The 288358-nt window shown below is 46.5% G+C and overlaps 1 protein-coding gene across 1 annotated transcript; it reads right to left on the bottom strand.

Annotated features, from left to right (window-relative positions):
• Nucleotides 1-51033: 51033 nt before the first annotated feature.
• Nucleotides 51034-232045, bottom strand: ATIC (5-aminoimidazole-4-carboxamide ribonucleotide formyltransferase/IMP cyclohydrolase). Its single transcript, XM_069225634.1, has 16 exons — nucleotides 231910-232045; nucleotides 227863-227989; nucleotides 226727-226803; nucleotides 225399-225465; nucleotides 212948-213036; nucleotides 206078-206229; nucleotides 183156-183312; nucleotides 177047-177172; nucleotides 172624-172731; nucleotides 172004-172089; nucleotides 169091-169180; nucleotides 165683-165811; nucleotides 165202-165294; nucleotides 125699-125881; nucleotides 85574-85729; nucleotides 51034-51329 (listed from the first exon to the last, which is right to left on the bottom strand). Exons 1-16 carry the CDS (start codon nucleotides 231926-231928, stop codon nucleotides 51210-51212), a joined length of 1779 nt encoding a protein of 592 aa, XP_069081735.1. The 5' UTR covers nucleotides 231929-232045; the 3' UTR covers nucleotides 51034-51209.
• Between the last annotated feature and the right edge of the window lie 56313 nt (nucleotides 232046-288358).

The following is a 288358-nucleotide window of genomic DNA, read 5'->3' as shown; positions in this document are numbered from 1 at the left end:
GCAGTGATTACTACACCCTGCTCCAATAAGAACAGTCCAGACCAACCTTCCAGGCCCTCCCAGAACCCAAACACAACTCAAGACATGTTTTGTTCTGATCAGAGCTCATCAGTCAAATGTAGCTTGGGTTCCAGTGGCACTGTGAGTACAAGACTAATGTCTGAGCATTCCCTTGCCACTTATAGCAATATCTCAAACACACAAAAGATGACAGGAGAAATGCATGAAATGTGTCTAACCAATGGAAGACGCGTGAGGTAGTGTTTCAACTCATCATTCTTTTGCCTACCATGCCATCTCACTTTGAAGTCTGCCATATGCAATTCAGTCCTGGCCCTGCTCTAAGTGGAACAGTCAGCCAGAACTCTTGGGCCAGGCTTTCCTTGAACAGGAACACAAGCAACCTAAGACAGGTTTCACCATTATTAGAGCACACCAGTCAGATACAGCTTGGTTTCAGTGACACATCTGGGCATACCACTGCTGCTTAGGGCAGTACATCAAACACAAAAGATGATGGCAGAATGCTTGCAATTTGTCTAATTACTACCAATCCCTCAGGTAGCATTCCAACCCATTGTTCTTTTGACCACCATGCTACCTCAGATTAGACCCAATCAGATTTTCAAGCATTCCTTCCAGCACCTTTTGTGTGTTTGAAGACTTGATCAACACCATTTGTATTCTAATGGTTCAAAGCTTATTAACTAGTATTTTTTTTACTTTTAATCTCATACTATATCTTATCGACATGCTCTGAATCTTGCTCATTTTTGGACAGCATTGTGCAAATTCAGAGGTAACTCTTCGGTTTGGATGGAGGAGCATCGCAAGAGTCACCAAATTCAAACATCAAATATGAAATGACAATAAAACAAATGTTATTATTTTATTTTTCCTCCTGCAGGCTGCCAGCCAACTGAGCTGAGTCTTAGGGTGGGGCCATCCTGACGGACATTAGCAGGGTAGAGTGGTGGGCACTGCAAGTGTGTATGTCGGTTTGGCCAGATGTCTTAGGTCAGCCAGCCCGACTTGCACACTTAGATCTCTCCAACCCAAGCTCTGTTGCACAGCGAGGTGGAGAACAGGTACAGACTCCTAGTCCTCGAGTGAGCACCAAACCAGCCCACGCAGACCAATCCTGGCGCTTCTCTCATGCTGGGTAATAGTATTACCAGCATGAGAGCAACATCTGGATTTGCATGGGGAGTCTGGGACTGTGTGCACTGGCCCATGGACTGCTGGGACAGGAGCAGAGGAGCACTGAGACAGAGGCCAGCAGGTAAGTACTCTTCATTTTTTTCTTCTTATTCTCCTCAGCTCTACCCCACTACTTTCTATTGCTAGCAGCAGCCACTGTACAAATTCATCCTGTTGCGTAAACTACAACTCTGGCTTAGCTCTACAAGGTATGACTTTCCCATCCACAGGTACCTGAATGTAGTTCAGCATACCAAAGCTTGAGCGTGAAAGCACAAGTAGCCCCACACAACCCTGTTGTGAGGTAATAGGTGTACTATATGTGCGGTTGTACGACCTCACCGGGTAATAGACTTATCAACCCCTTTATGGATTTGTTTGGCTAAACCTTCAGATCAAACAGGGGTAGCTGTGGCTCTGAGCAGCAAAGCTTAAACAAATGAACAAGTGCAAAGTATTTAAACGGCACCAAAACAACTTAAGAAAAAATTGACAAGACATCAAAGAAATCCAACAGAAATGTATAAAAATACTGTATTTTTAGACAATACAACAAAAAAAGATCAACTGGAGGGTTCCAGCAATATGGAATTTACGAAGTGTAGTAAATTAAACATTTCACTCAACTGCAAACAAGCATTGTCATATTCAACAATTTTTTTTTTTAAATGTTTGAGCTACTTGTAATGTAGCAACTTGGAGTCACTTTAGGTGGCCAACTCCAGCCAGGAGGCAGTCAGAGTGACAAGCAAGGTCCTCAGAAACCATTACCTCAGCAGATGAAGCAGTAATCAGTCAGTTCCAGGCACTTTCATCCTTTGTAGAGCTTTTCTACGGAAATGGTCCTGATGCAGGGGATGAAGAACACTGAAGATGCTCCATGGATGCTGTGGATGCTCAAAGATGCTATGGATGTGATGACGTCGATAAGGGTCTCGCAGCAATTACTTCTCGGTCCACGAATGGGGTGAGGTGGTCCTGGTCACACGATCAACGTCCCTCAAAGTACTCTTGATGCTGGCAGACGTCCAGATGCTGTTGGATTACCAGTTGCCCAGTGTCCCAGTCACAGGCCATTCCTTCCTGGTGGATAATTCGTCCTCTGGAGGTCCCAGCTGCACTTGGATGATACTCTCAGGCTAAGCTACTTTTGGTGCAACTTTGTGAATCACATGCTGTATGGCAGCAGGTTGAAAACTTTGGGCTATTAACTTGCCCCAGCAGACTTCTCAGCTGTTGTATCCCTGTGCTGCGAACAGGAGGCCAGCTCGCTGACCCTTGCAGTCTCTTGGCTTTCACTGGGCTCTGGAGACAACTTCTCCACAAGCAGGACACAGCAGGTACAGTCCCTCTCCTTTGTTAGTCACCTGGTTCAGCAGGTGCAATGCAGGGTGATGCAGCCTTTCTTTGCAAATTCCATGGTCAGCTCTTCGGTCCTCAGTCCAGTCAAGATCTGAGTTCAGGCTGCCATGGGTGCCCTATGCTCAGAAAATGCCCCCAGGGCAGGATGAGGTTTGTAGCCAATGGGCTACCAGGTTCCCCTCCCACCTGATCACCATCTCCTGCAAGTGTGGATAGGGGCATCCCAGGATGCATCATTCGGCCCACTTCCAATATGGCGGGACCCATCTCCCGGCATGTGGAGCTCCCTATCCCAACACTGAGGTGTGGCTACCAAGGCGGATACACGCCCCTAGAAAACCAGTTGGGACTGGAGAGAGGAAACCAGTTGCCAAAGTGCCAGCCTGTCTAACTGAACAATGGAGCTGCTGTAGGAAAGCACCATCTTGCCTGGCATGTTACCCCCATTTTTACATGTATGTAAGTTTGTTTTTGCCTCTCTCACTGGGATCCTGCTAGCCAGGACCCCAGTGCTCATAGTTTGTGGCCTGAATGTGTGTACCTATGTAGGAACTAACTGTGTCACCGAGGCTCTGCTAACCAGAAGCTCAGTGCTTATGCTCTCTCTGCCTTTAAAATTGTCACTATAGGCTAGTGACCATTTTCACCAATTCTAATTGGCACACTGGAACACCCTTATAATTCCCTAGTATATGGTACCTAGGTACCCAGGGTATTACGGTTCCAGGAGATCCCTATGGGCTGCAGCATTTCTTTTGCCACCCATAGGGAGCTCAGACAAATCTTACACAGGACTGTCACTGCAGTCTGAGTGAAATAACGCACACATTATTTCACAGCCATTTTCACTGCACTTAAGTAACTTATAAGTCACCTATATGTCTAGCCTTCACTTGCTGAAGGTTAGGTGCAAAGTTACTAAGTGTGAAGGCACCTCATGGTTCAGGGCCATTTCCCCAGACTTTGTGGGGGCGGGGACACCATTACACGAGTGCACTTCCTATAGGTCAATATCTATATGTAGCTTCACAATGGTAACTTAGAATATGGCCATGTAACATGTCTAAGATCATGGAATTGTCCCCCCCCCATGCCAAATCTGGTAATGGGGTGCAAATCCAATGCATCCCCAGGGCTCCAATATGGACCCTGGGTACTGCTAACCCAAAGACAGGGTTCTGCCCTCCTGGGGTCTGGGCAGCCCAGACCCAGGAAGGCAGAACAAAGAATTTCCTATGAGAGAGGGTGTTACACACTCTCCCTTTGGAAATAGGTGTAAGGGCTGGGGAGGAGTAGCCTCCCCCAGCCTCTGGAAATGCTTTGAAGGGCACGGATGGTGCCCTCCTTGCATAAGCCAGTCTACACTGGTTCAGGGAACCCCCAGTCCCTGCTCTGGCACAAAACTGGACAAAGGAAAGGGGAGTGACTACTCCCCTGTCCATCACCACCACAGGGTGGTGCCCAGAGCTCCTCCAGTGTGTTCCAGACCTCTGCCATCTTGTATCCAGAGGTGTGAGGGCACTCTGGAGGCCTCTGAGTGGCCAGTGCCAGCAGGTGACGTCAGAGACCCCCCCTGATAGGTGCTTACCTGACTAGGTGGTCAAACCTCCTCTGAGGGCTATTTAGGGTCTCTCCAGTGGGCTTTTCCTCAGATAACGACTTGCAAGAATTCACCAGAGTTCCTCTGCACCTCTCTCTTCGACTTCTGCCAAGGATCGACAGCTGACTGCTCCAGGATGCCTGCAAAACTGCAACAAAGTAGCAAGAAGACTACCAGCGACATTATAGCGCCTAATCTTGCAAGCTTTCTCGACTGTTTCCTGGTGGTGCATGCTTTGGGGGCTGCCTGCCTTTATCCTGCACTGGAAGCCAAGAAGAAATCTCCTGTGGGTCGACGGAATCTTCCCCCTGCTCCAGCAGGCACCAAACTTCAACGTCACCGGAATTCTTGGACCCCTCTCATCCTGATGAGCGTGGCCCCTGGAACACAGGTAGTCAACCAAAGTGACCCAGACTGTCCAGTGGTCCAACTGTCCAAATTTGGAGGAGGTAAGTTCTTGCCTCCCCTTCCAGACAGTAATTCTGTGCACTGCGTGAACTTCAGCTGCTAGGGCTTCTGTCCACCTTTCCAAGGAATCCTTCATGCACAGCCAAGCCGAGGTCCCCAGCACTCCGTCCTGCATTGCTCAACTTCCTGAGTTGGCCTCCTGCTTCGTGGGACCCTCTTTTGTAGTGTTGAGATGACAGTCGTGCTCAGACTTCTTGAACCCGTGTTCGAGGACTTCTGCGGCTGCTACCTTCTTCTGCGTGGGCTCTCTACGTTGCTGAGGGCCCCCTCTGTCACCTCTCCCAAGTGGCAACATCCTGGTCCTTCCTGGGCCCGGGCAGCAAGCACCCTTTTTCTTCAACCATGACTCTTGCAGCTAGCAAGGCTTGTTTGTGGTCTTTTGCCAAAGAAACAACTCAGCATCCTCCAGCACTCCGTGGGACATCTTCTGCACAAAGAAGTTCCTAGCACCTTTCGTTGTTGCAGAATCTTCAGCTTCTTCCATCCGGAGGCAGCCATTTTGCACCTTCATTCGGTGTTTAGTGGGCTCCTGCCCCCCCCCCCCCCAGACACTATTGTGACTCTTGGACTTGGCCCCTTCCTTTGCAGGTCCTCAGGTCCAGGAATCCGTCTTCAGTGCTTTGCAGTCTGTTGTGGTCTTTGCAAAATCCTCTAGCACAAGTTTATTGTGTTTCTAGGAAAATAGTAGTACTTTACTCCTACTTTCCAGGGTCTTGGGTGGGGTATCTTGGACACCCTTAGTGTTTTCTTACACTCCCAGCGACCCTCTACACACTACACTAGCCTAGGGGTCCATTCATGGTTCGCATTCCACTTTCATTGTATATGGTTTGTGTTGCCCCTAGGCCTATTGGAACTTATTGTAGTCTACAGTGTTTGTACTACTTTCTGACTGTTTTACTTACCTGATTTTGGTTTGTGTGTATATTTTGTGTATTTTACTTACCACCTAAGGGAGTATATCCTCTGAGATATTTTTGGCACATTGTCACTAAAATAAAGTCCCTTTTTTAGTAACCCTGAGTATTGTCTTTCTTATGATATAGTACCTATATGATATAAGTGGTATAGTATGAGCTTTGCATGTCTCCTAGTTCAGCCTAAGCTGCTCTGCTATAGCTACCTCTATCAGCCTAAGCTGCTAGAACACTACTAATCTACTAATAAGGGATAACTGGACCTGGCACAAGGTACCCACTATAAGCCAGGCCAGCCACCTACAGCTGCCCCTCTCCTTTTACCTATTTACCCATCAAAGGTTACTTCTCCTTTGGAGTTCACATTTTGGTCCAACACACATGCAGGTATCACCTCATTCCAGAACAGGCCCTCATTTTATCCTTTGCTGGGAGTCTTTAGCATGTCCCCCGAGAAGATCAGAAAATTGTCTTGGCGACAGGACACCCGTAAACAAACAGTAGGGGAACAGGGTACTAAAGGCAACAAAGTGGCAACTTAACTCAAGTTTCACACTGCAACTTATTACATTAATTGTGCCTGGTAAATCACGTCAGGCTTTATGTAAAAAGTTGTTTGATACCTTGGATGACCCCCTCTGGCTGCACTGTTCAAGAGATAGGACATCTGAGGAAGTCAACATGTAACTCCATGCTCGCCAATCGGGCAACCAAGCTTTTCCACTGTAAAAATTACAGTGTCAAGTTTTCAATGTCAGAATATGTAAAATCACATGTCCTGCACTAGGATATATTGCTTCGTGCCTTAGGGCTCGATAGGCCTGCCATAGGGGTGACTTACAGACATACTTGGAAAAGTCTGGGTTTGCCCTTATTGCAAATGGCAGGCTGTGACGCTCATTTAACTTGTGCCACACCTAGGGGGACGCAACCAGTGCTGCTATCCCTGCAGGAAGGTCCTTCTAACTTACATGCCTTGGGTAACATTTGCTAGGGACATACAGATAAAGTTAGCTTAACTAACTAGCTAAGAGCCAATACGGCATACCAGTTTAAGGTAAGGGCACAGGCACTGAGGTCTAGTTAGCAGGCATCAATGCACTCTGAGCCAAAAAAAACAGCAGCATCAGTCCAAAAACCTTGGGGTGACCATAGCATAAGAGGCATTTCCATACACCCACACAATATATGCATCTGGCAAATCAACACCCTAAAACCTACTTCTGTGTGCTATGCTGTTACAGCATGGAGTAGCTTAGCTTGCATCTAGAGTTTCTTAGGATTCAGCTTACCAAAAGCCTGTTTACAGCAAGCAGCTGCAGTTATCAATAGCCAGGAAAGGATGTTCATTTGAAAGGAAAACAAATATCAGGTGGGGCCAGCTACCCTTGAACTTGGCTCGTTATCAGCTCGCCACGTAGGACTGGATGCTGCAACAATACAACAATCCGGCAGTCTGTCAGGATCTCTTGTAGTATCCTGTGTGACAGTCTGGAGGAAAAGGACATCTCTAACCTAATGACCACATCAAGAGGTATTTTGTAGTATCAGCCACTGATCTCATAAGACACATTAGCATAATGGAGATGGTAAAAATATGCCAATTCAAACTCATTGCCTATGCTATTGTTGTTAGCGCACTTTGAAATATAGATAACAAGGCACTTATCCCAGACTGATGTCACAATAGGGGTCTTATCCAGTGAATGGATGGCTTGACACCTTTACAGTTTCTTAGAACGATAGGTACATGCACTTCAAAGGTAGACATGCCGATTATCAGGCAGAAAATAGTCTTGGCATGCTCTAAAAGGAGTGTGACCTTATTGGCTTTATATTTTCCCAAGCCTAACAGACCAACAGAAGGACAAGTTATTTACCTTCGGTAACACCTTATCTGGTAGACACTATATCTAACTGCAGAATCTTTACCTGTGAATTCTCCCCAGGTGTCAGACTGGATCCAGAAGATTTTTCTTGAGCAGTAACCCTGCGCACCAGTAGGTGGCATAGAGCGGCTCTGAGTCCATCATCAGCGTGTGCATGCCAGAATGGGCATTGCGGTTCCTATAGAGGCGTCACCTGGGTGCGCCATCAGTTTCATTTCACGATTTTCCATGCCAGTAGCGCATAGCTGTAAAGAACACTGATCACTGGTGTGTCAAAATTAGGGCCCTGAAAGAAGTCCCCGTCCCTAGAAATGTGTTCACAGAGCTGGAAGGATAGGTGGGTTGGTATGGAATCTGCAGCTACATATAGTCTCTACCAGATTAGGCATTACTGAAGGTAAGTGACTTGTCCATTAGATACAGGTTCCTAGCTGCAGATTCCTTACCTGTGAATAGATACCCAAGCAATACCATCCCCGGATGAGGGTCTGCAAATTAATTTCAAATGAGAAAGTCCTGCAGGACTTAACGGGTAAAGTTCCCATCCCTAAAGACCTGACTGCCCAGATAGTAATGCTTGCTAAACGTGTGCAGAGACACCCATGTTCGTGCCTGGCAGATGTCCAGGACTGCAACTCTGTGTGCTAATGCAGTGGTCGCAGCTTTAGCTCTGGTGAAATGGGCACGCAAACCTTCAGGAGGTTGCTTCTTGGCCAGTGCATAGCAGAGCTTGAAGCAGAGCACCACCCAATGAGGGATGGTTCGCTTCTGCACTGCCCGACTTTTCTTAGCACCAACATACCGACAAAGAGTTGGACATCCACCTGGAACTCATGGATACAATCAAGGTAGAACACCAATGCTCTTTTTGGGTCCAGGCAGTGGAGTCTCTCCTCTTCCTTAGAAGACTGAGGGTATGCATAAAAAGTAGGAAGGGTGATAGATTGGCCTAAATGAAAAGGTGGTAGAAAAGAGGCCCTTGTGTGGAGCATCACTTTGACAGGATATATAGAACGGTAGGGAGGCTTAGATGATAAGGCCTACAGCTCACTGACTCTGCGGGCAGATGTAATTGCCACAAAGAAGGCTGTTTTCAATGTGAGAAGCCTTGGGGGACAATTGGGGAGGGGCTCGAAAGGCGCGCACATGAAGAAAGTCAGAACCAAATTAAGATCCCAATGGAGCATGACGAATGGAGGTGGGGGGACATAATCCCAGAGGAACCTATGCAGAAATAGAATATAAATACCCCTTAAAAGTGCCCAAGGTGGAGACCTGCTAGGCAAGGGAAAGAATGAAGAGTAAAATCTCAGAGAGAGGGGCAGAAAGGGATCCAAAGATTTCTCAGCAAACCATGCAAAGTATACCATATTGGTGGAGAGGCCCCTGGCTGCCAAGATGATATTACACACTTCGTGAGGAAGGTCAAAAACTGTCAACTGCTGACACTCAATCTCCATGCAAGAAGGCGCAGGGTGGACAGGTTCAAATGAAGAACTTTCTCCCTGCTGCGGCGACACAAGGTCCTCCCAAAGGGACAGTCTGATCAGAAGATCGATGGACATGCTCAATAGCTCAGGATACAAGACTCTCCGTTCCCAGTCCGGGGCCACAAGGACGACGTGGGCCTGGTCATCCATGACCTTGTTGAGAACTCTGGGCAGAAAGGCGCAAAGGAGGCCCAAGCTCCACTCAACTAAAAGCATCTCAGAGCGAGAGTCGCCTTAGAAACTCCAGGACATAAAGCTGCTGACAGTGTGTGTTTTCGGCAGAGGCAAAGAGATCTAAACAAGGCTCTCCCCACTGCTTTGGATGGAGAAGCCATTTGTGATCCACTAGGCAGGTGGGGGTGAGTTAGTCTGCCCTGGCTTTCATAGAGCCTGACAGGTGTTGAACTACCAGAGATATGCTAATTCCAGCCATGTCTAGCAGCCTAAGGCCTCTTGACAAAGGGTCCACAACCCCACCCTGCCCTTTTTGTTGCAGTGCCACATAGAGGTGGTGTTGTCTGTAAACACCTGCACCAGTCTTCCCTTGATGTAAAGTAGAAAGGCTTTCAAAGCCAATCGGATCACCCGAAGCTCCAGCAGATTGACACATCTGTGACTACTGTCAGATCTGGTTGGGAGAGTGACTTGCCTCTTATCCAATCGTGGTTCGTTGACTACCACTGCAGATCTTTTGCAATTCCATGCCTGAGAGATTCCCCTGGTGCTGCGCCCACTGGAACTTTAGGTCCCTTTGCAGAAACTGCATATGCCACCTGGCATGTGTCACCAGCAGGATGCAGGAGGCCTTGAGCCCCAATAGCCTCACAGTCAGTCTCACCAAAATCCAGGATAGAGGCTGAAACATCAGTATCATAGCCTGAATATCCTGGACTCGCTGCTCGGAGGATAAGGATGAAACTGCACCATGTCCAGAACAGCTCCGATGAAAGGGAGCATCTGACAGGGAGTCAGGTGTGACTTCGGCATGTTTATAGTGAACCTCTGCAAATGTACGAGGTTTGCCTTAGTCTGGAGGTGGAAGACGACAGCCTGGAGCGAGCTCGCCTTCAACAGCTAGTCACTGAGATATGAGTAAACTGATACCCTTGACCTCCACATATGAGCTGCAACCACCAGCATCATGTTGGTGAACACTTGAGGTACACGTGGTAAGGTTAAAGGGAAGCATGGTGATCTGAAAGTGCTTGCGGCCTACCGTGAACCACAGGTAACGTCTGTGGGCAGGCAGAATGGTCATATGGAAATAAGTGTTCTTCAAGTCCAATACTACCAACCAGTCTCCAGGGCAGACAAGACCTGAGCTAGTGTGAATATTTTGATCTTCTTGAGGAAGAGATTGGGGGTCTGGAGGACTGAAATAGGGTGAAGACCCTTGTCCTTTTTGGGAACCAGAGAGCATTGGGAATAACAACCAAAGCCTACTTCTGGCACCCACACCCTCTCTATGGCTCCCTCGGCAAAGACAGCAGTGACTTACTCACAGTGAAGGGACAGGTGATCCTCCGTCATCTGGCTGTGAGATGGTGGCATGGATGTGGAGTGGCCTCCAAGGAAAGGTAGTATCCCTTTCAGACGATTTGCAAAACCCACCTGTCCGAAGTTATGGGCTGCCAGTGGGTCAGGTGACGGCAAATCCTGACGCCAACTGGGTGTCCATGGTGGTACAGAGGCAGACTAGGAGGGTTTAGAGGATGCTGCAGGGGGAGACTTATCACATAAATATTCACATGAAACTCATTCAAACTCAATTTTTTATATTGTAGCAGAAATATCTTGCTACTGAATAAATCATGCCACAATTCCTGAACAAAGAAAATCATCTGTTTTAAAGCATGTAAAAGTGGTCCAGTAAAGCAAGTACCCAAACATGTGTAACAACACTCGTTTATTGGTTTGAGAGAGGCATTGACATATTGTAAAATATCCTTAATGTAATCAAACTGTAAAGAGAAATAGGAAAAAAGTGCTCCTCAAGTGAACGAGAGACAACACCACAAAAATACAAATAAATCCTCCAGGGTGTGTTGTCGTTCCTGGTAGTGTTGGACCATTGGTGTTGTTTCAACATAGCATCTGATGTGGCTTCTGTGATGGCTAATTCTTGTTAGTACTTGTTGATTCATCAGTCAGATGTAAATCAGGTTGCAAGTGCACCAAATACAATAAATGACGTTGGTCGAGGCACAGTTAGTGTGCTGTCTTAAAGTATATCGAATGTCACCATGAAAAAACAGTCTTGCATTGGATGTATATTGACAAGCAACACAATTGCCACATTTGTAATGCCCTTTAAACGGTTCTAAACCAAAAAAAAGTAGGCAATGTCAAAGAATCTTTTAGAATTCTCATGTCAGCATGAACTAAAAGGTCCCTAAGGTTTTAACCTTTTTTATATGAGAAAAGGAGGGGTATCTCGAAATGAGGCCGTAGTCCTAAGGATGGACCAGTGTTTTTAAGTAATTTTTACAATCTTCTTGGGTTGTGCACAGAATGTGGTATCCATAGGGGGCCTTTCTCGACTCTGTGGAACTACTTTCCTTGGATTGTGCCATGCCCTTTTGAAGGAATTGTTAATTAGTCGGCTAGGGTAGCCCCTCTAGTAATTTTTGGCTGGCTAAGTATAGAAATTGTCATTCTTCATAGTACAGTTCCTTCGAAGTCGAAGGAATTGGCCAAATGGTAGTCCATCTTTCAAAGCCCTGGGATGGAAACTCTTGCACTGTAATAAAGTATGGTTTGCGAAAAAGTGTAACATTAAGTTGATTACTGGCATTTTTAATGAGAAGGTCCAAAAACAATATGCTATGTTGATTAGCATTACAAGTGAACTTGAGATAAGGCTGGCAGGTATTTAAATAATGGACAAATTGTTTTAGTGTTTCATCATTCCCTTCCCAGAACATAAAGATATCATTATTATATATTTTCCAACATATTCCTGAAGAAAGGATTGCCGGTTGGAGTAATGAACTTGCGTTCCAAATCGCCAACATACTGATTAGCCAGATTTGGGGCAAAAATAGCTCCCATAGATGTACGGGAGCATTGCTCGTAATAATCAGTACCAAATAAGAAGTAATTTCTTGATAAGACAATTTCAAGTAGTTCAATTATGAAGTCTGTTGGAACCCTACATGGGGCAGGGTTGGTATCTAAAATCTACCTGATCACTTCAATGTGGTCTTTCTGGGGGATGTTAGTGTACAATGACTCAATGTCAAGTGTCACCAAAAGTTCACTAGAAGGATCGCATCTCATCCCTTCAATTAAATTAATCATATATGCACTGTCCCTTACATAAGTATCCAAAGTAGGGACAAAGGGGGTGATTCTAACCCTGGCGGTCGGTGTTAAAGCGGCGGCCAACCCGCCAACAGGCTGGCGGTAAAAAATATGGGATTCTGACCCTGGCGGGAACCGCCAACACAGACAGCCACTTTAACACTCTGACCGCCACGGCGGTACAAACAAACAGCGCGGCGGTCACCGCCAACAGCCAGGCGGCAGCCAATGTACCGCCCACACTATTCCAACTCACCAATCCGCCACCTTTTCCGGGGCGGGAGCACCGCCGATAAAAACACGGCGGAAACAGACTACGGACGGGAAAACGCTCACCACTAGACACTCCAGGAGGAAGGAGGACAGCATGGAACCCGAATTAAACATCCTACCTGCTCTCGTCTACCTTCTCATCTACCACGAGTACGAAGTCCGGCGCAGACGACAACGGTGAGTACTGCACCTATGACACACGGGAGGGGGAGGACGAAAGGTTACGGGCACACACATATGCAACCCCCCCCCCCCAACTATGTACACACCAATGCAGAGCAACAAGTCACAGTGACACCACCCAAACACCCCTGAAAAATGCTAGGACATAATCAAATTTGGAATAAATATTTATGTACCAAAAAGCTCCAGAAAATTATCGTACAACCATGAAAGATATTCACAACAAAACTAATGACATACACATCAGTGTATAACTGAAGTAACAAGTCCTGCACATCCTACGAATTCATCATGTCCGTGGGCCAAAGTTTTGAGAAATAAGGGCAAAGCCCACACAGGAGACCTGAGTCCTTTGGAGAGAACACTGCAGGGGCATCAGATGTAAAAACTACAGGCACCTCAGGGGGAAGGGAAGGGGGGGGGCACCACAGCCACATGAGTCCACGACGCCAGATCCACGAGGAGCCACCATGCCCACTGTACCATCCTGGGGAGTGCAAAGCCACAGTCTCTCAATGTCTCTACAGTGGGTGGGCTGCCCACTGGACCATCCTGGGGAGTGCAAAGCCACAGTCTCTCAATGTCTCTACAGTGGGTGGGCTGCCCACTGGACCATCCTGGGGAGTGCAAAGCCACAGTCTCTCAATGTCTCTACAGTGGGTGGGCTGCCCACTGTACCATCCTGGGGAGTGCAAAGCCACAGTCTCTCAATGTCTCTACAGTGGGTGGGCTGCCCACTGTACCATCCTGGGGAGTGCAAAGCCACAGTCTCTCAATGTCTCTACAGTGGGTGGGCTGCCCACTGGACCATCCTGGGGAGTGCAAAGCCACAGTCCATCAGGAGGATGACAGTCTCCACTGGTCAAGGAGGAGGCATGGTGGGCACAGTGAACCATAAACAGTGATTTCGACAGCGGTGCCCAGCGGAGCGGTGCTTGAGAAGAAGGGCCCAGCGGAGCGGTGCTTGAGACGGCGGTGCCCAGCGGAGCGGTGCTTGAGACGGCGGTGCCCAGCGGAGCGGTGCTTGAGATGAAGGGCCCAGCGGAGCGGTGCTTGAGACGGCGGTGCCCAGCGGAGCGGTGCTTGAGAAGAAGGGCCCAGCAGAGAGGTGGAGAGACAGCGGTGCCCAGCGGAGCGGTGCTTGAGATGAAGGGCCCAGCGGTGCGGTGCTTGAGACGGCGGTGCCCAGCGGAGCGGTGCTTGAGAAGAAGGGCCCAGCGGAGAGGTGGAGAGACAGCGGTGCCCAGCGGAGCGGTGCTTGAGAAGAAGGGCCCAGCGGAGCGGTGCTTGAGACGGCGGTGCCCAGCGGAGCGGTGCATGACAGGAAGGGCCCAGCGGAGCGGTGCTTGAGATGAAGGGCCCAGCGGAGCGGTGCTTGAGAAGAAGGGCCCAGCGGAGCGGTGCTTGAGACGGCGGTGCCCAGCGGAGCGGTGCATGACAGGAAGGGCCCAGCGGAGCGGTGCTTGAGATGAAGGGCCCAGCGGAGTGGTGCTTGAGAAGAAGGGCCCAGCGGAGCGGTGCTTGAGACGGCGGTGCCCAGCGGAGCGGTGCATGACAGGAAGGGCCTAGCGGAGCGGTGCTTGAGATGAAGGGCCCAGCGGAGCGGTGCTTGAGAAGAAGGGCCCAGCGGAGCGGTGCATGACAGGAAGGGCCCAGCGGAGCGGTGCTTGAGATGAAGGGCCCAGCGGAGCGGTGCTTGAGAAGAAGGGCCCAGTGGAGCGGTGCTTGAGACGGCGGTGCCCAGCGGAGCGGTGCATGACAGGAAGGGCCCAGCGGAGCGGTGCTTGAGATGAAGGGCCCAGCGGAGCGGTGCTTGAGATGAAGGGCCCAGCGGAGCGGTGCTTGAGATGAAGGGCCCAGCGGAGCGGTGCTTGAGATGAAGGGCCCAGCGGAGCGGTGCTTGAGACGGCGGGGCCCTGTTCAGCGGTGCCTATCTCCACGGCGGGGCCCTGTTCAGCGGTGCTCTTCTGCCCCGCGGGCCCTGTTCAGCGGTGCTCTTCTGCACCGCGGGCCCTGTTCAGCGGTGCTCTTCTGCACCGCGGGCCCTGTTCAGCGGTGCCTATCTCCACGGCGGGGCCCTGTTCAGCGGTGCTCTTCTGCCCCGCGGGCCCTGTTCAGCGGTGCTCTTCTGCACCGCGGGCCCTGTTCAGCGGTGCCTATCTCCACGGCGGGGCCCTGTTCAGCGGTGCTCTTCTGCCCCGCGGGCCCTGTTCAGCAGTGCTCTTCTGCACTGCGGGCCCTGTTCAGCAGTGCCTATCTCCACGGCGGGGCCCTGTTCAGCGGTGCTCTTCTGCACCGCGGGCCCTGTTCAGCGGTGCCTATCTCCACGGCGGGGCCCTGTTCAGCGGTGCTCTTCTGCCCCGCAGGCCCGGTTCAGCGGTGCTCATCCAGCAGGTCAAGGGAGCCAGACCTGGCCTGGACTCCCGGCTCAGTCGCCCTCGGACCGTGACGTTTCTGGACCCTTCGGGGACGGACTCCTGGCCTCCTTAGTGTCCTCCTTCCCAGCTGGGATGTGGCATGTGGGGTCCACCTTCTCCGCGCTCCTGCTGCCCTTCCGCTCCTTTGATGGGGCTCTCGGGCCCTTGCCTCCCCTAGATGGTGTGGGTGGTGAAGTGGCCGCACATTGCTCCTTGGGGGCAGCCCTGTCGGTCCTCGCACGGCAGCCCTTGTTTTTGCAGGTCCTCTTGCCGGGGGGGGGGCTGGACGTGTCCTTGCTGCTGATGGATGTGTCACTGCTGGCAAAGGGTGGGCTCCAGAACCCATGCACAACAGTGACACCCGAAGCTGGGCTGGTGGTGGCTGCGGTGCTCTTGGGACTCTTTGAAGATGGATGGGGGAGCTCATCGGGGGGAAAGAGGTCAAGGTTAGCCAGGAAAAGTTTTTTAGGGCCCAGGTAAAAGGTAGGAGAAGTGGAGATGGAAGTGGAGGTAGAGGAGGTGGTTGTAGGAGAGTCAGGTGTGCTGTCATTGGGTGAAGGTGCTGGTGCTGTAGGCTGTCGTGAGGTGGATGGCTGTTGGGTGGGTGGCTGCCTGCGTTTGTGTGTCTTGGAAGAGGGGGTGACAGACACAGTGGGAGAGGACACAGGGGACGTGTAAATGGCAGTGGGGGTGGTGACTGCACGAGTGTGGACTGTACTGGAGGGTGAGGTGGTGATGGAAGCACTGGCTGATGTTGGGGTGCATGCAGGTGTGAGTGTAGACGTCACAGGGAGGGAGGAGGGAGACGAGGAGGAGGGGGACACAGGGGTGGCAGTGGCTGTTGGCATGTCTGCATCTGGGTGTTGCTTGGGTGAGTGTTTGTGGGATCTGTGGTGCTTGTGTTTGGATGAGCTGCTCTTGGGTGTTGAGGTGTGTGCAGGCTGGTCTGATGGTGTGGATGGGATAGGCTGAGGGACAGGAGACAGAGAAAGGCTGGAGGCAGTAAGAAGAGGGAGGCTGGAAACAGGGACAATGGCTGCCGTCAGTGCTGAGGCCAGAGCAGTGAACGCTCGTTGATGGGCAGCCTGACCCGAATGAATGCCCTCCAGGTACGCATTGCTCTGTTGCACCTCCCTTTGCACACCCTGGATGGCATTCAAAAGGGTCGTCTGCCCAACAATGAGCGTCCTTACCAGGTCAATGAGCTCCGCACTGAGGGCAGCTGGGGCAACAGGGGCAGGGGCTGAGGTGCCTGGGGCGAAGGAGACGTGCGCCTTCCTGGGCGAACCGGCACGGAGCGAAGACTGAGGGGCTGCTGGGAGGGCGGGGCTGGTGCGCTGGGTGGCGGCTGTACCTGTAGAGGCGGGGGGCACGGATGTTGCCGCCACCGCTAGGGAGCTCCCATCCGAGGACGTGTCGCTTTCCCTGCTCTCACCAGCGGTCCCCGTCGTGGTGCTCCCCTTGCCCTCCGGATCACTGGTGCCCTCGGTGTCTGTTCCTGGGCCCACCGGGGCCTTGTGTCCTGCAGCTCCCTCGTGCTCCGATGCCAAATCTCCTCCGCCTGATGATGCTACTGCACACATGCACAAGAAGATGAAGAGAAAGGGTGGGGGGAGAAAAAAGAAGACCAGGTTGAGTGCATGCAATGTCAACACCGTTGGCGGAGAGGACAGACACAGGAGCCTAATGCACTAAGCCGCACATTCGGGGTACACTACTCAGTACTACTGACTAGGACAACAGGCCAAGAGACGTCAAACGCGCACATGGGAGATGCTGGACCTTCAATGGCTGTACTTGTCACCCTACCGAGGTGGGGGCCGGGGGCACAGGGCCATGCCTAAGGGAGAGGACTACACTACAGAAAGCGCCCTGGCCTAATGTCACCCACAGCCCACCTCCCCCACCCAGACGCCTCCACTGCGCAGAAAGATAGGAGAATGTGCTGATACTCACCCCCTTGTGTCTGCTGTGATGTCTTAAAGCGCCCATCCAATTCTGGGTAAGCCACCGCCAGGATCCGGGACTTCAGGGGGGTCATGGTGCAACTGGCACCCCTCCTAGGTTGGGAGGCCATCCCCAGCAGTGTTTCTGCAGTCTTCCTTGTTCCGCGGCGGATGTCCTCCCACCTCTTGCGGCAGTGGGTGCCCCGTCTGTTGTGGACACCCAAGTTCCGGACTTCCTTGGCGATGGCACGCCAAATCTCGATCTTCTGATGGGCGCTGACCTATTTGACATGTACAGGGTGGAAAGGAGGAATTCATCAATGACCTGCATGTTAGATGTGATTGGCCCCCCCCACCAACTTTGCCATATGGCACATGCTCTCATGTGTCGGGCGTTGCACTCCTCATTCTCCCCCCACCCCACCAACTTACATCCACCCCAATCCACACAGGCATAGCCCATTCCATGTGCACCCGGTGTACTCACTTGTTGGTCTGGAGGACCGTAGAGTACCGCATACTGGGGGAGGACCCCATCCACGAGCTTCTCCAACTCTTCAGACGTGAAGGCAGGGGCCCTTTCCCCAGTCGCAGCAGCCATTGTATCTTCCAGACCGAGGTCACAGCAGCACTTGCAGTATAGGTCCTCTCCTGTGGATGATCAGGTCTCGAGTGATTAAGCAGATAGAAAATGGCGGTCCCGCCCGCGGCGGTGCGTACCGCGGCGGTGCGTACCGCGACCGCCGGCGCACTTCGTCATTGGCTCCTGAAACCCATAGGCTTCAATGTTAACCAATGCGGCTTTGCGCCGCGGTCTTCGACCGCCTACTGCCACGGTGTGCCCCGCCAGCGCATTGACCTCACATCCCATTGTCCCACTTCACAGGTCAGGCAGCCGCCATTTCAAGGGCCTACATGGCTTAATTTTGAATGCGACACACAGGCCTAGGCCTTGCATTGCCACACATACACGCCTTTCAACCCATTGCCATTCTTTAACTGTGCAAGCTGTCTGTACGTACCTGTGGTTTGGCTGACTATGTGCTCCATGTTGTCCTTCCTAGGCACCGTCCGCTGGGACTTGCGATGAGAAGGAGGAATCCTCGCGTGTACCGACCGTTGGTGGACCTGTCGACATGGGAAGAACGCCACATCATACTACGATACCGACTTGACCGAGCCACTATCCATGAACTGTGTGCCCAGCTGGAGCCAGCCCTGATGTCCCCCATCCGCCAACCCACAGGGATTCCCCCTCTGGTGCAGGTTTTGTCAGTCCTCCATTTTTTGGCAAGTGGGTCATTCCAGACCACAGTGGCCATGTCATCTGGAATGTCTCAGCCTATGTTTTCAAAGATTTTGAGTAGAGTGTTGTCTGCCCTGATGAAACTCATGCGGAGCTACATCATTTTCCCAGAGGAGGGTGACTTGCCTACAGTGAAGGGTGATTTCTATGCCCTTGGACATATCCCCAACATCATTGGTGCCATTGATGGGACCCATGTGGCTTTGGTACCCCCAAAAGACGATGAGCAGGTGTACCGAAACAGAAAAAGTTATCATTCGATGAATGTCCAGGTGGTCTGTTTGGCTGACCAGTACATCTCCCATGTAAATGCCAAGTTCCCAGGGTCAGTGCATGACGCGTATGTGATGCGAAATAGCAGCATCCCCTATGTGATGGAGCAGCTACAGAGACAACGTGTGTGGCTAATAGGTGACTCTGGTTACCCCAACCTGCCTTGGCTACTGACCCCAGTAAGGAATCCCCGGACCAGGGCAGAGGAACGGTACAATGAGGCCCATGGGCGAACTAGGAGGATCATCGAAAGGACCTTTGGCCTCCTGAAGGCCAGGTTTAGGTGCCTGCATATGACTGGGGGATCCCTGATGTACTCACCAAAGAAGGTGTGCCACATCATCGTGGCCTGCTGTATGCTTCACAATCTGGCATTGCGACGTCAGGTCCCTTTCCTGCAGGAGGATGGTGCAGATGGTGGTGTTGAAGTAGCTGTGGAGCCTGCGGAGAGTGAAGAGGAGGAAGACTCAGAGGACGACACAGACAACAGGGACAGAGTAATAGCACAGTATTTCCAGTAGCACACAGGTAATGATCACCCATGCCATTTTACATTTCCTGAAAGCCTCCTGCATCTCAACTTTGTCGGTTTCCCCCCAGACCTATGGACATGATGTTTGAATTTCCCTTCCCTTTTCTGTGCTGTATGAGCCACTGCGTGACCTCGGCTTGGTTGGCCCATGGACTAATGCTAAGTTACCTCGGTATGTGTAATTCACAATACGTAATTGATATGTAATGTGTCATACATTTGTAAATAAGACAGCCTGAGTCCTGATTGATTTCAGTGCAATGTGTGATTTATTATTAGTGAATAGATATTGGTACATGATGGTGAAACAGTGATGGGTGGGGGTGGAGTAATGTCCATGGCGGAGTCCAGTTCTCAGTCTCACAGGTGCATTGTCCATACGCCTGTGGCAGGATGGAGCAGGGGCAGTTCAAGGTTTGACAGGGTGGCCATGTGGGACAGTGGGAGGACTTCAGGGGGTATGTGATGCTGGCGGGGGACTTGACATCCTACTCTGTCGGTTTTTTTGATCTCAGGCTCCTTTTGCGGGGCGGTTGTTGTTCAGCAGGAGGTGGGGTTCTGGGGGGCTGTCGTTGTGGTGGGGCCTCCTGTCCACTAGCGCCGGCGGAGGTGGTAGGCTGTTCCTGTTCCTGGGTAGTGACAGGGGCCCTGTGTGATGCCACATGGTCCCGAAACGTGTCCTCTATGCGGTTCAGGGCCTGGACTATGCTCCCCATAGCGGTTGAGATGTTGGTTAGTTGGTCGCTGAACCCCATGTAGCGTTGCTCCTGCTGTGCCTGGATCTCCTGGAACCTGGCCAGTACCGTCGCCATCGTCTCTTGTGAGTGGTGGTAGGCAGCCATGATGGTGGTGAGGGCCTCTTGGAGAGTGGGTTCCCTGGGCCTCTCCCCCCCTCCCTGTCGCACAGCAGCCCTCCGAGTTGCCCTGTTTCCCTGGGCCTCTGTCCCCTGGACGGTGTGCCCACTCCCACTGCCCCCAGGTCCCTGTTGTTGTTGGGTTGGTGGGTTACCCTGGGGGCCCTGTAGTGGTAGACACACCGCTGCTTGACCTGTCCTAGAGACAGAGGCATGGGCCCGCTGGGTGGGAGCTGTGCGGTTGTTCCCAGAGGGGGTTGGGTCTGCAGTGGCCTGTGTCTGGGTGAGGGGAACCGACTGCCCAGAGGTCCCCGATGGTCCGGGCTGGTCGTCAGGTTCCAGGTCGACAGAGCTGCTGTCATCACTAGTGGCCTGTTCCGGGGGTGGGATGGACATTTCTGGTCCCTCCTGACCGGTGTGTTGTCGTTCGGGTCCTGCATGGGGTAAGAGGGTATGGTTATTGTTTCTGTGTGTGCATTAGCTTGCGTTTTATAGGTGCCCTTGTCCCCCAGTGCTGGCATTCCCTTGGAGGAGGTGTTGTGAGGGTGTTTTGTGGGGGGGGGGTGATGGGTATGTGCAGTGGTCATGCTTAGGTGATGGGTGTCCATAGTTTGGGGGTGGCATGCAGGGGTTGGTGTTGGGTGGGTTGTGCTGGGGAGACATTCTCAGGGAGGATGTGTGCTGGGGGGTTGGGGGTGAGGGTGGAGGTTAGCATGCTGGGGGTGGGGTGAAGTGGTTGGCCTTGTACTTACCAGAGTCCATTCCTCCGTGTACTCCAGCGAGGCCATCAGGATGCAGGATGTTGAGTACCTCCTGCTCCCATGTTGTGAATTCGGGTGGAGTGGATGGGGGTCCCCCGCCAGTCTTCTGCACTGCGATGTTGTGTCGCGAGACCATCGAGCGCACCTTCCCCCGTAGGTCGTTCCATCGTTTGCGGATGTCCTCTCTATTTCTGGGATGCTGTCCCACCGCGTTGACCCTGTCCACGATCCGCTGCCAGAGCTCCGCCTTCCTCGCTATGGTGGTGTGCTGGACCTGTGAGCCGAAGAGCTGGGGTTCCACTCTTATGATCTCCTCCACCATGACCCGGAGTTCTTGGTCCGAAAAGCGTGGGTGCCTTTGTGGTGCCATGGGGTGGAGTGTATGAGGTGTGGGGTGGTGTATGTGATGATGTGTGTGTTGGTGTGTGGTGCTTTGTGCTTCTATGTGGTGTGTGTGATGTTGCGGTGTGCCTCTGTGTGTCTGGCTATCTATTCTCTGATGTGTGTCTCTCTCTCCTTCGTCTCTGGTTTTTGTTGGTAGGGGTTTGTGGGTGATGTGGGTGTGTGTTTTATATGGTATTGGATGTGTGGGAGTGGTGTGTGTATGGGTTTCAGGTGTGTGCCTTTCAAATTGTCCAATGTGGTAGGGGTTTGTAAAGGTGTGTGTATTTTGACCGCGGCGGGGTCTACCGCCAATGGAATACCGCGGTTGAATGACCGCCGCGTGGATTTGCGGGTCATAATGGGATGGGCGTATTTCTGTTGGCGTGGCGGTGGAGGTTTGGTCTACTCCAGTTTACCGCTGGCCGCTGATGTGGCGGACTGCAGTGGAGGGCGGATTTTCGGAGGTTTTGCAGTTGTGGGTCAGAATGTCCGTGGCGGCTGACCGCGGCCGCGGCGGTATTGTGGTGGCCTTCTGACCGGCGGTAAGCGGCTTTTACCGCCGAGGTCAGAATGACCCCCAAAGTCTTTGATGAATGTATTGATATATTCACCCAATGGTTCCAGTACTGAGTCGCAGCCGGAAAGAAAAGTACGCCTTGGTTGGCTCCTTATATCATTATGGATTTTGGGCAATGTGTAAAGAACAGGGGTCCCGGGAATTATTTTGTTAAGGAAGGCAAATTCCTGTTGTAAGAGAATTCCTTGTGGTAGGCCCCGGGACGTGATGTCAAAAATGAGACATTTAATTTCTGATTTCTGGTAGAGTCAATATCCTATAGTGTCTCGTATTACTAAGCTGGCACATAATTTCCTTCTCATATGAAGGTCTACCGTGGATAACTACCACCCCCTCCTTTATTGGCTGGTTTGATTATAATGGAGGTGTCAGGCTTCAGAGTCTGAAGTGACTGTCTCTTAGGGCGGGAAATATTATATGGTACATAGGACCTCTCTTTTCTAAGATTATCTATGTGTTCAAGAACCACTTTCTCAAATGTTAATATTTCTGGTGGCATAAGTGCATTTGGGGGTGTAAAAGAAGAAGGTGGTCTCAATTGTGACAGTTGTGGTGCATCTCGGGTCTCTTTATCCTGAAAAAATAGCACAACCAGAGCTTCCTAAAGAGCCAGTACAGCTCCGAGGTTAATTTGAAAAAATTAGGTTGTACAGTTACTACAAAAGACAATCCTCTGCTCAGTGAGGAGAGTTCATTTTGATTCAGTTCATGCTGTGACAAGCTAAAAATTGGAATGGGTTGTCAGACCTCTAGATTAAAATGGTCAAGGGTAATAAGATCATTATTATAGGGATCAGGGACATATTACATAGTGGCCCTCTGGACCCCACTTGTAATTGTACTTGCGGGTCTGTCTGTCTCTTGGAAACTGATTCCATGTTCTCCCTCAGTTGCTCCCATTTCCTCTGCCCCTTGGAGTGTTCCCTAAAAAAGGGATCGGAGTTGGAATACTGCTACTTGTACCTTCCCCTGGATCCTCAGAGCTATCCAAGCCTGTTGAAGATTCAGAAAAGGTAACCAACTTCTGATATTTGTATCTCCCCCAAGTCAACTTTTTTAGATGACACCTGTGCTTGGGTATAGTAGTCATCTGCTAGATAAGGATATGATTTTCTTTGCTGAAGTTTTTTTATATCTTTCTGCCCTTGTCAGACGTTTTTTGTTCAAAAACATTAAACTATGGATGTATTAAGCTTATCTAAGGCTTGTTTTGCTTCTTCAACACTGTCACAGCCTAATAATTCAGTCAATGCGGCAGGGGGAGGGCAATGTAGACTGATCCTTGATGATGGTGGATATAGCGCCCTCGTCCATGCAGAGGCTGGGCAGCAGGCACGTCACAGTGGCTAAGGGGGAAATTGGCATTGCTTGAGGCCCCTTCCCTAGCCACAAAAAGAGTGAAAGACAGATTGCGGAGGATGGGGTCGGGCACTGTGAGGCCCAAGGGCCTGGCTGTATATCGATAGTCCTTGAAGCGCTCAAGCGCCAAATCTGCCTTGTCTCCGAACAGACGGGTGCTATTAAAGGGAATGTCCATAAGGGAAAGTTAGACATCCCCTGAGAAGCCAGACGTTTTCATCCCGGCGTGGTGGCAGTTGAGGGCCACTGTTGTGGAAACTACTCTGCCTAATGAGTTGGTTGTGTCAAGTCTGCAACGAATTGTGAACTTTGCTGCATTTCTCCCATCAGCAACAGCCTGACAGAGTTCAGCCTGGGGCTTCTCCGGGACCTGTAGCAGCACCTGCACAACTCTGTCCCACAGGGTGTGGGGAAAAATGGCCCAAAAAGCATTCGGTCTTTATGGACCACAATGCCAGGTCGGTGTAAGTAGACATCTTCCCCAATCAGTCCAGCCTCTTTGATTTCCTATCCGATGAGCGGTACAGAAAGTGCCTTGGGAAGTGGAGGCTTGGACCACCAAGCTCTCAGGGATAGAGTGCTGCATGAGGAACCTTTGGTCCCTGTGAGCAGGGAGAAGGCAGCAAACAATCATCCCATTCACAGGAGCCCCTGTCTTGGTTTTGGACTAGGTACCCAAAAGGACATCCATAAGTGCATCATTGAAAGGGAGTAGGGGTTCGGAAGTGACAAATCCCCATTGAAGCACTTCAGTCAAGATTTTAGTCTTGCCTGCCACCGATGGTGGTTGAAGGTCTAGGACCTCAGCTGTCCTCCGCACCAACATAGTGTAGGAAGCTTCCCCCCCTCCAAGGTAGGGGGAGAAAAAATACCAGTATCTGGAGAAGTGTCCAGATCCTCAGGCCTGTCCATCTCTTCCTTGTCAGGTTTTTATTCTAAAGGGTTCAGCGACCCCTCCCAGTCCTTCCCGCGGTGTAGCCCAAGGGAGTAGGGCTCAGGATCCAACGTAGGAGGCAAAGCTCCTGTGTCCATCACCATTTGACAATGGTGATGATGCCGCCAGCAGCATCAACTTTGGGACTAGTGCAGGGAAGGTCAAGGTGGTACGACCAGCACCGTTCCAGATCCATGACTGGACCCTTGGAGCCCATCGGCACTAAGTCCGAAGCAGACAGCGCAGAAACTAATGGGGCCCCCTCCAATCCTGCAGGGCCCAAAGGCGCGCTGCCAGGGTCAGACTGCTCAAAAAATGAGGCGCATGGCCTCATAAAAATCTTTTAATTCGGAAGAGGTAGCTCTAGCTCCAGGAAAGTCAGGAGGCACTGAGTCGGCCCAGGCGCAGGTTTTGAAGGCCGAGGCCTAGAATAATGACATACTGTTGTCACGTCGTTCGCCGAACGAGGAAAGTCATAGACCGCTTCAACTTCTTACTTTTTTTCTTGTGCCTTGCCCCGAGGACTTGGGGTGGGATAACGACTACTTTGGACTCCGTGATTAGTCACAGGACCTTTTTTTAATCGAATCATTAATCAATTATTTCTAGAGTGCGCTACTCACCCAGATCGTCTTAAGGCGCTGTGGGGTATGTCCTTAGGGTTCAGTCGAAGAGCCAGGTCTTGAGGTCCTTTCTGAATTGAGATAGCAATGGCGACTGTCTGAGGTGGAGAGGTAAGGTCTTCCAACCTTAAGCTGCTGGGTAGTTGAAAGATCTTCCTCCAGCTGAGGACTTCTTTATGCAGGGTACGTTGGCGAGTGACTGCTGGGAGGGGAGTACCACGTGAGGTGGTGGTTGAGGTATTTGGGTCCGATGTTGTGGAGGGCTCTGTAGGTGTGTACGAGAAGTTTGAAGTTGATCCTCTTCTCAACAGTGAGTCAGTAGATACCTCCCAGCTATCTTGTGACCAGGACCTCAACCTGTCAGTCACCTGCCGGGCCGCCATCAGCTTTAGGGACCACTCCCTCAAATTCTTTGGATACATGGCCCGGCACACACAACACGACTTCGGGTCGTGGTCTTGCTCCAAACATCAGAAACAGATGAGGTGCAGATACATCACTTACATCAAACGATAACAGGTTCCCCAGGGTTTACAACCTGTCTTGTGTGATGACATCCTCGACACACCAGGATGCAAAGCTCAAAACTTTTCGACAAAAGTAAAAAAAGGCCAGCCAAAAAATGACTGAGGGTTAGCTCTTCTCCACATCAGTGAGAGTTCTGGCGTGGAAAGAAAAGAACTGACGTCACCGCATCTGCATGGCACCTGTACCGGAACTGTGATGTCATTTCCGGCGAGCACAATGCAGACGACAGACGCAGAGCTGATTGACGCTACCTACCAGCACACAGTAGTACTGCTCACGAAAAATCTTCTGGATCGAGTCTGACGTCTGGCAAGAATTATAGAAGTCTCTATTAGATCAAACTAACGAAAATCTAAAGCAATCTCTATGATATTACTGAAATGCAATTTTTAAAAATTGCCCATCTTGTTCATCAATGGCAGAACTTCCTAATAACAATGCTACTCATGGTGACACCACAGTTTAATTGTGAGCAAGGTTTGAATTGAAATGCTGTTTTTTGTTCTGCTTGCTTCAATACTTTGATCCCAGTGGCCAGTGAGTTTTGGATCAACTTCAGAAAAATGGACAACTTGTTTTTGAAAGTGTTCAACGTACATAAGTGAAAAGGAATGAATATGATGAAGTCAGGATCAAATTCTTCTTTTGCTCCCAGAAAGTCTGGCTGTCCTCACATTTTCCTGTGTATTTACTGCCAGTTAGGTTTTCAGCAATGATTTTTGGCACATTTGTGATAGCAGCAATCCTGAGGCTTTTTTTACTAAAACATCCTCCTACTTGGAAAAGTAATAATTTCATTCCACTCAGCTAAAGGCATATAATCCTATTCCTCGTCATTTGCTTCCATCTGAACATCTGCCAGTTTTGGTTCAATGATAACTAGAGTATGAAAAATGTGATTCTCTAAAGTTTTGAGGTCATCTTCAATTTCTGATCCATTGAAAAGGTTTTCCTCCCACAGTAAGGATTTCTGGGGGGTTGTTTCTACTGTCCATGCTCCCTTCCTAGCTTGTTATTTCTTTCAACATCTCAACAAACCCAGAACTTTAAGGGAGGGTTATAATTTTACACCTGTACCAAGAAGGCTTACAAGTTACAGCCATGAAAGTGGCACAGGTGTTGCATTACTTAGGTGGTGTGTGCCTCAACACTTGCTTTGTGCAGACCACATTAGCATTTCCATGCTTGCGGTAACCAAGAGAGGTGTTCTGTAAGTTTTACAGAAAATGCATTGGAAATGGGCGCCGCAGAACAAAGGACGTCAAAAGTTGGACTTCTCCTTCGTATGCCTAATCAATGCCATGAGGGACAGCAAGAATGTGTGGACAAGTCTAATCCAGGGGCGGCTGGTGTTCAAGGGCTAAGGGGCTGCACCCCTAGCCTTTTCTGGCCTCTCTAGTGAAGCATATATTTAATTACATGATGAAAGTAAAACATTTTCTGCACAACATTTTCCGAGTGAAAGTTGTGCACTTTCAAAAGCCCCACTGCGCCTGCGTGAGTATGTGGCTGAAAGCTACACAGTAGGGCTGACAGGGCTTGCCCACGCAAAGCCCTTACGTTTTCTCAGAACGCAGTGACGTCCCTGGCTTATCTCCTCCTCCACCAGAAGCCCTGATAGTAAACAGCCTGGAGCGTTTTTTGTTCAGCCCGGGTTTCTCAAAACTTCAAGCCACTCTGATATTATTATCCACCCTTTCCTATATACTCAAATGGTGGGGTGTGATCAGAAGGTTCTATGTGCCAGAGGTCACAGTTTATTAAAAGAATGTGGCATTGCACAAAGCAAATCCCCTTTTCCTGCATTACAAGCAGTCTGTGGCAGAGAAATGGAATAAATAGAATAAATATCTCCATCCAGGGCTCTCTGGGAGACAGGAGTGTGACCTGAAGACCTCAAGTCATAAATATGCCAATGACAACCCTGCACATAAGTAAGTTGGAGCTCTATCTTTTTTTACAGACAATAAGAAAAAAATCTGTTCTCTCAGCTCTCCTCTCCCTTCCCTCCACTGCCTCTGTAGGTGATTTCGTCTCTCAAAGGTAGTAATGGTTCCAGTAATTTATCATGGCTAGTTATGCTCGTTTCATTTCTTCTGCAGACTAATGACATGATATGTCATATTAAACATGTAATCTGCAGCTCAAATAAACGTGTAGCTTTTATCACTGAAACTGCTGGATACTGGATGGGTGAGCAATGTGTGTTTGTTTGAATAAGTGTTTGCAGGGCTTGACTGAGTGGCTGAGAAAATGTAGGTGTCTGTGTATAAGAGTTGTGTGAATGGCAGTGGATGACAATGTGGATGAGTAAATGGGTAGGTGACCAAAAGGCAGTGGGTGAGTAGGTGAATGGAAATACATGGGTAACGAGGCTCACAAGGTGAAATTCCGTCTTGTATTTGTGCCCCACCACTGCTTTCAGTCACCAGCCACCACTGGTCTAATCTGCCTTTTCCAAGATGCTAATGTATCATGGGAAACTAATCAGAATCCCAATCTGAGATGTCAGTTCCTGTTTATATCATAAATATGAAGGAATCTATACATCATGGAAATGTTGCAACACGTCAGTTGTCCTATTTTTTGTCGTGTTCACCAGACATTTGCTACTATTTTTCTCCATGATATTTGATCATTTACAGCTAGAGACTGCTATCTGCTGCTCATCTTTTCCTCCACCCTAATGTCAGGAGGGGTTTGGTGCTGTGGTAGTTATGTCTACATTAATTTTAATATTCAGTAAAGAGCTACAAGATTACCAAGGATGTTTCTGTTACAGCTTTGTTTTCCCCCCCTTTTTGGGACCCTTTCAAAAAGGCACTTGACAGCTTTTATGTGCAGTATTAAGTACAGGGTGACACTATGGCTACTGTGAGGAATTTGTTTTCCTCAGACTATCAGGTAGGCAATTCAACAGACCTTTAGCATCCAGCCTTTGACAATCACCTGGTTCTACTAGACTGGCAACATAGAATGGACCATAAGATGCTTCTTACATTCTTAAAACGGGGATGGGAGCGTACTTACAAATCCTACACTTCTTCCCATTCTATCTTGAGAAGTTAATTTGTAGAACTACACCAATTCAGAGCATCTGCCTTGCCTTTAAAATACGAAGTACTACAAGGCTCAGTCACACGCCCTCCTCTCTGTTCAATCTTTACATAGAACTACTTAGTCAAATGGTTCAAGACAAAGAAATAAATACCGATAGATATGCCAAAGATAACTTACTATTCCAAAAATATATATTAAACTCTTCAGACATAATTACATTGAATATCTTTTTATAAAATAGTTTCAATCTGTAGTTATAACCCAACAGAAACATAATTCTTACATTCGAACAACCCCCATGCTAAATTGGTTCGAACTCACATCTTGGCAGACCCCCTTTAATACTTTCTGTTAAATTGTTTGTCCTTATCGCTGATGGGAAGTGAACTATATCACCTCACACATCCAAGCTGTAAAAGAGGCTTCCTTTACACTCTCTTGAAATAGTTGAAATATGTTCCTTTCTCGTTACATTTGAACTGCTTTGCTTCTCATGTGGCTAGTCTTGCACTGTTAAAATACCATTATTAATAAATACAATAAGGCAGCTCCTATCATTACGCCCACCCACCACTTTAATACGTTTATACATGGTCATATAGGGCGATATAAGAATATACAACGTTTGTGATATAGCCCTGTAATCACCCATCACAGAGATACGCTTGCTGTCTCTTAGGAATTCACATTCAGAGGTTTAGAAAATGCTTTGGGATTTTTATTTTTAATCTAATGCCTTATCAGTCTTTCATTAGTGGCCTTGAAAACTGAAACCACCTTTCGGTTATCAAAGAATCTTCTTTGCTGCAATGCACTAGGTCTAGTGAGAAGCACCTTCCAAAGCCATCCTCTTAAAAGGGGTTGAAAGTTACCTTTATGGTGATTCTGTTATACTTAGTCTGTAGCCCTTTCCTATTGCAGCAGTATTGGAATTTGGTTAAAAAATAGTGAATTCACAGTTTTACCAGCCAGTGCAATAACCATGCTTTACACAAGGCATGCCCCTTTGTAGAAGAATCTGCCAGTCCACATCAGTCCCTTTCTTTATGTCGGTCAGTTTTTGGCCATGGTGAGGGTGTTGACAATTTTGCACAGAATGTCCTGACAAAAGGTCATTTTGCACTAGGAGAAAGCTTAAAGAGCACAGTGTTGAGAAAATGCATGTGGGGTCGCCCACCTAGTTTATATCACCTAGTGGCAGTCATCACTAGGTAGTTATAGTTAGGACCTAGTTTCTATAGACAAAGCATTTTTTAAGTTGGCCATATCTTTGGCGCCGCTTGATGAATCTTCATGACATTTTCCCAAAAAATTTGACGTTCACAATCTGCTGCTGCCTGGAAAGTTTCAGTCAACCGGGAGCTGAGGAAAAAGGAGGGTGGAGGGGTCAAAAAGGTGTGTTTCCATTGTCAATTCCCATTAGGGGTTTTGAACAGGTCTACAGCCCGAACCACTGGAGTGAATTACACCGAATTTGGTAGAAAGGTAGCTCTTGGTCGAGAAAGCACCCTTTTTGTTATTTGGTGTGAATCCATTCAGTAGTTTTAGAAAAATATTTAAGAAAAGACTAATTTGTATAAATAGGGACGTGAAGGCTCTGCAAACTCTCCCGATCTTGTGCAGAGATCAGATTGGATGCCAACACTTCAGCAAGAAGCGGAGTCCCTGAAAAAAAGATGGGATAAAAAAACAAAAAGGGGCCAGGGTAGGGACACCCTCACCGCTTAGCTCTGCCCCACCCCAAGCAAAAAAAACATTAAAAAATACATTTAAAAATATTTAAATTTTGGACAAGAGCCACAGCAGATCCACCAAAAAATTTAAAAAAACTAAAACAAGCAAGGGCTCCCAGGTGGGCCAGGTCCCGGGAGCATTCACACTTCGGCCAGGGAGAGGGGGGTTAACACAGCTCCCCCTCCAAATAATTAAGGCCCGTATTTATACTTTTTTTAGCGCCGCATTTGCGCCGCTTTTTGACGCAAAACGGTGCAAACCTACAAAATACAATGGTATTTTGCAAGTTTGCGCCGTTTTTGCGTCAAACAACGACGCAAATGCGGCACAAAAAAAGTATAAATACGGGCCTAAATATTTAGTCCAGGCCCCAGGGAATGGAGACCCTTGGGCTGACATTGGCCTGGGCAGTGGGGGGGGTTGCATGCCCCCCCCTTTCTCCCTATACCCCCAAAAAAGTATGTATTTGGGCTGGGCCCCAGGGGATCCGGAGATAAGATTGGACTGTGGGGAGCACCGCGCACACCCCCTCCACAGGCAGACTGGGAACCTGTGCAGGCTCTTTCCCACCCAGCAACCGTGTTGCTGGGCTGGAGAGAGCACACTGCACATGTGTGTTTGGCTAGCCCGAGACGGCTGACCAAACTTACACCTCCCCTCACTGCTCGTAACATCTGTGGACCTGCCCCTTTAATAAAAAAAAATTAAAAAACAGTAACAAAGTTTATTATCGCTTTCTTTTAAAGGTTTTGCAGCTGCTGCGGTGGGGCAACGCTCCTCTGCCTTAATGGAGGAGCCGCCCACGGAGTATATAAAAGAAATGGAGCCCTTAGGGGCCCCAGGGCCTCTCGTAAAGCATGCAATTGGTGTACGTTCTCTAGTGGCCGCTTTGCGAATCTCAGGTTGTGGAGCCCAATGTTTCAGTTGTAGATAGTGGAAGTGTTCCAAGTCTGGGAGGTGACAGTGTCGTTGACAGTGTTCAAAGGTCAATATATCGCAGTCATGGAAAAGATCAGATAGAGTAAGGCATCGTCTCTCGTTCCCTCCAAGCGTCAAAGGGACCTGGCTGAGCAAACGGGGGGGGGGTGACACAGAGTTAAATGAATCTGGGCAAAGGGGGACAGAAAAGTTGCCCAATTAGTTAACCTATTCAACTCGTCCCAGATCCCAAGAGGGTTGTGGTGGGGGTGCTTGAGTAGGCATTCAGGGGTCTTGCCGATTTCGGTTTCCATAGTACATCCCAAATGGCTCTTCCCACCAGTGCCATATCACTATACATGTAGAGCCAGTGTGTGTCTGACTCACGCAGCGACCACTCGAGATGACCCATACGTGGGCCACTATGCTATATAGGTGAAAGTCTGGGATAGCTAGACCACGCTAGTCTTTTGTCTGCCTAACTAATTTAAAGGGTAATCAAGCTTGTTTGTTTTGCCATATAAAACGTGTGAATGCCATGGTAGCATTGGTAAGAACTCTTGATTGAGAGAAATGGGGAGGATTTGAAAAAAGATATCAGCAGAACAGTCATCTAATTGCATGTATTGTACCTAGCTATGATATGCATAAAGAAGCCCATTGCTTGAGATAATTTTGTAATTGTTGTAGAAGCAGAGGGTAGCTGGCCTGGAACAAACTCAAACGTTTTGGGGTGATTTGGATGCCTAGGTTTGCAAGTTCTTTTTTTGCCTATTGGAAGGGAGTCAAATCCACTGAAACCATCATGTCAGTATCAGATAATGTTAAGTTGAGCATGAAGGATTTAGTCGGATTGATAAGTAGACCTGCCAAACCCTCAAAAACCTAAAACTCCTCTTGCAATGCAGTCAGGGATCAGTAAGGTTAACAGTCAATAAGATATCATCCACAATCAGTGAAATTTTATGTTCCACCAAACTGAACCTTATGCCACCGATAGCAATCCTTGTATCTTTGCTGCTAGGGGTGCATACAGTAGCAGGGAAAGGGGAGACCCCTGTCTCGTCCCAGATGAAACAAATCTGAGCTGACGTCATTAACCACGATTCTAGATAATGGGCTTTAATCATGGCAATGAAGGCCTCACAGAAGTCAAATTGTTTCAATGTGTGGAATAAGAAGGGCTAATCCAACCGATTAAACGCCCTCTTGACATTTAGGCCCAGTAAAATAGCCAGGATGTGTTTCTTGGTAACTTTCTCAATCAGGTGGACCACGCTCCTCACGTTGTCATGGGTTTGTCTGCCCTTAAAAAAGCCTGACTGATCCAGGTGTATCAAGTCTGGCATCCGATCTTCCAATCTCAAGGCCAGAATGTTTAAGTGCAGTTTAGCATCTAAGTTAAGGAGGTTCCTTGACCTATATGAGCCACAAGAGCAGAGATCTTTCTCCGGTTTAGGCAACACCATGATAATGGCCTCACTCATGGTGGATGTGACCTATATAATTGAAAAGGGATGCTAAGTGGGGGACTAGGTCAGAGGTAAATGTCTTATAGAAATGGGCATTGTCCAGGACATTTATGACGTTTCAGGGCTCCAATGGCCCTTTGCACATCCTCTTCACTGACTGGTTCTTTCAATTGCTCCTTTTGGCCTGGTGACACCTGCAGGAGATCCACTGTTTTAAATAACCAAGCTGAGAATGTGTGTCAGTGCGGTCAGCCTTACAGAGTGCCTCGTAAAATGTGCCAAACACCAGTGCTTTCTCTACCTACAAGGTTGCTAGTTCCCTTGAATCACTAAGTATTCCACCAATGTATTCCTTATCATATTTTACCCGTAATTACCTCGTAATGTGTCCATACTTGTTGCCACATATGTAGGATGTTTATTTTAGGCCCAGAATCGTCAATGCAGCCCTGTTGTGGAATCGCATTTTACAGTTCTTGGGTATGCTATGCCTAGTGGCCCCTGTGATACACAATGACAATCTCTGACTGGGCCTATCATTAAGTAAAGAGGCCTACAAATGTAATTCGCTACTGCTAGGAACGCATTATGTTGCAAGGCTTGCTCTCTGAACAGCCATCATGAAATATCATCGTCATTGCATGCTAGCTGAAGCAATCTCCCTTCTAGAAAGTACCAGTTTGAGTACGTGATGTTCTCAAGTTCTGTCACAAGATGGACCTGTGATATTTGGCACGTAGGCCACCTTGTGTAAAATCCTTTTCTATGCTTTTTGTTACTATATATGGTATGATAGGAAAAACTACCTTCAGACCTAATGGAGAAGTAGTCAAACGTCAATCATACGTCAAAGCCAAAGAACCAATAAGACGTTGAATTAGGTTTGTGGTTTAATACTATAAAAGATCGTGTATTACTTCCTTGTATTAGGCTGTTCGTGTACACTAGTACAGAGCATCCTCCATGTACATGTCTTTCTATTCTATCGCTAATAAATTCATTATGTTTATCTAGAAGAACTGGCTAACGGTCGTTTGTATCTGGATGGGTGTTGAATAATTAGGCTTCTACATTTGGTGGAAGAATTGCGGTCTCGTTCAGCGGATAGCTCCCTTCAGCCCGGCTCCTGTTTCGGTTGGGGCGACAGCTGACCCATTGGACAGGGCCCCTCCTGCGACGGAGGCTGGAGCTGTCGTGAGTATCTATTGCTGGTTCGTGGTCCTGCTCTCGCTGTTTGCTCTACTGTATTTTCAGTGTAAATATTGCAAAACAGGGAGGTAACTGGGGTGTTTCGTTAATATGTTTCCTGCATAGAGTGGTTATGCATTTATGGTTAATATTTCTATTTGCCGTACCCCTTAGCCTGCTCTTTATAATGAAATTTTTTTCTCTGTCTCCGTTGGCATGCCAAGGGCATTTCTTCCTCTGTTGTCCTCTGTTGCGGGCTCCGATAATGCACCTCGTGAAAACATTCAGATAGTTAACTATAGCCGTCCACCGGCTGCTAGCATTCTGTGTTAATTTGGTCCTTCCATTGTATTACACCATTTCGTTCCTCCCTGCGCTGCAGCTGTATACTTAGATTAGCTTCCTGTATTTCATGTAGCTTGATACTGTTAAAAACGAAGTCCGAGGAATAGAGGCAACTAGCGGTGTTGCTTCAGAACACAGCGCGAGTCACTGTTTGCAGTCCCCAGCCGGAGGGGCTGGGGCAGATAACTCTGGCCAGAGAGGGTGTTGTAGGTGCCAAGCCAACCCCAGGTTAAAAGGGCGTTGCCCGGATGTGGAATGGTAGTGGTCCATTCCAGGGTCTATGTGTCCATTTAAAAGGAACTGGCAGGTGTTGTCAGCGTCCTTGTGTGTATAGGAGTGATAGTGGTTCATTCCAGTATCTGGATGATAGTGGTTCATTCCAGTGGAGCAGGCAGGCTCTGTTTGTCGTGTTAAACAATTGTTATGTTATCTGTTTCCGGTGATATTGCAGCTCTTTGAACAATGCTTATGGGATATTGAAGTATCGGCTACTCATGTGAAATGGTGTAAACTATAGATTCTGGTTTGATTACGTGAGTAGGATCTCCCCACAGGGATAGTTGTACTGTGACCCTTGTCCATGGTTCTGCCGTCACATGTGGTTGCCTGACTTGTTCACCGCTATTGCATTATCTGTGTGTCACTGGCCAAGGATCTGGTCCAGTTTCCAATATCATACAGCCGCACCCTGCCCCAGGGCAGGAAAGCAAGGGTGTGATATTTTGCATCTTTCCGTCCTGACTATTCTGTCATCTCTTGATTCGCCCCAAAGGACGCCAGTGTGGACGCCGTCATTAGCACCTTAGGTACTGTCTGATTTCAAACTTTGTGTGAGCTAAGGTGGACACGGCTGGCTGAAATTGTGGTATGAATGCAGACCGGCTTGCTTCCTGCTTTTACTAATAAATAATTGTGGCTGGCAGAGAGAGGCTGCGTGCGTGAATGTACCCATTGTTATCCCTTCTGTGTCATGGGGTATGAGCGGTGTAAAAAAAAATACACCGACATCCTACTGTTTTCTGGAGCGATTGTAATTGTCTTCGTGTTATGTAACAAAAGGCTAGGGTAAGACAGTCACGAGGAACCCTCTTAGTAAAGGCAAACTAAAGACACATCAACATAGCCCCAAGGACGGTCCAGCATACTAAATAGCGGCGAAAGAAGGCCTATATGCACTACTGTACTTAGACTTTGACTTTGCAAGGAAACTGACAGTAGTGTTTCTGTGGCTTTGCGGACATGTGTGGTGCTTTACAATGGCGCCTACATACTAGTAGCATATGGGATGTCCCTTGAATGTGGGGCTGTCCTGTATGTGGAGGATAAAAAAAAAAATGAACTGAACTGAAGAATGGTTTCCTCCACATAGTGGGGGGGCTGACAAGGGCAGGGAAGATTGGAGGACGGAAAAAAAAAAATAGAGATAATAGGGGCTTGTCAAGCTCTCCTCCTGTGGCGAGTGCACAGTCACAGGAACAAAACATCGATTTTGTTTGAGGACATTTGGGAAATACACTACAGCCTGAGGGCACCACAACAGGGACCAAACACTCTGAGCTGCCTCTACAACAGCAGGCAGAGACAGAACGTGACAGCCGCACCCTGGCATGGCGTTTGATGGATGAGGAAGTGAAAACAAAAAGCAAAACGTAAGAGACCTTGTGAAAGAATTAGACAGTTATTCCATAGCCAGGGTAAAGAGGAAGTGGCTAACGCAATTAGAAAACATGAACAGAAGTACGAACAGATATCAAATGAAATGGAAAGGTGTATTGGCAAGGGGCGAGAGGGATCACACAATTTACTATGGGATATGTCCACGTATGCACATCACACAATCCATAACATCAAGATGTGGAAGGAGGTGCTCAGCAATACAAACACACAGCTGGAGATCACAAGACGCAGTCTCTCGACGTACATAAAAATGTACAGAGTTAAACAGAATAATAGCCATGGGAAGGGCTGCTTTGGAAGGATCTGAATACATTGTTTAGCATTATTGTACCATGAGATTTGTGGGAGGATTGTAAGAAGGCGATACACTGGCCTGAAATATGTGACCACTACTCCAATTACAACACTATCATTTGGCACTAGACTGAGTATGGGAAAGGTTTGCAAGTAGACAAGGGATGGCTGTAACATGCTTACACACTGTAGAAAATGTAAGTTTAATTGTTAAGTTATCACACGTAATAAGACACAAAATTCAGACATTATTACTTGTTAATGGCTTTAAAAGCACTGCAAAGAGCATTGTACAGCGAAAATAAAAGCATCAAGATAACTCCAGTGATTAATGTACCTGCTGGGGAGGAATGAGAGTTTTGGACAGTGGCATTTTTTAACAGTATTTTATGTGGATGGCACAGTGGGTTACTGCTTTTGTCACAGAGATTCTTTAGTTACTGTACAGTTCATAATAGTAATCTAGCAAAGTGAGCTATGAACTGCAATTAAGGAGCTGCATGGCAACTGTATAGCACAAATTAGAAAGCTGTTTTTTCCCAGTCTTTCATTTTCCTTATGCTGCTCAAAAGAAAAAGAAAAAAAAGGGTTTGCCTGTGTAGAAATACATTCTTATTATTAAAGACAACGCTAACGACTGTGTAGTGTTCTGAATGCTGAGTTTGTGCTTCTCCAGACCAAGCACTCTTAGAAAAATGCCTACCAGTGTGGATGCCATGTGAATCCTACACCTTGTACTCCCCTGTAAAGTGCTCCAACACCTACACTGGTATGAGAGATGCTATAATAAAAATTAATTAAATGTGACAAAAAGGATAGGGAGAGAAGAGAGGCACTTATGGTTTACTTCCTTTCCCCACCACATATTTATGTATAAAAGCTTTCTTAGATATTATGTACCTAAAAATAATAACAGAAATAGCCCCGGAGATAATTTTAAAAAATTGCCCGAAGGATTCACCTTTCCTAAATAAAACTAAAAATTGAAAAGTTAGTCGCCGAGATGCAGCACCAACATTTCCAATAAAATGTTTAGATTTATTACATATTTTTTCAATATAAAAGAATTATTTCATGTTTGAAATTTAAATTGTGCAAATTGCTTGGGGGTACCTGGCTTCCAGTAATGTTTCACTGGTGGTCCCCAGGAGTAAAAAGGTTAGGAACCACAGGTGTACAACAAATAAGAACTTTCTTATGTAGGGATTACATTAAAAAATATTTGACCCATGCAAAGGTTGCCAAAATTCTTACAGTGAACAAACTTAGGGGGTTATTCTAACTTTGGAGGAGGTGTTAATCCGTCCCAAAAGTGACGGAAAAGTGACGGATTTACCACCAGCCGTATTACGAGTCCATTATATCCTATGGAACTCGTAATACGGCTGGTGGTATATCCGTCACTTTACCGTCACTTTTGGGACGGATTAACACTCCTCCAAAGTTAGAATAACCCCCTTAGTCTGGAGGGAACAGAGGATTCATTTGCAGCAGTTAACAATATGTTGTCAGGAGTGTGGAATTTTATAAAATGTCTAATTGTCCATCGGACAGTTTGTGTCATCAGTCTCCTTGTCCTGTAAAAACACATGCATATTTTCCTCCTGCTAAAATGGTGTTTACAAATATTGTCTAGGAGTTCGATTTCCTGGTCTGCCTCATTAAATGTTAGCTCATGCATAAAAGCTATAAATATGCACTAATGCAGGAACAGATACCATGGGTGCACTTTGTGATTTTCTTTAAGAATTCTGCCATAAACTGGCTATCACAGACCTTTTGTTATTTTAATTCTGTCTCTCTGTTTATTGACTGGCTTCAGTGGTAGTGACACCATTCCACCCCACCATTCTGCTCTTCCATACGAAGCATATTGGCACAAAGTAGTTTTGGCACAAAGTAGTTTTGTTCATGCCAGGAACTACTGTGGGAATGTGTAACTTTGATGAAAAGGTTAGATTGATTTTTCCGTTATGAATATAAATTTTGGAAATACCACCATGCATCTGCACATTTTACTAAATGATGCTTCAAAGAAATGACACCTAAAATATCATGGTAGTTTAGCAGAATGTTTCTTTCCTAGTTACATTGTTTGTGAAGATATTTTGAAAGCAAGGGATAGCAAATTTTGCTTTCAAGCTTCTGCAGATATTTGCATCTGATGAGAGAGCATTCTGGAAGAATTGTGCTGGGCATTTGTTTACGGTAATTCCATAACCCTGGTTGTGTATTTCTTCATAGCTCTATAGAGTACATACTGATAATTTAGTCATGTTCAATGACAGAAGAGATATAGAAATTAACAGAAGAGTTAATATGTGATGAATTGTAAATAATATAAGGAAATAATAGATATATAAACTTGTGGGTTCTTGTTGGGGAGTAGAGTGAGTTAGTTATGTGATAACAAACTTCTACTAAGGTGTATTGATATTTAAAATAAACATATTAGTGCAGTAATAATAATTACACATGACGTGTTAGTGACTGATCGATTTCACTTAATAAGAGGCTAAAAGAAAATAACACAAGTGGATGTTTAAACATCTGCAGTACATGTAGTATATTGAAGTCATGTGAGTGCAACCAGGGTGTCAAAAGGGCAATGAATGGGTAAAAATGCAGCACATTTGTCACAAATGTGTTTTATTTTTATTGTATTTTATTTTATGCATTTATCTGCGAGGTCCCTGTATTAAATTGTGGCAGTTAAGATTACCTTCCCCATTTCTGAAAACCACAGACTCTGGGCATGGCTCCAAGGGCAAAGCCACGGATTGTTGCGATATGTTACCATGACGAACCAAGTAGAATTGTAAAATAAATGTACAGCTGAATGTTACAGTTAATTTTAAAGAATATAGGATTTGTTTTTTATATACACCCTGGACGCAGGATGTATGTATCTACGTATATATATGTGCATATAATTGGCGGCAGGAGGAGTATTTTTCTATCCATGTTTTTTCCTAGGTTTCAGAACATGGACGAGAAGATGTGGTTTCTGTATCCGTCTGTCTATGTTAAGTTTTATGTTTTCATAATTAATGGGAGTCTTCCGTGGTACATCTTAATGTGCGCAGTGACATGGATTGCCTTCTTGTGTTGGTAGATTGCAACTAAATATTCTCCAAACTGGTTTTGGGTACTGAAAATACCTATACTAGGATAGAGTAATACTACCTTAGGAGGTAATATCTTAAAGGAACTTCAGCATTTCAGAACATCACACTTGTACGAGAAAGGGGAAGTGACTTCTGATGGCGGTGATGCCTGCAAAGTCCCAACCCTTCCAGCATTGATGCAGATATTCTGGGTGTTGAAATAGAATACTAGGATACAATGCTATGTTAAAAAAAATATATATATACTGGCTGTATACCAGTGTAACATGTGTTTTCTCCTGACCTTTGGATCACCATTTGTTTGGTGAAATAGTTTGTGTGAATATTCCACTGTTACTGAGTGTAATTGTTATTTATTTTTTGAGTGTTGATTTCAGTTTAAGAGTGTGCTAGTTACCCCATAAACCAGTCAGATATGTCCCTTTATAAGATTTTGTGCATCTGCTGAGCGGTATCTATCAGAGTCTTAGAGCTGTTCAGTGGTGGACGTGTTGGGAATGACTCTGACAAGGGGACATGGTGTCACCTATGCCCTCTGTCGGGCTTCCGCCTCATGCCTCTGCTTGAGTGAAATATCTCGACACTTGCTCTGCAGCTTTTTCAGAGGCATAAAGGTGACTGTGACCTGTGTACGATATGCTCAGTCTCCTATAATGGTTCCGGAGCCCTTCCCAGCAAAGGAAGGTAGTTTTGTAGCTAGCAGCTCATGCGGGCTATTGAACGGTGGAATCAACAAGGGGTCCCACAGCCAGGTTTCAGCAGAGTAGCCCATTGACGCTCACCTAGATGCCTGCTGTGTAAGTGAATGTCTAGGACACAGATCCTGTACTTCTCCCTCAACCTCACTGGGAAGCGATAGTCGGCAGTGTTGGTCACCTACCACTGTTGTCTCAAACCAGGCTCCCCACTTATCTTATAAAGGGCTCAGCATTAGATATGAAGGTCTCTCCAGTGTTGTGAAATGTGGGCAGCCCGAGATGCCCTCACAGCAGTGAGTGGTGTTGCTATGAAGTAGGCTCACAAGAAAGATGGCGCGCGCACACAGGGCGATCATGCTATGTCCATAGGCAACCTGTTCATCATGGCCGGCATCTTAGGGTCAGGCGCTGACTGGTGCATTTTTTTATTTAACTTTGTGTGCTTCCAAATATACAATCAGACTCCGGGGGCTTCCAATTTATGCTGCTTTGTGTGTGGCCCCCCTCTCCCTGCACATATGGGAACATCACCCCATTTCTTCACTGCTGTGGTGCGGGCCACCAGTTTGGAGTCAGGCAGGCCGCTGCTCTGGTCGTCTCAATCACTCCTCCCCAGTTCAGGGCTACACAAGAGCCAGGGCGCTGGAGTCTAGCTCTGAGCCGCCACCTCCCAACTTCACCCCCACCCTTTCTGATTGGTTTGCCACAGAGGTGTGCCTCCCGTTGGCCAACCAGGCCCACACACCTCAATCACCGGCCCATCCTCCGATGCAGTCTGCCCTTTCTGGGCTTCTGCAGTTAAGTCTGCTCCCACCCAGCAGGCAGAGTGTCAGAAGAGGAGGCACTGCACCACTGGAGTCCCTAGCCTTCTCACCACTTGTAAGGCCAGTATCAGAGGCCTACAACGCCATCTTGCCCCCCCACACCATCCGCTTGCCCATCAGCCTCAGGCTTAATGTCCACTTGTTGGATGCCCACTACCTCTTTTCATGTTTGTCTTGCAACTCCTGTCTTGTTTGTAAACCCTAGGATTGATTTTCCTTAACTTTCCATTAAGTGGCAGAGGAACTTCTGTGGATTACTTCCACTCTGCCTTCTTGATTATTCCCCATTCACTATAGGCAACATCCAGGGTAAGCCACACTAGTAGTACAAGTCTCAAGAATCCACTGACTATTTTAAAGTCAGTATTCCAGTGCCAGAGCCCTAACTAGCAGCAGACTCCCCTGGTGCTGACTGGCCAAAAACTAAGTTTCTTACCAGTAGGTGTAGCTTTGCAGCTTGAAGATTTTCTGAATTCACATGCTGTGCCTTAGTCAGCCATCTAGTGGTTGGGTTCGGATTTTCTACTAATTTCCTAAACGTATCAGTCCTTCTTTCTCTACTTTTGTTTGTTGGTCGGCGTCAACAGGACCTCCATTTGGTGTCTCCTTGTGCCGTCATCCCAGTTTCTCTGGATGACTCCATCCCAATTCGCCATCTTTAGATTCCACCCCCCAATCTTCTTTGTGGAGGTGTGTGGGTCATTTGTGAAGCCAGAAAGTCTTCAACCTGCAAAACTACACCTACAGGTAAAACGTTGTTTTGCAACGTGAATCTTTTTTCGGATTCACATGCTGTGCATTCATTTTAAAGCAGTTTCTTCTATTGTGGTGGTTGAGTTGAAGATGGATATTGATTTGAAAAAGTTTTAACTCCCCTCCTTCCAGCTGAGCTTCTTTGTTCATTTGTGCATCAATACAATCATTTTTTGTAAAGGTGTGCACTGAAGCCCAAAGTTGCTGCCATACACCTTTCTTGTAAAGGAGTGCTCGACAAAAGCACCCGTAGCTTTTTTTCTTCCATGTTGAGTACGCTCTCATGCTTCTCTTGTGCTGGAGTTCCACAACTGAATAAGTTGTGCAATCCATTTTGCAATGGTGTTTTGGTATTGCGTCCTCCCTCCCCCAAATGTTTTTTGAAAACACTACAAACAATTGCTGGGATTTCCTAAAAGGTTTAGTTCTTTCAATGGAATACATAATGCGACATCTTGCATCCAATGCATGCAAACTCTTTTCCACGAGTCTTTGGATTTTGAAAGAAACTGGGTATCTGAAAAGATTAATATGAAAATGAGAAACCACTTTTGGTAAGAAATGTGAATCTGTCCTTATGACAAGAACTCTCCTTTCAAATTCAGGCAGGATTAATATTTAGTGCTTGTAACTCACTAACTCTGTAAGGAAGTAATAACCTCTAAGAACAGTCTTCTACATTAATATTTCTAAACAGCTTTGTTTAACAGCTCAAACAGTTTCCTCGCGAGTCGTGCAAGAACTAGATTTACGTTCCATGCAGGAGCTGGAACCCTCCTAGGAGGTGCTATCCTCTTTCCCCTTCTTGGAATCTTTTCACCACTGAAGATGAGAAAAAAAAAAACTTCTTCCCTGTTGTAGCAACTATAGCAGTCAGGTGAACTCTCAAAGAAGCATAAGTAAGCCCTTCTTGTAGTAGATGAATTAAATATTTTAAAACTATTTTCTTTTGTAATCCTTTTGAATAGTTTCTTTTTCACACACCTAAGTGTAAATCTTTTCCATTTTGCCATAGAACATTTCCTTGTTATAGGTTTTCTGGTTTCTCTTATAACAGCCATTGTTGATTTCTGGCAATTGAATTTTAAATCTTCAGAAGTCACGCTGTTAGTTTGAAATATTCTGGTTCTAGGTGCAGTACCTTCCCTTCTTCCATGGACAACAAATCCTGTCTTTTTGGTAGGACTTTGAAAACTGCCTTGAGCTAACGGTCTTAATTCCAAGTACCATGTTTGTCTCACCCATTGTGACGCTATTAGAATTAGCATCATGTGGCTCCTCTTGCATATGTTGATCAGCTTGTGTAATAGGGGTACTGGTGGAAAGGCATACGCAAATGTTCCTGACCAGTCTATCGGAAGGGCATTCCCCCAAGATTGAGGGTATGGTTGTCTTGAGGCAAAGTTTTGGCATTTTACATTCCAAACAGGCCTATTGTTGGTGTTCCCCATGAAAATGTTTCACACCACCTTCTGATTTAGCTCCCATTTGTGTGAACATGAGGCCAGTCTGCTTAATTTGTCTGCCTCACAATTCTACTTCCCCGGCAGATGAACTGCTTGAATCTCTAGGTCTTTCAGAACTGCCCATCTCCAGAGATGTTGAGACAACTTTGAGGGGTGGCGAGGCAGCAGAGTCCCTCGTTTGTTGATGTAGAACATGGTTGTTGTATTGTCTGTCTGAATTAATACTTTGAGAATGTGTTTCCAGTACGGTTTAATGGCAAGCCAAACAGACTTTATTGCCAGCCAAATTATGTGCTGAACTACATCTTGATTGCTCCCTATCCCTCTTATCTTCAGTGAGCCCATATGAGCTTCCCACCCAACTATGTGAGGAGTCTGTGGTTATGGTTACTGATGGAGTTGGTTGCAGAAATAGTCTTGCCTGAGTAATGTTCTCCCTGTTGAAACATGCCATTTCTTCCAGAACCTTCTGAGTGACAACCACTAGCTCTTCTCAACTCCGTCATTTGAGATGATTGCTTCTTAAGCCATTCCTGGATTAGTCTCATGTGTAGTCTCACATATGGAATTAAAGGAATGCATGATACTATCTTTCCTAACAATTTCCCAAGAGTCCACACTGTCAGAGTTTGCTCCCCCTGGTAACAGAGTATCCTCAAACAGAGATGGAGTCCTCGTGTCACTGGGACAACGTTTTTGCATGAATGAAATTCAGTTTTGCTCCCAAGTACACCACCTCTTGATCTGGTAATGACTTTTCTATGTTTAACAAGAAACCCAGGGTGTGTGTAGTCTCCATCACTTTTGAAATATCCAGTTTGCATTTTTGATGAGTGTTCTCTCACTAGCCAGTCATCCAGGCACAGATACATATGTATCCCTCTCCTCGGAGGTGTGCTGGAACCAACGCTAAACACTCTGAACACTCTTGGTGCTGATTCTATCCCAAAAACCAAGACTTGGAATTGTTAATGACTTTTGCCAACGGCAAACCTTAGATATTTTTGGGGCTTTACGGTCATAACTTCCTGTAAGATTGTAATTTTGAATTTGAGTTTTTATGAATTTGTTGTTGTACCGGAGGTACAGAATTGGACGAAAGGAACCGCCCACCTTTGGGATTAGGAAATAGGTTAAGTCACTTCCCTTGTTGATATCTTCTTTCGGTACTCTTTCTACAGTTTGCTTGTCTAGCAACTCTAAGACTTCCTTTATAAAGAGATCTGTTTCTTCCTTTGAATGAATTATTCTCTTTGGTCCCCTTGCTGGTGGAAATTTTATTAATTGCTTTATTATGTTCAGTACCCATTTGTATGAAGTTATTTTTCTACACTCCCAGAGAGAGAAACAAAGTGTTATTTTTCCATCTACTGGTGAATTGGGATGTCATTGTGCATTGTTGATGTTTAGGTTCGTTGCAGTCTTGTGTGGTGCTGCAGCACAGCCACTTATTTGTTGGTATTGAACTCCCTCTTGATGTTTCACCCCTGGCTCTTGTTCTACCCCTAACTGCATTCCTCCCTTGTTGGTATTGCCAGTTTTGTTGTAAAGATGCTGATTGGGTGCCTTACTGGAAGATTTGGTGGGTACCCCCACTCTGCAAGGTACCCCTGGTCTTCTTGATTGAAAGGTACCTCTTCGAAATCCCCGTCAAAACTGCAGTGCTGCCATGGACTCTGTTCCTTGCCTCTTTAATTGGTTTAAGCAACCATCCACTTGGTTCCCTAATAATTGCTGACCACTGAAAGTTGAGTATTATGTTGGCCTGGACCTCTGGTTTGAACCCAGGAGTGCCATCTTCATGTGACCCCCCCCTATGATTAACTGGTGGCTTGCGGCGTCTGTTGCATCTAAGGCAGATTTTAACAAGAATTTGCAATGTTCTTTCCACTATCCACCAGATGGGCAGCTTTCATTGTTCTGGAAGACGTTTCATTAACTCCTCTTTTTCTCCTCAATGTTGGTGAGTAAAAGCCTCAAAGCCACCATTTGCACCCATCACCAACTCATATGCACCGCCTAAAGAGATCACTACAAGACACGCCTTGACAACAACTCTCAAAACAGCAAAGAACTCTTCACCATCATTAATGAACTGGCCAAACCCAAAGCCAGCAGCATAGACCCCTCACACACACAGCCCCTATGTGACGCCCTCTCCAACCACTTCCACCACAAAATCCTGGACATCCACAACAGCTTCATAACGCGCACACACCCCTCACTCACTCACTCACCCAACTCAACTCAACCCCCGCACCACACTCACCACCTGGGCCCCCACCACACACGAAGAAACCAAAAAAAACATGAACTCCATCCACTCCGGATCCCCCTCTGACCCCTGTCCACATCACATCTACAACAAAGCCAGCCCAACCATCGCCCTCATATTCCGCGACATAATCAACTCCTTTTTCGACTCCACCACCTACCCAGACCCCTGGAAGCACGCGGAAATCACTGCTCTCCTAAAAAAAAAAAAAGCCGACCCGGAGACCCTCTCCAACTTCCGCCCCATCTCCCTCCTCCCTTTCCCGGCCAAGGTTGCTGAGAAACTAGTCAATGCCCGCCTATCCCACTTCCTCAAAGAAAACAACACTCTTGATCCCTCACAATCCGGGTTCTGCGAGAACCACAGCATGGAAACCGCCCTCATCGCACGCACTGACGACATCAGGACCAAAGTCGACAAAGGCGAGACAGTCGCACTCATCCCCCTAGAACTCTCCGCAGCCTATGACACTGTCTGCCAGCACATACTCTGCACACACCTCCACAACATAGGAATTCGCCACAAAGCCTTAGACTGGCTCATCTCCTTCCTCACCGACCTGATCCAGAGAGTCCGCCTTCCACCTTTCCACTCCACTGCTACCAAGATCATCTGCGGAGTGCCCCAAGGGTCCTCCCTCAGCCCCACACTCTTCAACATTTACATGATCCCCCCCTAGCCAACATCCTCCGATCACACGGAATCATTATCCTCTCCTACGCAGATGATACCAAACTCATCCTCTCCCTCACCCGCAACCCCACCACCGCCAAAACCAACCTACACGCTGCTCTCCTCAACACCGCTAACTGGATGACAACCAACCACCTCAAGCTTAACTCCAACAAAACCAAGATCATCTTCGGCCCCAACAAAACCATATGGGACGACTCCTGGTGGCCCACCACCCTATGCCCTGCACCCACCCCCGCACGCAACCTCAGCATCATCCTGGACCCCTCCCTCTCCATGACACAGCAAATCAATGCTCGAACCTCCTCCTGCTTCCACACACTCCGCACTCAAAAAAAAAAAAAAAAAAAAAAAATCCTTCAAATGGATTCCCCCAGAGACCAGGAAGACAGTCACCCATGCACTCATCAGCAGCAGACTAGACTATGGTAACACACTAGACTATGGTAACACCCTCTACGCCGGCACCACACTCAAACTCAAACGCAAACTCCAGAGAATCCAGAACACAGCCGCACGCCTCGTCCTTGGCCTCCCCCGCCACGAACGAATCTCACCACAACTCAAATCCCTTCACTGGCTCCCCATAGACAAGAGAATAACATTCAAGATCTTCATCCACGCACACAAATCCCTCCAAAACAACGGCCCAACCTACCTCAACGACAGAGTGAACTTCCACACTCCCACCCGCAACCTCCGATCAGGCGATCTCGCCCTAGTCACAGTCCCCTGCATCCAACGCACCACCACAGGAGGCAGGTCCTTCTCCTACCTCACCCCCAAAACTTGGAACTACCTTCCCACCAACCCCTGCAAAACCAAAGAACTCCTCCTCTTCAGAAAGAACCTCAAGACATGGTTGTTCAAACAGTGACCCTCCTTGACACCCACCATCCCCCAAGCACCTTGAGACCCTCATGGGCAAGTAGCGTGCTCTAAAAAAAAAAAAAAAATGTGATTGATTAGGTCTGTTTAAAACAGCATTTGAATTAGCAATGCACCATTGGTCTGCTGCACTGCGTTCAATCCTGCACCCAATTAAATCAAACTTCTTGCTCTCTTATCTGGGAGGGGAGGGGGGAAACGGATGTTGAGAAAACCTTTGCTCTCTTCTAGCTGTTGTCATAATTATGGAGTCTGCTGGGACTGTTCCTTTTATGTAAGGAAGAACTTTTGAGAAGAACTTGTTGTTCTTCTCTGGGAGTTACTGCCCTACAGCTTGCTGGCTCCTAATGCTTCCCTGCCCTGGTCCAATACACTAGGAAGCATGGGCAGATATTGATTTTTGTTAGTGTTGGTAACAGTGCCTCTAAGAGGAAACAAGTTTGTGGCTTGTGCTCTTCTAATTGCACGTTGATTCGATCTGCTGCATTTTTATTACAAGACTGCACATTCCTATGTCATCTGGTGGTGATCGTTTCAATGGAAAGGACTCTACATCCTCTTCAGAAAAGTCCTCTTCAAAATCTTCTCAATGACCTTCACTGCGCTCTCCTTCTGAATGTTGAAAATAACCTTGGTCTTCCTCTTCTTAATAACACACCTCTCCTCTTCTTGAGGCTCAGGCGTCATAGAGGGGTCCAGTTTCCTCTTGGTCAGGGATTTCTTTCAACATCGAGGATTTTTGTGGTATTTCTGAAGGCCTTTAAACTTTTGCCGAACTCCTTCCTCTTTTGGATGAGTGCAGCCATTTCGGCCTCGAGTTTTTTCCTTTTATTTTCCATTTAGACAGCCAGGTCTTCGGGGCTAGTTGTAGTTTGTTTTCTTTTACATTAAAGCCTTTTGGAGTCTGCTCTGACAGAGGTTCGATGGCTTGTGGGTTCATCGAGGGCTTTGAATGGGAATGTGATGCCTTTCCTTCTCTCGACGAATAGTGTTTTTTCTCCACCTGAAACTCCTATGAGGGCTCCATGGGATTATTTTTCGTGGGTTCTGCCTGTGGACGGCGAGCGTTTGGAAACCAAGGCCCACTTTTGATGTTACGAATCTGATGTTTTCGACTCTAGAGATTTAAGAGGTCCGAGGCTCTCTTACCTCCTTGCTTCTCTTTTTTGGCACCTGTCTGATATCCATGATGTCTCAATCACCCTCGGAAGTTTCTCCTTCAGCGCCCTTGGCAATATTTTCTCCATCGTCACTGGAAAGAGATCTCTCAACGATTTTGACGATTTCAGCCCCTGAAGGGTAGGGTGCGCCATTCTCTAGTTTTGTCTCACCCTCAGTGTCTTTGGCGTGAAAACGGAGCAGGTGAGAGTCCTCACGCCGATGGTCGATGGGAAGACTAAGATTGCACACGATGGATGTTGCTCTTTCTGGGCAGATTTATGGTGGCAATCTTTGCTTAAATGAAAAGGAATTTTCCATTTCACCATTCGAGGACCCCTATCCCTTCGGACATTCTTGATGATCCATCTGTGAAAAGAAATACAAACCTCTGCGATTGTGTTTTTTGCCGGAATTCTTCACGTCTGAATAATTACGAGAAAACTGGAGAAAGTCAACAAAGTGCCTCATTAAATTAAAGACGTCTACACGAAAACATCCAGACTCGACCGCAGGAAAAAAAAAAAAAAAAAATCTGAAGATGCCATACTGAGGTGGAGACATCAGAAAGAAGAGGGGCGTCACAAGGAAACACCAAATGTAGGTTTCGTCTAAGCCAACTAACAAGCAAAAGCAGATGAGGAACTAAAAAAAAATTGGGAAAATTGTAGAAAATCCAGACCCAACCACTAGATGGCAAAATAACAGCACGTGAATCCAGAAGATTCACGCTACCAAATCAGTCTTACACGCACCCGCATGCCCAGGCCACAGGGACTTTGAACAGGAGCAGGTGCGTTTGATGTACGTGGCCCCGCCGGGCTGCACTCAGTGGATCTGCAGTGACCACAGTTCTTTTTAAACTTGTCCTTGAAGGACAAGTGTCTGATCTGTTCCATGCACAGGTTGGGGCAGGGGAGGAGTGTGATGCGACACTCCTGAAACAGGTCGCCTGAATTGGTGATGGTGCGATGGCTGCCTCACTTCTCTGGTTGGAGGTATTGGATCAGGTCAAAGGTCTTGTTGCTCCTGGTGAGCCCCTCTGGCATAGGGGCATAGGGGCATGGGGAAGGGGGGGGGGGGGGGGGGGGGGGGGGAAGAGGTGTTCACTGTTAATTACCTGTACACGGGCTCTGGACAGATGATCACTGCAAAGTCTATAGAAGCGGCCCCTCCTGGTTTACAGTGGTAGAGGATCAAGGGTTATGGCCCTTTCAGCATAGCAATCTTCACATGACAGCCCCCTCCGGCATACAGGGTTGCGGCCCCTCACTACGCATGGGCTCCAGCCCAATCGGTGCAGTGATGCAGCGCTTGGTTTGCGATGACCCTCATCCTATATGCAAAGGTTGCCAGCTTAGTTTTGCACACTGGCAATGACGCGACTGGCGCAGTAGCCATTCCCTCACACCTCAGACTCCTCTCCACAGGGCTCCCCACTGCCCTGTCCTTCCTCCAACATGCTCCTTTTGCTCACAGTTCACACTGGTGTTGGGCAATCAGGCAGGGGCTGCTCATTCAGGGCAGGTAGTTTTGGATTCCTAGACTAGCAAGCCTAAACCCTCAGTCTTGGTTATCGGCAAACATGAATCAGCAGCATTTTTTTGCTCTTCCAAAAGGTGGCAATATACGCACAAAGGTGCGCACAGCAAAGAGCCGGGCTAAAAATAACTTGGGGATTATCAACATTGTAAACCTCTGTCATGCACGACTGTTTTTGCATGTCGCCGTTACAGGGGAAATAATCTAGAAGCCCATCTCTTTGTCAGTCAGATATTTCAAGGACTTCTATTATATTCCTCATACATTTCTACGGGGCTAAAAGTATTTGTGTTCTATTCCTTTACAAGTGTATCGACATTAAGACAGTTACTGTCCACTAATGCGCACTGTACGTCAGTGATCATTGTGAACAAACCAGAAAGAGGCCAGATTTACGGGTAGGGGGAAAAAAAAAAAAAAAAAAAAAATCCAAAAGCTGCAACAAAATGGCTCAAATTGACAAAAAAAAGATTAAATCACATTCCATCACCAAAAAACCCTTAAATTGAGGGTGATAGAAAAGCTTCTGAAATTAGCCAGTGTTGTGGGAGAACACCCCACTAAATACATACTATCGGGGCTGGCTTTAGGGCTGTGAAGCCGCACCGGGTGCTGACTCGGGGTCAGACGGAGTCACGCAGAGCCGTGTCATTATGACGTCCTCGTAGACGTAGACAGCTAGGAAGAAGACTTTCCGTCGGATGCTGGCGCAAGGATCGAATTCATAAGGTGAGGAATCCACAGGTAGTTGTATCCATCAGAAACTGTGTTTAGCAATAACTTTCAAAACTAGTGATTTAAAAGCACTTGCTGAAAAATTCCTTATGTGTCCAGCCTTCTAGAAACAACTAAAATGTCAAGATAACTATTGTGATTAATGTTCCTGCTAGCGAGAGATGGGAGTTTTGTCTAGGCAGCTCTGAAACGCTATAAAGTAGCTTAGAGGGTTAATATGCCCACTGCAAAGAACAGAACTATATTTTATGTGGATAGCTGAGTGGATTACTAAATCCATCCTTTACAAGCGCTTTAAAAAAAACAGATGTATGTGAAAAGGGGTCTATGGGGAGAGGAGGGACAAATTTGCCAGGTGCTAATGAGTAAATCTGAGGAGGTAGTCATGGGGAGGGGGCGCCAAAAAAAAGACTGTCGCACAGGGCACCATCAGCGCTAGAGCCAGCCCTGCATACTACTACAGACTGCATGGTGGGCGATTGGCTACAGTAACGATTATAATTGCGTGGTTTATTTCTGTTCAGCAATAAACAAGCGGGGAAAGGTTTATTGGTGGATAGGAAGTGCGGTCAGGACTATGGATAGGAAGAGACATGATTCATGGTGTTATAATTTGAAGAACGCTCAGCTGCTTGGGGGGTGGGGGTTAATACTGTACGGAACCCAATGGGAAGCAAGAGTCAAAGGATAGTAGATTCCATTAAAATGTGACCTGCTATTTTCACAAATGTAAAAAAATCTAATGTAAAAGGACATTCATATTTAAGACACTGAATAGTTGGAGGGTTTTTTTTTTGGGGGGGGGGGGGGTTGCAAGAGGTGGCCCAGTTACGCTGGTTTTAGGGCGTGAACAAATTGGTCGGTTTTATAAATCCAGGTAAGCCAAGCGGGAGTCGAATGCCACGCGGTTCACCAAATGTATATGAATTGAAGAGTATCGCGCTACACAAGGGTACTCGAATAGTACTGTTTCGCACCATTAGTTCATGATACAAAAGGCACACAGTCATGCGAAAATATTTTTTTATTGCTACTCAGCAGCACTTCACAAAACGGTTTCCAGTTGGCAGAATAGAGACCGGACATATTCGAAATGCTTGGCAGTATGTACAGTATAAGGCCTACAGACATCAAAAAGTGCAGTCATTAAGCGCCAGCAGTGAGGTTGCCCTAAGAAGATGGTCAGTGGTGGAACAGGCGGAGATTCGTATGAACGAGTGTAATTCCCAGCTCGTCACAAGCATCGATCACAACCTTATCAGCGGCGGAACCAGATGGAGCTGCGATGAACTGAACTCCGCTCTAAAGGAAAAAGAAACAGGCATGATAAAGCTCTAGAAAAAATAGCATTCGTCACCTCTATGACATTTTGCATCGCCTAACCATGGTTTTGCATTTGTTATCCCACAGAAAATCAAGCGAGTTAAGAAAAGCTACACTGGCGGCTTACCTTCCTTATTTCAACTCACCCCCATTTTATAAGTGTAGCTACAGCACCACCTTTGGGACGGTTAAGGTCACTGCAAGAGGCATGTTTCATTTATTCCGGGTTTCAAGAGATAAATCTAGGAGTGTTGTTCAATGTACCTTCTTTAAGCACAAGAAAAAGCAGTTGTGCGCGAGCCAACAAAACAAGGAGTCGGGCCAGAAACAAGCGATGGTCTGGGTGGGCTCTAAAAGTCAATGCATGAGCCTAGCATATGTTTGGCACATAAGCTTTGCAACAAATACCATATAAAATATAGAAACGAGCATTCAATCAAATACACAAATAATTAAATACATTTAATTCACAAACATAAAAAGAAAATCAAAACTTTAATGGAAAGGACTGAATGGAGCTTTTCCAAACTAAACTGAGGCCATTCATCCATTCTTTATTCAATTTGGTGCACTCCCCCACACGTATCTTGTGTTAATTTGGTCTCCACAGCCTTACTGGCCCAGACCTGTTTTGCTATGGCTGGGGAGACACGCTCAGGGAATCCTGAACACGGTAGGGGACTGCGAAGCTTCTCATCGCAGGGTGGAGAGGGAGCTTGTTCCATGTAGGAGTCTGGCATTCGAGTTAACAATTGGTTAAAAATAAAAAACAATGGAGGACAAGAGTGGATCTAAAAAGAAGAGGAACGTTTCTTCCGACTCCTCATCTGAGGAAGAGCTGGTTCCATCCTGGTCAGGTGCAAGACACGGGTCTGTGGCGGTTTCCCCAAATATTGCTGCATTTTTCACAGCAAGGGAAATCTAAGATAGGCTTTAGACTACTCTAAGGCTTTGCGGCAAAGGGGGAAATTAAGACCCCAAAAGCCCAGAGCTTTGAAGACTACTAACATTACAGCTTTTCACGATGGCTCTTCCCATTCAAAACTACTCACTACCACGGCTTCAGGAAGTATGTTTGCAGGGAGGAGGTCCCTGAGATTTGGGAGCATATTAAGGGAAAAGCTGGGATTCCTCCCACCCAGAGCACGTGGAGGAGTTTTCCCAATATAATTAATCCATATCGTTCGTTGTGCCTATGCATAAGAAACAAAAAGATAACTAAGTTTTGCACGTCCATTATCACATTCAATGTCCTTCCATTCGCCAAACATTGTAAGGTTTTTGCAGCAATTGCATTCGTAGAACACGGTTTAAAAAACAAACAAAAAAAAACTAAATATTAGCCACTTTAATTAGGTGTACTGCAATCAATCCAGAAGACTCATTTCCTACAGACTTTACATTAAGAAACTGCCTAGTGCTCTAAGGAAGGCGTTTGCTGCAGTGAATCTGGGCATACAATCATGAACCTCTGTCTACGCAACTCTGCTTTGCAATTTTGGACGTTTTTTTGGTGGTAATTCAGGAGGTCAACTACTGCTCGGATTTCCCGACACAAATAGGGCAGGAAGCCAAAATGAAGCCATTGGAAATGTTGGAGACTTCAGTGTAAATGGCTGTAACTGTTCTTGTAGGAATTCATTTATGGATGAGAGTGTAAGGCGGAGGCCGTCGAGAAACCCCTCCTGAAAAGCTCCCTTGGATGGCAGGAATCTTTACAGTGTTTTTATCCCTTCACTGCCAGGCCTTTCCCCCCTCCTGTGCGAGCCTTTATTTATTTATTTTTTTGCTATTTGGGGCAGTTCGCGCTTAGCCCCTCAACTTTTTGTTCACAAAAGCTACCCAACGCCAAATTGCTGCTGTTTTTTTTTTTTTACAACATCCTAGGGATTCTCGAGGTACCCAGACTTTGTGGATTCCCCTGAAGGAAAAGAAGAAATTAGACAAAATACAGCGAAAATTTCATTAAAAAAAAAAAAAAAGGGGGAAATAAGGGCTGCAGAAGAAGGCTCGTGTTTTTTTCCCCTGAAAATGGCATCAACAAAGGGTCTGCGGTGGTAAAATCACCATCTTCCAGGAACAGGCAGACTTGAATTAGAAACCCCCCCATTTTTCAACACAATTTTGAAATTTACTGGGACACTCTTCTTACTATTTTTTGTGCTTTCAGCCTTCTTCCAGTTAGTGACCGAAATGGGTGAGAAACCAATGCTGGATCCCAGAAAGCTAAACATTTCTGAAAAGTAGTCAAAAATCTGAATTCAGCAAGGGATCACCGCACTGGGACAAATTTCATACCACCCAATGTTCCCCTCAGTCTACCAGTAAAAATGATACCTCATTTGTGTAGGTGGGCCAAGTGCTTGTGAAAGGGAAGAGCCAAAAACATGTTGATGTTGAGGGGGAACCAAAAGGGGTCAGGAAGAGCAGTTTGCAAAAAAATATTTTTAGGCTGACAAGTGCAGCTGAACTTATTGGTATTGATGAGACAATGCTGGGTGGTAGGAATTTTGTCGATTCCTGCAGATTCCGGAAGGTTCCATCACAAAAATGTGGGGAAAAATGTGTGATTTCCAGCAAAGTTGGAAATTTGCAGGGCACTGTGGGTATGAAAATGGTGCTGGGTGCATGTGAAACACACCACCCTGGAATCACCCAGATGTTTTGTTTTTGGATGTGTCTAGGTCTTGTGGATTTTTCTACATGGCAGCATCCCAAAGTCCATAAAGTGCAGCCCTCACCATTCCAAGTGGGACAAAATAAATTCCCCCCTTCCTCCCCCACTGGGGAGCGACCCTTGCCTAAGGGGTCATTCCCCTTGCGTGAAACTGGAGCCCCCCCCCCCAAAAAAAATAGATAGATATATATATATGTATCTATCACCGGTGCCTAGTGGTTTCTGTCCCCCTTGGGGGCAGATTGGCCTAAAATAAACTTGCCCCCCCCCCCCCCCCCCCCCCCCGGGGGAGCGACCCTTGCCCAAGGGGTCGCTCTCCTTGTACCAGTTTCATTTTTATAATACATCCCTGGTGTCTACTGGGCATTTCAAAAGCCGGATCGCTTTACAATCTGGCTTTTGAAATGCTCTGAGAGACTTCAAAGGGAAGGAAACTCCTTTCCTTCCCTTTGAAGCCTCTCAGGGCCCCCATCACTAGGTCGGAAGAGAAATGCTTTGCATTTCTGTTCCGATGGGGAAGTGACCTCTGATGAGGTCAGAGCGCAAATGCGCGCGGATGTCAGACGTCACTGGGGGGCAGGGGAAGGGCTTCCCCTTCCTTGGGGGGTGGGAGGGAAGCCTACAGAGGGAGCGCTAGCGCTCCCTCTGAGCTCAGTGCTGAGGACGTAATGGTTACACCCTCAGCACATGAGCACTGTGCCGGTGGACGCAACCATTGCGTCCCCGGCACAGGAGGGATTAAGTGGGCGTATGATAAACAAGGCCGTTTAAGTCAGAAAGCAAGCCTTACTCTCCAAGGGGAAAACAGTTTTTTTTTTTTTTTCTTCAAAACACGACAGACCTTCGATTCATATAAAAAGGATTCTAATGTTTTCTCTGCTAGAAGTCTGACCTCAAAAGTAAAGTAGATAGGAGGACTCCAATAACCAGTCAGGAGGGTCTTCAGAGGCAATTAGTGGTTGGCTATTTCTTTTGGGGGGTGGGTGCAGCTGAGTAAAAGAGGAGTCGCAGGTTTTTCCAAGTTTGGAAAAGGGGATGTAACGGAGAGTGGGTGCTGTGCAGCCATACAAGTTTATTGCATAGCCTCTCAGACCATCCTCCAGATTCAGGTCACCCTCCTATGCCAGCCCCCACGAATCCAACCAAATGGCAGGCTCTATGGGAAGGTATACAGACATTGCTATAAAAGAAAAATCACCCCAGTTCCCCAGGAACAGACAGATCAGGGAGGATACTCTATTCGGTCCCTAGTACAAAAGTGTTTGGAACCATACCTGCCAATGTTGGATATGAAATGATTGAAGATGGTGACACTGCTAAGTTGCTATGCATTAATTAAAACAGATAGTAATTTCTCCAGTTCAAACGCCAAATGCCTCCCCACACCCAGGGTCTTTGTCACAGCTCCTCAATGAGCTATTCAGTTACTTAGTTCGGTTGAAAGCTCATGCAAACGGGCTTCTAGAGGCTTTATTAGGGAAAAAGAGGTCTTTTAAAAAGTACCTTTTGTAAAATATTTAGGAAAAACCAGACCACTGCCGCCTCTTAAATAATGTTGGCACCTACATTCACAAACTGGAATGGGTGCCTAGGGGAATCCCTTCCCCTTTGTGAATGGGTTACCCACCTCCTACACGGAGTTGGTAAAAGATTAATGTTTTGCGCCCACATTCCGGTCGCAAAACATTCATACATCGACTTGCTATTAGGAAGAGACGCCTTTAACACACCCCTGCCTACTATCGACTTGCAAACCCTATATTGCGATTCTGTAGTTGGTTACCAAATCGCAAAATAGGGTTGGTACATGTCAAAAGGCCATTTAACCGTCATCAACAGCCCAATTTGCAGTTTGCAACCGCTAAAAACATTTGAACATGTGGGCGTGGTGGGTCAGTGACCAAGTACTGACTATCAATATGGTTTCTGTTGTGATCTAATGTCCCAAGGATCCTTTGTTATTTGGAATGGCATAATGTGGTGTTCTATCACCTTGGTGATAGGTGAAACATATGTTCCCGGTCAGTGACAGTTGCAGGTGGCTGGTGAAGGGAGCATCACGAGGAGCTGAGCGATTCCTCATTTAAGCCTTGTAAAGCTCATCGAGTTCAGAGTTGTTACTACATATTTTGGTGACGAGGAGCACCAGCACAGTCATTCGTACATCGACTCTACGTGAACTTACCCAGCATCATCCTTGCAAGCCTGTCATATCGTCATGAGCTCAGTGCAAGCTGTTGAAAGTAACGTTAGACGCCTAACGAGAAGTTAATTTATGCACGAGAGCTCAGCGCAAGCAAGCGAAAGCAATGTCATACACGTCACGTTCTCACTCTCGTCTTCCAGGGATACTGACGAAGGACTAATATGTATGTACACTATCTCCACAGCAACTCTGTGTGTGATCACACGTCTCGCACTAATCTTCAATACACTAACTGGAAAAAAACTGAAAAAAGATTAATGTTTAATGATACGATCTAGATAGATATAGCTAATCTGAATAAATTGGTTGCCCCATTTGAATAAATCAGATAAACAAAGTACTATATTTAGATGCACTCCGGGAAATAACGTATATATACACACACCCCCCCCCCCCATATATTCAAAAATGTTTATTATATAAATATACACTTGAAATTTAACCCCTTCGCTGACAGGCCTTTTCCCCTCCTGTGCAGAGCCTTTTTTTGGCTATTTGGGGCAGTTCCCGCTTAGACCCTCATAACTTTTTCTCCACATAAGCTACCCATGCCAAATGTGTTATTTTTTTGCAACATCCTAGGGATTCTAGAGGTACCCAGACTTTGTGGGTTCCCCTGGAGGAGACTTGTAGTGGCAAACAAGGCTGTTTTTTTGCAAAGTGCCTAGCTGTGGATTTTGGCCTCTAGCTCAGCAGGCACCTAGGGAAACCTAGCAAACCTTTGCTTTTTTGAAAACTAGACACCTAGGGGAATCCAAGATGGGGTGACTTGTGGGGCTCTGACCAGGTTCTGTTATCCAGAATCCTTTGCAAACCTCAAAATTTGGCCCAAAAACCTCTTTTTCCCTCTCATTTTGGTGACAAAGTTCTGGAATCTGAGAGGAGACACAAATTTCCTTTCACCCAGCGTTCCCCCAAGATGGCCGATAAAAATGGTACCTCACTTTTGTGGGTAAGCCTACTGCCCGCAAAAGGAAATGCCCCAAAACACTATCTGGACACATCAAAATGATCAAATACAAAACTATCTGCGTTTTTGGTCCTGGGCTAAGCAGCCTTCTAGGGAAACCTACCAAACCCAGACATTTCTGAAAAATAGACACCCGAGGTAGTCCAGGGAGGTGTGACTTGCATGGATCCCCAATGTTGTTTTACCCAGAATCCTCAGCAAATCTCAAATTTAGTTTAAAAAAATATATATATATTTTGCCCCTAGAGGTTTCTAATAACAGTAGACCGATCTGACACCAGGTTGTGGTTGGGGGGGGGGGGGGGGGGTGAGAAGGTTTCTGCAGCAGAAAAGGCCTTGAAAAATTGCCCCCCTGGGGAGCGACCCTTACCCAATTTTTCAAAACAAATCCCTGGTGTCTAGGGGGCATTTCAGAAGCCGGATCCTGAAAAAAGCTCTGAGAGACTTCAAAGGGAAGGAAATCCCCTTCCTTACCTTTGAAGCCTCTCAGGCCCCCCCATCACATGATCGGAAGAGAAATGCTTTTGATCAAGCTGGAAGCGGAGCTTCCAGGGCAATGGGGAAATGGCCTCTGATTAGGTCAGCACGCGAATGCGCACAGCCGTCATCAGACGTCACTGGGGGGGGTGGAAGGGGAAGGGCTTCCCATTCCATCCCTGCCTTGGGGGGGTGGGAGGGAAGCCCACAGAGCACTGTGCCAGTGGACGTAACCATTACATCCCCGGCACAGAAGGGGTTAATAAACCCTTTAGAGCCAGTTGCTTATTTTTCTTATTGCTAAATTTCTTCAATTTTGCCACCCCCTCAATTTTTATCTCATCCAGGGGTACTGTCGATAGAATGGTAAGAGTGGGTAGATATTTTTGATAATTATTTGGTAGCTTTGAATGGTCAAAAATGTAGCCCTCTGAGAAAAAAAAGCAATATTATTAAACTGCGTAGAAAAGGAGGACCAACATATTTTCAAATATTTACCATTAGCTGTGAGTGATGCAGGACAAGTAATTGAAGACGCGTTTATGGAAGCAAAAAGTATATTTGAAGTGAGGTTCTCTAAAAGCACAACTATAGTTATGAGACGCTGGAAGTTTTATACTCAGCCCCAAAGAGAAGGAGAATTCTTTGATGATTTCGTGACACGCTTAAGAGTTGTCCACAGAATGCAGATTTGGGGCAATAATGGCCGAAATTAGAGACCAGTTGGTTGCACAATGCAGAAATAATGAAATTCAAGAGAGACTATGGGCAATGAGACCGGTCTTTAAAGGATGCCATTGTAGCTAAAGTGATTGAAGAATCGGATTACTGTATGAGTGAGATTAACAAAAAAAGAGATGGAAGAGAAGAAAGTCAAGTTTCACCAGTAACCTCAGAAGTTGCTGCTATGGTGCAAAAAAATGGTACTTCTAAAAAAAAATAGAAATATAGTACTCCTGCGAAGTCCTTTTGCAAAGTTGGTAGCAAATGTGGGAATCCATACCACAACTCAGTCTAGTAATTTTTACGCCATAGGCAAAGAGTGCAGCATCTGTGGTCGCAACGGCCATTTTGCCAGGATGTGTAAAGATAGGGGCATCAAGAAATGAAAAGTGGCAACATTATCAGAAGAAATCAACATCTGATTTGGTAGTGGACAGAGTTTTGTGTGTCAGTGAGCAAATGTAAGTGTGCGGAAGGAAAAATAGACCAAAAGCTCAATTCACCATTAGAGGGAAGGTGGTTGAATTGATGATCAATTCAGGGTCATTGTATACTATAATTCCAAAGGATCTGTTTACTTCGGTGTGGCAACATGTATGTTTATTACCCAAAGATATTAATCCGGGTGGGTCTCAAGGTGAAAAGATAAACATAACTGGTTACATTCTGACAGATATTAAGTTTCAGGATAGGCAAATAAAAGGAAAAGTATGTTGCAAAAGTGGGTCCTCCAATATTAGGCTTGCTGTCCCCGAGCACATCAACAAATATTGGTGGTGGAGAATAAGTCATGCAATGATATTTTGCAAGAGTAACTAAGTCTTCAGGGAAGAAATGGGAGGGATAAAGGGATACATACACAAAATTAAATTAATGAAAGGGGCTATTCCTGCACAGCATAAATTAAGGAGAGTTCCTATAGTAGTGAGAGAAGAAGTGAAACGATTGCTAAAAGAAATGCTGCATAATGGAGCAGTTGAACAAGTGGAAACTTCGTAATGGATCTCCCCAGTAGTGATCACAAAAAAAAACAAAAAAAAAAAAACACCACAAACCCCAATGAACGTTTGGGGTTCTGTGTGGACTTGAGAAATCGGAATCAAAATATTATAAACAGACAATTTTCCATTACCAAACATTAACTAGTTTTGCTATTGAAAGGAGCTAGATTTTTCTCTAAAATTGACCTGAAGCACTTCTATCACCAAATAGGTCTGCACAAAGAATCAAAAAATTTGATGGCATTTAGCACAATGGAGGGCACCTATCTATTTTTAGGACTGCCTTTTGACGTGTCATCAGCTGAGAGTGTCTGTGAAAGAATGATGAAAGGAACCGTTTCAGTATACAGATGATATATTTCCAAGATGACATACCCGTCTTTGGAGACAGCGTGGAAATACACAACTGTGCATTGGAACTTGCACTAAGGAAAACACCTGATGCTGGTATGCCTCTTCGTAAGGAAAAATGTGAATTCTTATTCATGAAATAGATTACTTAGAGCATACCCAACAGCTAAAGGAGTGAAGCCCAAAAGAGATTTGTTGAATGCCATAAGTGCTGCACCTAAACCCACAGTTAAAGGCCAACTTCGCTCTCTTAGGTTTAGCTTAATTTTACTCAATTTGTGAAAGACTGCCAGTTAAACCGAGAGCTTAAAAATATTGCTGCAGAAAGGTCAAAAATTTGTTTGGAATGACGAACAGGAAGAGTGTTAAATTAAAAATGTGTGCGCAAGGCGCACATACTATCCCCGTTTGATACTAAAAAAACGGGAACATTATTATGAGCGTGGATGCCAGTGCAGATGGGTTAGGTTTGATAAGGTCTCTACTACATGGAACACAAGAAAAAAAAAAAAAAACTGTCTTTTGCATCTCGTACGTGGACTACCACTAAACGCCATTACGCAGTAATAGAGAAAGCAGGCGTATGGGGTTTAGAATATTTTAGAATGTGTATTTGGGGCACGAATGTCATCTTACATTCAGGTCACAAACCACTTTTGAAGATTCTATCCCCTGGTGGAGCTGGAAAAGATTCAGCAAGATTGGCTAGGCTGCCTTCTCGCTGACAGGAGTATAACTATCATGCTGAATACATTCCAGGCAGGAAAAAAATACACAAACTGATTGTTTATCTTGTATGCCAGTTGATTAGCGGAGTGTGCATGAAAACAATGTCATCAAGAGAGACCATGAAGATGCTGTAGCCAGTGTTGAGGAGGTGATGTCCGGGACATATGGTACTATAAGCAAAGCAGAACGGTCTACAGCTATGCTGAAGGATGAAGTTCTCAAACAAGTTTTAGAAATAAGGCAGGGTGTAAGGAGGGAGTGTGCCACCCCAAATGCTGTAAGACACTTTTGGAAAATAATTGATGAGTTGTCCGAGGTAAATGGGAGAATTATGATGCGTGGGGACAAAATAACTCCTCCAATTGGTGCTTGTAAGGGTTTAATATGGCTCATGAAGGTCACTTAGAACAGACTAACAAAACAAAAAAGATTGAGAACGGATTATTGGAGGCCTGCAATGGCTAGTGATATTATAGAATGGGTGGAGCAGTGTGTTGAGTGCCGGAAGTGTGAAAAAAGAAAGAATGAAAGTGTGATTTCAACAGGAAGAAAGTAATATTACAGATCCTGGGATTCCTTGGCACAATGTATGTATGGATTTCATAGCACCAATGTCTTGGTTACATCATATAAAGTGGTTTGCTATGGTGTTGGTAGATTTGAATATAAGGTGGTTGGTAATAAAATGTCTGAGATATCTACAATAGGAACATTACATCAAATTTTTCAGGAGAAAGGTTTCCCCAAGAGTAGTGATAACAGACAATGATACGCAGTTAACCTCAAATGATACATTAATTTTTATTATCTTGTGGCATTAAATATTAACGCAAAGCTTTGTATAATCCACAAGCAAATGGAATATTAGAAAGGGCTAATCGCATGATTAAAGGTGCTTTGCAGCTTGCAGTCACTAGTAGGATGAATGAGGAGAGCTTGATCTATGACTTAGTGTGGGCGTATCGTACCACAGAAAATTCCAGCACTAAAGTATCTTTTGTAACAAGCATTTACAATGCATCGGGTCTCTCGTTTGCTCGTGTTAGAGCCGACCGCGTTGTAAACTCCTAACCCGACTTTTCACCTATCGGGCAAAAGTGCATTTATGCACGTAACCCGAAAAAGTGAAATCAAGTAGGTAAAGCGCTCTACTTCTGCCAAGCGAGATCGGGCTCGTAAATTAGTTTAAAAAAAAGTCCACGAGCCCGATGGAAAACAGCGACCCTCGCATGTTTTCTGTACTTGGTCGCTGCGCTTGAGGAGGGCTAGCCACCGGAAAAGGAATGACGTATGCGTGCCTTCGACTAATGAAAGCAAGCCGATTTAATTAGGGAAGCCCACGAACCAATAAAAAGCACTGACGTGAAGTTGACAGGGCTCGGAGCCCTTTTCTAAATACTAAAGAGTCTCCCTGCTATACGCATGCGCGAGCGCATGCAAAGCAGGCTCGACCCTAAAAATGAGGGGTAGGACACCCACTACAAAACCGAATCCTTTGTGGACACAAAGCTTGTTAGAAGGAAGGAGTAAAAAGGTTAGCACTAATGGAATTTTAGAGAGTTGTAACACAGGAAGAATTGAACCAGGTGATCTAGTTAAGGATGGGTGTATCAAGAGAATGTGGGAAGATTTAGAGGCCCATTTGAAGTAAAAGAGGTTCATAGGTGGCATGTTGTGTTAAAAAATGGTGAATGTTGGAACATGAGGAGAGTTGCCAAATATGGAAAGGAAAGTAGGGACCGGAGCTTATTTGACGAGAATGTTTGTAATGGATATATGATGATGGGGAATGAAGAACTGTGGGGGAGCAAAGAAACGGTGGAAGATAATCTAAGCAATAAGCATGTGAGTGACCTGAATTCATAAAGTAGTAACCACAAAAGGGACACATGCTGCAAATTATGGTCTGATAGTTTACAGTATTCCTAGAAGAAATACTAGATTGAGAAAAGGTCCAAAATATTTATCAGATTATGTGGACTAAGTTTTGTGTTACACATAAATTACGTTGTTTACATTTTTGTTATTTTATTGTTTTTAAACATTTTTTTGTTATTTAAAACAACTGTTTTCGTTGCATGTTTGCTTGATCTGTTTTTGCAAACAGAAAGGATGCGTCGGGAACAAATATCCCAAGGCTCCTTTGTTATTTGGAATCTCATAACGTGGGGTTCTATTACCATGGTGATAGTTGAAACGTATGTTCCCGGTCAGTGACAGCTGCGGGTGGCTGGTGAAGGGAGCATTACGTTGAGCTGAGCGATAACTCAAAGCCTTATAAAGCTCACTGAGGTCGGCGTCGTTACTACAGTTTCCCACCCAGCAAGAGGATGGTGGACAAAAATGGATCAGGTTTCTGGTTTAATCTAATGCACCATCTGTTATCAGTCCGCCAGGGATGGACCCATGATGAATAGATTTACCCTTGTATAAACAAAGTGCACAGTATCTTGAGGAGCATTCCTTGTTTTTATATGCCCTTTTTAGGTTGAGCACAGCAACGTCCAAGCACTGCTTTTCCGACGGGATGGTATCTATTTGGGCTTTTAATCACTCCCACCTCACGCCCATCAATTTCACTAGTTCGTGGGCTTGCCTTTCAAAAATCCTTTGATGACATTGGTAAATGCTTTACGTTTGTCCCTCCTTGGGGCGGTTTTGTTACCGTCTTGGGGGACAGACCCTGTTAAATAGATAATTGCCTTTTTTGCCGATATGTCAGACTGCGAGAGAGCGTTTTTCCTTTTGTGTCTTTCGCGCTCATGATCAAGGTGGCTGTAGCGCTTTGAATTGGCTCGTGTTTACATGTCTTTCATGCACACTGTACAGCCAGGCGACCTAGCACAATTGCTCACAGCAGAGTGCACCCCTCTTACATAGTTTGTCACACCAGTGGTGAACAGCAAGGGAAAACAAAACAGTAGGACTCTCCCTCTTTTTCAGTTTATGTAACTGTATGTATTTTGTTTTACTGCATTGTCGAATTTCACATAATTGTATGCCCGAAGACTGCCCTCGTATTGGCACAGGAGCTACCAGAGACAGAAAACAGGCAGCAGCAGTGGGTAAAAACTCGTGTTGCTTGTAGTGCTGCTGATGTGGGAAAGCGCGGGCTGGCAAAATCTGTATGGATGCCCCCTTTCATGTGCCTGTGGGTGCCGTGCATCAGCTGAGCACCATTGTTGCTGGATAGCAACATGCCAGTCATGCTTTGATGGTGTCTGCCGAGTGAGGAGTTGTATTGTGCTGGTCTGTGTTGAGTCACACACAGACAGGATCAGTGGCGTAGGAGGCGCTTCATTTTTTTTTTGGGGGGGGGGGGGGGGGGAACTGGTGGGACACGTACAGCATATATTAAGTAAATCAGTTAACAAATATCACGAAAAAGCAGGATAAACTTTAAATTATAAATATAAAAATACACCCTTGTTTCTCAGGGTCTCGAATTTATACGAATCTATCACTGAATTGAAATATCCCCATCCCCGACCACGTTGCCATTGTTCCCCATTTATGCAGCCTTCACGGCCATTAAATGTGAAGCAAATTATTTATATTAGTCACATATAAGTTAGTTTTTTTGTAGAACACAGGCCCTGTACTGACATGTTTTCTTAAACATGTATACATACAGAGTGAAGAAAAAGGATAAGTCACGGATCACATACTTTGGCCAAGTGCAGAAACCAAAATTTGAGAGTAGGATTACAAATTATGCATTTCAGATACTGCAGGGTTACAGCCTTCTCTCTTCTGAGAAAAAGATCAATGCCTCAATAGATATTATTCAGTTAGTGTTATTATATGGAGTTCGCACTTCGATTCCTGTGCGTAGTCATTAGATTTAAAGGTGTGCTTTTCTTGGTAGAATGCTCCCATACTGACTATAGGCCAGAACCAGTGACAGAAGTGAAATCATGCTGCACTTCTCAAGTGTCTCTTCGAAGAGCGGTAACCTGAGAAGCAACCGCTGGTGACTGAGGTTTTGAGCTTCTAAAATCCAGTTTTTAGTTCGAGCCCGCAGGTGCTTTCGGCGGTTTGGTCTTAGACACACCCTGTTACAGGGATAATTGCACAATTTCTGATATACTTCAACATGGGTAAATTACTTTATTTTGTCTGTGCTCCGTGGCTGCCATGGCGCTCACAGTGCTCAGAGCGCAAAGTCAATCAACAGTATCCTTTTTATATTATATGCATGCTGATCTGCTAGTACACGCTATTTGCAACGGGCATATTACCCTCGGTGATACTTTATGACTCCAAGCTTCAAGTACATTTTCTCTCCAGGAAGAACATAAATCACCAGTTATTTTGACATTTTTACTTTACATGCACTTTGTAATTTGCAGAGTGTACATTACTTGCAGCCGGCACATTACCCGCTACGCTACCTTACGGGGAGTTCAAGCTTCCACTAGACAAAAAATACGTTCTCTCTCCAAAAAGCACATTAACACACTGCGCTACAATAGGAGCCCAAGCTTCCATTACACAAAAGTTCTCTCAAGAAACATTAATCGTCAGTTATTTTGAGATTTTTACATTACATGTACTCTGATCTGCTTAGTACATGTTCTTTGCAGCACACATTCATACTTGTAGTTTTATTTTTATAATGTGATGCAAGCGGGAAACCAGCCCGTGGAGTAGTATTTGTAGAGTTGTCCAGCTCCCTAGTCCGATGCGTTATTCGCTCATTTAGTTTGTTTCTACTTTGCATTTTGGGACTTCTAGTTTTATTTTTATTACCGGATACAATCTACGAATACAAAGCAGAAACCAGATTAGATGAACTACATACGTTTGAGTCTGTGAAACTTGAGCGGTTTGTGCGTGTATTTTAAAAAATAACCCCAGGAAGAGCTTACAGTTGATTATGCCTTACAATGGTCTATATTTTATAATTAATATTTTAGTTCAAGACTGACTGAAGATCATTAATATCATGTGAGGTAGCTCTGCTCAAGTGTGTGAAAAATCATGGGCGTTTTGTTAGACTCCCCAACCTGCAATAAAGGGAGAGTGATCCAATAAGCATGCATTCTTGGAGTACAATTAGTTATTCATTGCCCTGTGGGCAATGTTGCCTGAACCAAATGGCAAGTAAATATGTTTTGCACCTGGGTGTAGTTTGTGTTTTAAGGGACTTGTTTTATCCAGTAGGCCTGCTAGTCCTTTAATTATATGCATGGCCAAAGAAATTATGTGGCAGAAAGGACCAAAATATGCAGCAGGGCTGACCAATTAATGTGGTAAAAAGTCCAGTTATGCATTTGCAATGCCAATAGCTCCAACTCAAGTAAATGCAAGACCTATTGCATTGCAAATGCTTGTTTATTCTCGTATGCGTAGAAGGGATTTAAAGCCAAAATCGAGTGATTAGAATTTAAGACAAGTCATTCCTGCTCTGTTGTTCACGGATGTTGCAGAATGCCATAACATATCATGTGGCTAGATTTGTAAGTAGCAAAGTCAGAATAAGGAACTCTATTTTAGACTGATTTACTCAGTCACACTGCTATCCATGTGCCTTGCTGTGCATGCTGCCCGGGATAATTTCTTTATGGCCTATTGTGATTTATTCTTAAATAAATTATGTTTTACCAATTATACATTGTTTTTTTTCATTTATGGTTACATGTTTTAAGTCTAATATAGATTTTTCTAGGTTGCTGATCCAATTAAACACTAGACCCTCCCAGAGGCCCTCAGCTTGAGACCACTGTGCTGGCTGAAACTCTCGAAGTGGACGCATGCGTAAGCGGGCAATGAGGGGGTGGGGGTGTAATTAGGAGAAGATGGATGATATAAAGGAGGCACAATAGTGTTCTAACTGTTAGCTGGCGATCTGATGGAAAAAGAGGTAGCAGAAGCTGGAAAGCTTGGACTCGCGCATGACTGATAAGCCTTTCCAGTGATTGAATTTAGAATGGCATTGAGTAAGGGCTGTATCTGAAGGGGTAGGAGGAGGGACTTGCCCACGTTTACAGTAAACCAGAGATTGTGTAGAAGATCAAGGGTGTGAGAGTCAAGTACTGCTGTCTGCTTGCACTCTTGATCAGCCAGTTGTCAAGGTACGGGAAAAACATGGATGCCACTCCCAAGATAAGCAGCCACCACTGCAAGACATTTGGTAAAGACTCTGGGATCTGTAGTTACCCGAGGGATAGAGCCTTGAACTGAAAAAGCGCTGAGCACTTACCATGAACTTGAGGTATCTGCAGTGCGGCAGGTGGATTGGGATGTGAAAATGGGAGTTCCTCATGCCGAGGGCAGTCATGAAGTCACCTTGTTGCAGCAAAGGAATGAAGCCGTAGAGCGGGACCATGTGGCAGTGCTCCGACAGGATGTACTCATTTAAGGGCCTGAAGGATCAATCTTTCTTGGGGATTAGAAAGTGCAGGGAAAACACCCATTTGCCACAGTGTGGAACAAGCTCCATAACCCATTTGAGTAACAGCATGTACATTTAATCCAGGAAGAGTCGCTAGTATGCTGTGGAGTGTTTCCGGGAAAGGAGGTAGTGGCTTTGGAGGGAGGGGGAGGCAGTGAGTTCCAGGCAGTAGCCCTAATCTACAATGGACAGAACCCACTGGGCTGAGGTGATGTTTTGCCATTTTACGAGGAACTGCAGCAAGCTCACCACAGGTGTCATGTCGTCGGGGCAGGACAGGATGTAACTGCGCGGAAGGAACGGCTCACTTTGCCGCACCACCTCTGCCCCTGCCCTTCTAATTAGTTCCCTCAATAGGCATCTCTGGAACAGTCCTGGGAGGTTTGCTGCTGATGCTGCTGTCGCCTCTGGTAAGAGATAGAAGCTTCCATAGCAGCGCAAAGGCAACGTCCACAGAACTGAACGACGAAAAGAGCCACAAGGGGATGGGGATTGAAAAGCCCCCAGTGCTGTGGCAATGTCGTTATTGATTTTCTCCAGCATCTGGTCAACCGGAGGCCCAAAAAATGTTCCCCATTAAAGAACAAGCTGAACAGATGCTGCTAGACTTCTGGCTCAAAGTCAGAAACACAGAACCAGGCATATCAGTAGATGAGAACGCCAGAGTTAATACCCCTTGTGGCAGTGTCCGCTACGTCCAGCGCACACCTAACGGTCATGGTGGAGCCGATATGGCCCTCTGCTATGAGCCCTTTGCCTGTATCGACCCAGGAGGTGCTGATCAAGTCTCCCATTTAGTCCCACTGTACACCATCATATCTAGAGAGCAAGCTGCCCGAGCTGGCCATGCACCAATAGCTGGCAGAAAGTCACCACCCGTTTGTCCACTGCATCTCTCTCTATTTTCTTTGTCAGGAGGTGGGCGTCCCCAGTCCAGGACCCTATGTATTTGCACACGGCACACAACCAGAGAATCTGGTGGGAGGTGTCCTCTGATGTAAGGCAGGCCCGAAAGGGGAGGCCTTATATTTCATTAACCCTGGGCAGAACTACTCGGCCCTTAACAGGTGTTTAAAGCCATTGTAGGAAGTTGGCTCTGTATGTGCTATTTCAAAGTAAGGAATAGCATGCACAGAGTCCAAGGGTTCCCCTTAGAGGTAAAATAGTGGTAAAAATAGATAATACTAATGCTCTATTTTGTGGTAGTGTGGTCGAGCAATAGGCTTATCCAAGGAGTAGTGTTAAGCATTTGTTGTACATACACATAGACAATAAATGAGGTACACACACTCAGAGACAAATCCAGCCAATAGGTTTTTGTATAGAAAAATATCTTTTCTTAGTTTATTTTAAGAACCACAGGTTCAAATTCTACATGTAATATCTCATTCGAAAGGTATTGCAGGTAAGTACTTTAGAGACTTTAAATCATAAAAATTGCATGTATACTTTTCAAGTTATTGACAAATAGCTGTTTTAAAAGTGGACACTTAGTGCAATTTTCACAGTTCCTAGGGGAGGTAAGTATTTGTTAGGTTAACCAGGTAAGTAGGACACTTACAGGGCTTAGTTCTTGGTCCAAAGTAGCCCACCGTTGGGGGTTCAGAGCAACCCCAAAGTCACCACACCAGCAGCTCAGGGCCGGTCAGGTGCCGAGTTCAAAGTGGTGCCCAAAACACATAGGCTTCAATGGAGAAGGGGGTGCCCCGGTTCCAGTCTGCCAGCAGGTAAGTACCCGCGTCTTCGGAGGGCAGACCAGGGGGGTTTTGTAGGGCACCGGGGGGGGACACAAGCCCACACAGAAATTTCACCCTCAGCAGCGCGGGGGCGGCCGGGTGCAGTGTAGAAACAAGCGTCGGGTTTGTAATGTTAGTCTATGAGAGATCTCGGGATCTCTTCAGCGCTGCAGGCAGGCAAGGGGGGGGTTCCTCGGGGAAACCTCCACTTGGGCAAGGGAGAGGGACTCCTGGGGGTCACTTCTCCAGCGAAAGTCCGGTCCTTCAGGTCCTGGGGGCTGCGGGTGCAGGGTCTCTCCCCGGCGTCGGGACTTAGGATTCAAGGAGTCGCGGTCAGGGGAAGCCTCGGGATTCCCTCTGCAGGCGGCGCTGTGGGGGCTCAGGGGGGACAGGTTTTGGTACTCACAGTCGGAGAGTAGTCCGGGGGTCCTCCCTGAGGTGTTGGTTCTCCACCAGCCGAGTCGGGGTCGCCGGGTGCAGTGTTGCAAGTCTCACGCTTCTTGCGGGGAGCTTGCAGGGTTCTTTCAAGGCTGCTGGAAACAAAGTTGCAGCCTTTCTTGGAGCAGGTCCGCTGTCCTCGGGAGTTTCTTGTCTTTTCGAAGCAGGGGCAGTCCTCAGAGGATGTCGAGGTCGCTGGTCCCTTTGGAAGGCGTCGCTGGAGCAGGATCTTTGGAAGGCAGGAGACAGGCCGGTGAGTTTCTGGAGCCAAGGCAGTAGTCGTCTTCTGGTCTTCCTCTGCAGGGGTTTTCAGCTAGGCAGTCCTTCTTGTAGTTGCAGGAATCTAATTTTCTAGGGTTCAGGGTAGCCCTTAAATACTAAATTTAAGGGCGTGTTTAGGTCTGGGGGGTTAGTAGCCAATGGCTACTAGCCCTGAGGGTGGGTACACCCTCTTTGTGCCTCCTCCCAAGGGGAGGGGGTCACAATCCTAACCCTATTGGGGGAATCCTCCATCTGCAAGATGGAGGATCTCTAAAAGTTAGTCACTTCAGCTCAGGACACCTTAGGGGCTGTCCTGACTGGCCAGTGACTCCTCCTTGTTGCTTTCTTTGTTCCCTCCAGCCTTGCCGCCAAAAGTGGGGGCCGTGGCCGGAGGGGGCGGGCAACTCCACTAAGCTGGAGTGCCCTGCTGGGCTGTGACAAAGGGGTGAGCCTTTGAGGCTCACCGCCAGGTGTTACAGCTCCTGCCTGGGGGAGGTGTTAGCATCTCCACCCAGTGCAGGCTTTGTTACTGGCCTCAGAGTGACAAAGGCACTCTCCCCATGGGGCCAGCAACATGTCTCTAGTGTGGCAGGCTGCTGGAACTAGTCAGCCTACACAGACAGTAGGTTAAGTTTCAGGGGGCACCTCTAAGGTGCCCTCTGGGGTGTATTTTGCAATAAAATGTACACTGGCATCAGTGTGCATTTATTGTGCTGAGAAGTTTGATACCAAACTTCCCAGTTTTCAGTGTAGCCATTATGGTGCTGTGGAGTTCGTGTTTGACAAACTCCCAGACCATATACTCTTATGGCTACCCTGCACTTACAATGTCTAAGGTTTTGTTTAGACACTGTAGGGGTACCATGCTCATGCACTGGTACCCTCACCTATGGTATAGTGCACCCTGCCTTAGGGCTGTAAGGCCTGCTAGAGGGGTGACTGACCTATACTTGCATAGGCAGTGAGAGGCTGGCATGGCACCCTGAGGGGAGTGCCATGTCGTCTTACTCGTTTTGTTCTCACTAGCACACACAAGCTGGCAAGCAGTGTGTCTGTGCTGAGTGAGAGGTCTCCAGGGTGGCATAAGACATGCTGCAGCCCTTAGAGACCTTCCTTGGCATCAGGGCCCTTGGTACTAGAAGTACCAGTTACAAGGGACTTATCTGGATGCCAGGGTCTGCCAATTGTGGATACAAAAGTACAGGTTAGGGAAAGAACACTGGTGCTGGGGCCTGGTTAGCAGGCCTCAGCACACTTTCAATTGTAAACATAGCATCAGCAAAGGCAAAAAAGTCAGGGGGCAACCATGCCAAGGAGGCATTTCCTTACACAACCCCCCGCCCCCCAAACGAAAGAGGATGAGACTAACCTTTCCCAAGAGAGTCTTCATTTTCTAAGTGGAAGAACCTGGAAAGGCCATCTGCATTGGCATGGGCAGTCCCAGGTCTGTGTTCCACTATAAAGTCCATTCCCTGTAGGGAGATGGACCACCTCAACAGTTTAGGATTTTCACCTTTCATTTGCATCAGCCATTTGAGAGGTCTGTGGTCAGTTTGAACTAGGAAGTGAGTCCCAAAGAGGTATGGTCTCAGCTTCTTCAGGGACCAAACCACAGCAAAGGCCTCCCTCTCAATGGCACTCCAACGCTGCTCCCTGGGGAGTAACCTCCTGCTAATGAAAGCAACAGGCTGGTCAAGGCCATCATCATTTGTTTGGGACAAAACTGCCCCTATCCCATGTTCAGAGGCATCAGTCTGCACAATGAACTGCTTAGAATAATCTGGAGCTTTTAGAACTGGTGCTGAGCACATTGCTTGCTTCAGGGTGTCAAAGGCCTGTTGGCATTCCACAGTCCAGTTCACTTTCTTGGGCATTTTCTTGGAGGTGAGTTCAGTGAGGGCTGTCACAATGGATCCATATCCCTTCACAAACCTCCTGTAATACCCAGTCAAGCCAAGGAATGCCCTGACTTGAGTCTGGGTTTTTGGAGCTACCCAGTCCAGAATAGTCTGGATCTTGGGTTGGAGTGGCTGAACTTGGCCTCCACCTACAAGGTGGCCCAAGTAAACCACAGTTCCCTGCCCTATCTGGCATTTGGATGCCTTGATAGAGAGGCCTGCAGATTGCAGAGCCTTCAAAACCTTCTTCAGGTGGACCAGGTGATCCTGCCAGGTGGAACTAAAGACAGCAATATCATCAAGATAAGCTGTGCTAAAGGACTCCAAGCCAGCAAGGACTTGATTCACCAACCTTTGGAAGGTGGCAGGGGCATTCTTTAAACCAAAGGGCATAACAGTAAACTGATAATGCCCATCAGGTGTGGAGAATGCTGTTTTCTCTTTTGCTCCAGGTGCCATTTTTATTTGCCAGTACCCTGCTGTCAAGTCAAAGGTACTTAAGAATTTGGCAGCACCTAATTTATCTATGAGCTCATCAGCTCTAGGAATTGGATGAGCATCTGTCTTGGTGACAGAATTGAGCCCTCTGTAGTCCACACAAAAGCTCATCTCTTTCTTTCCATCTTTGGTGTGAGGTTTGGGGACTAAAACCACTGGGCTAGCCCAGGGGCTGTCAGAGCGCTCAATTACTCCCAATTCCAGCATCTTGTGGACTTCCACCTTGATGCTTTCCTTAACATGGTCAGACTGTCTAAAGATTTTGTTTTTGACAGGCATGCTGTCTCCTGTGTCCACATCATGGGTACACAGGTGTGTCTGACCAGGGGTTAAGGAGAAGAGTTCAGGAAACTGTTGTAGGACTCTCCTACAATCAGCTTGCTGTTGGCCAGAGAGGGTGTCTGAGTAGATCACTCCATCTACTGTGCCATCTTTTGGGTCTGATGACAGAAGATCAGGGAGAGGTTCACTCTCTGCCTCCTGATCCTCATCTGTTACCATCAACAGATTCACATCGGCCCTGTCATGGAAGAGCTTAAGGCGGTTCACATGGATCACCCTCTTGGGGCTCCTGCTTGTGCCCAGGTCCACCAGGTAGGTGACCTGACTCTTCCTTTCTAGCACTGGGTAAGGGCCACTCCATTTGTCCTGGAGTGCCCTGGGAGCCACAGGCTCCAGAACCCAGACTTTCTGCCCTGGTTGGAACTCAACCAGTGCAGCCTTTTGGTCATACCAAAACTTCTGGAGCTGTTGGCTGGCCTCAAGGTTTTTGGTTGCCTTTTCCATGTACTCTGCCATTCTAGAGCGAAGGCCAAGTACATAGTCCACTATGTCCTGTTTAGGCTCATGGAGAGGTCTCTCCCAGCCTTCTTTAACAAGGGCAAGTGGTCCCCTTACAGGATGACCAAACAGAAGTTCAAAGGGTGAGAACCCTACTCCCTTCTGTGGTACCTCCCTGTAAGCGAAAAGCAGACATGGCAGGAGGACATCCCATCTCCTTTTGAGTTTTTCTGGGAGCCCCATGATCATGCCCTTTAATGTCTTGTTGAATCTCTCAACTAAGCCATTAGTTTGTGGATGGTAAGGTGTAGTGAATTTATAAGTCACTCCACACTCATTCCACATATGTTTCAGGTATGCTGACATGAAGTTGGTACCTCTGTCAGACACCACCTCCTTAGGGAAACCCACTCTGGTAAAGATACCAATGAGGGCTTTGGCTACTGCAGGGGCAGTAGTCGACCTAAGGGGAATAGCTTCAGGATACCTGGTAGCATGATCCACTACTACCAGGATATACATATTTCCTGAGGCTGTGGGAGGTTCTAGTGGACCAACTATGTCCACACCCACTCTTTCAAAGGGAACCCCCACCACTGGAAGTGGAATGAGGGGGGCCTTTGGATGCCCACCTGTCTTACCACTGGCTTGACAGGTGGGGCAGGAGAGGCAAAACTCCTTAACCATGTTGGACATATTGGGCCAGTAGAAGTGGTTGACTAGCCTCTCCCACGTCTTGGTTTGTCCCAAATATACAGCAAGGGGAATGTCATGGGCCAATGTTAGGATGAACTCTCTGAACAGCTGAGGCACTACCACTCTCCTAGTGGCACCAGGTTTGGGGTCTCTGGCCTCAGTGTACAGGAGTCCATCTTCCCAATAGACCCTATGTGTTCCATTTTTCTTGCCCTTGGACTCTTCAGCAGCTTGCTGCCTAAGGCCTTCAAGAGAGGGACAGGTTTCTTGTCCCTTACACAGCTCCTCCCTTGAGGGTCCCCCTGGGCCTAAGAGCTCAACCTGATAAGGTTCAAGCTCCAAAGGCTCAGTTCCCTCAGAGGGCAGAACTTCTTCCTGAGAAGAGAGGTTCCCTTTCTTTTGCTGTGTTGCAGTTGGTTTCCCAACTGACTTTCCTTTCCTCTTGGTAGGCTGGGCCAGTCTTCCAGACTCCAGCTCTACTTGTTCACCCTGTGCCTTGCATTGTGCTCTTGTTTTCACACACACCAGTTCAGGGATACCCAGCATTGCTGCATGGGTTTTTAGTTCTACCTCAGCCCATGCTGAGGACTCCAGGTCATTTCCAAGCAGACAGTCCACTGGGATATTTGAGGAGACCACCACCTGTTTCAGGCCATTGACCCCTCCCCATTCTAAAGTAACCATTGCCATGGGATGTGCTTTAGTCTGATTGTCAGCGTTGGTGACTGTATACGTTTTTCCAGTCAGGTATTGGCCAGGGGAAACCAGTTTCTCTGTCACCATGGTGACACTGGCACCTGTATCCCTCAGGCCCTCTATTCTAGTCCCATTAATTAAGAGTTGCTGTCTGTATTTTTGCATGTTAGGCGGCCAGACAGCTAGTGTGGCTAAATCCACCCCACCCTCAGAAACTAGAGTAGCTTCAGTGTGGACCCTGATTTGCTCTGGGCACACTGTTGATCCCACTTGGAGACTAGCCATACCAGTGTTACCTGGATGGGAGTTTGGAGTGGAACCTTTCTTGGGACAGGCCTTGTCTCCAGTTTGGTGTCCATGCTGTTTACAGCTATGACACCAGGCCTTTTTGGGATCAAAGTTTTTACCCTTGTACCCATTGTTTTGTGAAGAGGCTCTGGGCTCACCCTCCTGTGCAGGTTTTTGGGGGCCTGTAGAAGACTCTTTACTATTTTTAGTTTTGGTTGTCTCATCACCCTTCCCCTGGGGAGTCTTTGTGACCCCTTTCTTTTGGTCACCCCCTGTTGAAGTCTTGGACACCCTTGTCTTGACCCAATGGTCCGCCTTCTTTCCACAATTCTTGGGGAGAAATTGGTCCTAGGTCTACCAGATGCTGATGCAGTTTATCATAGAAACAATTACTCAATAGGTGTTCTTTCACAAATAAATTGTACAGCCCATCATAATTATTTACACCACTGCCTTGAATCCAACCATCTAGTGTTTTCACTGAGTAGTCTACAAAGTCAACCCAGGTCTGGCTCGAGGATTTTTGAGCCCCCCTGAATCTAATCCTATACTCCTCAGTGGAGAATCCAAAGCCCTCAATCAGGGTACCCTTCATGAGGTCATAAGATTCTGCATCTTGTCCAGAGAGTGTGAGGAGTCTATCCCTACACTTTCCTGTGAACATTTCCCAAAGGAGAGCACCCCAGTGAGATCTGTTCACTTTTCTGGTTACACAAGCCCTCTCAAAAGCTGTGAACCATTTGGTGATGTCATCACCATCTTCATATTTAGTTACAATCCCTTTAGGGATTTTCAACATGTCAGGAGAATCTCTGACCCTATTTATGTTGCTGCCACCATTGATGGGTCCTAGGCCCATCTCTTGTCTTTCCCTCTCTATGGCTAGGATCTGTCTTTCCAAAGCCAATCTTTTGGCCATCCTGGCTAACTGGATGTCCTCTTCACTGGAGTTATCCTCAGTGATTTCAGAGGTGTTGGTCTCTCCTATGAGGGAACCAGCATCTCTGACTATTATTTGTGGAGTCAGGGTTTGAGAGACCCTGTTCTCCCTAGATAGGGCTGGTAGGGGGGAATTTTCCTCCAAGTCACTATCCTCCTCCTCTGAGTTGCCACCCTCAGAGGGGTTGGCCTTTTCAAACTCTGCCAAAAGCTCCTGGAGCTGTATTTTGGTAGGTTTGGGGCCCATTGTTATTTTCTTTATTTTACAGAGTGACCTTAGCTCCCTCATCTTAAGATGGAGGTAAGGTGTGGTGTCGAGTTCCACCACAGTCACATCTGTGCTAGACATTTTGCTTCTAAAAGTTGGAATACTTTTTAAGAATCTACAACTGGTTCTAGAATCTAATTCAAACTTTTACAAATTTTTAAACTCTAAAAGAAATGCTAAACAGGATCTAACACAAGGCCCTAGCAGGTCTTTTAAGAATTTAGAAAACTTTTCAAATTGCAAAAATCAATTTCTAATGACAATTTTGGAATTTGTCGTGTGATCAGGTATTGGCTGAGTAGTCCAGCAAATGCAAAGTCTTGTACCCCACCGCTGATCCACCAATGTAGGAAGTTGGCTCTGTATGTGCTATTTCAAAGTAAGGAATAGCATGCACAGAGTCCAAGGGTTCCCCTTAGAGGTAAAATAGTGGTAAAAATAGATAATACTAATGCTCTATTTTGTGGTAGTGTGGTCGAGCAATAGGCTTATCCAAGGAGTAGTGTTAAGCATTTGTTGTACATACACATAGACAATAAATGAGGTACACACACTCAGAGACAAATCCAGCCAATAGGTTTTTGTATAGAAAAATATATTTTCTTAGTTTATTTTAAGAACCACAGGTTCAAATTCTACATGTAATATCTCATTCGAAAGGTATTGCAGGTAAGTACTTTAGAGACTTTAAATCATAAAAATTGCATGTATACTTTTCAAGTTATTGACAAATAGCTGTTTTAAAAGTGGACACAGTGCAATTTTCACAGTTCCTAGGGGAGGTAAGTATTTGTTAGGTTAACCAGGTAAGTAGAACACTTACAGGGCTTAGTTCTTGGTCCAAAGTAGCCCACCGTTGGGGGTTCAGAGCAACCCCAAAGTCACCACACCAGCAGCTCAGGGCCGGTCAGGTGCCGAGTTCAAAGTGGTGCCCAAAACACATAGGCTTCAATGGAGAAGGGGGTGCCCCGGTTCCAGTCTGCCAGCAGGTAAGTACCCGCGTCTTCGGAGGGCAGACCAGGGGGGTTTTGTAGGGCACCGGGGGGGACACAAGCCCACACAGAAATTTCACCCTCAGCAGCGCGGGGGCGGCCGGGTGCAGTGTAGAAACAAGCGTCGGGTTTGTAATGTTAGTCTATGAGAGATCTCGGGATCTCTTCAGCGCTGCAGGCAGGCAAGGGGGGGGTTCCTCGGGGAAACCTCCACTTGGGCAAGGGAGAGGGACTCCTGGGGGTCACTTCTCCAGCGAAAGTCCGGTCCTTCAGGTCCTGGGGGCTGCGGGTGCAGGGTCTCTCCCCGGCGTCGGGACTTAGGAATCAAGGAGTCGCGGTCAGGGGAAGCCTCGGGATTCCCTCTGCAGGCGGCGCTGTGGGGGCTCAGGGGGGACAGGTTTTGGTACTCACAGTCGGAGAGTAGTCCGGGGGTCCTCCCTGAGGTGTTGGTTCTCCACCAGCCGAGTCGGGGTCGCCGGGTGCAGTGTTGCAAGTCTCACGCTTCTTGCGGGGAGCTTGCAGGGTTCTTTCAAGGCTGCTGGAAACAAAGTTGCAGCCTTTCTTGGAGCAGGTCTGCTGTCCTCGGGAGTTTCTTGTCTTTTCGAAGCAGGGGCAGTCCTCAGAGGATGTCGAGGTCGCTGGTCCCTTTGGAAGGCGTCGCTGGAGCAGGATCTTTGGAAGGCAGGAGACAGGCCGGTGAGTTTCTGGAGCCAAGGCAGTAGTCGTCTTCTGGTCTTCCTCTGCAGGGGTTTTCAGCTAGGCAGTCCTTCTTGTAGTTGCAGGAATCTAATTTTCTAGGGTTCAGGGTAGCCCTTAAATACTAAATTTAAGGGCGTGTTTAGGTCTGGGGGGTTAGTAGCCAATGGCTACTAGCCCTGAGGGTGGGTACACCCTCTTTGTGCCTCCTCCCAAGGGGAGGGGGTCACAATCCTAACCCTATTGGGGGAATCCTCCATCTGCAAGATGGAGGATCTCTAAAAGTTAGAGTCACTTCAGCTCAGGACACCTTAGGGGCTGTCCTGACTGGCCAGTGACTCCTCCTTGTTGCTTTCTTTGTTCCCTCCAGCCTTGCCGCCAAAAGTGGGGGCCGTGGCCGGAGGGGGCGGGCAACTCCACTAAGCTGGAGTGCCCTGCTTGGCTGTGACAAAGGGGTGAGCCTTTGAGGCTCACCGCCAGGTGTTACAGCTCCTGCCTGGGGGAGGTGTTAGCATCTCCACCCAGTGCAGGCTTTGTTACTGGCCTCAGAGTGACAAAGGCACTCTCCCCATGGGGCCAGCAACATGTCTCTAGTGTGGCAGGCTGCTGGAACTAGTCAGCCTACACAGACAGTCGGTTAAGTTTCAGGGGGCACCTCTAAGGTGCCCTCTGGGGTGTATTTTGCAATAAAATGTACACTGGCATCAGTGTGCATTTATTGTGCTGAGAAGTTTGATACCAAACTTCCCAGTTTTCAGTGTAGCCATTATGGTGCTGTGGAGTTCGTGTTTGACAAACTCCCAGACCATATACTCTTATGGCTACCCTGCACTTACAATGTCTAAGGTTTTGTTTAGACACTGTAGGGGTACCATGCTCATGCACTGGTACCCTCACCTATGGTATAGTGCACCCTGCCTTAGGGCTGTAAGGCCTGCTAGAGGGGTGACTGACCTATACTTGCATAGGCAGTGAGAGGCTGGCATGGCACCCTGAGGGGAGTGCCATGTCGACTTACTCGTTTTGTTCTCACTAGCACACACAAGCTGGCAAGCAGTGTGTCCGTGCTGAGTGAGAGGTCTCCAGGGTGGCATAAGACATGCTGCAGCCCTTAGAGACCTTCCTTGGCATCAGGGCCCTTGGTACTAGAAGTACCAGTTACAAGGGACTTATCTGGATGCCAGGGTCTGCCAATTGTGGATACAAAAGTACAGGTTAGGGAAAGAACACTGGTGCTGGGGCCTGGTTAGCAGGCCTCAGCACACTTTCAATTGTAAACATAGCATCAGCAAAGGCAAAAAAGTCAGGGGGCAACCATGCCAAGGAGGCATTTCCTTACAGCCATCCTGCATGGATTTTAACAAGCCCTTAAGCTTGGATAGGTATTGTGAGTGCAGAGTGAGTGCACGCATTTCAATCCTCGTCCTTGAGGGTGTGTAAGTCCATCTTGTGATAGGTGGCAGCCCTGTGAATGACCACATGATAGAAGGTGGTATCATCTGGAGGTGGTATCTCATGGAGAATGCTTGGCTGGGTAGAGATCAGGGTCCTTGTTGCCTGGGGTGACGCCACCATAATCATCCAGTTTATCATCCTGGGGGTCATACGGGCATAAAATGGATCTAGGGGACTACACTCACCATAGGAGGAATGTGGGCACCCCTCAAGCAAGGCTGGCAGAACTGGCTTATTTGGGGGAAGGGGCAAGGGCTTTAGATGCAGGAGTGTAGCTTGGTTGGAGGATAGGAAGGAGGAGGAGGAATGGAGCATATAGAGCTTTGTCCCTGTCTCGAAGCTTCTTTAGCTGGAGAGGTAGGCGTGGCTCCAGTGCAAGCTATTCCTTGAAGGCAAACTTCCTTTTGAGAGGAATAGTGTCCTGCACCTTCGGTGGCAGTTTGACAAAAATCTTGCCCATTTGTGGGTGAATGAATAGTCTCTTCTGCCTACTGTATCTCCTCCTGAAGGCGCCGTTTCAGCATCCAAGTCACTCTGGGTGTCAAATGTTGCTTTTGTTCCAAAAAGCCCATTTGTGCCAATGCACAGGAAACAGAAGGCATCAAGGACACAGCAGACACCAAGGACCAGGTCTTATGCAGCTTTTTCAGTGCCATGACCGGATTAGGCATCAGCTCCAAAGCCTTGTGTCCGTGTTAGCCATGGTTGGGATATAGTACTGCCAATCAACATTTTTTAATATTGGTCCAGCGGGGCCGGTTGATCTTCAGCATCAGAGCCCAATGATTAACTCCGCTGAAGGTTACTGGTTGGTAGGCGGGGGCACCGGTTTGCCCTTCGGTGTGCTGCTTGAAGCCAGGAGTCAATCACAATGGTACCATAGGACCTTCTTGGACCAGAACTAGAGGCAGGCTGGCTAGGAGGTCTATTCGTGTTCCGGCTACAGACCAAACAATGATCTTGTCATGAGTATTTAGAGTGGTATCCCAGACACTACTAGAAAGGGGTCCTTTCCATTACAGCCTGCACATTCCCAAGAGGGTGACTGAGGAGAATGGACGAGGCCCGGACTGAAGTGTCTCAGCTATCCAGTGTGAGGAAACAAACAGGATCAGGAGTGAGCAGAAAAGGCTGTTGCAAACGGGATTGTTTTTAGCCAACAGGAGTGAAAGTACTAGAAGGCCCCAAAGAGTAGCAGCACGCAGTGTCGACAGCTTCCGAAAATGTTCGAAACCAACCGTAGAGAAAAATAGTCCGACAATGGAGAGGTACACATGCCATGAACACAGTTCTCCCCTGAAACGTTGGATCGTAGCCAATATCAATAAAAACGTTTGAATATTTAGGGCAAATGTGGGCACACTGCCTAAATAATACTATGCAATACGGTTATAAATCTAAAATCCAGGAGCTTCTAATGGGAGGGAGTGACCATCAAAACACCTTGTAAGAAAAGGAAATTAAGATCCCAAAAATGCAACAACTGTCCCTCGAGCACTTCAAGTCTCAAGCACCTGGATATACAATGATCTGGTCACTTTTGATCTTCAAATTGTTGTTTACTTCACTTCCAATCCAGCCAATATGTGTTACATTTTTGAATGACTATCAGGGCTATAAAAAAATCCAAATAATTTCCATCCAACTGGAGTCCTGAGACAAGTGTTATAAAATGTGTTTCCAGTGTTTACATTTTTTGCGGTTTGCACATCAGGCTCCAGTACCTCAAATCCAGGCTGCGTTTTCCAATACTGAGGCACTTTGAAGTACAGTGGTGGTGCCGGAGTACAGATAATGCAGACCTGATTGGCGGAATAGCCTGAGACATATAGTAGACAGTTAAACACAGTGAACAAGTTATATAACACTTGTCTTATGATTCAATTTCTGGATGATATATGTATCATGAATAAGGATATAATTGACTAATTTAATCATTTGGATATTTTATAGCCCTGATGAAGTCATGCCAAGACTAAATATATATTGCCTAGAGTGGAAGCAAATTTTAATATCAAGTTACTGGCGTGTATACTGGAGACTGGCAGTGCTCGAGGGACAATTGTTGATCATCGCCTATACACCCCTGTATATGCAGGGGAGGCAGGAACATCCAGAAGGAGACAATCTCAGGTCTGCCCCAATGAAGAGACAATGGGAAGGCTGGAGGTGTAACTTAGAGAAGTTAATCGAAAACCCAGTTTGAAGAGCAGGGAGACTGACCTGCAGGTGGTCCAACATAAGTTGTGGCAATCTCTCATTAACCAGTTGTAGACGTATGTATCTCTGTAAATCCTTGCCCTGCGGAGTCTTCTTTGAGAAGATTGTGTGGTGGGTGATTGGGTGGATTTGGGTGCGAGGACTGAAGGGCAGATGTTAGCCCAAAAGGAAAGATGACAAATTAATAGTTTGTAGATCCCACCAACAGATCCCTCATGTGCAACAGCAAGACTGGTACATGAAATTACACGTCCTGCAAGTGGGAAGACACCATCCAGTATTCTAGGTCCACAACCAATAGCAAATGTATTTAACTTCTTATAGAGAAAGTTACTTGAAACGCAAAGGCACAAAATAAAACTGAGGCCATAGTTTTCCATGGTAACAAGAAAATAACAGAAGTAGCCTCCCTCGATCTTGTTCTGGGACTGATTGAATAGCACCTTTGCACCACAAAGCGAGAACTTACTGCTGCTTAATGTGGGTGGGGTCGTCTGAAGGCATCAGAAAAAGGGAGGAAACAAAACCTGGAAGAGTAGATCTCCACCAAGCGTGAACCAGTGGGGGACACCAGTACTTATACCTGTCTCACCCAACAGTCCCCACCATCAAGATACAACAGCACAGCTACAGCTAGGGCTCGCTCTCAGTTGGAAAGCAATGGTGATGTTAAAAAGATTATACCTGAATAAGCAAATGCCAAATAATGATGCAATCAGAGACTAGTGAGCAGACAGAACCGAGGAGTTCTTGATCCAATGGGCCCCCACTGCAGCACACCCCTTTTCTATATTACACACCAAACAGCTGTTAATTATACCAGGAGAAGATGTTTAGGCATGGAGGGCGCAGGGAAAGAGGCCAACACACCCTCTCATTCACTTTCATAGTAAACAATGACCTACCAATCTGCATGCTTAGCATCTTAGTTTCTTCCCACCAACAGGGCATGGCAGCAAAAGCCTGCACAGTGCCAAGACAAACACGGCCACCTGCCACCCTTCAGGACCTGCTGAGCGCCAGTGCTATACCCCTCTTGGTGGCAGTTTTGCAAGTGTATAGGTAAAGGCCATCTAGACATTCTGGGGGGAAAAAAGCAGGATTGGCACCACTAGAGATGCCCCCCCCAATCCCTATTCCCCTCGCTCTAGAATCTTATCACCTTTGATGTAAATCTGGAGTAAGGCAAATGGGGACTGTAGAAAAGTCACTCTTTGGCATTGTTACTTCCACTTTTTGCCTGTTTCAATGTATTTAGACTTTTCACTGGGATCCTGCTAACCAGACCCCTAGTGATTGTGCCCTCCCCTCTAAATTTCATTGCTTTGGTACCCTATTCTACCCACACTTGGAACACTGGTGTACCCCTGTAAGTCCCTAGTATATGGTACTTCGGTACCCAGGGCATTGGTACAAATGGGCTGCAGCATGTATTATGCCACCCAGAGGAGCCCATGCAAACTGTCTGCAGGCCTGTCATTGCAGCCTGCGTGAAAAGGTGCATACACACTTTTACAGTGACCTGGCAAGTGACCAGCAGTGAGTCACCCCAATGGTAGGCCCTCCTAGCCCAGAGGGTGGGGTGCTGGTTGCCATGTGAGAGGGCACCCCTGTATGAAAAGAGGTGCCCCTACGAACTCCAGTTCCAATGCACTGGACTTCATAAGTGCAGTGAAGGAATTTTACCCCTGTACTACAGGTCGCCTGTGGACCACTTACATAATGTTAACTCTGAACCTAGGTATGTTTGGTATCAAACATGTTAAAATCATACCCCAAAACTAACGCCAGTTTTGGTGGCATGATTCCATGCACGCTGGGGGCTCCTTAGAGGAATCCCCCACACCCCTGTATTGCTCCTACCAGTCTTCCAGGGTATGCAGGCAGCCCATGCTGCTGCAGCCCCCTCAGACAGGTTTCTGCCCTCCTGCTACTTGACCAGCTCTAGCAGGGGAACGCAGAACAAAGGCTTTCCTGTGGGAGAGGGAGGCACCAACCTCTCCCTTGGAAATAGGTGTTACAAGGCTGGGAAGCGTAGCCTCCCTGCACCACTGGCTTGCTTTGGTGCCCTCCTTGCATAATCTGGTTTGCACCTGTCCAGGAGTCCCAAGTCCCTGCTCTGGCATGAAACCACACAAAGGCAAGGGGAATGACCACTACCCGGGGTGGTGCACAGAGCTTCTCCAGGTGGCCACTTGATTCTGTATAAACCAAAGAGTACACACACGGTTCCAAAAGGCGGGAAATAGTATCTACCGGTTCTGCAAATCAGGGAAACCAAAAGGTTGTAAGCACGAGCCCTCACTCACCTTTCGGTGACATGCTTCATCATAGGGCAGTGCTTCTCGTCAGGCCGGCGCTGCAATGCCTGACGGGCCCCACACGGGGGCTCTTTGCCGGAGATCTTTTTAAGCGAAATGCGTACCGGTCAAAAGTAGGAAAACGAGGATTGGAATAGAAAAGGTTAAAAATGTCTAGAGGTAAAAACTGTTCATATCTTTAATTAAATGTTAGTACCTCTGGCAAGATTAAAAACAAGGAATAGGGATATAGTAAAATAATGTCTACACTCCCCATAAAACGCAACAATGCTATCTATAGCCACCACCTCTCATACTAGAGAGTGGTGTAAATGAAGTGAGGTAAACACAGGATCCCCTGTGTTACTCTACATCACAGGTCAACATGTTTCTCGCTATGCGATTCGTCAGGACCTCAAAGACGTACCTAATCCTTCAAACACTTGGGCTGCCCATATTAGGGAAAGCAGAACCCTCCAAATACTAAATGCAGGGCCTCATCGGGGGACAAACATTGAGTTGAGAAAAATCCTCTGTGGTTTTTCTCTGGTTGTGATGCAAACTGTAAGCCTACGCTCGTTGTGGTTCCCCGGATTCTGCCATCTTGGAAACAAGATGCATCTGGTTGGTCAGGTGAGGCGACTGACATCTGTGATCTCCTCCCCCCCCCCCCCTTGATAGGAGTTCACCCTGTAGACAGACCAAGCCCAGTTAGGGCTATTTAGAGACTTCCTTGTGGATGGGTCCCCAGATTTGGCGTGGAAGACTCCACCAGGACTCCTTTGCAATGACCTCTTCTGCCCCTGGCCACCTGAACCGATGCTAGACTTCACAGGAACCAAACAAGCCTGCAACTCATGAGACTACCTTGTCTTGCAGCATTGTTTTTGACTTCATCCAGTAATTGCAACATTTCCACTGCTGTGCATTCTCTGGAGTCCGCAAGACTTCAGCTGCACCAAAGAAGCAATCTTCTTTGGAGTAAAGGAGTCACTCCCATGCTTCCGCAGGCACCTAAGGCAAGGACGTCCGGCTGCTGGGATCTGCTCTCCACAGGAACTGCGTGAACCCTCAAACACAAGTGGTGGTCCCCAGTAGTTCTCTTGGACCCCACTGCCCTCTGTTGATCTTGGGAGACAGTGAGCCCTTGCATCATCTTGCAGGACAGTACCACAATGCACAGCAACTCTTGCAGCAACCAAGGCTTGTTGACTCCTGCTTTAAAGGATCTTCAGGCTCCAAGCAGGCCTCCAGCATTCACCCTTGCAAGGACAGTCTCTCCTCTGCTGCTCCAGGTGTGCCGACTGGGCCTCCCTGCAACTTACTCTGCTTGCTGCCAGTGGGTTGCCTGTGGGGGTAGCAACTGCTTCTGCTGGCTCTTCCAGCTGCTGAGGGTCAGCTGGGACTGCCCTCCCAGGGTCCAGTCCAGGGGACTTGCTGGTCCTCCTCTTCCGTGCAAATCCTCTTCTGCCCAGATTTGCTAAAGGCTTGGTGGTCCGCCTGACCACTGACCATCTGCAACCCTGTGACTGGCGTGGGACATCAGCACAACTCCAAGGACCGCCCTGTAGCTCCTGGGGTCCACAGCTGATCATCTTGCCTAGTCAACCAGGATCAACATCCACAGAAGGGTGGGTAGTGGCTCCTGCCCCACCTCGACACTCCAGCGTGGACTGGACTCTGTCCCTTTCTCTTGCAGGTCCTCTTAAGGAATCCTCCATTGGGTTCCACTCAACTGGTCCTGCAATCTTCCTTTTCCAGGTCCCCTTGCTAGTCTTTGTAAAGACCAGATAATTTACCTCTGCTCTCCTGGTTGCTGGGGGTCACCTAGGTACTCACCTCTTGGGGTCCTGAGTTCTCCAAGTTCCCTTCAAACTATTGCACATCATTGAGTGGGGGAATCCAACTTCACATTTCACTATTTTAGCATGTGGTTTGGCCCCCCCCTATAGGGCCCTAGCTATTTTGTAATAGCTCTTGCCAAAGCTTGTTTTTCCATGCTAATTCTGGATACGTATCGTGTTTATATATAGTGTGTACTTAGCTCCAGTTGGGGGATAATAAGTAATCTACTTCAGTGCTACAGTAATAAAGTACCTTTATATTTGTAACTGTGTGGTTCCTTTCATGTTTGGTGAGTTACTGTGTGACTGCTGTGGTCTTACAAGTGCTTTATACTTTTAGATATGTATTGGCTGTTCACCACAGCTACCACTAGAGAGCCCTGGCTTCCTAGACACACTCACTAACTAACAAGGGTTGCCTGGACCTGGTACAAGGCGCAAACACCATAGGTGTCCACCACACACCAGATCAGCTTCCTACAGGGACAAACCGGTTTCACCACTTAGTCACATGTGCCACACAACCTTCTATGGGAAGCAAAACGATTGACTTTAATCCATTGTCCTAAACCCCCCATAAAATACTACTCAGCCATTTAAAAAAAAAAATAATAATAATAATTGAAAGGGCTGTGACTTCAGTCCGAACACACAAAGCCAGTATGTAAATTGGCATGGAACCCATACCTTTTTAGCTCGGTCTACATTATCTCTGAAAGGGAAGAAAGCGTCTGAGCTAAGAGCCACAGCCTGTAAAGTGCCAATCCATTCCTTCTTCTCTGTCTCAGTCAGGAGCTCTGGCACCTGCTCAAAAACTGCTTGCCATTGGACTAAATCAGCATCCTGCAAGAGAAGATTTAAATCAAAAGACGGAACAGATTCAGGACAGCCACATGACGTGCAATAAAGCCCAGAACAAAACAATAAAAACTTTCCTCAATAAAGGCTCACATGTATGAAAACATTACAATAGTGCACACATTAATGAAGTAAAGTATCATTCCTCTACAGGTTTCCACTGAGCCACTCCTGTGATCATACTCTGTCCAAATTAATCCACATTGCACAAGTTGACTCACCCTTATACCAGGCCTCAAAAAAAAATCTACTCGCCCACCTGCTATGGCAAGGCATATTTTATCAGGTTGAGCTAGTTTTAGAACCTACTCGCCCCTTCTGGCGAGTTGACAAAGTACAAGTGTTCTGTTCAGTCAAATTTTACGAGCAACGAGGACGCCTTTACATCCTGTTCTGTCTTATTTCCTCTGCGTTCATAGACGGAGGCCAAAAGTCAGTTTGTCTTACAATGAGTTTTTCCTTCTACCTGCAGAGTTCCAGGATTTTGTCCTTCCCAACACACAAAATAGCTAAGTCAACTGTACAAACATTTCAAAATATATAAAGCCCATTGTTTGTACTTCTGTGTGATGAAAAAGATATATTACAATAGGATGAAAACAAATCAGGACACTTTACTGGGTGATGTGCAAAGAATAAATGTTTTCTGAAACCAGATTTTCAGATTGTAATTACATTATATGGTTTTGTCAGTAAAGCTGCAAGTTGGTGGGAAGGTTTTTGGATATTTCTTGGACATTTTAGGTCTGTAAATGACAGTGTGCAACCACATCATGCTTTAGTAATATATTTGTTTAAACAGAATACCTAGAAACACTCCTGTCCTGGTAGCAATGTTATTAGTAAAGAGGCAAGTCATGGGTATGTGCCCTCCTATATGTGGGCTAGATTTGTTGCTTTTTTTTTTTGTTAATACACAGAACAAAGACTTAGCCTATGTAATCAAACAAAGAAGTTTTTTTTGTACAGCATAACTGTTGAGCTCACATACTTGAAGGTACAGTCATGTGTGATTAAAATGACTAAACTAAAATACTTGCCTAGTATCACAGTTTGAGACCCATTTACAGGTCAAGTACATTACAGTTCTGGTTGAGTAGATTCACGTTACAACCTGCAGGTATATTAAAATTTTTATGATTTTTCAAGGCCTGTACAAGTATGCTATGTTTCACTGCCACCACTATCCTTTTACCAACACTCTTCATGTATACATTAGAAAAATTAGCAAAGCCAACTGGCCTTGCTTTGCCAATGCTAGTTTTTATTACTAAAAGGGGACAACGAAAAATGCACTCCTACAAGACAGGATGAAGTCCTTGAATTCTGAAAAGGCTGAGCTTAGGACAAAAACAAAGCCAAAAGTTGCATCCATACTGTATGTGTCCAAATAACTTACGGGACTGTACACTGTTTACAGATATTGTGAGGTACAGAACCTTTGCAGAAGGCGGCGGCAGCACTTTACTTAGAACAGGAACAAGCTAGATTCAGAGAACCACTTGTGCTGTGACCTGTGGAAGAAGCTAGCTTGTCCTAGATGGACAAGCTGCCAGGCTACTGCAATTTCAAAACTAGGCTCGGCTGCTCAGAATGTATGCAGGATGGCTAAAGACATAACATCTGAAGCCACATCAAACACTGTAGCCCATTTGGACTGGATATTACAACGCACTGATTGGGAAGTGCTGTAATACTTTACAGGATCAAGCTGAGCAGGCAAGGGTGGGAGAAAGACAAGCGGGTGGTGGGAGTGCAACACAGTAGGATGGGGGCAGGGGTGAAGGGAAGTCAGCATAAAGGGGAAAAGTAATGAACAAGAAAACATTGTATGATGGCACTTGTATAGCATTTACTAGCCTTGTGGGAGGTTGAGGGGCTGAAGCGCTCACCCGTATGGATACCAAGCTTCACCATATGGTGTTTGCATGGATGAAAGGGTGGTGTTTTTTAGAAAAGGTGGGGAATTGTTTTCATGTTATACATGTTGACCACAGAAGTACGATCGTGTTGGTGTGTCAGGGTTAATGAAGTGTTATTTACAGGGTCATGCTGTGTTTAAGATTCCATACCTCATTAGTTTCGATGAGGAAACTGGGACATCAAAATAATGAATCTTACTTCTGGTAGCAAAACTTTTTCCAGGAAGTGTTATTTCCAGATGGGCCATCGGCACTGAGGCCTGAAAATGTGAGACACGCTTGAAAAGCTGGCTAGTTCTGTACTGCTCGTTCAAGCATGCATGGGTTTTTCCTGTGGATTTAATGGAGTTCCATATAAATAACTTGTAGGAAAAAGAAGAGAGAAAGTACTCTAGCATTCTGCAGCACACTACTGGTCAAAGCAGGAAAAGAGTGCTGGTATTTGTCAAAAGTAGACAACACTACTCCACAGGTTTGGGACCTACATGTGCTATTTGACACTGCCTGGATTAGCAACAATGGAAAGTCCAGAAGGCTCCAAAAGTAATTCAGCTGACCCTTGGGTACTCCAGTGATGCACCTCTAGTGTTATGAGAATTAGAGGATTATAGTGTGAATTTTGGTCTCTTTCACAGTTAAGAGTGTTGCTTACAAAAATATAATCTGTTGAGGAATAGCTTATTCGATAGAAGAAAAAAGTATAGTGTATTTGGTGTGAGTGTTGCTTTTGCCATGCATTGTGTAGACCCAAAATGCATATAGTAGTTTTAAGTTTTGGGGATTAGCCTACATGATTGAGTCTGAGGCCTGTCACTGCAGAGCCTGTGTGTGCAGCTTTAAACTGCCATGTCGACCTAGCAAAGTCAACCTTTTGCCAGGCCCAAACCTTCCATCACAGGCAGCCTGAACTTTTGACTGATGTCCCCAATTGGTGCTACTGTTGCTAAGCGCTATTTTACAGTTTAATAAAAAAAAGAAAAAAAAAAAAAAAAAAAAAAAAAACTCATAACAAGTTCTACTAATAGGATTATTGTTGTTTTAGTCTTGTTTTATTGATTAAAATAAGCCCTATTTTTCTAACCAGGCGCGGTATCTTTTTGTGTGGCGTTTCCACTGTTTAACTGTTTGAAGTGTTGCACAATACTTTACACGTTGCCTCGTAAATTAAGCCAAGCCACTGCAGGGTGAGCACAGGTTAATTTAGGGTGTGTGTTTGTATCTTACCCTGACTAGGATTGTAGTTCCTGCTCGATCAGGGTGAATACCTCTAAACTAGAATGAATATGGTACCTATACTGTAAGCATCGGTTTGTGGCATGCAGTGCTGTAGATTGGCATGCTCTGCATACTCCTGCCATCTAGTGCTGAGTCCGGAGTTGTGCATTTTTTTTTTTTTTTTTTTTTGAAAAAGAAGTCATTCGAGTCACGAGGTTGAGGGACTCCTCTGTGATATTGCGCACGGGCATCAATGCCATTGTTGGAATGTTTTCCTGAAGGCGGGTGAGAAAAATAAATGTAAAGCATACAATGCAACTTCAACAGCCACAGGTGTGCAGAGAGGAAGGGTGCATGTGAAATCTACAGCACTACATGCCAGTAGCAGATGCTTACAGGATAACATTGGCGGGTGGCTGTAGATACACATGATCTGCATAGACTGTAAAGCAGTCCCGCCTTGAAAGCGGTGGCTAGCCTGTGGGAAATCCAGTGGTTTGCAAAAAGGTACATAGTACTGCCTGTCCTACACTGGCTTGGTGGCGAGCTGGGACATCCACACAGTAGTGCTTGGTAAAGGTGTGTGGTGTGGACCATGAAGCTGCCTTACAAAGCTCAACTGTGGGAATGTTTAGAGGAAAAGTTATGGTTGCCCCCTTTTTGCAAGTGGAGTATACTCTGGGAGAAACAAGCCTTTTGGCCTTAAGATAGCAAGTTAGAATACATTTGACTATCCATCTGGCTATGCCGGTTTTGGATATAGGGTTGCCTGTTTGAAGTGTAGAAAAAGCAACAGAGTTGTTTAGATTTTGTGAAGGTTTTAATTCTATGTAAAACATGAGTGCACTTTTGACATCAAAGGTAGAAAGGGCACTTTCCACAACTGAGTCTGGTCGAGGGGAAAAAAACAGTATCTCAATGGATTGCTCGAGGCGGAATTTTGAGACTACCTTAGGGAGGAATTTATGACTGGTGCGAATAACTACTTTGTCTTTATGTGGTTGGAAGAAGGGTTCTGCTAAGGTTAAAGCCTGGAGCTCACCAACATGCCTGAGATGCTGGTGGGCTCTAGTGCAGGATCTTGACTTGGCAACACTTCAGCAGCCAGTGGAGGTTTCTTAGATGGGGAGGAGGTGTGGGTCCGTCTAGGGAGGTCCAGGAGGAGTGGCTGCTGAGTTCTGGATGACTTGGAGTTGTTTGGTGAGGAGTAACGAGATTCCGGCATAAACTGCATTGCCATAGTCCAGTTGGCTGATGATGAGGGCCTATGTGACTGTTCTTATAGTGATGAACTGACGCCACTTGAAGATTTTCCAAAGGATTCAAAGGGCAAGGAAGCAAGTGGAGGAGACTGCATTGATCTGTTTCTCCATATTGAGTTTGTGGTTGATAAGGATTCCCAGGTTCCTGGCGTGGTTCTGGGGGATGAGATGTTCTTAGGTAAGTGGGCCACCAGGAGGAATACCAGGGTCAGGCAGAGTTTCTGAATAGCAGGACTTCTGTTTGGTCAGTGTAGAGTTTAAGGCAGTTCTTCATCCAGTCAGCAATGGTGCTCATGCAGAGGTGGAAATTTGTCTTTGCCATGGACAGATCGTTGGACAGCAAGAGGATGAGTTGTGTTGACTGCGTAGGTTTTGAGTTCATGGTTCCTGAAGATGCTGGCCAAGGGGGTCATGTAGGCACTGAAGAGAATGGGGCTGAGGAAAGAGCCCTGGAGTATGCTGCATATGATGCCCTTAGGTTTTGAGTTTTGTTTGTGGGGGGGGGGGGGGGGGGGAAGAGCGGGGTTGGATGAGAAGGGTTTGGGGCAGTGGAGGGGGTGGACTCTCTGCCAGACAGAAAGGAGGAGATCCACCTCAGGGCATTACCTCTGATGCCTATCTGGTGGAGTCTCTTGATCAGAGAGAGAATGGAGACAGTGTTGAAAGCTGCCAAAAGGTCTAGAAGTATGAGGCCAGCTCAGCTGCTTCTCCCTGCTCTAGAAGGGTTCTGATGCCGTCCGGTCATATCAATCAGTGTGGATTTTGTGCTGTGGTTTGAACAGAATCCTGATTGGGAGATGTCCAGAAGTTCGTGGACTTCTAGGTAAGCAATGAGCTGTTGGATTATGGCTTTCTTGGTGACTTTGGCGGGGAAGGGAAGCAGGAAGATTGGACAATAGTTTGAGTTCACTGGGGGTCAGCAGAGGGTTTTTTGAGGAGGGGTTGGACTCTGGCGTGTTTCCATTCTTCGGGGTATGTGGCTGTTGCGATAGAGGATGTTCGTGAGTTTGAGGTCAACAGTGCTTTTGCCTAGGTTGAACATGTGATGCGGATAAGGGTCTATGGGGGATCCTGAGTGGATGGATCTCATGACGTTGATGATGGGCTGGGTGGTGAGTTGGCTCCAATTGTGGAGAGTGACGTCGCTCGGGGAATTGGTAGAGTTGAGTAGGTTAATGCTGTCAGCGACTGTTGGCAGGGGTGAAAAGTTTTTGTATATAGTGGAACTTTTGCCACAGAATAATCTACGAGGGAGTTGCTGAGGTCCTGTGATTGGTAAGTGCGGTTTTCCATTATCAACAGGTTTAAGAATTCTTTGACAATCTTTAAGAGTTCCTTACTTCGATTAGAGCTGGTTGGGATTCTGGTAAGTCTAGCTTCTTTTAGGTGGTTGTGGTATTGGTTGAGTGCATATTTGAAGGCAGTTCTGTCGCTGAGAGATCTGGTGGAGCGTCAGAGTCTATCAAGTTGCTTGTACTCATGCTTCTTGGATGTAAGTTCTGGAGCGTATCCATTTTGCTTGTTTTGTTAGGTTTGACAGCTTTTCAAGGCGCTACTGTTAATGCTGGTGTCTGCCCACTGGCTCACTGAGCTCTTCCAACAGCTCTGCTGGGAGGTGCGAAGGGGTCTATCAGGGCATCTGGGGTTGGTGGAGTAGGTGAAATGGACGATGGAGTGGTCCAACCAGTCGATTTCAGTGGTGTGAATGAATGAATGATACTGTTGCAGGAAAAAAAGATGGGGTTGAGCAAGCGACCTACAGTGTGCATGGCATCTGTGACTATTTGATTGAGACCAATGACATTCATGCCGTTTGTGTTGTAGGCTTCTAGGAGGAAACTGAGGTCTCCTAGGAACATGTAGTGTTTGGTGTCAATGGCCTGGGGCCCTGTAAGCGAGGGTGCCTTTGAGGGTGGTCTGGTCATCTAAGGCGATCTGCAAATTGAGATGTTTCATGTTCTGTGTGTCGTGGATTGTTGTGGTGGAGCATTGGAGAGTATCTTTGTATATGCTGGCGATGTCGCCTCCCGGTTTGCTGGGGCGATCGAAGTCACTGATCTTGTAACTGTTCAGTGTTGCTGTGCAGATATTGGGTACAGAGGAGGCAGTAAGCCACGTCTCAGTGAGGAAGGTGACATCAGGCTGGAGGGTAGGACTCCTGTCCCATACATCGGTTGAGTGCCTGCACAGGGATCAGACATTGAGTAGGATACACTGAAGTATCCTGTGCTCTTGTATGGATTGGGCAGGGCGGGGCGGGGTTGGGAGTAGTTGTGCTGCAGGACAAAGGTGGGTCGGTGCGGAAGGCAAAGTGGCAGCAGCTGCACGCGAAAGCACCTGTGGTGAATCTAAGTGAGGTGTGGTAGCAGTCAAAGGTGGGCAGATGGGTTTTGAGGGAGATTAGTTCCGAACTCGAGTAGCGGTGGATGGTGGTAGATCCAGGGTTCCTGGCGCTGGGCATGGTTCAGGCACAGTCAGACACAGATGGGCTTGCCTTTGGCACGTCAGAACAGTGGCCTGGATAAGTAGTCCTAGGAAGAAGGAAGGGCCCAAGGTGGCAAGCCGCGGGGTGTCAGCAGAAACGGCAGGAGCAGGGAGGAGTAGGCATGCAGAGATCACTGTAATCAAACAGTTAAAAGTAGTAAAGACACTAAATGACTAGAACCAAAAGACTACACTGAATAAATAATACTCAAGATGCGATTAGCAGAGTAAGTGTAGCAAAATAGCCCAAATCCAAAATAAGGCACTGGTGTAGGAGTCAGCAAGGGGGTCTCAAACCAGAGGCTGGCGCTATAATTGTGGTGTGCCTTGACATGGGAGTTGGCAGCGGGGAGAGCGGCACACAGACCAACAGGTCAAGGCTGCTCACTGAGGCCGCATCCTAGCCTGCATAAGTAGTCCGCGGAGGTGGGAGGGGTTGTCAGGGATGCAGGAGGGCCAAAGCCCAGGAAGCCACTGGGTGTTGGCAGAAACAGTGGGAACAGGCGGGAGTGGGCGGGCAGAGGTCGCCTGTAAGCAAACACTGAACAAAAGCACTAAATGACAAACTAAAAGACTATACTGAACAAATAATACACAAGATCAAATTAGCAGAGTAAGTGTCACCAAAAGTGTAACAAATAGCCGAAATCCAAAATAAGGTACTGGTAGCAGCCTGCAGTGGTCTCCAACAACAGACTTGCACTGTAAGTGTGCAGTGCTTTGACAGGTGAGCTGGCAGTGGGGAGAGGAGCACACAGACCAAGAGATCTGGGCTACTCGTCATGTGTAGGGGCTCAAAGGGGGTCCTGTGAAAATAAATGTTAAGGTTCCAAGAGGGTGCTGAAGGAATCCTTGGTGGAATTACCCCTTTGAGTTCTTCCATGAAAGCTTTGATGACTGGAATTTTAAAGAGTGAAAGATGCTATCTATTTTGGAGGTAGTCAGCCATTGCAGCAAGGTGTAATCAAATGGAAGAGTCTTTAAATTTGACTTTTATAAGTGAAACAGGTAGCATACAATATCTTGTACCATGGCTTTCAGAGGATACATTTGTTTGGATTGACAGTAGCAAAGAGTTTCCATTTTGCTGCATAACAGGCTCTAGTGGTGAGTGTCTTGCCTCCTTGAGGATATGCATACATTCTGAAGGCAAGTCAATGTAGCCAAACTATGACCAAGAACCAAATTGCTAGGTTGAGAGTTTGTCTGGGTGCCGGATTGGTCTTTGATTTTGATTGAGAAGGTCTGGCCTGTTGGGGAGCTTCTCATGTGGAACTACAGAGAGGTCTAAGAGTGTTGACACACCCATATGGGAGCTACCAGGATCATTATAAGAAAAGTTTGCCTGAGCTTCCAAACCAGGAAGGGAAGCAGGAGAGGCAAGCGTAGGTAAATATCCCTGACCAATTCACCCATAGTTCATTGCCCTTGGATAGTGAGAACCTAGAAGTGAAGTTTGAGTGGTCAATCTTTGAGAACCCCCACTTTTGGAAATATGTTAAGAGGACTTGTGGGTGGAGTTCCTATTCATTGGACTTATTGCTGCATCCTGCTGAGCAGGTCTGCAAAGTTGTCTGTTCCCAGAAGGTATTCTGCTAACAGGTGAATGTTGTGATGCAGAAACCACTTAAACAGGTGTGATAGTTGTGAAGACTGAGGATCCCCGTTTTTGTAGGTAACACATGGCTGTCCTATTGTCCATCCAGACTAGGACAACCTTGTGAGACAGGTGAGGTGGGAGAGCTTTAAGTGCTAGATAGACTGCTAGAAGCTCTAGGTAGCTGAGATAGAGAGAATGATGGCTGGCACCCCAAAGACTTTGAACTGTGAGGTCTTGTAGGCGAGCACCACATCCAGTCTGTGGCCGCCCTTGCAACAGATTGTTGGTGTTATATCACTGCAGAAAATGGCGAGTGTGGCGGTTATCAACAATAGATGCTCCAGTTGACCCAGAGACTGAGACCACTGGCAAGCTAGACATTTCTGCAGAGGACGCATGTATAACCTTGCATGGGCATCTATAGCAATGAAGTCATCATTCCTAGCAGACACATAACCGTCCTCACTGTGAGAGTCTGGTTTGTTCTGAACTGGGGTAAGATGGCCTGAAAGTTCAGAATTTGCACTGGATTGCAGTAGGCTCGCCCTATCTGTGCGTTTAGGATTGCTCCCAAGTAAGTCTGAACCTGCAGAGGTTGAAGGTGAGACTTGGAAATACTGAAAGTAAATCCCAGGCTGTGAGGGAGATCTATTGTCATCGGTGTGCTGACACTGTCGACGTGTACCAACTTTGCTAAACCAGTTGTCTAGGTAGGGAAATACATTGTAATTGTATTTATATAGCGCTTACTACCCCTGACGAGGCGTCGAAGCGCTTTTCGATGAGTAGCACGCTACTCCGGTACCCAAACAAGAATTAGTGATGGATTAGTATAATTTAATAAGGAGTACAGTTTTAGTATTATTATGAGTTAATTTGAGTTGCGGATATGAGAGTTTGTTAGTTAGATTGACTGGAGTAATGGAGGGGTGGAGGAGGAAAGAAATCCAGAAGTGTTAATTGGGAGTTTATCCTTCATTTACTCAATCCAAAGGCTTGAGATGAATAAAAGGGGGGCGGAGGGGAAAGAGGATGTGGAAGGGTTAGGGAGAGCATAGTAGCAGGGTGAGATGAATGCAGGAGAATTTAGTAGGGTTGTGTGGGAGGTCACAGAGGTAGAGTGAGGTTTGGTGAGTTAGATGTGGGGGTGGAGGGATGAGCTTAGGCAGAGATATTTAGGAGATGAAAGTGGTCGAAGGGATTTGGGATGAGTCAGAGTGAGAATGGAGGATAGTTTGATAGAGACATGACATAAGAGTGATGAGTAGATAAGTGTGATAAAAAGAGCAGAAATTCATAGAAACATGCCAGACACAGAAACAACATATACACATACATACACATATATATATATATATATATATATTTATACACACACACACACGACTATACACACACATCTGCACATACAATACATAATTAGAATCATGGGTAAAAAATACTTAGTCGTCCATCCATCATCCTGGTAAAAGGCGGGAACTACCCCACCTACCTCGAGGGTGGACGGGGCGTGGCCCAGCGGGCGGAGCCCACAGGTGCTCCACAAAGGGAGAAACCCTCCACTCTGTGTCTCCAGCAGAGGAAGACAGAACCCGCGCGTCCCAGTCAGACACAGACCACGCTCCAGCACATCATCAGCTCACCTCCAGGAAGGATTCCAGATCTCCTCCGCCATGGGATCTCTGAGCGCACAGCCCCGCCCCGCCCCATCCCTGCTAAGCCCAAGAGCCAGGGTGGGCCGTCCTTTCCAGAAGGTGAGCTTCAATCGCGGCATCTGCCGCGTCCACATTGTACACTAGGGTACGTGATGGGCCACGGGGGCAAAACGTCTTCAGCAACCTTGTGTGCCCCCGGCAATGTCATTGCCACTAGTGCGTCCCCGCGGAGATGTCCTCGCGCCCCTGCGCATCAACAACGCACCACGCGAGTCGGCGGCAAACGCAGTGGGGTCGCCTTGGAAAGCTGTCCACATGAACATTTTGTCTTCGCAGATCTGCTGTGAACACTGCCAGGCATTTTGTGAACACTCGAGGTGCGGCAGTCATCCTAAATGGAAGAACTTTTGAACTGATAGTGTTTGCCTGCTATCACAAATGTTACGTATTTGCAGTGAGCAGGGTGTATGGGTCTATAAAAGTAAATGTCTTTTAGGCCAAATGTTGCCATAAAGTCTCCTTGTTTAAGAAGCGGAATGACATCCTGTAAGGTGACCATATGAAAATGGCTAATACCCATTTATCTGTGTTGATGGTATCCTAGACTGGGTGGAAAAGCTATAGTTTGCCCCCAACAGGTGTTGTGTGGTCAGGTGGTGGGGATTGGAAATAGGGTAAGTCACAGTTTTGGGTGGGTGTTACGCAAGTGGAGGCACCCTAGCCTCTACCTTTGTTATTTCCCCTGAAGGAGTCTAACAGACCTTGGTGTAGGACGTCTGGGGCTGTTTCAGCTGTAAGGTGAAAGCCTCTGTAGAATGGACTTGTATGTACCCCTATAGCTTGGGAAACAAAAAGGAGCCTGTGGAAGTTTCTAATACTCCCATTGCTTTGGCTGTGTCAGTGTCTTTCTTAATTTTGACGGTAGGGTCTACCTTCAAGCCAAAGAGGCGTTCTTTATAAAAAGGCATGTTCTTCCTGTTTAAAACCTGAGCACCTTAACCAAGCATGTTGCCTAAAAAGGACACTAGTGTTGATCCCTCTAGCTGCAGTGTCCGCAGCATCGAGTGTGAGAAAGTAGCCTCTTTCTAGCCTTGTTACCCCCACTTTTGGCCTGTTTGTGAGTGTATGTCAGGGTGTTTTCACTGTCTCACTGGGATCCTGCTAGCCAGGGCCCAGTGCTCATAAATGAAAACCCTATGTTTTCAGTATGTTTGTTATGTGTCACTGGGACCCTGCGAGTCAGGACCCCAGTGCTCATAAGTTTGTGGCCTATATGTATGTGTTCCCTGTGTGGTGCCTAACTGTCTCACTGAGGCTCTGCTAACCAGAACCTCAGTGGTTATGCTCTCTCATTTCTTTCAAATTGTCACTAACAGGCTAGTGACCAATTTACATTGGCTTACTGGAACACCCTTATAATTCCCTAGTATATGGTACTAAGGTACCCAGGGTATTGGGGTTCCAGGAGATCCCTATGGGCTGCAGCATTTCTTTTGCCACCCATAGGGAGCTCTGACAATTCTTACACAGGCCTTCCACTGCAGCCTGAGTGAAATAACGTCCACGTTATTTCACAGTCATTTTACACTGCACTTAAGTAACTTATAAGTCACCTATATGTCTAACCTTTACCTGGTAAAGGTTAGGTGCAAAGTTACTTAGTGTGAGGGCACCCTGGCACTAGCCAAGGTGCCCCCACATTGTTCAGGGCCAATTCCCCGTACTTTGTGAGTGTGGGGACACCATTACACGCGTGCACTACATATAGGTCACTACCTATATGTAGCTTCACAATGGTAACTCCGAATATGGCCATGTAACATGTCTATGATCATGGAATTGCCCCCTCTATGCCATCCTGGCATAGTTGGCACAATCCCATGATCCCAGTGGTCTGTAGCACAGACCCTGGTATTGCCAAACTGCCCTTCCTGGGGTTTCACTGCAGCTGCTGCCAACCCCTCAGACAGGTTTCTGCCCCCCTGGGGTCAAGCCAGGCTTGTCCCAGGATGGCAGAACAAAGGACTTCCTCTGAGAGAGGGTGTTACACCCTCTCCCTTTGGAAAATGGTGTGAAGGCAGGGGAGGAGTAGCCTCCCCCAGCCTCTGGAAATGCTTTCTTGGGCACAGAGGTGCCCAATTCTGCATAAGCCAGTCTACACTGCTTCAGGGACCCCTTAGCACTGCTCTGGCGCGAAACTGGACAAAGGAAAGGGGAGTGACCACTCCCCTGACCTGCACCTCCCCTGGGAGGTGTCCAGAGCTCCTCCAGTGTGCTCCAGACCTCTGCCATCTTGGAAACAGAGGTGCTGCTGGCACACTGGACTGCTCTGAGTGGCCAGTGCCACCAGGTGACGTCAGAGACTCCTTCCGATAGGCTCCTTCAGGTGTTAGTAGCCTATCCTCTCTCCTAGGTAGCCAAACCCTCTTTTCTGGCTATTTAGGGTCTCTGATGAGCTCTTGCATTCGTTATCTAAAGTTTCCCCAGAGACAGAGTTCCTCTGCATCTCTCTCTTCACCTTCTGCCAAGGAATCGACTGCTGACCGCGCTGGAAGCCTGCAAAACTGCAACATAGTAGCAAAGACGACTACTGCAACTCTGTAACTCTGATCCTGCCGCCTTCTCGACTGTTTTCCTGGTGGTGCATGCTGTGGGGGTAGTCTGCCTCCTCTCTGCACTAGAAGCTCCGAAGAAATCTCCTGTGGGTCGACGGAATCTTCCCCCTGCAACCGCAGGCACCAAAAAGCTGCATTACCGGTCCCTTGGGTCTCCTCTCAGCACGACGAGCTAGGTCCCTTGAATCCAGCAACTCTGTCCAAGTGACTCCCACAGTCCAGTGACTCTTCAGTCCAAGTTTGGTGGAGGTAAGTCCTTGCCTCCCCACGCCAGACTGCATTGTTGGTAACCGCGACTTTTGCAACTACTCCGGCCCCTGTGCACTTCCGGCGGAAATCCTTTGTGCACAGCCAAGCCTGGGTCCACGGCACTCTAACCTGCATTGCACGACTTTCTAAGTTGGTCTCCGGCGACGTGGGACTCCTTTGTGTAACTTCGGGTGAGCACCGTTTCACGCATCCTCTTAGTGCCTGTTTCTGGCACTTCTCCTGGTGCTACCTGCTGCTAAGAGGGCTCCTTGTCTTGCTCGACGTCCCCTCGACCTCCTGGTCCAATTTGCGACCTCCTGGGCCACAGCAGCATCCAAAAACGCTAACCGCACGATTTGCAGCTAGCAAGGCTTGTTGGCGTTCTTTCGGCGGGAAAACACTTCTGCACGACTCTCCACGGCAAGAGGGATCCGTCCACCAAAGGGGAAGTCTCTAGCCCTTTTTGTTCCTGCAGAAACCTCAGCTTCTTCTGTCCAGTAGAAGCTTCTTTGCACCCACAGCTGGCATTTCCTGGGCATCTGCCCATCTCCGACTTGCTTGTGACTTTTGGACTTGGTCCCCTTGTTCCACAGGTACCCTCGACTGGAAATCCATTGTTGTTGCATTGCTGGTTTGTGTCTTTCCTGCATTATTCCTCTATCACAACTTCTTTGTCCTTGGGGGAACTTTAGTGCACTTTGCACTCACTTTTCAGGGTCTTGGGGTGGGCCATTTTTCTAACCCTCACTATTTTCTAATAGTCCCAGCGACCCTCTACAAGGTCACATAGGTTTGGGGTCCATTCGTGGTTCGCATTCCACTTTTGGAGTATATGGTTTGTGTTGCCCCTATCCCTATGTGTCCCCATTGCATCCTATTGTAACTATACATTGTTTGCACTGTTTTCTAAGACTATACTGCATATTTTTGGTATTGTGTACATATATCTTGTGTATATTTCCTATCCTCTCACTGAGGGTACACTCCGATACTTTGGCATATTGTCATAAAAATAAAGTACCTTTATTTTTAGTACTTCTGTGTATTGTGTTTCCTTATGATATTGTGCAAGTGACACTTGTGGTACTGTAGGAGCTTCACTCGTCTCCTAGTTCAGCCTAAGCTGCTCTGCTAAGCTACCATTATCTATCAGCCTATGCTGCTAGACACCCTATACACTAATAAGGGATAACTGGGCCTGGTGCAAGGTGCAAGTACCCCTTGGTACTCACTACAAGCCAGTCCAGCATCGAGGGGGCAGCCAATGGAATTACTAATGGTCTGTCCCCCCCGTAACAATTTGTTGGCCCCTCAGCCTGTGTTCTTCCGGGAGGTACTGTAAAAGTTCCTCCATCTTGTCCCAATGGGCTCCATCATAATGGGCCAAACGGGCCTGTGAATTGGCAATACGCCAATGGTTGGTAGCTTGTGCAGCAACCCATTTTACAGCAACATCTAGTTGCTTACTTTCCTTCTCTGGAGAAGGGGTATATCTGGTACCCGGACTATTAGCCCTTTCGCATGCAACGGATGTTAAAAAGGAATTTGGTGGCACTGGACTATGAATGAATAAAGGGTCTGATGGAGCAACTTTATATTATGTTTTTGTCCACCCTCGGAGGATGACTGGCTCTAACCGGGTATTTGAAGATATTATCTGCATGTCTCATCATGCCAGGTAACACTGACAAATTTTGTATGTCAAAAATAAAATCCTGTTAAAAGGATTCTTTAGCGACACTGTGGAAAGCTGCTGCTCTCACTAACTTCTTGGTAGGATGTTGCGTCTTCAAGACGGGAGGGGCGAGCTGGGTCATTAGGTGTAGAGGGATCTGTATTATATGTCATGGGTCAGGATCTGCTAATACCCCCTGCCCCCCTCCCCCTCAGCAGGGATACCACCTATCAGGAGGGGCTGTTACATCACTTGCCTGTACTCGCCACTCATGCTCCCACAGGCCTCTGCCCATCTTGGATTCAAGGTGGCAGAACCAAGTTGCCACCTGGAGGAGCTCTGGACACCAACACTGGGGTGGTGGACATGGGAATGGTTACTGTCCAGTTTCATGACAGAGCAGGGACCAGGTCCTTGTACTGGTGCAAACCGGTTTGTGCAAGGAGGGTACCAAATGTGTCCTTCAAATCATACCAGTGGCCTAGGGAGGCTACCCCTCCCAAGCAATCCAACACCTATTTCAAGAGGGAGAGGGTGTTGCCTCCCTCTCCCAAAATAAATCCTTTGTTCTGCCTTCATGGGCTTGAGCTGGGCAAGCAGCAGGAGGGCGGAAACCTGTCTGTAGGCTAGCAGCAGCACAGGCTGCCCGGAAAAACCCTTGAATCTGGTAGGAGCAAAGCTGGGGGTCCTCAACAGAGCCCCCAGAGTGCATGGAATAATACAACCAATACTGACAACAGTTTTGGGGTATCGTTGCAACATGTTTGATACCAAACATGCCCACATTATGTAGCTGGGCACAAGTAGTTACCGGTGTCCAATACACAAGTGAGTTTGCTTCCCCGCACTTTGAAAGTTGAGGAGAATGGAGCTCATGTAGGGGTTCCCTCACACAGGTACCTGCACCCTGCCCTTTGGTTAGGTGGGCCTACTATAGGGGTGCAGTGACCTGAAGTGAAAGGGTGCATGTACCTTTTCATGCAGGCTACAACGGCAGGCCTGCAGACATTTTAAGTGGGCTCCCATGGGTGGCATAATACATGCTGCAGCCGATGGGTAACCCCTGGTGAACCAATGTCCTGGGTAAAATATATTAGGCACCAGTATGTAAAATGTGGGCTGTGAGAAGTTCCAAGCAACCACATTTAGAAGGATAGCGCACAGTCATGGGGTCCTAGTTAGCAGGATCCCAGTGAACACAGTCAAAACACACTAACAGCAGACAAAAAGTGGGGGTAACCATGACAAAGAGGGTATTTTCCTACACTGGGTCCCGAAAAGTGGCACAAGCTGTGCAGCAGCTTTGAGTGGCCCTTTCAGTGCCCAGGCCCTAGGTACCAGGGGTACTATTTACTAGGAATTTATAGGTGGCTGAAGGGCTGGGTCACTTGGGGGGAACTAGAACAAGACACCTGGTCACTTGAGACGGAACACCAGCACTGGGGACCCGATAAGCAGGAACCCAGTGCACTTAAGTTGAAGTTGCATCTAAAACCCAGGCAAGTAATGAGGGTTAGGGGACTTCAACCAGGACCCAGCTCTCCTTACACCACCCAATTTCCAACAATAGTTCGAAAGGACAGGTGTAGGAAGTTGGCTCTGTATGTGCTATTTCAAAGTAAGGAATAGCATGCACAGAGTCCAAGGGTTCCCCTTAGAGGTAAAATAGTGGTAAAAATAGATAATACTAATGCTCTATTTTGTGGTAGTGTGGTCGAGCAGTAGGCTTATCCAAGGAGTAGTGTTAAGCATTTGTTGTACATACACATAGACAATAAATGAGGTACACACACTCAGACAAATCCAGCCAATAGGTTTTATTATAGAAAAATATCTTTTCTTAGTTTATTTTAAGAACCACAGGTTCAAATTTAACATGTAATATCTTGTTGGAAAGGTATTGCAGGTAAGTACATTAGGAACTTTGAATTATTTCAATTTCATGTATACTTTTCAAGTTATTCACAAATAGCTATTTTAAAAGTGGACACTTAGTGCAATTTTCACAGTTCCTGGGGGAGGTAAGTTTTTGTTAGTTTTACCAGGTAAGTAAGACACTTACAGGGTTCAGTTCTTGGTCCAAGGTAGCCCACCGTTGGGGGTTCAGAGCAACCCCAAAGTTACCACACCAGCAGCTCAGGGCCGGTCAGGTGCAGAGTTCAAAGTGGTGCCCAAAACGCATAGGCTGCAATGGAGAGAAGGGGGTGCCCCGGTTCCAGTCTGCCAGCAGGTAAGTACCCGCGTCTTCGGAGGGCAGACCAGGGGGGTTTTGTAGGGCACCGGGGGGGGGACACAAGCCCACACAGAAATTTCACCCTCAGCGGCGCGGGGGCGGCCGGGTGCAGTGTTAGAACAAGCGTCGGGTTCGCAATGGAAGTCAATGAGAGATCAAGGGATCTCTTCAGCGCTGCAGGCAGGCAAGGGGCGGCTTCCTCGGGGAAACCTCCACTTGGGCAAGGGAGAGGGACTCCTGAGGGTCACTTCTGCAGTGAAAGTCCGGTCCTTCAGGTCCTGGGGGCTGCGGGTGCAGGGTCTTTTCCAGGCGTCGGGACTTAGGTTTCAGAGAGTCGCGGTCAGGGGAAGCCTCGGGATTCCCTCTGCAGGCGGCACTGTGGGGGCTCAGGGGGGACAGGTTTTGGTACTCACAGTCGTAGAGTAGTCCGGGGGTCCTCCCTGAGGTGTTGGTTCTCCACCAGCCGAGTCGGGGTCGCCGGGTGCAGTGTTGCAAGTCTCACGCTTCTTGCGGGGAGATTGCAGGGGTCTTTAAAGCTGCTCCTTTGGATAAAGTGGCAGTCTTTTTGGAGCAGGTCCGCTGTCCTCGGGAGTTTCTTGTCGTCGTCGAAGCAGGGCAGTCCTCAGAGGATTCAGAGGTCGCTGGTCCCTTTGGAAGGCGTCGCTGGAGCAGAGTTCTTTGGAAGGCAGGAGACAGGCCGGTGAGTTTCTGGAGCCAAGGCAGTTGTCTTCTGGTCTTCCTCTGCAGGGGTTTTCAGCTAGGCAGTCCTTCTTGTTGTTGCAGGAATCTAGTTTCTAGGTTCAGGGTAGCCCTTAAATACTAAATTTAAGGGCGTGTTTAGGTCTGGGGGGTTAGTAGCCAATGGCTACTAGCCCCGAGGGTGGGTACACCCTCTTTGTGCCTCCTCCCAAGGGGAGGGGGTCACAATCCTAACCCTATTGGGGGAATCCTCCATCTGCAAGATGGAGGATTTCTAAAAGTTAGAGTCACCTCAGCTCAGGACACCTTGGGGGCTGTCCTGACTGGCCATCGACTCCTCCTTGTTATTCTCATTATTTTCTCCGGCCTTGCCGCCAAAAGTGGGGGCCGGGGCCGGAGGGGGCGGGCAACTCCACTAGCTGGAGTGTCCTGCGGTGCTGTGACAAAGGGGTGAGCCTTTGAGGCTCACCGCCAGGTGTTACAGCTCCTGCCTGGGGGAGGTGTTAGCATCTCCACCCAGTGCAGGCTTTGTTACTGGCCTCAGAGTGACAAAGGCACTCTCCCCATGGGGCCAGCAACATGTCTCTAGTGTGGCAGGCTGCTGGAACTAGTCAGCCTACACAGACAGTCGGTTAAGTTTCAGGGGGCACCTCTAAGGTGCCCTCTGGGGTGTATTTTGCAATAAAATGTACACTGGCATCAGTGTGCATTTATTGTGCTGAGAAGTTTGATACCAAACTTCCCAGTGTAGCCATTATGGTGCTGTGGAGTTCGTGTTTGACAAACTCCCAGACCATATACTCTTATGGCTACCCTGCATTTACAGTGTCTAAGGTTTTGTTTAGACACTGTAGGGGTACCATGCTCATGCACTGGTACCCTCACCTATGGTATAGTGCACCCTGCCTTAGGGCTGTAAGGCCTGCTAGAGGGGTGACTGACCTATTGTAAGGAAATGCCTCCTTGGCATGGTTGCCCCCTGACTTTTTGCCTTTGCTGATGCTATGTTTACAATTGAAAGTGTGCTGAGGCCTGCTAACCAGGCCCCAGCACCAGTGTTCTTTCCCTAACCTGTACTTTTGTATCCACAATTGGCAGACCCTGGCATCCAGATAAGTCCCTTGTAACTGGTACTTCTAGTACCAAGGGCCCTGATGCCAAGGAAGGTCTCTAAGGGCTGCAGCATGTCTTATGCCACCCTGGAGACCTCTCACTCAGCACAGACACACTGCTTGCCAGCTTGTGTGTGCTAGTGAGAACAAAACGAGTAAGTCGACATGGCACTCCCCTCAGGGTGCCATGCCAGCCTCTCACTGCCTATGCAAGTATAGGTCAGTCACCCCTCTAGCAGGCCTTACAGCCCTAAGGCAGGGTGCACTATACCATAGGTGAGGGTACCAGTGCATGAGCATGGTACCCCTACAGTGTCTAAACAAAACCTTAGACATTGTAAGTGCAGGGTAGCCATAAGAGTATATGGTCTGGGAGTTTGTCAAACACGAACTCCACAGCACCATAATGGCTACACTGAAAACTGGGAAGTTTGGTATCAAACTTCTCAGCACCATAAATGCACACTGATGCCAGTGTACATTTTATTGCAAAATACACCCCAGAGGGCACCTTAGAGGTGCCCCCTGAAACTTAACCGACTGTCTGTGTAGGCTGACTAGTTCCAGCAGCCTGCCACACTAGAGACATGTTGCTGGCCCCATGGGGAGAGTGCCTTTGTCACTCTGAGGCCAGTAACAAAGCCTGCACTGGGTGGAGATGCTAACACCTCCCCCAGGCAGGAGCTGTAACACCTGGCGGTGAGCCTCAAAGGCTCACCCCTTTGTCACAGCCCAGCAGGGCACTCCAGCTTAGTGGAGTTGCCCGCCCCCTCCGGCCACGGCCCCCACTTTTGGCGGCAAGGCTGGAGGGAACAAAGAAAGCAACAAGGAGGAGTCACTGGCCAGTCATGACAGCCCCTAAGGTGTCCTGAGCTGAGGTGACTAACTTTTAGAAATCCTCCATCTTGCAGATGGAGGATTCCCCCAATAGGGTTAGGATTGTGACCCCCTCCCCTTGGGAGGAGGCACAAAGAGGGTGTACCCACCCTCAGGGCTAGTAGCCATTGGCTACTAACCCCCCAGACCTAAACACGCCCTTAAATTTAGTATTTAAGGGCTACCCTGAACCCTAGAAAATTAGATTCCTGCAACTACAAGAAGAAGGACTGCCTAGCTGAAAACCCCTGCAGAGGAAGACCAGAAGACAACAACTGCCTTGGCTCCAGAAACTCACCGGCCTGTCTCCTGCCTTCCAAAGAACTCAGCTCCAGCGACGCCTTCCAAAGGGACCAGCGACCTCTGAATCCTCTGAGGACTGCCCTGCTTCAACGACAAGAAACTCCAGAGGACAGCGGACCTGCTCCAAAAAGACTGCACCTTTAGCCAAAGGAGCAGCTTTAAAGACCCCTGCAATCTCCCCGCAAGAAGCGTGAGACTTGCAACACTGCACCCGGCGACCCCGACTCGGCTGGTGGAGAATCAACACCTCAGGGAGGACCCCCGGACTACTCTACGACTGTGAGTACCAAAACCTGTCTCCCCTGAGCCCCCACAGCGCCGCCTGCAGAGGGAATCCCGAGGCTTCCCCTGACCGCGACTCCCTGAAACCTAAGTCCCGACGCCTGGAAAAGACCCTGCACCCGCAGCCCCCAGGACCTGAAGGACCGGACTTTCACTGCAGAAGTGACCCCCAGGAGTCCCTCTCCCTTGCCCAAGTGGAGGTTTCCCCGAGGAAGCCCCCCCTTGCCTGCCTGCAGCGCTGAAGAGATCCCTTGATCTCTCATTGACTTACATTGCGAACCCGACGCTTGTTCTAACACTGCACCCGGCCGCCCCCGCGCCGCTGAGGGTGAAATTTCTATGTGGGCTGGTGTCCCCCCCCGGTGCCCTACAAAACCCCCCTGGTCTGCACTTTGAAGACGCGGGTACTTACCTGCACGCAGACCGGAACCGGGGCACCCCCTTCTCTCCATTGAAGCCTATGCGTTTTGGGCACCACTTTGAACTCTGCACCTGACCGGCCCTGAGCTGCTGGTGTGGTAACTTTGGGGTTGCTCTGAACCCCCAACGGTGGGCTACCTTGGACCAAGAACTGAACCCTGTAAGTGTCTTACTTACCTGGTAAATCTAACAAATACTTACCTCCCGCAGGAACTGTGAAAATTGCACTGTGTCCACTTTTGAAATAGCTATTTGTGAATAACTTGAAAAGTATACATGCAAGTGAAATAATTCAAAGTTCCTAATGTACTTACCTGCAATACCTTTCAAACAAGATATTACATGTTAAATTTGAACCTGTGGTTCTTAAAATAAACTAAGAAAAGATATTTTTCTATAACAAAACCTATTGGCTGGATTTGTCTCGGAGTGTGTGTACCTCATTTATTGTCTATGTGTATGTACAACAAATGCTTAACACTACTCCTTGGATAAGCCTACTGCTCGACCACACTACCACAAAATAGAGCATTAGTATTATCTATTTTTACCACTATTTTACCTCTAAGGGGAACCCTTGGACTCTGTGCATGCTATTCCTTACTTTGAAATAGCACATACAGAGCCAACCTCCTACACCTATACTTGCATAGGCAGTGAGAGGCTGGCATGGCACCCCGAGGGGAGTGCCATGTCGACTTACTCGTTTTGTTCTCACTAGCACACACAAGCTGGTAAGCAGTGTGTCTGTGCTGAGTGAGGTCTCCAGGGTGGCATAAGACATGCTGCAGCCCTTAGAGACCTTCCTTGGCATCAGGGCCCTTGGTACTAGAAGTACCAGTTACAAGGGACTTATCTGGATGCCAGGGTCTGCCAATTGTGGCTACAAAAGTACAGGTTAGGGAAAGAACACTGGTGCTGGGGCCTGGTTAGCAGGCCTCAGCACACTTTCAATTGTAAACATAGCATCAGCAAAGGCAAAAAGTCAGGGGGCAACCATGCCAAGGAGGCATTTTCTTACACAACCCCCCCCCCCCCCCCAAACGAAAGAGGATGAGACTAACCTTTCCCAAGAGAGTCTTCATTTTCTAAGTGGAAGAACCTGGAAAGGCCATCTGCATTGGCATGGGCAGTCCCAGGTCTGTGTTCCACTATAAAGTCCATTCCCTGTAGGGAGATGGACCACCTCAACAGTTTTGGATTTTCACCTTTCATTTGCATCAGCCATTTGAGAGGTCTGTGGTCAGTTTGAACTAGGAAGTGAGTCCCAAAGAGGTATGGTCTCAGCTTCTTCAGGGACCAAACCACAGCAAAGGCCTCCCTCTCAATGGCACTCCAACGCTGCTCCCTGGGGAGTAACCTCCTGCTAATGAAAGCAACAGGCTGGTCAAGGCCATCATCATTTGTTTGGGACAAAACTGCCCCTATCCCATGTTCAGAGGCATCTGTCTGCACAATGAACTGCTTAGAATAATCTGGAGCTTTTAGAACTGGTGCTGAGCACATTGCTTGTTTCAGGGTGTCAAAGGCCTGTTGGCATTCTACAGTCCAGTTCACTTTCTTGGGCATTTTCTTGGAGGTGAGTTCAGTGAGGGCTGTCACAATGGATCCATATCCCTTCACAAACCTCCTGTAGTACCCAGTCAAGCCAAGGAATGCCCTGACTTGAGTCTGGGTTTTTGGAGCTACCCAGTCCAGAATAGTCTGGATCTTGGGTTGGAGTGGCTGAACTTGGCCTCCACCTACAAGGTGGCCCAAGTAAACCACAGTTCCCTGCCCTATCTGGCATTTGGATGCCTTGATAGAGAGGCCTGCAGATTGCAGAGTCTTCAAAACCTTCTTCAGGTGGACCAGGTGATCCTGCCAGGTGGAGCTAAAGACAGCAATATCATCAAGATAAGCTGTGCTAAAGGACTCCAAGCCAGCAAGGACTTGATTCACCAACCTTTGGAAGGTGGCAGGGGCATTCTTTAAACCAAAGGGCATAACAGTAAACTGATAATGCCCATCAGGTGTGGAGAATGCTGTTTTCTCTTTTGCTCCAGGTGCCATTTTTATTTGCCAGTACCCTGCTGTCAAGTCAAAGGTACTTAAGAATTTGGCAGCACCTAATTTGTCTATGAGCTCATCAGCTCTAGGAATTGGATGGGCGTCTGTCTTGGTGACAGAGTTGAGCCCTCTGTAGTGCACACAAAACCTCATCTCTTTCTTTCCATCTTTGGTGTGAGGTTTGGGGACTAAGACCACTGGGCTAGCCCAGGGGCTGTCAGAGCGCTCAATTACTCCCAATTCCAGCATCTTGTGGACTTCCACCTTGATGCTTTCCTTAACATGGTCAGACTGTCTAAAGATTTTGTTTTTGACAGGCATGCTGTCTCCTGTGTCCACATCATGGGTACACAGGTGTGTCTGACCAGGGGTTAGGGAGAAGAGTTCAGGAAACTGTTGTAGGACTCTCCTACAATCAGCTTGCTGTTGGCCAGAGAGGGTGTCTGAGTAGATCACTCCATCTACTGAGCCATCTTTTGGGTCTGATGACAGAAGATCAGGGAGAGGTTCACTCTCTGCCTCCTGATCCTCATCTGTTACCATCAACAGATTTACATCAGCCCTGTCATGGAAGAGCTTAAGGCGGTTCACATGGATCACCCTCTTGGGGCTCCTGCTTGTGCCCAGGTCCACCAGGTAGGTGACCTGACTCTTCCTTTCTAGCACTGGGTAAAGGCCACTCCATTTGTCCTGAAGTGCCCTGGGAGCCACAGGCTCCAGAACCCAGACTTTCTGCCCTGGTTGGAACTCAACCATTGCAGCCTTTTGGTCATACCAAAACTTCTGGAGCTGTTGGCTGGCCTCAAGGTTTTTGCTTGCCTTTTCCATGTACTCTGCCATTCTAGAGCGAAGGCCAAGTACATAGTCCACTATGTCCTGTTTAGGCTCATGAAGAGGTCTCTCCCAGCCTTCTTTAACAAGAGCAAGTGGTCCCCTTACAGGGTGACCAAACAGAAGTTCAAAGGGTGAGAATCCTACTCCCTTCTGTGGCACCTCTCTGTAAGCGAAAAGCAGACATGGCAAGAGGACATCCCATCTCCTTTTGAGCTTTTCTGGGAGCCCCATGATCATGCCTTTTAATGTCTTGTTGAATCTCTCAACTAAGCCATTAGTTTGTGGATGGTATGGTGTAGTGAATTTGTAAGTCACCCCACACTCATTCCACATGTGTTTTAGGTATGCTGACATGAAGTTGGTACCTCTGTCAGACACCACCTCCTTAGGGAAACCCACTCTGGTAAAGATACCAATGAGGGCCTTGGCTACTGCAGGGGCAGTAGTTGACCCAAGGGGAATAGCTTCAGGATACCTAGTAGCATGATCCACTACTACTAGGATATACATATTTCCTGAGGCTGTGGGAGGTTCTAGTGGACCAACTAAATCCACACTCACTCTTTCAAAGGGGACCCCCACCACTGGAAGTGGAATGAGGGGGGCCTTTGGATGCCCACCTGTCTTACCACTGGCTTGACAGGTGGGGCAGGAGAGGCAAAACTCCTTAACCTTCTGGGACATATTGGGCCAGTAGAAGTGGTTGACTAACCTCTCCCACGTCTTGGTTTGTCCCAAATGCCCAGCAAGGGGAATATCATGGGCTAAGGTCAGAATAAACTCTCTGAACGACTGAGGCACTACCACTCTCCTAGTGGCACCAGGTTTGGGGTCTCTGGCCTCAGTGTACAGGAGTCCATCTTCCCAATAGACCCTATGTGTTCCATTTTTCTTGCCCTTGGACTCTTCAGCAGCTTGCTGCCTAAGGCCTTCAAGAGAGGGACAGGTTTCTTGTCCCTTACACAGCTCCTCCCTTGAGGGTCCCCCTGGGCCTAAGAGCTCAACCTGATAAGGTTCAAGCTCCAAAGGCTCAGTTCCCTCAGAGGGCAGAACTTCTTCCTGAGAAGAGAGGTTCTCTTTTTCTGACTGTGTTGCAGTTGGTTTCCCAACTGACTTTCCTTTTCTCTTGGTAGGCTGGGCCTTTCTTCCAGACTCCAGCTCTACTTTTTCACCCTGTGCCTTGCATTGTGCTCTTGTTTTTAAACACACCAGTTCAGGGATACCCAGCATGGCTGCATGGGTTTTTAGTTCTACCTCAGCCCATGCTGAGGACTCCAGGTCATTTCCAAGCAGACAGTCTACTGGGATGTTTGAGGAGACCACCACCTGTTTCAGGCCATTGACCCCTCCCCATTCTAAAGTTACCATTGCCATGGGATGTGCTTTAGTCTGATTGTCAGCGTTGGTGACTGTATAGGTTTTTCCAGTCAGGTATTGGCCAGGGGAAACCAGTTTCTCTGTCACCATGGTGACACTGGCACCTGTATCCCTCAGGCCCTCTACACTTGTCCCATTAATAAAGAGCTGCTGCCTGTATTTTTGCATGTTAGGCGGCCAGGCAGCTAGTGTGGCCAAATCCACCCCACCCTCAGAGACTAGAGTAGCTTCAGTGTGGACCCTGATTTGCTCTGGGCACACTGTTGATCCCACTTGGAGACTAGCCATTCCAGTGTTACCTGGATTGGAGTTTGGAGTGGAACCTTTCTTGGGACAGGCCTGGTCTCCAGTTTGGTGTCCAGGCTGATTACAGCTACGACACCAGGCCTTTTTGGGATCAAAGTTTTTACCCTTGTACCCAGGATTGTTTTGTGAAGAGGCCCTGGGCCCACCCTCCTGTGCAGGTTTTTGGGGGCCTGTAGAAGACTCTTTACTATTTTTAATTTTTGGCTGTTTCACCACCTTTCCCCTGGGGAGGTTTTGTGACCCCTTTCTTTTGGTCAACCCCTGTGGAAGTTTTGGACACCCTAGTCTTGACCCAATGGTCCGCCTTCTTTCCCAATTCTTGGGGAGAAATTGGTCCTAGGTCCACCAGATGCTGATGCAGTTTATCATTGAAACAATTACTTAACAGGTGTTTTCACAAATAAATTGTACAGCCCATCATAATTACTTACACCACTGCCTTGAATCCAACCATATAGTGTTTTTACTGAGTAGTCTACAAAGTCAACCCAGGTCTGGCTCGAGGATTTTTGAGCCCCCCTGAATCTAATCCTATACTCCTCAGTGGAGAATCCAAAGCCCTCAATCAGGGTACCCTTCATGAGGTCATAAGATTCTGCATCTTTTCCAGAGAGTGTGAGGAGTCTATCCCTACACTTTCCTGTGAACATTTCCCAAAGGAGAGCACCCCAGTGAGATCTGTTCACTTTTCTGGTTACACAAGCCCTCTCAAAAGCTGTGAACCATTTGGTGATGTCATCACCATCTTCATATTTAGTTACAATCCCTTTAGGGATTTTCAACATGTCAGGAGAATCTCTGACCCTATTTATGTTGCTGCCACCATTGATGGGTCCTAGGCCCATCTCTTGCCTTTCCCTTTCTATGGCTAGGATCTGTCTTTCCAAAGCCAATCTTTTGGCCATCCTGGCTAGCTGGATGTCCTCTTCACTGGAGTTATCCTCAGTGATTTCAGAGTTGTTGGTCCCTCCTGTGAGGGAGCCAGCATCTCTGACTATTATTTGTGGAGTCAGGGCTTGAGAAGCCCTGTTCTCCCCAAGTAGGACTGGTAGGGGGGAATTTTCCTCCAAGTCACTATCTTCATCCTCTGTGTTGCCATCCTCAGAGGGGTTGGCCTTTTCAAACTCTGCCAACAGCTCCTGGAGCTGTAGTTTGGAAGGTCTGGGGCCCATTACTATTTTCTTTATTTTACAGTGACCTTAGCTCCCTCATCTTAAGATGGAGGTAAGGTGTGGTGTCGAGTTCCACCACATTCATCTCTGCACTAGACATTATGCTTCTAAAAGTTGGAATACTTTTTAAGAATCTAAAACTAGTTCTAGGTTCTAATTCAAACTTTTACCAAACTTTTAAACTCTAAAAGAAATGCTAACAGGGACTAACAAGGCCCTAGCAGGACTTTAAAGAATTTAGAAAACTTTTCAAATTGCAAAAATCAATTTCTAATGACAATTTTGGAATTTGTCGTGTGATCAGGTATTGGCTGAGTAGTCCAGCAAATGCAAAGTCTTGTACCCCACCGCTGATCCACCAATGTAGGAAGTTGGCTCTGTATGTGCTATTTCAAAGTAAGGAATAGCATGCACAGAGTCCAAGGGTTCCCCTTAGAGGTAAAATAGTGGTAAAAAGAGATAATACTAATGCTCTATTTTGTGGTAGTGTGGTCGAGCAGTAGGCTTATCCAAGGAGTAGTGTTAAGCATTTGTTGTACATACACATAGACAATAAATGAGGTACACACACTCAGAGACAAATCCAGCCAATAGGTTTTGTTATAGAAAAATATCTTTTCTTAGTTTATTTTAAGAACCACAGGTTCAAATTTAACATGTAATATCTTGTTTGAAAGGTATTGCAGGTAAGTACATTGGGAACTTTGAATTATTTCAATTGCATGTATACTTTTCAAGTTATTCACAAATAGCTATTTTAAAAGTGGACACTTAGTGCAATTTTCACAGTTCCTGGGGGAGGTAAGTTTTTGTTAGTTTTACCAGGTAAGTAAGACACTTACAGGGTTCAGTTCTTGGTCCAAGGTAGCCCACCGTTGGGGGTTCAGAGCAACCCCAAAGTTACCACACCAGCAGCTCAGGGCCGGTCAGGTGCAGAGGTCAAAGTGGTGCCCAAAACGCATAGGCTGCAATGGAGAGAAGGGGGTGCCCCGGTTCCAGTCTGCCAGCAGGTAAGTACCCGCGTCTTCGGAGGGCAGACCAGGGGGGTTTTGTAGGGCACCGGGGGGGACACAAGCCCACACAGAAATTTCACCCTCAGCGGCGCGGGGGCGGCCGGGTGCAGTGTTAGAACAAGCGTCGGGTTCGCAATGGAAGTCAATGAGAGATCAAGGGATCTCTTCAGCGCTGCAGGCAGGCAAGGGGGGGCTTCCTCGGGGAAACCTCCACTTGGGCAAGGGAGAGGGACTCCTGAGGGTCACTTCTGCAGTGAAAGTCCGGTCCTTCAGGTCCTGGGGGCTGCGGGTGCAGGGTCTTTTCCAGGCGTCGGGACTTAGGTTTCAGAGAGTCGCGGTCAGGGGAAGCCTCGGGATTCCCTCTGCAGGCGGCGCTGTGGGGGCTCAGGGGGGACAGGTTTTGGTACACAGTCGTAGAGTAGTCCGGGGGTCCTCCCTGAGGTGTTGGTTCTCCACCAGCCGAGTCGGGGTCGCCGGGTGCAGTGTTGCAAGTCTCACGCTTCTTGCGGGGAGATTGCAGGGGTCTTTAAAGCTGCTCCTTTGGATAAAGTTGCAGTCTTTTTGGAGCAGGTCCGCTGTCCTCGGGAGTTTCTTGTCGTCGTCGAAGCAGGGCAGTCCTCAGAGGATTCAGAGGTCGCTGGTCCCTTTGGAAGGCGTCGCTGGAGCAGAGTTCTTTGGAAGGCAGGAGACAGGCCGGTGAGTTTCTGGAGCCAAGGCAGTTGTTGTCTTCTGGTCTTCCTCCGCAGGGGTTTTCAGCTAGGCAGTCCTTCTTGTTGTTGCAGGAATCTAATTTTCTAGGGTTCAGGGTAGCCCTTAAATACTAAATTTAAGGGCGTGTTTAGGTCTGGGGGGTTAGTAGCCAATGGCTACTAGCCCTGAGGGTGGGTACACCCTCTTTGTGCCTCCTCCCAAGGGGAGGGGGGTCACAATCCTAACCCTATTGGGGGAATCCTCCATCTGCAAGATGGAGGATTTCTAAAAGTTAGTCACCTCAGCTCAGGACACCTTAGGGGCTGTCCTGACTGGCCAGTGACTCCTCCTTGTTATTCTCATTATTTTCTCCGGCCTTGCCGCCAAAAGTGGGGGCCGGGGCCGGAGGGGGCGGGCAACTCCACTAGCTGGAGTGTCCTGCGGTGCTGTGACAAAGGGGTGAGCCTTTGAGGCTCACCGCCAGGTGTTACAGCTCCTGCCTGGGGGAGGTGATAGCATCTCCACCCAGTGCAGGCTTTGTTACTGGCCACAGAGTGACAAAGGCACTCTCCCCATGGGGCCAGCAACATGTCTCTAGTGTGGCAGGCTGCTAAAACCAGTCAGCCTACACAGGTAGTTGGTTAAGGTTTCAGGGGGCCCCTCTAAGGTGTAGTTTACAATAAAATGTACACTGGCATCAGTGTGCATTTATTGTGCTGAGAAGTTTGATACCAAACTTCCCAGTTTTCAGTGTAGCCATTATGGTGCTGTGGAGTTCGTTTGAGACTCCCAGACCATATACTCTTATGGCTACCCTGCACTTACAATGTCTAAGGTTTGGCTTAAGACACTGTAGGGGCACAGTGCTCATGCACTGGTGCCCTCACCTATGGTGTAGTGCACCCTGCCTTAGGGCTGTAAGGCCTGCTAGAGGGATGACTTATCTATACTGCATAGGCAGTGTGAGGTTGGCATGGCACCCTGAGGGGAGTGCCATGTCGACTTACTCGTTTTGTCCTCACCAGCACACACAAGCTGGCAAGCAGTGTGTCTGTGCTGAGTGAGGGGCCCCTAGGGTGGCATAAGATATGCTGCAGCCCTTAGAGACCTTCCCTGGCATCAGGGCCCTTGGTACCAGGGGTACCAGTTACAAGGGACTTACCTGGATGCCAGGGTGTGCCAATTGTAAAAACAAAAGTACAGGTTAGGGAAAGAACACTGGTGCTGGGGCCTGGTTAGCAGGCCTCAGCACACTTTCAATTCAAAACATAGCATCAGCATGGTTACCCCCTGACTTTTTGCCTTTGCTAAGGAGGCATTTCCTTACACTCACGGTTTGCTGAGTCTTCGGCTGCTCACTCTCTGACTTGTCAGAGTCTGAATCTCGAATGGAGAATGTTTCCTCTTCCTCGACGGTGTGTACGGCCGGTGTCGACGCCATCTGGAGACTTCGAGCTCTACGATCCCGCAGTGTCTTCTTGGATCGAAATGCCCGACAGGCCTCACAAGTATCCTCTTTGTGTTCGGGGGACAAACACAGATTACAGACAAAGTGTTGGTCTGTATATGGATACTTTGCGTGGCAGTTGGGGCAGAAGCGGAAGGGGGTCCGGTCCATGAGCGTCGAAGATGGACGAGGTCAGGCCGACCAGGCCCCGTCGAGGCGTGGAAACCCTGAAGGGTTGGCAGAACTTTTCTTTCTTCAGTGTCGATGTGCTAGCACTAACCCTATACCGAGCGCAAACAATACCGTCAAATTTTCCGATGTCTAACTATCTTTTCAGAACCGAAACACGAGCGTAGAGGAACACGTCCGAACCCGATGGCGGAAAGAAAACAGTCTAAGATGGAGTCGACGCCCATGCGCAATGGAGCCGAAAGGGAGGTGTCCCTCGGTCTTGCGACTCGAAAAGACATTGAAGAAAAACAACTTGTAACACTCCGAGCCCAACACTAGATGGCAGGATAATGCACAGCATGTGTATCTGCAGCTACACATAGAAAATGTCACTTACCCAGTGTACATCTGTTCGTGGCATTAGTCGCTGCAGATTCACATGCTGTGCACATCCCGCCATCTGGTGTTGGGCTCGGAGTGTTACAAGTTGTTTTTCTTCGAAGAAGTCTTTGAGTCACGAGACCGAGGGACTCCTCCCATTTCGACTCCATTGCGCATGGGCGTCGACTCCATCTTAGATTGTTTTCCCAGCAGAGGGTGAGGTAGGAGTTGTGTATGCTAGTAATAGTGCCCATGCAATGGAGTGAATACGTATGTATACAATGAAGTTTAAAGTAATATATTTACAAATGTACAAATGTTCAAGATCTACTTCTAAACGGCTACAGGCTCCCGGGGAGGCGGGTGGGCGCATGTGAATCTGCAGCGACTAATGCCACGAACAGATGTACACTGGGTAAGTGACATTTTCTGTTCGATGGCATGTGTAGCTGCAGATACACATGCTGTGCATAGACTAGTAAGTAGTTATCTCCCCAAAAGCGGTAGTTCAGCCTGTAGGAGTTGAAGTAGTTTGAAATAATGTTCTTAGTACAGCTTGACCTACTGTTGCCTGTTGTGCAGTTAACACATCTACACAGTAGTGCTTGGTAAATGTATGAGGCGTAGACCATGTTGCTGCCTTACATATTTCGTTCATTGGAATATTTCCTAGAAAGGCCATGGTAGCACCTTTCTTTCTGGTTGAGTGTGCCTTTGGTGTAATAGGCAGCTCTCTTTTAGCTTTGAGATAGCAAGTTTGAATGCACTTAACTATCCATCTAGCAATGCCTTGTTTTGAAATTGGATTTCCTGTATGAGGTTTTTGAAAGGCAATAAATAGTTGTTTTGTCTTTCGAATTAGTTTGGTTCAGTCAATGTAGTACATTAGTGCTCTTTTGATGTCTAATGTATGTAGCTCTTTCAGCTACAGAATCTGGCTGTGGGAAGAACACTGGTAATTCTACCATTTGATTCAAGTGGTGTTCCCCAAATTTGGAAGTAAGTGTTTTTTATTTGGGGGTGAATTTTCCATTTGTGGATCTGTCGGTGATCCCGAGAGAGATTGTCTGCTAACTGATTCTGAATCCCTGGAATAAATTGTGCTATTAGGCGAATGTGGTTGTGAATCGCCCAATGCCATATTTTGTGTGTCAGGAGACACAACTGTGTCGAGTGTGTTCCTCCCTGTTTGTTTAGGTAATACATTGTTGTCAGGTTGTCTGTTTTGACAAGAATGTATTTGTGGGTTATTATGGGTTGAAATGCTTTCAGCGCCAGGAATACCGCTAACAGTTCTAAGTGATTTATATGAAACTGTCTTTGCTGTAAGTCCCATGGTCCTTGGATGCTGTGCTGATTGAGGTGTGCTCCCCACCCTGTCATGGATGCATCTGTCGTTATCACGTATTGTGGCACTGGGTCTTGAAAAGGCCGCACTTGGTTTAAATTTATACTGTTCCACCATTGAAGCGAGATGTATGTTTGGCGGTCTATCAACACCAGATCTAGAAGTTGACCCTGTGCTTGTGACCATTGTGATGCTAGGCACTGTTGTAAGGGCCGCAGGTGCAGCCTTGCATTTGGGACAATGGCTATGCATGAAGACATCATGCCTAGCAGTTTCATTACCATTTTGACCTGTATCTTGTTTTGGATACATGGCTCGTATTACATTGTGAAATGTTTGAACTCTTTGTGGACTTGGAGTGGCAATCCCTTTTACTGTGTTGATTGTTGCCCCTAGGTATTGCTGTGTTTGACACGGCAGAAGGTGTGACTTTGGGTAGTTGATTGAGAAACCTAGTTTGTGTAGGGTTTCTATGACATATTTTGTGTGTTGTGAACACTGTATTTGCGTGTTGTTTTTGATTAACCAATCGTCTAGGTACGGGAACACATGTATTTGCTGCCTTCTGATATGTGCAGCTACTACTGCCAGACATTTTGTAAAAACTATTGGCGCAGTTGTTATTCCAAATGGCAACACTTTGAATTGGTAATGTATCCCTTGGAATACAAACCTTAGGTACTTTCTGTGTGAAGGATGTATTGGTATATGGAAATATGCATCCTTTAGATCCAGTGTTGTCATGTAGTCTTGTTGTTTGAGCAGTGGGATTACTTCTTGTAATGTAACCATGTGAAAGTGGTCTGATTTGATGTATGTATTTAATATTCTGAGATCTAGTATAGGTCTTAGAGTCTTGTCTTTTTTGGGTATTAGAAAATACAGTGAGTAAACTCCTGTGTTTAATTCTTGTTTTGGTACTAATTCTATTGCTTCTTTTTGGAGCAATGCTTGAACTTCTAATCCTAGAAGATCTATATGTTGTTTTGACATACTGTGTGTTTTCGGTGGGACTGTTGGAGGGAATTTGAGAAATTCTATGCAATAACCATGCTGGATAATTGCTAGTACCCAAGTATCTGTTGTTATCTCTTCCCAATGTTTGTAAAATTGGCTTAGTCTCCCCCCCCCACAGGTGTTATGTGGTGGGGATGTGTGACTAGTAAGTCACTGTTTATTTTGAGGAGTTTTGGGGCTTTGGAACTTTCCTCTATTTTTCTGGAATTGGCCCCCTCTATATTGCCCCCGAAAACCTCCCCGCTGATATTGGCTTTGGTAAGTGGGCCTGGTTTGTGATGTTGTGGTTTCTGTAGGTTGCCCTCGAAACCCTCCCCTAAAAGGTATTTTGCGAAATGTGCCTCTGCTCTGCGGGAGTAGAGTGCGCCCATGGCTTTTGCTGTAACAGTGTCTTTCTTGAGTTTATCAATAGCAGTGTCGACTTCCGGCCCAAACAACTGCTGTTCATTAAATGGCATATTTAGCACGGCTTGTTGGATTTCCGGCTTGAACCCTGACGTGCGCAGCCATGCGTGCCTTCTTATTGTTATTGCAGTATTTACTGTCCTTGCAGCCGTATCTGCTGCATCCATCGAAGACCGTATCTGATTATTAGAGATACTTTGTCCTTCTTCCACCACTTGCTGTGCTCTTTTTTGGAACTCTTTGGGTAAGTGTTCTATGAAATGTTGCATCTCCTCCCAGTGAGCTCTATCGTATCTTGCCAAAAGTGCTTGTGAATTGGCAATGCGCCATTGGTTTGCTGCTTGTGCTGCAACCGTTTTGCCCGCAGCATCAAATTTGCGACTCTCCTTGTCTGGAGGTGGTGCGTCCCCAGAGGTATGAGAGTTCGCTCTCTTACGAGCTGCCCCGACAACTACTGAGTCTGGTGTTAACTGTGTTGTAATATAAACTGGATCTGTTGGCGGTGGCTTCTACTTTTTCTCCACCCTTGGAGTTATGGCTCTGCCTTTAACAGAATCCTGAAAGATTTGTTTTGAATGTTTTAGCATTCCTGGGAGCATAGGTAGGCTTTGGTATTGGCTATGAGCGGAGGATAGCGTGTTAAACAAAAAGTCATCCTCAACTGGTTCGGAATGCAAGGTGACGTTATGGAAAGCAGCTGCCCTTGCGACCACCTGTGTGTAAGATGTACTGTCCTCAGGTGGGGACGGCCTGGTAGGGTACGAGTCTGGGCTGTTGTCCGATACTAGAGCGTCGTACAGGTCCCATGCATCGGGATCATCTTGACTCATTGTAGTATAAGTCGGGGAGTGCATCAGTGGAGGAGTTGCTACCGGTGATGTGTGCACTGACGGTGGTGGAGTTGTTTTCCTTGCTACCTTTGCCTGTGGTTGCTTGTCCTTTTCTTGAAAGGCAAGTTTTCTTTTTATCTTAATAGGGGGGGGGGGAAGAGTGGTTATCTTCCCTGTGTCTTCTTGAATGTGGAGCCTTCTTTGAGTATAGTCTGGCTCTACTGCTTCAAGCTCCTCTCCGAATCTATGCTTTTGCATTTGGGAGGACAGTCCTTGTTCCTCTGTATAGGAACCTGTTTTCGGCTCAGAGGCTGGATGTTTCGGAACCAAAACATTTTCGAACGTCTTTTTAGGCTCCGAAGAAACCTTTTTAATTTTCGGCTTGGTGGTGTCTCGGTGCTGAAATTGTTCGGTGCCGCTGTCCCGAAGCCGAAATTTTTCTGAGCCGATGTCTCGGCTCCGAGATTGCTGTGTGGCGGTATCTCGACCGGAGTCGGATGACTTCGACACAAGCGTGCCCTTTTTCGGTGCCTTGGGTCGGTCACCTAATTTTTGGGTTAAGCCATGGCCTGTTGGCGGTGGCGTCCCCTGGGCTTTTGTTGGCTTCTCGTGAGTCTTATGTTTCGACGTCTTACTCGCGGTTTTCGGCATTTCTTCGGTTTCGAGCTCTTCCGAGTCCGACTCGTGGATAGAGAAAGCCTCCTCTTCCTCCTCGAAACGCTCTTGTCCTGTCGGCGTCAACGCCATCTGCAGTCTTCTGGCTCTTCGGTCTCTTAATGTCTTCCTCGACCGAAACGCTCGACAGGCTTCACAAGTATCCTCCTTGTGCTCTGGAGACAAGCACAAGTTACAGACCAGATGCTGATCCGTATACGGATACTTGTTATGGCATTTTGGACAGAAGCGGAATGGGGTCCGTTCCATCAGCCTTGAAGTCACACGTGGCCGGGCCGACGAGGCCCCGACGGGGGGGAAAATCGGAAAAAAAAACCGAAGGGCCACCGGAGCTCTTCAAAATTCGGTGTCGATCTGTTGTAACTAACCCGATACCGAACGCAAACAATACCGACGTTTTTTCTGAGATTCTAACTAACTTTCCGACCCGAAACACGGAGCGAAAAGGAACACGTCCGAACCCGATGGCGGAAAAAAAACAATCTAAGATGGAGTCGACGCCCATGCGCAATGGAGTCGAAATGGGAGGAGTCCCTCGGTCTCGTGACTCGAAAAGACTTCTTCGAAGAAAAACAACTTGTAACACTCCAAGCCCAACACCAGATGGCGGGATGTGCACAGCATGTGTATCTGCAGCTACACATGCCATCGAACATACATATATATTATATATATATATATATATATAGAAAAAATAACCAGTGTACATCTGTTCGTGGCATGTAGTGCTGCAGATTCACATGCTATGCATAGCTCTTCCGACATCTAGTGTTGGGCTCGGACTGTTACAAGTTATTTTTCTTCGAAGAAGTGTTTTCGGAGTCACAGGATCGAGTGACTCCTCCTCTCTGTTCCAGTGCGCATGGGCACTCCATTGTTAGATTCCTTCCTTCACGCTCTGCGGGAAAACAGTGACAGAGTAAAGAAATACATAAATGTACATGTATATACATACGTAAAAACGTACTACAGGCTTCCGGAGAGGAGGGAGGGTGCATGTGAATCTGCAGCACTACATGCCACGAACAAATGTACACTGGGTAAGTGACATTTTCCGTTCGATGGCATGTGTAGCTGCAGATACACATGCTATGCATAGACTAAAAAGCTCCTCCCAAAAAGTGGTGTCTAGCCTGTAGGAGTTGAAGTTGTTTGAAACAATGTCCTTAAGACAACCTGGCCGACAGTGGCTTGTTGCTGTGAGAAAACACAGTAGTGTGTTGTAAGTGTATGGGGAGTTGACCATGTGGCTGCCTTACATATATAAACCATTGGTACGTTTCCTAAGAATGCCATTGACGCACCTTTCTTTCTTGTGGAATGTTCTCTACGAATGATCAAAAGTGGTCTTTTTGCTTTGATATAGCATGTTTGTACGCATCTAATAATCCATCTATCTAAACCTTGTTTATGTGGTTGTTGGAAAGTAACAAAAAGTTGCTTTGTTTTCCTAACATCTTTAGTTCTGTCTACATAGTACATAAGAGCTCTTTTGAGATCTAGGGTATGAAGAGCTCTTTCTGCCACAGAGTCTGGCTATGGAAAGAAGACTGGCAATTCCACTGTTTGGTTCATGTGAAATGGAGAGGATACTTTTCACAGACATTTTGGATTTGTTTACGTACAACTTTATATTTGTGCACTTGGAAAAAAGTTTCTTCAAGAGTGAATGCTTGTATTTCACTAACTCTTCTTAAAGAAGTAATAGGTACAAGGAAGGCAACCTCCCATGTTAAAAATTGAACTTGACAAGAGTGCATGGGTTCAAAAAGGTAGTCCCATGAGTCTGGTAAGTACAATATTTAAATTCCACAATTAAACAGGCGGTGTTCTAGGTGGAATAATGTGTTTTAATCCTTCCATTAAGGCTTTAATAACAGGAACTCTGACTAGAGAAGTATGTTGAATAGTCTAAGTATGCAGATATTGCAGTAAGGTGTGTCTTGATGGATGAGAAAGCCAAATGTGATTTTTGCAAATGAAGTAAATAGCATACAATACCTTGATAGAAGTGGATCAGTCTTTTTAGACTGACAGTAGTAGACAAATCTTTTCCACTTGTCTGTCTAGTAGTAGGTTTATGGGCTTGTTTAATTAGTTCCATACATTCTGGTGGAAGTTTTAGGTAACCAAATTCTAGGACTTCAGGAGCCAAATCACTAGAGAGCGTTGGTGTTTGGATGCCCGATTTGACCTTTGTTTTGTGTTAACAAATCTGGTCTGTTTGGAAGTTTGGAATGAGGTACTACAGACAGATCTAGGAGAGTTGTGTACCAATGCTGGCGTGCCCATGCTGGTGCTATGAGTATCATGGTGAGTGACGTTTGACCTAGTTTGCTCACTATAAAGGGAAGGAGTGGGGAGAGGGGAAGCATAAGCAAATATCCCTGACCAACTGATCCATAGAGCATTGCCCTTGGATAGGGGATGTGGGTGTCTGGATGCAAAGTTTTGGCATTTTGCGTTTGCTTGTTGCGAATAGATCTATGTCTGGTAATCCCCACCTTTGAAAGTACTTTAGAAGTACTTCGGAGTGAATCTCCCATTCGTGTGTTTGTTGGCGATTTCTGTTTAGGAGATCTGCCAGCTGATTGTCTATCGCTGGAATATATTGTGCTAGTAAATGAATTTGATTGTGAATTGCCCATTTCCAAATTGTTTGGGCTAGAAGGGACAGCTGAGATGAATGTGTCCTGACCTGTCTTTTGAGGTGATACATGGTTGTCATGCTGTTTGTTTTTATTAGAACATTCTTTTGTTTGAGAAGAGGTTGAAACACTTTTAGGGCAAAAAAACACAGCTAATCATTCTAAGTGGTTTATGTGTAGCTGTTTGACATCCTAGTGCCCTTGATTGGTCTGATTGTTTAGGTGAGCTCCCCAACCGATCATTGACGCATCTGTTGTGATTATGGTCTGAGGCACAGAGTCTTGAAATGACCACCCTTTCATTAGATTGCTGCGATTCCACCACTGAAGGGACATGTGTTTGGTGGCCCATGAACACTAGATCTTGAAGTTGTGCGCTTGTGACCATTGCTGTGAAAGGCAGTGTTGGAATGGCCTCATGCTTAGTCTTGCATGTGGGAGTATCGCTATGCAAGAGGCCATCATTCCTAGACTCTTCATGATAAATCTCAGTGTATTGTTGATTTGGCTGTATGAGTGGTAGGAGATTTTGGAAAACCTTGTATCCTTTGTATATTTGGATAAGCTAGGGCTAGTTGAGTATTTAGGATAGCACCTAGGTAAGGTTATACCTGTGCTGGTTGAAGGTGTGACTTTTGGTAATTTAGAGTGAACCCTAGGGTGTGCAAGGTATCTATCACTTAACTAGTGTGTTGTCGGCATTGTATAAGATTGCTTGATTTTATTAGCTTCACACCTCCCCCTGCAGGAACTCTAACACCCGCAGTGAGCCTCAAAGGCTCATGCCTTTTGTTACAGCACCCCAGGGCATCCCAGCTAGTGGAGATGCCCGCCCCTCAGGCCACTGACCCCACTTTTGGCGGTAAGGATTTAGGAGATAATGAGGAAAACAAGGAGGAGCTACTCACCAGTCAGGACAGCCCCTAATGTGTCCTGAGCTGAGGTGACTCCTGCCTTTAGAAATCCTCCATCTTGAGATTGAAGGATTCCCCCCAATAGGAATAGGGATGTGCCCCCCCTTCCCCTTACCACAGGGAGGAGGCACAAAGAGGGTGTAGCCACCATCCGGGACAGAAGCCATTGGCTACAGCCCCCCAGACCTAAACACACCCCTACATTTAGTATTTAGGGGCGACCCTGAACCCAGGAAATGAGACTCCTGCAACCTACAAAAAGGACTGCTGACCTGAAAGCCCTGCATAGACGACCAACAATTGACGTGGCCCCAGCCCTACAGGCCTGTCTCCAGACTTAAAGAACCTGCACAGCAACGCAGGTGACAGGGACCAGCGACCTCCGAGGACTCAGATGACTGCCCTGAACCCAAGGGACCAAGAAACTCTTGAGAACAGTGGCACTGTTCACAAACCAACATTTTTGCAACATTAAAGGAACTTTGAAAGAACTCTCCCTTCCCACTGGAAGGGAGACTTCTCACTCTGCACCAGACGCCCCCGGCTCGAACGCCAGAGAAACACTGCATAGAGGACTCCCAGGCAACTGCGATGACCTGAGTAACCCGAGTTCACCCCCCCACTGTACCCCCCTCAGCGACGCCTGCAGAGAGGATCCAGAGGCTTCCCCCTGACCGCGACTGCCTGGTAACAAGGAACCCAATGCCTGGAACAAGCACTGCACCCGCTGCCCCCAGGACCGAAAGGAACCAACCTCCAGTACAGGAGTGACCAGCAGATAGACCTCTTCCTAGCCCAGTCTGTGGCTGGCCTGAGAAAACCCCCCTCTGCCCTCCCGGGTCCCTCCATTGCTTCCTATAGCAAACCCAATGCCTACTTTGCACACTGCACCCAGCCGCCCCTGTGCAGCGGAGGGTGTGTTGTGTGCCTGTTTGTGTTGAAACCTCCCCCCCCCCACCCCCCAAGTGCTCTACAAAACCCCCCTGGTCTGCTCCCCGAGGACGCAGGTACTTACCTGCCAGCAGACCAGAACCAGAGCACCCCTGTTCTCCATAGGCACCTATGTGTTGTGGGCCCTCCTTTGACCTCTGCACCTGACCGGCCCTGTGTTGCTGTGCGGTGACTTTGGGGTTGCCTTGAACCCCCAACAGTGGGCTGCCTATGCCCAGGAGACGGACTGTGTAAGTGCTTTACGTACCTGAGAAAACCAAGTCAACTTACCTCCCACAGGAACTGTTGATTTTTGCAGTGTGTCCACTTTTAAAATAGCTTATGCCATTTTAACCTATACTGTGTGTACTACTGCTTTAATTAAAAGTTCCATACTTACCTGTGTGAAGTACCTTACATTTTATGTACTTACCTCAAATATTGAATCTTGTGGTTCAAAAATAAATTAAGAAAATTTTTTTTTCCATATAAAAACTATTGGCCTGGAGTTAAGTCCTTGAGTGAGTGTTCCTTATTTATTGCCCGTGTGTGTACAACAAATGCTTAACACTACCCTCTGATAAGCCTACTGCTCAGCCACACTACCAGAAAATAGAGCATAATAATTATATAATGTTGCCACCATCAACCTCTAAGGGGAACCCTTGAACTCTGTGCACACTCTCACTTTGAGATAGTATATACCGAGCCAACTTCCTACACAAGCTATAAAACCTCTTGACAGAGTGACAGCAGTGTCACTTTTGCCATTTAATGAATCCCCATAACAAAACCAGAAGCATGACTGAATAGTAAATTACTTTAAGGTATACCGCAAGATACAAAAATCAAGATAGGCTTTGCTGAGGCTACTCTGTGCATTACATTACAATGCGATCTCCTTAGCATTCAAACCACCCACCTACCCCCATACTAGCAGAGAACAAATAGCTGGTTAGAAAGCAGGTTACATTCCTTCAAGGTCATGTGCCATAGCCACGCTCAGTACAGGCGGATTTTGAATTACATGCAAGTGTCCATTCTATGTAGCAAAAAATTGGCTTATAATATTAACACTGTACTTCGCCCTATCAATTACATTACAAGACAAAGAAACCACAGAAGAATGAATTGTTGCTGCATACCTCACCAATGGTCCCTGTGACGTACTGGTCAATGGCATTCGACATCTCTGCCCTCTTCACTCCTGCTTTGAACTTCATTGAAAGGACCCGTGGGTGATGTCTCAACCACCAGTTATTGGCCTTATCACCAGCTAACCTCGTGCAGTGGATCCGAGACTGCTGCCCTGCTCCAATGCCAACCACCTGAGAAAGGAATGATCAACAAAAGAATTCTCAAATAGATGTAGCTTGCACCTCATCTCCTACACCAGAACTGGCACAAAGTCAATAGTTTGATTTCCACAGTGAAAGTAGTTTTGAATGCTACTAATCCAACATCAAAAGCTTCCTCACACTCTGGACAAATACAGCACGGGAGAAAAACTGAAGAGCCAGGGAGGCCTACCTGAACGGGTCAAAAATAAGAAGACAGAGCTTAAGGTGCATAGGTTGCCGGCCTGGCAGACTCAGCTTGCATAGAAAAATTGTTTTCTAGCAAAATGTTTGCTATTGTCGAGTTCAAGGTCCGTGCTAAAGAGTATAAAGCTGCTGTTACTATATCAATAAATATTGTTGTGCATGGGTAATCACCGAGCCACTCGCATTTTTGCTCAGTCACATTTTTCCTTTAAGTAGTAGGTTCAAGAAGACATTTTGTACCTTATACCGGCACAGAAATGCTAGAGATCATTTCAGAACTCCGCATTGTAAAGAGATTACTCAGCCCACCATATATTTGTTCAGCATGCCAACACCTTCCTGGTCAAGTTAAGCTTCATAAAAATCAAATTAATAAGATGTTACTTACCCAAGAAAGCATCAGTTTGTGGCATATAGCTGTAGATTCGCATGCTTTGCATACTTCTGCCATCTAGTGTTCGGTCCAGAAGCATGCAAGTTCTTTTTCTTCTAAGAAGTCTTTCGAGTCACGAGGTAGAGTGACTCCTCTTGGTGATAATGCACATGGGCATCTTACTCCATTGCTAGATTGTTTTTCTGCAGGCAGGTGTGAATGGAGTTTAAAGGAAGTAGAGAGATTCCATGCAAATGAGAATGTAAAGGAACTGAAAAGGCCACAGGTGTCCGGGGAGGAGGGTGGGTGCATGTGAATCTACAGCACTACATGCCACAAACAGATGCTTTCTGGGTAAGTAAGATTTTCCATTTGATGGCATGCGTGGCTGTAGTTACACATGCTTTGCATAGACTTTAAAGCAGTGCGCCCCCAAAAGCGGTGGCTAACCTGTGGGTTTTGCAGTAGTTTTGAAAGTTGGGAACGTACCACTGCCCGACAGGGGCATAATTTAACACCTACACAATGTTTAGTAAAGGTGTGTGGTGTATATCATGTAGCTGCTTTACACAGAGCTATGGGAAGGAATATTATCCAGGAAAGCCACTGAAGCCCCAAATTTGCAAGTACTGTGTGTTCAGAGTTACAGGTAGAGCCGTTTTGGCTTTAAGGTAACAAGTTTGAACTATCCACCTAGAAATGCCAGGTTTATAAAAGGGGCATTCTTTTATCAGGGGGAGACAAAGAAATAAAATGTTGGTTTGTTTTGAGAAAGTCTTTAGTTCTGTCAAAGTAGTACATAACAGCTCTTTGAACATCTAATGTATGAAGAGCCGTTTCCGCAACTATGGGTGAAGAAAGAATACAGGTAATTTCACTGACCCAATAAGGTGGAAACGTGAGACTACCTCTGGAAGGAATTTTGGGTTAGTTCGCAGGACTACCCTGTCTTTGTGTAGCTGGAAGAAAGGTTCTTCCAAGGTTAATAGCTGGAGTGCACTGACACGCTTGAGTGAAGTAGTGGCTACTAGAAAGGCAACCTTCCAAGACAGAAATTCAAGAGGGCAGTTATGTAATGGTTGAAATGGAGGACCCATAAGTCTGGAACGTACAATGTTGAGATTCCAAGCAGGTGCACGGGGAATCCTTGGAGGACTTACTCTTCAGATCTTCCATGAATGCGTTAATAACTGGTACTTTGATAAGTGATAAAGGCAGTCTGTTTTCTAAGTAGGCGGCAACTGCAGCCAGATGCAGGTACAGTAAAGTGTACACTAGACCAGAGGTGTGCAAATAAAAGTAAGTAGCAGATGATATTCCGAACAGTTGCAGGAAACGGGTCAATATGTTTACTATGGCAGTATGAAACAAATCTTTTCCACACTGCAGAGTAAACTACTCTGGTTGTGGGTTTACGGGCTTCTTTGAGAAAGGTCATACATTCTGATGCAAGACCGTGGTAACCAAAGTGTATGACCTCAAGAGCCAAATCAAGGTTGAGTATCTGTATTTGGGTGCCTGCCTTCTCCACTGTTCAGCGTGAGAAGATCCAGGTTGAGGGGAAACTTCTTGTGAGGCACTACAGAAAGTTCAAGTAATGTAGTGAACCATGGTTGTCGAGCCCAAGTGGGAGCTACTAGAATGAGGGTGAGAGAATTTTGTCAGAGTTCGGAAACCAGTTCACCTATAGAGCACTGTTCTTGAATAGGGGGAGTGGGAGCCTTTAGGCAAAGTGTGGGCATTTTGCATTGTCTGTAGTTGTGAACTGGTTTATCTGTGGAAACCCCCACTTGTGGAAGTATGGGAGGAGGACTCTAGGGTGGAGTCCCCACTAGTGGACATGTTGCTGCATCCTGTTGAGGTCAGCAAAGTCGCTGTCGGTCCCTGGGAAGTGTTCCTTAAGTAAGTGAATGCTGCGACGAAGGGCTAAATGTCAAATCATCCGACATAGGTGTGATAACTGTAGGGAGTGTCCCTCCCGCTTTTTTAAATAGGACATGGCTGTTTTGTATTGTCTGTCTGGACCAAGACAACTTTTCCTTTGAGGTGGACTAGAATTTTTTTGGGCGCCAGGTGAACTGCCTGATGCTCCAGGTAGTTCATGTGATGGTCTCATGTTTGGTGTCCCAGAGGCTCTAAACTGAGATTCTTTAAGTGTGCTCCCCATCCTGCGAGTGATGCATCCACTGTGAGAACGATCTGGAAAGCAAGGTCTAGAAATGGCCGCCCTTTTGAAAGCTTGTGTGCCAACACTGCAGAGAGTGATGTGTGCAGCTGTCAACTAACACTAGATTTTGTAACTGACCCGTGAATGACCAAAGACACAGACATTCTTGCAGGTGTTGCATACATGGTCTGGCATGAGGCACTATTACAATACAAGATGCCAGTATGCCTAAAAGTCTCTTAATTACTCGAACTATTATATATTGGTTGGGATGGAATTGTTGATTCAGCGTTGTGATGTTGTGGATACTGACTGAATTGGGGTAGGCTAATCCCTGCTGTGCATAGAAAATGGCTGAAACTGAAGATTGAAGGTGAGACTTTTGTACGTTGATTGTAAAGCCCAATTGATAAAAAAAGTTGGAGTGGATTGAGTATGATGCAGACACAACTAACTCTTAATGGTTTTGATGAGCCAATTGTCCAGAAATGGGACCACATGAATACTCGGTCTGAGTAGTTGTGATGTAACTACTGCTAGACATTTGGTGAATACACAGGGTATTGACTCCAAATGGGAACACTTAACTAGTAATGTGCTCCAGTTATAACAAACGTAAGGTACTTATGATGCGCTGGATGTATTGGGATGTGAAAGTAAGCGTCCTTTAACTCTATTGCAGACAAAGTCGCCTTGTTGTATTAGGGGAATCACATCCTGTAGAGTTACCACATGAAAATGCAACGAAAGAGGATTTTGTTGTAGGAAATGTAAAAAAATAAGTGCACTACCGCGAATATGAAATGTGAAGACAACACGCAACATCAAGCACAAATAGAAACTACACCGCTGTCGACAATCAAAAAAAAGTTTAGGCCCCCCTCACACCAATCTGACAAGCAAGATGAAAGGTTTATTCAAGGATGTTGTGGAATAAGGAACATGAAATTGTCACCTGTTACAGGTCAACTCATGTCTAACCAACCTGATAGTATGTAGGATATCAGCACATGAGACCGAATAGACAATGAGTACATAATTGAATTAGCCCAAAGCACAAAGGTGCACAACTTACAATGGGTGCAGGGAAGAAACCAAATTATGAACAGTCAAAAGTCCCGGACATACAATGTTGTGAGCACACACTTCAAATACATTACATTTACAGAATAGCATGTTGACATTCATAGGTCAAAGAATGCTCCGTCATAAACCTTTGTCGAACGTATAATATAGAGCGAGTAATGACAGCCTAGGAATTTAGGGTTATGGGGTCATATGTTTGAGAGTTTTTCCATTTTAATCTGTAAACTTGCAAGTTATCTATTATTGATAATGTGTAATAAACTTATTGTACTGATGTGCATAAAAAGGCATGTCTGAACAGGTATTTACGAAAAATTGGAGAGGCAGGTCGTGCAGGGCTGAGGTGCAGTCAGCAGTGATTTTCTCCCTGTTGCGAGTGTTAGTAAAAGCAGTCTTTGGATTGCCAAGGAGAGCCTGCATGATCACGTTTGCATCTTGACAGCGTTTTCGTTCACCCAGTAACAGTTGGCGAGCCACTCCAGGAGGTTCTTTTGTGCCCCCACCTGATGGCTGGCATGGAAGACCACCTACCCCCACGGCAGAGAGACCAGTGAGCACATTTGTTGAGGTGAACAGAAGCCAGGTGAGCTGAAGTTCTGCCTGTGCACAGAAGGTTGGTAAGGCTGCGAGGACAAAGCAAATCGCAATCCTTGTTCTACCCAAGTGCGCTTCTCTTGGCAATACTAAACGCAGATTTTAGTGTAATATAACTCACATGCGATATATATATTTTTTTAATTGTTGAAGGATTGTGCATGTGCGTTGGACAATCAACTGAAATATAAGCACTTGTAAATTTGTCAGAAAAGGCTGGAAGGGCACCGCATGAGATTTGCTTTTATTTTTATTTTCTATGGACGGATTGTGTGCATGCGTTGCCCAATCAAAGAGGCGCTTACATAATAGGGAGAATTTTGGTTTGTCGAGTGACTAACGCCACCAGGTGCAGCTGAATGAAGTGTGGCCACAGTGATGGTGTGAGATAGTGTATAAATATGCAAAATGTTGTTTCAAATGTAAATTGCATGTAACAAAGAGTTTTTACTGTAATGTGTCCAGTAAAATTGGTAGACAGAACTAAAGCAGAGAGCCTATTGTAAATTAGAAAAAGTAGATGAAAGTATTTCCCACTAGAAAAGACGAGAGGGTCTTCTTTAGAATGATTTAAATCTGGAAGAAGAAGAGAAAAAAAATATAAAAAATAAAATAAAAAAAGTACAAAAAAAAGTAAAGAATTAAGAACATCTAAACATGGAGACTCCCTTAGAACATATGCAGGGCACAGAGCCAGTCAGCAGCTCTCTAAAGCGGATGCCGTTAGGAGCTGGTTGCCACAGCATGTCGCACAGCCTCTGGATCCCGCTGCACCTCGTTCTCATGGCGGGCGTAACAGTCAGTAGCCATGGGGCTCCTCCTCTTGCTCAGACTTGTCATGGGGCAGGTGGACCTGAGCTTCCCCGAAGCTAGTCTGTGGTAAAAGCAGGGGGAGCGGGAGCCCAGCCTGGCACTTGAGCCGGAGGCATCCTTCTGAAGGGGTCTTTCCGGAGGGGGATGGGGGAGCAGTGACAACAAAAACAGTAACCGGGATTCCAGGAGACTTGCACGATCAAGAACTGCCTCAGGAATGTACTGGAGTGGAATCTCTGTTCTGCATGCTGAAACTGATACAGTCAAAGGAAGGTGCATGCTTTTAAGCTAAGTGCCGCGCTCCAGCAAGAAAGGAGTGCCGTTTACCTGAGATTGCAGAGAGAAACAGAGGATTACCCAACCGTAAATAAAGTTGTGGCGTCGGCATTTGCTGTTCAGCGCCTGCCCTGCAGTACAAGCCCAACTCTGTAGGGCTACGTTATATCATAAGGAAGAAAACTTAGCGGTGGAGAGGAGGATCCTCATGTTAACTCCAAGCAGCAACGGAGGCAATTAAGTCACTCATCTCATGTCTACATAACATTTTACATTATTCTGTATTAATTGAATTACCAGCAGTTAGCAAATCATTGTAGCTTTTCCACAGGGAAAAGGTGTCAACAATTCCAGGTTATTACAGTGCTCATGCCCGCCTCCTTTTTGTGTCTTATCACTGTGTTCTCTAATTCCTATAAATCCTTCATGATTGGTCAACGACCATAACGGCAAGTGTCCGCATCTTGGTGGAAGCAACAGGTGTTTACAGGTGTTCTAGAAAACATGGTAATTACGCAGAAGCAGTCATGAGTTGGAATTGTTGATCAGAGGTTGGTATTTTTGGAGGATAAGATTACGGTGTGGAGGCGAAGGTAGTGGCATAGGATCTAGGAGTTAGAGGAACAGCTTTTAAAATTATATAGTCTACCTATTTTCAGGAGCACAGAGAATATAGTATGCCTGCAAATAAAATGCGGACACGTGGAACGAGTGGCCCGAATAAAGGTTTGAAATATTCCCGGAGGGTAAGGGGGACTTTTAAAAGAGGATTGTGGCTTAGGAGATTAATACTAGCTTGGAAGGATGAGGCATACCTTTGATACAACTGCAGGAGGAAGCCCCAAAAGCCAGCAGGGAAGGCTTCGTTACAACGCCATTCAGTCTGTCATTTAAAGAATTGGTGGGGAAATATTGAAAAAAGATAGTCAATGGATTGCAGGTCATAGAAAAAGGAACAATCTCAGAAATGTGATCAAAAGAAGACAAACGGTTTTTAGCAAGTGATGCTATTACTTCAGACCCCTAAGGAATGAGGATTTATTTTTTTGGAGGGGAGATGGCTATGGACTTAGTGGGTACACTTTCCAGGTCCTAGGCTATCCTCTTCACCTTGTGACTATAACAAGTAGAAAAAGCAGAGGGGAAGAAAGTTTAAAATGACAGGGGAAGGTTAGCCCCTTGCTTGCAAGGGGTCTGAGATCTAGGAGGGAATCAACGGAGGTGAGAGTAAGTGGGTGTACTTGGAACCCTGGGGAAGGGTGTTTGGGAGGAAGCTGCAGAGAAAGCTTAAGCTCTTGAATCGGTCAAAACTTTTAGAAGTGATGAGCAAATGCAATAGTTATGCGAGATTGGATAAGAGGACAAAAGACAAATGAGATTCACCTCAAATCTTGAAGGCTGTGAGGTGACAAAGGCCCTCTTCTACTCTGGAACTATGGTAGTTCTGTAATTGCTTTGCGGCCCCCAAAACCAGTTAACGAAGGGTGGATGTTCTCTAAGGGGGTGGGGCGTAGGGGAACACTGGGCCTCTACCCACTAGCGCAGTGAACACTGGACCTCCAAGGTGTTAGGAGATCCGCTATAGTCTGGTGTTGGGTGATGACTGCCCTAATACAAGTCAGCCTTTAGCAGCCAATTTGAGAGGTAGGGGAACACTGGGCCCCCTGACCTCCAAAGATGTACACTTACCACAACTATTCCTTTTGTGAACACCCACAGGGCGCTGGTGAAACTGAAGGGAAGCACAGTAAACAAAAAATGCTCCTGTGCCAGCCTGACCAGTTGGTAGTGCTGATGGGCCTGCATGCGGAGTATCTGGACTAGTCATCCTGCGCTACCATCCAGACTCCAAAGTCAAGGGCAGACGACCTGGGCTTAGGTGAGCATTTTGAATTGGTCCTTCAGGGGATAGGCGTGAGATGGTACATGTCTAATAGGACGAAGGCCTTGTACTTCTTAGATACGAGAAACTACCAGGAATAGCAACAAAGACCCACTTCTGGCGTACACACCCTCTTGATAACCCTTTTGGCCAAAAGGCTTGCACTTCCTGCTGCAGGATGGACGGATGATCCTCCGTAAGTCGTTCCAGGGACGATGGAAGCTGCGGTGGAAAGGCTATGAAGCTCAGCACACATCTTGTGGACAATTTGCAAGACCCAACTGTCCGAATAGGTATGATTTGCCAACCCAGTATTAATCATTAGACCCTGCCTCCAACTGGGTGGATGTTCTCCACTAAAAGCAAGCTAAAGGGATTTGGCAGGCGGGACTGTGGTGGATACAGACTGCCTGAGGTGCTCTTTCTGGCCGTGGGGTCAGTGGTTGTCATCGCCTCATTCACAAACTTGCTGGGTAACTTGCTAAGGTTGAAGTAGCTGACATTATGGGCTACCTCTGCAGAAGCCGCAAAAGGTACAGTAGGGCTGATGCTGCTGGTGAGGTTGGGCCGCTAAGCCCAGGGAGAACACTATGGTTCTTCTCTTTTAAAAAGGACTCCAGAACAGAATCTGCATTGTCCCCAAAAAGGTGAGTTCTGTAAAAGGGGAGGTCCATAAAAGACGAAGGGACATGGATTTTAAAAAAACATCAACCGCAACCAGGGGTGGCAACTAATGATAACACCAGTGCCAAAGGCTCACCAGCTTTAGTCTGTGGTGTCCAAGTCATGAAGAATTGTAAACTTAGCGGCTTTGCGACCGTCCTGTATATCTTGGATTAGGGCAAGGCAAGGGTTTTCCGGAACAACTGGGAGCAACAGAAACCCAGAGAGCTTCGGAACAGCAGACCAGAAGGTGATTGGCATTGACAGACCTAGGGCCAAATGAATGGAAGAAATACATTCTGCCCATAGGGAGCCTACGAAAGGGGATACCTTTCTGGGGTAGTAGTTAAAGTATTACGTTTCGTCTGACTAGTGGAAGCCTGCAGCACCAACCTCCCGGGTGAGGCAGTGTCGGTTTGTCCGCTCCCCTAGAAGGCAGGCAAAAGAAAGTGGGAAACAGACATCGTTGCTTCGTGGATGGTGCTAAATGGCTTCAGTGATGTCCTCAGACAAAGTCTGGTATCAACACAAAGCCAGCACCCCCTACTAACAACATGAGTACTTCAAAATTTCCAGATCCAGACTGACGGCTGAGATTAGTCCACTGGTGATGAATCTACAGGCAGGAATATCCATCAGAAGGATGATAGCAAGATAACATTTCATCAGAATAACTTAGAGAAAGAGAGTTAAACAAATCCAGATTCCCCTCTAAGATAGATTATGATCTAGCCATGGTTAAAGTGAAAATAGAGAGTCTGCCACTGAAACTCGTGGAAGTGAATACAGATAACTTAAACCCATAATATATCATAGTAATAACAGACATTCAATAACCTATGAAGGGTGTCCACCCAAAGGGTGGTGGTAAACCTGTAAAGTGTAGTGGTACTTGTCAGCAATCAGAGTTTTAGGGATTTCTTTCTGAATCTTTTGCTTGAAGTTTCAGGTGGCATATTTAGAAAGATTTGGGGGGGGGGGGGGGGAGAGATTTTTAAGCAGTGGAGACCTGCTTTAATCAAGAGGGGTAAGATCAGAGTGGGTCATCTTTCTGAAAAGAGGCAGATAAGCAGGGTTAAGTGAGCAAGATTAAAATTTCGTCACAAAGGGCTATCATATCAGCTAATAATTCAGTGAGAGTGTCGATGCAAAGGGTGGTTGAAGGACTTTAAATCTCACTATATTTTCCTTACACACTTATTTCCTTAATTATGTAGTCCTGTATGTATAAATATACTACTCTAATCTTATTTTACAAGAAAAAAAAAAAAAGTTACTCTCGAAAGCTTTACCGTCTGACCATCACCCTGTACTTCTATCCTCGATCTCCACTCTCTGATCTACTACTATGATCACCAAAATAACCCATTCCAGACCCTTCTCTCCTTTACCCTCCTGGCTCACCTCAAACCTCACTTTAAGGCTATCTAGGACAGCCCAAACAACCCTACTAAAATCTCTCCTTTGACGTATCCCAAACCCCATTTAACTACTATGATCTCTATAATCCCTTTCTACAGACTTCCATCCTCCATTTCTCCTTTACTCATCCCAAACCTCATTTACTACTAGGATTTCCCAATTAACACTTCTGGATTCTTCCCTCTTCTATCCCTCCATTACCTATTCAAACCAACTAATAGACTTGCATGTCCTCCGCTCAAATTAACTCCGCTATTAATTCTAATGTACTCATATTTCCCTATACTAATCCACCACCAATCCTTTTGGGTTCCGGAGCAGCCGGCTACTCGCCAAAAAGTGCTTAGACGCCTCGTCAGGGGTAGTAAGCGCTATATAAATACAATCACAATAGTGGTGGTTTGTGGTCATGTGTCATCTTCCTCGAGTCAGGAAAGACAATTAGGGAGATACTGGACGACAAGCTATTTGATGATAGCCCCAAGAAAAGTATTATACTTTTCTAGGGTGCCATACCACGGAGGACTGCGTTACAAGTTAGAACACCCACACCAAGCAGAGCTTTTGACTCAGTAAAAGAAGCCGATCGGTCACAAGTGCCAGATGCCCTGTGGACTAAGGTTCCTCAGGATGTTGGCCTCTACCATACAGCCACACCATTCTGGGTTACACTGAAGTAAGGTGCCATCTTACCCAGAGCAAAACAATACACCTTGTCTAAGGAGGCACCCACTATACAAGCACTACTAGAACAAGGAGTAATTTACTCTGGAGTGTCACCCCATTTACCCGGTTAAAAAAAAGCTAAGGGCAATACTTGGCACATGGTTCAAGACCTGCACCCTTTAAACAATATTGTGTTACCAGAATTCCCAATTGTCCCAGGCCCCTCCAACTTGACAAACATCCCCAGGATGCCAGGTATTTTTCAGACATTGATCTTAAGAATGCCTTCTTCAGAATTCCTCTCCATACAGTCACTATCTAACAGCTTTCTCGTATTGCAGAACCCAGTATTTGTACTCTTGTTTGTCCCAAGGGTATTGCAAGTCCCCCCAGCGTGTTCAGAGCCATAAAAAAAATGATCTATCAAGTTTTCAATGCAACAGCACTCTATTGCAATAAGTCGATGACATACATATTGGTTTGTAGTCCTACCGAGCAGTAGTGCAGAAGAGATACTATATCTCTAACCACTCCTGCTCAGAGGGGATACAAAGTGGAGAAGAGAAAAATCCAATTCTGCCAGGAAGAAGTCAAATTTTTAGGGCATTTTATGTCATCTGGTGTAACACCAAAATGGGCAGCCTCCATTCAGCAAATGTCAGAGCCAGAAACGGTCAAGAAGGATGCAGAAGTTTCTGGGCCTCTGTAATTACATGAGACAGTGGGTATTTGATTGCAGCACTCTAATAGACCCATTGTTGGTGGCTATAAAACAGGCAAGAGATCAGGAGGACAACATAACTTGACGCCAGACATGAGGGAAACTTTTTCAGAAACTTAAGGATGAGATAACAAATGCTCCAGTTCTGGTAACTCCAGATTACACCAAGGAGCTCTACCTATTCTGCCACTGTAATGGTCAGGTGCTGACAGCTGCCCTCACACAGAAGTATCCGCTAGGGCACAAACCAATCACATACTTCAGTGGGCTGCTGAACTCAGTCCTAAAAGGTCACCATCCCCGTAAACAAGCTCTGGCCACTGCAGCATTTGCAGTACAGACAGAACACCCCCATAGCTATGGGGGAACCAGTTACACTCTATGCAGAGCATGCAGTGTTTGCTATCGTCCAAAAAGCAAAGACCACTCTGACTACTCAGTATCACCGCATATCCTGACACACTCTGTCACTACTGTCCTTGAAGGTTGTGAAGTGTCATACCGTCAATCCTGCGACATTCTCTGCACACCAAATATTACCCCAAGGAGGATGAGCACAACTGGGGGGTTGGAGGTTACACCCGGTCTACAGGTTGGCCCAGACATGGTACACATAGCAGCTAAATTGGGCACTAATTGACTCCTGGAAGGGCCTTAATCCAGCCACCAGGGATTATTCATTCTACTCTGGTTTACATGACCTACATGTCTGTCTAGATACCTTTGTGTTCCCCAGGGGGAGATGTATAGCTGAGATTGTAGGGTCCGTCATACAATCGTTACACAATTAGAAGTGTAAGAAAAGACAGACCTAGAACTAGCACCAACAATTACCTGTGGATGAGGTACGTGGAGCCATTAATGCCATGGCACGTGGAAAAGTACCCGGTACCAATGGCCTGTCGGTGGAATTCTATGCCGCATACACCGAGGAACTGGCACTGCGATTGGTTACCACCCCCCCCCCCCCCAATGCCACAGCGCGGGAACTGGCCCCTCCCTCCCACCACTTGAGACGCTAATTATACAGTTATTTAAACCAGGTCGATCACACTCGGAGGTACATGCGTACCGCCCTCTTCCCATGTTAAACATGGATTATAAAATAGTAAGACGCGTTTTAGGGACCCATCTACTACCCATATGATAAACCTAATATATGAAGACCAAGCAGGATTTATCCAAGGACATAACATTGCCATAAACATCCACAGACTGATGTCAGGGCTAGAGGCAGAATTGCCTGAAAAGCATATGGCTACGATTGACCTTTGAAAGGCGTTTGATTTTTTTATATCCGACGATGCTTCAGATGTGCCTTGGCCATAACTTTGTACTGTGGACTAGATTATTATATTCTACATACACGGCCCCAGACTCATCTGTGGTGGGGAGGGGCACAAGGCAAGGGTGCTCACTCTCCCGTGGTTATTTGCTATTGCTGTGAAACCCCTGGCAAGTCCGGCACTAGCGTTGTATACCAGGGGCTGGAGATTAGAGAAAAGTTGCACTACACAGAGCTATATGACAACGATATGCTGTTTTTTGCTGAGACGTGTCAAGTGTGGACCTACCAAAGGCAGTGGACCTTATGAACTACTTTGGTGAGACCTCTGGACTCACCATAAACTGGCAAAATTCCCACCTCTTCCCGCTCTACCGCAGCAGGCCTGAACCCTGCAAACTCCATGGTCTCCACTCTGGGAGGACTCCTGTGTAAAATACCTGGGAGTTTAAATATACCCCGACTTTCAAGATATTCTCAAGGACAATATTAAGGCGGCTGAGAGAGGCTTTCAGGCCTCAGTGGCATTCTGGGGAACCCTACCACTATCTGTTGCAGGGGGAATAACCTTGGCGAAGATGGTGGCACTCTCCAGGTTGTTGTATTTTTTTGTCACCCTGTCCCTAATAATACCCTGCCGGATCATAAAAATAAAAAAAAGTCCCTGCTGATCAAACACATATGGGGTACTGAAAGGCGCAGGGTGGCACGGCCTAAACTGCAACACCAACATTAAATGGGGGCCTGGCGGCACCAGATTTCGAGGCCTATAACTTAACAGCACAACTCCTGGTTGGAGCCTGGTGGCAAGCCACTGGTTATACCACTGAAGGTCTAGTCAAGGAGACCATCCCCGGTTTGATCAAATTATTACAAATCTTGTTAACACCAGGAAGCACATTACGCACCAGCGATAGGGCCCTGCAGGTTGTATGACAGTGTTGGAAACTAGCACTTCAAAGCACTTGTACTACGGAGCCTTACTCTCCCGAAATTCCTCTGCGGGGACTGACGCAGGTAGGTCTGGGTAGAGATCTCCACAGCTTGGTCTCAATACGGGGTCACATGTGTGGGCAAGCTCTACCAAAATGGGGAGCTTATGACCTTTGCGGATTTCCCCCAATCGCTATTTGGGATACAGAGGGGTCAGTTCTTCCCTAACAGGGCTGTGACATCGACCTTAGGTGCCCACTGGCACAGTGGTACGGCCGGGCCCCCATCCCAACAAGGATACTGGATCCTATATATTAAGGCAGTGACCAATCTATCAGGCATTGAGGACAGATATTGTTCCTCCACTGAGTGACCCCCAGACCTCATGGGAAGAGGACCAGGACCTGTTGATCTCAGACGAGGACTGGTCCACAATATTCTCTCATACCTATACAATATTGAGAAATACTCTCTTCAACCTGATCAATTTCTACTTCTTAGATAAGGTGCATCTCAGCTCAAGCCATCTCTGCCACCTGCCCCCGATGTGGAACACAAAATGCTGAAATGTTCCATATGATGTGGACGGGTCCTGAACTAACAGACTATTGGGAAGAAGTGGTTGACTGCATAAATGACATCACCCCGTTGGCATGCTTATTAGGGTGGTTTCCTCGTCCACACAACCATAAAACGACCACTAAATTCGTGGACCTCACACTCGATCACTTGTTAAGCGCACTATTCACCCCGTAGGGTCTCAAGGCGCTAGGGGGATCCTGGGGGGAAGGGGGTCGCTACTGCTCTAATAGCCAGGTCAAAACGTTTCCTGAAGGTCAGGAGGTCCTGGGTCAGACATAGGTTGTCTGGGAGGTAGTTCCAGGTTTTGGCAGCGAGGTGGGAGAAGGATCTGCCGCCAGTTGTGGTATGGTAGATGCGAGGGCGAAGTTGGCAGAACGGAGCTGGCAGGAGGGAACATGGAAGCTGAGATGCTCGTTGAGGTAGGCAGAGCCTAGAGTGAGCGTGGATTAGGAGTTTGAAGATGATCCTCTTGCTGACGGGTAGCCAGTGAAGGTCTGAGGTGGGCTGAGATGTGTTCGTGGCGAGGGAGGTTAAGGATGAGGCATGCGGAGGCATTTTGAATGCGCTGAAGTTTCCTCTGCAGCCTGGCCATTATTACAGCATAGAGAGCGTTGCCGTAGTCCAGTCTGCTGCCGACGAGGGCGTGGGTGACCGTTCTTGTTTCGATGGGGATCCATCTGAAGGTCTTGCGAAGCATGCGGAGGGTGTTTAAACAGGAGAATGAGATGGCGTGGACTTGCTGGGTCATGGTGCTGGTGAAACGTCAGATCACTATGCGTTGGAAGGCCACCGGGCCCCAAGGGGAAATAGATGGAGGGAGACGTACGGTTCTCTTTAGGGAGGCAAGACAAGAACTAGGGACGTTAGATGGGGCAAGGCGTGGGACCACTTATTGGATTGGCTCAAAAACCCAGTTCCTAATACACCTGCATACTCCCCAGATGAATAATTGTGCAGATAGGAAGTAACGTTTTACAGGCTTTAACTGCCCTGCACTGGGGGGCAGTGGGACACACTGGGCCCTATAACTTTAATTACTGCTTTTAGATGTGATCTACCATTATATTGTACTAGTTTAATTGCTATCTGGGGTGGGGGGGGGGGGGCTGAGAGACTATGTTTAGATAAATACAGGAAGGTCAGTAATGCCACAAGCTTTACTTGCAATAAGATTTATCAACTCACACTTCCAGGGATCATTTGGCAACACAAATACAGCAAGACTGTTTTGTCCCCTATTTGCACGACACAACCATGTATCTACATAGTTGCATGATTGGTCAGCAGTATTTCCCCTAATCCCACTCTAAAAGTGGGAAACTCCACCATTCCACGACTACAAGGTCCTTTTAAAGCCCTTCATTTGGACTATGTGGATAGAATTGACATGTGCAACAACTACGGTTACCTCATAGTGGTGGTCTGCCCATTTTCTAGATGGAATGAGGCATGACCATGCCTCCATTGTGATGCCAAGATAGAAGCCACATTCCTTGTTTTGGAAGTGATTCCCAAATGGGGGATCCCAGAAGCCATAAGATCTAAAAATGGCACTCATTTGTCTAATACAATATTTGAACGCCCAACAGCACTGTTAGGGATAAGGCACAAACTGTCCCCCATGTACCACCCACAAAGTAATGGAATAAAAGAGTGCCTGAATAGCCCCTTGAAGAACAAGGTCAGCAAGTTGTGAGCCACCCTGAATAAAAAGTGGGTACACTGCTTGCCAATAGCATTATTTTCCCCGAGGAATACCTTTAGCTCAGACCATCACCTGACTCCTCACCAAACAGTAACAGGGAGACCCATCAATGTCCATGCCCCTCCCACTATAAGTAAAAAAAAAAAAAAGTTCAGGGAGAAAGTTTGTTCCAAACACTAAAGTGATGAAATGCACATGTACTTGTGGGAATTAACAAAGGGACAAGGTTAATCTCCAAACAGGTAACAAAAGGCAAAGAGAAGTGCGCCAATTAATAGGTCGACCTCCCAAAAGTGAACATAGGAGATCAAGTGTTCATACACAATTTTGTACGCAAAACGGAAAGAGAAACATTGAGGGCCCCTACACAGTCACTGTGTTAGACCAGACACAGCCTTAGGGTGGTTATCCCCCAGCTTTTTGCCTGCCTCCCTCCTTTTTTCTGACTCATTTTTTGCTGGCTTTAGGACTCTGCGCACTTTACCACTGCAGATCAGTGCTAAACTGCATGTGCTCTCTCCCCTAAATATGGTAACACTGGTTCCTACCCAACTGGCATATTTGATTTACCTTTAAGTCCCTACTAAAGCGCAGTACCTGTGCCCAGGGCCTGTAAATTAAATGCTACTAGTGGGCCTGCAGCATTGACTGTGCCACCCACATAAGTAGCCCCTTAACCATGTCTCAGGCCTGCCATGGCAAGGCCTGGGTGTGCAGTTTCACTGCCACTTCGACTTGGCCTTTAGAACTACTTAAAGCCTTAATTCCCCTTTTTCCACATACAAGCCACCCCTAGGTACCCTATGCAGTAAGCTGGCCTGGTGTGCGGTTGACACCTATGGCGTTGGCACCTTATACCACGTCCAAGCAACACCTATTGGCGACTGAAGGCAGTGTCTAGCAAGTCAGGGCTCTCTAGATGTAGATGTAGATGAGCAGCCAAGACGTATCTAGGAGGAGTGTAAAGCACTTGCAAGTACACAGCAATCAGAGCAGCTTATAACACCTGAAAGAATCGCAGTGTTGCACAAGTAAGGGTACTTTGTTATAGTAACACTAAACTAGATCACTTATAGGCTATCCCCCAACTGGAGGCAAGTACACACTATATACACACACAATTAGGAATTAGCACACGAAACAACAAGCATTGTTACGAATTAGTAAGAAATAGTAAGACAAACCATATACTAAAATAGTGGATTGTGAAGTCCCTCATCCAAGGATATGGAGCCGTTAGAGGGGAGCTGGGAGAACACTGGTCCTCAAGAGGTGAGTACCTAAGTGACCCCCAGCAGTCAAGAGAGCAGAAGTAAGTACCTGGTCTTCCCAATGACCAACACTAGGACTAAGAAAATGGCTTGTGCAATAACAGGACCAGACCAGAGGAACCCAAAAGGTGGGTTCTGAAAGAAGAGTGCTGGTGGGGCGGGGCTACTCAGCCTGAAGAATACCTAGAAGCAGGAGACAGGCCGTCGTTGCTTGAAGAGTCGCGGTGCACAGGGGTATTGTCCTGCAAGGAAAGGCAAGGGCTCACAGTCCCCCAAAGTTGACAGAGAAGACCCAGGGGATCACCCCAGACCACCACCTGTGTTGCAGGATCCACACAGTTCCACAGGAGAGCAGATCCACGCAGCCGGACATAGTTGGTGTAGGTGCCTGCAGATGCAGAGTGACTCCTTCATTCCGAGGGAGATTCCTTCTGGCTTCCTAGTGCCGCTGCAGTCTTGCCAACCCCAGAGGATGCACAGCCAGGGAGATATTGCAATGGCTGGAAGGAGCCAGGGAAACAATGTTGTAGGGAGAGGTAATCGGGAGTTCCAGTCTTGTCAGTTCCTGAAGTGTCCAGTTGTGCTTCCAGTGGCCAGGAGCAAAAGTGGTCAATGCAGAGGAGTCCTGTTGGGGTCTAGTATGTCGAATCTGGGGGACCAACCCGCAAGGGAGCTCCTAAATAGCCCTAAAAGGGGGCTGGTCACTTTGACATCAGTGACCCCCTCTGATAGGTGGCCAGCCTACAGTCACCTGTCCTGACCAACCAGATGCTCACAGGGGCCTCTGCACAGCTCGTTTCCAAGATGGCAGAATCAAGTGGCCACCTGAAGGAGCTCTGGGCACCACCCGAGGTGATGATAATCACAGGAGTGGTCACTCCCCCTGCCTTTGTGTGGTTTCACACCAGATTAGGGACCAGGGTCCCTGGACTGGTGCAAACCAGATTAAGCAAGGAGGGCACCAAATGTGCACTTCAAAGCAACCCGGTGGCATGGGGAGGCTACCCAGCCGCCCCAGTCATGTAACACCTATTTCCAAGGGAGAGGGTGTTGCCACCCTCTCCCACAAGAAATCCTTTATTCTGCTTTCCCTTGCCTGAGCTGGTCAAGCAGCAAGAGGGTAGAAACCTGTCAGAGGGGCTGCAGCAGCACTGGCTGCCTGTAAACTCTGAAAGCCTGGTACTATCAATACTGAGGGGTCCTCTAAGGAGCCTTCAGGGTGCATGGAATCATGCCACCAATACCAGCATTAGTACTGGGGTATGGTTCCGACATGTTCGATACCAAACATCCCTAGGTTTGGAGTTCTGTAGCTGGACCCAGGTGCCCAGTACACAGGTAAAATGGCTTCCCCGCACTTACGAAGTCCAGAGAATTGGAACTGGAGTTCCTAAAGGGACCTTAGCTCATGCAGGGGTGCCCTCACACACAGGAACCTACACCCTGCCCTCTGGGCTAAGACCGCCTCCCATAGGGGCGACTTAGTGACCTGGTGCAGTGGCCAGCAGTGAAAGGGTACCTGCACCTTTTCATGCAGGCTGCAGACCATTTGCATAGGCTCCCAGGTGTGGCATAATACTGATGCCCATGGGGGACCCCTTGTGTACCAATGCCCTGGGTACCCAAGTACCCTATACTAAGGACTTAGTGGTACACGAGTGTGCCAATTGTGGGCTGTAAAGGGTACCAAAGCAACCAAATTTAGAGGAGAGCACATTATCACTGGGGTCCTTTCTAGCAGTCTAAACGCAGTGATTGACAGGCAACAAAACGTAGGGGCAACCATGCCAAAAAGAGTGACTTTTCTACAACTACCTTGGATAGCAATTTAGGATTAGTAAGCACCAGTATGTCTCCATGTAATTGGAAAGTTCTTCTAAGGTTAAAAGGCCTAAATGAGGTTATGACAACTAAGAATGCCACATTCTACAACAGGAACTGAAGCTGGCATGAGTGAAGAGGCAAAATGGGGGACCGTGGGCCTAGCGAGAACAATGTTAATATTCCAGGAGAGCGCTGGAGAAATCAGAGGTGGAATAACTTGTTTGATGCCTTCCGTGAAAGCTTTATTTAATGTCTGTAATTTTGACCCATGAGAGATGCTATTTTGGAGATAGCCAGCTATTGCAGCAAAGTGTAACCGCATAGAAGTGTACACTAAATTTGCAGTCCGCAAATTAAGCCGATAGCAGACAATGTATTGAACAGTGGCATTCATAGGATCAATTTGTGTGGGTTGGAAGCAGTAAACAAAACGTTTCCATTTTGCTGCATAACAGGCTCTTATTGTAGGTCTGCGTGCTTCCTTCCGAATGTCCATACATTCTCAGAGTAAACCAAGGTAGCCAAACTATGACCTCAGGAGCCAGATTGATAAGTTGAGAGGCTTGGAATCTGGCCGTCTGATTTGTCCTTGATTCAGACTGAGAAGGTCTGGCCTGATGGGGAGCTTCTAGTCAGGAACTACTGAGAGTTAGCAGTGTGGTGAACCAGGGCTGGCGTGCCTAGGTGGGAGCTACAAGGATCATGGTGAGAGACGCTTGCCTGCGCTTGCGAACCAGAAACGGATTGAGAGGGAGAGGTAGAACAGCATAAGCAAACATCTCTGACCAACTCATCCACAGTGCGTTGCCTTTGGATAGTGGGTGTGGGTACATGGAAGCAGAGATTGGGCATTTTGCATTTTCTGCTGTGGCGAAAATGTCTGAGGAGGACCTTCCTTACTTCCTTCCTTCATTCATTCATTCCTCCTCCTCCTCCTCCTCCTCCTCCCCCAAACCAAGGAGGTCTTGAGGGAGCATTTTCAGCTTGTGGACTTGTTAACACATCCTGCTGGGCAGGTCTGCAAAGTAGTTGTGTTCCCGGAAGGTATTCAGCCAACAGGTGAATGCTGTGAAGAGCCCACTTCCATATGGTCAGAGACAGGTGTGATAGGGCACATAGACTTCACAACTATCTCCCCTGTTTTTGTAGATAACACATGGCTGTCATATTGTCCGTCTGGACTAGGACAGCCTTGTAAGGCAGGTGATGAAGGAAAGCTTTCATTGCTATGTAGACCACCTGAAGCTCCAGGTAAGCTGATGTGGAAAGATTAATGTTGGTGTAAAGAAATGGCTCCCTGTTGCAGTTACCCCCCCACTTTTTGCCTGATACTGATGCGGACTTGACTGAGAAGTGTGCTGGGACCCTGCTAACCAGGCCCCAGCACCAGTGTTCTTTCACCTAAAATGTACTTTTGATTCCACAATTGGCACACCCTGGCATCCAGGCAAGTCCCTTGTAACTGGTACCCCTGGTACCAAGGGCCCTGATGCCAGGGAAGGTCTCTAAGGGCTGCAGCATATCTTATGCCACCCTGGGGACCCCTCACTCAGCACAGACGCACTGCTTGCCAGCTTGTGTGTGCTGATGAGAACAAAACGAGTAAGTCGACATGGCACTCCCCTCAGGGTGCCATGCCAACCTCACACTGCCTATGCAGTATAGATAAGTCACCCCTCTAGTAGGCCTTACAGCCCTAAGGCAGGGTGCACTATACCATAGGTGAGGGCACCAGTGCATGAGCACTATGCCCCTACAGTGTCTAAGCAAAACCTTAGACATTGTAAGTGCAGGGTAGCCATAAGAGTATATGGTCTGGGAGTCTGTCAAAAACGAACTCCACAGCTCCATAATGGCTACACTGAATACTGGGAAGTTTGGTATCAAACTTCTCAGAATAATAAACCCACACTAATGCCAGTGTTGGATTTATTAAAAAATGCACACAGAGGGCATCTTAGAGATACCCCCTGTATTGTACCCAATTGTTCAGTGCAGGACTGACTGGTCTGTGCCAGCCTGCTGCTGAGAGACGAGTGTCTGACCTCATGCGGTGAGAGCCTGTGTGCTCTCTGAGGACAGAAACAAAGCCTGCCCTGCAGGAACTGTAACACCTAGCAGTGAGCTTCAAAGGCTCAAGCTTCGTGTTACAATGCCCCAGGGCACTCCAGCTAGTGGAGATGCCCACCCCCTGGACCCAGCCCCCACTTTTGGCGGCAAGTCCAGGAGAGATAATGAGAAAAACAAGGAGGAGTCACTGGCCAGTCAGGACAGCCCCTAAGGTGTCCTGAGCTGAGGTGACTGACTTTTAAAAATCCTCCATCTTGCAGATGGAGGATTCCCCCAATAGGATTAGGGATGTGCCCCCCTCCCCTTGGGAGGAGGCACAAAGAGGGTGTACCCACCCTCAGGGCTAGTAGCCATTGGCTACTAACCCCCCAGACCTAAACACGCCCTTAAATTTAGTATTTAAGGGCTCCCCTGAACCTAAGAATTTAGATTCCTGCAACTTACCGAAGAAGAAGACTGCTGAGCTGAAAACCCCTGCAGAAGAAGAAAGAAGACATCAACTGCTTTGGCCCCAGTCCTACCGGCCTGTCTCCTGCCTTCTAAAGAACCCTGCTCCAGCGACGCTTTCTCCAGGACCAGCGACCTCTGAATCCTCAGAGGACTGCCCTGCTTCGAAAAAGACAAGAAACTCCCGAGGACAGCGGCACTGCTCCAAAAGAACTGCGACTGTTTCAAGGAGCAGATTAAAAGACCCCTGCACCTCCCCGCAAGAAGCGTGAGACTTGCAACACTGCACCCGGCGACCCCGACTCGACTGGTGGAGAACCAACACCTCAGGGAGGACCCTCTGGCGACTCCGAGTCCGTGAGTAACCAAAGTTGTCCCCCCTGAGCCCCCACAGCGACGCATGCAGAGGGAATCCCGAGGCTCCCCCTGACCGCGACTGCCTGAACTCCATTTCCCGACGGCTGGAAAAGACCCCAGCACCGAAAGGAACGGAACTCCTGTGCAGGAGTGACCCCCAGGAGGCCCTCTCCCTTGCCCAGGTGGTGGCTACCCCGAGGAGCCCCCCCCCCCCTTGCCTGCCTGCAACGCTGAAGAGATCCCTTGGTCTCATTGATTTACACTGAAAACCCGACGCTTGTTTCTACACTGCACCCGGCCGCCCCAGTGCCGCTGAGGGTGTACTTTTTGTGTGAACTTGTGTCCCCCCCGGTGCCCTACAAAACCCCCCTGGTCTGCCCTCCGAAGACACGGGTACTTACCTGCTGGCAGACCGGAACCGGGGCAACCCCTTCTCTCCATTGAAGCCTATGCGTTTTGGGCACCTCTTTGACCTCTGCACCTGACCGACCCTGAGCTGCTGGTGTGGTAACTTTGGGGTTGCTCTGAACCCCCAACGGTGGGCTACTTTGAACCCAAACCTGAGACTTGTAAGTGATTTCCTTACCTGACAAAAACTTACCTCCCCAGGAACTGTGAGAATTGCACTAAGTGTCCACTTTTAAAACAGCTTATTGCGTTTTATGTAAAAAGTATACAAGCTAATATAATGATTCAAAGTTCCTAAAGTACTTACCAGCAATACCTTTCAAATGAGATATTACATGTAGAATTTGAACCTGTGGTTCTTAAAATAAACTAAGAAAAGATTTTTCTATAACAAAACCTATTGGCTGGATTTGTCTCTGAGTGTGTGTTCCTCATGTATTGCCTGTGTGTATGTACAACAAATGCTTAACACTACTCCTTTGATAAGCCTACTGCTCGACCACACTACCACAAAATAGAGCATTAGTATTATCTCTTTTTGCCACTATCTTACCTCTAAGGGGAACCCTTGGACTCTGTGCATGCTATTCCTTACTTTGAAATAGCACATACAGAGCCAACTTCCTACAGTTGGGCATCCCAAAGACCTTGAATATTCAAGTCTTGTAGGTGGGCACCCCAACCAGTATGACGTGTCTGGTGAGTTATGTGCGCAACAGGGTTCACATTGTTGCAGAGGATGCATGTGCAGTCTTGCATGGGGAACTAAGGCAATGCAAAAAGCCATCATTCCTAGCAGACGGATAACTGTCCTTACTGTTAGCGTTTGGTTTTGCTGGAACTGGGGTAAAGTTTCTTGAAAGTTTTGAATTCGAGTGGGATTGGGGGTAGGCTAATTTTAGCAAGCTGGCTCTTTATATGGGATAAACCATTAAGGGATTATAACAAGCAAAGAGTCCAGAAATTCCCCCAGAAGCATACAGGGCTCAATCCAAACCCAAAGGACTCCATTTATGGTAGCGTGTCGAACAGCCTTAGGCCTAACATAGGAGTGCAGGACAGTAGTTATACACAGGGATTAATAAATGACAACTCAAAAAAGGAGATTCATACCAGTTTTAGAAAAATAAATCAAATCTTGAAAGAAGCGTGGGGACCAGAAATTCGTAAAAAGGTAAGCCAGTTTAAGAGAAAGGTTTCAGTTTAAAAAAATCAACGCAATGCAATTTTCAGCAATGTTAACTTATGGGAGGAAAACAAGAACGCAGTTTTGCAAGTACACAACTTAGTCCTGGTTTCCAGGATGAAGAATCAGCACCAGGCAAGGTTCAGATAAGTAGCAATTCTGCACTTCAAGTGGTACAGGGGTGGCTAGGTGCACGGTTCAAACTCTGATCTGGCGCCAATGTTATCCGATGGAGAAAGGGGGTAGTCGAAGAGATGCTGCTCACATGGGGGTAAATCGGTTTGGTATCCCAGTCTCTGGAGGTTAAGGTAAGCATCAGGAGGGGGCCCACAGGGGAGCACCAATCAGGGCGGCTGGGTCCAGAGTGCCAACACAGCGTTGAGCCCTGAATACAATTCAATGGGGGGGTGGGGGGAGATCAGTTTCAGAAACTGTTTGCAGGCTCTGGCCAGGAGGCCAGGTGAAGACAACCCAAAGCTGCCTAGGTAAGTAGAGACGCTGGGGGATAGAAGGGCACTATTGGTCATGCTCCCTAAGGCCCAGGGACTTCAGGTGCCGGGGCGTCCATAGGAGTCAGAAAAGTCTTACCAGGCAGGTCGCAGTCAAGTGGCGTCTTCGGGTTGAGGCTGCAGGCGTCGCTGTGGAGTTTGGCAGAGGTCCGGCCACAGTGGACTCTTGTTCAGAAGTGCTGAGGAACTTTCACAGAACCGGTGGGCCATTTCGAATAAGGCTGGGGGTATCTGGTGCAGAGGTGGGTCCAGCAGCGACTTTGCAGTTCCTCAGAGCAGAGTTGTTTATTCTTTAAAGTTGGTTTCTTCTGGACATGCCCACTGTCCACGGGAGATCTTGGTCTTTGTCGAAGGCAGGCAGTCCTCAGATGGCTTTTGAGGTCACTGGGCCTCAGGACAGGTAGTCTTTTGATGCAGAATCGTCGAGCGCTGCAGACAGGGCGGAAGGGCTGGGGCCAAGTCAGTGTGTGTGTGCAGATTTCTCTGCTGGTGAGACACTGTAGTGTTCGGCTGTTCTTAGGTTGTCAGGAATCTAGTTTCAGGATCTGAGACAGCCACCTAAATACTAGATTTAGGGGAGTAACAGGTAGGGAAAAGTGGGTACCTTACCTGGGGTGTATACATTCACCATCAGGCCACCCTCCTGTGGGGAGAGTTGGGCATAGTCCTGGCCCTGATTGGTTAAGTCCTACCATCGTCAAGAAGGTGGGCACTGAAAAATGTGCTTCACTTCACCTCCAGCACCTAAGGGGTGGAGTTGGCAAAGGTGGGCACACCTCCTATTCTCACTTGGTTTTCCTGCTGGTTCTCCCACCAAAAGTGGGGGTTTGAACATTTGTGGGGTGTGGTGGGGGTAGGGGGTGGGAGATGGCTCATCTGCTGCTAGCAGCAAAGGCTGGGGTCGCATTACAAAGGCAGAAGCTTCCTCCTTGAGCAATGTGTCTTCCTGGGGTGTGGTGACACCACCTCCCATTTTCGGCTTGGTTTCTGGCTGTAGGGAGAGCAAGGGCTCTCACCCCATGGGTCCAGAAACATGTCTGTTTGTGGCAAACTGGTTACAACTAGTCAGGGTCCACATCAGGGTTGGCAGGTTTTCAGAGGCCACCTCATATTGCAATACATTTAACACGGACATCAGTGTAGGTTTATTGAGAGGACATAGGCACCAAACACTCCTGGGTTCAGTGAAGCCATCACAGTGCTGGGGAATTGGAGATGTCGAGTTTCCAGCCAATGCATTCTGGCACTTACAATATTAAGAATAGACATATTTTAGGGGCATATCTGCTCATGCAGATCTGCTCACACCTGAGAGAGTGTACCGTGCCTTAGGGTGTATAAGGCCTGATAGAGGGGTGACTTACTTATACCTTAGGTAGTGCTGCTAGAAATGAGTAGGAAGCTGGCCTGGAGTATGGTGGGTACCTATAGTACTTACACCTTATATAGGTCCAGGTATCCCCTCTTAGTGAAGTGAAATAAGTCTCTAGAAGCCAGGCTCTCTAGACGTAGCTGTGGATGAGCAGCCAAGGCTTATCTAGGAGACATGCAAAGCTCTTGCAATACCACAGTAGCCACACCGCATTTACACACATGAAAGAAAACACTCAGTTGTACAAAAATAAAGGTAGTTTATTTTTGGAACAAATCACCACAAAATACTAGACAGGTATCCCACCTTAGGAGGTAAGTAATACACTAAATATATACACTAGCAACGAGAAATAGGCTTAGAAAGTGTTAGAAAACTGCAAATAGTAATAACCAATAGGAGCAGAGGCAGCACCCACAGGACAGGGAAACAGGGCTCGCACAAGAAGCCCATGCAGCACTACAAAAGAGGATCCCACGCCACAGGAAAACCACACAGGAGGCTGGCTTTGCAGGATGGAGTGCTGGAGTTATACGTTGCCTGAAGATCCCTTGGAGGAGATGCAAACAAGCCTTGACAGCTGCAAGAGACTGTGCATTTGGGGGGGGGGGTTATTGTCCTGCGTGGGAAGGCAAAGGCTTACCTCCACCAAAGTTGGACAGCTGGCAGAGAGAACCAAGAGGACTACTCCGGACCACCAGTGATGCAGGATCCACTCAGCTTAGCAGGAGAGGGGGATCCACGCAGCCGGTAGTTGCTTGTAGGTGCCTGCGGTTGCAGAGAAGTGACTCCTTCACTCCAAGGGAGATTCCTTCTTGTGTAGGCTAAGAAGTTGCAGTCTGAGGATGCATACCTGGGAAAAAGTTGCAAAGCTGTCCGGAGACGTGGAAACAAAGTTGCAGAAGAGTCTTCTTCATTGTAGCAGCGTTTGTCTTTTCCTGGAGGGTCCAGTCGTGGTTCCAGTGGCCGGAAGTCGAAGCAGAGGAATTGTGCTGGAATCTTGCAAGCCGAATCGGAGGACCCCACCCAAGAGAGCGACCCTAAACAGTCCTGAAAGGGGGATTGGTCACCTAACCAGGTAAGTACATATGAAAAGGGTGCTCCGACGCCACCTGCCTGGCCACTCGGATGCTCCCAGATTTGCCTGCCAAACAAGATGGCAGAGCACGAAGACCCTCTGAAGGAGCTCTGGGCACCACCCTGGGGTGGCGATGGACAGGGGAGTGGTAATTCCCATTGTCCAGTTTTGCACCAGAGCAGGTACTGGAGGTCCCTGAACCGGTGTGGGCTGCTTTATGCACGGAAGGCACCAAATCTGCCCTTCAAAGCAAACCAGTGACTTGAGGAGGCTACCCCTCCCAAGTTAGTCACTCCTATGTGTGCTACCTCCCTCTCCCAAAGAAAATCCTTTGTTCTGCCTTCCTGGGATTGATCAGATCAAGCAGCAGGAGGGCAGAAACCTGTCTGAGGGGTGGCAGCAGCTGGGCTGCCCAGAAAACCCTGTAAGACTGGTGGTAGCAAATGCTTGGGGGCCCCTCAGAGAACCCCCAGAGTGCATGGAATCATACTTCCAATACTTGCAACAGTATTGGGGCATGATTACGACACGTTTGATACCAAACATGAACAGGCTTGGCGTTACCATTTTGTAGCTGGACACAGGTAGTGACTTATGTCCAGTAGGTGCATGAAATGGCATCCCCATACTCAAAGTCTAGTAAAATGGATCTAGTGTTTGTGGGGGCACCTCTGCTAGTACAGGGATGCCCTCACTCCTTCACCCACCGGTACCTGCACCCTGCCCTCTAGGCTAAGAGGGCCTACCATAGAGGAGACTTAGTAACCTGTAGTGAAAACTGGTGCATGCACCCATTTCACGCAGGCTGCAAAGGCAGGCCTGGGGAACCCTTTGCATGGGCTCCCTATGGGTGGCAGAATACCTGCGGCCGACCCCCTAGAACCACAATGCCCTGGGTACCATATACTAGGAACTTACTTTTGGGTGGGGGCGGGGGGTAAGAGAACCAGTATGCCAATTGTATAAAGAAAAAGGTACAATTTAGAGGAGAGCAAAACTACTGGGGTCCTGGTTAGCAGGAACCCAGTAGACACAGGCAAACATACTGACAAAAGGCAGAAAATGGGGGTAACCATGCCAAGAAAGAGGGTACTTACTTATAACATAACAAAACAGGCAATGTGCCATGTCGACTTGGTCGTTTGTCACTGCACCAAGGGATGCCAACTGCGGTGGCATGGCCTTGGTGAGGGTTCCTCAAGGACCTTCAGACCTCTTGCCCTAGGTACCAAAGGTAACATGTACTAAGGACTTATAGTGGGTCTGAAGTTGTGCCGCTCGTGGTACAGTTTTAGGAAAGAAGCACTGGCACAGGGGACCTGGTGGCAGGGGACTCTGCACTACAATCAAAACTACATAATTTTCCAGGTAAAAAGCGTCACTGTCTCACACTAATGCTATGTGTTTAGGATTGCTCTTAAATACGGCTAAACTTGTAGAGGTTGTAGGTGAGACTTGGGGATGTTTATAGTGAAGCCTAGGCTGTGAAGAAGATCGATTGTCATCTGCGCATGTGGTTTGCACTGATGAGTGCTGGCTTTGATGAGCCAATTGTCCAGGTAGGGAACTACATGTATATTTTGTCTTTGCAGATGTGCTGCGACCACTGCCAGGCATTTTGTGAACACTCAAGGTGCAATCTTCACCCCAAATGGAAGCATTTTGAATTGGTAGTGCATGCCTGCTAGGACAAATCGCTCTGTATTTGCAGTGCACAAGGTGAATCAATGTCAAAGTAGCTTTCTTTTAGGTCTACTGTCGCCATAAAGTTGTCTTGTTGTAGAAGCGGAATGACATCCTCCAGGCTGATCATATGGAAGTTTTCTGATAGAGCTGACCTCTAAACAAGTACATCCTAAGATTGGCCTTAGAGACCCGTCCTTTTTGGGGACCAGGGACGATAGGGAGTATGCTCCTGTTCCTCGGTGTTGAAGAGGAACCAGTTCCATGGTCCCTTTGAGAAGGGCATTGACCTCTTGTTTGAGAAGTATGAGATGTTCCTGTGACAATCGGAGTGTGAGGTGAAATGTTAGGAAGTGAGGTAATTAGCTCCAGGCAATAGCTATGTTGGATAATGGCTAGTACCCATTTGTCCATAACAGTATTCCAGACTGGGTGGAAAAACTGCCCCAGACAGGTGTATGGTTGGAGGGAATGTGTAGGTAGTCACTCCTTTCAAGTGGGTGTTGCTCCACATGTGGAGGCACCCCTTCTCCTTCCCATGTTGTTTGCACCTCTAAAAGAACCTATGTAAAAACCCCTGGTGTAGGATGACTAAAATTGCTTCGGTTGGGAAGTGAAGGAATAGGTGTAGAAGGATTTATATGCCCCTCTATAGCCTGGGCGACAAAAAGAGTTCCTGGAAAAAGGAAGTCTGTAAAGTTCCCATCACCTTAGCTGCATCAGTGTTTTCATTTTAGCCATTTTATCTGAACAAGCCAATATTTTTTTTTTTTAATCCACCTGAAGGTGATGACCCCGGCACGAACTGGCTCCTTGAATACATCCTCTAAATGCCTCATCATGCCAGGGAGCATAGGGAGAAATTGGGTGTCCTTATTAGAGGAAGAGAGGGCGTCATTCAGGAAATCCTGTTCTAAGGGTTCCTTATGGAGCTCAATGTTTTGGACGCTGCTGCACTAGAAATTAAATTTTTGAAGGAAGTGGTATCCTCCGGATAAGAGAGACGAGGCTAAGGCTGCCTCAGAAGTCAACTTCCTCTTTGGATGAGGAGAGGAAGGATATCTAATGATGCAGCCGGTGCCCTCTTCAAACAGAAGTTTGCTCTGGCATCCATTTTCTCAAGGATCTGCTTGAGAGGTGAACTAGAAGCTAAAGTTTGGAGTCTTTTGGCTCTGAAGCTTTCAGTATTGAAGGCTTGGGAGAGTGAGGCTTAGTCTGTACCAAAGTTGAAGGAGGCGGCTGCCGGGTCAGTACCCAGGATCAGGTGAATGCTGGAACATGTTCTTGATCCAATGAGCTTGCAGTCGATGGCAATCTTTGGTGCCAGACCTGAAGGTGGAGTAGCAAAGACAGTTTTTCAGAACAGACCGTGGCTGAGAGGCAGTGGTGGTCTGGCGACCTCTAATAGTGGGACTATTTTGGCGGGCTTGGGTGATGGAGCAGGTGCAAGAAATACTCACACTGGACGGATGGAAAGTCTTGTATTTCAAGACAGAGCTCAACATCAGAGCTGGAGACGTCTTCTACAGAGAAGACATTATCCACTTTGACGGTCTGCTCCTCCCCAAAGAGATCTGGAGCAGTGTCTGAGGGCCCCATGAGACATTTCAAGCTGTTGAGCCATCCTATACCAAAGTGTCTTTTTCGACCTAAAAGATTTGCAGGCATTGCAGTCAGCCTCTTTATGGTAGGGTGAAAGGCAGATGTTGCACACAAGGTATTGCTCGGTGTGAAGCTATATGGCATGGCAGAGCAGGCAAAATAAGAAGGGTTTATATTCAATCAGAAACACACCTTCAATAGAGGTGGAGACACGCAGAAGGCAGGCCAGAGACGGGTGGCACCCCGAAGGGCAGTCGATCAAAGCCCGAAACTACAAAGTTTGAAATCTGTGCAGGAGTGGAAATGCATGCTCGAAAAGAATACCATTCAGACAAGTAAAGTAACTAAAGATTCATACCGAACAGAGTCAGAACACGAAGCAGAGGCACATGTCCAAACCAGACAGCATAAAAAAAAATAAAAAAAAAATAAAGATCTAGCAATGAAGTCGATGCCCATGCACAATATCACCGAGAGGAGTCACTCAACCTCAAGACTTCTTAGAACAAAAACAACTTGCACAACTCCAGACAACATTAGATGGCAGGAGTATGTGTATCTACTTAAGGAGGCTGGCTCAGTTCATGATGTACACATATGGTGTGGCACCCCATACTGAGTCCAATCAACCCTTATAGTGTTTAGGCTCTCTATGGAGAGTGAAAGCTCTCTATGGAGGAGTGAAAAGCACTTGCAATATCACAATAGTCAGTCAGTAACCAATCACAAGAAAGAACCACACCAGGTGTTGCAGTGGAGAAAGATAAAGAAAAAAAAAAAAAAACCTTCCAAGTGGACCCCAAGGAAACCAGTTGGCACAAAGAAAGTTAGAAAATGCCCCCACCTATGGAAACCCAGAAGACCGGAGTATCTACATCAGGGAACCCAGGTGCATAGGTGTGAACTGGTGAGGAAATACTCGAAGTCAATGGAAGCCTCGGGTCTCCAGCTGGTGTTGCGACCTGTGGACCAGACTGGTAGAACTAGGAGGTGGATTCCGGATGTTAAGAACCTGAAAAGGAAGGGGACATAGTCCAGACCACTCTGATTTGTCCAGGTAGGCAAAACCCACCCTCTTGGAGGTAAAGTTCCTGTAGGGCGGTGAAAGAAGAAGTCTAGCTGAGGAGTCCAGGGAGATGCAGATCATCCTTGGAGTCGCCCACATGTTGGTCAGACTGCAGGAGAGTCAGTGGCCGGTTGGACTGTAGGAGGCTGGTATTCTATGTAGTGTGCAGAGATAGGAATCCTGTGCAGGGGTCCAGGCAACCACACATTGGTTTACAGAGGTAAAAACTACACTACCTAATGCTCTAATTTTCAGGTAGCTTGGTCAAGCAGTTAGGCTAATCCTGGTGACGTGTAAAGCGTTTGTTGTACTCACAGTAACAATAAAGCAAGACAAACTCAAAAGAATAACTCACTCAAGACCAATTTACAAAAAAAAGACCAAGATCATCAAAATCGGGTAAGTACTTTTTAAGCTACAAATTTGTTTTAATAAAAAGTTGTTTTTTTGTACATAATTATGCACTGTAGGAATCATTGGAGAAAACACTTAAAATGCATACAAAATCAGGCAATGCGTTTACCAATGTTTCCCTTAGCAGGTAAACTGAGGTAGTCAGTGGGCACTATGGAACAGCTGTAGAAAGTAATTGGAGATGGTGCCAGATCACTGTGGGGGACCACTTAGAAAAGTATTGCTCAGGTAGACTTAAAAGGTAAGTCCGGTGGGTCTACTTAGAGTGCCAAGGTCGCAAGGGATGGGGGACCCTCTAGAAACTGCTGGATCTTTGGTGCAGGGGACAGGGCAGCCGGGTGCATAGCAAATTTATGAGCCAGGAGCTGTGCACAAAGGTGCCCCTGGAAGCAGGAGGTAGGTCATTTTGGAGGGTCGCTTGCAGATCAGCAGGGGCACTCTGGTGGGAGGTCCAGGTTGTTTCTGAAGTCCCTTGACTGGGCCTTCCCTCCTGGTCCTTTTGCAATCCAGAATGGACTGTCCTTCTTGGTGTCCGATGTTAAGTGACCAGTACACCACTGTTTGGCCACTGGAGAGTGCAGTGCTACCAAACTTGGTACACTTGCAGGGTTTGTCCTCATGGTCAGTTGGTTTGAGTTTGGTCCGGCTGCGGCAACCGGTTCCTTTATCAGCAGCCAGTCAGTGACGTGGCCTTCACTGGGTCTTTGGTTCCTTGTTGCAGCAGAGTATAGCCTTCTCTCTGGAGGAAGATCTTTGGATTATTTTATTTTTTTTTCTAAAAAAAGAGCGGAGGTCCTCTGGTGGTTGATGGAGTCCGTCCAATGTCCAAGCAACTCCCTCAGCGGCAATTGTCGAGCCCTGGGTGCAACAGGCAGGGTTTGTCCCCCATTTCTTGGGCCTCAGGTCTTCTATGTTGCTGGTCTTTTGTCCTTGGAATCTGATTTTTTTGGTCTAGGGATGCCCACTAAATATTGTATTTAGTGGGTGTTTTAAGGAGTATATACTAGTGACCAATGGGTCATCTACTTTAGGGTGGCTACACCCACTAGGTGGCCACTTCCTCTGGGCAGGTCACTTCCCTACACCAGATTGGCCATTTTCCTCCCATTAAAGAAGGAGGAAAATGAAATGGCGGTCACCTCGCATGCAGCACATTAGGGGTGGTGCAAGCAACCGCTTCTCCTGTCCTTTGACTGGTTTCCCCATCGTAGCTCCCGCCAAAAGTGGGGGTTTGCAACAGAGGCGGATATCAGCAGGCCTTTGGGTCTAGTTTCAAGGAGGGGGAGGGGGGGGGCATAAGGGAGGGGAGGGTAAGCCCTTGAAGCTCACTAACAGGGCAGTGCACATACCTGAGGGAGGGGGTGTTCGAGCCTCTTCCCAGGAAGGGCTTTGTTCAAAGTCCCAGAAAGCAGATCTCTCACCCCAGGTGCTCAGGATCTTGTTTGGTGGTGGCAGGCTGGTTGTGACTGGCCAGCAATCATGCCAGGGTAGTCATCTCTTGAAGGGGGGTCCTCTAAGGTGACCCCCTGGGTAGATTTTGTAATAAATACAGTACTGGTATCAGTTTGGATTTATCATTCGGAGTTGTTGGATACCAAACAACCCAGGGTTTAGGGAAGCCGCCATGTAGCAGTGAAACTCTTACTGGCCAGTGTCCAGCATATGCACTAAAATGGATGCCCTGCTCACTTACTATAATCCAGGTTTGGCAAGGGCACAGTAGGGGCATATTGCTCATGCATCTATGCCCACCTATACAGTATAGTGCACCCTGCCTTAGGGCTTGAAGGCCTGCCAGAGTGGTGTCTTACCTATAGTGCATGCAGTGTGTAGTGGACAGGGCACACAGGCTGTGTGCCATGTTGAGGTGGTCTTTTAGGATTGAATCAGAACATTCAGCCTGCAATGGCAGTGCTGAAGGTTTCTGGATTCATGGCCTTAGAGGTTGGCACAATCTGTGCTGATCCCCTCAGGAGCTTACCCTTAGTAGCTCATGTTCTGGGTACCCAAGTGCCATTTGCTAGGGACTTGAAGGAGTTGCCAGTGCATCACAGCAGTTTTAGGGAAATAGATCTGGCTCTTTGAGACTACATCAAATGCCAGGCAAAAAGTAGGGGGTAACCATGATAAGAGGCCTTTTCTCACAAGGACCACCAACAAGATTTGGCAAATGCAAATAACAGTTGCAAGGAAGTATGCAGGATTTGGAGTACCAGCAAGGTCATAGTGACTCGACCCTTGGTGGGGAGTCAGGGCAGGCCTTGACCAGGAAAAAAAGCCAGCCAGAGGAGCGCCACAAGTGACCCACTGGCAGCAGGCACAGGGAGTTGCAAGGACGCCTCAGCAGCAGAACAAACAGGAGTCCCACATCGCAGGAGCTGCAGAGAGGGAGCTGAATCTGGAATTGCAGAGTGCTGGCGGATGGGGCTTCTTGGAGCTTGAAGATCTTATTAGAAGAGCCAACAAGCCTTGGCAATGGCACAGGGGTTTCATTCCAATGGCAGCAGCAAGGATCCACAGTCTCCCAAGTTGGTCAGAAGACAAGGTGAACCTGGTGTCTCAAAAAAACCACACATACACACCACCTTTAAGCAGGGCCGTTACGTTGTCCGAGGGACAGCAGGATCCACCAGCCAGTCGGTGTCTTGAAGTGCCTGCAGATGCAGGAGAGTGACTCCTTCACTCCAAGGGAGATTCCTTCTTGGATGCAGGCAGAGTCCTTGTGACCCTGGAGGATGCACAGCCATATGTTGCAGCGGGAGCCCTCCCAATTGGATAGAGTCCTTTTTCAGTTCCAAATGCAGACCAGCGGTGGTTGCCGAAGCCAGAAGCAGAAGAGGTCTTGGAGAGTTCTTTGAAGAGTCTTCCTCAACATATCTGAGGACCCATCCTCGGGGAAGCCCGTAAGTAACCCTAAAAGGGGATGGATCACTCCTTGTAGTGACCCTTCTATCAGAGGGGGTCAAGGATGTAATCCACCTCGCCTAACCAGTCAGATGCTCGCAGGGGCCTCTGCCCACTTGGTTTCCAAGATGCCAGAATCAACTGTCCACCAGGCAGAGCTTTGTGCATCTCCCTAGGTGAGGAGCTAGATAGGGGGTGGTCACTCCCCTGTCCTTTGTGCAGTTCCACACCAGAGCAGGAACCGGGGGTTTCTGAACTGGTGCAAACCGGATTATGCCACGAGTGCACCAAGTGTGTCCTTCAAAGTAGTCTGGTTACGCTCAGAGGTCACATTAGCCCAGAGACACATTTTTCAAAGGAAGAGGTGGTCACTCCTCTCCCTTGCAGGAAATCCTTTGATCTGCCTTCCCCTGCTCGAGTTAGGCTCATCAGGAGGGCAGAACAGCTCTGGGGGTGGCAGCAGCATGGGTTAGCAGCCAGACCCCGTAAGACTGCAAGGCAGAACTGAGGGATCCTCTAAGGAACTCCCAGAGTACAAGGTATCATGCAACTAGCACCGGAATCAGTGTAGTTACATGATTCTAACATGTTTGATACCAAACATGCCTACCTTCTGAGAAGCCATTATTCAGTTGGACCAATCTTGTTGACCAGTGTCCACTACATATTGTAAGATGGTGTCCCGGCACTTACTAAGTCCAGGGAATAGAGTCTGGGGTTTGTGGGAGGTACCTTGCTTTTGCAGGGGTACCCTCCCACTTTGGGACATGCACCCTGCCCTTTGTTGAAGGGCCTACCAGAGTGGCGACTTACAGTGACTAAGTACAGTGACCATGATATAAGGCAAGCCTTATATCTGTAGTGAAAGGTGCATTCATTATTTCACACAGGATGCATTGGCAGGGATGCAGACAGTTTGCATGGGCTCCCATGTATGGCACAATACATGCTGCAGCCAATGGGGGTCCCCAAGTATCATACCAGCAGGGCTCGAACTATCCATTCGAACACTTGCATTGGAGAGTCTTATTTGATCAGGTCGACCTACTTTTAATACTTGCTTGTTCCTTCTAGCAGGTTGTCACTGAACAGGTGTTCTATTCAGTTAAAAAGTGGAGGGCTAATAAAAGATGCCTTTAAATCCTATGTCACATTTGTTCTGTGTTCACAGACAGAGGTCAAAAGTCAGTTTTTCTTACAATTAAATTTCCTTCTGACTGTAATGTTCCAGGACTTTGTAAGGTGAACTGTGTGGCCTGCTGCTTAGAATGTAAAATAAAAGGATAAAGGGTGTTCGGATTTTCCTAACACAACATTTAAACGAGTAAGTCAACTGTACAAACATTTCAAAATATGTCAGTAGTTGTGAAAGCCCTTTTTTATATTTCTGTATGATGAAAAAAATACTTTATAGGATGAAAACAAATCAGAATACTTTACATGTTGATGTGCAAAGGATATGTTTTCTGAAACCCAATTTTCACAGATTGTTAATCCACTATATAGTTTTATCAGTAAAGCTGATAGTGGAGAGGTTTTTGGACATTTCTTGGAAATTTACTGTGTGTAGATGACAATATGTTACCACATCATGGTTTGGTAATTTATTTATTAAAATGGAGTGGTTACCCAAACTGAGAAACACTCCTGCCCTGATGGCAATGTTGTTTGTAAACTAAAAGAAGTCCAAGGTTGTGTGGACTAGACCTCATGTATATGTTGGATAGATTCTTGTGATGCATGTAGCAAACTTTATTCTGCTTAATTAAACCATTTTTTTTGTACTGCAGAAAAGCTGAGCTCAAATATTTGAAGGTGCAATCATATGTGAGAATTATGAAAAAGGCTACTGTAAACTATCTGCCTAGGATCACACAAATTTAGACCAGTTTACAGGTCAAGTACATTACAGTTTGGTCCAGTGGATTAAGTTACTCTACCTGCAGCATTTTTATGATTTGAGCCCTAACTAGGGACTTACATGGGTGCACCAGTATGCCAATTGTGGGTGTAAACGTTTACCAGCAACCAAATTTAGAGGAGCACAGCCACGGGGGTCCCGATTAGCAGGATCCCAGTGCACTACAGTCTAAACAGACTGACATCAGGCAAAAATGTGGGGGTAACTATCAGAAAGATGCTACTTTCCTACATCTTTACCCACACGCCATCAAACATTAGCTTTCGTTCCATATAACATGCTAGAAATCCCACTGAATCAGCAATGCTTGGTAGACTGTGCTGCCACTCTCTGGCCAGAGGCATCAATTAATTTGCTCTGTCAGGAGGTGGAGCATCACTGGCAGCCTGGGAGTTAGCCTTCTTGCGTTGGTCACAACTAGTGAGTCGGTGGAATTTGTCCCCTAATGTAAATAAGATCAGAAGGGAAGGCCTTATATTTTTCGCTGACCCTGGGAGTTATAAAAATATCTTCTGTATGCCTCAAAAAATCTTTAAGCATAGGGAGATACTGATTTGCCCTATGTGCGGTGGAGTGAGTCTTGAAGTGGAAACCATCTTCCAGAGGCTCTTTATGTATCTGGACATATTGATAGGTTGTAGCCCTACCAATAAGCTCCTGATACGTAGCAGTCGTCGTCAGGAGGAAAAGGTGTAGCAGGGTAGAGGCCTGGATTGGTCTCTCTAGAAGGTCAAGGTCGTATGCCGTCCATGGATCAAAAGGCGGAGGTGTGATTTCATGTGTGTCATTCCCTGAACCATACCCACCTGTAAATGAGTGTTGTGACCCTGGAGGTATGATGTCTAGAGGATCACCCTGAAAGTGAGGTGGAGAGTGTGAAGGTGGTGGAGGGAGGGAAGGGGGGGGGGGGGGGGTAAGTGACTGGAGGCTTTAGTCGACTTACTCCTTTTGGGTGGCACCAGCAAATCAATGGGTCCCCAAAGGAAAGCGGTTTATTGTAGGATGGTGGTGTAGGCACTGAAGGAAGTGATGTGTGAACCTACCTCTGGCTAGAATCAAGTTTTTCTTGTAGTCTATGTAAGATTCGTTCCTGTTGAATGACTGCGTCAGATCTTGGAGCAGTTCTCAGAGTCAAAATCGATTTCTGTTTCATCGCCGATGGGGACGGTGTGAAGATGGAGCTTGGCTCGATGTGGAAGGGAACGCTGTGCCTAAGGAGTCTGCTTCCATGGTTTAGGCTGAATTATTGGCACCGAGCCTGAAGGCCGGGCGTCCAAATCAGTTTCAGTGATGACCATGGCCTGTTGGCAGTGGTGATCCAGCAGCTTTTTGTTTGCCGTTAGCCAAATGTCTTTTGGGCCGAGGAACAGCGGTTTCTGTACTCGCAGCATGTTGACCTGGTAAAACATTCAGCATCTCAAGCTCGATTTGAAGCTCCGAGTCAGACCCTGGATGGAGAACGCCTCTTCCTCTGCTGGAGAGGCCTTGGGGAGTTCCTGATCCTCAACACCATATGGTCCGAAGATGTCAGGAGTTTATTCAATGTCTCCCCGCTGCATTTCCTTTCAAAGGACCCGGCGATCTCAGAGTCTTCTTATATCAAAAATGATCGGCAGGCCTTGCAACCTTCCTCCCTGTGTTGCGTTACAGCACCAGGTGTCCCATTCACCTTAATGGGAAACTGTCCTGGGGAAAAGGAGGCTGAAAATGGGGACTGGGTGACCAGTCCAGCTGAACCCAAAGGGTTTCAGATCTAGAGGGTCATGGCACGCAGGGACATGGTCAGACCACTCCAACTCGGGCTGTTGGGCTTGTGTGCAGTGGTGCTTTGAGGTGTCAAGTTGCATTGCTGAAGATTCTCACAGTTGACTGTTCTGGCAGAAAGAGGCTGCAGGCAGCAACAGGGGTACCAGTCTGGCCAAACCCAAGGGTGGGCTCAACTCCTGAAGGCCTTAGGACTTCGTTGGCACCATCGTCTCCCTCAGACTCAGGCTGTGGGGCTTGGATGCAGTGGTACTTTGAGGTGTCGGGTCCCAGTTGTCAGATACTTATTCTGGTTTGGTGACCTGGTGAATAGTAATGAGGCCACTCTCCTGAATGGCCTTGTGGATCCAGGTGTCCCTCGACAGCACGTCTGCTTTCGCAATGTCTGTGGCGCTGACCTCCTGGGCTCTATCTTCTCATGGCCTGTTCCCTCGGAGGACCAGATGGTCAATGGGACAGAGTACTGGATTTTGCAACTGGTGCCTGCAGATACAGAGAAGCAGTTCCTCTGCTCCAGGGGAGACCTTTCCCAGTTAATGAGGTGGTGGGCAATTCTCCAAGGTTTTTGGGGCGGGTGTCCAGCTCTTGGCGAAGTCGGCTCAGCGATGGTTGTAGTGCAAGCAGCCTGGCGGGGTTTTGTTGTAGGTCTTCAGTGCTCACTCTTCGGTCCCTCTTCCCCCTCTCCCCCCCCCCCCTTCCCTTCCCTTGGTTCACAGTAGTCAAGTCTTGACATGATCTGCTTTCCAGATTCCAGGACTTCCCTAAATACTCAATTTAGTGGCAAGATGACCACTTTTTTGGGGGGAGTGGCCCATCATTTTGTCTGAGAATCTTGAATTCCACCACATCCAAGATGGTGGAATTCTCATTTTCAAGGTCACCTCAGGCTTGGGGTGTCTGGTTGGCGGTCAGGTTACCCCCTGTCCAAGCAAGGACTCTGACTCTAGTCAGGGTAAAGGAGGCATACCTTTCTCAGCATGGGAAAAGATTAGCGGTGAAAACCTTTAAAACAAGCAAGTTAGTAGGTTTGCACAGACTCAAAAGGGCATTCCAACACTGGAACTTTTGCTTACTGCTACCTCCAGCCCCAGTATGTAGATCTGCAGAAAGGCGGCAAAAAAGGAAATTGCTAGTATTCAAGCCCTATTATAGCACTGGACATGGCATAATCAAACAGGCTAACATCAGAGCTCTTTTTACAATGAGATTGCTGCAATTATTTGCTGACACACTACATGGCACAAAAGGGTCAAGTAGATTTTTCTACAGGAAAAGTAGAGGTATGAAGCAGTCTGGCCCATTGACAGGTACATTTTTTATTTAATTCCACACCCCTGCAAGTCCTACCTTTCTAATCATGCACAAACAGTATCTGGCTCTTTTCTGCAGATCTTCTGTAAGCAGTCATGCCTTTTTTTGCTCTGGCAGCTAAATAGAATATACCGAATGACCACATAAGGTCTCTAAAGTCTACATCTGTTACAAAAAGGTGTGAAAAACAGCCGTTTTGCTTCATAAATGGTTGCTTAAATTATATAGTCTCCCTGTTTTTAAAACATTTTTTTTTTTTTTTATGTACACTAGAACTAGGATACCTTTTAGAGAATTGCGCACTTTATGAGACAGAATAGAATTATCAAGAGTGACCCAATTAAAAAAGTACAGCCTGTTACTGCCCTGTGATGAGTAGCCATTGCCATAGCAGAAAAAAGCCTGTGTAATCATCTTAGGCTACATTTTTAAATGACCTGAAATAATCTAATGAATCAGGGTATTAGACTTCAGATCCACTTTACAAAAAAGGTGGTTTCAGGAAACGTCCCTTTGAATAACTGGAGAAAGCAATTCTGTAGCCTACTAATGCCTCAGTGTATGGAAAAAGTAGTTAAAATATCTACGAAGAGACAGTTTTTTTTATAACCTCATTTTTAACAATTGCATAATGTTGTGGCTAGCGTCCCAAGGCTTTCTACATTTTTTCTATTTCACAACTTCTGTGAAGTTCAATGGAGTTGATCACAAAAAAATCCACTACCAATACCCAAAACAAATAACAGTACCTGTCCATCCTTGGCATAGCAGACAGAGTTGGACTGAGTGTACTTGACAGCAATGCTGGCCACGATCAGATCACGGATGGCAGAGTCAGGAAGCTTTAAGAATAAAGGGTATAACTATTTTACAGAACAACAATTATGCACACTTTGAATACCAGCAAATTATTAAAGTCTTCTGAAATTAAATTGAATTTCCACATAGACTTTAAAACCAGTTTAACATTTCAAACAGCTGCATTGATCAAACACTGCACTGCTTTTAGTTGTAAAGGCTACCTGTCAAATTGCCCATGAAAGGATACAATACAGTGTACAGGGAAGACCATAATGGAACAACTAAAACCCATATGGTCAACTGCTCTGCAAAGAGTTTTTAAAAGCTGGGCAGTGTTTTTACAACCGTACTCCCATTATTAGCACTATGGGCACAATAGTGCTCCAGGCTTTAATAAAAAAAAAAGCAACACTTAATGTGCAGACTTACATTTTTACACTTAGTTACAATATTGTTGAACAACGCTGGATCTATCACTGCATTGTTCCTTTTCTGCATTAGTTTCAGTCCAAACAGAGTACGAACTTCCATCTCATCTGGTTCATAATCTGGGTCCATCTAACAAGAAAAAAAATATTGTGTTCCAACTGTGTCAAGTAATGCGCACACACACAACTTGAGAAAAACACTTTAGTAAATGAAATGCTAAAAAGCGGCATCTCTCCCCATGGTGGAAAAATGGATGACCCCATCCCTAAACACTCAAATGTCAACAGGCATCTTGATTTTTTTCCCCTCAACTGAGATCCCAGTTGTAGAGCAGGTTATGGAAAGCACAACCAGATCCCAGCAAGACAGTGCACTAGTCAGCATGTTCAACTCAATCTGTTTGCCGATGAAGACGAGTGAATGCTTGCACATTAGAAGGCATCCAAATGGAGACAAAATAAAATATAAAAAACCTGGCATTTGCATTAACTACCAAGTACAGCCTAACAGCTGCTAGAGGTTTACCCATTTTTTCCATTGCCCAATGTATCAGCCAGAACATCCAAATCAACCAAAGGGGCTGAAAATCACATAAACAAGAGTGAGTTATCGGGAAGCACTTTAAGACAGTTATTCTATTTTTCTATAACACAAACAGTTAGGAGCGCACCTGCCTGACATCCCAGCAATTAATCTGCCCCATTGCATCATGGTAGATGTAGTATCTTCAAAAAACGAACTCCATTAATTTTTAAATATTTCACCTTTAAGTAGGTACAGCCTTTACTGTGCATCTCTGGACACATGTGTTTCTGGGTTAGTCCCTTCTTCAGCAGAGAACATATTTGTGGGGTGCTGGGAATGCTGCCATAAATCACCCGGTTTCAGTACCTCTTCCCTGGCCTGCTGGTGCCTGCTCCAGAGCTCGTCAGCCCAATAGCTCAAGGGAGCCTTTAAAGTCACAAACAGTTAGGAGCGCACCTGCCTGACATCCCAGCAATTAATCTGCCCCATTGCATCATGGTAGATGTAGTATCTTCAAAAAACGAACTCCATTAATTTTTAAATATTTCACCTTTAAGTAGGTACAGCCTTTACTGTGCATCTCTGGACACATGTGTTTCTGGGTTAGTCCCTTCTTCAGCAGAGAACATATTTGTGGGGTGCTGGGAATGCTGCCATAAATCACCCGGTTTCAGTACCTCTTCCCTGGCCTGCTGGTGCCTGCTCCAGAGCTCGTCAGCCCAATAGCTCAAGGGAGCCTTTAAAGTCACAAACAGTTAGGAGCGCACCTGCCTGACATCCCAGCAATTAATCTGCCCCATTGCATCATGGTAGATGTAGTATCTTCAAAAAACGAACTCCATTAATTTTTAAATATTTCACCTTTAAGTAGGTACAGCCTTTACTGTGCATCTCTGGACACATGTGTTTCTGGGTTAGTCCCTTCTTCAGCAGAGAACATATTTGTGGGGTGCTGGGAATGCTGCCATAAATCACCCGGTTTCAGTACCTCTTCCCTGGCCTGCTGGTGCCTGCTCCAGAGCTCGTCAGCCCAATAGCTCAAGGGAGCCTTTAAAGTCACAAACAGTTAGGAGCGCACCTGCCTGACATCCCAGCAATTAATCTGCCCCATTGCATCATGGTAGATGTAGTATCTTCAAAAAACGAACTCCATTAATTTTTAAATATTTCACCTTTAAGTAGGTACAGCCTTTACTGTGCATCTCTGGACACATGTGTTTCTGGGTTAGTCCCTTCTTCAGCAGAGAACATATTTGTGGGGTGCTGGGAATGCTGCCATAAATCACCCGGTTTCAGTACCTCTTCCCTGGCCTGCTGGTGCCTGCTCCAGAGCTCGTCAGCCCAATAGCTCAAGGGAGCCTTTAAAGTCACAAACAGTTAGGAGCGCACCTGCCTGACATCCCAGCAATTAATCTGCCCCATTGCATCATGGTAGATGTAGTATCTTCAAAAAACGAACTCCATTAATTTTTAAATATTTCACCTTTAAGTAGGTACAGCCTTTACTGTGCATCTCTGGACACATGTGTTTCTGGGTTAGTCCCTTCTTCAGCAGAGAACATATTTGTGGGGTGCTGGGAATGCTGCCATAAATCACCCGGTTTCAGTACCTCTTCCCTGGCCTGCTGGTGCCTGCTCCAGAGCTCGTCAGCCCAATAGCTCAAGGGAGCCTTTAAAGTCACAAACAGTTAGGAGCGCACCTGCCTGACATCCCAGCAATTAATCTGCCCCATTGCATCATGGTAGATGTAGTATCTTCAAAAAACGAACTCCATTAATTTTTAAATATTTCACCTTTAAGTAGGTACAGCCTTTACTGTGCATCTCTGGACACATGTGTTTCTGGGTTAGTCCCTTCTTCAGCAGAGAACATATTTGTGGGGTGCTGGGAATGCTGCCATAAATCACCCGGTTTCAGTACCTCTTCCCTGGCCTGCTGGTGCCTGCTCCAGAGCTCGTCAGCCCAATAGCTCAAGGGAGCCTTAAAAGTCACAAACAGTTAGGAGCGCACCTGCCTGACATCCCAGCAATTAATCTGCCCCATTGCATCATGGTAGATGTAGTATCTTCAAAAAACGAACTCCATTAATTTTTAAATATTTCACCTTTAAGTAGGTACAGCCTTTACTGTGCATCTCTGGACACATGTGTTTCTGGGTTAGTCCCTTCTTCAGCAGAGAACATATTTGTGGGGTGCTGGGAATGCTGCCATAAATCACCCGGTTTCAGTACCTCTTCCCTGGCCTGCTGGTGCCTGCTCCAGAGCTCGTCAGCCCAATAGCTCAAGGGAGCCTTTAAAGTCACAAACAGTTAGGAGCGCACCTGCCTGACATCCCAGCAATTAATCTGCCCCATTGCATCATGGTAGATGTAGTATCTTCAAAAAACGAACTCCATTAATTTTTAAATATTTCACCTTTAAGTAGGTAGAGCCTTTACTGTGCATCTCTGGACACATGTGTTTCTGGGTTAGTCCCTTCTTCAGCAGAGAACATATTTGTGGGGTGCTGGGAATGCTGCCATAAATCAAATTTCTATAACAGCTGTCAATATTTTTGGATCACGCTGCAATCACATCATAGGTTTCCAATCTTTCCCAAGTGACTTACTATCTGTTAAAGGCTCCAAAGCATGGTAGAACAATAAATTAAAAGGTTAAGTTCAACAGTATTGTCCATAAGGGGGTAAATCTGGCTTTAAAGCTAAAGATCTGAAATCATAGGTTAGTGCTATCAAGTGGCATAAAAATATCCCTAAAAATATATCCTAGTAAAAAAATTGCAAGTTGGCTCTGGGGAGGAGGGAAATCCAATAGTCAGACAATAATCAAGGCATAAGGTCACTGCACATGTTACAGGACATTAGGGAGAAAAATCACCCCACCTGCAAGACACAGTAGCTCCCATTTTTCTTCTTGGACAGGATTTTAAGAGCCTCTTCTTCAAACCCAGGAGCAACAATGCCATCAGATACCTGCAGACAAAACAGAAAAGAGGGATGTAGGAAGTTGGCTCTGTATGTGCTATTTCAAAGTAAGGAATAGCATGCACAGAGTCCAAGGGTTCCCCTTAGAGGTAAAATAGTGGTAAAAAGAGATAATACTAATGCTCTATTTTGTGGTAGTGTGGTCGAGCAGTAGGCTTATCCAAGGAGTAGTGTTAAGCATTTGTTGTACATACACATAGACAATAAATGAGGTACACACACTCAGAGACAAATCCAGCCAATAGGTTTTGTTATAGAAAAATATCTTTTCTTAGTTTATTTTAAGAACCACAGGTTCAAATTTAACATGTAATATCTTGTTTGAAAGGTATTGCAGGTAAGTACATTAGGAACTTTGAATCATTTCAATTGCATGTATACTTTTCAAGTTATTGACAAATAGCTATTTCAAAAGTGGACACTTAGTGCAATTTTCACAGTTCCTGGGGGAGGTAAGTTTTTGTTAGTTTTACCAGGTAAGTAAGACACTTACAGGGTTCAGTTCTTGGTCCAAGGTAGCCCACCGTTGGGGGTTCAGAGCAACCCCAAAGTCACCACACCAGCAGCTCAGGGCCGGTCAGGTGCAGAGTTCAAAGTGGTGCCCAAAACGCATAGGCTACAATGGAGAGAAGGGGGTGCCCCGGTTCCGGTCTGCTTGCAGGTAAGTACCCGCGTCTTCGGAGGGCAGACCAGGGGGGTTTTGTAGGGCACCGGGGGGGGACACAAGCCCACACAGAAATTTCACCCTCAGCAGCGCGGGGGCGGCCGGGTGCAGTGTAGAAACAAGCGTCGGGTTTTCAATGTTAGTCTATGAGAGATCAAGGGATCTCTTCAGCGCTGCAGGCAGGCAAGGGGGGGCTTCCTCGGGGAAACCTCCACTTGGGCAAGGGAGAGGGACTCCTGGGGGTCACTTCTGCAGTGAAAGTCCGGTCCTTCAGGTCCTGGGGGCTGCGGGTGCAGGGTCTTTTCCAGGCGTCGGGACTTAGGTTTCAGAGAGTCGCGGTCAGGGGAAGCCTCGGGATTCCCTCTGCAGGCGGCGCTGTGGGGGCTCAGGGGGGACAGGTTTTGGTACTCACAGTCGAAGAGTAGTCCGGGGGTCCTCCCTGAGGTGTTGGTTCTCCACCAGCCGAGTCGGGGTCGCCGGGTGCAGTGTTGCAAGTCTCACGCTTCTTGCGGGGAGTTGCAGGGTTCTTTAAAGCTGCTTCTTGAAACAAAGTTGCAGTCTTTTTGGAGCAGGTCCGCTGTCCTCGGGAGTTTCTTGTCGTCGTCGAAGCAGGGCAGTCCTCAGAGGATTCAGAGGTCGCTGGTCCCTTTGGAAGGCATCGCTGGAGCAGAGTTCTTTGGAAGGCAGGAGACAGGCCGGTGAGTTTCTGGAGCCAAGGCAGTTGTTGTCTTCTGGTCTTCCTCTGCAGGGGTTTTCAGCTGGGCAGTCCTTCTTGTTGCAGGAAATCTAATTTTCTAGGGTTCAGGGTAGCCCTTAAATACTAAATTTAAGGGCGTGTTTAGGTCTGGGGGGTTAGTAGCCAATGGCTACTAGCCCTGAGGGTCGGTACACCCTCTTTGTGCCTCCTCCCAAGGGGAGGGGGTCACAATCCTAACCCTATTGGGGGAATCCTCCATCTGCAAGATGGAGGATTTCTAAAAGTTGGAGTCACCTCAGCTCAGGACACCTTAGGGGCTGTCCTGACTGGCCAGTGACTCCTCCTTGTTGCTTTCTTTGTTCCCTCCAACCTTGCCGCCAAAAGTGGGGGCCGTGGCCGGAGGGGGCGGGCAACTCCACTAAGCTGGAGTGCCCTGCTGGGCTGTGACAAAGGGGTGAGCCTTTGAGGCTCACCGCCAGGTGTTACAGCTCCTGCCTGGGAGAGGTGTTAGCATCTCCACCCAGTGCAGGCTTTGTTACTGGCCTCAGAGTGACAAAGGCACTCTCCCCATGGGGCCAGCAACATGTCTCTAGTGTGGCAGGCTGCTGGAACTAGTCAGCCTACACAGACAGTCGGTTAAGTTTCAGGGGGCACCTCTAAGGTGCCCTCTGGGGTGTATTTTGCAATAAAATGTACACTGGCATCAGTGTGCATTTATTGTGCTGAGAAGTTTGATACCAAACTTCCCAGTTTTCAGTGTAGCCATTATGGTGCTGTGGAGTTCGTGTTTGACAAACTCCCAGACCATATACTCTTATGGCTACCCTGCACTTACAATGTCTAAGGTTTTGTTTAGACACTGTAGGGGTACCATGCTCATGCACTGGTACCCTCACCTATGGTATAGTGCACCCTGCCTTAGGGCTGTAAGGCCTGCTAGAGGGGTGACTGACCTATACTTGCATAGGCAGTGAGAGGCTGGCATGGCACCCTGAGGGGAGTGCCATGTCGACTTACTCGTTTTGTTCTCACTAGCACACACAAGCTGGCAAGCAGTGTGTCTGTGCTGAGTGAGAGGTCTCCAGGGTGGCATAAGACATGCTGCAGCCCTTAGAGACCTTCCTTGGCATCAGGGCCCTTGGTACTAGAAGTACCAGTTATAAGGGACTTATCTGGATGCCAGGGTCTGCCAATTGTGGATACAAAAGTACAGGTTAGGGAAAGAACACTGGTGCTGGGGCCTGGTTAGCAGGCCTCAGCACACTTTCAATTGTAAACATAGCATCAGCAAAGGCAAAAAGTCAGGGGGCAACCATGTCAAGGAGGCATTTCCTTACAAGGGACAATAGAAATAGCACTTCCCAAACAATATGTGGGGAAAGCTGTGTAGGGAAGGTTGAAGAGGTTCTACATTTTTATTAAGATAGCTCACACAAGTCTCCGTACTCACCTCCCGGGAGATGATTTTCGCAGTGGGGACATCACAAATGTCGGAAAGAGCAATGAAGTCACCAAATGAAGACATACGATCAGAACCTAGGAAAAAAAAAAAAAAAACAGGAACACAGAATGGTCCATTGCTTTACTTTTTTTCCCCTATTTAAATATGGTGGAGAAAGTAGAAACATAAAGGAAGGTCAGCAAAGCAAACACCTCACTGCACCAGTCCAGCAAAGAGCCTTGCTCTTGAGCTTCATCAAGTTATGTTCATCTCATTCTTTAAAACCAGCAAAATGTGGTTTCTTTGGATGCCCAATTCTTAACTCTACAGTTTAAGAACCGCTAACCTTAAGACATCCCAAACAGTCCAGGTAGCTGTTCAAGGCCTACGGAAAATATGTGCAGCTGAAAATCCAGACTTATCCGATCACTACTGTCCAAGCATTGTTATTAACGAACAACATAGCCCACATGCAACCAACTGTGACCATAAACTACAACATGCTTTTATTGCAAAGGTGCTACCACAACACAAACTTGATCATATCGCACAATAATTTCAGACTTCCACTGCCGGACAACTGACAATGATGCATACAATTTTACAACTTGGTCCAAGTGCCCAATTACCTCTTGCTCTGGCGTAGGCAGTTGCCAAGGGTGTAAGAGTCTGGAAGAGATCATGCACCATGCAGACATGAGCTTCATTCTCTGTAAGAGGTACACCTACTGCAGCACCTGGTTTCCCAAACAGAAATACAATCAGTTACAGAAATTGGGCTATTCAACTGGACACAGTTGCTCTCATTTACGCAACATAAAATAGAAGCGGACAACCTCATATTAGAAGTAAAAAGCATTTAACCGGATTTGATCACCCATCACATAAATAAGGGTTTTCCCAAATTAATCAGTTAGGAATCATTGAGGATTTGTCCTTGGGTACATTTCTTCTTCGCACAAATTAATATTTAACCTTTTGCTTCATTTACATTTCAGTCCTGTAGGAAAGTAGCCTCTTTCTAGCCTTGTTACCCCCACTTTTGGCTTGTTTGTGAGTATATGTCAGGGTGTTTTCACTGTCTCACTGGGAAACTGCTAGCCAGGGCCCAGTGAAAACCCTATGTTTGTAAGTGTGTTTGTTCTGTGTCACTGGCATCCTGCTAGCCAGGACCCCAGTGCTCATAAGTATGTGGCCTATATGTGTTCCCTGTGTGATGCCTAACTGTCTCACTGAGGCTCTGCTAACCAGAACCTCAGTGGTTATGCCCTCTCTGCTTTCCAAATTTGTCACCAACAGGCTAGTGACTACATTTACCAATTCACTTTGGCATACTGGTACACCCATATAATTCCCTTGTATATGGTACTGAGGTACCCAGGGTATTGGTGTTCCAGGAGATCCCTATGGGCTGCAGCATTTCTTTTGCCACCCATAGGGAGCTCTGACAATTCTTACACAGGCCTGCCACTGCAGCCTGAGTGAAATAACGTCCACGTTATTTCACAGCCATTTACCACTGCACATAAGTAACTTATAAGTCACGTATATGTCTAACCTTCACCTGGTGAAGGTTGGGTGCAAAGTTACTTAGTGTGTGGACAACCTGGCACTAGCCAAGGTGCCCCCACATTGTTCAGGGCAAATTCCCTGGACTTTGAGTTCGGGGACACCATAACACGCGTGCACTATACATAGGTCACTACCTATGTATAGCGTCACAATGGTAACTCCGAACATGGCCATGTAACATGTATAAGATCATGGAATTGTCATCCCAATACCATTCTGGTATTGGGGGGACAATTCCATGATCCCCCGGGTCTCTAGCACAGAACCCATGTACTGCCAAACTGCCTTTCTGGGGTCTCCACTGCAGCTGCCAACCCCTCAGACAGGTTTCTGCCCTCCTGGCGTCCAGGTCCAGGAAGGCAGAACAAAGGATTTCCTCTGAGAGAGGGTGTTACACCCTCTCCCTTTGGAAGTAGGTGTGAAGGGCTGGGGAGGAGTAGCCTCCCCCAGCCTCTGGAAATGCTTTGATGGGCACAGATGGTGCCCATCTCTTCATAAGCAAGTCTACACCGGTTCAGGGATCCCCAGCCCTGCTCTGGCACAAAACTGGACAAAGGAAAGGGGAGTGACCATTCCCCTGACCAGTACCTCCCAGGGGAGGTGCCCAGAGCTCCTCCAGTGTGTCCCAGACCTCGGCCATCTTCAAAACAGAGGTGTTGGGGCACACTGGACTGCTCTGACTGGCCAGTGCCAGCAGGTGACGTCAAAGGCTCATTCTAATAGGCTCTTACCTCTCTTGGTAGCCAATCCTCCTACCCTGGTAGCCAAACCTCCTTTTCTGGCTATTTAGGGTCTCTGCTTTGGGGAATTCAGATAACGAATGCAAGAGCTCAGAGTTCCTCTGCATCTCCCTCTTCACCTTCTAAGGATCCACCGCTGACTGCTCCAGGATGCCTGCAAAATCCCAACAAAGTAGCAAGACTACTACCAGCAACATTGTAGCGCCTAATCCTGCCGGCTTTCTCGACTGTTTCCTCGTGGTGCATGCTCTGGGGGTAGCCTGCCTTGATCCTGCACCAGAGGCTCCGAAGAAATCTCCTGTGGGCGACTGAATCTCCCCCCCCACCCCCCCCCCCCTGCTAACGCAGGCACCAAAAGACTGCAACACTGGTCCTCTGGGTCCCCACTCTGTCCAAGTGACTCCCAGTCCAGTGACTCTTCAGTCAGTTTGGTGGAGGTAAGTCCTTGCATCCCCACGCTAGACTGCAAAGCTGTGTACCGCGTGATTTGCAGCTGCTCCGGCTCCTGTGCACTCTTCCAGGATTTCCTTCGTGCACAGCCAAGCCTGGGTCCCCGGCACTCCATTCTGCAGTGCACAACCTTCTGAGTTGTCCTCCGGCGTCGTGGGACTCCCTTTTGTGACTTTGCGTGGACTCCGGTTCACTTTTCTTCTAAGTGCCTGTTAGAGTACTTTTCCCTGAGATGCTGGGCGCCCTCTGTCTCCTCCTCCAAGTGGCGACATCCTGGTCCCTCCTGGGCCACAGCAGCACCCAAAAACCTCTACCGCGACCCTTGCACCTAGCAAGGCTTGTTTGCTGTCTTTCTGCGTGGGAACACCTCTGCAAGCTTCATCGCGATGTGGGACATCCATCTTCCAAATGAGAAGTCCCTAGTCCTCTTCTTTCTTGCAGAACTCCAAGCTTCTTCCAACCGGTGGCAGCTTCTTTGCATCTTCAGCTGGCATTACCTGGGCTCCTGCCCACTCTCGACACGGTCGCGACTATTGGACTTGGTCCCCTTGTCTTACAGGTACTCAGGTCCAGAAATCCACTGTTGTTGCATTGCTGGTGTTTGTTCTTCCTGCAGAATCCCCCTATCAAGACTCCTGTGCTCTCTGGGGGTAGTAGGTGTACTTTACTCCTACTTTTTAGGGTCTTGGGGTGGGCTATTTTTCTAACCCTCACTGTTTTCTTAGTCCCAGGGACCCTCTACAAGCTCATATAGGTCTGGGGTTAATTCGTGATTCGCATTCCACTTTTGGAGTATATGGTTTGTGTTGCCCCTATACCTATGTGCTCCTATTGCAATCTACTATAATTCTACACCGTTTGCATTACTTTTGCTATTACTTACCTAATTTTGGTTGGTGTACATATAACTTATCCTCTTACTGAGGGTACTCACGGAGATACTTTTGGCATATTGTCATAAAAACAAAGTACCTTTATTTTTAGTAACTGTGTATTGTGTTTTCTTAGGATATTGTGCATATGATATAAGTGGTATAGTAGGAGCTTTACATGTCTCCTAGTTCAGCCTAAGCTGCTTTGCCATAGCTACCTTCTATCAGCCTACGCTGCTAGAAACACCTCTTCTACACTAATAAGGGATAACTGGACCTGGCACAAGGTGTAAGTACCTCTGGTACCCACTACAAGCCAGGCAAGCATCCTACAAGTCCCCTACCTCGGTCATGCTTTTAGTTTGGTCATGCACATATATAAAACAGAGCGAAATATGAAAAATATCAACAACAACAAAATAAATCATGTTTAGAACTTGACAATGCCATTTAAAAGAAAGTTAGTACAGTTGTGATACTAATCCATCTATATGCAAAAAACAAGATAACCCCAGTGATTACACAGATGACCATACAGATATTCACACAAAATGTGCACCAAATCTGTCACACCTGTTTCCCACTTAAGGGATAGTGAAAAAGGTACACACATTTTGTAATGTAGGATACTGCTTGACCCTCTGACCAAACCAGTTGTTCAGAGATATACTGTTACATTTTCACTCCTTTTGTATAACTCATTAGTACAATTCTACATTTACAGGTTTTTTTTTTTTTACTCTGTAAGAATGTAATTTGGTTATTCATTATTCTTTCCCAAGGATTTAAAGCAAACACCCTGAATGGTGTCCAATAATATGGCACACTTTACCAGTACTTTGCCTTTCCTATCACCTTGTCTTTGGCAAAACCATCAGAAGCCTTGCAATGATACCCAGCTTCTCCTGAGAAATAAAATAAGCCACTCCTGGTTACTTTCCTCGTCACAAGGAAACCACAGTCTGGGGATGGGGGCAGGGCAGGGGGGGGGGGGGGGGGGGGGGGAGGAGACTCTAAACATTAACATCAAACTGGGTCTTCTGGTTTTTTTCCAAGGCTTTTTGAAGGAACCAAGACTGGCCTAGAGAACAAACATCACTGGAACTAAACACTGCATCCAGAAAGCTCCCAATTTACACGGTTACCAAGAGGTCAATTCAAAGCCATTATTAAACACATCAATTTTATCAAGTAACATCTACCAAATTATATTAACACTGCTGCTGAAATGCTATGACAAGGTACTTGTGGGAGAGTATAAATAGCTCAATTAAAGTTATGTTCAAATAGGATTAATAGAAAATTAGACTAAAATGTAAAATTGTGCTTAACCTTCTGCATTTGGAACAAGACAAGAAGTTGATTAGTGGGGCTGCCTGAACAACTAGACAAATTCACACAAATTAGTAGTGTCTTACCTGCAGGGCTGACATGCTTAAAGGAAGTGGCAGCAGGCAGACCTAAAGCCTTCTTGAGTTCTTTCACCAGTTGCCAAGCATTGAGGGTATCGCAGAGGTTGATGAACCCAGGAGAGCCATTCAGGACTTTCAGAAACAAAAGCAAAATTAGAGGTGAAAAGCTTAGGAGAACCACTGATGGTCAAGCCATGAAAATAAACTCCAGTACCAAATACACATCAGCACTAGAAGGCTCAGCCCAGTGATCTAGGCTTTTGAAGGTCACCTGATGAGATGCACCATAAATTCAGATAATAGTTACAGTAGAAGACGATATTCAGTTCCCTGGTTAGCTGTACATACAGTTATTTGGAGACTAATCTGCACATGTTTAAGTGCTTTAGGTCAACTATATTTCAATCAATCCATATGTAACTTATCCAGTAGTAATGCACATTTTAATTGGCAAGCACTGTATAACTTCAATATAAGTGATGTTTGTTATGTGTAGTTAGGTAAGGTTGTCACTTCTGAAATGCAGCAGAAACTATAAAGTATCCTACTAAACCCAACAAATAGTCAAAATCATAAACACCATCTTAACCAACAGAGGACATCTAGGAAACATTTCATCCAGCAAGAACCATCCATTAATATATTTTAGAAGTGTTATTACCAGTCTCAATTTAAACTATTATTTTTATAAAGCTAACAGAAGTAGATTAGGCATGCATGATATTGCAAACTGTTTTCCAAAAAGGAAATAAGAGGGCACACTTCTCATTCAAAAGTTTAAAAAAAAAAAAGCAATATTTCACAGGCACAATAAGAATTTCACAAAGGCTTTAAAAAAAAAAAAAAAAAAAAAGGGGGTTGGAAATAAACCCATCAGCTAGATGCCATACCACCTTCAGCTCTTCCACTAAAAAAGGAAGTATGGTATACAAAGATGGTCACTGTAATTTTGTTGTTGAAAGGAAGGTTTTCTTATAGTTCCAAGTCCATGCTGAGCAGCATATAGTATGGAATAAGAGTAGAACACAAGAGTATCAAATTTAGAAGTTGAAGTACTCTTTTTGGTCAACCTATGGATGCCAAAAATTAGATGTGTTCAATAGGTTTGCAAACTGGTATATGAAGGTAGTTTAATAAGTCATTATCCAATATTTTTGGATCTGTTAATTTTACAATCTCCAGATACTAAGAAGCTAAGGTTGCTCCACAGGGTACATCAAGATGGCTGCCGTATTAGGTTTTTGCCCTTTACGTCCTTAATACCATTTCAAAGCTGGGCAATATGTTGCTCAAGAACGCAACATTTGAGCTTGACTAAGATGGCAACAGTTGCATTTTTATCATGAGGTGTTTGACTTTGATTTTCAACTTACTGTTTCAGGAAGAAAAACAGTAATTATGAGTAGGAAGCACTCTCCATTCAGTGTTAGTTGTGCCAAAAGGATAATGATCATTAGTTGTTGGCAAAGTGAGCATTAAGCTTTGATGTTTTTTTTTTAATTAACGTATCAGGCAGGCAGAAACTGTAATAATGAATAGGACTTGTATATTTGTAACAAAAAACGTTTTGTAGAATGGAGTATGTGTGTAGATTTTGGTTGTACCACAAATGTGAGCGTGTGTATTTGTAGGTTTTAAAAGGGATTATCTTCCCTACATTCAGGTTACTGCAAATATTATCTGAAATTGATAAGTGTAGATTAATCTTTCTGGATTTCATCCGCTACAAAGAGCTCATTGGCACATGTCTATGCATATGGATTTATTTTGATTTACAGACTACAACAGTGGATTTACTATCTAAGGAATGTCCAATATTGTCACAGTACTATCACCCAATTTAAGTAGGAATCTTTCTTTGATCTGTTTTCCACTTGTTGATAGAGCACCAATTTAGAATTTATCACAATTGGGTGCAATTGATCATTGTTTATGTAAATATGCAGATATATCAGCATTCTCAATATCCATTTGCTACTGTTGTATTTTTTGATACGCGATTGCTAGACAGTATTTCTGGGTTACCCACATATATTGCTTGTTGTATACACACACTTAAGATTGTGGTGAGGGCCACCATTACATAATAACTGGGACAGTTCATGTTTGTTTTGAGGATTTTACTCAAAATCAGATTTGTTTTGTTTGCTCTTAGCCCTGATGAAATTGAAGGTATAAACACCAGTACGACTCAACATGTTCACAATAGGCTTGAAGAATACAATTAAAATACAAAATGATTGAACAATTTAGCTGTGGGACTGTCATTTTCTGTTCAGGCTTTTTTTTTTTATTTATTTTTTAAATTGCGCTATTTGGTATTTTAAGGCTTGTTTAGTAGCAACCTCTTTTTTTAACGCGCCACTGGTTGTATGAAATATTTAAATACAGACTTTGATAGTAGGTGCACTAAACATTACACAGCCTCTTAAAGAGATCTACAATTGAAGTAAGATCAGTCCAGCAAGAAAGGCCTACCCATTTCACTGCAAAAAAGTTAAATGTGTAGGGAAAAACATTTGTAGCAAATATACTTCTAATAGTCTTCTCTGGGCTTGTCCAAATAGAGGATGTCAGTTTTATGGTAAAATGCTAGCGACAACTCAATCCACCTGGCTAGGGATAATTTGGGCTTTGCCTAGCCTGCACCTATATCACTGCAAAATAGCCTCCCCATATAAAGGAATTGGGTTTTCCAGTACCTTTTAAAACAATGAAAGAACGCAGAGTTCCTTCGACAGAGAACGAACACATGAAATTATCATCATAACCGGAACGTTTCTTTTGCTAGTGTAAAAATTAACTGATGTGTACTTGTTTTTGTTGATAGGTTAACAGTTTTACATATTTTATGTTGTTCCCATCTGCATTGCACGCATATCTGCTCTTCTTTTGAACTAACCAATAAAAAATATAAAATAAAGTCCACCTAATTGATCAAATGTAATTGAATGGTGGGGCACACAGAATAGTGAATGGATAAAAGGTGCAGTTAAATTAGGAGTTCTCTTGAGGGGAGAAAAATTACGGTATGAACATTGAGTCACCCTAAATTTTAACTGAACACTAAAAACTTGGCACGAAGCAAATCTGTTACAAACAAGAGAATTAATCATTGTCAGAGTGCCCTCTTATGTACCAACCAAAAGAGATATGCATGCATTAGGACAACTGCCTTCTGTTTAGACAGAAGATATTTGTGAGAATAGTGTTACTGAGATAGATATATCTATCTATCTATCTATCTATCTATCTAGATAGATATATATTTTGTTTTTAGGAAGGTCCTCTCTAAAACACCAACTGTTATATAGAGGTTAATAGGGAGCAAAATGGCAAATGAACAAAACTATTAAGATTGCGCAGAATCTGCATGTATCAACATTTTTATACAATCATCTGATGCATAAACTCCTGCCAACACCAGAAGACTGTAGATGTACTGATCTTTTGGAGAAAACCATGTCTCTTGCAGGATAAGTTAATTTATGTTTTAATTTTTTTACAGTATTAGCAAGGTGAAGCCATTATCAAGAGAATAATAATGTTGTAGTGTACCCCACAAGAAGCAAACTGTTATGACTAGCAGATTTGTGTAACCATGTCAGGTATTACCATCCAGACTGTAGCAAAAGAGATTATCAATGTTGGAAAGAACATTTACGGTAAACAGTCAACCAGCAGGAAGTGACACTGTTTTTAGACCAGGGTACAGACTTTCTTTTTTACTATTCACATCCTTGAAAAATTAGTCATCTGTTTAGCTACAATTAGTCCAATAAACAGAGAGATGGGGAGGATTTATGGTCCAGTGTATGGCCTCCCAATAGATATGCTAATAAAGATAATACACTGTTCCAGCTAGAAAAGGAGAGGATACTCTAGAGGGGTCCTAATCTTTAGGATCAAAATACCTCACACACCCGAAAGAGTGTCATGATTTATCGTCTGAGTTGCTCCTCGTCAGACCGGCGCTGCAATGTCTGACGGGCACCACCCCGAATTGGGGGGGGGGGGGGGGCTCTTTCCCGGAATTCTTCATCAGTGATGATGCTACGACCCTACATAGGAGTGTAAAGGAAGGCGATCAAGAGATAGGGGTTTTTAAGATTGACTTTCTAATCCTGAAGTGAATAATCTATTTATTAGTCTAAACGAGGATCAGAGGCCAAGATAAAAAATAGTCACAGGAGTGAAACAGAGGTAATGGTCAATCACTCTAACGAAAAAGAACAGAGGGACTGTGGGTTCAGACTGGGGTTGCAAGTTATGGGGGAGAAGGGTTTCTGAAGACTACATGCTTCTACCAGTAGCAACCCCATACAGCATCCCTGTAAGATGCCAAACCTCCTGCCTGCAAAGGTCTTGCCTCAGATGTCCAATCACATCCTTCCAGATGAACACTTGCAAACCTTGAACTGATCCCAGCACACTACTGTAATTAACACTGGTAACAAGCTTCAGATACGATACCCTCACTATTCAGCAACATGACCCGAAATATACTACCCCTTTTGCTCACGAAGCAAGCATTTAGAAGCCCTAGTCAGCTTCAATAAGTCACCCCTGAAAGTCTATTAACTGAAAGAACACTTCTTCAGGTTCTCTTGTGTGCATTACATTCTATGGGTCAAGTGTTTGTCATCCTGACTGAACAGTGTCTAGGAAACCTTCGAATAGGAGGACAAAGATAGGTTTCAAAGTGGTCAGTGGTTAAAGATTTACAGCCACCCATGCACTAAATAATGGACCCTGGCAGGCTATTGTGCGTCGTGGATCTACCATGTGCCCCACCAATAAATACATTGACAGATGCCACCAAAACCTTTAAAGAAAAATAAACACTGAAAACGGTACAAAAAAGGTAATGGGTGATTTATATGCTTAACTGGAGGGTACTACACCACTCATGCACCATCCTGGAAATCAACAAAAAGCAGATCAGTAGGTAGCCTCTCTGCACAAACTGCTGGGGAGAACTGGGATTAAGAGTTAGCAGAGGGCAATCTGTCCCTATTTTCACAACAAATGCCCACTAGTCATCTGGAGCCTGGAAGCTCTAATAACACTGCTGCTCATTTCCAGATTCAAGCCATCCCCCACACACTCCCAGCTGAGTTTGGTGAATGTTATATTGGATCTTGGAAGATCTAGCAGCTTTGGTTCAACCCATTCTCACTCACCCATCTGACCCAGACAGAAGAGGTTTACTGACTGAAGCAGGGGAAACAAAATTATACCACTTAAAAGGCAACAGAAAGAAAAAGTTTACACAAGTGTCCTTAATTATTTATTTTAAGGCAATACTTATATTTCAAAATAAAATATTCAAGTCTTTAGGAACTTGACAACCGTGGAGATAGATATTCATGTCTACAAAGGAAGATCCTAGGACAAAGATTTCATGGTATTAGAGGGTCATCTAACTGGGTTTAATCTGACTACTCGCATTGGCGTCCAAACACGGAGACACAGTTTTTTTTCTTTTTTGGACATGATCCTGTATTAAAGGATGTGGATTTCTAGTTGATATAGGATACAGTGGGAGAACATATGCATTTGGGTGGTTATTATTACTGTTTGACATTGAATCTTTGCGGATAGATAAGCCCTGAAGAAGTCGTATGGGATGTAATATCTCCCAAGACGAAACACGTGTTGGCTGGAATTGCAATTTTCTTTGGATCAATGACTACTTGATGTGAAGACACATTTCAAATAAATTACTGGATTCACCGGATGGTTTTTGGAATTTTGTCTATTGTGACATGGACGGATAAAAACATTTTCCATTATACTTGCACACCAATTTTCAGAAGTCAATAAGTGGGGGGCCTCATTGTGTGTTTTTCTTAGTATGTGAGGTTTACTTAAACCTTTAAGGGTTGGGTGTTTCCCTTTTGGGGTTACCCCGTTTAATAATACTTAGGGCTGATTTGTATCCTGAGCGCCATATTCCCTCATCTATACACCCCATTATTTTAATCTGACTAACAGTTCAAAAACTTCTGCTGCCTTTGGTTTGCATATGATAGGACAATGTTATTAAAGAGGTTAAAAGGCAAGATATGGCAGAGGGTTCTCAAGCGCTAGTGGTATATATATTCTGCCTTACCTGTGAGAGGCAGCTTGGCCTGCAGTGTATAAAGTTGTGCAGGAGTCTGGTGTGGGTTCATGCCATACCGCAGGGGCAGGTGAGCCACCCCTTTACTGTACTCCTTCCTGAAGTAATCCGAGATGGCATCATCATACTGTGCAGTGTGGATAAAAGCCTGAAACAAAGGACTGATCAGTTTAAGTTTACAATGGCAAAGCTGGTTTATTATGCAGTACAAAAAACTTTAATTTAGAGGTGATCGCTTCATATGCATGTAAACAGACTTTTGGAAAAGGAAGATTTTCTGTAGCACTGTTATGAAGTCAGTGGCCACTCCCAGAGGTAACAGTGGAGAAGACAAGCTGTTTTGCATCTGCATCAAGCTAATCTTGCAACATTAGATTTGTTGCAATAACAGTAGATTTGAATACTCTGCATTCAGACTGGTAACAACTTCTGTCATGACATGAACAGTAGGTTTGAGGGGTGCATTAGGGCTACAGAAACAGAATGTCTCCAAAAATATTTTCAATTCAAGTTAAATCTACAGCTACAAGTGTAACGTTGGAAAAGGGATTGTAACTGGTGATGGTTTTCACTTGGGCAAAAATGGACTGTTACTGGTCATGATTTTTGCTTGGGGGAGTAAAAAAAAAAAATAATAAATATATCTGCATTTCTAGCATGCTGGTGTTCCGCAGAAATCACTGATAAAAAAGCTACCACAAACCAGGTTATTGCTTTCAAATATAATCCCCCTCAATCACAAACTAACCAAAAGGGCTATAGTAAGCACAAAGGCCTGTATTAAAAATGGCTTTAAATTAAGAAGTGGAATCCTTCAAAGATGGGTCATTTAAGCAAATACAAAAATTTGGGAAAAGATTTGGTGCAATGGCAAATTTAATGTTATATGCAACGCAAACTCAGATTGATCAAAGATTGAGCTAGAAGGGGTAAGCAAATTGTCAAGTTTGTCTCATGAACCTCACCCGCTTATCACAAAAGCAAAACTACAGAATGTGTTTTTCACAAGTCTTACCGAAGTTTAAAAAAAAGTTCGTGTGTTGACAAGACTACTTGCCATTTTGTGTGTCTAGTTGATAATATATAAAAATGAGGGAAACTGCAGAGTAAGGGCCTAATAAAGGGCGTTGTGTTGTAAAAGCCATTTGGCATTGCGAGATTTTTATACTCTTCAATCAGATTGTACATCGTATCAATTGCAAGAATGTTTTAAGAAAAAAGTCGCTTTTTTTGTGGCATTAAAATCAGTCGCTCTCTAACGAGCTTCAGGTGTTTGATAAATTATTGGTAATACTCTGTGTATCGGGCCAGCTTTTGGTTATGGAATACAGGTTCTGGCCACTGGGTACGAAATAGTCATTTTATTATTGCACCAAGGTAATGGACAAGTAATTTTAAACGTTGCTTTAAAGACAGTTGCTGATTATTTTTTTTCCAACCAATTTTAATCAACCATTAACATGAATTAAGAATGTGCCCTAGTGCTCAAATTGTTTAGAAACAAAATAAGAGCTAGGCCATGCAAGTCTAATTTCACATGGCCATTTAATGCACAAGTACCTCACTGCACTGTACTTGAGAAAAAGAAATGCATCGGCACAACCCATCAAGAGGAAAAAAGTGCTCTGGTCTCTCAACAATAAGGGCCTGTGCCGCCTACCAGTTAAGCACGGTTTCACCTCTGGATAAAAAGCAACAACACTACTCACTGGGCTCCTTAATGATCCAAATGAAGCCTCGTAAGTAGTAAAAATACGACAAAGCTGTTTGGTTATTTCTGCCATGTTTATCGAGCACAGAGAAGTAAAGCATGCTTTAATAGTGGGAAAAGCTAGGACTCTGCTTAAGGGTCAGAAAAAGCAGAGCTCTGTAAAGTAAATGAAGACCAATAATATGAAACAGTTCTAACTTGAGACATTTCAGTGATGCTAGGAAAATGCTGGTCAAATTTGCCAGGCAATACCTAACTTTTTTCTGCTAAAATGATGTGAAAGAATAGTGTGGGTCCTTTAAGAGAAACATTTTCTCTCAAAACATCCTTGAAAGATTCTACTTTAATAATCTAAAAAAATGGCATTCAAATAGAATCAATCAATAGATTTGTAGACAGTTTACTGTCGCCCTCGAAGGTATCCAGGACCTGGCAAGGTCCACTTTATTAGCCGAACAGATTTACATACCTCACAAGTATGATCAATCTGTGGTTGCAAATTATAAAAGAAAGAAAACGTAAAAAAATAAAAAATAAATAAATAATAAAAAAAAACCACACACACACACACACACACACACGCAAGCAAAATAAACCCTGCTGTATTTTACCAACGTTACTGTGTTAGGAGAGCAGACGGCCTCATTTATAGTGCCATAGCAGCTGTTCACATAATGTGTTTATACTACAAGAGGCCTTTAAACAATGCATCTCCTGTCCCGCGCAGAAGCAAAGTAGGGATTACTCTCAATCTTCTAATAAGAGCATTCGCAGTTGGTGTACGATCAGAAGAACAAGATCTCACAAAAATCCACCTTCAATAGTCATGCAAAATAACAGAGATTTAAGTTTAAAGCTTTTGGTGGCATCGCAAGCAAAAGGCCTCTCCCGCAGACGCAATGGAATGGTAGTTAAACAAATAGAGGAAACAGAATTTGCAGACCAAAAAAAAAAAACTCAAGTCGGTTTAATGTGTTTTTACAAAAATACTATATCCAAACAGTCACTTAAACTAGCTGGATAAAAAGCCTGAAATATGCAGAAAGAATGGTATTTTGGGGTATAATTTAAGGAAAATGGCTTAACATGTGAAAAACCCTTTTTTGGGAGGAGGAGGTCATTTAGCAGCTGGTATTTCGCCCTTCAATGTAAGGCCAGCTGACCATGGACAGCTAGGGTAAGGGGCTCTGGGTAGATGGCAGAGTACAAGTATTTAGAGCTCTTGTGCACGCTACATATTTGGGTGAAAAAAAAAAAACCGTGACCGTCTTGCCTTTCTATGTGGAGACCGTGATCCATATTTGGTTCTCCCATGTTTGAGCAGGATAGGAGGCTTGGGATAGCCTACCAGAGTGGGATGCAGACTGTAGAAACATTCTTTCTAATATAAAGGGACCATAATGAAAGGGTTGCTCTATCAGAGCATAGACCCCAACCTACTTAATAAGCTCAAAAGTGTGTCTAGATTAACAGCTCCGATTGGTTTTATTAAATGAAAAAACAAACAAATACTAAACACTCAAGTTGAGGTTTAGGGTATTTAGAATACCCCTTTCATCTTACTCCTTGCAAGCCGTATATAGTATTTGCTCTCTAAGAGCGACCTGGTCTTTACGGTCGAAACTGTATAGACAGAGGTACAACTGTTGATACTCAAACATTCCCTCACTCCCAGAGTATATATGGGACCTTTGAACTGGACGAGGCTCCTGAGAAAGGAAGAGGAATGACCGAGGCACTTTTGTTGCAAAGGGCAGTTTCTGCCCCTTCCTGCCTCTCTCTTCCCCAGATGTGTTACTGAAAACATTTTTCAAAGAAGGCCTCTACCACTGTTGTGCCTTTGCTGTTTCCTTGAGATAGGGACCTGCAACAGACATCCAAAAGTTACTGATTAATACAGGAGTCAAGGGCAATGAGTAGGTGGAATTTCCAAGCAGTCTAGAAAACGAATTGGTCATATCATCCACATAAGTGGCAGGTTTTTGTTTGCCATTGCTATAAATCTGTGGCAAAGGTTAGCAGAAAGACCACCAATATTAAAAGTATTGTATAGGTGGCATTACACACCAGCTAGGTAACAACACTTCAACCTTAACTAGAACCGACTATCTCCAATCAATTGAAGTAATAAATATTCTTAACCTGAATCAGGCCCGAACTATAAGGCTGATCACATATAGAAACTAATGTTTGCATCAGGTGACCTTTCTTACCCAACAACCACCCTTGGAATCCCTTGATTGGATCACACAGTTATACCATTTACTATGGTTAATGCTGAGAACCCAAGCAAACTAAATTCTCAAAGGCCTCCCAAAACGCGTATGTGGTCAAAAACAACCACCACAGTAGCCAGGGGCAGACATTCAAGATTGCTTGTGGTCCCATCCCATCAATAATGATCCTTGCTAGTAAAAACCTTAAGACACTCACTAGTTTGAAATGAGCATAGCTGTTTTCGGGCCAAATACATCATCTTTAAGCATACTGACTAAACGGTTTTCAAAAGCTTTAAAACAAAAATACCCAATAAGAAATCTTGAAATGCTATGTCAAAAAATAAATTGACGGACAAAGGTACTTTCATAAAACTGTTCAAATATACATCTTAGTAAAAAGGTTAAAAGAAGTACTTTAAAACAAATCTCAGCTCAATTAATTCCTTAATGCCATTCTTCCTCCAACAAAGATGCTCTACTGTGCCAGGAACTAGTTGGCAACTGTAAGGAAATGCCTCCTTGGCATGGTTACCCCCTGACTTTTTGCCTTTGCTGATGCTATGTTTTGATTTGAAAGTGTGCTGAGGCCTGCTAACCATGCCCCAGCACCAGTGTTCTTTCTCTAACCTGTACTTTTGTTTTCACAATTGGCACACCCTGGCATCCAGGTAAGTCCCTTGTAACTTGGACCAAGGGCCCTGATGCCAGGGAAGGTCTCTAAGGGCTGCAGCATATCTTATGCCACCCTGGGGACCCCTCACTCAGCACAGACATACTGCTTGCCAGCTTGTGTGTGCTGGCGAGGACAAAACGAGTAAGTCGACATGGCACTCCCCTCAGGGTGCCATGCCAACCTCACACTGCCTATGCAGTATAGATCAGTCACCCCTCTAGCAGGCCTTACAGCCCTAAGGCAGGGTGCACTATACCATAGGTGTGGGCACCAGTGCATGAGCACTGTGCCCCTACAGTGTCTAAGCCAAACCTTAGACATTGTAAGTGCAGAGTAGCCATAAGAGTATATGGTCTGGGAGTCTGTCAGGCACGAACTCCACAGCACCATAATGGCTACACTGGAAACTGGGAAGTTTGGTATCAAACTTCTCAGCACAATAAATGCACACTGATGCCAGTGTACATTTTATTGTAACATACACCCCAGAGGGCACCTTAGAGGTGCCCCCTGAAACCTTAACCAACTACCCGTGTAGGCTGACTGGTTTTAGCAGCCTGCCACACTCAAGACATGTTGCTGGCCACATGGGGAGAGTGCCTTTGCCACTCTGTGGCTAGTAACAAAGCCTGCACTGGGTGGAGATGCTTATCACCTCCCCCTTGCAGGAGCTGTAACACCTGGCGGTAAGCCTCAAAGGCTCGCCTCCTTTGTTACAGCACCACAGGGCATTCCAGCTAGTGGAGTTGCCCGCCCCCTCCAGCCACGGCCCCACTTTTAGCGGCTAGGCCGGAGGAGATAATGAGAAAAACAAGGAGGAGTCACTGGCCAGTCAGGACAGCCCCGAAGGCAACAGGAGCTGAAGTGACTGACTTTTAGGAATATTCCATCTTGCAGATCGAGGATCCCCCCAATAGGGATAGGGATGTGACCCCTGCCCTTGGGAGGAGGCACAAAGAGGGTGTAGCCATCCTCAGGGCTAGTAGCCATTGGCTACTGTCCTCCCTGACCTAAACACACCCCTAAATTCTGTATTTAGGGGCTCCCCTGAACCTAGGAACTCAGATTCCTGCAACCTAAGAAGAGGACTGCTAAGCTGAAAAACACTGCAGAGAAGACGGAGACACCAACTGCTTTGGCCCCAGGTACTTACCTGCTGGGAGACTGGAACCGGGTGTAGGAAGTTGGCTCTGTATGTGCTATTTCAAAGTAAGGAATAGCATGCACAGAGTCCAAGGGTTCCCCTTAGAGGTAAAATAGTGGTAAAAATAGATAATACTAATGCTCTATTTTGTGGTAGTGTGGTCGAGCAGTAGGCTTATCCAAGGAGTAGTGTTAAGCATTTGTTGTACATACACATAGACAATAAATGAGGTACACACACTCAGAGACAAATCCAGCCAATAGGTTTTTATATAGAAAAATATCTTTTCTTAGTTTATTTTAAGAACCACAGGTTCAAATTCTACATGTAATATCTCATTCGAAAGGTATTGCAGGTAAGTACTTTAGGAACTTCAAATCATAAAAATTGCTTGTATACTTTACAAGTTATTGACAAATAGCTGTTTTAAAAGTGGACACTTAGTGCAATTTTCACAGTTCCTGGGGGAGGTAAGTTTTTGTTAGTTTTACCAGGTAAGTAAGACACTTACAGGGTTCAGTTCTTGGTCCAAGGTAGCCCACCGTTGGGGGTTCAGAGCAACCCCAAAGTCACCACACCAGCAGCTCAGGGCCGGTCAGGTGCAGAGTTCAAAGTGGTGCCCAAAACACATAGGCTAGAATGGAGAGAAGGGGGTGCCCCGGTTCCGGTCTGCTTGCAGGTAAGTACCCGCGTCTTCGGAGGGCAGACCAGGGGGGTTTTGTAGGGCACCGGGGGGGACACAAGTCCACACAGAAATTTCACCCTCAGCAGCGCGGGGGCGGCCGGGTGCAGTGTAGGAACAGGCGTCGGGTTCGCAATGTTAGTCTATGAGAGATCTCGGGATCTCTTCAGCGCTGCAGGCAGGCAAGGGGGGGGTTCCTCGGGGAAACCTCCACTTGGGCAAGGGAGAGGGACTCCTGGGGGTCACTTCTCCAGTGAAAGTCCGGTCCTTCAGGTCCTGGGGGCTGCGGGTGCAGGGTCTCTCCCAGGCGTCGGGACTTTTGGATTCAAAGAGTCGCGGTCAGGGGAAGCCTCGGGATTCCCTCTGCAGGCGGCGCTGTGGGGGCTCAGGGGGGACAGGTTTTGGTACTCACAGTATCAGAGTAGTCCTGGGGTCCCTCCTGAGGTGTTGGATCTCCACCAGCCGAGTCGGGGTCGCCGGGTGCAGTGTTGCAAGTCTCACGCTTCTTGCGGGGAGCTTGCAGGGTTCTTTCAAAGCTGCTGGAAACAAAGTTGCAGCCTTTCTTGGAGCAGGTCCGCTGTCCTCGGGAGTTTCTTGTCTTTTCGAAGTAGGGGCAGTCCTCAGAGGATGTCGAGGTCGCTGGTCCCTTTGGAAGGCGTCGCTGGAGCAGGATCTTTGGAAGGCAGGAGACAGGCCGGTGAGTTTCTGGAGCCAAGGCAGTTGTCGTCTTCTGGTCTTCCGCTGCAGGGGTTTTCAGCTGGGCAGTCCTTCTTCTTGTAGTTGCAGGAATCTGATTTTCTAGGGTTCAGGGTAGCCCTTAAATACTAAATTTAAGGGTGTGTTTAGGTCTGGGGGGTTAGTAGCCAATGGCTACTAGCCCTGAGGGTGGGTACACCCTCTTTGTGCCTCCTCCCAAGGGGAGGGGGTCACAATCCTAACCCTATTGGGGGAATCCTCCATCTGCAAGATGGAGGATTTCTAAAAGTTAGAGTCACCTCAGCTCAGGACACCTTAGGGGCTGTCCTGACTGGCCAGTGACTCCTCCTTGTTATTCTCATTATCTTCTCCGGCCTTGCCGCCAAAAGTGGGGCCTGGCCGGAGGGGGCGGGCAACTCCACTAGCTGGAGTGTCCTGCTGGGTTGGCACAAAGGAGGTGAGCCTTTGAGGCTCACCGCCAGGTGTGACAATTCCTGCCTGGGAGAGGTGTTAGCATCTCCACCCAGTGCAGGCTTTGTTACTGGCCTCAGAGTGACAAAGGCACTCTCCCCATGGGGCCAGCAACATGTCTCGGTTTGTGGCAGGCTGCTAAAACTAGTCAGCCTACACAGATAGTCGGTTAAGTTTCAGGGGGCACCTCTAAGGTGCCCTCTGTGGTGTATTTTACAATAAAATGTACACTGGCATCAGTGTGCATTTATTGTGCTGAGAAGTTTGATACCAAACTTCCCAGTTTTCAGTGTAGCCATTATGGTGCTGTGGAGTTCGTGTTTGACAGACTCCCAGACCATATACTCTTATGGCTACCCTGCACTTACAATGTCTAAGGTTTTGTTTAGACACTGTAGGGGTACCATGCTCATGCACTGGTACCCTCACCTATGGTATAGTGCACCCTGCCTTAGGGCTGTAAGGCCTGCTAGAGGGGTGTCTTACCTATACTGCATAGGCAGTGAGAGGCTGGCATGGCACCCTGAGGGGAGTGCCATGTCGACTTACTCGTTTTGTCCTCACTAGCACACACAAGCTGGCAAGCAGTGTGTCTGTGCTGAGTGAGAGGTCTCCAGGGTGGCATAAGACATGCTGCAGCCCTTAGAGACCTTCCTTGGCATCAGGGCCCTTGGTACTAGAAGTACCAGTTACAAGGGACTTATCTGGATGCCAGGGTCTGCCAATTGTGGATACAAAAGTACAGGTTAGGGAAAGAACACTGGTGCTGGGGCCTGGTTAGCAGGCCTCAGCACACTTTCAATTGTAAACATAGCATCAGCAAAGGCAAAAAGTCAGGGGGCAACCATGCCAAGGAGGCATTTCCTTACACAACCCCCCCCCAAACGAAAGAGGATGAGACTAACCTTTCCCAAGAGAGTCTTCATTTTCTAAGTGGAAGAACCTGGAAAGGCCATCTGCATTGGCATGGGCAGTCCCAGGTCTGTGTTCCACTATAAAGTCCATTCCCTGTAGGGAGATGGACCACCTCAACAGTTTAGGATTTTCACCTTTCATTTGCATCAGCCATTTGAGAGGTCTGTGGTCAGTTTGAACTAGGAAGTGAGTCCCAAAGAGGTATGGTCTCAGCTTCTTCAGGGACCAAACCACAGCAAAGGCCTCCCTCTCAATGGCGCTCCAACGCTGCTCCCTGGGGAGTAACCTCCTGCTAATAAAGCAACAGGCTGGTCAAGGCCATCATCATTTGTTTGGGACAAAACTGCCCCTATCCCATGTTCAGAGGCATCAGTCTGCACAATGAACTGCTTAGAATAATCTGGAGCTTTGAGAACTGGTGCTGAGCACATTGCCTGTTTCAGGGTGTCAAAGGCCTGTTGGCATTCCACAGTCCAGTTTACTTTCTTGGGCATTTTCTTGGAGGTGAGTTCAGTGAGGGCTGTCACAATGGATCCATATCCCTTCACAAACCTCCTGTAATACCCAGTCAAGCCAAGGAATGCCCTGACTTGAGTCTGGGTTTTTGGAGCTACCCAGTCCAGAATAGTCTGGATCTTGGGTTGGGTTGGAGTGGCTGAACTTGGCCTCCACCTACAAGGTGGCCCAAGTAAACCACAGTTCCCTGCCCTATCTGGCATTTGGATGCCTTGATAGAGAGGCCTGCAGATTGCAGAGCCTTCAAAACCTTCCTCAGGTGGACCAGGTGATCCTGCCAGGTGGAGCTAAAGACAGCAATATCATCAAGATAAGCTGTGCTAAAGGACTCCAAGCCAGCAAGGACTTGATTCACCAACCTTTGGAAGGTGGCAGGGGCATTCTTTAAACCAAAGGGCATAACAGTAAACTGATAATGCCCATCAGGTGTGGAGAATGCTGTCTTTTCTTTTGCTCCAGGTGCCATTTTTATTTGCCAGTACCCTGCTGTCAAGTCAAAGGTACTTAGAAATTTGGCAGCACCTAATTTATCAATGAGCTCATCAGCTCTTGGAATGGGATGGGCATCTGTCTTGGTGACAGAATTGAGCCCTCTGTAGTCCACACAAAACCTCATCTCTTTCTTTCCATCTTTGGTGTGAGGTTTGGGGACTAAGACCACTGGGCTAGCCCAGGGGCTGTCAGAGCGCTCAATTACTCCCAATTCCAGCATCTTGTGGACTTCCACCTTGATGCTTTCCTTAACATGGTCAGACTGTCTAAAGATTTTGTTCTTGACAGGCATGCTGTCTCCTGTGTCCACATCATGGGTACACAGGTGTGTCTGACCAGGGGTTAGGGAGAAGAGTTCAGGAAACTGTTGTAGGACTCTCCTACAATCAGCTTGCTGTTGGCCAGAGAGGGTGTCTGAGTAGATCACTCCATCTACTGTCCCATCTTTTGGGTCTGATGACAGAAGATCAGGGAGAGGTTCACTCTCTGCCTCCTGATCCTCATCTGTTACCATCAACAGATTGACATCAGCCCTGTCGTGGAAGAGCTTAAGGCGGTTTACATGGATCACCCTCTTGGGGCTCCTGCTTGTGCCCAGGTCCACCAAGTAGGTGACCTGACTCTTCCTCTCTAGTACTGGGTAAGGGCCACTCCATTTGTCCTGGAGTGCCCTGGGAGCCACAGGCTCCAGAACCCAGACTTTCTGCCCTGGTTGGAACTCAACCAGTGCAGCCTTTTGGTCATACCAAAACTTCTGGAGCTGTTGGCTGGCCTCAAGGTTTTTGGTTGCCTTTTCCATGTACTCTGCCATTCTAGAGCGAAGGCCAAGTACATAGTCCACTATGTCCTGTTTAGGCTCATGGAGAGGTCTCTCCCAGCCTTCTTTAACAAGGGCAAGTGGTCCCCTTACAGGATGACCAAACAGAAGTTCAAAGGGTGAGAATCCTACTCCCTTCTGTGGTACCTCTCTGTAAGCGAAAAGCAGACATGGCAAGAGGACATCCCATCTCCTTTTGAGCTTTTCTGGGAGCCCCATGATCATGCCTTTTAATGTCTTGTTGAATCTCTCAACCAAGCCATTAGTTTGTGGATGGTATGGTGTAGTGAATTTATAAGTCACTCCACACTCATTCCACATGTGCTTTAGGTATGCTGACATGAAGTTGGTACCTCTGTCAGACACCACCTCCTTAGGGAAACCCACTCTGGTAAAGATACCAATGAGGGCCTTGGCTACTGCAGGGGCAGTAGTCGACCTAAGGGGAATAGCTTCAGGATACCTGGTAGCATGATCCACTACTACCAGGATATACATATTTCCTGAGGCTGTGGGAGGTTCCAGTGGACCAACTATGTCCACACCCACTCTTTCAAAGGGAACCCCCACCACTGGAAGTGGAATGAGGGGGGCCTTTGGATGCCCACATGTCTTACCACTGGCTTGACAGGTGGGGCAGGAGAGGCAAAACTCCTTAACCATGTTGGACATATTGGGCCAGTAGAAGTGGTTGACTAACCTCTCCCACGTCTTGGTTTGTCCCAAATGTCCAGCAAGGGGAATGTCATGGGCCAATGTTAGGATGAACTTCCTGAACAGCTGAGGCACTACCACTCTCCTAGTGGCACCAGGTTTGGGGTCTCTGGCCTCAGTGTACAGGAGTCCATCCTCCCAATAGACCCTATGCGTTCCATTTTTCTTGCCTTTGGACTCTTCAGCAGCTTGCTGCCTAAGGCCTTCAAGAGGGGGACAGGTTTCTTGTCCCTTACACAGCTCCTCCCTTGAGGGTCCCCCTGGGCCTAAGAGCTCAACCTGATAAGGTTCAAGCTCCAAAGGCCCAGTTCCCTCAGAGGGCAGAACTTCTTCCTGAGAAGAGAGGTTCCCTTTCTTTTGCTGTGTTGTAGTTGGTTTCCCAACTGACTTTCCTGTTCTCTTGGTAGGCTGGGCCATTCTTCCAGACTCCAGCTCTACTTGTTCACCCTGTGCCTTGCACTGTGCTCTTGTTTTCACACACACCAGTTCAGGGATACCCAGCATTGCTGCATGGGTTTTTAGTTCTACCTCAGCCCATGCTGAGGACTCCAGGTCATTTCCAAGCAGACAGTCCACTGGGATATTTGAGGAGACCACCACCTGTTTCAGGCCATTGACCCCTCCCCATTCTAAAGTAACCATTGCCATGGGATGTACTTTTCTCTGATTGTCAGCGTTGGTGACTGTGTAAGTTTTTCCAGTCAGGTATTGGCCAGGGGAAACCAGTTTCTCTGTCACCATGGTGACACTGGCACCTGTATCCCTCAGGCCCTCTATTCTAGTCCCATTAATTAAGAGTTGCTGTCTGTATTTTTGCATGTTAGGCGGCCAGACAGCTAGTGTGGCTAAATCCACCCCACCCTCAGAAACTAGAGTAGCTTCAGTGTGGACCCTGATTTGCTCTGGGCACACTGTTGATCCCACTTGGAGACTAGCCATACCAGTGTTACCTGGATGGGAGTTTGGAGTGGAACCTTTCTTGGGACAGGCCTTGTCTCCAGTTTGGTGTCCATGCTGTTTACAGCTATGACACCAGGCCTTTTTGGGATCAAAGTTTTTACCCTTGTACCCATTGTTTTGTGAAGAGGCTCTGGGCCCACCCTCCTGTGCAGGTTTTTGGGGGCCTGTAGAAGACTCTTTACTATTTTTAGTTTTGGTTGTCTCATCACCCTTCCCCTGGGGAGTCTTTGTGACCCCTTTCTTTTGGTCACCCCCTGTTGAAGTCTTGGACACCCTTGTCTTGACCCAATGGTCCGCCTTCTTTCCCAATTCTTGGGGAGAAATTGGTCCTAGGTCTACCAGATGCTGATGCAGTTTATCATTGAAACAATTACTTAACAGGTGTTCTTTCACAAATAAATTGTACAGCCCATCATAATTACTTACACCACTGCCTTGAATCCAACCATCTAGTGTTTTCACTGAGTAGTCTACAAAGTCAACCCAGGTCTGGCTCGAGGATTTTTGAGCCCCCCTGAATCTAATCCTATACTCCTCAGTGGAGAATCCAAAGCCCTCAATCAGGGTACCCTTCATGAGGTCATAAGATTCTGCATCTTGTCCAGAGAGTGTGAGGAGTCTATCCCTACACTTTCCTGTGAACATTTCCCAAAGGAGAGCACCCCAGTGAGATCTGTTCACTTTTCTGGTTACACAAGCCCTCTCAAAAGCTGTGAACCATTTGGTGATGTCATCACCATCTTCATATTTAGTTACAATCCCTTTAGGGATTTTCAACATGTCAGGAGATTCTCTGACCCTATTTATGTTGCTGCCACCATTGATGGGTCCTAGGCCCATCTCTTGTCTTTCCCTCTCTATGGCTAGGATCTGTCTTTCCAAAGCCAATCTTTTGGCCATCCTGGCTAACTGGATGTCCTCTTCACTGGGGTTATCCTCAGTGATTTCAGAGGTGTTGGTCTCTCCTGTGAGGGAACCAGCATCTCTGACTATTATTTTTGGAGTCAGGGTTTGAGGGACCCTGTTCTCCCTAGATAGGACTGGTAGGGGGGAATTGTCCTCCAAGTCACTATCCTCTTCCTCTGAGTTGCCACCCTCAGAGGGGTTGGCCTTTTCAAACTCTGCCAAAAGCTCCTGGAGCTGTATTTTGGTAGGTTTGGGGCCCACTGTTATTTTCTTTATTTTACAGAGTGACCTTAGCTCCCTCATCTTAAGATGGAGGTAAGGTGTGGTGTCGAGTTCCACCACAGTCACATCTGTGCTAGACATTTTGCTTCTAAAAGTTGGAATACTTTTTAAGAATCTACAACTGGTTCTAGAATCTAATTCAAACTTTTACAAACTTTTAAACTCTAAAAGAAATGCTAAACAGGATTTAACACAAGGCCCTAGCAGGTCTTTTAAGAATTTAGAAAACTTTTCAAATTGCAAAAATCAATTTCTAATGACAATTTTGGAATTTGTCGTGTGATCAGGTATTGGCTGAGTAGTCCAGCAAATGCAAAGTCTTGTACCCCACCGCTGATCCACCAATGTAGGAAGTTGGCTCTGTATGTGCTATTTCAAAGTAAGGAATAGCATGCACAGAGTCCAAGGGTTCCCCTTAGAGGTAAAATAGTGGTAAAAATAGATAATACTAATGCTCTATTTTGTGGTAGTGTGGTCGAGCAGTAGGCTTATCCAAGGAGTAGTGTTAAGCATTTGTTGTACATACACATAGACAATAAATGAGGTACACACACTCAGAGACAAATCCAGCCAATAGGTTTTGTTATAGAAAAATATCTTTTCTTAGTTTATTTTAAGAACCACAGGTTCAAATTCTACATGTAATATCTCATTCGAAAGGTATTGCAGGTAAGTACTTTAGGAACTTCAAATCATAAAAATTGCTTGTATACTTTACAAGTTATTGACAAATAGCTGTTTTAAAAGTGGACACTTAGTGCAATTTTCACAGTTCCTGGGGGAGGTAAGTTTTTGTTAGTTTTACCAGGTAAGTAAGACACTTACAGGGTTCAGTTCTTGGTCCAAGGTAGCCCACCGTTGGGGGTTCAGAGCAACCCCAAAGTCACCACACCAGCAGCTCAGGGCCGGTCAGGTGCAGAGTTCAAAGTGGTGCCCAAAACACATAGGCTAGAATGGAGAGAAGGGGGTGCCCCGGTTCCGGTCTGCTTGCAGGTAAGTACCCGCGTCTTCGGAGGGCAGACCAGGGGGGTTTTGTAGGGCACCGGGGGGGACACAAGTCCACACAGAAATTTCACCCTCAGCAGCGCGGGGGCGGCCGGGTGCAGTGTAGGAACAGGCGTCGGGTTCGCAATGTTAGTCTATGAGAGATCTCGGGATCTCTTCAGCGCTGCAGGCAGGCAAGGGGGGGGTTCCTCGGGGAAACCTCCACTTGGGCAAGGGAGAGGGACTCCTGGGGGTCACTTCTCCAGTGAAAGTCCGGTCCTTCAGGTCCTGGGGGCTGCGGGTGCAGGGTCTCTCCCAGGCGTCGGGACTTTTGGATTCAAAGAGTCGCGGTCAGGGGAAGCCTCGGGATTCCCTCTGCAGGCGGCGCTGTGGGGGCTCAGGGGGGACAGGTTTTGGTACTCACAGTATCAGAGTAGTCCTGGGGTCCCTCCTGAGGTGTTGGATCTCCACCAGCCGAGTCGGGGTCGCCGGGTGCAGTGTTGCAAGTCTCACGCTTCTTGCGGGGAGCTTGCAGGGTTCTTTCAAAGCTGCTGGAAACAAAGTTGCAGCCTTTCTTGGAGCAGGTCCGCTGTCCTCGGGAGTTTCTTGTCTTTTCGAAGTAGGGGCAGTCCTCAGAGGATGTCGAGGTCGCTGGTCCCTTTGGAAGGCGTCGCTGGAGCAGGATCTTTGGAAGGCAGGAGACAGGCCGGTGAGTTTCTGGAGCAAAGGCAGTTGTCGTCTTCTGGTCTTCCGCTGCAGGGGTTTTCAGCTGGGCAGTCCTTCTTCTTGTAGTTGCAGGAATCTAATTTTCTAGGGTTCAGGGTAGCCCTTAAATACTAAATTTAAGGGTGTGTTTAGGTCTGGGGGGTTAGTAGCCAATGGCTACTAGCCCTGAGGGTGGGTACACCCTCTTTGTGCCTCCTCCCAAGGGGAGGGGGTCACAATCCTAACCCTATTGGGGGAATCCTCCATCTGCAAGATGGAGGATTTCTAAAAGTTAGAGTCACCTCAGCTCAGGACACCTTAGGGGCTGTCCTGACTGGCCAGTGACTCCTCCTTGTTATTCTCATTATCTTCTCCGGCCTTGCCGCCAAAAGTGGGGCCTGGCCGGAGGGGGCGGGCAACTCCACTAGCTGGAGTGTCCTGCTGGGTTGGCACAAAGGAGGTGAGCCTTTGAGGCTCACCGCCAGGTGTGACAATTCCTGCCTGGGAGAGGTGTTAGCATCTCCACCCAGTGCAGGCTTTGTTACTGGCCTCAGAGTGACAAAGGCACTCTCCCCATGGGGCCAGCAACATGTCTCGGTTTGTGGCAGGCTGCTAAAACTAGTCAGCCTACACAGATAGTCGGTTAAGTTTCAGGGGGCACCTCTAAGGTGCCCTCTGTGGTGTATTTTACAATAAAATGTACACTGGCATCAGTGTGCATTTATTGTGCTGAGAAGTTTGATACCAAACTTCCCAGTTTTCAGTGTAGCCATTATGGTGCTGTGGAGTTCGTGTTTGACAGACTCCCAGACCATATACTCTTATGGCTACCCTGCACTTACAATGTCTAAGGTTTTGTTTAGACACTGTAGGGGTACCATGCTCATGCACTGGTACCCTCACCTATGGTATAGTGCACCCTGCCTTAGGGCTGTAAGGCCTGCTAGAGGGGTGTCTTACCTATACTGCATAGGCAGCGAGAGGCTGGCATGGCACCCTGAGGGGAGTGCCATGTCGACTTACTCGTTTTGTCCTCACTAGCACACACAAGCTGGCAAGCAGTGTGTCTGTGCTGAGTGAGAGGTCTCCAGGGTGGCATAAGACATGCTGCAGCCCTTAGAGACCTTCCTTGGCATCAGGGCCCTTGGTACTAGAAGTACCAGTTACAAGGGACTTATCTGGATGCCAGGGTCTGCCAATTGTGGATACAAAAGTACAGGTTAGGGAAAGAACACTGGTGCTGGGGCCTGGTTAGCAGGCCTCAGCACACTTTCAATTGTAAACATAGCATCAGCAAAGGCAAAAAGTCAGGGGGCAACCATGCCAAGGAGGCATTTCCTTACACCGGGGCACCCCCTTCTCCATTGAAGCCTATGCGTTTTGGGCACCACTTTGAACTCTGCACCTGACCGGCCCTGAGCTGCTGGTGTGGTAACTTTGGGGTTGCTCTGAACCCCAAACGGTGGGCTACCTTGGACCCAAACTTGAACCCCGTAGGTGGTTTACTTACCTACAGAAACTAACAAATACTTACCTCCCCCAGGAACTGTTGAAGTGTCTAGTTTTAAAATAGCTATATGTGCTTTATTTGAAAAGTATATATGCTATCGTGATTATTCAACGTTCCTAAAGTACTTACCTGCAATACCTTTCATTTGAAGTATTACATGTAAAATTTGAACCTGTGGTTCTTAAAATAAACTAAGAAAATATATTTTTCTATACAAAAACTTATTGGCCTGGAATTGTCTCGGAGTGTGTGTTCCTCATTTATTGCCTGTGTGTGTACAACAAATGCTTAACACTACTCCTTTGATAAGCCTACTGCTCGACCACACTACCACAAAAATAGAGCATTAGTATTATCTCTTTTTGCCACTATCTTACCTCTAAGGGGAACCCTTGGACTTTGTGCATACTATTCCTTACTTTGAAATAGTGCATACAGAGCCAACTTCCTACAGCAACTTATTTACAATGTTGTCCGAAAAAAACGAGAAATTCAGGAGGGCCTGCTCCTTAAGCAATCAAAATCCCTTTCAGCCTCTGCCCTGGTCGTCTTGCTTGGACCTTTCCAGTTACAGCTCAGTGAATTTAACCCAATAAAATTAGAATGTGATAAACTCCTTATGAACCGCCAACAACCTGGGCTCACCTCTTGATCTTACATTTAGTATTTGCACTCTTGGAAAAAAATAAAAGGAACAAACATGCCCTTTTATCTTTTGTGCCATCCTTTTTTTGTAACAATTCTTTTTATTAGTAAGTTGTAGCAAACATTAATCCAAATCATAACGATAATAGCAATTGATAGTTCGTACAAGGATCGATGGATCATAGGGCCAGATGTAGCAATTTCCGATCTGGAAAATGCGAGTTGGTGCGACTCTCAATTTCCAATTCGCAAAATCGGATGCAGTACGGTGTCTCAGACACCGACTGCGAGTCGCTATGGGGGTCGCAAAGACCCACCTCATTAATATTTATGAGGTGGGTCGCATTTTGCGAGCCCATAGCGAGTCCGTGCACTCACAGGGATGGTGGCCTGCTGAAGTCAGCAGACCTCCATGTCTGTGACTGCTTTTTAAATAAAGCAGTTTTTTATTTTTATTTTGCAGCCCATTTTCCTTAAAGGAAAACAAGTTGCAAAATAAAAATAAAAAATATAACGAAACCTTTTGGTTTTTCAGAGCAGGCAGTGGCCCATTGACCACTGCCTGCTCTGAAAAACCCTTATTGGCAACATTCATTAATTGCATTCGCAGTCACAAAGCAATGTAGCATAGCGATGCGAGTCGCAAATAGGAAGGGAACACCGCTTCCTATTTGCGAGTCACATTCACAATTTGCGAGTCGGTACCAACTCACAAATTGTGAATGTGCATCGCAAAAGGCATTTTGCAGGACGCAAACTGCGATTTTCGCAGTTTGCAGCATGCAAAATGCTTTCTACATCCGGCCCTTAGTCATGAATAAGCAGCATGTTGAAATAAACAGGAGACTAGTAAGTCGATGAAATCAAGAATAAGAAGTTAGAACATCTTTCTACTTATAGTACAGGAGTAAAAAGGGCTTTTAGGACACAATGGGAGGAGTAACAGAGAATAAAATATGAAAAGGATACAAAACAAAGATCATGACAGCAACCCATCGCAGTAATATCAACAGTGCAAGCAATTGCATGGACATTTCCAAAGCACAGTTTGACAATAGAAATGGGAAAAACAGTTTGTTATGTGCAAGTTAAATCATGAATAATTGATAGTCTTTAGTTTTAGATACATCACCAGTGCCCAAATAAATGTCCTCTGACCATAACCACAAGAAATTATCATCAATTGCTTTAAAAGATGGCAGATTATAGGGTATAACAACAGTATCACTGTAACCAGACAGGTCACATTAGTCTTGCCCTAACTGTGGAGAAAGGGGCACCATATCTGGTATAATACTTCGAGTTGGTTTATTTTGTAAACAACCTGGAGCGTTCCAGTGGCGAATAATACCCTGGCTGTTACCGGAGATATCGCCAACTATCTATGTGTTGGAGGATCTAAGTTTGAGGCACTGGTTTTATTGTGAAATAATGCAAAGTCTGGTGAAGCCATGATCAATAGGAAGTCTATTTTGGTTTATTCCAGACATACTGCCTCCAGTGTGCTTAGCATAGTGCAGTGCCAAAATGCAGGCAATGTCAGTGTTACACACTGCATCTCCAGCACGAGCTTTTAGGTAATAAACCAGGAGTGTATACTTTGAAGTAACCAGTACCAATGGTGCAATATTTTGAAGTATAAAAACTTGAGTCTAGACTTACAGACCATTGGTCACCATTTCATTTTAATCTCGACTAGGTTTAGGTATATTGTAATCGACCAATAACCTGTAAAGACCAGCTACTACTCCTCATGTGACAAACTGTCTTCAAATACCAGTTAATGGTTGAAGTTGGGAGTTGTATGGGTGTTAGGCCCAGTCTGTTTTGGATGCTCCTCCATATCGGCCTATTTTACCATGAATTGTTTCCCCATCGTGTCTGAATTGACAATGTACGAGTAGAACTATAATTTGTATGCCCTTCATCTCCTTTCCACGATTGTAATTAGCTGTATTTTGATGTTCACCCACAAAAGGACAGACCTATGTAAAAATGGGACTAACATACAGTACTCTGCAGCATTACTGCCGTATTTCCAGCATAAAGATTAAAACTGGATTCTCATATGCAGGGTAATAGATATTGATTGAAAATGCAGTGCTTGCTATGGTAAAGAAATGACTTGGGTGTTGCAATGATTCTAATGTCAATCTGGGGCTGGTGGTCTCATTAGCATGATTTGTGGTACCCTGTGGATCCTACATGAGCTTTATGTCCTTCCCCTGGTCAGCCCTCACGTCCTTAGTTGTTGCTCCCTGCACACTATGCTTACTTTCAGCCTTAGGGTATGGGCCATAGAGCAATGGTCCTCAGGGATACAGGCCTTCCCGCTTTTCTTACAATCTATCCTCCTCAGTCGCCACAGTCACAGCAGTGCAAGGAGTAGATAGTCAACGGGCGCTCTTAGTAGCGTGGTCATTCCACCTCATTTTGAAAGCCGCCCGAGAGCTGTTCAGGTATATTCAAGTCAGTCAATGTTCCCTTCCATGGCACGCAGGCTTTTAGGCCTGCGTGCTGCCCTCTCTGGTTTTCATGTTTTGCTGTTTCTCCTGCCAAAGCCACCTGTAGCGGTGGAGCCCTACATTCAAATCAAGACTAGACTTTGGAAAATCCACCTGCCTAGGTTGAACAGAAAAAAAAAAAAACTGTAGGAAAATAGGTGGTGGTGGGGGGGCTTTAGCAGCAACCACAATTCTTGTCACGGTGAAACACAAGCAACCCCCAACTTAACCCGTGCTTAACCCTCTGGTAGCTCGGCACAAAGAAGTCAGACAGCTTAGAGGAAATGTGTAAAGTATTTATGCAGCACTTCAAACAGTAAAAGTGAAAACAAATCCCATACCCAGCTGTGGGAGGGGGTGATGAGCAAGTAAAATGTAATACATTGACACCCAAACAACAATAATCCAATTAGTAGAAACAGAGATATGAAATTTTACAGATTTAGGTAAAAATTGTGTTTAAAAGCACAAAGCTCCAACTGTGGTTATCTGAGCATGCCAGACCGGGACAAAGGCACAAGTTCAGGCCGATCACAATTGAGTGCAGGCAGGATACTGAACCAAGTTAGACTCGCTGAACAAAGAACCTTAAATCCTGGTTGTGGAATGTTGCGATATCCCATATCAAGGATGAGTCGTGCTGCAGTGAGAGCAAGGTCTTGCACTGAGGAAGCGTCAGCAGCCGGGGCCAAGTCAGTTGGCGTCTCCGTCTGCTCGGCAGGGCTTTCAGGTCAGCAGTCCTTTCTTCAGGTTGCAGGAATCAGATTTCCTGGGTCGTCCCTAAATACTAAAGTTTGGGGTGTGTTTAGGTCTGGGGGGCAGTAGCCAATGGCTACTGTCCTGGAGGGTGTCAACACCCTCTTTGTGCCTCCTTCCTGAGGGGAGGGGGGCACTTTCCTATTCCTATTGGGGGAAATCCTCCAATCTCAAGATGGAGGATTTCTAAAGGCAGGAGTCCCCTTAGCTTAGGGCACCTTAGGGGCTGTCCTGACTGGTGAGTGGCTCCTCCTTGTTTTCCTCATTATCTCCTCCAGCTTTGCCGCCAAAAGTGGGGGCAGTGACATGAAGGGCGGGCATCTCCACTAGCTGAAATGCCCTAGGGTGCTGTAACAAAAGGCATGAGCCTTTGAGGCTCACCGCCAGGTGTTACACTTCCTGCCGGGAGAGGTGAGAAGCACCTCCACCCAGTACAGGCTTTGGTCCCGGCCACAGAGTGACAAAGGCACTCACCCCATGTGGCCAGAAACTCGTCTGGTTGTGGCAGGCTGGCAGAAACTGGTCATCCTGGCACTAGGAATTGGACTGGTATTCAGGGGGGCATCTCTAAGATGCCCTCTGGGTGTATTTTACTATAAATCCCACGCTAGCATCAGTGTGCATTTATTGTGCTGAGAAGTTTGATAACAAACTTCAGATTTCAGTGTGAAACTGTGGAGTTTGTAATTGACAGACTCCCAGACCATATACGCTCTATGGCTACCCTGCACTTAGTGTCCAAGGTTTTGCTTAGACACTGTAGGGGCATAGTGCTCATGCACTTATGCCCTCACCTGTGGTATAGTGCACCCTGCCTTAGGGCTGTAAGGCCTGCTAGAGGGGTGACTTACCTATGCATGCCACAGGCAGGGAGAGATGGACATGGAACCCTGAGGGGAGTGCCATGTCGACTTAGTCATTTTCTCCCCACCAGCCCACACAAACTGTGACGCAGTGTGCATGTGCTGAGTGAGGGGTCCCCCAGGGTGGCATAAGACACGCTGCAGCCCTTAGAGACCTTCTCTGGCAACAGGGCCCTTGGTACCAGGGGTACCATTTACAAAGGACTTCTCTGGGTGCCAGGGCTGTGCCAATTGCGAGAACAAAGGTACAGTTTAGGGAAAGAACACTGGTGATGGGGCTTGGTTAGCAGAGTCCCAGCACACTTTCAATCATAACTAGCATCAACAAAAGGCAAAAAGTCAGGGGGTAACCATGCGAAGGAAGGCATTTCCTTACACAAATTATCAGCATATCAAGGAAGGAGGCCTATGCAGCCTTTGTTATGCAACCCCAGCTTCCCCAGTTATTAGAGATGCCACCCGCCTGTCCGGGCTCATTTGGTACCAGGACAAGTGGGAAAATCATCAAGTCAGAAGGCGTGCACCCTATCGGACTAGTTAGATCCTTAAGGACAACTGCCTGATGTGATCACAAAACTTAGAATTCCATTATATTGGTTTTTGGTGCAATCAGACTCACTGGGTCAGGGTTATGCTCACTCCGCACAGAATGTAGACACAGAGGGTGTAGACACCCTAAAGGTAAGCAGCCTACTGGGCAAGCAATTCCATAGCCATTGCAAACAGCAGAGGAGAGAGATGGCACCCTGCCCGACAAGAGAGGTTTTGTCTATAGGCGTTGCAATATATCCATCTGTACAATGACCTGAAACACATACTCCCAGTCAAGCGAATCGAACACCTTCTCCAAGTCAAGAACCAGGCAGGCTGCGAATGGGTAGCATTCTTGCACCTGGTCCTGTACATGAAAATGACATTGTAGGAAGTAGTGCACCCTGCGACAAACTTATTCTGGTCCGCATGGATAAGTTCTGGAAGAATTTATGCATGTCTGTTTGACAGGATCTTACCCAGCATTTCCTAATCAGTTCCCAATATGGCAATAGGCCGATGGGCAGACACACAGGTAGGGTCCTGTTTTGGCTTGGAGGAAATTGACGAGTTGTGATTTCCAAAGAAGGTGGTAGCTCGCCAACATTAGGGCCTTGTCGACATGGCAGTTAATCTAGATGCCAGAGTGTCAAATGTGCTGCAAAAGTGTACTGGAAGGCAGTCAAATCCTGGGGTCTTATTTCTAGCAATATATTTAACCGCCTGCTTTACATTCGACGTAATCACGGCAACCAAGGCGTCCCATTGGGACGTGGGAATATGCGGTAGGGAGAGCTGTGACAAGAAGACTCATCACCTCTGTTGAACAAGTGACTGTTCTGTAAATTTCAGAGTAGTATCTATAGAACTCCAGGAGAATGTCCAGTTTTGTGAACAGAGTCATGCCTGAGGGTGAAACAAGTTCCAGGATGGGGGTCTCCCTCTGCTCCTGGTAGATAGCCAGGCAAGGAGGCGACCAGATTTGTCATCCTCTACTGCAAAGTAGGCCTCAGCTGGCATTCAACCACAAGTGCAAAAAAGGAATAGCAATCACAAGCTTTAGGGGGGGGGGGGGGGGGGGGGGGAAGAGGCTCTAACAAAAGTGCAGCTGAACATCATGTACAACATTATTTGTCTGCACAGATAAGCTTACTCTGCTTATCAAATTGTGGTATTTGTAGAGAATAGGATCAACTGAAGCAATCTGAATGCTTTACCTTTAATGCTAGTTGGTGCCTCCTTTCCAAGGTGGTGTTGTTCAGTTCAGATCTCTCCATCTCATCCGCAACGGAGTCATAGTCCAATGGATCACAAACCACAGTGACACGGGCATGGTTTTTAGCAGCTGCCCGCAAGAGAGTTACGCCACCTTTAGAAGAGAAGCAATTATGAGTACATGGGTCACTATTTAAAAGCTAGAGGTAGCTTTCCAGATAAACTGCTAGGTTTAAGGCACTGCTTAGTGTTATTTAAGGTAACTCTCATACGTTAGAATGGTTCCTTTGTTTAATAATGGACAAACTCATTTTTCATTATATAATTGCCAATGAGGAAAAAAATGATGTTGGGCCTGCTGCAGATGGTAATGTAAAATAAAAAAATAAAAAAAAATAATTCGCAGCAGATGTGGGACTTCTGCTGGTTGTCATATTAGAGCAGGTTGTTGTAGTATAGCAGTAATCAGGCTAATCACAATGCCACCAATGGTAAACTTGCCACCTGCATGGGAAATTGTAGGTCTATATTAACATGAGTTGTAAATTAGTTTCATGCCTATCGAATGTTTTTGACATTCATAGTACCATTGCCTGATGCAACAAAATGCCTTAACAGTTCAGACAGAATGGAGCGACATTAATCTGGGAAGATTAGAATTGCCCCTTCCAACAGATATTCACCCTGAAAATTAATTTCTAAACCGAATTGCTGTCTCCTGTTTCTGATCAGACTTAACACTGGTAGACTACTTAAAGTGGCATGGTTTTACTGAGCTGGGAGGGTGCTGAATAAAAGAGGAGCCCCAACCTCAGCAGGAGAGGTCAGGCTGATTAGCATGGGCTTCCACCGTATCCTTTTACATCATTTTATGTTCTAATGTGAAAATGCAAATTCATTATTCCGCACACTGTGGAAATTCCAGTCACTTCTTGTGAAGACATCTGTACCCCAGTGGTAGGCAGGAGAGCACAGATGTTGTTCACAAGGGCCATATCAGCACGACCGATCAAAACGTATGCCTCTATGAAAAAAAAGGATCTGTGCTGGAAGAGACTGGGCATACGGGATGCACCAGTTCTACAACAGTGGTACCTGGGCATGGTAGGCCAGCCATGGGACTCTAAAGCTGCAGCTGGACCAATAATGAGTACCTTGGCATTAGGTCAAGTAGACATGATTAGATCGCTATAATCCAACAAGAGAAAGGCCATAGCTAGCACACAATGGCAGTACTGGGAAGTTGGGACAAATCTGCACTTATTGAAAGAATAAGCGGAGTCAGTGGTATTTTTCACAGCTACTCACCAGAAAAGGATGTATAGTTTCTTACCTGTAGGTGTAGTTTTGCAGCTTGAGAGTTTTCTAGATTTGCAAGCCGTGCATTATTCTGGCATTTAGTAGCTGGGTCCGGAGTTCTCCACTTTTTGTAGACCTATTTCTATTTTTTTGTTTTGTTGTTCTGAGTCGACAGACATTTAGTGCCTCCTGTGACGTCACACTCCTTCCTTAGGAAGCTCCCACACTGTCATCTTCAGATTTTTTTTTTTCCCCCTTTGGCTTCTCTAAAACCATCTTCTTGCTGCAAAGCTACACCTACAGGTAAGAAACTATACGTATTGCAGCATCAATCTTTTCTGGATTCACATACTATACAAAGATTTTGTAGCAGTTTTAGTTTTGCGAAGGTTGGGTTGAAGAGGAGCTTTGCAAATAGATGTTGTAAGACCTTTTGGAGAAGAGTATCCTTCCCTCTTATTAATAGTAGATCTTGTTGTCTTGGTAATCCTTGATTGTTTCCTTGTGCTATTTCTATTCGTTCAGAGGAACAGGTTTGCCCCACCCACTGTGGGGCAGTTAGTATGAGCATCACCTTGCTTCTCTTGAATTTGCTGATCACTCTAACAATAGTATCAGAGGGAAAAGCGTAAGTAAACGTCCCTGACAAGTTTATCAATAGTGCATTCCCCAGGGATTGGTGGTATGGCTGTCTGAAGGCAAAGCTTTGGCATTTTGCGTTCACTGGTGTTGCAAATAGATCTATTGTTAAAGTTACCCACTTCCAAAAGATCTTTGAGCAGACAAGCATGCTCACATGAATGGGAACTAAATCAGTTCTTATTCATGTGAGCATGCTTGTCTGCTCAATCTGTCAGTTTCTGTGTTTTCCTTCTCTGGGAGAAGGATTTCTGTTGACATCATCCTTTGTATGGCCCGTTTTCAGAGTTGTTGGGCTGGTCTGGGTAACACAAAGACTTGTGTTCCTCCTTGCTTGCCGATGTAAGACATTGTAGTAGTGTTGTCTGTTGGTATCAATATTGATTTTTCCTAAGAGCTCCTTCTGAAAGGCTTTTAAGGCTAAGAACACTGTTTACAGTTCCAAGATATTGGTGTGCTGTACCGCTTCTTGTTCCTTCTTGCTGCCTCTTTTAGCGAGCCCATGTGAGCTCCAAAACCCATATGTGAGGCATCTGTTGTGATTGGCACTGCTGGAGTTGTGCAAAGTTCCTCCCTTGAGTTATATGTGATCCGTTCCACCATGCCATCTCCTCTTGTGCCTTTAGCATCAACTACTAGAACCTCCCAATTCGTTGTTACCATCGTGTTTGTACCCATTCCTGAGTCACTTGCATATGGGATCGGTTGGATGCATGATGCCAGCATTCCCTGCATTTTCCCCCACACTGTCCTCACCGTCGGAGCTTGCGCCTTCTGGTATTAGACGGTTTAAAGCAGTAACAACTATATTCTCTTTTTGCTGGTGTACACCTCCCCTTGGATTAAGTTGATTTTTGCTCCAAGTTACATTTTTTTTCCTGCTATGGAAGAAGAGATTACTTCTCTGTTTATATAGAATCCAAGTGTAAATAAAGTTTGACTTGAACACATTCCTTACACTTGTTCTGATTTTGCTCTTACAAGCCAGTCGTCAAGGTAAGGATAGGCATGTTTTCTCAGGCGTGCTTCTACCCCCAAGCACTTTGTAAATCCTCTCAGAGTAGATGTTATCCTTCATGTCAGCACTGTGAATTGGTAGCAACTTTCATTTAACACAAACCAGAGGTATTTTCTGTGTTTGGCATTCATTGGGATGTGCAAGTATGTGCCCTTGAATTTTATAGTTGGCATGTAATCCCCGTTTGTAAATCGAAGAATGACCTCTTGCAAAGTTGCCATCTTGAAATTTTGTGTCCATATAAAATGGTTTATAAATTTGAGGTCTAGTACTGGGCGTATAGATCCATCCACCTTTTGTAATAAGAAATATGTGGAAATTCCCTTGTTTATTCCTGCCTTTAGCACTGCCTGTATTGTTTTTTTCTTCAGAAATTCCTCTACCTCATTGAGATTTGTTTCTTCTTTTGAGGAAGCCTTCTTTTTTGGGCCTCTTGTAGGAGGCATCTTGCCTAATTCTATGCAGTATCCAGTATCCACATTGAATTACAATCAGGATTCATTGGTTTTGTTGGTATCTTCCTCCATGCCTGAAGGAAGCTTTTTATTCTGTCTTCCACTGGTGTGGAGTAAGAGATTGTGGACTCTTAACAAGTCACTTGTTGGTGGGGATTCACCTCCCCTATGGGGGATGTCCCTGGCCTCGTGTTCCTTCACAAAAGGGCTGTAGTTCTTGCAGCTGGTACTGCAAGCTCTGCTGAGCTTAAGGTGTTTGGTTACCTCTTTGAAACCTCTGTTGAGATGTTCCAGATTGGAAACTGCATTGTCCTGTGGGCCTTCACAATGGTACTGTTCACCTTCACATACCCCTTCAAAACTAATGCTCCCAACAGTTTTTCAGTTTAGTTGTCCTTTTTAAGCTGGTTGAAGGGGTCAACAATGGCGCTCCTGAACTGTTCACCGATAGAGGGTATGCAGTATGGTTGTCTGAACCTCCAGCTTGAAACCTGAAATTCGCAACCATGAATGGCGGCGTAGGGTCCCACCGGCTGTTGGCGTCTGCAGTGTCCAATGCAGATTTAAGATACAAGTTAGCGATGTTCTTCCCTTCCTCTGAAAAGGTGCAGCTCTCTTCCTGTACTCTTATGGCATCACTTCCGCCGTTTCTTCCTGATGCTGGTTGGCATGATGATTTAGGAGGCCATTTGAATTTGCATTGCACCTCTGCATTCCAATTTTCACCCCAGAAGGTCCATCCTCTTGCTCTACTTGTCTGGAGATGGACTTGATGTAGATGGGATGTTGGCCTTCTGTGCTGTTGAGCGAAATGATCACCAAATCGTCTGTATGCTTCCCTTAATGTATGCAGTGTCATTGGACACTTGGAGGCATCAGCAAGAATTTATTCCTTGCTTGTGCTGGTAAGTCTTTACCGCAAGAAACAAGCCCAAGGTCTTTCCTCTTCCAGCTGCACCTAATACTTTTCCGCAGCCTTCTTAATAACCCGATTACACATGCCAATGTCATCTGGATGAGACAGCCTAGAGGGACAGTCATCTACCCTCTCTTCCAGGGAATCTGTCAGGGTCTTGCCACTGGGACTCTGAACTCGGATTCCTTTGAGCCTTGGAACATTCCTCCTATTTTTTTCCTCCTCCTTTGCGGAAAAGTTTTTCCGTCTCCTGTGGCTCTGGAGTTAAAAGGTGGCTTGATGACTTCAACCTTTCTCCCTGGTCCGTTTGCACCAAAGTTTGTGTTATTCAAAGTCCCTTAAGGAATTCGATTAACTCTTTCCCAGAAGAAGGGTTGCTATTTTGGCCTTGAGATGCCTCCATTTCCTCAATCGTTGTCACATGTTCTTAGTTATAGAGCAGCAGCATCCCTTTTTCTTTTCAACATCGAAGAGGCCTGCGAGGATGCTTCGGTTGTTTTTCTAGAGCCCTCTCCCTTTTCAACGGGAAAGCGTCTTTCCCCCATTCATTCTTTTACAACTTTTTTCTTGTTGGGGGGGGGGGGGGGGGGGGGGCAGAAGAGTCTTCCTCTTGCGATGCCCCTTTTGAGGCATCCAAGGGGTTCTGTCTCTGTTGGGGCAGGGAGTGTTTCAACGCAGAGGCTCCATTCGACACCCTTGAGTCAGGTTTTTGGGATTAGGGCAATTTCTTTGGGACAATGACTTACCTCAGACTTCTTTATCTCTTGCCAGCCTAGGCTTCGATGTAGATGATTCTCTTGTCGGCGCCTGATATCTCCCCCTCAGCACCTTGGCGTCATTTTCCTCCTCATCACTCAACAGACCCAGGTCTCTAGGGGATGGAGTAATCTGCTGTCCCTGCATGGTATGATGTGCTTGCCACTGCCTCTCTCTCGCCCTCAGGGTCTTCGACGTGAGCACGGTTGCAGTCATCCCTTCTGTGGTCTACGGGTAAGACAGATTGCAAACCAGGTGATGGTCACTATGCACAGACTTGTGGTGACAATTTGTGCAGAACTGGAACAAGTCTTCTCCATTAGGCCACACAGGGCACCCAGTCAGGGCATTCTTGAAAAACCGTCAAGGTAATTTATACCTTCTCTTTCGGCACCTTGTGGTCAGTTCTTCTCTGAATTTGATGAATTTTTCGGCGAACTTCTCACAAACGTCTCTTTGCTAGTGTTTTAAAGCCTTTAGCTACACATCCAGACCAAACAGCGGAAAACAAGAATCCGAAGGTGGCGACCTCAGGTGGGAGCTTCCAGAGGAAGGAGTACAATGTCACAGGATACACCAGATTGGTTGAGGTGTCTTTCGACGCAGAGCAATAAAACATAAGAGGTAGGACTACAAAAGTGGATAATGCCAAACCCAACCCGTAACTGGTGGAATAATGCACAGCATGTGAATCCAGAAAAGAATTGTGCTGCAAAAGCCTGTATTTTTTGTTTCATGGCTCAGCCAACTCCAAGATTCACACAGGATAGAGAGACAAAAGGTTTGTCAGTTTCCAATAGCTGGCATGACACCTCCATTTCTCTCAGAATTACAAAACGGCGCTGTTGGAAGGGTCACTATCACAGAAAGAAGTTTCCTAAAAATACAACAACCACTTTCTGGCACAACTAGGGTACAGTCTGGAATGTCTAGAACACATTTCCACTCAGGAAGAAGACAGCTGCCCCTGTGACAAAAAGGTAGAAAAGACCACAAAACATTACAAACTGGGAAATAATAGAACTCAAACAAGCACGGAAGTGTAGAAAACACCAGGCGGCAGAGAGGGAATATACAAAGGAACTAAAGACAGCTGGTCTGCTACAGTGGAACTTCTCGCGTGCAACCTAACTGTGCATGTGACATTTGAAATGTATTCATCTGGGCCAACGTGGGCATTCTTGGTATATCACAGAACAGTAGCCGAGGAGAGGTAAAGTTGAGATACAAGGTCTGGGAGGCTCTTTCAACTGAAATAGTAAATCAATAACATAAACAAGCATAATAAGGGGTTTGCATGTGAAAAGGAGTGTTCTAAAGCAGTGATTCCCAACCTTTTGACTTCTGTGGACCCCCATTTTATCAATACTGGAGCCGGGGGACCCCCACTGAATCATTATTGGAACACGGGGACCCCCAAGGAGTCATTACTGATAGCTGGGACCTAATATTACATTTTTTAAGCAGCCGCGGACCCCCAGGGGTCCCCGGCCCACAGGTTGGGAACCACTGTTCTAAAGTAAGCCTGGTTTCAGGGCAGTGAAGGATGCCTCCGTACCAAATATTTTTTTTTTATATTTTCCAATAACTGAAATGTGTTACTTACTGGGGTACATTTCTAGTGGTAACAATCCGGCGGGCACCAGGCACCATATTACTCCACACTCTTAAATTATTCCTACCCTCTGGCACTGTAGGGGACTGAAACCTGCAAATTTATCAGACACTGGTGCGCAAGTAACAACTTATCAAGCTACAGATATGCAAGCACATCAAACTTTAAAATTACCAATGTCAATTTGTTCAACCGCCTCTGCCACAGTCACCTCTGGCGAAGCCACAGTCTTCACAAAGGGGTAAAGGTTACAAACCACGACCCTATAAAAGAAAAAAACTTTTGATTGGCTACTTAGACATCAATGACAAGTAGGCATTCTCTGTCTAATATCAACTCAGTATTTAGAGCAAAAAGCATGAAGTGAATAAGATCACAGCTATGCAGAAATTATTCACGTCAACATACCAACGTTGCGTTTCCACATAGCAGAATAAAATAAGCATGACAAAGCTAGCTAGTCTGGCTTGTGTGGTCAGTGAAATCCAGACCCACTGGCTTTGACAATGCTCTGAGCAGGCATTGGTGCGAGAAAGCTTTTATGCCTATTAGGGCACCCAACCAACACAGACTGGCACAATTAAAAGAAGGGCAATAGTTTCAATGTGAGGAAAAATCTAGAAGTAATTCTTTCATCCAAAGTACTAGTTACAGTTCTACAGGTTCTCATTCCAGGCTCTAACCTCTTCTTATAAATGCAATTGAGCTGACCGGAATTAAAGCAAAGGATACAAAGTATTAGACTTAACAGTCTCAATGAACAATAAGCAGCATTCTATTTAGATGGCTAGCTGTGGAAGGTCACTGGTTCTTACCATTGTTCACTGCTGGCAGAAGCGGGTGCTTGGTGGGGTAAAATACATTACTGAGCCATAGCAGACGTGCACGGTGCCAGATTGCAAATAAAAACAAAAGGAGTCTATTAACTCAAAACCTGCAGTAACTATGTGACTTGAGATGGTTTGTAATAGCAGGGGATAAAGAGTATCCCAGGAAGAGGAGACTGGTATAATGTAGTACAATACAAAGTTATTATAAGCCAGTCAAGTAATACTAAAATAAACACATGGGATCCATACAAAAGAAACTGCATTTTGCCATTATGGCTCCAAAGTTCTCGGCATGCAAATAGGACACCTCTAGATTTGCATGGTGTCATTTACATGGCCCATGTGAACTTAATGGCAAGTAGGTGAAAATATAAGCTGTTCTATGCAGAAGTCTTTTGTTCCATAAATTGAGTACCTGAAATTCCACGTTCAATATAAAAGTACCACAATTTGTAGGGGGAAAGGATTAAATTAACTTTGCACCACTGCGATGGGATAATCTGCAATCTCTGAAGTCATTGTAGTTTAGGCCCCAACCTACGTTAAAAAAAAAAATTAAAAAAAAAAAAAAAACACCCACTGCTATGTTCTTGTCCCAGACAGTTAAGCTCATTCATGGCCCCAGGGCAGGCAGCCTTGAGAACCCGCAGTTCCCATCTAGAACTATTCTGCAATTTTTTTTTTGACATTAATGCACTACTTTGACAACTAAACAAACAGCAATACGAAATAGAACAAAACTTTAAGTAGGCATTCACTGGATCGTGTGAAACCGTTACAGGAAAAAACATTTTGTTAACAGCACTGTAGGAAGCTACCTCTTTATATGATATATCAAAACTAGAAATATTGAAACGAGTACAGAGGTTCACTTACTAGTGGGCTGGGGCTTGACCTAGCAATCCCAAGGTGCTCTTTGAGAGGGTACTCTGGTCGAGCAGCCTTAGGCTTATTGGAGAGGAGTAGACATCTGCAATTACAGTGTCAAATGAGACACGACAAAGAGCACCACACCAACTTACAGAAATAACAAATTATCTTTATAGAGGTTTTAGCAACTGAATCAATAAGATAGGTAGGTTTTGCAAGACATTCTTTACAGTTTTGAAAAAAGGCGACAGTTTTGAAATTTCTGGGAGCTGCAATGTTATCCTACAGAGGAAAAACAAAGACGGCAAAACAGGTTCAGTACAGTTTGTTAAGAGTTTAGTCTCCTGGACTTAAGATAAGTACTGGGCAAGGGTCAGGACCACACCAAAAGGTCAACTGGATGGCACTGGGAGGAACCAACTAGAGGGTCCAATGTTGCAAAGTCGAGGGACGAGGGGACACCTTCAGTCCCCTTCTCCACAGGCCAGGGGTGACAGGTGCAAAATGTGCCCGAGGCTGTGTTTTCTCCACCGAATCACTCGCGGATGAGGGGACATGCGAGCAGAGGATGCAGGTGACGTCAGGGAGTCCACAATGGGAAAGTCTCAGGTGGACTTAGTAACCATGCTGGCACCCTTGGCCCACTTAAACTAGAGCTGTGTGGCACAGGTACAGTGGTACTTTCTGGTGTCGGGTCTTGGCAGTCTGGAGCCCTCACAGTCTTGGGGTGGCTGCAAGATGCTCTGCTGCTCCACTGGAGTCCCTAGGTCTTTGTTGAAGGCAGCCAGGACTCCGAGGTTATTGGAAGCACAACAGCTTGCAGGACGAGTCTACTTTGGCACAAATTGGCAAGAACAGCAGACAGGCCGACAGGGCTTTGGCCAAGGCAGATGATTCATCCTCTGGCTTTGCTTTTGCAGCTCTTGGGTGTCCTTCATAGGTTAGCCGGAATCTGCTTTCCTGGTGCCTTGACCTCCCCTAAATACTGAATTTAGGGTCATTTCAGGGAGAATAGGGTGGTAACCAATCAGCTACTTAATCCAGGGGTCACTACAAACCCTATATGACCACATCCTTTGGGAAGTGGGCATAACCCTGTCCCAGAGTTCCTAAATCTGCGAATACAAAGATAGATTTCTAAATCTAGTGTCCACATCGGGCAGCTCACCTTAGGGTGAGGACTGGCCTGAGAGATGGACACACCTCTCTGCATACTACATTTCTCACCAGTCCTGGGGGGGGGGGGGGGGGGGAGGGGGGAGTTTGGCCTCTCTCCTTTGAGTGGAGCTAGATCTGCATGCCAAGGGCGATAGGCATCTTTGAAGCCCCTTGTAGGAAGCTGGCCTGGTGTGTGTGGTGGACACCTATGGTGTTTGCAACTTATACCAGGCAACCCCTATTCCTCAATTAAGACAGTGTCAGAAACCAGGGATCTCTAGTGGTAGCTGTGGTGAGCAGCCAAGACTTATTTGGAGGAGTGTAAAGCACTTGCAATACCACAGCAACTTATACTTGAAAGGAACCACACAGTGTTACAAAATAAGGGTACTTTATTATAGTAGCACTGAACTAGATTACTTATAGGCAGTCCCCCAACTGGAGCGAAGTAAATATATATATATATATATATATATATATATATATATATACACATACATACATATACACACACACACACACACACACACACACACACACACACACACACACACACATATATACACACACATACAAACACAAAATAACTATACAAAATTAGCATGGAAAAAGAACAAGCATTGGCAAGAACTAGAAAATAGCTAGGGCCCTATAGGGGGCAAAACCATATGCTAAATAGTGGAATGCGAAGTTAGATTCCCTCACTCAAGGATGTGGAATAGTTTGAAGGGAGCTGGGAGGACTCAGGACCCCGAGAGGTGAGTACCTAGGTGACCCCCAGCAACCAGGAGAGCAGAGGTAAGTTATCTGGTCTTCCCAAAGACTAGCAAGGAGACTTGGAAAAGGAAGATTGCAGGACCAGTCCAGTGGAACCCAACGGTGGATTCCGTAAGAAGAGGACCTGCAAGAGAAAGGGACAGAGACCAGTCCACGCTGGAGTGTCCAGGAGCCACTACCCACCCTTCTGTAGAGGAAGATCCTGGCAACGAGACAAGATGATCAGCTGTGGACCCCAGAAGCTACAGGGCGGTCAGCGGTCACACTAATTACTAGGAATTGCATATATAAACAAGCGTTGGCAAAATATGTGAAAAATAGTTAGGGCCCTATTGGGGGTGGGGGGGATTTGTGCTAAACCATATACTAAAATAAAGAAATGTGAAATTAAGCCCCCCACCCAAGGATTATGGAGTAGTTAGAGGGGAGCTGGACCCTAATGGGTGAGTACTTAAGTGACCCCCACCGACCAGTAGAGCAGAGGTAAGTATCTGGTCTTCCCAAAGACTAACAAGAGCACTCAGAAAAAGGAACTATGCAGAGAAGTCCTTTGAGGCGTGCAGATGATGTCCCACGTCGGTCGCTGGGTTGCAGTCAGTGGTCAGGAGGACCACCAACAAGCCTTGGCAAATACAAATTGGAGCAAAAGAATAGTTGCGGGGCTGAAGAGGACCGGCAAGGTCTAGAGAACTCAACCATTGGAGGGGAGTCCGGGCGGACCCTCAGCAGTCTGAAGAGTCAACAGAAGCATTCGCAGCCCCACTGGCAGGAGGCACAGTAAGTTGCAGCAAGGCACGCCTGGAGAGGAGTCCCACGTTGCTGGACCAGCTGAGGAGAGGCTGTTCTTGCAAGGATGAAGTGCTGAAGGCCGGGGCTACTTAGAGCAAGAGTCAACACACCTTGGCTGCTCCAAGTATCACGGTGCACAGGGATACTGGCAGAATCAAGTGGCCACCACCCCTGGGGTAGTGATGGACAAGGGAGTGATCACTCCCCTTTCCTTTGTCCAGTTTTGTGCCAGAGCAAGGACCTTGGCTCCCTGGACCGGTGCAAACCGGTTTATGGAAGGAGGGCTTCAAATGTGCCCTTCAAAGCAAACCAGTGGCTTCGGCAGGCTACCCGCCCCCAGCCTTGTAACACCTACTTCCAAGTAAGAGGGTGTTGGCTCCCTCTCCCACAGGTCCTTTGGTCTGCTTTCCCCTGCTTGAGCTTGTCAAGCAGGAGAAGGACAGAAATCTGCCTGAGGGGCTACAGGAGCGCAGGCTGCCTGCAAACCCTTAAGGACTGATAAAAGCAATAATGGGGGGTCCTCTAAGGAGCCCCCCCCCCCTCCCAGAGTGCATGGAATCATGCCACAAAAACTGGCATTACTACTGGTTTATGATTCATACACGTTTGACACAAAACATGCTTAGGTTCGGAGTTACCATTTTGTAGCTGTCCCACAGGTAGTGTAGGTAAAAATGGCTTCCCTGCACTTACGAAGTCCAGTGCTTTGGAACTGGAGTTCGTAAAGGGCACCTCTGCTCATGCAGGGGTGCCCTCACACACTGGAACCTGCACCCTGCCCTCTGGGCTAAGAGGGCCTACCATAGGGGTGACTTACAGTAACCAGCAGTGAAAGGCTGCATGCACCTTTTCACACAGACTGCAATGGCAGGCCTGCTGACAGTTTGCATGGGCTCCCATGCGCGTCATAATACATGCTGCCGCCCATGGGGGACCCCTGGTGTACCAATGCCCTGGGTACCCAAGTACCATATACTGGAGACTTACAAGATTACACCAGTATGCCAATTGTTGGGTGTAAAGAGTACCGAAGCAACCAAATTTGGAGGAGAGCATTTATAGTGATTTGTATTATGATAATGCTAAGTTGCTGTGTACAATGCATATCTAATTTGATTACAATGTTTAAACCGAAAAGAGTTAATTTCACACCAGTATGTAATGGGAGTCACTGGTCCAAGGATGCAATGCAATGCTATCTGCATTTAACCACTGGCTCCATCTTGACCACCAACTCCATTTTGTGCTTAGCTGCAAACATGTCACATTAGTGGCCCATGTATATTTCCGAGCACAGCTTGTGCAACGTGTTTTCCCTTTCTCGTTGAAGATGGGCACATAACTTGGGGGAGTAAGGATGATGAGATGTACCAGGCTGAGAATGTTTATGGACTTGGAAAAGCACTGTGAGAGTTGGCCAGTCTCTCCAGTTTGTTTTAAGGATATAAGGGGAGGAAGCTGGACAGCTGGGAACAGAAGAAACAAATTCTGAGGTGAGACACCTTGGTCAGAACCTCATTGTGGGTGGTAGACTCCCTCAGTCTCTCGGTTGTGAGGGTGCTGCGACCTGAAGCTGGCAGATGAAGGGATGATGTTGGTGTTAAAACCCCATGGTGATGCATGGTTAGTTCTTATTTTTAGCTTTGCAATGTGCATGCATGAATGCACAGTCACAATATATATTATATTCATTGTTGAAGTTTTGCATTCATTGTTTCATTAATCATCATTATTCTACTGCTGTGATTATTTCTATGAGTGCATGTGTGTTACTGTATTTGAAATAAAAGCTCACATCATTTTCTCTGTGCTTGAAACTTGTGAAGTCTCTTCATAAATTAATTACTCAGACTAGGAGTGCTGCATTCTTTTCACATAGTTTTCCTCTCAGTCTGAAGTAGAGAGGAACAACCCCCTGCCCTGGAATGCAAATTCACAGGTCATGATGTTGAGCGAGGTGTGTAAACATCTCACCCAGAGCAGGTTTTAGTCCCCAGCCACCCAAGAGCAAAGGCTCTCACCTTAGAGGGCCAGATCCTTGCCTGGTGATGGCAGACTGGCTACAGTTAGTCAGTCCCCACATGGGTAGTTCGTAGGTTTCAGGGGGCACCTCTAATGTGCATGTAGTGATAAATCCATCACAGGCAAGAGTGAGGATTTATTAATACAAGATGTTGGATACCAAAACATTCCTATTTTCAGTGAAGTCATCCGTAGCTGGGGAACTCGTAGTGACTAGTATCCAGCATATGTATTTAAAATGGCTTCCCTGGTCACTCACTATGTCGAACAATAGACAGACATAGCAGGGGCATGTCTGCTCATGCAGATATGCCCTCATGTGTGATATAATGCACTCTGCCTTCGGACTGCAAGGCCTGCTGTAGGGGTGACATATTGCTTACAGTGAGGACATGGCACACAGGCTGTGTGCAATGTTGTGTTTTCACTTTTATCTGCACAAAAGACATGCATCCTGCAATAGCAGTCTACATGTGCTAGGCACAGGTCCTTGAGGGTGGCACAATACATGCTGCAGCCCTTGGGGACCCTCGTTGGTATCCATGCCCTAGCTACCAGGGGTACCATTTACTAGACTCTTAAATGGGGGCAAAAGATATTGACAATTTGGGAACAATTGCAGTTTTAGGGAAAGATCTAGCACCAGGGGGCCTGGTTAGTAGGAACCAAATGCACTTTCAGCCAAAAATGCATAATGTACCTGGCAAACAGTGGCGAAGACCAGGTCAAAAGGGGCACTTTCCTACAAGCACCCCTTCTAATCTAATCTCAAAGCCCCTTTATGGTACTGCTGGCAGGCAGTGCTGAGGCAGGAGCTAAAAACCAGACAGGTTAAAAAAAAAAATAAAGCACAGAGCTCCAAGTCCTGTCTCCCTTACAGTGAACTCTACTGGGCAGGTCAAAGGAGGTCAGTGCTCGTCATCAGAAACCAGATTGGCTAGTCTATACACAGCTTAACCACAATCTCATTGGCCACACTGTCCACTTAGAGAGACGGGTTGGGGATGCTATCCTCACTCTTTCTAGATTAAAGGGTAGAACTCAAACTGGTCTATAGATAAAGGCAGAGTTGGTGGTAGCCAAAGGGCAATACAAACTGCATATCCATTGTCTCGGCCTCCCATCATACTGTACTAAACATAAGCAATACACGTGACGGTAAATACCTGATCAGCAGCACAGGGTGCTGATCAGTCATTTACTACCCCCACCACTGGTAGAGAGAGAGAACACCTATGACACAAATGAGGGGGAATGGGATGTTCTAGCAGAAATTGCAAAATTCTTGCGGCAACAAAGTAGCAGAGTGAGAAAGAAATACTTTTGAATTGTCACACACTGAAAGCATTATTGGTGGACTATAAACATCTATCAAATGTGTGGGCTGGCACTAAAACGAACACAATAAGCAAATGCCTTCAGAGGATTTATGCAAGCAAGCAAATAGCTGAATATTGATGACCCAAGGCGCCTTCTGTGAATTACGTGTATGTAAATGTGTTTGATGCTAGATCCATATACCTGGCAGAAAAGATGAGGGATTACATGGTGGAGAGAAGAGAAAAATATTTTACAAAAATAATTTTAAAAAAACAATCCCCTTTGGGGATTGGTGATGGAGAAGGGGTGGACTAAGGGGAGGGGGGGGGTGTTTGGGCACACATGCAAAAACCAGTAAACATTTGCATTAACTCAAACCAACAATTCTACCATTCCTGCTGCCCTCTAAGGCAGAATCAGCAGCATAAGCTCTTGTTTTGCACATCTGCTTGATCATCTCTTGGCCTTGAGGAACAAACCCAGTATATTCACTGTACAAAATAACGGTCAAAAGATACCAGGGCACACCAGTGTAGTCCAGCAATGTTCATCTCATTCACTTGGATGAACATTGCTGGACTACACTGGTGTGCCCTGGTATCTTTTGACCTCTTTCAATTCCGATTGGCGTTTGTCAGCATTTTCGACACCCGTGGTGGTTGGGTTATACACCAGGTTGGCACCCACGTCATTTTTTCTATAGGACTAAGGAATTCCCCCAGAATTATACATATTGGATTGGATGTGTGAACTCTCTAACATTAACCACCTTATTTGTTGTATTGTATGTACAAAAATAACTGTTAGCAGTTAGAGTAAAACAAAAACAACAAAAACCCTGCTTATTTTAAAATGACCCAAAAGAGCAGGACAGGAAAATTGCATTCCTCTATTCAACAGTGAATACCCTGCCAAAGGACAAGAAAAAATATGCAGCATCAGTTAGCAAATATGCCATCCAACATCGGCGATGGATAAATTAACTAAAAACATTACATTTCGTGGTAGCTTTAAATACGAATGATCCAACAATAGCTAGCCGAGGACTACACCTTTAACATTTGCCTTTAACAAGTCCCAATGCAGAGTAATTCACACATCGGTTTAGGAGTGCCTAGCCCCTTCAGTACAATGTGAAGGATTTCTTGTTTTCCGAGGGAGCATAACCCCTTGTACTTCCTGCCCCCAGCAATTGTACCTTCTGACAAAATTTCATTCTGTTTTTATCATTCCTACCTGAACTCTGAAAACCTCATACTTAGGTGGGCACATGGAAAGCACTATGCAGCTTTGCCACGCAGCCAGGTCAGAGACACCTTGTATAACAGTGCAACTCTTGTCAACTTCCACAGAGAAAGGAGCCCAGATGCTTATTTACCATGTGGGTAAGACATCTACCCACAGGCCCTGGGGCAAGCTCCAGATTTAGGGTACATCTCACCAGAAGAGATAAGGGAAAAGAACATGAATTCCTCCAATGTAAGATGATGTTTGGACATTACTGGACCACACCACTAAGTAGAAGGGAGCCCCAGGAAGACTGTGGCAGACAACGATCAAAGCAGCAAACTTCCTTTGGGAATTGTCTGCTAAGCTTTTGTCAGGATACTGCTGTGGTTCTTGGCTCTGGTTGCCAGAAAGTCCATCTCTTCAGCTTCTACCCGCCCAGACTGCCACTAGCAAACTGAAGCTTCTTGCCACTGTCTAAACAAGACTTTAACTTAGCTGATGAGGTACGATTTTAGTTGTTTTCTGAATTGCAATATACCAGTTTAAGAACCAGGTGGCATGCCAGGGAACTGCAGATTTTTGTAAAAGACCGAAAAAACAATTACCACCTAGTACTGCTTCTGATGAGCACACACTGCATCTGCTCGGGGAGCAGAATGTGGACGTCAAGATAAAGAAATCACAGAGATGGGAGAATAAGGCAAAGTAGCCAGATTAACTTTCAATCTACCCATTTTACTAATGAAAAGGTTATTTAACAAAAAACAAAAAAACAAAAAAAACGTTGAGTTATGGAGCACAAAAGTGCTGACTAGTTAGCAGCAAATACACGGAGGAATTACAAAAATGGGGATTTGTTAGGCACTGGTCCAGCTCACTAAAACAAGTAAAAAGTTATAAGCATCAGGACTGCATGTCCTAATGTGCCATGGGGCCAGGTAGAAGGCCCTTTTCAATCACTGCCTGCACCTGTGCTAATAAGGATCGCTATAACGTGCATTGCAGGGGCCCACTGTGAGGGAGCTGTAAGCATCAGGACTATGTGTTCCAACGTGCCACGGGGCCAGGGAGATGGTCTCTTTCAACACCTCCTGCACATTTGCTGATAAGGATTGCTATAAAGTGCATGGCAAGGTCCTGCTGTGCGTGACGGGCAAGCAAGCCTGGTCCAAGGGTGGGCCCATTTACCACCCGTCATTGTCCGGAAGAGGATGGTCTTGGCCACAAACCCCCTCCCATCCAGCAAGGGATGCGCAAACATTGTTATAATTGTATATAAATGGCGTGGTCAAATTCTTAAGTCAGTGTGTCCATATTACCCAAGATTAGGTGGATGTTCCATCCCTGTGCGGCTTTTTGCAGATGACACCCTTCTGCTCTCATGAATCCAGTCTGGGCTCCAAAACTTGCTTAATAAATTTACTTAACTGTGTGACATCCATGATTTGGAGGAGTGTACCTCAAAAACCAGATAATGGTATTCAAACCCCATAGATCTTGTAGAGGTAGAATTGCTCTGCAAGTGGTTGCAAATGTTGAATTTTGGGGGAAATCAGAATCAATAAATCCAGAATATGAAAATACCACATTTAAAAAAAAAAAGTTAATTCTGCTACATTCCGCAGCAGCCATTACAAAGAGGTTAAAAGGCAACCACCCCTAAATCTGTTTCCCCCGGACATCAAAGTTTACAGGGCAAATGCCAAGGCTGGTGCGCTGTACAGGGCAGAAATTTAGGGGATCCTAAATACCAAACGCTTCACCTCAAAGGAAAATAGCTTTTTGAGACCCCTGTGACACCTTTATTTCTCGATACTGGCCTTAAAAGGGTTGGTAACATGCCATTGCAGAAACCTCATGTTGGGCTAGGCCATGATCCACTCCAGAACTTCACCACTACAGGCTGGAAGCTGAGGAAGCTTTGAATTTGGGTAAAACACATCTGCCACCTTGGTTCAAGCATGTCAAATTCCATCTTAACTACCTAGGCCTAGCGTTTACTAGAATAATCCCCCTTTAATTAACTCTGGCAATATAAAAAATTTATTTTGGAATAGTAACACCATTGGACACCACTCCAAGTTCAAAGCCGGGAGTCTGGTGGATGATGTTCTATCCTTTAAGCCCATACCCTCAAAAGAAGTGTAAACGATCCAACTGGCCCTGGCTCGTACGCCATTTATTAAACTTAGAATGGCTACACTGATTTAATAAATTTGCAAAGTTGTTTCATATCACCAGCATGTGTATTTTGTAACCACAGGATTGGTGATGTTGAACACTTGCTATTTTTCTGGCCTGCATACAATAGACCTAGGCGGTTTTGGATTAAGCTACTGTGCATCTCTATTAGTGAGAGACAATACAAGGAGGCCTATCGAATCTTACAGCAGTCAGCTATTTGTAATTAGCCGATACCCATACGCAGTGTGGAAAAAAGTAGTGTTCTGAAAACTGTACACATCATTCCATGCTTTTTTTGATGCTATATATTACATATTAGGGGAAAGTTGGGTGTTGTATTTTGAGAAAAAAAATTTGTCCTATGAATCACTCTTGATGCTAATATTATAATTTTTATAATTGCTTTTATTCGATATATGGGAACAGACGTCATTTGCTTATACAAGTGTAACGGTATCATCTCCACCCCCCTCTAGCCCTCCTTCAAGTTCATCGATAATGGGAGCCCACTGGGGTTTCTCTTTGTGTTTTAAATGTTGATTGACAGCGGTGTACTCTAATGGGGAGAAGTGGGGAAGCGTTTGGGGAAAGCAGCTACACAGTATTTTTTTTTTTTTAAGGATTTTGTAACCAAAAAAAGTCACTAACTTTTTATTCAGAAATGTGTACTTTAGAAAATATATATATATATTTTTCTTCGGAGTAGTTAACCATAATTTAACTCTAAATGTTTTTAGAATATGTATACACCCACAAACACACAGAGATACAAAGTGTAGCATGCTATTTCACAACATTGAGTGTGGTGCGGGACCATGAATCATGAGTCAAAGCTTAAATCGGTCATGAAGCTTCTTCCTCAATGTAGGTCATACGGGCCTTTTAAAAGTGCAATCTAATACATTATTGGCAACATGCAATGAGCAGTTTAGTATCCCCAGGGTGTGAAAGTATCCACAGTGTGATCCTGTACAGGAAACGGGGCAGGGACTTTTGGGTGTTATTCACATTTCTCAACCCATCACCATGGCCCCATTCTGCTCCTCCAATGACACCTACTCCCAGCCACGATAGGAGTACCAAATTATATCACTGATTGCAAATTACAGAGTGCATCCCTACCACTGTTTTTCACTAAACACACAGGCATGTTTTCAGCTCGATGGTCCACTTGGCAATTGACTGGTGCCCTTGATCAAGATAAACTTAGTCCTGCCTCGCAAACTTAGGACCTCTTCCATAAAAATATGGATTGCTTTTGCAAAACGTATTTTATAATCAGTACTTGAAAACGTTTTCACCGAATTAAATATCACAGCTGAATTACTACCTGTACTATCTAATCTCTCTTAAGGATTCCTGTGAATCTTAGACAAAGGCTACAGGCCTACATACTGGCTAGGGAGTCATTTCAGTTGTCATTACTGGGTCTCTCCATGGCTTACCTTACAAAGCTGAATCCAAGCTTATCAAGGTCAGCTCGGTCTTCTGGGGTGTCACGAGCAAGAATTCCTAATAAACAAAAACAATTATTCAGCTCGTGTGCTAATAGCAGCTAACATACTCAATCCTTCATTTAAACTAATGCCAGGACGCAGGTTTCTCAAAAAACGTATACATCTAATAATGTCTGTTCTCAACGATTAAAAGTGTCCGCTTACAATGTGCTGTCTTCCTTGTACATTCGGTCTAACACGTTATAACTACAAGGTATACAGCCTTTAGTACACATACAGGGTGTAGGTGTTTACTTTATCACACATCCTTTAGTACACTTTACACAGCTAAGTTTGAATTTTTCTTGTAAATAATGTAGTACTATTTTTAAAAAAGGGGGGTGGTAAAAGGATTTCAAGGTAATTTCAGAGCTTATGAGTGGGTAGAGGTCAGTGTTGGTAAATGAAGGGTTTAACATTGGTTATTTTAAAAGAAGGCATGGGTCATTTTAGCTTAATGGTGTGGGTAGAGGTTAGAGAGGAACGGGAAACTGAAGGGTTTAGGGTTGGTTAGTGGTTCTAGCCAGGAGACTTAAGGCTAAGAGGGACAGAACCACAGGGCCAGGTGAGCATCCTCCCAAGTATAGGAAGCACCGTTTCAGCCCAGCGACCAGAGGGAAGGAGGCACTGGGCATGCATGTCACAAGCCTGATTCAGGGGCCATGGCTGCAGGCAAGTACCTATTACAGCATACACTGAAGTGAGCCGTTGGTGGGAGAAGCCTCTGGGGTGCTGAGCAGGAACAGCCCTCAGTGGAAGAAGATTTCACACTTGTAAGAGTGGAAGTTGGTCAACACATTTCACGGCAGGATGCACCGATGAGGCACTTCCTGGTGACTGGTGTACAGGATGAGGATAGAAGTAAAAGGAGGTATGGGTAATTTTAAAAGGACAGGTATGAAGGTAAGTTTAGGGGTCAGTGAGGGAAAAAGTAAAAGAACACAAGAATCGCCCGCGACCCCACCTCCAAAAAAAATAAAAACACAAAATAATTAAGTGTGTTTAAAGCAGCTGGGTGGAGGGGGGGGGGGGGGGGGGGGGGGGGGGGGGGGGGGGAAGCAAAAATTATATATGTATACACACAAAAAAAGTGTAGTGAAGGTCCACTATGTACTGCAAAGCATTGTTTATTACATGCATGGTAAAGGCAAGTGTGGCAAAGGTATGCTTTGTAATGTCTGATATTCCAGCTGCACAGAAGCAAAGGCAAAACGCAGGAGTCATAATTCAAATACAACTTTCACCCCAGCAAACAGAACTAGCACATGGCTTCTTACCGGCATGTACAGCAGGGTGGAGGGTCTTCACACGACCTCCTAACATCTCAGGAAAGCCAGTTAATTCGGAAACATCCCTAGGTAAAAATTTAAAAAGAATTATGCACAAGGTCATATGTGAACTGCTTGCATAAGAGTCTAAAGGTTCCTTTGCTGCTCTAAGAAAGAGTACACTTTGGGGTCAATCCGCTGTGATAAAAGGTCCGCAAAACTTACAAACATCCAATTGAAAATTCTACCATCACACCTACAGGTTCTGAGAACTGTTATAGCACGTACTGAGGGTTGAACAAATGTGCAGCACTGAATCAACAACTCCCTCACATTTAATACATTAAATGATAAGCAGCACTATACAGCTGAAATAAAACTGCGAGATACACTAAAACGTAAATTACATAAAAAAATCATTTTTGCATTTAAACATATGAAAAATGAAATTGTGCATGCTCCTTGGTATGAGCTAAGAGCACTATTTAATGAACCTCAATTAAAACTCTTTATAATAGACCTTCTCTAGCACAAGTAATTGAATTATTTTGTAGGACAGCGGTCCAGATCTGCCACTAGAAGATTCTTGGATATTATGTTGGCAGATCCCATTTATAAAGTATAATTTCACATCCTCACTCACTGACCAGGGACTCTTTCCCCTTCTGCATAGTTGGGTTTGCACTGGCTTCTCCAAACAAATCTGGAACTATTGTTACTATCTGGGATATCCAGGTGAACAGATATTTTAGAATACCTGAAGGCTCAGAATCCTTCCCACTCGCACTATGAAGAGATCATGGGAGCACAATCTTTGAAGTCCAACATGTGCCCAGCATCATAAACAAGGAGTCTTGTAAAAACAAGATACCATAAAAATGAATAAATTATATCAAAACGTAATAGATCAGTTTTAGATACAAGACACTATTGGCAGTTTTCTTGCCAACCACCTCAACAAGATGTGCATGTTGCTATTCTGTCACTTGGAGTTAGCAGTGAGAAGACTACTTTGAATCCAGGTACTGCAGCAGTTATAACTGCTTTGCAGATAAAAGGGTTAAAGACACTAAACAGATTCCATTGACACTGTTCTATGATCAAAGTCATCAACAGAGTCATTTTGCACCAGAAAATAAACGTACCTGACGGAAAGGCCAGCATCCCGGAGAGCTTTTGCGGTTCCTCCAGAGGCCACCAACGACAGACCAACTGCACTAAGCCGCCTGGCAAACTCAACAAGACCATTCTTATCAGAGACACTAAATAAAGCTGGAAGAGAAAGTGGACATATTACTCTCCACATGTCGTATCACACAATGCAAAAGTTCAATTTGAGCATCTCAAAGAGATCAGGGGTCTTTTAAACCAAATAAGTAGTTTGCCGTCAAAGGAATCTCATCTACAGTGTTGTTACAAATCCGGCACCTATGGACCAGGTAAGGAATTTGTTTTTGGGGGGGGGGGGGGGGGAATTGTGACTTCAAGATGTGATAGAATCACTAGTCTACAATACAAGAGGCAAGTGTTTTTGTAGAGTGCAAGGGTGCTCAAACCTTGCTTTCTGAATTAGCACAGCACTGCAGTACAAGCTTCTGACAAGGCACATGCAAATACAAGGTAAAACATTGTGCAGTCACACAAGTACACAAAAGGCAGAAGTAGTCTAGGTTTACAAGTTCAGCAAAAGCCACTGCAGCTGATAAAACAGATAGTGTTTGAGCAGCAAAAGCACCTTTCGAACAGCCCAGATAGAACACAAGCAACAGTAAGGAAAATGAGCACCATTACAGACCTGAGATTAATACACAGGGTGGAGCCACCCACCATGACCAGCTGGATGAGATATACACAAGACAGGGATGGGCACAAGACAAGGGCTGAAGCCAGGTCAATGATCACCAACATAAACGGGAAGAGGGACAAGACCCATGTAGAGATTATGAAGAGGCCAAGCACTATGGTATATTATATATATATATATATATATATATATATATATATATATATACACACACACATATACACACACACACACAGCATAAGAACAATGCGTACATCCTTTTCCAGATGTATGACAGTCACATATGCCATTACATTGCATGCATTTACTACACAAGGCCTTTACAACAACAACAAAAAAAAAAATATATATATATATATAATAATAATTCTATTTTGTAACTATAACATCCACGTAACCTTTTGTTTTTTCAGTGAACTTCTATGTTTTTTTTAACGTATAGTTATTTTAATTGATATATGCTGTATGCGGTTAGCCATAGGCCAATACCCTCTATAAGCACCCAGCTGTGCATGTGCTTCACCCATGCGCAGGAGAAAAATGTCTACAAGGGAAATATGTAAGAGCCATAGCTGTAATCAGAGTATCATCCCCAAGTAATATGAGTAATAGGTCTCTCCTACCCCACGTGATTTAGCACTCAAATAACAGTTTTAAATACATTTTGAACATTTAAGCATTTTTCTCCAAGTATCAGCTTGTGAATTGTGAAAATACAAACAGGCAATAGCCATTCGTAAGTGAATTTTTACCCTGAATAGAAGGCATAGCCAGAAGGAGTGTGTTCGTGTAAAACACCCCCACCGTCATAAGTAGGCAGGAAAACGAAATGCAGCCCTTAAAAATGAAGCACAATACTCAACACCGAGAAAGCACAAAACTACACGCAGCCCAAACAAACGTGGCATTGCATGCACAAGATAAGCATACTTAGTAAGACTCTATTCCCATGGAATAATAAAGCACTCACTCAACCCTCTGCGTGCCCATGTCATATGATGTCCGAGCATGCAGAACAATTTTAGTTACAAGTATGACAGCATTACTATCTGGAGAAAATCTACATTTCTCTTTCAAAACGGAAAGAGCAATTAATTGTTCCTGTAAGTGCCTCAAGAGAAATCTGAACACATTCCGTCTTTCACAGAAACTGTTGTCTACTTGCCTAAATGAGCATATTTTAGCACTTTCAGCAACTTGCCTTTCGAACCGGAAAGACAAATAGAAGATAGAAACATTTTCTTAACTAAATATGGTAACAAATTAAACATTCAGTACCTATACTCCAAGAAATTCTAGTTTACTAATGTTCAGTTCAAGTTCCCCTGTAAGTTTGTTTCACGTCTAAACCATATGCAGCCTTGTTTATTTTATTTTCTCCACAACAGCACCTGGCCCTTCCCCTTCGATAAAAGGCACCGAGAGCATATTCATGATTTATACAGTTTACATCCCCGTCGAAGACCCCTGAACCATTGCAGTCTTATTTCTCTGCCTCCATGAGAAAGACAGCTTGCATTTGCTCCGCAGGTTGTGTAGGTTTAAAGGAATGAGCACATTTTGGTTGCTGGTATGTGAGGGCGAGGTGCAGGATTGAAGGTGTGCTGTTTTCTTTTTAGGTTAATAGAACTGAACGGTGTCGAGCAGAGGACCTAGACACCTGGTGGAAACAAGACTAATAAGCGTGAATAGGCTGCAGGTTTTAGCTTTGAAAGAATTCACCACCTGAGACTTAACTCCTTTCAGTGCCTGACAATATACGGTGTGTCAATCGGGGGTGCAAAGGGCGCTTTGAGTAGAGATTTAGGAGTCAATGACTAAGGCAGCAGAAACCTAGAAACTGAGAAATTACTTAGGATAGAGCAAGAGCACGACTACAAGCGCCAGTATTCTGACTTACAATTATATAATAAATGTAATTTTAGAGGCAGTAAAAAGTAAAAATCCAGTACTATTAAGATTGAAATAGTGCACCTTATCACCTAGTTTTTCTATCAAGTTTCCTTATGGACCAGCCAGATACGCCCCCATCCCCTTGTTCGCACCTTCCTCTCTACCACCACTCTCCTGGCATAGGATTCCCTCTTGATCACTGTCCCATTACATTTGCTCCCCCCCACCACCACCGCCTTCCATTTTGCTTCAGGAGGTAGAGAGGAGTTCCCATCCTCCATTTTTGCTAGGTTTCACGGCGCACTTTTTCCAAATGGGGAATTCCCAAGACATCACTGGCTAAATCCTCTGTGAGACAACACACCCCATAATCTTTTCCACTCCTGTCTACCTACTTTCCTAGGGGTATGATTTTCAAAAGGCAATTTCATCTAAGGCGAATGATTGCCCCCCTACACAGTTTTACTCTAGGATTGGTGGCTATCATCTTATGCCTCACATGAAATCTACCTCATTCTACAGCCCATCTGTCCTTAGTGGTCTTCGTTTTCTCTGGGTATAACTCCCTAGAAACATCCCCTGTGGTTTTCGCTATGCTTCCACCACAAACATTTTGCAACAAGCATCAACCTACTTCTGATTTATTTAAGCTACTTACTCCACCTCTTTAAAGCTCCTGGTAACAAGTATGTATAACCCTTTCCTTCTGTGGGTTTAAAAAAAAAAAAAAAAAATCCCACTTTTGTTGCTTTCTTTTCCAATAGGTTTTTCCTTGACAGTTTTCGTAGCAGGACATGAAGTCAAGATGGGGGAAATCTTGACTGAAGTGCCCTACGCCTTGGTCTGGGGAAGTTACTCCGTAGACCCTGTCCCATTCTTCCTAGGTTATTCCGTTTATCCAAGTGGGCTTTCCTAGTAGCCCATATTTCTTTACTTAGGAAGAAAATCAAAATCAGTTCCTTTTTAACTTGGGCCTCTCTTGATAGACTGCAAGTTTATCAAATGATGCCATGGCATTGGTGACATAATGTTTTAGCCCTGTATGGTCCTTTAACAAGCTACTGCATTCTGGAGGCTGTACTTTTGTTTCACTTCAACTGAACCGACCAGACCAATACACCTGAAAACAAGGATATGTTGAAAATCAAGATCCTGAGGATTCTTCCTAAACTAACCCCTCCTCCTCTGGATAAATCCCCGTTTATAAGGGACGTCAGGTGAGACCCATTTGTTCTGTTAGGGTTCTTCTAAACCCCACTCCTTCTGGAGCTGTTTTAACTGAACTGTATCCCCTTATTCCTTTATTTATTGATTGCTCGTGGGGTAGCTCAACGTCTTCCTATCTTAGGGCAGTCCCAGAGGCACTCATTTTGCTCGGGGGTGGAGTACATGCCCAAAACCACACCCCCTGGAGTTTCCACTTAACAACAGCGCACGCGCCTTAAAACTATTACCCCGCTAACTATGTATTACTTAATATGCGATTCCTCCTTACCCAGCTCGGTGGCTGCCATGGTTCGTGCTAAATCAGAAACACCGAGGATACAAAGAGAAGACCAAACGGAAAAAGAACGAAAAATCTCGCGGTGAAAGGATTATAAACGTGATAAGGAGGAGTGGCTTAAGATGCCCGCCCAGAAGGACCGCCTGCCTCTGGCTCCTCCTTTGGCATTCAGCTCTTACACCGCCCACTGTGGATTTTGACGTAGGCATCTCCTTTCGCGTATAAATAGCCTCAAGTTTTGCAGTTTTTAAAGATAAGATGCAGCTAATATCAGCGCTGTATAGCAAAACCAAAAGGCTAATACTTAAATAGAAGCAAAACATGCAAGAACGAGTGGAGCTCAGACTTGCTAAGCAAAAGTGGAGCATAGTGGGTGTGATGAAAAAACATAAGAACCCAAGCCGGAGGGAAGGCAAGTCGGGGGCGTAAACTCCCGTGGGGGCTGGACTCGGATAGCTACACTTTAGAGATAGGAAGTCATTTGTTAAAGCCCCGCCTCAGGGCGTCCTTTGAAAAGGGCGCCAGAGGTGAGTCACGCCTCTTCCAGTGGTGGTTTCTGCTTCCGGCTCACTGTGTCGTCTTATTAATAATACCAGCACGTGTTAGAACGTTGAAAGTTTTAATGTAAGACACCCGGTGTTTGTAGTGCAGAGCGCGCTATCGTCCTCCGGATAATAGTGGTGGTGGAGTCCAAGCCTGTCTTTTGCTAGTTGAACGTTATGAATATTACACTGCGTTTTGTGTATTCTTTAACGATCTGGGGTCGTGTTTTTGTCTCCGCCAATGAACTAAAAATAAAAAAATGGCCACCCCCTGAAGCTTAAGTACCTTATACGTTAGTACGCGTAGTGTGTAGTTTTAATAGACTTTTATAAAAAAATGTTAGTATTAGGTATTAGCTGTATATTATTGAAATCTGTATTTTAAAAGGACTTTTTTAACCCAAATGTATTTGCAGAATCCTATATTATGATGTGTGGAATGCATGTTTAAAATAAGGACTTCTACATTCACACTTCTTTAAGGGACCTTGGTACCTCATTGTAGGAGGCTGGCCTGGCTTGTAGTGGGTACCAGAGGTACTTACACCTTGTGCCATGTCCTGTTATCCCTTATTAGTGTAGAAGAGGTGTTTCTCACAGCTAAGGCTGATAGAAGGTAGCTATGGCAAAGCAGTTTAAGCTGAACTAGGAGACATATAAAGCTCCTACTATACCACTGGTGTCATATGCACAATACCATAGGAAAACACAATACACAGATATACTAAAAATAAAGGTACTTTATTTTTATGACAATATGCCAAAAGTATCTCAGTGAGTACCCTCAGTATGAGGATAAGAAATATACACAAGATATATGTACACAAACCAAAATTATGCAGATAATAGCAAAAGGAAGTAATGCAAGCAATGTAAAATTACAGTAGATTGCAATAGGAGCACATAGGTACAGGGGCAACACAAACCATATACTCCAAAAGTGAAATGTGAACCACGAATGGACCCCAAACCTATGTGAGCTTGTAGAGGGTCGCTGGGACTGTAAGAAAACAGTGAGGGTTAGAAAAATAGCCCACCCCAAGACCCTGAAAGGTAGGTGTAATGTGCACCTACTACCCCCAGAGAGCACAGAAGTCGTGATAGGGGGGTTCTACAAGGAAAACAAACACCAGCAATGCAACAACAGTGGATTTCCGGACCTGAGTACCTGTAAGACAAGGGGACTGAGTCCAAGAGTCGCGACAGTGTCGAGAGTGGGCAGGAGCCCAGGAAATGCCAGCTGAGGGTGCAAGGAAGCTGCCACCTGTTGGAAGAAGCTTAGTGTTCTGCAAGAACGAAGAGGACTAGGAACTTCCCCTTTGGAGGATGGATGTCCCACGTCGTGAAGAAGCTTGCAGAGGTGTTCCCTCGCAGAAAGACCGCAAACAAGCCTTGCTAGCTGGAAGGGTCGCGGTTAGGGTTTTTGGATGCTGCTGTGGACCAGGAGGGACCAGGATGTCACCACTTGGATGAGGAGACAGAGGGGGTGCCCAGCAAGTCAGGGAGCCTTCATAGAAGCAGGCAGCACCCCCAGAAGTACCTGAACAGGCACTTAGAAGAACAGTGAACCAGAGTCCACCCGAAGTCACAAAAGGGAGTCCCACGACGCCGGAGGACAACTCAGAAGGGTTGTGCACTGCAGGTTAGAGTGTCGGGGACCCAGGCTTGGCTGTGCACAAAGGAAATCCTGGAAGAGTGCACAGGAGCTGGAGCAGCTGCAAATCACGCGGTACCCAGCAATGCAGTCTAGCGTGGGGAGGCAAGGACTTACCTACACCAAACTTGGACTGAAGAGTCACTGGACTGTGAGAGTCACTTGGACAGATTTGCTGAGTTCCAGGGACCACGCTCGTCGTGCAGAGAGGGGACCCAGAGGTCCGATGATGCAGTCTTTTGTTGCCTGCGGTTGCAGGGGGAAGATTCCGTCGACCCACGGGAGATTTCTTCAGAGCTCCTGGTGCAGAAAGGAGGCAGGCTACCCCCAGAGCATGCACCACCTGGAAACAGTCGAGAAAGCCGGCAGGATGAAGCGATACAAGGTTGCTAGTAGTCGTCTTGCTACTTAGGTGCGGTTTTGCAGGCGTCCTGAGCAGTCAGCGGTCGATCCTTTGGCAGAAGGTGAAGAGGGAGATGCAGAGGAACTCTGGTGAGCTCTTGCATTCATTATCTGGTGAGATCCCCAAAGCAGAGACCCTAAATAGCCAGAAAAGGAGGTTTGGCTACCTAGGAAGGAGGATTGGCTACCTAGGAAGGAGGATTGGCCAAGAGAGGTAAGAGCCTATCAGAAGGAGCCTCTGACGTCACCTGCTGGCACTGGCCACACAGAGCAGTCCAGTGTGCCACAGACACCTCTGTTTCCAAGATGGCAGAGGTCTGGGACACACTGGAGGAGCTCTAGGCACCTCCCCTGGGAGGTGCATGTCTGGGGAGTGGTCACTCCCCTTTCCTTTGTCCAGTTTCGTGCCAGAGCAGGGCTGGAGGATCCCTGAACCGGTGTAGACTGGCTTATGCAGAGATGGGCACCATCTGTGCCCATCAAAGCATTTCCAGAGGCTGGGGGAGGCTACTCCTCCCCAGCCCATCACACCTATTTCCAAAGGGAGAGGGTGTAACACCCTCTCTCAGAGGAAATCCTTTGTTCTGCCTTCCTGGGCCAGGGCTGCCTGGACCCCAGGGGGGCAGAAACCTGTCTGAGGGGTTGGCAGCAGCTGCAGTGCAAACCCTGAAAAGGCAGTTTGGCAGTACCCAGGTTCTGTGCTGGAGACCCGGGGGATCATGGAATTGTCCCCCCAATGCCAGAATGGCATTGGGGGGACAGTTCCATGATCTTAGACATGTTACATGGCCATGTTCGGAGTTACCATTGTGACGCTGTACATAGGTAGTGACCTATGTGCAGTGCACACGTGTAATGGTGTCCCGCACTCACAAAGTCCGGGGAATTTGCCCTGAACGATGTGGGGGCCTCTTGGCTAGTGCCAAGGTGCCCACACACTAAGTAACTTTGCACCCAACCTTCACCAGGTGAAGATTAGACATATAGGTGACTTTTACGTTACTTAAGTGCAGTGGTAAATGGCTATGAAATAACGTGGACATTATTTGACGCAGGCTGCAGTGGCAGGCCTGTGTAAGAATTGTCAGAGCTCCCTATGGGTGGCAAAAGAAATGCTGCAGCCCATAGGGATGTCCTGGAACCCCAATACCCTGGGTACCTCAGTACTATATACTAGGGAATTATATGGGTGTACCAGTATGCCAATGTGAATTGGTAAATTTAGTCACTAGCCTGTTAGTGACAAATTTGGAAAGCAGAGAGAGCATAACCACTGGGGTTCTGGTTAGCAGAGCCTCAGTGAGACAGTTAGGCATCACACAGGGAACACATACATATAGGCCACAAACTTATGAGCACTGGGTCATGGCTAGCAGGGTCCCAGTGACACATAACAAACATACTGACAACATAGGGTTTTCACTATGAGCACTGGGCCCTGGCTAGCAGGATTCCAGTGAGACAGTGAAAACACCCTGACATATACTCACAAACATGCCAAAAGTGGGGGTAACAAGGACATAAAGAGGCTACTTTCTCACACTCATAGTACTAGCAAACACTGGCAAAGCCAAGAGGTCTTGTCTATGCAAGAGTTATTGGCTTTGCCAATGTGTTTTAGCCAAGTTGCACACCAGAGAGGTTGCTGTTCAGCACGGCTAAAAGTTAGTGGCAAAGTGCTGTAGAGTGGCATAGGAGCAGTGGAGTAGAGTACAGTGGTGCAGAGTAGAGTGCAGTAAGGTACAGTGCAGTTATTTAGAGTGCATTGGCATAGAGTGAAGTGCAGTAAGCAATCCTTAAAGTCTTTACGGATAAGACTGGATAAGACATCCTGGCATTAGGTGTGATGCTGTCACCCACACCATCTGCCTTGCCTCATTATTTTTTTTTTAGGTTGAAAGTCCATTGGAGGTTGGGCTGAGTCAGATGTTTTTGTTCAATTTGTTAACATAGTGGGGTGTGGTCTCTCTTGGGTGTGTCTGTAAAACTGATGTTTGTTCTTGAATTTTTGTTCTGAATCTTGACACTTCGTCCTGAATTTTGACCCTTTGTCCTGAATTTATTACAGTCCTGTCCAGAATTTGCGTTGGTACCAGGTGGTCACCCTAGGAACCACACAACTGCTCCCAAATCAAAAATTGTATTCATAACAGGTGGTGTAGCCAAAGGCCCTCTCCTGGGGATGCTCGCCTACCTCTGATGACAGCTGTGCTGTCATGCCAGGCAATAAAAATGTTGCTTTATTAGGACTGGTATGCATGCTAAAGTTTTTTATATATATACAGGGCATTTATGCTAATTTTACTAATGCAATCAGTGTAACCCATGGATACCAGGAAACACTCTCCAAGGGGCCAAAAACTTTGGTCCGTGATCAGAGGCCTACCTTCAGAGGGGGTGTTTGGGGTGTTAAACCCCCGAATAAATGTATTTTGTGATAAATAGTTGAGTACAGTTGCTTTCAATTGTGTATGGTAAGGTCTCTGTCAGATTTCACCACAAATCTTTCCACACATATACTAAAACGCACCTACACACACTTTCCCTCTTTGTTTGGAAAGACTTCAGAAATGTTGGTTATTTCACACAGTAAGGTGTGTTGTCTCACTACCCCTACCAACCTGCATTCCTCTCACTTTTCACTGTCCCTTTCGCCCCTCTCATGCACACTGCCATTGCTCCTTTTCTCATGGCCCCATGGATACTGGACTTAAGCAACATACCTCCAGGGCCAGTACACTGAAGTTTACGTCAACCATCACCCCACTCTATTACACTATCCCATCCTTTTTGTCACTTCAATAAACAGCCTTGGACACAAATGACGTTTCTGTGATTTATCATACGCATTATACAATGTCTGAAACTGCATTATCTTCTCCAAATGTCCTGTAATGTGTGAATCATCCAACAAACGTGTGTAAGCACTCAGTAGTCATCACATCAGTACACAGTTGTGACCACACCAACATCTGCAAAAAGGGAAAGCATAAGTGACAGTCAATTGATAAGTGAAGGTAGTCCTTGGCACAACACAGCAGCCACACAGCACTCAACTGTAATGGAGATATAAACAGAAGTACAGTCTTACCTGTGTGTCAATGGAAGTACTGCTGTATCATATGTGTCCTGTTGTCCACATCCTCCTCCTCCTCCTCACTGTCTTCAGTGTCCTCTGCTTCCACAGGTGCATTATCTCCCCCCTCCTCCCGCAGGTAGGGCACATGGCACCTGAGTGCCAAATTGTGCAGCATGCAGCAAGTTGCCACTATCTGGCAGACCTTCTTGGGGCGTAGAATAGGGATCCACAGTTACATCAAGGAACTGGAACCTGGCTTTCAGTAGCCCAAATGTATGTCCAATAACCCTCCTGGCACGCCCATGTGCTTCATTGTATCGAATTTCTGCCCGTCATTGGATTCCTCACTTGTGTCAACAGCCAGGACAGGTTTGAGAAGCCAGAGTCACCTGGAAGTAGTGAGGGACACACATTACTCATGTACAATGGCACATAGTACAACTTCAGGTGGAAGACTGTGACATACATTGGGTGAAGACTCAAGTTCACCTGTGAGCCACACTCTCTACCTCTGTAGTCGTGCCATCACAGGTGGGACGCTGCTATTCCTCAACACATAGGCATCATGCACAGATCCAGGAAACTTGGCAGTGATGTGGGAGATGTGTTGATTAGCAAGGCACACAATCTGGACATTTATGGAGTGGTAACTCTTCCTATTCCTGTAGACCTACTAATTTGTCCTGGGGGAACCAAGGCAATATGGGTATGGTAAGTGGCCCCACTCACATGATGTATGTGTCCCATGGCGTAGAATGCAGCCTTCTCAGTGGGCAAATCTTCACTCTGGGGGAATGAGATGTAGCTGCACATGTGTTTTAGGAAGGTAGTCAAAACTCTTCCAAGCACATTCGAAAACATTGGCTGTGGCATTCCTGCAGCCAAGCCCACAGTCACCTGGAAGAAACCACTTGCCAGGAAGTGGGGCACTGGCAGTACCTGTACTGCAGGGGGTATTGCGGTAGTGCTACGGATAGCAGGAATCAGATCTGGCTCCAATTGTTGACACAGTTCAGTAATTGTGCCCCTGTGCAGACTATAGCTCATAATGATATGGCATTCCTCCAGTGTAGCCAAGTCCACTAGGTGTCTGTACACAGGTGCTTGCCTCCTCCTCCGCAGTGGTAGGTAACTAGGTAAACCAAACATGAGTTGTGTGTGACTACAGGTAGAATGGACACACAATATCGCACTGCACAGAGCATGTATGTAGCAGACGGGAATTGTCCTGGTGTGTACCATCTGTACCCATGACACACATTTAAGTGTCCGCCATGAGTATCAGCATTCGGAATTTACAATCGCCTGTCCTGTATGCATGGACAGATAGAAGTGACCTCACTCCGCCAGCATTTGGTGTCATTGCAGAAGGAGGTCTGCACCGCCGTGGAGCTCCTCATTGGTTAACATGGAGGTCTATAGAGCACAGGAACCAATAATGATCGACGCCGACGTGACTGCCATTTTCTCTGTCCCACTTCACTAGATTCCTGACTCTCTACAGATCAACACCTCCACTGCGTGTGCTGCTGTGTCCTATGCCTGGAACCCGCTATGGCCTGTGCAACAGGGGAAAGGGTCCCAGCGTTTACATTGGAGGAGTTGGAGAAGCCCAGAAGACTGCGGAGGGCCAGCTGGGGACGGCCTCCCAACAAGGGAGGGGTGCCCGTCGGTACCCTGACCCCCCTAATGGCCTGCATACTGGTGGTGGCCAATTCTTAGTTGGATGGGTGCTTGAGGGCAGCACACCAGCCACAAGGGGAGTGAGTACACACTGTGTGGTATACTTTTTTTGTTGTGTGCCATGGTGTTTGGGTGCGAGGGTCTAGTCAGTGGATGCCCCAAAATGCTAGTTTAGCTAATCTAGTGTAGTCCTGCTTAGCAATGTAGGGTGGTATGTATATTTGGTAATTACATTTAGCTGGCATACCATGGCAGACATGGCTTAGTGAGTCCCAGTAGGTGTGCAGGTGGTAGTGTTTGGGTTAATTTCTGCTGTTGTTCCCAGGTAATAGTTTGGCATTGTGGTACATAGTGCACAGTGTTAGTCCCAGTGAGTGATTGTGATGTGTATGCCATATGTGCTGCTGTTGCTGTAATTTCCCCTGTGCTCCCTTTCTTTCTCCTTCACCCTTTCTCCTTTCTCCTGTTTGTCCTTTCACACCCTGTCTGGCCCCTCCAAAGACACATAAACGCCCCCACTCAGACACTCAACAGCCATCCACCTCAAATATGCACACTGTCCATGCACCTGCAACCCAGTCCAGCACACCTACTCCTCCTACAGCCACTCCCTCTACCTCCACTCCCAAACCACCTCCCACAACCCACCCCATTGGACCTAAGAAAGTTTTCCTTTCCCACCTTGAACTCTTCCCCCTTCCTGCCTATAAGAGGAAACTCCCTCTCCCTAGCCCAGTACCTCCAGTTACCAGTCCACTCATGTCCCTCCCCCTGCAGCTACACGTGCCACTAAGGGGTACAAGAGTGGCACTCGGGTCTCCGCTCCAAGCCACCACCTCTACCCCCTAAGTAATGGAGCAAGGACCCGCCCCTCCCAAACCCAAGTCTAAGGACCCCCCTCCCAAGGGTGACCACATGGCCTGGATGCAAATTCTGGGTAAGACAGTATAATTTCAAGAGAAAGGATCAAAATTCAGAACAATAGATCAATTTTACCCACACTTTACACCATTCACTATGCTCTGTATATGATTGCCTTTAGGTATGTTACATTCAGATGGCTCATTATGTCCTTGTTCAACTGTAAACTGATGCCCTTGAGCATAGTGTCAAGGTTGTCACCCTTACCTGAAGCAACCCAGTCTTTCTTGGAGAGAAATCAACAACAACAACATTTTGGTTATGTTTCTGAATATTTTAAAACCCATGGCAAACAGTTTTAGTACCATTAATGTAACTTTATCACATCCTAGCTAATACAAGTTGGACAAAACCACCTGGCCCACATTGCCCTCTATTAGTCAAACCTAAAACCATTATGAGGGATAGAAAAGGAGCACATGCAGCAGTCTGAAAAATCCTATGAGTATTCCATGATCATTATACCTGAATGTGCCAAACGGTGCACATTATCCATTGTGTAGTGTCCCCTCAGCCACAGGACAGTGCATCACCACCCTCAGAAGTGCACCATTGCTTACTGTGTAATTTCTGTGAGTGCTGTGATGGAGACAGTTAGGACTAGACCATGTCAAGGTTAGATTTACAGCAGAGGCACTATCTTAGTCATGTAGTCTTACTTGCATGTGCCACGCACACACCAGGCTGGGGAGAGGAGCAGGGTCCCGGAGAGGACTCACCCTGAAAAGTGGGCCGGGAAATGGCAAAATATTTAAGACAATATGAGTGCAAAACAGGCTGCCCTGATTTTCTTTCCCTAGAGTAAGAGACAGTAAGCTAGCTCCCATTGTCATGTGCAAAAATGCAGCATATATGAAAAAGTGGATAACAGCAAAGACATGTAATATAAAAAGTCCTTCTTTTCGGAAGGGTTGTCAGAATGGTGTGACTGGTATAGAAGAGGTCAGCTTGTTTAAGGCTTTGTAACAGGTATTAAATTAGACAGATTGCAATTTTCTGTCAATGGCTATGATATCAAAAAACTAAAAAACTTTGGAGATTTTTCTTTATGATATCTCACAGTGGACTGGAATGTTTTGTTGGTGAGATGATGCTACCCATCCATCATGTCTGCCACTTTCCAGGATGAAATGAAACTTGCAGAAAACAAGACCCTCCTCAAGAAGACCACAGCCTACCCAAATCAACTGAGCATCTTCCAATGCATCTCTCTGCAATTTAAACCTGCAAAAGTGATAGAGAAGGCCATCAACAAGCATCTCACAACCCACCTCCTTTGTCTACAGGGTTTGTCAGAAGACTGATATGTGAGGTTGTTTTCCCCTAGGTCCATGCTTTTGAGGGTCCCATGCTCAAAGCCGTCAATTTTTCCCAGTCCCAAATGTGACTAGTAATTATAGTCCAGCTTTTGCTTTGCATTCTGGGACTTGTATTCACAAATTTATTTTGGAATCACCAAGAATATTAGTCCTAGAATACATCTTTACAATGGAACGGAAACATCTAGTCCCACGTGGACCTGTGAAACTTGGCAGGGCTGCATGTTGTATGGTGACCACATCACACACAGTCCATTTCATAACATTAGCTAAAACGTGCTCAAAGGTTCAATTTTACAGACGAAAATACCTGGATATGAGCTGAATTTCATGGGCACATTAAAAGCGACCAAGTAATCATATAAAAACATGCAAATAAATGTCAGATAATATATTGATGGGGTGTGTGAGGTGTATGGCAGAGCACCCAGCAGCAACATGCATTCGGAGGGTTAGCAGACAGCCACCCTAGTTCTTTTCCTATCTGACTATGCCATTGGTCGTATAGTATTTATAGATGTGCAAATGACTGCACTGAGTAGCAATGGCTGCCTTGGATTTGTGTACAGTTGTGCAGCAGATGCAGTATTCAGGCAAGCTATCTCAACAGCTTGGTAAACATCGAATGTCTGCCTCTTTTTAGCTTCAGTCGGTGGGCTCACTTTGGGTGGTTTCTCTGAGTTTCACCATTGCACTAATGTTAATTCCAACCTTCAGATGCAAAAGCAGGATCAAGTAGCAGCGATATCCACCAAATGCCTGATGGTACCCTAGTCCAGTGATTTCCACGTTATGATAGAGGTGCCACCCAGGTGTCAGAGATTCAAACCTTATGACGGCTGTTGCCACTAGATGTCAGGGAAGTCCATCTTATGCAAGGGTGTCACTATTTCTAAGGGATGGGGTGGGTGTGCATTTAATGGCAGGTTTGGCAGTGTCGTGTTAGGGGTGGCCTTCATTAAGGGTCACTCATAATGAGGGTGTATGTGCACTCCTGCAACAGAAGCTTTATACACAAACATAATGTTAAATGCTCTTTAGAGAACACCTCATACCTTGCCTTCTTTGCTCAACTTTAACTGCAGAATCATTCAGACTCGCCTGAAAAGTCTCTTAACTATAACTAACCTTAAGACACAACTGCATTTGAAGGCCTCCTTGGCTCCTGACATCCAGCACCTCAGACACTGCTTGCTCCTCCTCCAGACCTGATTGCCAAGCTCCTACATGAAGTTTAACATCAACCAAAACAGAATTCCTGCTCTGTTTGGTTTTTTTTTCTTTTATGTTTAGGGAGCGACCCATTCAGTAAGGGTCGCTTCCTGGAGGGCCAAATTGTTTCTAGGCCATTTCTGCCCCCCGGGGGCAGATCGACCTAATATATTTAGGCTGATCTGCCCCCGGGAGGGGTAGAAACCACTAGACTCCAGGGTTGTATGGCCATACCCCCACCCCAAATAAATGGGGCCAAAGTTGTTCTGCCCACCAGTGGGCAGATGGGGCAGTTACCCCCGATCCACACCCCCGAGGGGCAGTAAACCCCCTAGACATCAGGGATTTTTTTTCTTTTATGTTTAGGGAGCGACCCCTTGGGCAAGGGTCGCTCCCTGGGGGGCCAAATTGTTTCTAGGCCATTTCTGCCCCCTCTGTGGGCAGATCAGCCTAATATAACTAGGCTGATCTGCCCCTGGGAGGGGTAGAAACCACTAGACTCCAGGGTTGTATGGCCATACCCCCACCCCAAATAAATGGGGCCAAAGTTGTTCTGCCCACCAGTGGGCAGATGGGGCAGTTACCCCCCGATCCACACCCCTGGGGGGCAGAAAGTCTACTAGATGACATGGCATTAAAAAAATAAAATAGTGGGGTGGTGGCTACCAACCAGTATGGGCCTGGTAAAGCCCCCACCCCAACTGAAGGGGTTAATAGTTGGGGTGACAGTCTTTCAACTCTCCCCCGCACAATAAAACATTTTATCCCACGGCAACCAAGAAGACCTTTGATTATTTTGGGTTTTGGTTTTACATTTGGGCCATGAGAGCTTGGTAACTCTCAAAACCGTCCAACTTGGAATGGTGAGGGCTGCACTTTTTTGACTTTGGGACACTGACATGTAGGAAAATCCACAAGACCAAGACAGATCTGAAAACTAAACATCTGGTTGATTCCAGGGTGGTGTGCTTCACATGCACCCCGTACCATTTTCTTACCCACAATGCCCTGCAAACCTCCAACTTTGATGAAAATCACACATTTTTCCCACATTTTTCTGAAGGAACCTTCTGGAATCTACAGGAATCCACAAAATTCCCACCACCCAACAGTGTCCCACCTATATCGAACAAATTCTGCTGCACTTGTCAGCCTAAAAATGTTTTTTTCAAACTGCCCATTATGGTCCCGCTTTGGTTCCCCCTCAATTTCGACATGTTTTTGGCTCTTCCCTGTCACAGGCACTTGGCCCACCTACACAAGTGAGGTATAATTTTTACTGTGAGACTGAGGGGAACATTGGGTGGTAGGAAATTTGTCCCAGTGCAGTGATCCCACACAGAAATGTGGGAAAAAAGTGATTTTGTAGCTAAATTTGAGGTTTCCTCAGGATTCTGGGTAAGAAATAATTGGAGGATCCATGCAAGTCACACCTCCCTAGACTCCCTCAGGTGTCTATTTTTCGGAAATGTCTGGGTTTGGTAGGTTTCCCTAGATTGCTGCTGAGCCTAGGACTAAAAACGCAGGTTGCCCCCCCCCAAAAAAAAAAAAAACAGGTAGTTTTGTATTTGATAATTTTGATGTGTCCAGATACTGTTTTGGGGCATTTCCTGTTGCGGGCAGTAGGCCTACCCACACAAGTGAGGTATCATTTTTATCGGGACACTTGAGGGAACGCTGGGCGGAAGGAAATCTGTGGCTCCTCTCAGTTTCCAGAACTTTCTGTCACCGAAATGTGAGGAGAAAGTGTTTTTTTAGCCAAATGTTGAGGTTTGCAAAGGATTCTGGATAACAAAACCTGATGAGAACCCCACAAGTCACCCCATCTTGGATTCGCCTAGGTGTCTAGTTTTAAAAAATGTGCAGGTTTGCTAGGTTTCCCTAGGTGCCGGCTAAGCTAGAGGCCAAAATCTACATCTAGGCACTTTGCAAAAAACACATCAGATTTCAATGTGAAAATGTGATGTGCCATATTGCGTTTCCTGTCACAAGCATCAGGCCTAACCACGCAAGTGAGGTACCATTGTTATCGAGAAACTTGGGGGAACACAGAATAGCAAAACAAGTGTTATTGCCCCTTGTCTTTCTCTTCATTTTTTCCTTCCAAATGTAACACAGAGTATAAAAAAGATGTGTAATTGAGAAATGCCCTGTAATCCACATGCTAGTATGGGCACCTCGGAATTCAGAGATGTGCAAATAACCACTGCTTCTCAACACCTTATCTTGTGCCAATTTGGGAAATACAAAGGTTTTCTTGATACCTATTTTTCACTCTTCATATTTCAGCAAATGAATTGCTTTATACCCGGTAAAGAATGAAAACCCACTGCAAGGTGCAGCTCATTTATTGGCTCTGGGTACCTACGGTTCTTGATAAACCTACCAGCCCTATATATCCCTGCAACCAGAATAGTCCAGCAGACGTAACAGTATATTGCTTGCAAAAATCTGATATTGCAGGAAAAAGTTACAGAGTAAAACGTAGAGAAAAATTGATGTTTTTTCACCTCAATTTCAATATTTTTTATTTCAGTTGTTATTTTCTGTAGGAAACCCTTGTAGGATCTACACAAATTACCCATTGCTGAATTCAGAATATTGTCTACTTTTCGGAAATGTTTAGGTGTCTGGGATCCAGTATTGGTTTCACACCCATTTCTGTCACTGACTGGAAGGAGGCTGAAAGCACAAACAAATTGTAAAAATGGGGTATGTCCCAGTAAAATGCCAAAATTGTGTTGAAAAATTGGGTTTTCTGATTCAAGTCTGCCTGTTCCTGAAAGGTGGGGAGCTGGTGATTTTAGCACTACAAACCGTTTGTTGATGCTATTTTCAGGGGGGAAACCACAAGCCTTCTTCTGCAGCCATTTTTTTCCCATTTATTTGAAAAAAGCTAAATATTCACTGTATTTTGGCTAATTTCTTGGTCTCCTTCAGGGGAACCCACAAAGTCTGGGTACCTCTAGAATCCCTAGGATGTTGGAAAAAAAGGACACACATTTTGTGTGGGTAGCTTATGTGGACAAAAAGTTATGAGGGCCTAAGCACGAACTTCCCCAAATAGCCAAAAAAGGCTTGGCACCTGAGGGGGAAAGGCCTGGCAGCAAAGAAGTTACTGACATGAACCAAGACAGATATGGACCCCAAGTTACACTTGATGCCAATACCTCATTTTCACCCTGGACTCCCATCTCACCCTCAAGGGGCATATCACCAAAAAAAGACTGCCTAGTCCCAGAAAAAAAGTGAAACCATTTCTCGCAGAAGGCGGCTTCAGAATTGTTGTTCAAGCCCTCACACTAGTTTAAGTGTAATTCCCTGCTGCATGGCCTCCTGGACTCCACTTTTGCCTCCCTTCAGCACACCTCATTAAGGGCCTGGAGAAACATGGCCACATCAATGCAAAAATGCAAGAAAGAAACAACAGGGCAACAGTTCTTCTCCTTCTGTACACCCAAGATCTAGATCAGCTTGACAATATCCACCAGGATCACTCTAATCCTGCTCTTAATTAGGAAAGAGCTGTAGTCACACCTCTTTTGTTCTCAGAAACCAATCACCCCTCTACTTGCACGCCAACTGTGTCTTTGCCTTGGACCCTGTATACTGCTCATGTCAGCTAGGTTCATGCAATATAAATACCACATACATCTTCAAATTACATCTCCTCCACAAAAGTAGGAGAAACATCTTTCAAAGAGCAATATATATATATTATCTAGTGATTCAGCTCATTGGTTTGATGACACTGCTTTGCAGAGGTGGGAAGAAGTGGTAGAAAGATTGAAGCAGATGGGGGAAGTTCAGAGGGGTTGCTGTTCATGCTGGGCTGAAACTGAGATATATCGGATGCCTCACATTGGTTGCATTAAGAGAGCTGTGGCGGTGCAATATGTTCATAGGGTAGGAGGCTTGGGCCTCTGCTTAGTAAGTTGGTCCTGCATATCGAATTGCATTGCTGTTTTTACAATTTTATATATTGTGCAAACTCTCTGTCACTCAATCTCATTCAAAACCTACTTTGGAATATACACATTTGATATGTATTCCACTAATCACCTTTTATTCATACCTTCAGTACCTTTCCTTCCATTGTTCCACTGGTTTGGCCAAAAGTACACTTTGAACAGCCGATGGGATACACAAGTAACATTGCTTAGGAATCCAATGAGGTCTGAACAGCACAATACAACTACGCAACCATCTTCAGAACATAATATGCAAAGCAATGTAAAAACAACACAGTACAGCTAAGTTCTGTAATTGAGTCTCACCTTTCTTTCAACAGCACCTATCACCAAATAACACAAACAAAATTCCAACATAGGTCAGACAGGACGTTTTGCACATACTCAGCGTGACACCAATATACAATCTAAAAGTGTATCAGTGGACCTACAATACGACTCTCCCAGACAATCATCACACTTGACCATATAGCAGGGCAGAACTGTTTGTTCTGGAATATTCCCTGATTCGTGTGCAGTCATGTTCCATGCCCTGCATGCCTAGCTGCAAGTATTGAGTGACCTGGTTTGATTTTGGACTTAGCCTTGCACAAATCTAGTGTCCCTTGACAAGAGTGAGGTCCTGAACCTGCCCAATGACCATGAGCAACACTCTCAGCGTGCCCTCACTTGCCTGACAGTAAACTACTGCTCTTTTCATGGATTTATCTTGTAGAACGGAAGTGGCATCTCATTGTGTTTTGTAAATCAATAGTTGCAACCAGACCTTTTTATCTGTGTCACTAAAGTGGAGGCATACTGGCCCTCTTGTGTAAAGTTTGCATCTATGCACTAACCCAGAGCCCAGAACCAAATTCAGGAGTGTATGTTTTGTGTCGTTGTATACGGCCTGTATGGTGCATGAATTGGGTGCATGAGTAAGTCAGGGTTATGAAGTCCTGTGGGATCCATTTTGGATACCCCTGGCATGTACCTGTGTACAAGATGGGAATGGGGTTGTTTTCCTAGACAGTTCAAGTTTACTGCTGACCTTCCTAAAGATGGAGTGAGGAGACCTAGACACTGAAGAGGGGAGAAAGGAGACTGGGCTCTTAGAAATTCAATTAGGCCTTTTGCTGAGAGGAGCTCAGGGGTGTGGAATTTAATAAAATATCTACTTGTCCACAGGACAGGATGCTTCATAAATCTACTTGTCCTGTAAAAAAATATACTTGTCTCTTTGGTGCCATGTAGTGTGGCAACAAATTATGGCAGCAATCTTATTATGTGAGAGCTCTGATAATAGCCTCTCTGATCATGCCAGTGCTAAACACAATAGTAGGGTTTAAATGCTAGCAATTTCAAGCCCCACTATAGTAATTTCTTTATTTTGCTACCTCTCGGGAGATCTACCTACTGGGATTGAAGGAAGCAGTAAGCAAGAGTTCCAGGGCTGGAATGCCTTTGAGTCGTCTGTGCAAACCTACTAAATTCCATGTTTTAAGGATTTTTACCAGCTCTTCTCTACCCTTTTCCCATACCAAGAAAGGTTGTAAATTTACTCCTGATTTGCTCGTGCTAAAATACAGTTCACAAATATGTTCTAGGAGTATGATTTCCTGGTCTACTTAACCAAACGTAACGTAAATTGTTGTGAATTCTTAAAAGCCCATAATGCAAAGACATATACCAGGGGTGCCCCTTTGGGACGTTCTTTAAGAATTGGCCCACCAATTAGTTCTGGATTTAACCAAAACATTTTTTTTTAATTAAAGTTCTGTTTCTCTCTCTATCCATCTATTGGCTGGCTTTACTGTGAGTGATAGCACCCTGCTCTTCCACAAGGAGCATATTCGCACACAAAGTAGTTTTGTTCAGTGCCAGGAACTACTGTAGCAGTGTGTGCTTTTTTTAGACCATTTTTTTGCCAGTGTTTGATACAATGGTGAGGGCCTTACAGCCCTTACAACAATACAGTGTTACAAAAGCCATGTTAAAACAAAACACGCATTGACAAAACCAAAAGACTGACCTTTAATGTTGGGTCAGTTGGCTTTGCCAGTGCTTGTTTATTTTTATCTTTCCTATAGTCTTGTTGAAAATGATTACACTGATTTTCAATTATGAATAGTTTTTGGCAATACTAGGATGCATCAGCACAGTTTATTAAATGATGCTTCAAAGAAATAGTACCTACTATTTCACAGTGATTTACCAAAACGTCTTTTTCCTACTTGCGTTTTTTATGAACATTTCATTAAGAAAGATAGAATCATCAGTCTTGCTTACATGCTTCTGTAAACATTTGCATCAGAGAGCATTCTGGGAGTATTATGCGTAGCCTCATATATTTAAACTTTTTTAAAGTGTATGCACACATTTTTTACTGGAACCGCTGTTGTCAGTAGTGCAGTGTGACCTTACAAAGTTTATTTAGATTGCTCACCCTAACAATAAAGGCTTTGAATTAATGAACCATAAATACAAGTTCGAACAGCATTAACATATGGACGCAAATACTACCTCAACTGTAGACTGCTCACTTCCCTGTAAACTGACAGGATTTGTGCTGCAGGAAGTTGGGCCTACTTGCCCCAAGAACAACATAAACTTGAAGACTTGTTGTCCTTGATCCCAAACAATATGTCCTGGGAGTTGTTTAGTTTGCCTGAGGGTAAAGGGTTTTTCCTGTATCATTGCCATTTGGGAGATGGTGAGGGCAAAGGATGGAACTGCAGTCTCTGTTGTTCAATGTGAATACGATCCTTTAGATGATGGCGGCCTTTCCTGATCACTGCACACTATACTGCTATGAGGAGTGTCACTCTACACAAAGGCTGTATCTGGACAACAGCCTAGACAGAAAAGATGAAAAGAGAACCAACCTAAACTGGTTTTGAAAGGACCGAGAATCTACATACCCTGTTTGCTTGACTGCATAAAAGTGGTAGCCCACTTAGTGTTCCAGTTACAAGTGCTCTTTGACTAAAGAATGGTGCACACTGCAGAGTACTCAAGAAGACTGCTGTGCAATCAGAGCAGGTGTCTGCCTGACAGCCATTTTCCAGGAGGTTCATCTGACCTTAAAGGCTAAGAAACCAGCCTGTCTGATGAGTGAGGGAATGCGCCTGCCAAGCCTGCAGGCGGCGTGACTTTTCTAGGGAGAGCCAGAAGCAGAAAGACCTTAGTGCTGTTTAGGCCTGCCAGGAGAAAAGATGGAGAGTGATCTGCGAGCACCATGCACTGCTGCAAACAACAAGTGTGCCAGGGTGCACTCTGGCCTACTGACTTGCAAGAGTAGTGGAATGTGAGAAAGTCATTTATATATGATCAATGACTAAATTGCGTTTTTTGAAACAATATGGCAATTAATTTTTGTTCCTGCACAACCCAGGTTTCCCAGCCATCTTGGATGCAAGGTATGCAAAGACCCTCTATGCATGTGGAATACTATAAGGGGTGATGGTGTAAAGGGGTAGCCTTAGGGGGTCATTCTGACCTCGGCGGTAAAAGGCTCTTACCGCCGGTCAGAAGACCGCCATTATACCGCCGCGGCCGCGGTAAACCGCCACGGTCATTCTGACCCACAACTGCCAAACCGCCAAAAACCCGACATCCACGGAAGGCCGCCTCATCAGCGGTCAGCGATAAACTGGAGATGACCAAACCTTCACCGTCACGCCAACACAAGCACACCCATGCCATTACGACCCACGAATCCACGCGGCGGTCTTTCAACCGCGGTATTCCATTGGCGGTACACACCGCCGCGCTCAAAATACACACACCCTTACAAAACACAGCCACATTGGACAATTCGAAATACACACACCTGATACACATACACACACCACTCCCACACACCCATCACCATATAAAACACACACCCACATCACCCACAAACCCCCACAAATCGAAATTCAGAGACAAGGCGCAATACACAGAGAGAGAGCACAGGGAACGCAAACCACAACACACACAGGAACCCAACATCATCACCCACACCACATCTACGCACACATCACCACACACCACCACTCACATCACCACAAACACCACCCCACACCTCATCCACACCACCCCATGGCACCCCAAAGACACCCCAGGTTCTCGGACCAAGAACTCAGGGTCATGGTGGAGGAAATAATTAGGGTAGAGCCCCAGCTCTTCGGCACACAGGTGCAGCACACCACAATAGCCAGGAAGGCGGAGCTATGGCAAAGGATCGTCGACAGGGTCAACGCTGTGGGACAGCATCCCAGAAATCGGGAAGACATCCGAAAGCGCTGGAACGACCTACGGGGGAAGGTGCGGTCGATGGTGTCAAGACACAACATCGCTGTGCAGAAGACTGGCGGCGGACCCCCACCCACTCCACCCGAATTCACAGCATGGGAGCAAGAGGTCTTGAACATCCTGCATCCTGAGGGCCTCGCTGGAGTAGGCGGAGGAATGGACTCTGGTAAGTCTAATCTCAACTACTTCACCCCCCCCAACCACCAGCATGCCAACCCACACCAAAAACCCTCACCCCCAAACACCCAGCACACATCCTCCCTGCCAATGTCTCACCAGCACAACCCACCCAACCCAACACCAATCCCTGAATGCCAACAGAAACCATGGACACCCATCACCTAAGCATGACCACTGCACATACCCATCCCCCCCCCCAAACCACCCTCACAACTCCTCCCACAAGGGAATGCCAGCACTGGGGGACAAGGGCACCCACAAATCGCACGCCATGGCACACACAGAAGCAATAACCATACTATTTTACCCCTGCAGGGCCCGAACGCCAACACACCGGCCAGGAGGGTCCAGATTTGTCCATCCCACCCCCAGAACAGGCCCCCAGTGATGACAGCAGCTCTGTCGACCTAGAACCTGATGACCAGCCCAGAACATCGGGGACCTCTGGACAGTCGGTTCCCCACACACAGCCACAGGCCACAGCAGACCTAACCCCCTCTGGGAATACCAGCACAGCTCCCACCCAGCGGGCCCATGCCTCTGTCTCCAGGACGCGTCAATCAGTGGTGTGTCCGCCACTACAGGGCACCCAGGTTGACCCACCACCCCAACAACAACAGGGACCTGGGGGCAGTGGTAGTGGGCACACCGTCCAGGGGACAGAGGCCCGGGGAAACAGGGTAACTGGGAGGGCTGCTGTGCGACCGGGGGGGGGACAGGCCCAGGGAACCTACTCTCCAAGAGGCCCTCACCACCATCATGGGAGCATACCACCACTCCCAGGAGACGATGGCGACGGTACTGGCCAGGTTCCAGGAGATCCAGGCACAGCAGGAGGAACGGTACATGGGGTTCAGAGACGAACTCAGGAACATCGGTTCCGCAATGGGGACCATCGTCCTGGCCCTCAACCAGATAGTCACCACATTGCGGGACCATGTGGCACCACAAAGGGCCCCTGTCACTAGCCAGGACCAGGAACAGCCTACCACCTCCGCCAGCGCTAGTGGACAGGAGGCCCCCACACAACGACAGGCCACCAGAACCCCACCTCCTGCTGAAGAACAACCACCCCGCAAGCGGAACCTGAGATCACACAAGAAGACAGAGTAGGATTGCAAGACCCCCGCCAGCATAAGATACCCCCTGATGTCATCCCACTGTCCCACATTGTCACCCTGTCCAACCTTAAACAGCCCCTGCTCCATCCTTCCACAGGCATATGGACTCTGCCATGGACATTACTCCACCCCCACCCATCACCGTTTTACTATCATGTACCTATATGTAGCACTTCAAATAAATCACTTATTGCACTTAATAAATCAGGAGTCTGCATGTATTCTTAACAAATGTATTACACATAACGGTGCAATAATGTTCAGTTACATTGTGATGACAACATACCAATGTCAATACGCTTTAGTCCATGGGCAAACAAAGCAGAAGTCACGCAGTGGGTCATACAGCTCTGAAAAGGGAAGGGAAAGTCACAAATCAGTTAAAAGGAACCGGGGGGAAACACAGAAAGTAGAGATGCAGGAGGCCAGAAGTAAATGTAAAATGGCGTGGGTGATTCTTACCTGTGTGCTACTGAAAATACTGTTGTATAACTGTGTCCCTGTTGTCCGTGTCGTCCCCGTCGTCTTCCTCCTCTTCACTCTCCACAGGATCCACAGCTGCTACAACACCACCATCTGGACCATCCTCCTGCAGGAAAGGCACCTGGCGTCGCAATGCAAGATTGTGAAGCATACAGCAGGCCACGATGATCTGGCACACCTTCTTTGGTGAGTACATTAGGGATCCATCTGTCATATGCAGGCACCTAAACCTTGCCTTCAGGACCCCAAAGGTCCTTTCTATAATCCTCCTAGTTCGCCCATGGGCCTCATTGTACCGTTCCTCTGGCCTGGTCCGGGGATTCCTCACTGGGGTCAATAGCCAAGGCAGGTTGGGGTAACCAGAGTCACCTATTAGCCACACACTGTGTCTCTGTAGCTGTTCCATCACATAAGGGATGCTGCTATTTCGCATAACATACGCGTCATGCACTGACCCAGGGAACTTGGCATTTACATGGGAGATGTACTGGTCAGCCAAACAGACCACCTGGACATTCATCGAATGGTAATTTTTTCTATTTCTGTACACCTGCTCATTGTCTTTTGGGGGGACCAAAGCCACATGAGTTCCATCAATGGCACCAATGATGTTATGGATATGTCCAAGGGCATAGAAATCACCCTTCACTGTGGCCAAATCATCCTCCTCAGGGAAAACAATGTAGCTCCGCATGTATTTCATCAGGGCAGACAACACTCGGGACAAAACCTTAGAAAACATAGGCTGAGACATCCCTGATGACATGGCCACTGTTGTCTGAAAAGACCCACTTGCCAAAAAATGGAGTACTGACAGAACCTGCACCAGAGGGGGAATTCCTGTGGGTTGGCGGATGAGGACATCAGGTCTGGCTCCAGCTGGGCACTCAGTTCATGTATAGTGGCTCGGTCAAGTCGGTATCGAAGTATAATATGTCATTCTTCCATTGTCGACAGGTCCACCAGCGGTCGGTACACGGGAGGATTCATCCTTCTCCTCGCAAGTCCCAGCGGACGGTGCCTAGGAAGGACAACATGGAGTACAGAGTCAAGCAACCCACAGATTCGTTCACACAGCTTGCACAGTACACGATTCTCAATGCATTGAAAGGCTTGTATGAGTGGCAATGCAAGGCCTAGGCCTGTGTGACGCAGTAGAAATTAAGCCATGTGGGCCCTTGAAATGGCGGCTGCCTGACCTGAGAAGTGTGACAGTGGGATGTGAGGTCAATGCGCTGGCGTGGCACACCGTGGCGGTAGGAGGTCGAAGACCGCAGTGCGAAGGCGCATTGGTTAACATTGAACCCTATGGGTTTCATTAGCCAATGACGATGTGCGCCGGTGGTCGCGGTATGCACCGCCGCGGCACGCACCGCCGCGGGCGTGACCGCCATTTTCTATTGGATTAATCACTCGAGACCTGATCATCCATAGGAGAGGACCTATACTGCAAGTGCTGCTGTGACATCGGTCTGGAAGAGACAATGGCTGCTGCGACTGGGGAAAGGGCCCCTGCCTTCACTTCTGAAGAGTTGGAGAAACTTGTGGATGGGGTCCTCCCCCAGTATGCGCTACTCTACGGTCCTCCAGACCAACAGGTAAGTACACTGGGTGCACGTTGAATGGGCTATGCCTGGGTTGAGTATGGTGGATGTAAGATGGTGGGGAGGGGAGCGAATGAGGAGTGCAAGGCACGACAGATGAGAGCATGTGCCACATGGCAAGGTTGGGGAGGGGGGGGCCAATCACATCTAACGTGCAGAAAAATGGCGATATTTCCTTTCTCACCCTGTACATGTCAAATAGGTCAGCGCCCATCAGAAAGTCGACATTTGGCGTGCCATCGCCAAGGAAGTCCGGGCCCTGGGGGTCCACAACAGACGGGGCACCCACTGCAGAAAGAGGTGGGAGGACATCCGCCGCGGGACTAGGAAGACCGCCGAGTCACTGCTGGGGATGGCCTCCCAACATAGGAGGGGTGCCAGTCGTACCTTGACCCCCGTGATGTCCCGGATCCTGGCGGTGGCCTACCCCGATTTGGATGGGCGCGTGAGGACATCACAGCAGACACAAGGGGGTGAGTATCAGCACATTCTGCTATATTTGCGCGCAGTGGAGGTGTCTGGGTGGGGGAGGAGGGCTGTGGGTGACATTAGGCCAGGGCGCTTTCTGTAGTGTAGTCCCCTCCTTTAGGCATGGCCCTGTGCCCCCGCCCCCCACCTCTGTAGGGTGCCAAGTACAGCAATCCATGGTCCAGCATCATCCATGTGTGCATTTGTTGTCCATAGACCTGTAGGCCTAGTCACAAGTACTGAGTAGTGTACCCCGATTGCGCGGCATAGTGCAGGGGGCTCCTGTGTCTGTCCTCTCCGACAACGGGGTGTTGACAATGCATGCACTCAACCTGTCTTTATTTCTCCCCCCACCCTTTTTCTTTATCTTCTTGTGCATGTGTGCATTAGCATCATCAGGCGGAGGAGAATTGGCATCGGAGCACGAGGGAGCTGCAACTCACATGGCCCCGGTGGGCCATGCTACAGACACCGAGGTCACCAGTGATACGGAGGGCGAGGGGAGCTCCACAACAGGGACCCGTGGAGACGTCAGCAACACCGACACGTCCTCGGAAGGGAGCTCCCTAGCGGTGACGGCAACATCCGTGCCCCCCGCCTCAACAGTTACAGCCGCCACCCAGCGCACCAGCTCCGCCCTCCCAGCAGCCCCTCAGCCTTCGCTCCGTGCCCGCTCGCCCAAGAAGGGGGGCATCTCCTTCGCCCCAGGCACCTCAGGCCCTGCCCCAGTTACCCCTGCTGCCCTCAGTGAGGAGGTCATTGACCTCCTACAGACCATCATTGTTGGGCAGTCTACCCTTTTGAATGCCATCCAGGGGGTAGAGAGGGAGGTGCATCGGAGCAATGCATACCTGGAGGGCATTCATTCGGGTCAGGCTGCCCATCAATGATCGTTCAATGCTCTGGCCTCAGCACTGACGGCAGCCATTGTCCCTGTTTCCAGCCTCCCTCTTCGAACTGCCTCCACCCTCTCCCAGTCTCCTGTTCCTCAGCCTATCCCATCCACACCATCTGACCAGCCTGCACACACCTCAACACCCAAGGGCAGCTCATCCAGACATAAGCACCACAGATCCCACAAGCATTCACCCAAGCAACATCCAGATGCAGACATGGCAACAGTCACTACCACCTCTGTGTCCCCCACCTCCTCGTCTCCCTCCTCCCTCCCTGTGACGTCTCCACTCACACCTGCATGCACACCACCATCAGCCAGTACTTCCATCTCCAGCATACCCTCCAGTACAGTCCGCACACGTGCAGTCACCACCCCCACTGCCATTTACACGTCCCCTGTGTCCTCTCCCACTGTGTCTGTCACCCCCTCTTCCAAACCACACAAACGCAGGCAGCCACCCACCCAACAGCCAACCACCTCACGACAGCCTACGTCACAAGCACCTGCACCCAAAGACAGCACACCTGACTCTCCTACAACCACATCCTCTTCCTCCACTCCCATACCCACTGCACCTACCCTTCCCATTGCTCCTAAAAAACTTTTCCTCTCCAAAGTTAACCTCTTTGCACCACCTGACCCACCCCCTCCATCTGGTAAGAGTCCGAAGAGCACCTCAGCCACCACCAGCCCTGCATCAAGTCTGACCATTGTGCACGGGTTTTGGAGTCCACCTTTTCCCAGCACAGATACATCGGCCAGCAGCAAGGGGACAGCCAGCCCACCCCGGGATAGAGAACCCGTAAAACCAAGGGCCGCCGCGAGAAGGCTGACACGGCTACCACCAAGGAGCAAAGTCGTGGCACGTCACCTGCCACAACATCAAGGGGAGGCAAGGGCCAGAGAGCCTCATCGAAGGAGGGCAAGGGCAGCAGGGCGGAAAAGTCAGCCAGCAGGGGCGCGGACCAGGAGGGCCCCACAAGCCCCATCCCGGGTGTGACAGAGGACACCCACGGGCCCAGGACTCCGTCACAGGAGGGTCCAGCAACTGCATGGTCGGAGGGCGACTAAGCAGGGAGTCCTGGCCAGGTCTGGCTCCCTTGAAAGACAAGACAGGCACCGCTGAACAGGGCCCCGCCGTGAAGAAAGGCACCGCTGAACAGGGCCCCGCCGTGAAGAAAGGCACCGCTGAACAGGGCCCCGCCGTGAAGAAAGGCACTGCTGAACAGGGCCCGCAGTGAAGAAAGGCACCGCTGAACAGGGCCCCGCCGTGAAGAAAGGCACCGCTGAACAGGGCCCCGCCGTGAAGAAAGGCACCGCTGAACAGGGCCCTTCCTGTCAAGCACCGCTCCGCTTGGCCCTTCATCTCAAGCACCGCTCCGCTGGGCCCTTCCTGTCAAGCACCGCTCTGCTGGGCCCTTCATCTCAAGCACCGCTCCGCTGGGCCCCGCCGTCTCAAGCACCGCTCCGCTGGGCCCTTCCTGTCAAGCACCGCTCCGCTGGGCCCTTCATCTCAAGCACCGCTCCGCTGGGCCCTTCCTGTCAAGCACCGCTCCGCTGGGCCCTTCATCTCAAGCACCACTCCGCTGGGCCCCGCCGTCTCAAGCACCGCTCCGCTGGGCCCGCCGTCTCAAGCACCGCTCCGCTGGGCCCCGCCGTCTCAAGCACCGCTCCGCTGGGCCCTTCCTGTCAAGCACCGCTCCGCTGGGCCCTTCCTGTCAAGCACCGCTCCGCTGGGCCCTTCATCTCAAGCATCGCTCCGCTGGGCCCTTCCTATCAAGCACCGCTCCGCTGGGCCCTTCATCTCAAGCACCGCTCCGCTGGGCCCTTCCTGTCAAGCACCGCTCCGCTGGGCCCTTCATCTCAAGCACCGCTCCGCTGGGCCCCGCCGTCTCAAGCACCGCTCCGCTGGGCCCTTCCTGTCAAGCACCGCTCCGCTGGGCCCTTCATCTCAAGCACTGCTCCGCTGGGCCCTTCATCTCAAGCACCGCTCCGCTGGGCCCCGCCGTCTCAAGCACCGCTCCGCTGGGCCCTTCCTGTCAAGCACCGCTCCGCTGGGCCCTTCATCTCAATCACCGGTCCGCTGGGCCCTTCATCTCAAGCACCGCTCCGCTGGGCCCTTCCTGTCAAGCACCGCTCCGCTGGGCCCTTCATCACAAGCACCGCTCTGCTGGGCCCCGCCGTCTCAAGCACCGCTCCGCTGGGCCCCGCCGTCTCAAGCACCGCTCCGCTGGGCCCCGCTGTCTCAAGCACCGCTCTGCTGGGCCCTTCCTGTCAAGCACCGCTCCGCTGGGCCCTTCCTGTCAAGCACCTCTCCGCTGGGCCCTTCATCTCAAGCACCGCTCCGCTGGGCCCTTCATCTCAAGCACCGCTCCGCTGGGCCCTTCCTGTCAAGCACCGCTCCGCTGGGCCCTTCATCTCAAGCACCGCTCCGCTGGGCCCTTCATCTCAAGCACCGCTCCGCTGGGCCCCGCCGTCTCAAGCACCGCTCCGCTGGGCCCTTCCTGTCAAGTACCGCTCCGCTGGGCCCTTCATCTCAAGCACTGCTCCGCTGGGCCCCGCCGTCTCAAGCACCGCTCCGCTGGGCCCTTCCTGTCAAGCACCGCTCCGCTGGGCCCTTCATCTCAAGCACCGCTCCGCTGGGCCCTTCCTGTCAAGCTCCGCTGGCCCATTGACAGTGCCGGTAATGTGTCGAGCTGGTGTTCACGCTGCACTCTGGGCACCCTGCCTCCTCCAATACCAGTGGAGTCGGGTATCCATCCGATGGACTGTGGCTTTGCACTCCCCAGGATGGCACAGTGGGCAATCCACCCACTGTAGAGACTTGAGAGACTGAGGCTTTGCACTCCCCAGGATGGCACAGTGGGCATGGTGGCCCCTTCGTGGTTCTGGCGTCGTGGACTCATGTGGCTGAGGTGCCCCCCCTTCCCTTCCCCCTGAGGTGCCTGTAGTTTTATCATCTGATGCCCCAGCAGTGTTCTCTCCAACGGAATCAGGTCTCCTGTGTGGGCTTTGCCCATGTGTTTGCTGGACATTGGCCCACGGACTGTGGATATTTGGCAACTGAGCAGGACTTATTGACTATGTACATAGCTTTCGCACTGTTCATTATTTTTGCTTTTATATTTCATATCGATAATTTTCCATGGCTTCAATGAACCTAATTTATACATAAATTTAAATTTACATTTTTATTATGTCTTTGCATTTTTCAGGGGGGTTTGGGGGGTGTCACTCAGTTGTTGCTCTGCATTGGTGTGTTGATAGTTGGGGGGGGGGGTGGGGGGAGGGGCGTATGTGTGTGCCCGTAACCTTTTCTCCTCCCCCCTCCCCTGTGTCGTAGGTGCAGTACTCACCGTTGTCTTCTGCGCCGGAGTTCGTACTCGTGGTAGATGAGCAGGTAGACAATGGCTGGTAGGATGTTTAATTCGGGTTCCATGCTGTCCTCCGTCCTCGTGTTTAGGTGAGCGTTTTCCCGTTCGTAGTCTGTTTCCGCCGTGTTTTTATCGGCGGGGCTCCCGCCCCGGAAAAGGTGGCGGATTGGTGAGTTGTGATAGGGTGGGCGGTACATTGTCTGCCGCCTGCCTGTTGGCGGTGACCGCCGCGCTGTTTGTCTGTTCCGCCGTGGCGGTCGGAGTGTTAAAGTGGCGGGCTGTGTTGGCGGTTCCCGCCAGGGTCAGAATTCAATTTTTTTGACCGCCTGCCTGTTGGCGGGTTGGCCGCCGCTTTAACCTCGACCGCTAGGGTCAGAATGACCCCCTTAGTGTATGCTGATATGTCCCACACCAAAGAACCAAGGCCAATAGTCCATTCACCTACTCAGGAGGTTTCAAAGTATAACTTTAACTAGGTGGGAAAGTTGGAGACCCACTTGTCGTATGAACAAAAGTTCATGGTCTATCATCTATGGGTCTTCTCTTTTAAGTGTCTATTTTTATGAGTTATCTTTGGAATGGTTTGAGGGATCATTTCTTATTCTTTACTAGAAGCACGCGAGCACTTTATATCTTTTACACTGGCTTTTTCTGTCTTTTTATGATAGAGGGGGGGTTTGTACTGTATTTAAATGATGATATTTATGTATTGCATTGAAATAAATTATTGTCTGAGATAATTGATGGGTAATGATATGTAGGTATGTTGAAGATTTGTATAGTAGTTGCTTTGCCGAGGGGTGTTGTTTTTCTTAATAAGATGACCAACACAGTGGAAGTAGAAGAACCCCATTTCCAAAAAAAAACTATTATAAAAGCCAGACACAAAAGGACACATTGGTCTGCATACACAAATGTAACTTCTCGACAACACACATTTGTGTGATAAGCACACTTTTACTAGCCTGATAAAGATCATCCTTACACTTACACATCCATCCTCCATTCTTCCTAAGATGCACTCATTCCTAAGCAGACATCATGGGTACTTTCAACCTTGCCGTTCTCATATTTCATCAAGGATAATGATCTTTCACATCACATAAGTCTCTCGCACAGCTTCTCTCCAGCACAATCTTATCCAAGGGATAGCGCTGAATCTCTTAGTTGCTACTTAAAAACAACCACATACTAATCCAGTTACTACCACTGCATCGCCCAAATACCCCCTGCAAGTTCATCCACTAAGAAAAAGTAAAGAGTGAAGCTAACCTGCCATCATCTCACAATGCTGTCAACCTATGGATGCAATTTAATTCTGATACAAAGCTGTGAAATGCCTTGCTACTACATGTACCCAAAGCCATTTTACAACTAACCCCCAATAACTTCCAAGCACCTCTTAATTTTCCAAACGCCTTCCCCAATATTATTCTACTCTGCACTCGTTTGCTTGTCAAGCCATGCTATGCCCCCATGCCACAAAACCTATTTTCTTAATTAATATCTAAATAATTCAGTCAGCAATGGAGCATGGAAGACCAAAGGCCTTCCACTGTCCTGTAAAACTAGATCAGACATACTTGTTAAGATATTTGGTTTACAGTGGTGAGATGGGCAAATGACAATTTTAAAATTCTAAATCTGTATTTGTATTTGAGTTTCTTATAAAGCACATTTTGGCCAGTGGTATCAAAGCTCTATACCAGTAATAAGAGGCTGATGCTAATCTAGAGATCTAAAGTGAAAACAACCAAGTCTTTAAATGCTTACGAAACGGAAGCAGGGAAGAGATACCTCTAATTTTGAGAGGGAGAGAATTCCATAGCTTAGCAGCAGCTGCTGAGAATGCCATATCTCCCCATTTTACTTTTTATGGTCCTCCTTTGAGATCTGATGATCTCAATGGGCAGGTTGGGAGTGTACAACTTGATTGGTGCTTGTAAGTAACAAGAGCCTTGAGAATGGAGGGCTTTGTGAATCAGACATAGCGCCTTGAAAGTGATGCGCTTCCTAATTGGAAGTCAACACAACTCCAGCATGCCCTCCTTGGATGATGTAAACTTGGATGACCCAAACACCAGTCTGACGCCATAACTCTGGATAAGTTGTAGCTTGTTCAAGGATAGTTGATTAATTTTAGGGTAAAGGGTAATGCACCATAACTTACCAACAAAAATAAGTGAAAACAGATACTGACTCCAAATGGCTACCATTCAAGTTAATTTCCACAGATGCTCATTAACTAAGAGCCTAAAACATTTTCAGAGCAAACTGCTTTATATGCTCTTTTTTATTGAGCGGTACCTTACCTCGGGAACTACAAATTGCCTTTTGACCCCAGCTGAATAATATGGTGGGCCCAAGGAAAATAAGCCACGCACCACTTCGTCACATCGATTCCAATCTTAAATTACTAGTTGAGTAGCGTTTTAAGGTAATGGGAGTTTTAGCACCCTGTAATAAGTGGCAACAGGTAAAACTAGCCGATTTAAAGCGCCACCCCTTCAGCATGACAGTGAAGGAGCACACAAAAGGAAACAGAATTTCGCTCTCAGTCAAACGTATCACCAGTTATGCAATTATCTATGTAACAGGGTTGATGTTATACAAAGTGCTTGACTACTGCCCAGTGAAATCGCTCTGGGTAGGAAATAAAAAGAAAAGCAGAAGTTTGCTCTCAGTCAAACGTATCAGCAGTTATGCAATTATCTATGCAACAGGGTTGATGTTATACAAAGTGCTCGACTACTGCCCAGCGAAATCGCTCTGCGTAGGAAATAAAAAGAAAAGCAGAAGTTTGCTCTCAGTCAGACATATCAGCAGTTATGCAATTATCTATGCAATAGGGTCAATATCATGCAAAGTGCTCGACTACTGCCAAGCAAGATCGCTCTGCATAGGAAATAGTCTTCTTAGTCATCAGCTAGGTGGGTTTGTGCCAGCCGTATTTAGATGTTACAGTTGGACAGGTCGTGGTTTGCTGATGGAGGGTGGACATCACTAGGCCCAATGGACATTGGACTATGCCATATGCAAGTGGCACACATACTGACACAACCACATCCCCCACTACAATCAAATCATGTTCTGTAACATTCACAGCACTTAATAATTAATGATGCTCAATGCATTCATTAGGCAGTTGAAGTAGATCCCTCTTAAGATTGTTCAGGAGATTCAACACTTCTTTAGAGAGACATCAATGTTCACAGTTTCAAATTCCTGAGGGGTAGACTCAACCTTTCAAATTTCTGTGACTGCTAAAATATGCACTTCAATTATAATGCTTCAAACACAAAAGAGGGCAAGGGAATTTAAAGACCTGCAGGAGTTAGTTTCCTAATAAGTCATATCAAAACACTATAAAACACCTGGGGCCAGATGTAGAAACGAAACATTTTGCGACTTGCAAATAGCGAGTCATAGCGACTCGCTATTTGCAACTCGCAAAATGTTATGCAGTACGGTGTCTCAGACACCGACTGCGACTCGCTATGGGGTCGGAATGACCCACCTCATGAATATTCATGAGGTGGGTCGCAAATTGCGGCCCCATAGCGAGTCAAGGCACTCGCAAACATGGAGGCCTGCTGTAGTCAGCAGACCTCCGTGTTCGTGACTGCTTTAAATAAAGCATTTTTTTTTTTTTTTAAGTGTAGCCCGTTTTCCTTAAAGGAAAACGAGCTGCACTTAAAAAAAAAAACGAAACCTTTAGTTTCGTTTTTTTTTCAGGGCAGGCAGTGGTCCCTTGGACCACTACCTGCCCTGAAAAAAATGTTTGGGGTCCATTCACAAATTGGAAGGGGTCCCATGGGGACCCCTTCCAATTTGCGAGTGGGTTACCATCCACTTGAAGTGGATGGTAACTGCGATACGATTTGCGACCGCGTACGCGGTCGCAAATGGTATTGCATCCCACTCAGACTCGCAAATAGGAAGGGAACACCCCTTCCTATTTGCGAGTCGGAAATGCATTTTGCGAGTCGGTCCCGACTCGCAAAATGCATTTCTGAATAGGAAACTGCGATTTGCGACTCGCAAACAGTTTCCTACATCTGGCCCTTAGTTCTATGATAGAGAACCAGACTAAGATAAAAGAAGAAAAGAAGGAATTGAAGAGATGAGGGGTCTAACTATAAAAGGAGTAGTCCTTTTAAAGGACGATTTCCCTCACCCACCATAGGTGGCATGGTTTGTCATCAAGAACCTACTCACACCATGATATCTAGTCACGGTGTGGGCTACAAGCCTCTTCACTATGAGGGGGGAGCTCTGTGGATGTTTTCAAGAGGTATAATCAATATCCAACAAAGAGCATAGAGCGGTGAAGGCATCAGAGTATAAAGAAAACAGAAAAAATTGTGAAATTAAAACTGACTCCAGGGCACACAAAAATACTTTATTAGTGTGTCCCTGTGCCAGGGTTAAAAACTAAGGACACTACAGGAAAGATTAGACTTGTCTACTCGTGTCCTCCAGAAGGTCAACATGTTTCTCCCTGTAACCCTCAACAGAGCTGTTTACGGCATTCTTCAGGATCTAAGAAAATAATATTTCTGCTTTTTGTAAGTGCTCATATGTGAATTGTGATATTAAATTGTAGGATACACCCGTATCATGCAAATTCTGGATGTCTTCTCGGAGGCATCGGGTCTCACCCTAAACCCCCAAAAATCCCTGTTGGTTCCGCTCCATCAATCTAGAGATTGTATAGACTGGCAACAAAGTATTCCAGTGCGAAGAAATAGCTTTAAATACCTGGGGGTGCATGTCGCAATGCTCCCTGAATTAGCATGGGAGCTCAATGTCACACCTTTAACCAGAAGAATCAAAGACGATCTTCAACGTTGGAAGGGCCTTCCTCTTAATTTGCTGGGAAGAATCGCACTCTATAAGATGATGGCCCTTCCCAGACTTCTCTACCTCCTTCAAAACTATCCTAACCCTATCCCCATGAAATGGTTTAGAGACATGGACTCGCTAGCACGCCAATTTCTATGGAGTGGTACCCGTCCCCGGCTAGCGCTTAAAACCTGTCAGAGAGATGTTAATGAAGGGGGCTTGGGAATGTCTAATGTCCATTACTACCACCTGGCGATGCAACTACTAGTGATCAACGACTGGTTGGGGGGGGGTTGGACAGATCCGGCGTACCGTCTGGAACTCCAGACATTGACCTACCCCAAGATCTTTGACGCCTTATATGGTGGTAAGATCACTCGTGAGACCCCTGGGGTGACAGGGGTGGTGCTGCAGGGATGGCGGACGGCTCAAAAGATCTCGGGATGGTGGGGACGCCTTACTCAGCAGACCCCACTGTGGCAGGGGACCTGCTTGGGCGAGGTTGTGGGTCTTGAGGGATTCCAGAAATGGGATATTATAGGCATCTCTACTCTGGGTGATGTATGGGAGGGCACGAGCATGCGCTCCTTTGAGGATCTCCAAGAAATCTTTGCACTAAATAAGACACAGTTCCACAAGTATCTCCAAGTACGACATGCCCTTCTGACGCAGGTCCAGCCAGGGAATAGCATACCCGTAAGCAGTCCTATGGAGAGGAGGGCTCTGATGGGGAATCTGGGCAGGGGAGGCGTCTCCCAGGTGTATCGCACATTAATCTCTACTACGGCCTGCTCCCTGGAGGAACTTCGTCGGAAATGGGAGGGATGGGTGGGCCCTCTTGAAGAGGAGGACTGGACTGAAGCTTTGGCAGCTCCCCACTCCCTGGCTATGACGACACGTCTCCGACTAGTACAGACATATTATCTTCATACTGCTTACCTTGCACCCTCCAGATTGCACAGAGCAGGACTCCGGCCTACGGCTGATTGTCCCCGTTGTATGAGCCCTAAAGCTGATTTTTTCCATATGGTGTGGTCATGCTCGGTTATCAGTACATATTGGAAGATGATCTCGCGTGAGGTCTCATTGATTCTGCAAGTAGACGTGGCGCTGACACCATTGACATCCCTATTAGGGGTTATGGGAGAATCGGGACTACGTAGAGTAGAACGTACCTGGCTGGGGGTGGCATGCCTAGTGGCCAAAGGAGACATCGTGGCGGACTGGAAAGCCACTATGGCTCCGGCCCTGACCAAATGGAGGAGGGGAATGGACTGGTGTGCCCAATGTGAAAAGCTCGTATATGAGGTTAGAGGGTGTCCGAGTAAGTATAACAAGATCTGGGGGAAGTGGGACGGAATGACATTTTAACCCCCTGGGATGCGGACCAACACAGTGGAAAGAAGAACCCTCACACACTCCTCCAACTCCTTTGGAGGGAAATGAGACACATAAGTGGCACGTTGGTATTGACATGTACCGTCTATCTACTCAAGGTGCTGTCTGGGGCTTTGGAGCTGACCACTGTTTGGTGCCCATTGGCGCCTTGTTACTTTATTTTTAGTATATAATTGTACTGTTTGTTTTGTATTACTTTATGTTATTGCAAAATCAATAAAAATTCGTTATAAAAAAAAAAAAATTGTAGGATACAAAACAGTCCAGTGGTCCTTATCAGACTTCAAACTGATAGTAGTAAGAGGATCTATTGGAAGCACCTGCAAAAGAAATGTGTGCAATTCTTAAATCTGAGACAAAACCAGCTAGGCCACTCGTAAGAAACTACAATGACCTAAGGTCATGATGCTATGGCATCCAACTAAATTTCATAGTCAAAATAGTGACACCCAAGTCCAACCCCCTCTTCTACATTAGAGTGCATCTGAAACAAGGGACTACGTAATGTGCCACCATCACCCAAGAAAAAGAGGAAAAACATACATTGCAGCTTACCCACCAACGTCAGGTGTTGTGCCTTAACTCTAGCCCTGGCTTAGTGCTCACGGTACATTCAACCCTATAACGCATTCATATGGGAGACCTAAAAGAGAAATGAGAATGTAGAATGAAAGAAATGAAAGAAAGTAAAAGAAAAATAAATGCAAAATATGTGGTATTTCCGAGTAAAATTTCCTCATATACATTTTGCATTAACCATCAATTGAGGCCATATTATTATAAATGTGGCGAGAGCCCCCATAATTCGAACAAACAATATTTGTAGAGGCAGGATGTCCAATTTATAAATCTAACTTTTTTGCAGCCCTCTTTCTTTAAAAGCAATTTGTACACCAGCTGGGACTGCTCGATATATCACTATCTTCTTTAAAAAAATCTCTGCACTGACGAGGAAATGTTTATACCTAGACCCCTCATTTCTTCATTTCCTTTTGTTCTTCTTTTTTTTCTTAGTCTGGTTCTCTATCATGGACCCAGGAGCTTTATAGTGTTTTGATGGATTTAATTATAATGACCATAACATTTCACCTTCAATATTTCAATATAATTCAGTTTAGGCTTTTGCTAGAACACCAACACTGTGTTCTTAGCTCTCATATGAGCCCCTGTGGAATGGTGTACCCCAGAAGTAATTCAAATCTATCCAAGTTTTCTTGTTAACAAATGTTAAGAAAATCGATTGTGTAACCCTTGAAAAACCCTATTTTGTTTTAAAGGTTTGACCTCAGGCATTTCTACCACTGCTCCGTGATGAGCCTTGGAATCTTATATACTGTAAACGCTATTTATATTGTGAACTGCAGCAAGGATGTATTTTGCGCTGAAGTATGGCACTAAACAAGTTGGTGTACCTCGCCCTTTTGCAAGGTTATCCACATACTTTGCCTTCTTCCTCCTATTTTTCTGACCTGTTTTTTTTGGCTTGAGGACTCTGGGCACATTACCACTGCTAGCCAGTGTTATAAGCCATATGCTTTCTGACTAAAAAATTTACTGGTATTGGTTTGAACATGATTGGCATATTTGATCTGCTAGTAAGTCTCTAGTACAGCGTATGGTGTGTGCCCCTGGCCTGTAAATCAAATGCTACCAGTGGGCTTGCAGCATTGAATGTGCCACACACATGAGTAGCCCTATAAATATGGCCCAGTCCTACCAATGCAGCATCTGTGAGTGCAGTTTTAAACTGCCATTTCGATCTAGCAAGTGCACCCACTTGGCAGGCCTGAACTTACCCTTTTATTACCTGTAAGTCACCCCTAAGGAAGGCCCAAGGCAGACTGTGGGCAGGGTGCAGTGTATTTCAAATGTAGGGCATGTACTGGTATGTTTTAATGTCCTGATAGTGAAATACTGATCATTTAGATTTTCACTAATGAAAGGCCTATCTCTCCCATAGGGTAACATGGGGATTGTCTTGAAATATCTTATAAGTGTAATTTCCCATTGAGAGCAGATAGAAATATGGAGTTTGAGGTCTCTGAACTCACAATTTAAAAATACACGTTTTGATGAAGTTGGTTTTAGAATTGTAAGTTTGAAAATGCCACTTTTAGAAAGTGGGCATTTCCGTGCCTAATCATTTTGTGCCTCTGCCTATCTGTGGAATACACATCTGGGTCAGGGTGAATTTGGGCTGCTTGTGCATTCACTCTAGACAGTCACACAACAAGAACTGAGGTGTGCCCTGCATTTCCTGATGGCTCATCACAAGACTGATGGGTCTTCCTGAGCTAGGGTGGTGGGAGGAGCTGACACTTGCACCTGAATAGGGCTGTGTCTGTCCTCACACAATGCAGTCTCCAACCCCCTAGAGTGTATCTAGGGCTATGGCAGGAAAAGGCAGGCGGCTCTTGTGCACTACAAAGGCTTCTCTTTGAAGGTTGCCTACTTCAAAGACAGAAGTGGCTGTAAGTATTGGACATCTGACACCACATAGTCAGAATCCTTCTGGATTGAGGAAATTCTGCCAGGAAGAAGAGCTGGATGTGGTAGGAGGGACTGCCACTCTGCCTGTTGCTTTGTTGTGCTGGCTTTCTGCTTGCTGCTTCTGTCCTGAGAGTAAAAGGACTGGTCTTGGCTTTTAACTTCCTGCTTCCAAAGCTTCTGAAAGGGCTTGGACTGAGCTTGCCTCCTGTTAGGAAGTCTCAAGGGCATCAAAGGCTTCACCTGCCAGTGCCTGGGCTCCTTTGCTGAGAGTCCTGACTTTCCAAGTGGTGCCAAATGCAGTTCCTGGGTCCTTGGGAGTGAGTTCTGGTGCAACAAGGAAGAAATTAGCACATCAACTAATTTCGACTTCAGAACCGGCCCGCTCTCTGACCCCTGGTCCCCTCTGAGTGCAATGCCCCGACCTACAATGCAGGTCCGATGACGCCGCATGTCACCTCCGTCTGTGGCACCCGACACCGCCGCAGCATGTGGCCCCATGGTGTGACTGTCACACTGTGAAGTTGACGCCTCACACCTTGACTTGCTAGACCCCGCCTTGTCGTAAGGAGTCGCTGCCTTTCTACCAATGCAGCATTACCTCCTCAACCTAAAGGAACCAATGTCTCACCTCCTGTGCCTAGCAGTAAGGAATCAATGCCTCACCTCCCCAGTGGTAGTAAGGAACTGACTCCGCACTGGCTCCAGCGACACCTCACTTCCCCAACTGCATGCAAAGTCTTTGTTTCCTCATCGTTTTCTAAGGTAGTGTAACCAGGGCCTACGCAACTCCATGGCTGACTGCGCTCCCTCACGGGTCATGCTGGACTGTTGGAAACAACTCCATCAAGCTGTTTCAATAGCCCCAGTTGGAGCTATTGTATTTCTAAGTGCTTTAATACATTTAGGGGGTCATTACAACCCTGGCGGACAGTGTTAAAGCGGCGGTAAGACCGGCAACAGGCTGGCGGTCTTTTTTTTAGTATTATGACCATGGCGGATACCGCCATGGTCATCCGCCGCTTCTCCTTTCTGCCCGCCAGGGCGGAGACGACCGCTGGGCAGGAGACCTGGGTCTCCAGCCCGGCGGCCGTCACAATACCGCCGCCGGTATTTTGACCCGGCGTACTGCCGTGGATTTCCAGCGGTAGGAACCGCCATGAAATCCATGGCGGTAAGCACTATCAGTGCCAGGGAATTGCTTCCCCACCCCCACCCCGACTCCCTCCCCTACACCCCCCACCACCCCTGCCACCCCCCAAAGGTGGCAGGGCCCCCCTCCCCACCCGACCCCCAACATCACAGCACTCACACACACACGACACGCACGCAGGCACCACCAACACACACACGCACACACGCACACACTCCGACATACATGCCTACATCCACACACTCAGTCAGACACGCACACCCATATACAGACATGCACGCACACATCCATACAGACATACACGCACTCATTCCCAAAACACGCAACACCCCCGCAAGCATACACGCACTCACACACCCCCTCTACATACACAGACGCACATCCCCATGCACCCACACAACACACAACATCCCCCCACCCCCCTCCCCTAACGGACGATCGACTTACCTGTTCCGTCGATCCTCCGGGAGGGGACGGGAGCCATGGGGGCTGCTCCGCCGACACCACACCGCCAACAGAACAACGCCGCGCTGAATCACAGGACGTGATTCGCTGGGCGGTGTTCTGTTGGCGTGGAGGTGGAGCAACCTCCACTTCCCCGCCGCCCGCCAGTATGGCTGTTGGCGGCTCTCCGTCGGAAAAAAGACGGAGAGCAGCCAACAGTCATAATACGCCAAGCGGAAAACCGCCACTACTGGCGGTCTTCCACACGGCGGTCTCTCGGTGGTCTTGTTAAAAGACCGCTGAGGTTGTAATGACCCCCTTAATCTTCGAAAAGTTGTATCTTTACTGGTGTATGTTGGATTTTTGTTGTTTTGGTCTTGTTTTACTCAGATAACCATTGAGCTACCAAGGGGTTGGGCAGGGGTTATCTTAGGTGTGTGGCTTTTTAAATTGTATGACAAATATGGGTATTGTAAAAGAAAGCAGTTTTATGTATAATGTGTATGTATAATGTGTTGCATCTCTACCCAAAGGCATTAAGTCTCCATTTTGAAGTTTCGCCTGCTGCACTTGCGCTCTGCTTGCAAAATCGCTTGTCAATAAAAAAACAAATAAACAAAAAAACGGTTTAGTGCCCACCCATTACTTACCTCTTCTTATCATTGGTTGGCTCCCACGTCACTCTCATTTCCTTTCTTCCTGTTGGTCAGCACCTCCCTCTGTCTCCAGCTTCCTGCTCAGCTTCACATCTTCGTCAGAGGTTGTAAGAGGTCCCCATTTATAACTTATCTGATCGCCAACTTTCCTCCTTCAAGGCACAAGTATTGAACAAAGGGTAGTCATTTGTACCCTGTCTAGGACCCAATTGACTCAGAAACAGAAGTGCTTGGGTTCTTGCTCAAGGTTCGTGTAATCGTATTCTTTGGTGACTCTGAATGACAAGCCGAAGCCTAATTTGACGGGTCTCAAAATTAGATCAGCGTTTTGTCCACCTACTATAAATATGTCACAACAGATAATCACTTTTGAAAATGTGATCTTAAAAAAGGTAGAAGCATTGAACAACAGAAAAATGTTCTTTAATAGCAACATGCCTGAAGAAGTGAGAGAGTGTTTAAAACAATTATCAACTGATTCAGCATTATAATCAGACCAGCATACACGGCGGAAGGGATTATCATCATGGAAGGCATAAGGTATGATGAGGAAGTACTTCAGCAACCACATGATGTAAAACATTATCGGAAGATCTCTCCTACTCACACAAAAGGATTGGTTCTTGAAATAGGCCAAATTACTAAAGGCACACTAGAAGAGGAGTGGATCTGTACTAATGAATACCCCTTTTTAGATCAGAAAGATTTCTGCATTCTTGTGATGTATATTCTGCTGAAGGATCCTAAAAGTTTAATTAACCCTTAGGGCAGCATGCGGATCTTTATTAGAACCGCGTATTTCAATAAGTGGATTTTTTTTCTTAAACCTTTTGTGTTTTTGATTCAAGCTTATGCAAGAGACTCTAGATTTTATCGATAAAATCGATGGCGAAGAATTCGATGTCAGCACTGAAATTCTGGCCACATTTGGCCTTGAGTCTATATTCACAAACATTCTGGAAGATGAAGCCTTAGCTGTCAAAACGGAGGCTCTTGAGTTGCGAACCTAATCCCATCAGGTCTCTACAGAATATTTGGTGGATTTAGCAAGAATGTTTTCTCAAAAATAATGTCTTTACTTTTAAACATGAGTTATTCTTACAGACTAAGGGCGTTGCCATAGAAAGTATCTTCACCACAGAGGTAGCAAACCATTTCAATGTCCTTTTTTTTTATAGGACAAATGGATTTTGGAAAAGCCAACCCTTTCATTCAAACATTCTCATGTTGGTATAGGTATATAGACAATGTGTTTATAGTGTGGCATGGGACACCTGACCTATTGCAGGATTTTCGTCAATGACTGAACAACCACGAAGAGGACCTTAGGTTCAGCATTACACACAATAAAGGAGTAATCAATTTTTGGTACATGAAGACAGGTTATCGGTCAACCCATACAAGAAACCAAATGACAGGAACATCTTGCTACATTTTTCATGTGGGCAACTAAGATCACTAAGATAAAACTTGCCATATGGCCAATTTCTCTACATTCCACAGAATTGCACTTTTAAGTAAGACTACTACACAAATGCAGATGTTTTTTGCAAAAAGTTGATTGACAGATGCTATCTTAAGTCCCTTGTCAGAGCAGCCATGAAACGAGCATGGTTAACGCCATGCAAGACGCTTTTAGTGCCGAACCAGTAAACAGACGCAAGTCCTCTATTGTGTGTGTTAACATTCAACCTTATGCTGAATAAGGGTAAGAACATCATACTTAGAAATTGGAAAATATTGTCACAATTTGGCCTCCCAAAACCCTTGATCTTGTTTAAGAGAAGAAAAGATTTGAAGGATTGGTCAGTGAGAGACAGCTGAATTGAACAGCGCCCTAATGACCTTTCCCAGATGTTTGGGTTGCCACCCATTATAGGCTACTTTAGATGTCAAAAATGCATTGCCTGCAGATTCAATGGTGGTTCAAAGAGTTTGGTGTGAAATGGTGTAACTGTTCAGAAATAGTCATTTTCAAACTGTAACACTAGAAATGTGTATTGTAGTGTTTGCCCTTGCGAAAAGATTTATATAGGTCAGACAACCCAGCTGGTCAAATTACACATTTTGCAGCACCGCTCCAGAATTAGATGCCATACACATGGGGCTCCACTTTTACAGCATTATATATCTACTGAAAATGATTTTGAATGGTCAGTGATCTTTACAGCACAACAAAGTAAAAGAGGTTACAGCATTTCTATTATCTTAAACAAACAAGAGGTGAGATTGATTGAAACATTTCAGACTGCATCAGTAGGTTTAAATGATGCTTATGAAATGTGGTCATTGATTACATAAGATGCCTTACAAGTGGTTTACTTGGGTGAATAATATTAGTAATGCACACCACAACCTTGAACACCACAATGACAATGACTGTTCGATGTAGGACCACTAATTCTATAGATCAGATATGTAGGCATGAATCTGAATTCTTCACATTATGATATCCATTTAAAGATGGTGACTATTGATGTAAGTATGTTCCTAATTGATGCAATGCAGACAGGCATAATCACTGTTTTTGTCTTTCTTAACACAAATACATTTCAACTATGTAATAATATGCAAGTCTGTACCTTCCGAAGACTTTCCCAAGTAGAAACGTATGACTCTATACAATAGGGTCCATTTCAAGATGGCCTCTGTGTGAAAGAACTCGGCCTCCATAGGTCCATAGGGGCGGAGACAACCACCGTATGAAGTATTTCCATGTGCACATCGGATGGTGTTAATTTATACCCCATACCATGGATTCCTTCACTTTCTTTAGAAGAGATCATTTTACAAACTCAAAGCACTAGTGCTCACACTGTAATCTACTCTGATAAGCTTCACTGAGTAAATATTTGAATTTTGTGTTAATACGCAAAACTGTACCTTCTAACTATTTTTCCAAGAACAACAATATAGTCGTAATCAATCAGGCAGAATCAGCAAAGAGAGGTCTCGAAATCCTTCTGTAGCCAAACAAACCAGAAGTTAATTATGAAACAATACAATTATTTTCTTTATATATGACCCTCATCCACTCTAGTAGTGGCATGCTTCATCACCAGATCCACCCCAGCCCCTAAAGGTCAGGGTAGGCTCAATTGTGTTACAGGGAGCACTTGAATATTTCCTACAGGGGCACTCTAAAGATAAAAATACCTCACTTTGACACAAGGTATGCCTTTATTCAAAGTCCTTGTGGGTAAAAAATAAAAACACAATGGGGGGAGGGTGTTGCTCTACTTTGAACTAAGAGGAAACAATGCCAAAGAATGCAGCCCTCTTAGTCTGAGTAATGAATTTATTAAGGCACTTCCCAGATATCAAATAAAAGCACCCGAAAATATGAACATGAGCATTTAACTTGAATGCAGTGAAACACGTGTAGATGCCAAAATACTAACAGCAGTTAAACAATGATAGACAGAAAATGTGCAATACATCTATAGTGAATATATGCAATGAGAATATATATACAGTCAAGCTAAATAATTAAGAATTAAAATGCCTTACCATGGGGGTTGAATTCTTCATCCTTGCCAGCATCAAGCCGAGGAACCCTAAACGGCTGAGGCAGGAGGTATTCCCAACATGTTTTTTTTTTCCTGAACCTTGCGTCCACTTTCAGGCGAGCTCCTTCCACCTGAGTGCCAAGTTTCCCCACCTTATATACCTTAAACAAACTCAAGAGGAAGATTCTAGCAATCTTCACCTCCCTTCGGTAATCAAATTCAAGCACTTGCCGTGTTCGGTCTGCGTCAAAAACACGTAAAGGAATGGGCCCTGCCCCAATATTCATTCCAGAGACAGAGGAGCTGTACTTTTCCTTGATGAAACATTCCCAGGCTGAGGCTCTCTTATCACGTCTACTTTCCACATTCCCATGTTTTGTTCCAATACGGTGTAACTATGTGCTGGTGAGAAAAGCGCGAACACGTTCTGTGTGGTAAATAAGCTTGGTGTGGAAAAAACCCTGCGCCGCCACTGTGATAGCACCTGAAGCTAAGCTCAAAATTAGGTCAGAGGTCAAGATAGAGTCGGTGGTCAAATACACATAGCATTATAGGGGGTCACTAAGATACCATAGTCCTAAGACCCTCATTTAAGCCATCAACATGTTTCAGCCGTTATCTATGGCCTACAAGGTCTCGGGCTTACATCAGGACGTATATGATATAATTGCCCCGGTGTCAACATACAGTCATACACAGTCAACATACAATACATGCAGTGTCGATACATTATGGTATGTTGCACTTACTTGGTTTGTCACAACTCTACTTTTATGATTATTATTTTTTTCTCTTTTATTCATCTGCAAACAATACTTACGAGCACCAATCTGAAACTGGTTCACCTGCACCTTATTCTTGGCATTAGTATTATTTCTTTGGCTGTATGATCACTTCATGTTGTATATTTTTTCTCTTTCCGGACACATTTTCAATAACCTTCTTTCAGGTGTTTGTTGCAACACTTTTGATTCCTTTTTCATTCACTTTTAATATTCCCCTTTTAGCTTGCAATGGCCTCTTTCTTGTTTCTCCTTTCTCCATTAGTCTTTAACTTTTCAATTTCCCCTTCCCTTTGGATCACCAATCACTTGAATAAAGTTTTTTCTGGAATAAAATTTAATGTTTTGCATGGGCACGATTATCTCCACAGTTTTTTGGTTTTTCACACTTTAGGTGTGGTTTTCCTTTCTCAACTATCCTTTACAATTTAAACATGAATTACCTATATAGTCGTATGTAGTTTTTCTTTTTCAGCCTTGAGAAAGCCCTAGCGTACATGCCTGTGGGGCAAAACACGTGTTGCCTGAGCTTCTGTTTTCTTGTGGGACCCATTTTGTCTGCATTGCAACTGGGAGTTACCTGTTTTCCAAAATAAAATTTTGATTTTGAGCAATTAAGGCTCTTTTCGCAGTTCCTTCTATGAACTTTACCGATTGCATGACAACCAGATATTAAAACAATCATCCAGTGGGACCTTACCTTTTTCTTACCACTAGAAATGCAAAGTTAAAATAATCCATACTGATGTAATGAAAAATGTGCCTACTGTCACAGCACGCATAGCGGGAGTAGTCACATGTAGGAAGTTGGCTCTGTATGCACTATTTCAAAGTAAGGAATAGTATGCACAGAGTCCAAGGGTTCCCCTTAGAGGTAAGATAGTGGCAAAAAGAGATAATACTAATGCTCTATTTTGTGGTAGTGTGGTCGAGCAGTAGGCTTATCCAAGGAGTAGTGTTAAGCATTTGTTGTACATACACATAGACAATAAATGAGGTACACACACTCAGAGACAAATCCAGCCAATAGGTTTTGTTATAGAAAAATATCTTTTCTTAGTTTATTTTAAGAACCACCGGTTCAAATTCTACATGTAATATCTCATTTGAAAGGTATTGCAGGTAAGTACTTTAGGAACTTTAAATCATAAAAATTGCATGTATACTTTTCAAGTTATTGACAAATAGCTGTTTTAAAAGTGGACACAGTGCAATTTTCACAGTTCCTAGGGGAGGTAAGTTTTGGTTAGTTTTACCAGGTAAGTAAGACACTTACAGGGTTCAGTTCTTGGTCCAAGGTAGCCCACCGTTGGGGGTTCAGAGTAACCCCAAAGTCACCACACCAGCAGCTCAGGGCCGGTCAGGTGCAGAGTTCAAAGTGGTGCCCAAAACACATAGGCTAGAATGGAGAGAAGGGGGTGCCCCGGTTCCGGTCTGCTTGCAGGTAAGTACCCGCGTCTTCGGAGGGCAGACCAGGGGGGTTTTGTAGGGCACCGGGGGGGACACAAGCCCACACAGAAATTTCACCCTCAGCGGCGCGGGGGCGGCCGGGTGCAGTGTAGAAACAGGCGTCGGGTTCGCAATGTTAGTCTATGAGAGATCTCGGGATCTCTTCAGCGCTGCAGGCAGGCAAGGGGGGGATTCCTCGGGGAAACCTCCACTTGGGCAAGGGAGAGGGACTCCTGGGGGTCACTTCTCCAGTGAAAGTCCGGTCCTTCAGGTCCTGGGGGCTGCGGGTGCAGGGTCTCTCCCAGGCGTCGGGACTTTAGGTTCAAAGAGTCGCGGTCAGGGGAAGCCTCGGGATTCCCTCTGCAGGCGGCGCTGTGGGGGCTCAGGGGGGACAGGTTTTGGTACTCACAGTATCAGAGTAGTCCTGGGGTCCCTCCTGAGGTGTCGGATCTCCACCAGCCGAGTCGGGGTCGCCGGGTGCAGTGTTGCAAGTCTCACGCTTCTTGCGGGGAGCTTGCCGGGTTCTTTCAAAGCTGCTGGAAACAAAGTTGCAGCCTTTCTTGGAGCAGGTCCGCTGTCCTCGGGAGTTTCTTGTCTTTTCGAAGCAGGGGCAGTCCTCAGAGGATGTCGAGGTCGCTGGTCCCTTTGGAAGGCGTCGCTGGAGCAGGATCTTTGGAAGGCAGGAGACAGGCCGGTGAGTTTCTGGAGCCAAGGCAGTTGTCGTCTTCTGGTCTTCCGCTGCAGGGGTTTTCAGCTAGGCAGTCCTTCTTCTTGTAGTTGCAGGAATCTAATTTTCTAGGGTTCAGGGTAGCCCTTAAATACTAAATTTAAGGGCGTGTTTAGGTCTGGGGGGTTAGTAGCCAATGGCTACTAGCCCTGAGGGTGGGTACACCCTCTTTGTGCCTCCTCCCAAGGGGAGGGGGTCACAATCCTAACCCTATTGGGGGAATCCTCCATCTGCAAGATGGAGGATTTCTAAAAGTTAGAGTCACTTCAGCTCAGGACACCTTAGGGGCTGTCCTGACTGGCCAGTGACTCCTCCTTGTTTTTCTCATTATTTTCTCCGGCCTTGCCGCCAAAAGTGGGGCCTGGCCGGAGGGGGCGGGCAACTCCACTAGCTGGAGTGTCCTGCTGGGTTGGCACAAAGGAGGTGAGCCTTTGAGGCTCACCGCCAGGTGTGACAATTCCTGCCTGGGGGAGGTGTTAGCATCTCCACCCAGTGCAGGCTTTGTTACTGGCCTCAGAGTGACAAAGGCACTCTCCCCATGGGGCCAGCAACATGTCTCGGTTTGTGGCAGGCTGCTAAAACTAGTCAGCCTACACAGATAGTCGGTTAAGTTTCAGGGGGCACCTCTAAGGTGCCCTCTGGGGTGTATTTTACAATAAAATGTACACTGGCATCAGTGTGCATTTATTGTGCTGAGAAGTTTGATACCAAACTTCCCAGTTTTCAGTGTAGCCATTATGGTGCTGTGGAGTTCGTGTTTGACGGACTCCCAGACCATATACTCTTATGGCTACCCTGCACTTACAATGTCTAAGGTTTTGTTTAGACACTGTAGGGGTACCATGCTCATGCACTGGTACCCTCACCTATGGTATAGTGCACCCTGCCTTAGGGCTGTAAGGCCTGCTAGAGGGGTGTCTTACCTATACTGCATAGGCAGTGAGAGGCTGGCATGGCACCCTGAGGGGAGTGCCATGTCGACTTACTCGTTTTGTCCTCACTAGCACACACAAGCTGGCAAGCAGAGTGTCTGTGCTGAGTGAGAGGTCTCCAGGGTGGCATAAGACATGCTGCAGCCCTTAGAGACCTTCCTTGGCATCAGGGCCCTTGGTACTAGAAGTACCAGTTACAAGGGACTTATCTGGATGCCAGGGTCTGCCAATTGTGGATACAAAAGTACAGGTTAGGGAAAGAACACTGGTGCTGGGGCCTGGTTAGCAGGCCTCAGCACACTTTCAATTGTAAACATAGCATCAGCAAAGGCAAAAAGTCAGGGGGCAACCATGCCAAGGAGGCATTTCCTTACACAACCCCCCCCCCAAACGAAAGAGGATGAGACTAACCTTTCCCAAGAGAGTCTTCATTTTCTAAGTGGAAGAACCTGGAAAGGCCATCTGCATTGGCATGGGCAGTCCCAGGTCTGTGTTCCACTATAAAGTCCATTCCCTGTAGGGAGATGGACCACCTCAACAGTTTAGGATTTTCACCTTTCATTTGCATCAGCCATTTGAGAGGTCTGTGGTCAGTTTGAACTAGGAAGTGAGTCCCAAAGAGGTATGGTCTCAGCTTCTTCAGGGACCCAACCACAGCAAAGGCCTCCCTCTCAATGGCACTCCAACGCTGCTCCCTGGGGAGTAACCTCCTGCTAATGAAAGCAACAGGCTGGTCAAGGCCATCATCATTTGTTTGGGACAAAACTGCCCCTATCCCATGTTCAGAGGCATCAGTCTGCACAATGAACTGCTTAGAATAATCTGGAGCTTTGAGAACTGGTGCTGAGCACATTGCTTGTTTCAGGGTGTCAAAGGCCTGTTGGCATTCCACAGTCCAGTTCACTTTCTTGGGCATTTTCTTGGAGGTGAGTTCAGTGAGGGCTGTCACAATGGATCCATATCCCTCCACAAACCTCCTGTAATACCCAGTCAAGCCAAGGAATGCCCTGACTTGAGTCTGGGTTTTTGGAGCTACCCAGTCCAGAATAGTCTGGATCTTGGGTTGGAGTGGCTGAACTTGGCCTCCACCTACAAGGTGGCCCAAGTAAACCACAGTTCCCTGCCCTATCTGGCATTTGGATGCCTTGATAGAGAGGCCTGCAGATTGCAGAGCCTTCAAAACCTTCTTCAGGTGGACCAGGTGATCCTGCCAGGGGGAGCTAAAGACAGCAATATCATCAAGATAAGCTGTGCTAAAGGACTCCAAGCCAGCAAGGACTTGATTCACCAACCTTTGGAAGGTGGCAGGGGCATTCTTTTAACCAAAGGGCATAACAGTAAACTGATAATGCCCATCAGGTGTGGAGAATGCTGTTTTCTCTTTTGCTCCAGGTGCCATTTTTATTTGCCAGTACCCTGCTGTCAAGTCAAAGGTACTTAAGAATTTGGCAGCACCTAATTTATCTATGAGCTCATCAGCTCTTGGAATTGGGTGCGCATCTGTCTTGGTGACAGAATTGAGCCCTCTGTAGTCCACACAAAACCTCATCTCTTTCTTTCCATCTTTGGTGTGAGGTTTGGGGACTAAGACCACTGGGCTAGCCCAGGGGCTGTCAGAGCGCTCAATTACTCCCAATTCCAGCATCTTGTGGACTTCCACCTTGATGCTTTCCTTAACATGGTCAGATTGTCTAAAGATTTTGTTCTTGACAGGCATGCTGTCTCCTGTGTCCACATCATGGGTACACAGGTGTGTCTGACCAGGGGTTAAGGAGAAGAGTTCAGGAAACTGTTGTAGGACTCTCCTACAATCAGCTTGCTGTTGGCCAGAGAGGGTGTCGGAGTAGATCACTCCATCTACTGTGCCATCTTTTGGGTCTGATGACAGAAGATCAGGGAGAGGTTCACTCTCTGCCTCCTGATCCTCATCTGTTACCATCAACAGATTCACATCAGCCCTGTCATGGAAGAGCTTAAGGCGGTTCACATGGATCACCCTCTTGGGGCTCCTGCTTGTGCCCAGGTCCACCAGGTAGGTGACCTGACTCTTCCTTTCTAGCACTGGGTAAGGGCCTCTCCATTTGTCCTGGAGTGCCCTGGGAGCCACAGGCTCCAGAACCCAGACTTTCTGCCCTGGTTGGAACTCAACCAGTGCAGCCTTTTGGTCATACCAAAAGTTCTGGAGCTGTTGGCTGGCCTCAAGGTTTTTGGTTGCCTTTTCCATGTACTCTGCCATTCTAGAGCGAAGGCCAAGTACATAGTCCACTATGTCCTGTTTAGGCTCATGGAGAGGTCTCTCCCAGCCTTCTTTAACAAGGGCAAGTGGTCCCCTTACAGGATGACCAAACAGAAGTTCAAAGGGTGAGAATCCTACTCCCTTCTGTGGCACCTCTCTGTAAGCAAAAAGCAGACATGGCAAGAGGACATCCCATCTCCTTTTGAGTTTTTCTGGGAGCCCCATGATCATGCCTTTTAATGTCTTGTTGAATCTCTCAACCAAGCCATTAGTTTGTGGATGGTATGGTGTAGTGAATTTATAAGTCACTCCACACTCATTCCACATGTGCTTCAGGTATGCTGACATGAAGTTGGTACCTCTGTCAGACACCACCTCCTTAGGGAAACCCACTCTGGTAAAGATACCAATGAGGGCCTTGGCTACTGCAGGGGCAGTAGTCGACCTAAGGGGAATAGCTTCAGGATACCTGGTAGCATGATCCACTACTACCAGGATATACATATTTCCTGAGGCTGTGGGAGGTTCTAGTGGACCAACTATGTCCACACCCACTCTTTCAAAGGGAACCCCCACCACTGGAAGTGGAATGAGGGGGGCCTTTGGATGCCCACCTGTCTTACCACTGGCTTGACAGGTGGGGCAGGAGAGGCAAAACTCCTTAACCATGTTGGACATATTGGGCCAGTAGAAGTGGTTGACTAACCTCTCCCACGTCTTGGTTTGTCCCAAATGTCCAGCAAGGGGAATGTCATGGGCCAGTGTTAGGATGAACTTCCTGAACAGCTGAGGCACTACCACTCTCCTAGTGGCACCAGGTTTGGGGTCTCTGGCCTCAGTGTACAGGAGTCCATCTTCCCAATAGACCCTGTGTGTTCCATTTTTCTTGCCTTTGGACTCTTCAGCAGCTTGCTGCCTAAGGCCTTCAAGAGAGGGACAGGTTTCTTGTCCCTTACACAGCTCCTCCCTTGAGGGTCCCCCTGGGCCCAAGAGCTCAACCTGATAAGGTTCAAGCTCCAAAGGCTCAGTTCCCTCAGAGGGCAGAACTTCTTCCTGAGAAGAGAGGTTCCCTTTCTTTTGCTGTGTTGCAGTTGGTTTCCCAACTGACTTTCCTGTTCTCTTGGTAGGCTGGGCCATTTTTCCAGACTCCAGCTCTACTTTTTCACCCTGTGCCTTGCATTGTGCTCTTGTTTTCACACACACCAGTTCAGGGATACCCAGCATTGCTGCATGGGTTTTTAGTTCTACCTCAGCCCATGCTGAGGACTCCAGGTCATTTCCAAGCAGACAGTCCACTGGGATATTTGAGGAGACCACCACCTGTTTCAGGCCATTGACCCCTCCCCATTCTAAAGTAACCATTGCCATGGGATGTACTTTTCTCTGATTGTCAGCGTTGGTGACTGTGTAAGTTTTTCCAGTCAGGTATTGGCCAGGGGAAACCAGTTTCTCTGTCACCATGGTGACACTGGCACCTGTATCCCTCAGGCCCTCTATTCTAGTCCCATTAATTAAGAGTTGCTGTCTGTATTTTTGCATGTTAGGCGGCCAGACAGCTAGTGTGGCTAAATCCACCCCACCCTCAGAAACTAGAGTAGCTTCAGTGTGGACCCTGATTTGCTCTGGGCACACTGTTGATCCCACTTGGAGACTAGCCATACCAGTGTTACCTGGATGGGAGTTTGGAGTGGAACCTTTCTTGGGACAGGCCTTGTCTCCAGTTTGGTGTCCATGCTGTTTACAGCTATGACACCAGGCCTTTTTGGGATCAAAGTTTTTACCCTTGTACCCATTGTTTTGTGAAGAGGCTCTGGGCCCACCCTCCTGTGCAGGTTTTTGGGGGCCTGTAGAAGACTCTTTACTATTTTTAGTTTTGGTTGTCTCATCACCCTTCCCCTGGGGAGTCTTTGTGACCCCTTTCTTTTGGTCAACCCCTGTTGAAGTCTTGGACACCCTTGTCTTGACCCAATGGTCCGCCTTCTTTCCCAATTCTTGGGGAGAAATTGGTCCTAGGTCTACCAGATGCTGATGCAGTTTATCATTGAAACAATTACTCAATAGGTGTTCTTTCACAAATAAATTGTACAGCCCATCATAATTACTTACACCACTGCCTTGAATCCAACCATCTAGTGTTTTCACTGAGTAGTCTACAAAGTCAACCCAGGTCTGGCTCGAGGATTTTTGAGCCCCCCTGAATCTAATCCTATACTCCTCAGTGGAGAATCCAAAGCCCTCAATCAGGGTACCCTTCATGAGGTCATAAGATTCTGCATCTTGTCCAGAGAGTGTGAGGAGTCTATCCCTACACTTTCCTGTGAACATTTCCCAAAGGAGAGCACCCCAGTGAGATTTGTTCACTTTTCTGGTTACACAAGCCCTCTCAAAAGCTGTGAACCATTTGGTGATGTCATCACCATCTTCATATTTAGTTACAATCCCTTTAGGGATTTTCAACATGTCAGGAGAATCTCTGACCCTATTTATGTTGCTGCCACCATTGATGGGTCCTAGGCCCATCTCTTGTCTTTCCCTCTCTATGGCTAGGATCTGTCTTTCCAAAGCCAATCTTTTGGCCATCCTGGCTAACTGGATGTCCTCTTCACTGGGGCTATCCTCAGTGATTTCAGAGGTGTTGGTCTCTCCTGTGAGGGAACCAGCATCTCTGACTATTATTTTTGGAGTCAGGGTTTGAGGGACCCTGTTCTCCCTAGATAGGACTGGTAGGGGGGAATTTTCCTCCTGGTCACTATCCTCTTCCTCTGAGTTGCCACCCTCAGAGGGGTTGGCCTTTTCAAACTCTGCCAAAAGCTCCTGGAGCTGTATTTTGGTAGGTTTGGGGCCCATTGTTATTTTCTTTATTTTACAGAGTGACCTTAGCTCCCTCATCTTAAGATGGAGGTAAGGTGTGGTGTCGAGTTCCACCACAGTCACATCTGTGCTAGACATTTTGCTTCTAAAAGTTGGAATACTTTTTAAGAATCTACAACTGGTTCTAGAATCTAATTCAAACTTTTACAAACTTTTAAACTCTAAAAGAAATGCTAAACAGGATCTAACACAAGGCCCTAGCAGGTCTTTTAAGAATTTAGAAAACTTTTCAAATTGCAAAAATCAATTTCTAATGACAATTTTGGAATTTGTCGTGTGATCAGGTATTGGCTGAGTAGTCCAGCAAATGCAAAGTCTTGTACCCCACCGCTGATCCACCAATGTAGGAAGTTGGCTCTGTATGCACTATTTCAAAGTAAGGAATAGTATGCACAGAGTCCAAGGGTTCCCCTTAGAGGTAAGATAGTGGCAAAAAGAGATAATACTAATGCTCTATTTTGTGGTAGTGTGGTCGAGCAGTAGGCTTATCCAAGGAGTAGTGTTAAGCATTTGTTGTACATACACATAGACAATAAATGAGGTACACACACTCAGAGACAAATCCAGCCAATAGGTTTTGTTATAGAAAAATATCTTTTCTTAGTTTATTTTAAGAACCACCTGTTCAAATTCTACATGTAATATCTCATTTGAAAGGTATTGCAGGTAAGTACTTTAGGAACTTTAAATCATAAAAATTGCATGTATACTTTTCAAGTTATTGACAAATAGCTGTTTTAAAAGTGGACACAGTGCAATTTTCACAGTTCCTAGGGGAGGTAAGTTTTGGTTAGTTTTACCAGGTAAGTAAGACACTTACAGGGTTCAGTTCTTGGTCCAAGGTAGCCCACCGTAGGGGGTTCAGAGTAACCCCAAAGTCACCACACCAGCAGCTCAGGGCCGGTCAGGTGCAGAGTTCAAAGTGGTGCCCAAAACACATAGGCTAGAATGGAGAGAAGGGGGTGCCCCGGTTCCGGTCTGCTTGCAGGTAAGTACCCGCGTCTTCGGAGGGCAGACCAGGGGGGTTTTGTAGGGCACCGGGGGGGACACAAGCCCACACAGAAATTTCACCCTCAGCGGCGCGGGGGCGGCCGGGTGCAGTGTAGAAACAGGCGTCGGGTTCGCAATGTTAGTCTATGAGAGATCTCGGGATCTCTTCAGCGCTGCAGGCAGGCAAGGGGGGGATTCCTCGGGGAAACCTCCACTTGGGCAAGGGAGAGGGACTCCTGGGGGTCACTTCTCCAGTGAAAGTCCGGTCCTTCAGGTCCTGGGGGCTGCGGGTGCAGGGTCTCTCCCAGGCGTCGGGACTTTAGGTTCAAAGAGTCGCGGTCAGGGGAAGCCTCGGGATTCCCTCTGCAGGCGGCGCTGTGGGGGCTCAGGGGGGACAGGTTTTGGTACTCACAGTATCAGAGTAGTCCTGGGGTCCCTCCTGAGGTGTCGGATCTCCACCAGCCGAGTCGGGGTCGCCGGGTGCAGTGTTGCAAGTCTCACGCTTCTTGCGGGGAGCTTGCCGGGTTCTTTCAAAGCTGCTGGAAACAAAGTTGCAGCCTTTCTTGGAGCAGGTCCGCTGTCCTCGGGAGTTTCTTGTCTTTTCGAAGCAGGGGCAGTCCTCAGAGGATGTCGAGGTCGCTGGTCCCTTTGGAAGGCGTCGCTGGAGCAGGATCTTTGGAAGGCAGGAGACAGGCCGGTGAGTTTCTGGAGCCAAGGCAGTTGTCGTCTTCTGGTCTTCCGCTGCAGGGGTTTTCAGCTAGGCAGTCCTTCTTCTTGTAGTTGCAGGAATCTAATTTTCTAGGGTTCAGGGTAGCCCTTAAATACTAAATTTAAGGGCGTGTTTAGGTCTGGGGGGTTAGTAGCCAATGGCTACTAGCCCTGAGGGTGGGTACACCCTCTTTGTGCCTCCTCCCAAGGGGAGGGGGTCACAATCCTAACCCTATTGGGGGAATCCTCCATCTGCAAGATGGAGGATTTCTAAAAGTTAGAGTCACTTCAGCTCAGGACACCTTAGGGGCTGTCCTGACTGGCCAGTGACTCCTTGTTTTTCTCATTATTTTCTCCGGCCTTGCCGCCAAAAGTGGGGCCTGGCCGGAGGGGGCGGGCAACTCCACTAGCTGGAGTGTCCTGCTGGGTTGGCACAAAGGAGGTGAGCCTTTGAGGCTCACCGCCAGGTGTGACAATTCCTGCCTGGGGGAGGTGTTAGCATCTCCACCCAGTGCAGGCTTTGTTACTGGCCTCAGAGTGACAAAGGCACTCTCCCCATGGGGCCAGCAACATGTCTCGGTTTGTGGCAGGCTGCTAAAACTAGTCAGCCTACACAGATAGTCGGTTAAGTTTCAGGGGGCACCTCTAAGGTGCCCTCTGGGGTGTATTTTACAATAAAATGTACACTGGCATCAGTGTGCATTTATTGTGCTGAGAAGTTTGATACCAAACTTCCCAGTTTTCAGTGTAGCCATTATGGTGCTGTGGAGTTCGTGTTTGACGGACTCCCAGACCATATACTCTTATGGCTACCCTGCACTTACAATGTCTAAGGTTTTGTTTAGACACTGTAGGGGTACCATGCTCATGCACTGGTACCCTCACCTATGGTATAGTGCACCCTGCCTTAGGGCTGTAAGGCCTGCTAGAGGGGTGTCTTACCTATACTGCATAGGCAGTGAGAGGCTGGCATGGCACCCTGAGGGGAGTGCCATGTCGACTTACTCGTTTTGTCCTCACTAGCACACACAAGCTGGCAAGCAGAGTGTCTGTGCTGAGTGAGAGGTCTCCAGGGTGGCATAAGACATGCTGCAGCCCTTAGAGACCTTCCTTGGCATCAGGGCCCTTGGTACTAGAAGTACCAGTTACAAGGGACTTATCTGGATGCCAGGGTCTGCCAATTGTGGATACAAAAGTACAGGTTAGGGAAAGAACACTGGTGCTGGGGCCTGGTTAGCAGGCCTCAGCACACTTTCAATTGTAAACATAGCATCAGCAAAGGCAAAAAGTCAGGGGGCAACCATGCCAAGGAGGCATTTCCTTACATAACACATGAAGTGAAAGCCTGAAAAAACAAAAAATAAGTGGTAACACTTACCCATTTTGGGTTACCACGGAGCCTCTCGGGGTGGGTGTCGGGGAGAGTGCCCCTGTAGTCACACACTGCCACAAATGTATTGCAAAAAGGAACACGGAAAAATACGTCATCTCAGATTAGTAAACAATCAGGCCTCTTCAAGGGAGAAGCAATCAAGGACCAGCTGTGCGGGAAGGGGGAAAAGGAAGAGAGAGCAGAGAATATTGTTTTGTTTTGGGGCGACTTCCCTGCTCACATCATCAAGGGTAGCACACTACGCTTACACCTATTTGTGTCCCACTTGCTCCTGGCTTGTGCTATCAGCCGCATTGGGCATGTGGACTTTAATAGCACTCCTCCATCAGCGCATATCTGGGGGAATGGCATGTAGGAAGCGTGGACCATATGACACGTCGGCATCAAACGTGGTAGTGCATCACTCCCAAATTCATCAAGCTGGTAAAACTACTTTATGGTGCATTGACCAATCATACTAAAAATGATTTGGAATGATCAGCGATCTTTGTAGCACAACAAGGTAAACAAGCATTTGCAATGCAACAGGTCTTGCATTTGCTCGAGTTAGAGCAATTAGCGTTGTAAACTCCTAACCTGACTTTTCTTGCCACATAAATTGAAAATGAAAAGTAATACAGTTTCACATAAGCGAGCTGAGTCAAATTGCCAAACTATGAGTGTGAAGGGGCACACAAAAGGAAAAAGAAGTTTGCTTGCAGTCAAACACATCGGCAAAATGTAACAGGGTCGATGGCCAAGGCGTAACCAAACCGCCCCAAGGAGAGACAAACGTAATGCATTTACCAATGAAGATAAAAGATTTTTGAAGAGCAAGCCCATGAACAAGCGATAGTCATGGGCGTGAGGTGGGTGTGGTTAAAAGCCCAAATAGATAACAACACCTTGGCAAAGCAGCGCTTGCGTGCTGCTATTCTCAACCTAAGAAGGGAAAATGTTGTTACTGTGCAAGAGAGCTGTAAGGAAATATCCCACTGCACCATGCAGTAAGCTGCGGTGGGCAGAAGTAAAATGTGATTTGCAGTTATAAACCAGTGAATTAAGAGAGCTGACCGAAGTCCTCTCTATGTAGTCATATGTGCATGCATTTTTTCAAAGGATTTTAACACTTAAGGCTATGACCTGCATTTCCTGTCCTTTGATGTCACTTCCCATTTCAGGGTATTAAGGCACTTCACAAAATGGACAATGGCCCAAATAAGGAAACAATCACTAGCAAAGCCAACAAGTCGCGCCTTTGTGATATGCTGGCTTTGCCAATGCTTTTTGGAGAAGATAAACAGCATAGGTAAAAAGCTATGTTTTTGCTAATTCTGTTTAGTGTCATCAAAAGTTTTAAAAAAATGCTTGTCCCATTCTCCAGAGGAGTCTGTGTGTCATCACGCAGGCACATGCTTTCAGAATGGCGCGGGTTCCATTTTGTTGTATTTTTTATTGACAGACCTAAGATGGCGAGTGCCGCTTAAGGTAGGCCGTTCAAAAATCAAGCTCCAGAGGCCAGACTAGATGGGTGGGGCCAACCAAGGTGCGGACTAGGGGAAGCAATTGGGAGTGGATGGTGGGCACGATGGTGAGAGAAACATAGACTGGGGAGGAGGCAAACAAGGGAGACTCCAATATGGGGAATGGGGAGGATAGGCGGGGTGGGAGTTAGTACACAGAAGACAGACCAAACAGCCACAAGAGAGAGTCACAGAAAGAGTGCAAACACAGAGGACATATTATGAGGGAGGGGAGAATACAAGAGTGTGAGAGCTGGAAAACACATGCAATCTGATGGAGTGTTTACCCAAAAAGAAAAACGTAATTTGCGGCGAGTGACCTGTGAAAGTCCAAGTCAGCAAGTCAAGAGGGTGGTAAATAGACTACGTTCCAGGGATGGAACAAACACAAGAAGGACAAAGAAAGCCCACAAATAAGCAAGCAAATAGGAGTGACAGTAAAGCAAACCCAGGGTAAGGTCTGAGTAGGCTGTACGCGCCTGAATGTTCGTACTAAACCCACAATAGGTCTTTCATAACCAGATTGCTTGTGCTGGCTGGTAGGCTGGGCCGAAAAGGGCTGCAAAACAGACAAATAAGACACAACCCACTCTTCCGATCCATCCATAAACTGACATCTAATGCCTACCCTTCCCATCTCCCACGTCTTTTCGCTTCAAACACAAGCAGAGGTGCACAAAACAATATGAACACAAACCCTAGTCCTCATGCGGTACAACACATATTATCCTTGTAGGCCACATGACAAACACAAAATCTTCAATCTATAGCAATCCCACTGTGTTGTGTCCATTAGTTTGGAGTATGAAGTGTTAGACTTTTCATCCTTGGCGATGTCTCCCTTAACTTTTTGCCTCTGTTTCCCAGGTTATTGATGTGTGCTGGACTCTGTTTTTGCTGTTTTTGTTGCTCTGGGCACTTTACCACTGCTAACCAGTGCTAAAGTGCAAGTGCCCCTTTACAAAAATGTGTATGTAATTGGCTTATCCATGATTGGTATATTTGATTTACTAGTATGTTCCTAGTAAAGTGCACTAGAGGTGCCCAGGGCCTGTACATTAAATGCTACTAGTGGGCCTGCAGCACTGGTTGTGCCACCCACATAAGTTGCTCCGTAATCATGTCTTAGACCTGCCGCTGCAGTGTCTGTGTGTGCAGTTTTAACTGTAAAT

The sequence above is a fragment of the Pleurodeles waltl genome, chromosome 3_1 (genome assembly GCF_031143425.1).
Source record: "Pleurodeles waltl isolate 20211129_DDA chromosome 3_1, aPleWal1.hap1.20221129, whole genome shotgun sequence".
Classification (NCBI taxonomy): domain Eukaryota; kingdom Metazoa; phylum Chordata; class Amphibia; order Caudata; family Salamandridae; genus Pleurodeles; species Pleurodeles waltl.
The sequence above is the reverse complement of the archived record's forward strand: the minus strand, read 5'-3'. Positions and strand labels throughout refer to the sequence as shown.

Coding starts and splice junctions, on each gene's coding strand:
- ATIC (XM_069225634.1), bottom strand. Junction 183,313..206,077: donor GGCACCAACTAGCATTAAAG/GTAAAGCATTCA, acceptor CCTTTGTTTCAG/GCTTTTATCCACACTGCACA. Junction 169,181..172,003: donor CGAAAATCATCTCCCGGGAG/GTGAGTACGGAG, acceptor TTTTGTCTGCAG/GTATCTGATGGCATTGTTGC.